At 47.7% G+C, this 261,170-nt stretch overlaps 4 protein-coding genes and 1 long non-coding RNA gene across 21 annotated transcripts; 3 read left to right on the plus strand and 2 right to left on the minus strand.

Annotated features, from left to right (window-relative positions):
• The first annotated feature begins 20,224 nt into the window (after positions 1-20,224).
• TCOF1 (treacle ribosome biogenesis factor 1) lies at positions 20,225-59,345 on the plus strand. Of its 13 annotated transcripts, none has more exons than XM_065918903.1 (27): positions 20,225-20,377; positions 22,748-22,803; positions 25,612-25,757; positions 28,434-28,507; positions 29,319-29,505; positions 30,119-30,192; positions 31,889-32,119; positions 32,940-33,149; positions 33,350-33,586; positions 33,737-33,940; positions 34,037-34,219; positions 34,391-34,645; positions 34,734-34,928; positions 39,727-39,864; positions 40,058-40,243; positions 40,373-40,579; positions 43,466-43,576; positions 47,764-47,947; positions 49,185-49,321; positions 51,016-51,120; positions 51,563-51,800; positions 52,286-52,368; positions 52,894-53,074; positions 55,104-55,643; positions 56,266-56,363; positions 57,069-57,112; positions 57,923-59,345. In XM_065918903.1, the coding sequence occupies exons 1-26, from the start codon at positions 20,270-20,272 to the stop codon at positions 57,093-57,095; spliced, it is 4,395 nt and encodes a 1,464-aa protein (XP_065774975.1). In that variant the 5' UTR covers positions 20,225-20,269; the 3' UTR covers positions 57,096-57,112; positions 57,923-59,345. The 13 variants fall into 13 exon arrangements, 11 of the variants coding, with proteins under 11 accessions (XP_065774975.1, XP_065774976.1, XP_065774977.1 ...); XM_065918904.1 differs by having other exon boundaries at positions 57,926-59,345; XM_065918905.1 differs by having other exon boundaries at positions 43,470-43,576; positions 47,805-47,947.
• Positions 59,346-59,482: 137 nt separating this feature from the next.
• Positions 59,483-67,287, minus strand: CD74 (CD74 molecule). Of its 2 annotated transcripts, XM_065918914.1 has the most exons (9): positions 67,043-67,287; positions 64,198-64,370; positions 63,943-64,016; positions 63,346-63,408; positions 62,503-62,598; positions 62,123-62,210; positions 60,924-61,115; positions 60,372-60,431; positions 59,483-60,100 (listed from the first exon to the last, which is right to left on the minus strand). In XM_065918914.1, exons 1-8 carry the CDS (start codon positions 67,117-67,119, stop codon positions 60,388-60,390), a joined length of 807 nt encoding a protein of 268 aa, XP_065774986.1. In that variant the 5' UTR covers positions 67,120-67,287; the 3' UTR covers positions 59,483-60,100; positions 60,372-60,387. The 2 variants fall into 2 exon arrangements, with proteins under 2 accessions (XP_065774986.1, XP_065774987.1); XM_065918915.1 differs by lacking the exon at positions 60,924-61,115 and having other exon boundaries at positions 67,043-67,276.
• Positions 67,288-85,492: 18,205 nt separating this feature from the next.
• On the minus strand, positions 85,493-89,509 carry RPS14 (ribosomal protein S14). Of its 2 annotated transcripts, none has more exons than XM_065935999.1 (5): positions 89,388-89,509; positions 88,423-88,573; positions 87,771-87,932; positions 86,531-86,607; positions 85,493-85,616 (listed from the first exon to the last, which is right to left on the minus strand). In XM_065935999.1, exons 2-5 carry the CDS (start codon positions 88,569-88,571, stop codon positions 85,549-85,551), a joined length of 456 nt encoding a protein of 151 aa, XP_065792071.1. In that variant the 5' UTR covers positions 88,572-88,573; positions 89,388-89,509; the 3' UTR covers positions 85,493-85,548. The 2 variants fall into 2 exon arrangements, with proteins under 2 accessions (XP_065792071.1, XP_065792060.1); XM_065935988.1 differs by lacking the exon at positions 89,388-89,509 and adding an exon at positions 89,185-89,355.
• Positions 89,473-116,509, plus strand: LOC136156280 (uncharacterized). Its single transcript, XR_010660923.1, has 3 exons — positions 89,473-89,584; positions 89,830-89,916; positions 116,399-116,509. It is a non-coding gene; the product is annotated as an uncharacterized lncRNA (long non-coding RNA).
• Positions 116,510-123,228: 6,719 nt separating this feature from the next.
• NDST1 (N-deacetylase and N-sulfotransferase 1) lies at positions 123,229-211,980 on the plus strand. Of its 3 annotated transcripts, XM_065918918.1 has the most exons (17): positions 123,229-123,424; positions 124,296-124,354; positions 147,271-147,498; positions 153,614-154,510; positions 162,186-162,680; positions 165,521-165,608; positions 186,528-186,682; positions 187,342-187,527; positions 189,298-189,426; positions 190,257-190,439; positions 194,259-194,355; positions 195,539-195,662; positions 197,606-197,780; positions 200,014-200,184; positions 200,821-200,930; positions 202,280-202,382; positions 207,308-211,980. In XM_065918918.1, the coding sequence occupies exons 4-17, from the start codon at positions 153,998-154,000 to the stop codon at positions 207,425-207,427; spliced, it is 2,649 nt and encodes an 882-aa protein (XP_065774990.1). In that variant the 5' UTR covers positions 123,229-123,424; positions 124,296-124,354; positions 147,271-147,498; positions 153,614-153,997; the 3' UTR covers positions 207,428-211,980. The 3 variants fall into 3 exon arrangements, with proteins under 3 accessions (XP_065774990.1, XP_065774988.1, XP_065774989.1); XM_065918916.1 differs by lacking the exon at positions 147,271-147,498; XM_065918917.1 differs by lacking the exons at positions 123,229-123,424; positions 147,271-147,498 and adding an exon at positions 123,708-123,861.
• The last annotated feature ends 49,190 nt before the right edge of the window (positions 211,981-261,170 follow it).

The raw sequence follows: 261,170 nt of genomic DNA on the forward strand, positions 1-261,170 counted from the left end.
GTCCTGGAGACCCCATACGGAGCATGGTTGAGTCCATGCCTTTATGGAGCTTACAATCTAGGGAAGAAAGCCACCCAGATGACCGGGCATTTCAGTAACAGGCAACGGGCCCCATCACTGGGGACACACAGAATTGGTGAGTGACCAAAACAGACCTCTAGTGGGGACTTCAAGGAGCAGAAAGGTGAAGCAGGGAAAGATGAAGGCAAAGAAGCTTTCACGGTGGGAAACAGCACATGTGAGGGCTGGCCCATGCGGCTCCCGTGAGGAGAGTGAGGAAGGGGTGTGCTAAGGAATGGGGCCACGCACGGGCCATGAAGGTTTGACCACTCTAAGGAGCCTGTCACTCTCCTGGGACAACAGGGAGTCAGCAGATGGTTCTGCAGCATGATCCAGTAGTACAGCTACCAGCCCCATTTACAAAAGGGGAAACCGAGCCCCTGAAGGTTGGTAGGTCACTGGCCTGAGGTCACACTACCAGAAAGTGAGGGGCCAGCGTGCAACCCCACAAGTCCAAGGCCAGAGCCTGCGTTTTCAAGCTCGTTGCTAAGTATGTCCACAGATAGAAATGCACATATGTTAAAATTAACTAAAAAAAAAAAAGTTTTTAAAACAACTGCACCCAGAGCGCAGGGCTCAGCCAGAGGCCGTACAGGCAAACCCTATTTAAACCCATTTAACAAGGAGCCTCTTAATGATCTCATTAGCCCAGACAAGACCCTCAGGAAACTTGAGGGGAGGCCCTGCTTTAAATGGGGCTTCTTTGAAGTGGCCACCACCTGAAGCAGCCACCTGAGAGAGCGGGAACAAAGCCAGCCTGTGAGGCCTGCCCCCGCTCGGGCCGGTGCCACGGGGCTGCTCGCACGGCAGGGCTTGGCCTCGGTGTGGCCCAGGGTGCCCTTCGGGTTTCCATTAGCTCGCTCCCAGCCACCCTCTCCATAGGCTCATTTGGAGGGGCGACTTGGCTGGCTGCACATGAGGTCATGTGTTAGGATGGTGACAGCCAGAAGGAACCTGTGGCCTTCTCTGGGACTTACCCTCTGAGTTCCGGACTTCCAGACTCCTCTGAACCCTGACCTAGATCATGACAAGAGATGCCCTAAGCGTGGGCTCACTCTGACCCCTGGCTCAACCTCCACCTCCTGTATCCTCCAGTTCCTTTCATCGGTTCTCTCTTTCTCTCTTTTAATTCTTTTTCTTAAATTTTTTAAAAAATGTATTTATTTGGCTGCACCGGTCTTAGCTGCAGCAGGCCAGATCTTCGATCTTTGTTGTGGCCTGAGGAATCTTAGTTGTGGCATGTGAATTTGTACTTTTGGCATGTGGGATCTAGTTCCCTGACCAGGAATCAAATCTGGGCCCCCTACATTGGGAGCATGGAGTCTTAGCCACTGGACCACCAGGGAAATCCCCTCATCAGTTCTCTTGTTTCTAGGCTGACACCACCCTTCCCTTCCAGCTGCCCCCACTCTGATTTCTCCATGAACCCCTCCAGGCTAGGTGCCTGATCTGCTACAAGAGCATCTGTGGAGAACCCAACCAGAAATTCCCCCTTCCACATGGCTGTCTGTTTGTTTCTCAGGCCAGATCCAGGTTCTTGGGGCTCCCTCTCTCTCTGGCTGTGTCCAACATGAAGCGGAGGGAGGGTCAGCATCCCAGCAGGGCCTGGCCACACGTGTTGGAGCTGCCCCAGCCAAATCTTAGGGTGACTGACCTTCCGAGAAACGAGCACCCAGCCTATTGTTCCACCACGGGGTGCAAAATCCAGACAGGCAGAAGGAAAAGATTCACCTTTCCAGAACTGCATGCCGAGGCCCTCCCAGCAGGCTGTGGCTGAGGCCCCTGCCTATTAATAGTCAAGCAGCTGTTTGCCTCCCTGAATGAGACTCTTTATTGCAAGCTGCATTGACAAAACAGATCCCGCTCCTTCCTGCCCAGAATATTTAGGGGTGGAGGGGCCGCAGGGAGATGTTCCTTCCTTCCAGGGAAGTTGAGAAGGTCAGCAGTGGAAAAGACCTTAACGGTGACCCCCCTCTCAGCACTCGGGAGGCCAAAACCAAGCTCATTACTACCACTTCCTTTGCCCTCACCTCACTCCTCCTCCCACGTTCCCAGCTCCAGCCAACAGACCACTGTTCCCCCAGTATTTCCTCAAATTCTCTCCCCTCCCTTGTCGCAGTCCCAATCTAGAAGCCTCAGAGTCAAGGCCTCGAGTGACTGCCCTCCGCTGACATCCAGGCTCTCCTCTCCCAGGCCCATGTCCCTTTAGTCCACTGTGTCTGGGAATCTCCAGGCTCTACCTCAGCTCCTGGCCTTTGCACATGCCGTTTCTCCTGCCCTCTTCCCATGTTTAATGGTCCCTTAAGTCTTGGCTTAAAAAGAGACCACCTCTGGAAGACTTGTTTCCCCTACCCAACTCAGCATGCTTCATGCTCTGCTAAATCTTCCTCCTTGTCTGAAGTTCTAAGGGGTAGAGTAGGATGGTTTGTTGTTGGTTTCTTTTGTTTCATTGTATTTCTCCACCACCCACCAGGACACTATATGACACTGAGCTGAATTAAAAAAAGGCGGGGGGGGGCATGTGAATTCTTCCTTCCCCTTTCTCATGCCCCGACAATGTCACCCATCACCACACCCTGTTAATTCAACTTGATTGAGAACAAGAGATCTGGACATGGGCCGCCTGGATTTGAATCATGACTCTGCCGCTTACCAGTTGAAAGACCATGGGTAAGTCTAACCTTGGCAAGCCTTCGTTTCCTCATCTGTAAAATGCAGCCAGCCATAAGGCCCCAGAGTAATTGTAAGAGGTCAATGAGAAAACGCTTGTAAAGTGCTGAACCCAGTGCCTGGTATGTTCAGTAAATGTTGTTAGCTGCAAAAATAATTGAACTCAATGTTCCATTCACCGCAGAATCTTTCCTCCCCTCCTTAACCACTGTCCATGACGGCGGGCTACAGCCCATGGGGTTGCAAAGAGTCAAACGTGACTGAACGAGTAATTGCATATGATGGCTGATGTTCCGTAGCATGCACTTTGAGACATGCCTGCCTAGGCTGACTGTCCTGCTATTGAACAGGTGAGGGACGTGAGGCCAGAAGGAACAGAAGAAAGAGCCATGAACCTCAGAGTTAGACCCAGGGCTGTGTCTGCATCTCTATGACTCTGCCTGGGCAGCTAAGTCTGTGGCCACCTGATAGCTCAGCAGCCGGTTCAGCAATCCTCCCGGGACAGCACCGGGCCGCAGAGGCCCGCTGTCTTCAAATTAGAGCAGCCTGAGCGTAAGCGTGGGTTCCCAAAGCCCCGTGGGGTACCTAAGGCATGTTTGTGCCAGGAGGTGAAGGGATTTGTTTCTTCTCTGCCTGATGGGGGTAGAGAGGTGCCTGGGGTGAGGTGGAGGCAAGAAGAAGGAGGGAGGCATTCGTTCAAGCCTTGGGGCTGGTGCTCTCTGCTTCCAGGAGGCTGGCTGGTTGCTCCTGCTCTGCTGGGCTTCACAGCCTTCTTAAACCATCTTCAAAGAGCGAATGCATATGTATCCCTGCCTGGTGCAGGATTTTTCAGTCCCCAAAGCACATTTACTTCGATGATCTCACTTGATCTCTTAGTTGCCCAAACTGTGAGCAGAATAAAGTCTCCCCAACATGGCTGTGGAGAAGGCAATGGCACCCCACTCCAGTACTCTTGCCTGAAAAATCCCATGGATGGAGGAGCCTGGTAGGCTGAAGTCCATGGGGTCGCTAAGAGTCGGACATGACTGAGCGACTTCATTTTCACTTTTCACTTTCATGCATTGGAGGAGGAAATGGCAACCCCTCCAGTGTTCTTTCCTGGAGAATCCCAGGGATGGGGGAGCCTGGTGGGCTGCCATCTTTAGGGTCGCACAGAGTCGGACACGACTGAAGCAACTTAGCAGCAGCAGCAGCAACATGGCTGATGGTAAAATTGAGGCTCGGAAAAGGCAAACTTCTTTGCCTAAGGTCACAGGGAGGGTGTGTGACCATACTGAGGCTGGAACCCAGGTCTCCTGGCTTGCCACCCAGTACTTTTACTACTCCACCTGGCTGTTGATCAAGGCAGGTAGCAGAATGTTCTCTGTGGTGTCAGAGACCCAGGTCTTTTAAGCAAATAACTCTAGGCCCGTAAACATATGAAAAGATATTTATCCTTATTAGGATTCAGAAAAATACCAATTAAGACCTTTATGAGATATAATTTTACATCCACTAGATTGGCAAAAAAAAAAAAAAAGGAACCCAACAATGCCAAATGTTGGCAAGGATGGTGATCAACCTGATGCTTTCTGCTAGAGGAAATGTCTGTGGGGATAAGTGATTTGGAAAATGAGCTGTTATTATATTTTATAAAGTTGAACATTCACTTTCTCTACAACCTAGCAATTCCACTCTTAGAAATATATACTCACAGGCATTTATTCACCAATGCTTACCATTCTGACCCCATTGATTATTAAAATTTGGAAATAATTCCATGTTGTTATTAGTAACCAACTAATACTGATTGATAAATAGCTACTACTCTGAGTCTCTCCCCAATCCCTTGACCATGTGATGCCCTGTGCATTGACTGCCCCAGCTCCTACACTGGGGACCCAACCCCCCAACCTCTCCAGGATCCAACAAGTATCAGGTTAACACCTGGCCTCTCAGAACACATTCAGGACCAGATTCCAGCTCCATAGCATTCATCCTGATTACTCAATGCCCTTATTTTTCCAGTTGTTTATTATTATTATTATGTACACCCTAGAGAAACTCTCTTCCACATTCATCAAGAGAAATGCAGTTTATTCATAGCTCAATGTTCTTAGTAGAAATAACAACCACAACAACCACAATAACAAATCAACTATAAATAACTTGATATGCATGGACAGGAGATGCCCATCAGAGCTTCTTCCTCCAGCTGGGTCAGAGAAGCTGCTGGGGGCTCAGGCAGAGGGAGGAGCTGGACCCACACTTAGCGGGGTCCAGGCCCCATCAGGTGGCCATGCTGGATAGCAGGTAGGAAGCAATCTCTCTGGTCCAGGTGCTCTGTGCCTTTGGATTGTATCTTATTTACCAGCGGAGGAGGCAGTTACTAGTCCTCATCCCATTTTACAAGGAGGGAAACCAACATGTAGAGAAGAGGTAAAGGGGCTTGTCCAAGGTCACACGTTGTGGAGCTGTGGTTTGTGCTCTTGTCTGTTTGACTCCAAAGCCCAAACTCTTCTTAAAAAAAACAAACCTTTTGTTTATATTGGAGTATAGCCAATTACAATGTTTTGATAGGGACTCAAAGGAGCTCAGTCATACATATACATGTATCCATTCTCCCCCAGACTCCCCTCCTATCCAGGCTGCCATGAAACATTGAGCAGAGTTCCCTGTGCTGGACAGTAGGAGCTTGAGCCCAAACTCTTCTTAACTACTGTGTGCTCATCATTGCAAGCTGGAGGTTCCTAGGATGTAAGATATTCTCCACTTGGGATCCCCAGCATCCAGTCCAGAGCCTTACGTATGGAATATACTCAGCACAGAGATTTGATACAATCAATCAATCAATCATCCTGTTGTGTTTGACCTCAGCCTCTGGACTGGGCCTCACTCTCTGCTTACCACTTGCCTGGTCCCTGAAATTCAAGCCACAGGCCATTTCTGCCCTGACTCTTTTGCTTCCTGACCTCCTGGTTTTGAACAGGGATTTTTGAGACAGGTCTTCATTGAGAGGCCCCTCTGAATCTTTTTTCTTTTTTTTAAATAGTTTTATTTATTTGGCTGTGTTGAGTTTTAGTTGGGATGCGAGGGCTTAGTTGCTCCACAGCATGTGGGATCTTAGTTCCCTGTGAAGGAAAAAGTGAAAGTGTTAGTTGCTCAGTTGTGTCTGACTCTTTTCAACCCACAGGCTCTTTTCGACCCATCAGGCTCCTCTGTCCATGGAATTCTCAAGGCAAGAAGACTGACTGGAGTGGGTAGCCATTCCCTTCTCCAGGGAATCTTCCTGATCCAGAGATCGAACCTAGGTCTTCTGCATTGCAGACAGATTCTTCACCATCTGAGCCACCAGGAAAGCCCCTCAAACAGGTGTCCCCTGCATTGGAAGGTGAATTCTTAACCACTGGACCACCAGGGAAGTCCCACACTTCCGAATCTTTAAAAACAAAGAGCGTGATGCTGGCCACACGTGCCTTCCTTCTCAAAACATTGAGCGCCTACTGTGTGCAAAGCCCTGAGCTGAGCTTGGAGGAAACACCATTGACCAGACATGGTTCCTGATGTCTGAAGCTCAGAGCCTGCCCTGGGTGACCCTGACCCTGAAACCACATCTCCCAGAGTAGCAGGTGTGGGAAATGAAACACACATACCCAGCTCAGCGGCCCTTCACCACAGCCAACTGGTAAATCAAAGTGTCAGGCCCTACAGGGCTTGTTTGGGTGTTCTGTCTCCTGTCTGACCTTTTGCCTGAGGAAGAATTTGGTTTTGCTCCACGAAGAGAGGTGTGGTTGTGGGGAGTTCAGTGTGCTCATTTATTTGTTTTGGTTTCCTTAATTCAATCTCTTTAACAAATAAAAATAAAGATAGTGTGTTTGCCCAAACAGTGTCAGGCCCCCTCTGAGATGTTATTATTACACTTTCCAGAATTAGAATCACACTATCACTGCTAATGGGCCTAGGTGCCCGGGGCTGTGGAGGAGCACCAGGTGAGGTTAGGAGCCTGGGTTCCCAGCCTAACTCTGCCAATAATTGATGTTGAAGAAGTTGTTTCACCTCCTCCTGCCTCATCTCCCTCCTTCATGAAATGAGAGGACTGAACATGTTTATAAAGACTGAACTTTCAGATTTACTCTCTCATTTTGCCTTCGTAATATCCTGTAAGGAAGGCATTTTGATCCCTGTTTTATTGATGGAGAAATTAAAACAGAAGAGACAGGAGAGTCCAGGTGATGCAGCCAATCAGAGGCAGAGACAGGACTCACATCCAGACTCCCAACCCTCGCCTGGCGTCCTCTTGTCTTCACCGAGTTTCTGGTACTAGAGTAATGTTCAGATGCCTTTAAGGATCCAAAGAATATGTCAAGGGATCTTGACTGCGGGGCTCTGTACACACAAAATATAAGAACCTGCTCAGTTTGATCTACATGAAATTCTTGGTTTATTCAGGGGGCTGTGGAATCCTTGATTCTCTCAGCGCCCATATGATCATAAACACAAACACCAACACGGGAATAGTCATGTGGCCATGCAGCATTACTGGACAATCAGATGGTCCAAAAATATCATTTTTAATTGTTTTAGATTATCACTGGAATGAACATTTAAAGAGTCATACAGAACTGGTGGAATGACCCACCCCAATTCTGAGATTTTGTCAGGCTGCCTCTGAAAAACCCCTCCCAGTTCTAACATTCTTTGAGTCTCCCTGGTAACCATCTGCTGGTGGAAATGACAATTAAGCTGCTCAGCAGCCTTGTTCACTTGGTTCCCCTATTATGGCTCTGTGCCAGGGTCAAGAAGGCCTGAATTTATCCACCTGCAGCAACATGGCAAGGAAAGAGGAAATGTCCCAAGGTTAGGGATATGTCTCAAAATACCGAGTACAAGAGGCCTAAACCTGGATGGATATCATTCACTCATCCACCACCCCCCATTCACTAATCCATCATTCTTAGAACATTCACTCCAGCCTGTTATACTCCAGGCCCTGAATTTTGGAGAGACAAGATAAGGTAGGAAAACAAATAGAAGGTTTACCACTGTGTGTATAATGCGCCATGATCAATGTCATGTAAATCCACATATGTATATACTCAGCAGTAATGTTACTTCCTCCTAGGAATCTAAGGGAGGGTGGGAAGCTGGGAGACTTACTTTTCTCTGCATCGTTTTTGTACTTTTACAATTTTGCATCATGAGTATGTACCACCTGCTCCAGAAATCAGTTTCAATGTAAAAAGTGTTCCCGACTGCCATCCCAGTGCTATGGTCACCTGAGCAGGCTGAAACCTCCGTCCGTGGTGGTAATGGTGTCAGTGGTAGTGCTTCGGGGTCAGTAAGTAGGATGAATAAATAGGCATCTTCTGGCCTTGTTGACTACAGCTGTGTGGCCTCATCCAAGAGGCTGCTGACCTGAGAGGGCTCTGCCCACCCACTCCCAGCTTGATCCACCCCCACAGAGTACTGTACCCAGGATGGAGGGAACAGGGGTAACCCACCTGCTGTGGCCTCAAGAGACCCGTTTATGTGGGCGTCATGTGGTCACATATGAGTGCAAGTCACACAGCCCGTGTGCCCCTTTCTTTCCCTGACAAATATTTCCCTTGGAGGCATTAGATGCTCTCCCAAGTCTGCTGTCACGCTGAATGGGCTGCTTTCGGCCACTGTGGTGTGCGTCCTCCCTCCTCTCCTGCCAGAACAAGGAATGCCACTCACTCACGTCCCTGCCTCCAGAGCTGCTGAGCTGCTGAGCAGGACCCAGGGGTGGTAGATCTGATTTTCCCATGTTCCAGTTCCTCCAAAGGTGCAGCCCCACTCTGAGATGTACCAGTACTTAGACTGGAGGAGACTCTGGTGATCCCTTTGGGCCAGAAAGGCAGGGGAAGACACACTGGATGGGTCTTAGGGGTTAACTTCTCCAGAGACTTTTCTCAGTGAGTCCTCCCTGGGGGCCTCAGTACTTCGTGCCACTGCCCTCCTCCTCACCACCTCCCAGAGAACTGGAGACTATCCTCATCCCTAGTTTATTATTTATTTTTTTATTTTTATTTTTGGCTGCACTGTGAGTCTTGCAGGATCTTAGTTCCCCAACCAGGGATTGAACCCTGCCCACGGCAGTGAAAGCACTGAGTCCTAACCACTACTTGTTATTCAGTGGCTAAATTATGCAACTCTTTGCAAGCCCGTGGACTGCAGCACACCAGTCTTCCCTGTCCTTCGCTATCCCCCAGAGTTTGCTCAAACTCATGCCCATTGAGTCGGCGATGCCACCCAACCATCTCATCTTCTGTCACTCCCTTCTCCTCTTGCCTTCAATCTTTCCCAGCATCAGCATCTTTTCTAATGAGTAGGCTCTTCACTTCAGGTGGCCAGAGTATTGGTGCTTCAGCTTCAGCATCAGTCCTATGAATATTTAGGATTGATTTTCTTTAGGAATGAATTCCCCTTCATCCCAATTTTAAAAGTGAGGAAGCTGGAACCCAGAGGTAAAATAACTTCCTCCCAAGTTCACCTAGTCCATGAACCTCTCAGACTGAATTCAGCCCAGGTCGGCCCAGCTAGAAAAGTCACCCACCTCTCACTCCACCACAAAGCCTCCCAAGGGGCGATACACTGGAGAAACAGGCTCAGCTTCTACAGCTGACAGAAGCCCAGATCACAGAGGAAGAGATTGGTGCTGCTGGTTATATTAAAATGTAAAACCCTCGTGCATCAGGACTCCATAAATAAAGCGAAAAGACAAGTCACTGACTGGCATAAGATAGTAACAGCAGACCCAGGATTAGAGCTGTCACAGATCAGTAAGAACGACACAAACAACCCAAGGAAACACAGCCTGGGATACAAAGGCAATTCACAGGAGAGGAAATCCAGAAGACCCATAAAACGATGAAAACCTTTCAGCTCCAATGATCAGAGACACACAAATTAAAAAATATGAAGGGGAGGCATTTGGCCCCTCTCAGACTGACATAAATTCCAAAGTCTGACGATTGCAGCTTAAGTCTAGATGGGGCACGGCAGAAACTAGCCAGACTTTCAGATTCTAGGATGTCCACAGCCGTGTGGTTTGTATGGTACAGAACTGGAAACAAATGCCCATCAACCAAAGAAAAGATTAATAAATTGTGGTACCTAGAGTAAAAAGGATTAGAACAGTGATAATGTACTCTGCAGAGCTCTGCACATTAACATGGATAAATTTCAAACAAAATGTTGAACGAAAACACGTTGCAGAAGGCAACGTACAATATTATATCATTTACGAAAACTTGAAAAATCTGCAAAGCAAAACTTTATGTGTTTTATGAATACATACATACATAGCATAAATATGAAAACGTGTACAGGAATGATTCACAGCAACCTCAGGGAATTCAGTGGTGACCCTCCGGGCTGGGCTGGGGGGGTGGGCGGGGTTGGGAAAATAGGCTGGGAAGCCCCGGTTTATTTGTGATGTCATGCTTCACAATCTAGGTCCCTGGGAACATGGAAGTCGTATATATTTGGCCCTGTATTCTTCATGTTAAATGTTTTATAATAAAGAAAAGCAGGGAGCTGGACAGTTGCTCCAGGGTCAACTGCTTCCTGGGTCACTAATTACTGTTAGAAAATTCCATCTGAAATGTATCCTAGTCACTGCTCCTAATTCTGCTCCTTCGGGATCCCATGTGGAAACCCAACTATTGATGGTGTCATCCGAATTGGCTCCTGCCCTCAGCAGGCTAATTGTGCAGGCTGGCAACTGCAGAGAGAAACCCGCATCTCCCAGCCACCCCTTCCACTGTCACCCTCCTCCACCCCTCACCAACCCTTCCGGCCCTCTTAGCAGATGGCTGCTCACACAGCATGTTCTTTTCTGTGGAAAATCCTTAAGAAGCCCAGAGGCAAAGGAGGCTCAAAAAAATTATGTTTGCCAGTGGCGTTCTCTTTGCAGACTGTGGACCAGGCTCATCAAGGGATACTTAGTGGGAGAAATGAGCTGGGGGTCTTTGGGACATCTGTTGTTGAGTTGCTATGTGACTCTGGGTAAGTGACACAACTTCTCTGAGCCTTGGTGTCTCCCCAGGTACACTGAGGGAGAAGCAAACCTAGAAGCTTCAGCAGGGACTGGGGAGCTTTGTAAAACACAGACGCTGGGGCCCCAGAATCAGAATTGCCTACGGTGGGGCCCTAGAATCGTCTTTCTGATGAATAGCCCGGTGATGCCGATGCCTGGGCAAGTCTGGGAATCATTAGATGGTCATTCCAGGTTGGACATCCACGTCTGTGAGCAAACGCTAAACACACCACCTTGCTTTCTCTCCCCATCCCCAGTGCCTTCCCGCATCCTTGTTAATCATCACCCTGAATAGTTTATGCCAAACAGGGTGCTGGGTGAGAATGAGGGAGCAGATGAGCTCTCAGAACACAGCCCCTCGCAGCCTCCCACTCCTTAGTAACTGCAGGGAAGCTGAGAAAGAAGACGGGGAGGAGGGCAAGAACCCTACCCTCCACGGGGAAAGGAAGGGCTGGTGGTGGGGACACGGCCCATCTGCCGAATTTCTGCCCCTCCACTCCAAGACCCAGCACCCCAGCTCCTAGAGCAGTTCCTTCCTTCCTTCCCTGCCTCCACCCCCAGCGAGGACAGGAGTCACTGCAAATCACAGAATTCTAGAACATCAGAGGCAGACCAGTGTTTTCCCAATTGTAGCCATTCACCATCATCTTACTACCTGTACTATTATTTAATTGATACTTACTTTTACATTGACTCACTGTTTTTTGTTTTTTTTTTACTTGAATGCCTACTTTAGCCCCACTCTAAGCAATAATATCTGTGAAATAACAGGTTTGATGTGCTAGTTATTTTTTTGGTCTAATACACTTTAAAATAAATACATAGTGATTTCCATTTTTAAATGTCCATTTATTTCTCTCCACTTTTCAGAAACATCAAACCGGTCCATCCCTGCTGCTTTACAGAGATGCAAACTGAGACGCAGAGAGAGGTGGCACTTGCCACTGTTCACACCACTGGGTGGAACCTCATATTCCTACAGGCATACACACTGGAGAGATGAAGGGGCACACACCGCAGCGGGAGGGTGGGGGCTTCCGGGCACCCTGGTGACCTTGACCTTTAGAGAGATCTTCCTTTGGTTGTGCACTGCCCCCTCCTGGCCGGTCCTTCTGTAATGTGGCTCCACCTGGAGAGAGCCACCTGGAGAGTGCTGCATTTAATGATGCAGCAGCTAGGCCCACCTGGGCCTAGCTGCATTTAATGATGCTGAGATAAGATAAGAAGCTGGGATAGTCAGGGAAGGCATCACTGAGGAGGTGGCATCTGCCTTTGGTTTTGAAGGATGAATGGACTGGGATGAGCTTGAATGTCTACTAAGAAAGTGTGATAGGATCCCATGGTTCATCTGGGGGAGGTTTGGTAAGCAGAGGAGTAGCGTCATGCCAAATGTGGTGTGAAGAACAGACAAGGGACAAGGGACTTCCCTGGTGGTCCAGTGGCTAAGATTCTGTGCTCCCAGGGCAAGGGGCCTGGGTTCAATCCCAAGTCAGGGAGCTAGGTCCCCCATGCCGCACCTAAAATCCCTGGTGCAGGGGAGGAGCCAAGATGGTGGAGGAATAGGACGGGGAGACCACTTTCTCTCCTACAAATTCATCAAAAGAATAACTGAATGCAGAGCAAACTTCACAAAACAACTTCTGATCGCTGGCTGAGGTCATCAGGCGCCCAGAAAAGCAACCCATTGTCTTCGAAAGGAGGTAGGACAAAATATAAAAGATCCCTGGTGCAGCCAAATAAATAAATATTGTTTTAAAAGATAAATAAAAGGACAGGCAAGAAGAGAGCGACAGGGGAGAAGAGCATGAGGGCAGAGACTGCCTGGAGGGAAGGACAGTGTAGCAGCGGTCCAAGCCAAGAGGGATGGGGCCTACCTCTGCCCCTAGCCCACTGGGGACCCCTCCAAGTCAGTCCCTACCACTGGGCTTGTACCTTTATGGGCAAGAAGAGACAACTGGGTTCCTTGCTGTCCAAGGACACTTTCAGCTCTGAGAAAGAAAATCACATAAAGAAGAAATTATGCCGATGAGACTGTGGTTTGTTACAAGTCTTTGGGCAATTAATCTGGCTTTAGCTATTAAAATAAACCCATGCATCGCCTCCGGCCCACTTTTGATTCCATCCTACAAAAATGAAGCTCCAGTCTGTACAAATGTATTTACTAGACTGTTTTGAGTGGCACTGGTGTCTTAGCCAAACAACTGGAAGGCACTGAACTGTATCATGCTGTCTCCTGCCTCTGTCAATTGCCCCACCAGGGGCTGGTTAGGGCACTCTGGCAGCCAGCGCCTGTCCAAGTCGTGCCACTCCCTGGCTGTGTGGCTGAGTCCTTGACCTCACTGAACCTCAGTTTTCTTACCTGAGGGCTGTTAGGGACTTCATTGGTGGTCTAGTGGTTAGGACTCCACACTTCCACTGCAGGGGGTATGGGTTCGTTCCTTGGTCAGGGAACTAAGATCCTTCATGCTGTGCAGTGAACAAAACAACATCAGAAACAGAGCTGATAACTAGCTCTATGCTTCCTATGGTGCATCCCAGAGTCTTGTGGTACCCACTCTACAAATGGGTGCTGCTCCTACTACTCAAAAGCCCGTGGCAGAGCCAAACATCTGGAGAAACAGCTCTGATATGTTACTAACTGAAAAAGTCAGTTGTGGACTTTTGTGTTTAGCATGACCCCCCTGTGTAAAACAAAAAAGAGAGTGTGGACTAGGAGACTGAAATCTTGCCAAGGATGCCTGTGTCTGTCTGCAAGGAAGAACATGAGGCCAGGCCCCTGAGCTGGTTGAAGGGGTCTGAGTATAGGGAATGTTACTGAAAGCTCAGCCTCTCTGTGCGCTGGTGCCGAATCAAATCTGAGAGACAGTTTTTGGGTGAAGCAGAAAAGGACAGCTTTATTGCTTTGCCAAGCTAAAGGAGACACACGGGTTTCTGCCTTGAAAGACTATGTGTCCCAACCCAAGAGGATTTTTTTTTTTTTTTTTTTGGGCCGTGCAATCCAGCCTGTGTAGTTCCCAGACCAGGGATCAAATTCACACCCCTTGCATTTGAAGCACAGAGTTTTAACCACTGGATGGCCAGGGAAGTCCCCAACCAACCTGGGGGCATGTGATGAAGGTGTTATAACAATGGTTCAAAGGTGACGTCTCTGATATGTGACCAGGGCTTAATTTGATCTCAGGTGGCCTCCAATCTTGATGAGATTCTCTGGTCCCTTTAACCGTGCTGCTCCTCTCTTAATTGGCAGCCATTCAAATCTGCCCTTCGGAACTCAGGGAAAGTCATGGAAGCTGGAGTCTTGTCTATAAGAAACAGGAGACAAAAAGGAATTTGTACCTGGGAGCCCTGCAGGGCCTCACTTGGGTGTCAGGAAGTGGGATGGGTCTATGGCCATACCACCCAAAAAGTGCCTGATCGTGTCTGATCTCAGAAGTTAAGCAGGGTCAGGCCTGGTTAGTACTTAGATGGGAGGAAGTGGGCTGGGAATGAATGAAAGAGAGAAGATTAACTCAGTATTTATGTATCTATAAACTGTTTGACTTGTTACTTCAGTAATAACTTTTCAATCTTTTATAACCTTTTAAAACTCCAATGAGATTGAAGGAAAAAAGAAACAGAGAAACTGTCATCCTAGAAGAGAGAAGAAAGCTGCGGGAAACCAGCTGGCCCAAGTGACTTGGCCCAGGGAGAACCCATGGTCACAGTGGATCAGGGGGCCAACTTTGGGTGCTGGGGACAAAGGGAGCCTCTCTTGAGAGTGTTTGTGTTGGTATCAGTCCAGTTTCTCCAAAGAAGAAAAGCAAATTTGAAGATCAGAGAGGGCAAGAGACTAGCCCAAGGTCACACAGCAGTGCTAGGTCAAAAAAAAGCAGTCTCCTGACTCCTGGCCCAGGATCCTCTTCCTTATGTTGAGCTACCTCCAACCTCTGTTCAGGAGCCACTTTTGCTGGGAAAATAAGGGAGTAGAGTCCTACATGCTTAGCTTCCTTCCCTTCTATTAACACTCTTTCCTTCACTTATTTCCTGAGTGCCCTGCTCAAGAAGTCGAGATAACCAAGGCATACTGCTTTCCCTACCCAAGAGTTGCTCACAGTTGAGTGGCCTGGAAGCTTCTGGCTTCTAACACTAAGAAAGACATCTTTTTCTAAGTGGTAGAAAAATGCTCTGAGGCCAGTTTTGCATGTGCTTTATCTTGTTCTTTTTTTTTTTTTTTTAATGCACTGTTTTGTTTGTTGCTGCCTTAACTGTTGCCATGTTATATTTTATCAGTTTAATGTTTTGATTTTATGCTTGGGCCCCCAAGGCAATTCAGTGAAGGGTATGATTTGGAAAATCAAGGAAATAAAGAAATTGTCCACAGAAGAGGCAGCCTCCCAGGAGCCAAGGACAAAGCATAAGTGCCTAAAATGAATTTTATTAGGAACAAAACAAAAACAAACAACCTGTTGCCAGACAAAAGGTATTAGACTGTCTTGGTTTGGTTTTCGTTTAATTTAATACTGATTCTCCATTTCTTCCAAGGTCATCCAAGGACAGACAACTCACTTTGTTCTCCACTGACTTCGAGAAGCCTCCCACATTTCCGCTTCTAGGTCTGTACTCACGTGTGCCCCGTCTGCTCTGCCCTCCTCTCTTCCTCAGGAGGCAGGCTCTAACCACCCTTGCATTGGCCAGTATTTATGGATTAGGGTTGGGAATAATGCAGCCAACAAGAGAACCATCAGTCTGCCTTCAAGGAGTTTACATTCTACTAAGGCAGGCATTCTTAACTGGGGCCATAACACCCCAAGGGGCTGAAACTGGTTCTTGGAAGGGTTAAAAAAAAACCTTGATCTTCCTAATGATTTACATGTTTATCACCCTGTTTGCCATCTCAGTGAGAAGCCCCACCAGCCACCCAGTCAGTGGCCAGGGCATAGTCATCAATTTGAGTTGCCAATCCCCTCTGAGCTCAGGCTCCTGGCAATTGACCTTGTGGCTGCCCAGTCCATGAAGGCTTCCACTCTCTCCCTGAAAATGGACTGCATCTGTCTTTACTTTCCACATTGCCCCGCCTAGATGCCAGGGCCCAAAGGTTAGGCATCTCTTTTGCCAACATTTTAGACCCCTATGCCCTTTTTCCACCCATCTGGCACAGCCCTGGGCCTGGATAAACCTTACCCAGGACTTTCCCCTGCTTGCACGTGGGTAGGTGAGCTGCAGTGGGGAAATCCCCCAGCCAACAGGATAGGACACACTGGGGTTGTCAACACTGTCAGGCATTTGAAATTTTGTGGGTAAGTTTGCTCCTCTGAATGCACACTCTCCTCCTTCCTTCAAACGCCTCACCACCTCTCCCTCGCTCTCAGCAGACCTTGCCTCCCACTTTGCAGAAAAAATAGAAGCTGAAGATGAAATCTCCCTTAACATCCCACTACAAACCTACATCTACATCTGCACCCATCCTCTCTTTGTTCCCTCTTTTGGTTCTAGAGAAGTCATCCCTCCTTCTTTCCAAGACCAGCCCTTCCACCCACGCGCCTGATCCCATCCCCTCGCACACGCTCGTGAACATCGCTCACTGGTTGCCTCCCCTCTTTCCCACACCCTTAATTAATCTCTCCCCTTGATCTGCCATCAGCCTGAAAACAAACTCAGGTCTCTTCTACCTTCTAACACACCTCCCCTCCCCCAACACACACACACACACACACACACACACACACACACACACACACACACAAACACACAGCCTGTCACAACATCTCTCTCTTCCCCTTCACACAAATACTTCTCAAAAGACCCACTGCCTCCCTCACCCTTTCTTCACTCATTAGACCGCTGCCATCCGACCCTCTCCATCACTTTGTACAAAGAGTATTCCCTAAAACCACCAACAGTCCCACGTCTGTCAATAACTGAAGCTGCTGGTCCCATCCTTATCCTTCTGACCTCTCAGAGTATTGCCCCTTGACTCTTCCCACTTGCCCGAAACTCTCAGCTTTCTTCCCTTGGCTTCCTTCCCTATGCCCACTCTCCTGGATTTTCTCCCACCTCTTGGGCCCTCCTTCGCAGCCTCTGCAGGTACACCCTCATTTTCACGGCTGCAACCTGTGGGTGTGCCTCACAGCTCCATCCTGGGGCACCTTCTCTTCTCTCTGACCAATCTGGGCCTTATCCACAGCCACGTGATCATCTATCTCCTGACAACTTCCCATCCTCGTGTGCTTCTAAACCCAGGCCTATTCAACATCCACCTCCAGGGTCCCAAAGGTCTTTCAAGCTCAACACGTCTAAGGTGGAACTTGCATTTTTCATGACCCCCTCTGCAGCCTCCCATCCTCACTCATCCAGCAACCCCTCCCAGTTCACCTTCAGTTTTCCCCATCTCAGTGAAAAACCACTGCCTGTTTTCATGGAAACCTCAGAGGTCATCCTGACACTCTCCATCCCCTCCATTCCCACACATCTCTATGGTGATTTTGCTTCCTGATACCTGGAACCTTCCACAGCCCTCCACCTGTGCTCCCACCAGCACCATCCCTGTAATATTCTCCCTGGATGCCTGCCTGCCCTCCTAACCCTAACCTGTCATCTTGCAGCTATTCACACACACACCATTCCACTCTCTACCTACAGGGGTCACATTAAAATGCAAATGTCATCCTATCCTTCTTGGACCTACACTGTCAGTGGCTTCCTAAATCTCTGAGGATGAAGAGAAAGATCCTCAAAACAGAATCTGCTTCTGCCATCCTTCCAAACTCCCCAATCTCCCTGCTCTCCCTCTGGGCCCTGTCATGAAGGTGTTTTCCTACCTCTTCTCTCAGTGGTACCTTCTGCCTCAGGCCCTTTGCACAGGTCCTTTCTTCTGCCTAGGATTCTTGCCCCTACCCTACTCTCCCCTGCACATAGTTCAGAAGTCCTCACAAAGATCACTTCCTCAGGGAATCCTTCCCTGACCCCCAAGCAGAGATAGATCCTCTCAGATGATTTCATGGTAATGGCTAACGGACACACAAGCGCAGTACTATTCTTGGAACTTTTCTGTGCATTTCTGCTTAGAACTCATTTACTCTTCATGGCAACCCTATCAGGTAGAAATTATAATTACCTCTATCTTATGAGTGAAGAAACTGAGGCACCAAGAAGTTATGTAACTTAGCAAAGGTCACCTAGTTAATAAGAGACAAAGCAGGAGTTTAAACCTGGGCAGACTGACTCCAGCATAGCTTTTAAAGACCCCTCTTCCATAAAAAAAAAAAAAAAAAAAAAACTCTATCCTTTTCTTTTCTACACTTACTCACCACTTGTAACAATGTATTTGTATATGTTTGTTTTTGTTAAAAAAAATATAAATAACAAAATACATGTAACAAATTATATGTATTTGTTTAGCTTATGTCTCCCTATTAGACTATAAGCTCTATTGGGGTAGAGCTTATTTATTTCCAACAGTTTTATTTCCAACAGTAGTTGTTCAATAAATATTTGCTAAATAGCTGAATGTAGATTAGTCTCCTCGCTCTTCCTCACTTACCATATTCCATCTGTTACCTGGTCCTGTCCCTATTTCTTGCTGGAGCAATCGTTCCTAAGCCTAGGATGGTCAGGTATGTGCTTACCCCGTATCCTAAAATTGGTCGGAAAACGTTATGTGTCTGTATACCTTCAGAATTTTCTACAGGAAATGTTAGGGTGCTTCTTGCTCTCTTCACTTTCTTGATGGACACATGAAGTTAAGAACAGCTGATTCAGGACTTCCATGTTGGTCCAGTGGTTAAGAATATGCCTGCCAATGCAGGAGACGTGAATTCAATCCCTGTTTTGGGAAGATCCCACATGCCATGGAGCAACTAAGCCCGTGTGCCAAGAGATACTGAGCCCATGCTCTAGATCCTACATACCGCAACTACTGAAGTCCTAGAGTGCCCTAGAGCCCATGATCTGCAAGAAGAGAAGCCATCGCCACAATGAGAAGCTCAAGCACTACAACTGAAGAAAGGCTGTGAGGAGCAATGATGACCTAGCGCAGAAGACCAAATAAATAAGGAGACCCAAATAAATAAATAAGTAAATGAAAATCCAAATAAATAAATTAAAATTTTAAATATATGTTAAAAGAAAAAAAAAAGAAAAAGAATAGTTGATTCAAATATTCCCCAGCCTAACTCACCCTCTCCCTGCCAATCTCCTCTCCACAACTACAGCACCCTCACATCCAATTTTGTTTTCCGCAAATCCATCCTCTATGCATTGGTCATAGCAATCTTTTGGTCATAGCAATCTTTTTTTTTTTTTTTTTTTTTGGCTGTGCTGGGTCTTAGTTGTAGCATAAAGGATCATCAATCTTCGTTGAGGCATGTGGACTACTTAGTTATAGCATGAGAAGTGTTAGTTGTGGCATGTGGGTTCTAGTTCTCTGACCAGGAATCAAACCCAGGTCCCCTGCATTGGGAGTGCAGAATCTTAGCCACTGGACCACCAGGGAAGTCCCCATTGCAATCTTTAAAAAACACAAACCCAAGTTACCCTCCTGCATAGAATCAGACAGAGACTGGCTATTGCCCTTGGAGCAAAGTGCAAACTCTGGCCAGGGGGAGGGGGTGTTGTAGGCCCTGTTAACTTGTCCATCCTTCTGTGTCCTCACTGGTTCCCTCAACCCTCCAACTCAACAGTCCAGCAGCACTGACCGTGTTTTATGTTTGGTTCCTGGCCTGTACTGGAATGGTTTCTCCTGTCTATATTCATGCAGTGCCCTCTGCCTGGGATGCCAGCCCTCTTCTCTGCACCTAGAAACTCTTAGTCTGTCTTTAAGCCTCAGTTTAGATACCCCCTTCGGGTTAGGGGCTCCTCCTTTCTCCCATAAGCTGTGCCTGCCCCAGACAATGCGCAGAAGACATTGAACCATAGTTGCTTGATTACCTGCCTCTCTCTTCCCTGTGAGCTTTGAGGGCAGCTGCCACATCTTATATATCCCGCAGTCCTAGCCTAAGCGCTTGCCAAAGCTATGGCGCTCAATAACTATTCAATGAATGAATGAACGATGACAAATGATGACCGGTTCATGTGTTCTAAAACGATTTGTGAAATGATTAAATGAGTGGGTAAGTGGAAGTTCGAGTCTAGAGAGAGCTGGAGAATAGGATGTTCAGAGATGAGTAAAACCCGATTGCAGCTGTCACACAGCTAAGAGGAAGACAAATGCCTTCAAGGAGCGAGTCTGAAGGATTTAAGGGGGAGGTATTCTAATCTTAGGCGGCCCAGGGGGCGTGTCCGGATCCGACTCCCGCCCTCCCCGCCAATAGGCGGTCTCATTGCTACCCATGCCTCCTCCCCTTTCATCCGCCGAGGCGGGGCCGGCCACCTTTGGAGATAAGACTACGCTTCCCGGCGTGCCGCGCGGCGGGCGGAGGAGGAGCCGGAAGTGGGGGGCGCGAGGTCTAAGGGCACAAGGGAAGTGGCGGGCGGGGACTGAGGGGGGCGTGCAGGTGAACGGACAGGCCGGGGGTCGCGGGCATGGCTGAGGCCAGGAAGCGGCGGGAGCTGCTTCCCCTGATCTACCAGCATCTGCTTCAGGCGGGCTATGTGCGCGCGGCGCGGGAAGTGAAGGAGCAGAGCGGCCAGGTAAGCGTGCGCGGGCCGTGTCCGAGGGCCGCGTGCAAGATCTACTGAGAGGCTGCCCGCCCCTCTTCCTCTGGCGGCCTGCGGGCCCCCAGATCTCGGATCCCGCTGTGCTCTGGGACGCGGCCCAGGGTGCCGAAGGGGCCGCAACCTATGCCCCGCAACTCTGTGGCTCCCAGTTCTTCTGGGCCTCAGTTTCCTTATCTGTGGAGTGGGCGGGCCGGGACGTGAGATCGGACGCTCTGGGCTTTATAATTCCCGCGCCCCTTACCTCCACCCCCTTCCGGGAGCGACAGTTTAAAGTTTCGAAGTCTCGGGCCACGTGGCTCGGCGCGGCCCCCTAGGGCTAAAAGGTTGCTGTGAGTCTGAGGAGTGGATCGCTACCAGTCCTGGAAGGGGCGAAAGAGCGCCCCGAGAAGGGGCCTGAAGCTACTTAATTGAGCTGGAGCTCAAACCCTTAGCAGCTCTTCTGTACTGATGGGGAGTTGAACTCGCGCTGTAGTCGTTCTTACTTCATCCATTCCTCGAGCAGCTGTTAATCTGGCAGTGAGGGTGCTGGTGATGGAATATAGAATAGTGAGGAGGGTCCCTTGGCTCACTAATTAGAGTTTACAGGCTAAATCTGTTAGGGGAGATTGACATAAATCAAAGGACCAGAAAGTAACCGTGCACTCAACACTGCATTAAGTGCCAAGAATGGGAAGCATAGGGTGCTAAGACAGGAATGGCAGATTGCCTTAGTCAGGGATATCCAGAACTGCTTTCCTGAGGAAGTGAATGCTGCTTTGAGATCTGAGAAAAGGAAGTGGATGTTCCAAGTAGAGATGCAAAGTGTTGCTTATGTACTGGCCGCCAGAAAGTTTTTTATGACTGAAGTATGGGGTACAAGGGTGACAGATCTCTGGGGAGACGGAGGCAGGGGGCGGGCTTTCTTTGGTTTTGGTAAAGTAGTGGTGAGCCACTGGAGGGTGTTAAGTTGGTGTGGTGGCTATTGATTTGATTAGTCAGTGCCCCTGTGGCTATGGTGTAGGCTCTGGTCATGATACTTGCTCTCAGGACCTCTGGGAGAGACTAAAGGATTACAAATAAGACATCATCTGTGCTTTTCCCAATCTTTGGACCTCAGTAGCTTTTCTTACTTCACTTATATCACTTAACAGCTACAGGGAACGAAAGGGAGTACCTGTCTTCTTTGGGGCATTTGCCTGGATGAAAGAATCCTGCCCTTATGAAGCATACATTCCATCAAGAACAGACAAATGACTGAATTTTTATTTTTTTAAGTTAATGATACAATGTGTAGGGTGATGGTAGGTGCTAGTTGTAAAAATAAGGCAGGTAGAAGGGATAAGGAATGTCAGAGTTATATTATCTATAGGGTGGTCGTGAAACCCGAATGAGAAGGTGACTTTGGACAAGGACCTGAAGAAAGTGAGGGAGTGAGCCATGCAGTTGGCAGGAGAGAGCATTCGAGACAGAAAGACCAGCCAGCCCCGATGGGGGCGGAGTCCCCTGACAGATTTGAGGGACTGTGAGGAAGCCAGTGTGCCTGGGGCCAAGGAGAGTGAAACTTAGACTTTCACTCACTGTCAGTTACAGTCTGAATGTTACTGGCCGCTGTGCTGTACAGTTACTGTTGTAGGTTGTCTCCTTCAGGCCTGAGAGCAACATCTTAGATGGGTACTGCTGTTATCCCCATATAAAGAAAGAACCTGCAAGCTTAAAGAGCTGAAGACAGTAGACTATCCAGTTAACAAATTCTCTTTACCTGACCCCAGATGCACCCTCCTGGCCACTCTGCCTAAATCCCTGGCACTTCACTCACTCAGCCTCCTTGGGGCACTTGACACCCCAGGTTCTTGACATTTGCAGAGAGAGATCAGTTCTTCTGATCTTGGCTCCAAAGAGCTTTGCTTCTACCAAAGGTTTGGCACCATTTGGTTCCAGTGTCTGCCCAGTGGGTGAGCAGACAGCGTGGGTGTCTAGTCTGTGGTTCGTACTGCCTGGGGAGATTGACCAGCCTGACTTTTGAAAGGTCAGAGGTGGAAAAAGTCCTGTCTTGTGGCACCTAAGCCTGGAGAGTACCAGGGAGGCTGGATAAATGCTAGCCTGGAATATTCCCACTCTACTCTGTCAAAGGTACTTCTCACCAGAATATTGTCTTAAAAGGTTTTAGTTGAAAGTACTTGCCCTGCGTGTCTCTGAAAGATTCGGGTGGTCCTGGCAGAGCCGAGCAGACAGATTGCCCAGAGCAGAAAGAGCCCCTTCTCAACCATCTCTCTGCAGATCATGATGTCATGAGAGTGGGGCCCAACGAGGAACCTCGCTGTGCTCGGGAGGGTTAATTGCTGCTTTCTCTTTGCTTCTCTGCAGAAATGTTTCCTGAGGCAGTCTGTAACCCTTCTGGACATCTATACACACTGGCAACAGTAAGTCTAACGGGGCTGAGGGGGTGCAGGAGGGACACCCCAAGCTCTCAGCATGAAATCAGCTAGGATACTAATCTGGTCTAAGATCTGTCCCCATAACCCACTGTAGATACTGTTATCACCTCTAGGAAGCTACACCACAGATACGGGTGTCTGTCTGATAGTAGAGAGGACTCTGAGAGCTGTGCTCAGTGCCTCTTAAGGACAAGAGCTTCTCAGCAGCTTGTTATTCATTCAGTCAATGAGCATTTATTGAGTGACTACTGAATGCCGGGCTCTCAGTACAGAGATAATGTCATGAGTGAGACATGCATGGTGGCTCCTTTCCTGGAGCGGGCATTGGAGTCAGGGAGGTAAGCACGCCACAGAGAATGAGACAAGTGAGTGTAAAACTACGGTGGTGGTGAGGATTATGAAAAAGAGGTGCCTGGCGCCAAAACTGCCTGAATAGGTTAGCCTCACCTCATTTAGGTGTTTAGGGGATGGCTTCCTTGAGGTGACCTTTGAGTTGAGAACTGCAGGGATCGGGGAAGTGAACTTGGCAATAGGTGTGGAAAGGCTGATGGAGTGTACCTGGCAGAGGGAGCTGCTGATTTAAGGCCTGTAACTGCAGTGCGGTGCAGACGAGACTGGATGGTCGTCAGGGACCACCCCGTGACAGGCCTGATCATCCATGAGGAGAAGTTGTGTCTTTGCCCCAAGAGCTGTGGCAGCCATGGAAGGGTGAAGTGGAGAGCAGTGAGAACACTGGCTTGACTGGGCAGGCTGTGGATGTCAGCTTCCAGACAAGAGCTGATGGGCTTGAGGCAGGAATAGCGTAGGAGGGAGACAGTTTGCAAGAACACTGGAGGATGAGATGAGGGTCTGCAGATGATTTGGAGAAGAAGTGTAGTCAGCTCCCAGGTGTCTGACTTGTACGCTTGAATGGAAGGAACCCAACATGGAGCGAAAGATTTCAAAGACATGTTTAATGTGAAATGCCTGTGAAACAGGCAAAACAAGGAGGGCGGATAATCCAAGGACATGTCAACAGAGGAATGGTTTGAAAATGAAGGAGGGGATAATCGTTCCTTCAATGAACTGGCCTGACCACAGCCAACTATGGGAGTGAAGGACCTGCAGTTGTGACCCATGAGGAATGATAGTGAATACGCAACTGTCTGGGTGGAAAAGAGTTGGCAGAGGGGCAGTGGAGGGACCACTATCTGCACATGTTTGGAGACAAAGGGAGTGGGGTGTTCCCTGGGGCCTGAGAGACTGAAGTGGGACCCATGTGAACCTGCTTTAGGAAGACAAGTGTCAGCTTCTGAATAAAAGCAGTTGGTCATCAAAGCTGTCCAAAACTGATGTGGGCTACAGTAGAGTGGTGAGATTCCTGTCATCAGAGGTGTGTAAGCAAAGGCAGGCATGGTAGAGAAGGGATCCCAGCTTCCAGTAGAGAGCTGAGGTCTTTGCAAGCTCTGTCAGCCCTCAGTTCTTGGCTCTTCTCTGCTGCTGAGGTGAGCACAGGGCATGCCCCCCACTTCCTCTTCCACGTGCCCAGGTGTCTGGCTATTTGTGCAGCACTTCCTTCCCCAGAGAACTGCTTCAATGAGCTGCGCCACACGCCCTCCCCTGCCACCAGCCCCTTCTCTGGATGAGGGGTACTGACTTGGATGAGGACCTCACGCCCATCAGAGCCAGCCTCACCTGGTGGTTCAAACCCAGCTGTATGACCTTGGACAAACTTGACCTCCCCAAGTCTGTCTCCTTCAGTATAACGAAGATAATAATAGTAAATGAAGTGCTAAACCTGGCCAGTGGGGGCATTACCCCTCTACTCGCCTCTGTTTAGTGAGCCCCTACTCTGGGACAGAGCTGTTCTCGATGTAGTTGGAAACAAACTGGAAGAAAAAAATCTCTGCACCTGTGAAAGTTACATTCCACGGGGAGAAGAGAGGCAGAGTGAACCTATATGTGTGATAAATGAAACATGTTTTTGCAGAAGATTTCCCAACAAATGGCCTTCCTGGGAACAAGGGAGCCAGGCAGCACATCCCAAACCATGGCAGAATGACACATCTGTCCCACGTGGAGAGTGTGGCACGCAGACAGTGACCCCCTCGGCCAGGAGGCTGGGCTCAAAGGATGTGATGCTTGAAAATTCTGGCAACTCAGCAATCAAAGTGCTTATCCTCCCCAGAGCCTCAGATTGACTTTGGACAGGTCACTTAGCCGTGAAACTTAGGCTAGGTACTGTAGTGAGCTGGAAAAAGTTCTGCCAGCCCTCCCCTCCCAGGGCATGCAGTGGGGGCATCAAGTAGAAGTAAGTAAAATAACAGGAGAGAGAAAAGTGCTTTGAAGAAAATGAAACGGGGCAGAGAATATCTTAGAGGACGGTGGTGACCAGGGAGGGCCTCTCTGAGAAGGCTGTACTGGAGTTGAGGCCTGAGGGACACCAGGGACCTGGGCAGTCTTCCAAGAAGAGGTTAATGTGGGTGCCACAAGTCCTGAAGGAAGGAGGAGCCTGGATGGTTCTGTGAAGTGTATTTAGTGCCGGCACTTAGAGTTCTGTGACTCTTAGTTGCTGTTAGAAAATACTGTCCACCCTTCCTGAGTGTTTGGAGATGAATATACTCTAAAAATACAATGAAATGAGTGAAGATGCACAACACAAAATTGTTTCTGCACTCTGTTTCATCACTGTTTAAAGTCTCTTTATACACTTTCCCTTTGGGGACAGGGAGGATGTGGGAGGTCTTCCTTTCCAACTCTCCTAGGGTTGTCCTTGCCCCCTGGTCGAGCTTGCCAGTCACCCTTGTCCTGCAGAACTTCGGAGATTGGCCGGAAACGGAAGGCAGAGGAAGATGCGGCCTTGCAGGCCAAGAGGACCCGCGTATCAGATCCCATCAGCAGCTCAGAGAGCTCGGAAGAGGAGGAGGAGGAGGAGGCAGAAGCCCAAACCGCCAAACCCAGTAAGAGCCTTGGGTGCTGAGAAGGCCCCTGTCTCTGAGCTGGGGGCTCAGTGCAGTACCCTGCTCCTCTTGGGGACAGGCTATTGTATATTGGATTGTTCCAAGGGAGAGTACACCTCCAGCTGCACCTTCCGTGAGCCCTCAGAGGACCAGCTCCTTTTAAAGGGAAGGTTGTAACAGCCCCACATACCTATTTCAGTCTTGATTTGAGCCCTTCCTCTAGGCCAGACATTGTGTCCCAGGCGCTAGGGTAGGAATCCAGTGGTGAACAAAAACATGGATGGGCTCTTTTAGTCTAGAGGATTGTAGAGTCAGTCTCTCCAGTCCAGGAACTGCATTTTTTAAGCCTTCCAGATAATTCTGATAAAAACAGAAAAGCAGCCCACATTTTCAGAAGAACTGCTAGAGAGATTTCAGAGATGACAGCTGGCGGGCGCCTCTTCTGTGTGCTCAGGGGCTATTTCAGCAGCTGCCTATCTGAAGTGAGCAGGTTTAGCACCTGCACGCTGTCCCAGGCCCTCTGGTTCCAGTGCATCGGCAGGGGCCACCCTGTGAGGCCTTCACAACCCCTCCTCCCCCCATTCTCCAGGTAGTTTGTGCTTTAACCAACAGTGGTCACAGCTCCACAGAAGAATTACCATTCTTCTTTGAATTATTGATTTTTACTTACATAGAAGGTAACTTCTTAATTTTTAAATATATTTTCTGATTATAAAAGAAACACAGACTTCATTATATTCATTATAGAATATGTGAAAATGACTTTTTAGAGAGGTAGGGGAAAATTACCCATATTCTTGGCCATGTATAATTTGGCAAATTATTCTTCCATTTATTTTTCCTTAGCATGTTTTTTCAAATATTGGCAATCATACTGAATATATATTTTATACTTTGCTTAATCTTTGAAAATTATAATGCAAAACAAGTTCACTGTGAATGCTACAGAAACACAGAAGAGAAGTGGGAGGTTTCCTGTTCCCCTTGCCTGCTCCCTTTTCTCTCCCTAAACTTATCTCCTGGAGGGTAGCCTGACGTTGCTGACGACGCTCCCCTTTGTATCTGCACTTATACAGATAGACATCCGTACAGGCCTACTTCCATGCTTACAAGCTATTTGAAACAACAGCTGTAAAACTGCCTACTGATTGGTTACTCAATATTAATGAATTTTTAAAACTCTAATAATGGAATTATAATTGTACTTTTTAAGAGTCCTCATTGAGAGAAACTTGCTAAAATATTGTTGGGCAACATGATATGATGTCTGGTGTATTCTTCAGAATAACACTCACTGGGGATGGATGAATGAGGGGCACAGTTGAAATAAGATTGGCCACAAGTTGATAATGGTTGGGGCTGGGTGGCTTAATCCTCTTCCTCAGTACTTGTGAATGGGCCTAAAATGTTCCATAATTAAAAATCAAGACAGGGCTTCCCTGGTGGCTCAGTGGTAGAGACTGCCTGCCAGTGCAAAAAACATGGGTTCAGTCCCTGGTCCGGGAAGAGCCCACATGCCACGGAGCAACTAAGGTCATGCACCACAACTATTGAACCTGCGCTCTAGAGCATGTGCTTTGCAACGAGAGAGGCCACCACAGTGAGAAACCCACGCACCACAACTGGAGAGTAGCCCTGTTCTCTGCAACTAGAGAAAAGCAACAAAGACCCAGCTCAGCCAATAAATTAAAAAAAAAAAAAAAATGAGAGATGGAACTAAATGTCAGGAAAAGATCATGTCATTCTTCTCAACAGCATCATATTTTTTAACCTAATCAACACTTGTTTTCTCTTGGCTTTGTTTATTCATTTATTTTTGGCTGTGGTGGGCCTTCCTTGCTGTGTTCAAGGTTTTCTCTGGTTGCAGTGAGGGGGTGGCTACTCTTGTTTGATTGTACAGGTTTCTCCTTGCAGTGGTTTCTTATTGCAGAGCACAGGCTATAGATCACTGGCTTCATAGTTGTGATGCATAAGCCTAGGTGTTCTGTGGCAGGTGGGATCTTCTCAGACCAGGGACTGAACCTGTGTCCCCAGCATTGGCAAGCAAATTCTTAATCACCAGACCACCAGGGAAGCCCCCAACAGCATCTTCTTTATTTTACAGCATACATTAGAAATCTTTCCCTAACCTGAGCTCAAAGGAGACAGTATCCTGGTATCAAGGCAACAAGGATCTAGAAACCAACATTTAACAAGATTCCAGTCTTGTAGTTTAGCTCCCCACCCACTGGGAAATGGTTTAAATTCGAGCAGCTTTCTCTGTGGACCTGGGGCTGCGTGACCTGCCCCTGTCTTGCTAAGTGGCGTTCGGGGCTGCAGTGTGGCAGGTAGCCTGTGGGAATGACATCCCTGGAGTTGTTTGGGCCTTCAGGGTAGTGTGCAGTAGGTCTGGGAGCCAATCCCTTTTCCTCTGGGGCCTTCGGTATCTCGAGCCTCCAGGGAGCTGGGACCCCACTGGGGATGCAGTCAGTCAACTTTCATGTTGCCACTCTCCCCTCTTGCTCCTGAGGGATGTGGTTGAGCACTACCGAGCCCTTCCTCAGTCCAGGCTCAGCCTCAAATCTCATGCCAACACCAGGCAGCCATACAAATTGAATTGTTAGGTGAGCTGAAACCTTTCTTCTTCCCTGCGAAAAGGCTGGTCTGGCTCACCCAAAGGGTATTTGTGTCTTGCAGCCCCGAGACTAGCAGCTACCAACTCCTCAGTCACAGGGACAGTTTCGTCTTCAAGTGTGAAAGAAAAAGCCAAGGTGAGTGGGACCATCTTCCAGACTGTCACCCATGGGCGGTGAAGTGCCCTGTAGGATACATTCCCTGGCATCAGAGAAGGATTGGGTTGTGGGTAATTGCCCAACTTGGATTCAGATCTCAATCACCAGCTGTGTGATCATGGTGTGTCCCATTCACCTCTTCGGGCCTCAGGTTTTTGTAAGATGGCGATGATGCCTACTGCTGTGAGCCATTGGGCACCTTACATACCTGGGGTAGACGGCTCCTTTCCTCCTCTGGCCCTGCTTTCAGCTCTTCACTCAGAGAGTCATTCCCAATACAGTTACGTTCCAGGTACCACGTGAGGCAGTGGAGACACCATAGCAAACAAGACACTTGTGGCTTTGAAAGCTCGAGAAACATTTTCTAGACTGGAAACTACTTGGAAGGCAGAATATCATTTTCTGGTCATTCACAAAGCAGTGTCTCAGACATGTTAAGGACTGTGTCCCTGATACTGACTGGAGCATTAGCAAAAAATATGTAGAAATAATCACGAGGCCATGATAACATCTACAATAAATTGCTACTTACTGCTTAGCAAAACTGCTGTGTCCTAAGAACTGTAATTCAGTTCACACCTCTGCGAGGGGAAGTACCGTTTTCAGCGCCCTCCTTGACTGGCCACAGGTTGGTGATGAATCCATAACTTCGAAGATGAAGAAACAGAGGCTTATGGAGGTCATGCGCCCAAGCTCACGGGTCTGAGAAGTGGCGGAGGTGGGAGCCGAAGTGGTCTGTGCTCTTATCCACCTGACCGTACCCAGTGTCTGTCACTCCTGTTCTCTGTAGGCAAAGACCACGAAAGCCAGCAAGACGGTGAACTCCACGACACACTCTGCCCCTGGAAAGGCAGTGGCCCATCTCCTCACTGGGAAGTCACCCCAGAAGACGACAGCGCCCTTGGCAAATGCTGTCTTGGTGTCAGAAACCGAGGAGGAGGGCAGCGTGTCAGCCCTCAGAATCGCCACCGCGCCTGGTGAGGAGCCCCAACCTCTAGGGCCAGGCCCCGAGGGCAGGCTGGGGAGGCAGACCTGGGCACTGCTTTGGCAGGCCCCCGAGACATTCTGGAATTCAGGCGGTTGTCTCCATGATGGCGAGGACCCCCACCTCAGGCCACTTTCCCCTCCCCTGGGTGAGAGAGAATCTGCTGCAGGGACACCTCAGGCTTTGCTGAGGGAGTGTGAGCAGCCGGCGTGGGGTTGGAGCATTTTCTGGTTTATTGCTCTTAGGTGGGTACCAGTGCCCTCCACAGAGGCTTAGAGGCCAAGCCGAGAGGCCTGGGTTTGCCTCTATATCGTATGTAAAATAGGCATTTGCCCTGCCTGCTGCCCTGTGATGGGGGAAGGAGGTTTTCCAAGCCCCCAGGTGCTGGCGCTTGTGTGTTTGGACCTATTGTTACACCTCTTACCAGGCCCTCAGCTGTGCAGGGGCAGGGGGGAGTATAGGATGCACCTCAGCTGTTCGTCTTCCACGCGGGGAGGAGGCAGTACTCATACCTGGCCCTGAGTAATTGGCGTGGAGTGTGCCAACAAGAGGCAGGTGGGTCTATAAAGGGTTGACCTTCAGTCCCCTCCTTGTTTATCCCTCAGGAATAGCATCCGCTGACCAGGCTGACAGCTCCAGTGAGGATACCACCAGCTCGAGCGATGAGACAGACTTGGAGGTAATTGCCCCCGACCCTCGGAGCGGCCCTCTGCAAACCTCTAACCCTCCCGGGGCCTGGCCAGGGGCCTCACCTCCCAGTGGTACCTCTCCCCATTCAGTGGGTGTTTTGGGGTGACCAGGAGCTGGAAGGCTGAGCCCTAGGCAGGTTAGGAGCCAGAGTTTCACTGTGCTCTGGGCAGGAAGAGGGCCTGGAGTTGGTGGGGGGAGACACCATCCTACCTGTGGGCGGGGGCAGACTTTCTGGGAGAGGCGGCAGGGGACCAGGGCCTGACGCACAGGGGGCTCCCCCGCGCAGGCCTGTCAGGGCGTGAGTGTTCGAGCAGGAAAAGCTGCACAAGCGAAAGCCACAGGTCAGGCGCGTGGCCATCTGGGGTCAGGCTACTGAGGGGGTTCTGGGTCTGCTAGTGAGTGCTGGGTCTCAGCACCGGCCTGAGGAAGTCCGTGGCCTTGTCTCTTCTGTGAAGCGTGACCTGGAGTCCCTGCAGGTTATTCCTTAGTGTGCACCTTCCAAGTTGGTAGGCAGGGTTCCTGCTGCCATGGGGGAGTAAAAGGGACCCTCAGAAATTTAGCTACAGTGGTGATGGTTAGTATGAATGGAAAATGTAGAAAGCCATGAGGAGCAGTAACAGGAATGTGATGCGGGCAGAGGGACAGCATGGGCAAGGATGGACACACAGCAGATTTGGTGCTTTTCAGGAACAGTGAGTCACAATTTCATGAATGAAGGGGAAAGTGATGTAAGATGAAGTCTGAGGTAGACAGGGGCCAGATCCGTGCCTGACCATGAGGACCACTGAGAGAAGTTTGGGTTTAGTCCTGGGGGCTGTGGGAAACCATTGCAGGGTTGCAGGCACACAGGTGAGATGGCCTGATTTATGGTTCCAAAACATCACCGGTTGTGGCCTGGGTTGGAGGACGGTGCTTCATAATTGCAGTGAGATGGTTGAGGGGACTATTGGAGTAATACTGGCAGGAGATGCTGAAGGCTGGCACCAGGGCAGCCAGCAGAGAGATGGGGAGAGAGAACAATAGGATTCTGGGATCAAATTGACCTGGCACCCACGGTGCTTCCTACCTTACCTTCCCACCTCAACCAGTAACCCCTGAAGATGCAGGCCTAACTGCAGGCTGCCTCTCATATTCCATCCCACCTTTGGGCCCTAGTTACAGCCAGCTATAAAGGCACCCTGAGCTTCCATCTCCAGGCTCTGTCAAGGGAAGGGGCACACACCTGGCCCTGGAAGCCAGCAGCCAAACATATAGCTTCAGTGGGCCAGAGCCCAGAGAGGGAGGGAGTGTGCCCCAGGAATCCTGGCAGGCTGGTGCCAAGACTAGAGTTCAGGTCCTGGCCTCTTGGCCCTTGTAGCCACCATGATCAGATCCTGTGTTAGTACTTGGAGGGGTAGACAAGTATGAGCTGTCCTGCTTGAGAGAGGCTGCCCCTCCACTGAGCCCTGTGTGCCAGGTGGTATAGAGGAGGCTGGTGGTTGAGAGCTCTGCCCCTTACTATCAGCGTTAGTGGTTTAACCTCTCTGAGCCTCTTGTCTTTTTCTGGAAAATGGGTGTAAAGATGGTGTCTTAGGGAGTTGTTTGAGAACCAGATGGTATTAAGAGAGAGCTTTACAGACAATGAAGCATCTTACACTCATCAATGGTAGACAGGGTGATTCTCTGATCCCATGCTCTTGTTCCAGGTGAAAGCCGCAGTAAAACCACTGCAGGTCAGATCCTCAGCCGCTGCAGTCAAGGAGTCTCCGAGAAAAAGTGCAGCCCCAACCCCAGGGAAGGCAGGGGTTGTAACACCCCAAGTCAAAGGTAGTGCTGTGACCCCAGCCAGCAGGGCCAAGAAGCCAGAAGAGGTCTCGGAGAGCAGCGAGGAGTCCAATGAGAGTGAGGAGGAGGCCCCTGCGGGGACACCCAGTCAGGTGAGGCCCAAGGGAGGTCTGCTCCTCCGGTGCCGGGGCAGCTGTGTAAAGAGCACCTCCCCTGCCAGAGGACACTGGCCCTGGAGTTTGGGGACAGGGAGGCAGGGCTCTGGGAGTTGAAGGGCAAGGGCACCTGATTTTGCTTCAGCTGCTTCTGGAAATTGCCCTTCCTGCCCAAAGGGAAGAACCCCGCCCAGTACCCCCTTCACCTCTGCTCCCCTGTCTAGTAAACAGGCTGCTGTCTTTGTCCTGGCTGGTCCTGCTGTGAAGGGACTTGAGAAGTTTTAGTTACCTGGCCCTCTGGCTTCTCAGGCCAAATCATGGCTTGTTAGCAAATAGGAGTCCAGCTCTATTCCATCTGCTAGAATCCCCTTCTTGCGTGAGTGGCCACAGCTGCAGCTGGGCATGTCCTGAGGGAAAACCAGAGGCACTGGGAAACTGTTGGAGTCAGAGAGCAGCAAGGATGAGGGGTCAGACTGGTGGTAAAAGGCCCTTAGAGCCCTGAGCCTGCCCAGGTGAGGAGCCTATCCACCCTGGCCATCCTGGAAAACTAGTATAAGGAACTGGTATCTTATCTGGTACCCAGGGGTTGAGGCATTGGTGGTGAGGTGAGAAGGACGGGGGTGTGAGGGCCCCAGGAATGAGGAGATATGGCCATCTGGCTGGTCAGTCATACTGGCTGGAGTGTCAGTCAAAGCGGGGAGTAGGAAGAGAAGCAAGGGGTCTCTTGAGCCTCACTAAGGGCTCAGGCTTTATTCTTAACACATCGCAAGAGAGTTTTCAGAAAGAAATGAACAAACCATGCTTTCTCTTTTACCAGGTGAAGGCCTTGGAGAAAACCGTCCCAATCAAAGTTGCTCCTAGTCCTGCCAAGGGGACCCCTGGGAAAGGGGCCACCCCAGCACCCCCTGGGAAGGCAGGGCCCACAGCCACCCAGGCCATGACGGGGAAGCCAGAGGAGGACTCGGAGAGCAGCAGCCAGGAGTCAGACAGCGAGGAGGAGACACAAGCTGTTAAGAGCCCAGTGCAGGTGGGACCTGGAGAGAGGATCCCGGAGCTGGCACCCCACCCCAGGAGGCCTTCTGAGGGCCTATTCTCCCGCTCCACATGCCCCGGTCATGCACAGGGCCATGTGGTGTCTGGTGTCTTCGGCCCCATCTGCTCTCCTGTGTTTCCTTGAGTCCACTGTCTGGGCTCTCTCCCCAATTCTGTTTCTCTCTCTCTCTCCAGGCAAAGCCCTCTGGGAAGATCCCCCAGGTTAAAGCCACCTCCTCAGCACCCACCCAGGTGCTTTCCCCTAAGAAAGGGGCCCCTCCAGCAGCCCCTGGCAAGGCAGGGCCTGCAGCCACCCAGCCCAGGAAGCAGAAGGAGGAGAGCAGCAGCAGCAGCAGCAGCAGTAGCAGCGAGGGCTCGGACAGCGAGGGCGAGGCGCCCGCGGCCGCGCGGCAGGCTACAAGCCTGGCTCAGGTGAGGCTGGAGGATGCCCAGCCCTGGGAGTCGCCTGCAGAGACCCTGTGGGCCTCTCGTCCTCTGTACCAGAACCTCCGTTCGCCCTCCTCACCTCCTGTCTTACCTCACACGGTCCCCACTAAGCCTCCTGTCCTCTGTCACTCCCAGACAAAGCCCTTGGAGAAAAACTCTCAGGTCAGAGCTGCCTCAGCTGCGGGTGCAGGACCCTCGGCGAAGGGCGCGGTCCCAGCGCTCCCTCAGAAGGCAAGGTCTGTGGCCACCCAGGACGGGAAGCAGGAGGACTCAGAGAGCAGCAGTGAGGAGGAATCGGACAGCGAGGAGGAGGTGCAGAGGGCAGGGACCTCAGCCCAGGTGAGTCCTCTGCCTGCGAGGTTCATCTCTCCTGCTCAGTGCCGGAAGCCCCCTCCCTGGACCGGGTGAGCCTCTCATCTCTGTGTCTCGCTGTAGGCACAGTCCTCTGGGAAAGCCCTCCAGGTCAGACCTGCCTCAGGTCCCGCCAAGGGGCCCCCTCAGAAGGCCGGGCCTGCAACCACTCAGGTCAAGGTCGAAAAGGCTGAGGAAGACTCTGAGAGCAGTGAGGAGGAGTCAGACAGTGAGGATGAAGCTCCTGTAGCCAAGACTCCAGCCCAGGTAGGGTCTTGGGAGGGGCGGCTACACGGCCTGCCTCTGAACTGCCCCCTGCCAACCAGTCAGCTCCACGGGGGGCTGTGGGGAGGGATGGCAGTGAGCTCCAGCCCTGGGCACGTGGGGGCTCTGAGTCCACGATCCTTCTCAAGCTTCTGAATTGTGTGTCCCCCTCAGGCAAAATCAGCAGTGAAAACTTCTCAGATCAAGACCTCCCCAAAGAAGGGTACCCCCATTACACCTGCATCTGCCAGGGTCCCCCCAGTGCAAGTCGGCACCCCAGCCCCCCGGACAGCAACAACAGTGAGTACACCCACCTGCGCATCATCCCCAGCCGTAGTCAGGCGCACCCAGAAGCCGGGGGAGGACTCTTCAAGCAGCGAGGAGTCCGAGAGCGAGGAGGAGACAGCTCCTGCTGCCGCAGGGGGACAGGTGAGGCCAAGTTCATTTGGCTGGATCGGGGCCAGCCCCCATGGGTCCTTTGGCCCCTATGATAGGCCTCTCTTCTGTGTTATTCCAGATGAAGTCTGTAGGGAAGAGCCTCCCAGTGAAAGCTGCCTCAGCACCCACCAAGGGGCCCTCAGGGAAAGGGGCCACCCCGGGGCCCCCTGGGAAGGCAGGACCCGCAGTGGCACAGGTCAAGACTGAGGTGCAGGAAGACTCAGAGAGCAGTGAGGAGTCGGACAATGAGGAAGCAGCCGCAACTCCCGCACAGGTGAGGCCTGGGGCGGGGCTGAGGATGGGCTAACCTGGGCTGCCTTTGCCCCGCCTGGGTATGCAGAAGCCTGAGCGGCACCCTCAGCTCAGCCTCATTCTGCACTTTCAACTCATCTCCTCTGCCCCTAAGAGCTGCAGGGTCAAGCTCCAGGGTCTCTTCATCGCCTTTTGAGCTCCCACTGAGGTTTCTTTTTACACCAGCTCTGTTGAGTACTCCATCCACCAGGTTCATCTAGTCTGGGGCTCCTTTGGCCCTGGCTCTCGTGGTTCCCAGCCTAGATGGGGGACAGATATGTCCACAGATGGTATCAGCATGTATAACAGGGTTGAGATGGAGGGTGTGTGCCTAGGCCAGCAGATCATGGCAGACGATGGTATCTAGGGCTTTTGCAGGAGAGCAGATCTCTTGGATGAAGTAGCACCTGAACTGTGGGCTGAAAGAGTTGGCCAGGTGATGTGAAGTTTTCCAGGCAGAGAAACTAGCTTGTATGAGAGCCAGGAGAGTGCCTGGCTTTTTGAGTTCCCCAAGCAGAGCGTTCTGGTGGGCTCACTAGGGGAGACCATGTCAATGGCAAGTGGTGGGAATTTTGGAGCTGGACTACCTGGGTTCAAGTCCCAGCTCCATGTCCTAGCAAGTGCTACAATTCATCAGGGCCTCTGTTTATTCTTCTGTACGTTGGAAATTGACCTGCACAGAGTTGAATTTGATGAGCTCTCACCTGCCACATCGAACCAAGGGGCTTGCACACAACAAGTTCTCATCCATCTCTCTGAGGGAGCAGACTCAAGAGTTGTCTTCCAGACCGGCAAAGCAGGGAGAAGTGAAGATAGCTCACTCACCCACCCACCGTTTATTATTTTTAATTGTCGCTCTTTTTTTCACTAACCACTCATATTAGTCATTTCTTGTTTCCCTGTACCAGAGTACGCATTTCTGTGAATTTTTTTTGTCTTGTTCTCACTGTTATCTTGTGGGACCCAAGGTCCTGTAATTCCTTTACTGAAATTTTAAGCTATTCTTGGCCTTCCCAGAGTCTCAGCTCAATAGGCTCCTATCCTGTTTTTCCATGCTATAGAGACATTCCAGACCAGTGCCTTAAAAGTTTCAGTGTGCTGATCACTTAAGTACTAGTCTTCGCATTTGAGCCTTCCACGTGTCCCATGAGACAGTGTTCATTTGCTTTGGTTTCTGGACAAAGAAATTGGAGCATAGAGGAGTTGTTTGGTGATTTGATCCAGCGCCACCAGCCCCTGACTCCAAAGCCTTTCCCACTTCCTTCTACTAAGGTTTTGTTTGTTTTGTTTTTTTGGCCACGATGCATTGCAGGGTTTTGGTTCCCCAACCAGGGATCAGACTCATGCCATTGGAATAGAAGTTCAGTGTCTTAACCAGTGGATCGCTAGGGAAGTCCCTTTCTGTTACATCTTTACCACAACTTTTCCAGCCACAGAAATAGTCATATTTTGGGGCATTATGTTCTCTTGGGTTGAAAAAGAGCAGCCAATCCCTCTGCAGGGGCCTAGCCTTATAACCTGTTGCTCTGTCAGACGAAAGTGCCTTTCCTAGCGTCAAGAGGTCAGACAAGCCTCTGCTAAAACAAGCAGGACTAATAAGAGGAGTCTAACTGGCCAGCTTCTTTTCCTTACCTTCATCCAAGGATGCAGATAATAACTGCCTCTGTTGTGAGGTTATTATGAGGATTAAATGAGACTATACTTGTATGGCCTCACCCTCAGTGCTATACATATTAACTGGTTTCTAATCAGCATTTCTAATCATTGTTCTCAGCATTGCTGAGGTCAGAAATTGATCTGCTCAGAGATACCCACCCAGCCAGCTGGAAGTAAACCGTCCACTGAGGAAACTGAAGTTCAAAACAAACAAATCAACAAGTCAGGATGGGTTCTGGAAAACCAAATATGCCAAAGACTCAGAAAGGAGATAATTCATGACTTAAATGCCATGAAAAGAAAGATGGCCCTAGTGTGAGAAAGGCAGGGGAGAGATGTTCAGTTAGTGTTTGATGAATGGCCGAGTAAGTGGTGTGGTGCCTTGTGGGCCTGAATTTGTGATGTATATGGTCTTATGTCCTATGACATTGTTAAACTTGCTTATCGGTTCTAGTGACTTTCGTAGATTCCTTAGGATTTTCTATATACAGATCATGCCTTCAAATTAAGGACAGTTTTACTTTTTCCTTTCTACTCTAGGTAACTTTTATTTCTTTTTCTTGCCTTATTGGACTGGCTAGAACCTCCAGTAAAATGTTGAATAGTAGTGGTGAGAGCAGACATCCTTGTCTTATTTTTAATCTTAAAAATAAAGCATTCAGTTGTGTGATGTTAGCTCTAAGTTTTTCATAGGTACTTCTGATCAGATTGAGGAAGTTTCCTTCTATTTCTAATTTGTTGAGAGTTCTTATCATGAATTGGAGTTAAATTTTTGTCAAGTGCTTCTTCTTTATGAAAGTGATTTTTTTTTTCTATTGTTAATATGTATGACATTAGTTGTTTTGGGGGTATTAAATCAATCTTTCATTCTTGGAATAAGTCCATCTTGGTCTGAGTGCATTCTCCTTTTTATTTGTTGCTGAGTTTGGTTTGCGAATCATTTGTGAGGATTTTTGTGTCTTGTGTTCACAAAGAATGTTGGTCTGTAGTTTCCTTGTGATATCTTTGCCTGGCTTTGGTATTGTATGATCCTGCCTCATAAAACCTCTTTTCTCAGAGTTTGTGTTGCACTGGTATTATTTCTTTTCTTCACGCAATTCAAATTCATAAGTAAAGCCATCTGGACCTGGCCTTTTTGTGTATGTGGGTGAAGATTTTTAATGACTCAGTCAGTTTCTCTAATTGATGTTGGTGTATTCAGATTTTTTTCCTCTTGAATTAAGTTTATATTTTGTACCTTTTAATACTTCTGTGCAGTTAATTATTTGTGCCATTCTAGAAACTCGTCCATTTTCATCTCAGTTGTATAGTTAATTAGCTTAAATTTGTTCATAACATTCCTCTGTATCCTTTTACTATCCATAGGATCTATAGTGATGTCCTGCTTTCTTTCATAATTTTTGGTAATTGTGTCTTCTGTCCTATTACTTGGTTACTTTACCTAAAGAATTACAAATTTCATTCTTTTCAAAGGAATAACTTTTGGCTTCATTGATTTTTTTTCTCTTATTTTCCTGTTTTCTTTTTCATTAATTTCCAATGATCTTTATTATTTCTTCCCTTACTTTGAGTTTGATTTGCTCTTCATTTTCTAGCCTTTTAAGATGGAAACTTAGATTTTTTCTTTAATTTTAGATTTTTCTTTCTAATTTAAACATTTAACACAATAAATTTCCCTCTGAGGACTGTATTAGCTTTGTCCCATGAATTTTAAAGTACTGTATTTTTAATTTTATTCTTTGAGCCATGGATTATTAAGTGTGTTGGGACTTCCCTGGTGATCCAATGGCTGAGACTGTACACTCCCAATGCAGGGGGCTTGGGTTCAGTCCCTGGTCAAAGAACTAGATCCTCCATGCTGCAGCTGAGATGCAGTGCAGCCAAGTAAATATCTTTAAAAAACAGTGGGTTGAGGGACTTCCCTGGCAGTCCAGTGGTTAAAACTGTGTGCTTCCACTGCAGGGAGGCTGGTTCAATCCCAGGTTAAGAAACTAAGATCTCACATGTTATGCAACGTGGCCACACACCAGGAAAAAAAAAAGGGTGGGCTAATTTCTAAATGTATGGAATTAATACAGGTTTGTTTTTGTTGATGATTTTTAATTTAATTCTGTTGTGGCTATAGAATATATTTTGTGTGATTTCAATCCTTTTAAACTTACAGGCTTTTTAGGGCAACTTAGACATGGTGTCTTTTGTTTTTGTAAGTCTATGTCAAAGACGTTACTCCCCTCTGATAATTTGAGTTCTGTGCTGATTAGCCCCTTTTCTTCATCACACATAGGCTATGCTTTAGGCTGTTTTCTTTATTCAATTCATGAATGTTAATTTCACTCAGTCTTACATAAATGAGGGAAGCTAAATTATGGGGCATACCTCTGCTCGGATGACATCTCTGAATGAGATGGGCCTTGAAATGCTGCCAAATCCCTCATCCTATTTCACGTTAGCAAGGTTTCCTTTCACACTCTTATTAAGGATTTTGCTCTTTGTTGCTCTTGTGTTTCTAGGTCTGTATTTGCTGGAGACACTGATAAACTTTTAGGGGATTCCTTGAATATCAGTTAAGGTTAGGTTAAGCTGAAGAAAACCTCAGACAACAGTGGTTTTCCTTTTTGTTCTGCCATCCTGAGTACCTGGCTTCTACCTGATAGACTAAGATGGCTGCTTGAGCTCCAGCTATTGCCTCAGTATTCCAGGCAGCAGGAAGGAAGAAGACAAATCTCCTACATGAGTAAGAAAGTCAAATGTATGCTTGACTTACATTTGTTAGCTAATCACATGGCCACCTAGCTGAAAGGGAGCCTGGAAGACCTTTGTTCAGGGTAGTCTTGTGCTTAGCTAACTCGAAGAAAAAGTGCTCACAACAGTAATGAGTTTGAGTGCTTATTGTGTGCCAGCACTGTGTTAAACACTGTGATATCTCACGTTTTGTCCACACCCTTCCTCATTCCCATTTTACAGAGGAAGAAAGTGAGGCCCAGTGACATCAAATGATTTGCCCAGGTTCATACAGGTGTTATTGGAGGAGTCAGAATCCAGATTCCGGCATCTGACTCCAGAATTGTCATTCTTGGCTCACTGCTTACATCCTTTACATAATTAATTCCCTTTTCTCCTTTCAGGTGAAGACTTCAGTGAAAACCCCTCAGACCAAAGCCAACCCTTCTGCCACCAGAGTGGCTTCAGCCAAAGCGGCAGCACCAGCTCCTGGAAAGGAGACCCTTGCTGTTGCTCAAGCCAAAGTGGGGTCCCCAGCCAAGGCAAGTAGGACCAGAGCCGAAAGAGGTGCCGGGGTGGATTGGAAGGGAGGACCACGCAATGGTCCTAGCCTGGACAAGGGTCCTGCACAGGTGGGAGTGACCCCCCCAGAGCTGTGCCCTGGGTGGGGTTTCACCTAAAGGGAACTGTGCTTTCCTCTTCCTTCCTCAATACCATTCCCGCCTCCCGATTCAGGTAAAACCACCAGCGAGAGCCCCCCAGAGCAGCGCCGTCTCTGGGAGGGGCCGGGCGTCTGTGCCGGCTGTGGGGAAGGCAGCAGCTGCAACAGCCCAGGCCCAGCCGGGGCCTGTCAGGGGCTCACAGGAGGACTCAGAGAGCAGTGAGGAGGAGTCGGACAGTGAGGGAGAGGCATCTGCTCAGGTGAGGCCCCGGGGGGCGGAGAGCAGCCCTGTGCTTGTCCTCTGGACCAAGAGCCGCCCACAGCACAGCTGCACATGCCCCAGCTGTCTCCCGTCCCCCCCTTTCCTGATCCTGTTTCTCTCACTCCAGGCGAAGCCCTCAGGAAAGACCCCCCAGGTCAGAACTGCCTCAGCCCCCACCAAGGCATCCCCTAAGAAAGGGGCTACCCCGGTACCCCCTGGGAAGGCAGGACCCCCAGCCGCCCAGGCCAGGAGGCAGGAGGAGGACTCGGAGAGCAGCAGCGAGGAGGAGTCGGACAGTGATGGGGACGCGCCAGCAGCTGCACCTTCAGCCCAGGTGAGGCCTCATGAAGAAGCAGCTGTGGTGCCAGGCCTCCAAGCTACCGCCACCTACTCCCATGTCAAAACTTGGGTTCAGGGCCAAGTGAGGAAGCAAGACCAGATTTAGGCTCTGACTCCAGGGACCTTTCCCCCTGCTGCTGTCTCCCATATTTCCTTAGGTAAAACCTCCTGTAAACAAACCCCCCCCCAGCCCTCAGCGAAACCAGGGCCTTCCCAATAAAAGGTGGCTTTGGTACTCCCATATCTACCAAGACCTCCACGATGCTAATGGGCCCAACCAGCCCCATGGGAGGCCAAGCCAGGCCCTCAAGGATGTCCCAGTCAGAGAACCAGGAGGGGGCTTCGATGTGGTGTAGGTACCATGAGGCCCTGGGGAGTAGGAGGAAGCCACATCCCTCACCCCGTTGTCCTGTAGGTAACGGGGCCTGGGGCCTCCTGTTGGTATGTGTGTCTCTCAGAGAGAGTTCTTCTAGCTCAGTGTGAAGCCTGGGGAATGGGGAGAAAGAAGGAATGAGGACCCGACTTTTATCTTGATGATTCTTCCTCTGTCTGCTTGCAGGAGTGGCTACAATGTGTAGTTCAGGGTGACAGACTCCAGGACTCACAGGGCTCAGACATGTGAAGGAAATGACCTGAGTGTTACAGGCCTAGTGGAGGTGATAGATGGCAGCTGACATGAAGCCTTGGTGTCAAGAGAGACCAAGGGAGTGGTGGCAACAAGGGCAAACTAGAACGATGGTCCCTCTCGGCTCCAGCCAGTTGTGACCTGATGGACATGTGTGGCCAGATCTTCCATTCCTTAAAGGAAACTGGCAATCCCTGCTCCAGGCTGAGCTCTAATCCCTTCTAGATTTGTGTTTTCTTCACAAGTAAACAAGCACCAAGAGGTGTAAGTGCTCATAGCACTAACCTCTCTGCCTTCGGTGTAGCAGATCAACTACTGAGCGTGCTGTCTTGTTGATAGAGATGAAGGCATGAAAGACGTTGGCCGTGCCCTCAAGGAAATTGTAGTCTGTAGGGTAAGACAAGGTGACAGGGTTACCCGAGCATGTTCTGGTAGTGCTTCTTCTAATGGAGCTGGGAAAATAAGTGTCTGAGAGGCTGGATGAGATGATTGAGCTGAGCTTGGAGGAAGACCTGGGGTTCTCTAGACACTGAAGTGGAGACAGGCTCCCCAGGGAGGAGACGGGAAAGTGTGGAAAGGAGGGGTTGTGAAGTCAGATGGGCTCAGCAAAGGCCAGCTGTCCTGCAGGCAGCAGTCACTTCTAGTTGCTTGTTACCAATAATATCTATGGGAGCCTAAATGCCAGACTGAGACACAAGGGTCCTAGCTGTGTTTTGGACCATGATACTTTTTGTAAAGTTTTAATCAGGTTATTGTATCAGTCAGGACATCTTAATCTGCAAGAGAAAACAAGAGCTACTTCATAAGCGCTCAGATGGATCTTAGGGGGGGTTGATTATCTCAGGGCATGAAGTCTCATGGTAGGGCTTCTGTGAAGGTGGTCCCTTCAGCCTAGCATCATTGGTGACTCAGATTTCTTCTGTCTCCATGTTTTATCTGCCTCATTGTCACAGCAGGGCTGCAGCATCTCCTAAAGAGAAAAATCCCCCAGTTGACTTCCCCTCCACTTAGCTCCTTGACCAGATCTAAGGCATGTGGTCTACCTGTCCTCTGCCATCCCCACCCAAAAAAAAAATGCCACTCATTGATGAGGGGCCTGCAGTTCCTGCGATTCCCTGGGAGAAAGGGCCACCCTCTCCAAAGCCTGTGGTGGGGCTCACCAGGACAGAGTCAGGGTTCTGTTAGCAAGGAAGACACGGGGACTTGGCTGTTGCAGTGTGCACTGTAGTCGACCCAGTAAAAAATTGGGAAGTGCACGCCCAAATCAGGATCTTCTAGCTTTTCTTAAGAAATTGGAGGCTCCAGGGACTTCCCCAGTGGTCCAGTGGCTAAGACTCTGCGCTCCCAGTGCTGGGGCCCGGGTTCAACCTGTGGTCAGGGAACTAGATCCCACATGCAGCAACTAAGACCCAGTATAGCCAAATAAATAATTAATTCTGTGCATGCTAAGTCGCTCAGTCATGTCCGACTCTTTGCAACTCCATGGACTGTAGCCCGCCAGGCTCCTCTGTCCATGGGATTCTCCAGGCAAGGATACCAGAGTAGGTTCCATGCCCTCCTCCAAGGGATCTTCCCGACCCAAGGATCAAACCCATGTCTCAAGTCTCCTGCATTGGCAGGTGCGTTCAAGAAACTGGAGGCCCTAGCAGTTTGGTACTGCTTTTCTGAGTAGTAAAAATTGGACCTTCACACCAACAGGGAGGCACAGAGCTGCCCTCTGCCCGGGCCTGGGCTCCCCTCTGCCACCAGCACCTTTCAGTTTAGTCCCTGCTTTAGGTCCTCCTCTGGCTCTTGACTGCCATCGCCAGCCAGCCCCCTCGTTTATTCCTGGGCTGGCAGGAGAGGATAACAGCTGGTTGAACTGCTCTCGACCGGCTCCTGCTTTTAGCTGGGGGTGTGACAGCCAGATGTGAGCTGTGCTGGGGCCTCTGGCTCACCCTTGCCACCTGTCCCGGGCTGCTGTCACCTCTCATTCAGATGCCTGGCCAGCTGTCCGCCAGCCCTTGGGTTTTAGTGGTACCTGACTCACACACCCCTTTCATGGTTGGAGTCAGCTCTGGGGGGAGGATGGGCAGCATGGAGGCCTGTGTTCCCGGTGTCTGTTGGGCATGCTGGCCACCCCGTCACACACGCTGTGGGTAAAGGGCGTCATGCTATCTTCCCGGGAGAGTGAGGATTGTTGCTTGCTGGCCTCTCAGCTGTGCTTCCTCTCAGCTAACAAATGCCCCTGTGCCCACCATGTTCTTGTCCCCTCAGAAAGAGGGTAGCTCCAAAACTGCCACAAGCAAGACCCTGGCCTCCGCATCCCTGGAGAAGAAAGCAGAGGAGTCCTCAACCAGCAGTGACGAGGACCTACCGTCGAGCCAGGTAGGCCGGAGCTGTCCCTGAGGCCGCTTAGGCTAAGAACTGGGCAGATGGGCCTGGGAGACGGCGGGGCAGGGGCGGGGGACACGGGGAGGGCGTCTGTCCCACTTACAGCACTTCCCCGTTTCCCGAGCCCTTTCTTTTTTTAACACTTTCATCTCCACAATAACCCTGGGAGGCAGGAAGCAGAGCCTGCCAAAGAAGGGTCAGAGTTGGCTCCCACTTCCGAGGCGCGTGTACACAGCATGCCGCCTGACAGGGAGGGCCTGTTACTGCGGGAGGCACGTGGTGTGCCAGGAATCGAGGCCCAACAAGCTGGAGTGATCTCCCCAAACTCTTATGACCCATAAGAAGCCCAGGAAGAGGCTGGCACTGGGCCCTGGTTCCATGTATACCCCACTTCCTGTTGGGACCCAGGAGCCTTCTCTGCAGGGTCTGTCAAAGCCCCGCGGGCCTGGTCCCAGACCTCACTCAGAAAGCTGCTGCCCATCTCCACACGCTGCCAGCCATCCTCCCCTGGCTCTACCCCTGAGGGTGGAACCAAGCCCCCCTGTCTCCCCAGCTCCAGAGGCTTGCTGGCATTCACCTGGCAGGTGTCTGAGTTTCTGTGTGAACCCCAGGCCTTTCCCACAGCTGGCACTGCCCTTTGTCCTCCCCTAGCCCCAAGGTACTAGAAGCCAGGCCCCTCAGAGATGCCAGTCCCGAACCGTCAGATGAGTGGGGTCTCCCTATCCAGCTCCCCTTAAATATCATATCATACACTGATTAGTCCATCAGTAGGGTCAGGTGTCATGCACACCCATGGTGTTGGGGTGCTCACTGTCTTTCTCTCAGTAGCCTAGGTTAGAAAAGTAACTGTGAACAACTCCGTCTACCATTGGCCACTTCCTGAGTGCCAAGGACTATGCTAGTCCCCATTTTCATTTTTCTGTTTAATCCCCAGACCAGCCTTATGAGGAAAGGTGTTTCCTTTTATTACCATTTTGAGGAGGAAGGAATGAATAAGTCCAAAGAAGTTGGATAAGCTGCCCTGGTGTCACATGGTTGTCATCAGGGGACAGACCTGGCGTCAGAACCCAGGCTGCCCATACTCTGCTCGCTCCCTGGCCCTGCCCTGACACGCCCCTCCCTGTGGCAGGAAGACAGCGGGGCTCGGGCCCTGCCCTCGAGCTCTCCAAGGAGCCTTTTGGAGCCTGCCTCCTTCTGTGTGCAGGATCTAAACAGCTGGGAGGGAGGGGGCCGCCTTGCCCTTCTCTGCGGGGGCGAACTAACACAATTAAAATGAACATCATGCTTAAACTGAACCATTTAATTGGTACGTTAGTCCTCAAGGTTTTGGAGTCCCTGTTAGAAAAGAAAAAGGAAAAAAAGTCAGCACTTTGTGCATCCCCGGAAGGGAAGACGGCATAGCCCGGGGGAGCTGCAGCCTCCTCCCAACTTTGGGGTTTTTTAGCTCCTTAATCCCCAGCTCTCTAATTATGATTATTATCGTTATTATGCATTTATCAAGCACTTCTCTACTGATGAGTTTCACTGTTTTTATTATTGGCCCATCACTGAGAGTAAGGGATTGATATCAGGGTGGTGGGCAGAGCCCCAGGCTGGGAGGCAGAGAGGGGCTGTGGGTCCATTCCCAGGTCCCCTCACTGTGCCTCAGTCTCCCCCGCTGCAGGGGCTGGGCTTACCCCTTTGCTCTCAAAGACAGATCAGGGGATGGTCCCTGCATGGCTCAGCCTTGTGCAGGCATTAATCCCAGGCCAGAGTCTGTGCCAGGGCCTAGGGTAGGTACCAAATTTAACAGGCAAGACCCTGCCTTTAGAGTTCCAGGTTGAGTTGGAGAGAAATAAGAGACCTCTAAGAAGCTGAAATTAAGGTGTTAAATCAGAGATCTAAGGTCTAGCATGGTTGATCCTAGGAGTTCCTGTCTGGTGCCTGGAGAACCAGCTTCCAGCCCTGGCTCTGACACCAGTTTGCTGGTTACCGTTTGCGAGGCCACTGGCCCTCTCAACCCCTGGGGTGAGACTCCCTGAGGGCTGGTGAACCATGGAGGCTCTGGGCCACATGCCCAGGAGTGGGATTTTTCAGCTCCCTCAGGTGTAGGCCTAGGATGTGCGACCACTCCAGACAGTCCTGGGCGAGGCCTCAGAAGTGCTGCCTCCCATGGCTTGGGTCCCCCGTGTTTGTGTGCCTTGTCCCCGGGGTCAGCAGGCTAGGCCAGTCTGCCCCCCCACCCCCGCCATGGCCTGAACGAGGGCACTCTTGTGGTGCACTCAGCTGTGACTTCTAGAAGGCCACTGGGCTTGGTCCTACAGGCACTGACCCCTGCAGTAGAAAGGGACCCTGTGTGTTTCCTCTGCACCCTCACTACCCAGCACCTACAGGGGGCAGAGTGGGGGTCCAGCCAGGTGTTCAGGCTGCTTCCACTTCCAGTGAGTCTTTCCTGACCCACCCCAGAAAGAAGGTCCTTGTCACCCCATGTGTATCGTGCTTTTGTGGTTTGCGAAGCAGACCAGAAGCTCTTTGGTGAGAGAGCCCAGACTGAGTTACTAAGAGCCCTTCCAGCAGGTGGGAGAATGAGGCTCACGAATCTCAGGTCTTGGCAGAGATGGGGTCAGAAGTGTGTCCCACATACCCCACCTTTGAACCCTCTCTCCCATCCAGGGCTCTGTGGGCCCCCCACCCCCACCCCCAGCTCAGAGGCAGGGCGGGCAGCGTGGGCAGGTAGAGCAGGGCGGAGGCTTCTGCCGAGGAGCTGCTTTTAATATCCCAGACGCTATTGTTTGCCTCAGTGGGTTCTCTGCCTCTCTTCGTCCCCGACAATCTGTTCCTCTGTCTTCTCACATATATATAGATCCCCCCTCCCTCAACTGAAAGCCTTCTCCCACTTCCATCCTTCTCTCTTTCATCACGTGGGAAGGAAGTCTCTGGAAGTGGCAGATCAGAGCGGCTGTGGGGGAGGCTGTTTGGCAGGGGTAGGCAGGGCCCGGGCCCGCCAGAGCTTCCCCCTCAGGCGGGCCCCTTTCTGCTTTCCATTTCGTGTTGCCTTTCCCGCGGCAACCTGGAGGATGCGGAGTCAGGCCCAGTGGGGTGGGCAGAGACCTGGGTTCCAGACCATGGCCATGGGCAGCTCCCTCCTGCTCCCCTGCTGCCCTCTGTCTCCCTGTGGGGTCGGGGTGGGGACAGAACTCAGACCAGACCTGACCTCTGGGGAGTGGAACGTAGGCTCCCCAGGTGTCCTATGCGGTGGGCACGTTCACTGGCGCTGCGGTTCCCAGACGTCCGCCAAGAGTCCACAGGGAGTGTTACTTTTTTCTCTTTTTTTCCAGTGTCTTACTGGAAAATGCAGAGCATGCCCCAAGCTAGAACAGTGTAGAGTCGCCAGTCACCATCCCAGCTTTGGTAGTTCTGGACTTGTGACCAGTCTTGGTTCATCCACATCTTCACTCTCTTCCCCAACACCACTAGATTCCTCCTTTTTTTTTTTTTTTAAAGCACAATCACTAAAAAGTTGGCCCACCTAGTCAGCGTCCCCATTTCCCCGGTTGCCTAATGACGTTTTCTGTATCTGGTCAAATAGGAATCTAGATAAGAGCCACCTGCTACATTGGGTCCCTTTGGTCTTAGTTGGTTTTCCCTGAGCAGTTTACCTGTTGAAGATCCTGGGCCTGTATAGTTTGGGTTGCTGCATATCCTGGCCACATTCCTGCATCCTGGCAGGAGTCAGCATCAGAGTCTTGGGCATGGGGGCAACTAGACTGTGAACAGACCCCTGGGCGAACCGTCAGGCAGCTGACGGGGCATTGCTCAGAGCGCCCCGCGCAGCAGGTGTGTGTCTCTGAAGTTAGCGAGAGGAGGGAGGCTGACCTCCACATTGTGGGCCTGACTCGGCTTTAGTTAGGCAGTGTGACCTTGGGCAACTCTCCCCCCACTCTCAGGACTTGTGGTTTTCCCATCTGTATGATGGAGCTGATACTGCTGATCTCAGGGGTTCCTCTGAGGGTCGGGTGGGCTCCTGTGAGCTCTGAGGTGCTGTGCAGGGTCTTGGCGGGTGCCTGGGCTGGGAGTGAGTTGGCAGAGCCTGGGAGCTCTCTGAAACCCTTGCCTTGTAACACACTCCTCTACCTACCTTCCCTTTCCCCTGGCCAAGCTGTTAATCACTGGGGGGGTGTGTTTTGTTTTTGTTTTTCAAGGTGATTAAAACCCCTCTGATTTTTGTCGACCCTAACCGTAGTCCAGCTGGCCCAGCTGCTACCCCCGCCCAAGCACAGGCTACAGGCACCCCGAGGAAGGCTCAGGCCTCGGAGAGCACAGCCAGGAGCTCCTCTGAGAGCGAGGATGAGGATGTGATCCCCGCTACACAGTGCCTGACTCCTGGTGAGCACGGGCCACCCTGCAGGGCTGACTCCCTGGCTGCAGCTGCCAGGCGTGTGCACACATCCATTGAGGTGCCAAAGGGAGAAGACACTGGCTGAGTGTCAGCAAGTAGTTGGTCTGGAGGGGCTTAGGGCAAGGTTTCGACCCTATGTTGGCTCATCCCCATGAGGATCTGTCTTGAGCAATAACTGTGCGAGGGCTTCTCTGTGCGGGCTCCAAAAGGTAGAACCCAGACTAGAGACTGGAAGCTGCATTGACCAGGTTTGTAGTTCAGAAGGAGCCTTGTAACAGCTGGCTGATTGAACTTGGAGAGAGCTGCAGGGCAGTGAGCCTCCCATTCCTGGTGGCATATAAAGGAGATCAAGTAATCCCTAAACAGAGAGGTGTAGGGAGGAATTCCTGGAGACAGGACCAGATCTGGGCTTTCTTTGACTTTTGACAATCTGTGATTCTGACAGTGATAGCAAGAAAATGGGTAATCATTATTGTTGTTGTAACCAGAACACTTTTTGATGAGGATATTAATACCTTATCTTGTCGGGTTTCTTTTGTGCAGATTAGCACAAAAGAAAAAGCATCACTTGTAATCCCACTGTCCAAAATAATCACTGTTAACATTTTACAGCTATTAACTTTACAAAAACCAAAGGTTCACTGTGTATTTTTTAGTGAGACCATACTGTACATATGCTCAGTAATCTTGACATGTTGTGATGTTCCGTAGTTACAGCGTGATCCCCACGGGCTACCGAGTGGTCACCTGGGAATCCCGCAGTTTTTTTCAGTCAGTGTCGAGTTGGAGGAAGCTAAGGGTTTTATTTGGGGTGTTGGGCTGTTACAAACAGTGCTGCAGTGAACACATGTGACTGAGCCTCTGCACATGACCAAGGCTTTTCTAAGAGAGAGGGTTTTAAATGCGCAGAGTCGTGTTTGGCTCCAGTGCTCTGCCTGTCATTCAGGAGGAGCGGCTTAGCCAGTGAGGGGGACTGCAGGTGGGGAGGAGCTAAGGAAGAGGCCTGGGGTGTTGCCCACAGCTGCTGTCTCATCTCCTTATAAAACATGGAGACAGTGGCCGCTCCTGCCTGGAAGGCTTGGGAGGGGGCTTAAGGGGCTTCTACCACATGGGCCCTGGGCACCACACGAGTTTCCCAGGATGGGCTGATAGAACGGGTTTTGCTACTTGGTGGAGGCCACAGGGCTTCTCTGCCCTGACATACCCCTTCCCCCTCCATCTCAGCCACTAGGACCAGCGTGGTGACTGTGCCCACGGCCCCCCCAAAGGCGGCCCTCAGAGCCAGTGTGGTGGGGGCCCCCAGCAGTGAGGACACAAGTCGGGGGTCTGAAGGCAAGAAACAGGAGGCTTCAGCCACTCAGGTACCTGGTGGGCAAGAGGGTGCTGACGGGCCAGTGGGCTGAGAGGTCCCCTCCTCAGCACCATTTCCCCTCAGGGTTGCTGGGTGGTGGCACTGTAGTTGCTCTCACCCACCCCATGGAAGCCAGGGCCTTTCCTGGCCTGGCCATAGCCCTGATCCGTGTCCCTGAAGGTCAGGAAGCACCCTCTGGCACGTGGCTCCCCAGTCAGAACCAGCACGACTCTAGCAGCTTCTCCAACAATATCAGGCTTTAGGTTTGGTTTTTCTCTCACGGTTTGCTGTGAACAAAAGTTTCCCTTCGTTAATGTTCATCATAGTGACCTGTAGTGTTCTTCTGAGCCTTCACTATTTTCAGTGCATTTTTATTTCTCTGGTCCTTGCTGGAACCTAAAAACCAAGCAAGGGAGAGTTAATGGCTCGTTGTTCAAATGATGGAACTGAGCACCACGCTCTCAGCAAGAGGGTTGAGACGTGTCCAGGATCAGGCAGGGTCGGAACCCAGGGCTCCTGGATCCTCGTTCATTGTTTTTGGGGCCCATTACTTGTGGGGCCATAGCCGTTTGCTTTCCCAAGCCCTTGCACCCGCCCCTGTTTTTCCTGAGATGGCAGGAGCGAGAGCTGGAGAGGCTGAAGCAGGACTTGGGCACCTCCACTCATTGCGGCTCATCACAACCTCCGACCCAAAAGAGCTTCCTGGGAGCATGGTTGCTGAGTGGATGGCTGGGTTGTGGTCACTGCACCCACCAACCTGCATCCATTTGGCCTTTCAGCCAGCAGATGGTGCTGAGCATCTGTCCATGCTGGGAACTGGGGGTACGGCAGGAAGAAGACAGGGAGGGGCCCTGCCCTCAATGGAATTCCCAAGGCGGGGGACAGCCATTAAGCAAGGAGACCAAGAGTTAAAGTACTCACCAACTGGTGGGTGCTTTGAAGGGAGTAGTATTGATGTAAGCAAGGAACAGTGGGATGACTTGCCTTAGAAAGGATAGGCCGGGGTGGCCTCCCAGAGGAGGCAACGCTGGGGCCAGAGAAGCAGCCAGGTCTGGGCAAGCTGGGGAGCCCTCCAGGCAGGGAGACCCAGGCGCAGAAGCCTCTAGGGAAGTGCTTGGGGGTGTGAGAACTGGGAGAAGGTGGGGTAATAGGGGCAGAGGGGCCAGGCCTCACGGCCCATGGTGAGGGCTGAAGGGGGCCTGAGGTTTTAGCGAGGGATCACACCCAATTCTCGTTCTGTTCTCTCCTTGGCTGCTGGCAGGCGTGGGAAACAGGAGCGGCACCAGGGAGCCTGTTGAGTCTGTTGCAGCCGCTAGTCTAGAGGCTCAGACTCAGTGGTGGGGCCTCCAGGGGGGCCTGAGCTCCTTCCCTCCCCTGGGCTGGGAGCTGTCTGTGGATCCTCTGAGAATGATACAATTAGCTTATTTTCTGCCCAGTCAGTGGCAGTACCCCTTCTACCGCCCCTCAGCCCTCCACTCCACCTCCAGGTCCCTCCCACCCCAGCCAGGCAGGATGTGACCAGGGTGTGGCCTAGATGGCATGCCAAGAACCTAGGAGCCCAGGCCAGGCTCTCACATACCCATGCAGTATTAGGCTGATGCCAGCTCCTGGTTCATGTGTCTGGGCCCATCCTCTTTCTGGGGGCCCTGGGCAGGGTCCTGTCTGCATGGAGCCAGGCTAGCTCCTCACCTTTGCCTTTCACAGGTGACCAAGAGGAACCTCCCGCTAACGCAGGCTGCCCTGAAGGTTCTTGCCCAGAAAGCCAGTGAGGCCCAGCCTCCTGCTGCCAAGACCCCGTCTTCAAGTGGGGTGAGCTGGGGAGCTGGGGGCCAGGCCTCACCCCGGAGGGGATAGTGTTCAGAGACACAGGAAGTAGTAGAAGGCAGGGTGCAGGCAAGGACCCAAGTCCCAGCGCCAGCATTTAACTACCCTATGACCTCAGCATACGCATTTACCTTCCTAGCTTCTACTGTGCAAAAAGAAGCTTCTACTTCTACCAAAACTTTTTTTTTGAGGGATTTTAGTTCCCCAACCAGGGATTGAACCCAGGCCCTTGGCAGTGAAATCCTGGAGTCCTAATCACTGCCAGGGAGTCCCCCACTGCCCATCCTAGAGAGTGGTGGGAGAATTAAATGGGGCCTGTGTGCAGAGCCTCTGGTGGCACCTGGCCCTTCACTGAGATTTTCAGTAAGCACCAGATCTTATTTCCTCTAATTTTCCCTTTCCACTCTCTCTCCTGTGCCCGAATCAGACTGACAGTGCTGTGGGAACACTCTCCACGGCGAGTCCCCAGAGCACCCCTACCCAGGCCAGAATGGTCAACAAGCTCAGAAAGCCTGAGGTTCCCGCCTCGCAGCGGGCCCCAGCCACTCCCTCGGGGCACCCCACAGCCAAGACCCCCGCGCCCTCGGATGACAGCAACAGCAGCTCTTCAGGGAGCGAGGACGATGCCGAGGGGTCCCAGGCGGCCCCGTCAGCCCACAGGCCAGGTGAGGCTCCTGGGAGGGGAATGCTGGCGGGCCTGGTGGAGCTCTGGGCTCAGGTCTCTGCTCTGCATCTGCCCATGTTCTATGACTTTGACCTAGGCATCTCACGCAAGACCTCAGTTTACCCAGCTGCACAACCCCGTGACCAAATTGGTCCACACAACATGAAAAACCTTTTTACTTGACTGTTTGGCCACGCCCAACCTTTTGGGATCAGGCTTCCCTAACTGATCCCCAGAGTCCCAGGACCATACCTCTCTTGGGGATTAGAAGGTTTGGGCATGCAGGTGTCTCACTGGAAATGCTGTGTATAGCAACAGACCATGGAAGGGAGCAATGAGGGGCAGATGATGCCTTAGATCAGAGGGTGAGGCGCGTCAACAGGGACCAGGCCACCTTGGGGCCCTCCCGTTCCCAGAGCGCTCTGGCCTGTCCAGCGGGCAGAGGGAACCTGGGGTTTCCAACAGTTACCTGTGCTTCTCCTATAGGCCCAGCCCCCTCCAGGAAGGAGACCTTGGTGGAAGAAACCACAGCAGAGTCCAGTGACGACGAGGTGGTGGCACCTTCCCAGGTAACTGCAAGGGGAGGGGCTGGCAGTCTCGGGAGCCTTGAGGTGGGAGTCCCAGGCCAGGCTCTCACCCACCATGCGGTTGTAGGCTGAGGCCATGCCCTGGGTCATGGGTCTGGGACCAGGCCCGTCCTCTTTCCAGGGGCCCTGGGCAGGGTCCTGTCTGCATGGCTCCTCTCCTGAGGTCCCACTTCAGCATAAAACTGTGAGAAGCAGACTCTTGGAGTCTATAGAAAGGCTTTACCTTGATTTTAGGTGTTTTCCAGATAAAAACATTCTCTAACAGATAACAGATGGGATTTCTTTTAAGGTTATCACTGTATGTGGCAAGTGCTAGTGCTTTTCCGTTTGCATTAGCAATAAGTTTCCTTTTTAAATGCGCCCGTTTAAAATATGTGTTAATATAGTAGTGCCGGAGGTACGCACACAGGGCTGATGTGCCCGCCGCCTAGCTAGCCTGAGGGTCCCGGGGCTGGTCTCCTCTGTGGGCCGTGCACTGCTGGGCTTCTTCACGCTGGGCTTCTTCAGTCTCTCCTCTCAGGTTTTGTGACTCCTGGGCTGACTCCAGCCGGTTCCAAGACTTCAAAGGCCACTCCCAAACCAGATGCCAGCCCCTCTGTTTCCTCTGCTCCGGCCACCAGAGATGCCTCAGAGGGCAAGCAGGAAGTGGAGCCCCAGCAAGCAGCAGGCACCATGTCCCCTAAAACAGGTGAGTCGAGGGCCACAGGAAGGACACAGCAGGATGTAGAAGAACAAGGCAAGGAGCCCCTTTGCTTCCCTCAGGAGCAGTCCCACCAACATGGTCCTGTCTGCCAGCAGGGCCTCCCCAAGTGAGGTCTAGTACTGCTACATCAGGCCTGGAGGTGCTCGTCAAAAGTGCAGGGGCCTGTACCCTAGAGTCTGGCTCCTGTAGTCTAGGGCTGACCGGAGGTGGGGTTATCCAGCCCTTTGGGATGCTGGTACACCTTGTAGGCTGATCCCTACCTTAGAGGAAGTGCACCTGACTTACAGGCTAGGCCTTGGCGCTCTCTAGCTGTTCCTGTTGACTTTTCTTCCTAATAAGTGGGCTCCTGGTACAGGGTGTAGGTACTTGGGATAGCTCAGACAGAAGATGGGATCACGTTTGAAGAAGTCTCCTGCACATGGTGAAGACCCCAGGCAAAGGACTGACGTGCTTTGAAGCCTCAGAGAAGCCCATGGCGACTCTGGACCTCGTACCTTAACCATATAGGGCAGGGGTTGATGGATCCACTGGTGTCACATACAGAAAATGGCACATGTGGAGAAAGTCACATGGTATTTGGAGGGCAGACTCGAGTGCTCAGGTCACCTGGCCTAGGGTATCAGCCACTGCTGACTGTGCCAGCACTCTGGGACAGGTGTCTCAGAGGGTCTGCCTGGGATAGCTCTCTGGCCTTGGCATTCTAGGGTGTGTGGTAGACAGGAGACAGAGAAGTGGGTTGCTGAGGCACCCTTTGTTCTTCTTGGCTCCCTTCTCTAACTGACTCCTGTTCTTGCCACGAAGCACCAGAGGACTAAAGTGGGCCTCCCTCTGCCCTGGGACCCCCTCTGCCCACCTCCCCGGCCCCCCAGGGCTCTGGACCCAGAGCTGCTGCAGGTCCCACTGCACCCTGCAGGGAAAAGCTTTATCCTCCCCACATGGAGCAGGGCCAAGCTACCAGCACCTCCCAGAGCCCAGGGCGTCGCCACTCTTATGCTGTGAGACCCCAAAGGGACCTGTGAAGTTGGGGCAGTGCCGGGACATATGCTCAGCTCCCAGTCCTAGGGCCTCTAGCTGCGGCTTGCCCAGCGCTGGGTCAGCAAGAGGAGTCATTGCTCATTTTCTTCCCCAGTGTTCTTCTCTTTGTGAGAGGCGGGTGTGACAAGGAGACATTTTAGAGGGGGCTGTGGAAGGTTTTTTTCACACGTGTAGTCAGCACACAATTATCAGAGGAGAGCAGAGGCGTGGAAAATTCTAAACAAAGGCTGCAGCAGAAGTCGCTCTGGCAGGCAGTAAACCTGCTTAGTCAGCCACCATGTGCATATTCTCTGCAACCCCCACCTCCAGGCCAAGCCACCTGGACCCCTGACCGCGGAGGGCTGCAGGCCCACAGGGTACAAGTGGGCATAAGTTGGATGGCTACATGACCTTGGCTTTTTTTATGCATCTGTGGTTTAGAACAGTGAAGGGGATTCAGTGTTCATCCAATGCCTCATTTTATAAACAGAGAACTGAGTTTGGTTTTCAGACCCAGGGCCTAGGCATCCTGTCTCCCTGCCCTGGTCTCCTGACTGGAAGGTACCATCTATCCTGTCCCATAGATTCTTTGATTTGTTGGCAGATTACAGGCCCTTTTGGAGAAGGAAATGGCAACCCACGCCAGTATTCTTGCCTGGAGAACTCCTCCGACAGAGGAGCCTGGTGGGCTACAGTCCGTGGGGTCTCAAAGAGTTGGACACAACTGAGCAACTAATACTACAAGCCCTTCAGTTAACATTCTGGAGTTAATTTCCATCCCCAACCTGAACTTGAGTTTTCAGTGTGAGGAGACATGAAAAGAGCTATAAGTTAGAAGCAGGCAGAGAGGTGTGAGCAGGAGATCCGGCGGGTTCCCATGGTCCCATCTGTACTACATCAGAGAAGGTCAGGTCTGTGCTGAACCCCCTTGGCTTTCATGGCACCAGAGGTCTAGTCCCCAATTCTATCAGGTCCATGACCCCGGGTCCTCTCTCCATAGGCAAAAAAGAGGCTGGTGCCACACCTCAGAAGCCCGGGAAGGGGCCTGGGAGTCCCCCGGCCTCCATGCTGGCGCTGCAGAACAACATCACCCGGCGCCTCCTGAGCGAGCCCTGGCCCCTGAACGAGGCGCAGGTGCAGGCCTCAGTGGCGAAGGTGCTGACGGAGCTGCTGGAGCAGGAGAGGAAGAAGGCCGTGGACACCGCCAAGGAAGGCAGCCAGAAGGGCCGCCTGGGCCATAAGCGGAAGCTGTCCGAAGACCAGACAACCCCCAAGGCCCCCAAGAGCAAGAAAAAGAAGCAGCTGGCAGCCACAGATGGCGGGGAGCATGTGGTCTCCTCAGAAAAGGCCCCCAGGACTGTCAAGGGGAAATCCAAGAAGGACAGAGCAGGTGGTGACGTCAAGGAGAAGAAGGAGAAGGAGTCTCCCGGCTCTCAAGGGGCCAAGGAGAAGCCGGTAGGGGAGCTGGGGACCCCGAAGGGTGATGGGGGAGACCACGGCAACCTCAAGATCAAGAAAGAGAAGAAGAAATCCGACAAGAGTAAGTGCCCGCTGCAGCCCAGAGCGCACTTCCCCAGTCCTGCTGAGGGCTGTCAGTCCCCACGCGTGCGAGCGGCCCTCAGCCAGCACGGAGAGAGCTGAGAATGTCTTGTCCATCCTGGGAGCAGGATGGGCAAAGCCAGAACCAGGTGCTGGAGCAGCGGGGCCACCACCAGGATGGCGCTCACAGCTCCAGGGCGTGTTCTGCTCGCAGAGCCCTGCACTCCCTCACGGCGGCCACAGCCACGCGCACTGGCAGCCCAGGCTCCTGGGGTCCAGGCTCCTGGATAGCAGCCGCCCCTTGCTGCATTTTGTGCTGGAGTCCTCGTGCAGCCAGGCCACGTTTAACCCCCACCCCAGCCCTGTCTGATGGGTGATCACTCATTCCCATTTTACAGGTTGAAAGTGTCTTTTTAAAATCAGTGTGTAGAAATTTTACAAAATAAGTTAAAATGGTAACAGTCCAGGGCTTCCATGACTTGTGCTTCGATGGCCCTTCAGGGTGTGGGGCATGGTGAGGAGAGAGCTCTAGGGCCCCTAGAGACATGCTCTGTGTCTGCCCACTTTGACCCAACCCTTAAGATTAACATCTGTTGTTTAGCAATTTTACTTTCTTCCGTTAGAAAAAAAAGACAAGGAGAAAAAGGAAAAGAAGAAGAAAGCAAAAAAGGCCTCAACCAAAGATCCTGGCTCACCATCACAGAAGAAAAAGAAGAGAAAGGTAGAGTGAGTCCCAAGGTGTCTTGAGCTGGAAAAGGGGACCCAGACCCAGTCCCCGGATGAACTTGAGCCAGACCCAGTCCCTGTGCCCCTACCATTCTCAGAGTCCCGAACAGGGGCTTGTGTATTGTGAGACAGGAGAGAAGAGCTCGGAGGTGGCGGCCACCCTGAGAGGCCCAAGGTCTGTACATGTGGGGGCCATGGAGCAGCCCTGTCTTGCCTGTGAGGTAGGAGGCTATTATGACGAGTGAAGAAAAGAGAAGCCCCCTGGGGCCAGGAGACCAGCTAGGCTGTTGCAGGTTTCTGGGTGAGAGAAAAGGTTCCCTTGGGTGTGTGTGCCCCAGCTAGTGGGGTATCCCCACGGCAGAAACACTAACGGTCTGCGTCATCCATGTTAAGGGCTGATCGCCTGACCAGGGACCCTCAGCGCCTCATACGCTGATGCGGTTCTCACCATGGCCAGCAGGGCCACAGCCGTGGTCAGAAAATCAGAGCGTCTGCTGCTGCAAAGTCCTGGGCTCCATCCTCCAGGGCGCAGGGGGCACCCTCTGCACCCGCAGGATCTCTGTTCTGGGGTTCCCCCAGTATCTGTTCTGGGGGAGCCATGAAGCCTCGGGAAGGAACTGTCATAGCCCCTCCTGGTGAGGGTGGCGTGGGTGGAGAGACACTTCAGGTACAAGAGCCTCTCCTGCTTCTCTCTTCACAGAAGAAGATGGCAGAGCAGACTGTCTGAGGGACACCAGGCGGCAGGTACACTCCTGACCTGGGAACCCCTGCTGACCATCTGCTCGCTGGGGAGGGCGGGAGGTCAGCTCCAGCATCTGCCATGGTCCTCAGGAGCGAAACTGGGCCTCGTGGGTAGGCCTGAGGGGAAGGGGTTTTGGAGAAAGAAGGTTTAATTCCCCAAGGGCAGTGGGTGATGCCGGGAACCAGAGCTGCAGAGTCAGAACGATCCAGGAGAGTCTGGACAGTGACCACCACTGAGTTGCTCGGAGCAGTGCTGGGATGTGGGGGGGGAGGGGCACACTGGCATGCTTCCTCCTTGTGCGTGAGGATAAGGCGTGAGGTCGGGGACAGCTCAGTCTCCTTCGCCACTGTCACTCCTTTTCTTTCTAATTTTGTAATTCAAGGGCCTTTCCTCATGGGAAGGAACATGTTTTGCTCAAAGCAAGCCATTCTGATGACTGTGCTTCCCAGGTGGTGGTGAAGGGGTGGAGTGCTCCACCCAGCTGAGTAAGACCCAGTCTGCTTTAAACAGGGGTGATACAGGCCTGGGCAGGTGGTGAGGCTTCAATGAAGCTAAGCTCTGAAGCCCTCGTCCCAGTTCCTGGGACACAGTCAGCACCACCAGGTATCCACCAGGGTTAGTTAATGCTCCTCTCCTGCATGGGGAGAACTTTTGATTTGATTTTGTTCTCCTTGGTGGAGAAAAAGTTGGGGAAGTCTTATTATATCTCCTTCTCCCAGGGATTTCTTAGCCAAGTGGTGGCCAGCCCCATGCCCCTTACCTCTGCCCACCGAGGGTGGGAATTGAATTTTTAACTTCCCCTCCCTCCCCAGAAGATGATGGCCATCTGCGGTGTCCATGCTGGCCAAACCAGCAAGCCCTGCAGGGAGGCTGGTCCAAGGAAGAAGAAGCCTGCCTGGCCCCATGACCTCTGCTCACTGAATTCTCTCCAACGCAGGATGCCTTGGATGGATGGACGTGTACAGTATATATATATTTTTTTAAGTGACCTGCCCCTCCCTTCTCAGCCCCAACATGCCCCAAGGCCTCAGGACTTTCTGCCTCTGCTATATAGATCCAGTGAGGCCCAGTCTGAGGCTCCTTCATGCCCCGGTCTCTGGCTGATGCTGAGGCTTTGTCCTCCTTTTGTCAGTTTTTTCCTGTTTTGTTTGTATGTTTTTTTTGGTAAGAACTCAGAAAATAAAAGACTTGAAGGAAAGGTGCAAGTTCCCAGTGCCTCTGGGCAAATGCTCTGCAATGGATTGTTTCTTGGAAGGGAGAGTCTGACTGACACTGGGAGATGAACAGACCTCATATGCTCAAGATTTATTCTTGATGGTGTATCAAGACTCTGGGGTACTGTGGTGAGTGACACCCTGTTTGCCAAAGGTGGAGACTCAGTGAAGGGCCCTGATGGGGTGGGGAAGGCTTCCTGGAGGAGGTGGCATCTAAGCTAAGGGGGAGCTTGGGCATGATCAGGCTAAGCTACAAATGTTCTGCTGTGATGAAGGCAAGAAGTGGAGGCATGCAAAAGATGTGTCAGGGTGACATCCACAGGAGTTTGTGATGGCGGTGATGGGGGTGGCCCACTTCCCTGGGCCCAGAGCAGTGTGAAGCACCTCTGGTCATGGCGGTCCAAGAAGGCTAGAAGGTCCAGAAGGCTAAAAGCCTTCTGCTGGAGACAGCGAGAGTCCATGCAGAAACAGCACTGAGCTTGGGCGTCTGGGAGAGTCAGGGTGACAGTCAACTGTACCCTTAACTGGGGGCCCCTGGGCAGGGACCCCCTCCCAGGTCACCTCTCTTCCCCTAAGTGTGTTGGCTAGAACAGAGGCTGCAGAGCATTGTCCTGTTGGGTTCCTTTTGACCCCTAGCAAGTCTTCAGACCTAGAAATGGGGAGATTTCAATAATTTTTTCATTTAGGGCTCCTCTTGGAAAGTCCAGAAATGTGACCACAGGGGCCTGTGTTCCTCCAGCAACAAGCGGCTGGGGCCACACAACGGCCACCCCTTAAGTAGGACATTGGCCCCCAGTTCCACAGCACCCACTCCGTGGTGGTCCCGACACAAGGGCCTGCGTTGTTGCCATCTGTCATTACACTTGTACTGTTCTTAGTATAGACATGAAAACGGGGACAGGAGAAGCTGGGCCCAGAAGAGCTGGTGCTTAAAGAATTATGGGCAAGAGCCTGTTTCTTCTTCTTGCAAGTAAAGTATTCCTTTGTATGAAACATGGAGAACTGGTCTGTGTCCAAACATTGCAGCACCCCAGCCCGGCATCTGTGTGTGGGCTCCCCAGGCTGTGACCTGCCTCGTCGACCACAGGATTCAACGTCTTCAGTTCACCCCCCTGGGGCAGACAGACCATGCCCAACAGAACAGCTGAGAGCCAGGAGTGTTCTACTCACTACCTTTTATTCTCACAGGAGCCATGGCCGGAGGGCTGATGACAAGCTTGGCTGTGCAGAGGGAACTGGGGGATGGCAGAAAGTGAGGGGAGGGGCTGCAGTTTGGGGAGGTTGGTTCTTCTTGGGTGTATGATGCTGGGGAGAGGGAAGGGGTGGCTCATGCCCCCAGTTAAAGGGCTGGAAAGCCGAGGCCTGGAGGGGAGGGGACAGCAGAGGTGTCCATCCTGGGACTTGGGACAGTGCCGTCCCTTCTCCCTGCACCTGCCAACCACTTCCGTGGGCCTCGATCTTGGAGTTCCGTGTCAGCCTGCTATGGTGTCAGCAATGGGGGTCACCCTCACTCATGGTCCATGTCCCTGGGCCGTGTGTATCTGCTAGTGGATGGGAGTTTGGGCAGCAAGTGTACCGCTGATCTATGCCGTTCTGATATGGTTGTTGTGTCCAAGATGATGGAGAGGCAGAGTCTCATAGAATGAGGTGCAGGGTGGGAAACGGCAAGGGGAAGGGTATGTAAGGGAAGGAGAGGGGCTGGGGCAGGGAGGGAAGCTGTGGTCTTGCAGGGCTGTCTGGGTGCTGGCATCTGCATCTGCTGAGCTCATGGGGCAACTGCAAGGAGGGAAGCAGCAGGTTAGTGCTGGAGTCACTTGTCCCTGCCCCCTCCCAGCATCCTGTGGCCTCAGAGCAGTCAAGGGCCCTTCACCCTCCACTGCCTCCTGCTTGGATATAAGAATTGACCGCCATGGCCCTGGAAATCCCCAGCCCTGGTCCTCATCTGTGAGAAGGAAACTGGAGAATGGCCTGGGGTCATCATCCACGAGCGAGTTGACCCCTCTGCGGATAAGCTGCTGGAGACCAGATGCCCTGCAAGCGTGCTTACCTGACTGAAATCCTGCTTATAGCCCCAGCCCGGATGACGGATACTCCATCTCCATTGGGTCTGCAAAGGAGCAGAGAGCCCACTTGTTAGTTGCAATCCAGCCTACTGCACCCACTGGCAAGGAGCCTGGGTGGGCTAGCTCTGCCCAACTTTGCCACAAGCCTGGTGCTTGGTAGAACAGATGTGAATGAAAGGACACTTGTTGGATGGCTGCAAGCGGCAATGAGATGTGACTGGGACACTGAATGAGCGAGGCCAAGGAGAGGGTGATGAAATCAGATGGGTGGATCTGGAGGACCCTGGATGCATGCGTGGATGGGTAGAGTGGAAGGGTTGGAGGACAAACGAATTAACTAGATGAGTGTAGACATAAGGAGAGAAATAATAGTACACAAATAAATAAGGAATGCACAGGTGGGTGGATGCATGGCTGAGTGGCTGCTCCCCGGAGTTGGCACCTTGCATATCCTAGCCCATGGTGTGCCAGTAGGGACGTCCTGCCCCTCAGGCTTTCTGATCCTTCCTGCTCCTGGCATAGTGGCCACTGCTTACCACTGCAGTTATGGCGCCCGCGGCTCCTGGTGTGGGGGACCTCGGTGCCGTTGGGGAAGACGCACCAGCAGTAGCCGATGCTCCCATAGCACTGGAGCGGCATATAGTTGCCGTTCTCGTCGCAGTTGGGCTTGAACACGCCCGGGTGGATGGCAGGGATGCGGCTGACCTCTTCCTGGCACTGGGTCAGTACTGAAGCGACAGGCATGGTGAACACGGTGAGTGAGCGAGCTCTGGGCTGGGGTCTCAGCAGAACCAGAGGTCCACGTACCACTGTTGTGTGCCTAATGCCTTCTGTCCAAGTGGCTGCACTTGCTCTACCCATTGCACAGATGGAAAAACTGAGGCCTGGACCAACAAGGTCCAGGATCAGAGAGGAAGTGAATGGCTGTGATGCTAATTCATCCCAGAACATGATGATTTCTTCTGACACTCAGTGCCTATTAGAGTTTAGAGTTGCACCAATGATTCTGATTTCTAGAGAAAAGCAGTAGATGCCTTGCTAAGTCTGAGCTCACATTACTGGGGGTATCCAAGTAGAAATGGGGGTTACCAGGTGATGAGGCTGTTATAGAGGGGATTTGAACATTAGGTGGGAGTTGATCAAGATAACATGCAAGGTGCCCTCTATGAATCCATTATGGAGAATCCTGGGGTTTAGGAAGGGTAGGCCCTTGATCTTCCACTTCTGAAACTGAAGCCCAGAGGGAAGAGACTTGCCCAAAGTCACATAGCCAATTAGCTCCAGGATGAGAACAGAGCACCCATAAAGGCTTTCGGGCTGAAAACCCTGGTACACATTGCCTATGAGATGGAAGAACCCCAAGGCCCTCTTATCTAGCAGCCATGGCTGTGTGACCTGGGAGAGGTCCCTTGGAAGGGTGGGAATCATGAGCCCAACCCTATCATGGGAGCCTGCAGGATGCAGCGCTGAGTGGGGAAGGTCATTGCTATGACTCCTGAGATGTTCTGGGTGGTTTTTGCTCATCCTTGTGCAGTTCCATCCTCCACAAGGGAGGTCACCTCCTGAAGGGACAGGATGGGGGCTGGGGGCAGCCAAGCCCAGAACAGACAGGAGAAACAGGAGTGAGAGCTGAGAGGCTGGGAGAGCCCTGTGCTTGGATCAGGGAGCACTCAAGGCCCTATCCCTGAGGGAGCTCCCAGAAGCCCCGCCTCCCCAAGATTCACATTCCCTTTACCTTTTGGTGGAACCTCAAAGGGCTTCTCCTCCAGCGGGTTCTTGCTCATTTCAAACAAGAGCCACTGATGCAGCCAGCTCTCAAAGAGCTAATGGGGATAAAGGCAGAGGGTCAGGCTTAGTAGCCCACTCCCACCCTACTGACTGTGCCCCTCGGGACAGAGACATGAAGAGCCAGTGGGGACCTGGTTCCCCCTTAGACACCCCACAGGGTTTGGTCAAGGTGGTTCCTCAAGTCCAAGCATTCGCCCATGGTGGGAGCTTCCTAAGTGCTGGGAAGCCGCCTCTAGCTTCCTAAGAACGGCTTCCTTGCTCCCGCCCCTCGTCCCAGGGCTGTTATAGACAGGGAGGCAGGGTACCAGTGCAGGGGAAGCTGCTGACCTTCCAGTCCAAGCCGTCCATGGTGTCTTTAAGGTGTTTCAGGTTTTCTGGCAGGCTCCCCTTCAGCTGCGGGTACACCTTCAGGGGGTCCGCCTTCTGCAGGGTAGAAAGGCAGGAAGGAAGGTTAAAAAGCTTCCAGGCAGGCAAGGTTTAATGTACAGCTCATGTTGCCCTGATCTTTGGCTCTGAGGTATGGAGTCCAGACCTCAGCACACTGGAGCTAATGGGGAAGAGGACGTGTTACAGCAATCCAGGGGACCAGCTACAACACCCCGGGGCTGGGAGTTGGGAGACCCAGGCCCAGTTCTACCAACGGCCCTCAGTCTTCTGATCCTTGCAGACTCTTACTCATCTTCCAGGTCTCACCTCCTTCAGAGGGAATCCTTGACTTCATCCCAACCCTCCCGCCCCAGCTAGGTCAGATCTTCGGCCTCTTTTTCTCTCAAAGCCCCATGCGCATCCCTCATCACCTGGTCACTTGTCTGTCTCCCATGCTAGCCTGCAATCTTCATGGACTAGGAACTGATCTGATTGCTCCCCACTGTGGCTCCAGAGCTTTGCATAGTGCCTGGTGCTAAGTAGACATGCAGTAAAAATTTGGAAAGGAATAAAACAGGCATCTTCAGCAAGTCACTTCCAGACTCTGGGCCTTAGTTTCTCTATCTCAAACCAAAAAAGTGGGGAGCAGTGGGGCCGAACTTCATAGAACGTCAAGGGCCACATTTGTGTTCCTTCACTAATCTGCTGTGAGCCAGGCCTGGTGCAGGTCTTGGAGCACAGCCCCAGCCAGGGGCCTGTGGGGATGGGGTGGGAGGTGAGGGCTGCCTGGCTGGGCTCCCTCACCAGGAGCAGGCGCATCACGTGGTCCTGGGTCATGTTGCCGTACTTGGTGGCGTTCTTCATGGGCTGTGGAAGGAAGGAAGGAAGGAGGAGTTCCCAGCACTGGCCCCTGGGGGTGGGGCCCAGAGCAGAGCCAGCAGCTGGAGTCTGGGTGAGAGTCTGGATTCCCAGATGTTCAACAAGTCCACCTCTACCACCTCCCACTGTGAGAGCTTGAGCAGGTTGTCTTCCTGCCTCAATATCCTGTTCTTCTACTCTGCATAAACTTTTCTGCCCAAGGCTTTGTGGACAGGAGATAGTTTTGTGAACAGAAACATCATCTATATATCAAGGGCTCTAAAAATAGGAGGGACTGTGAGACGCTCTGGGAAATGAGAAGCACTTTATAATTTGTGGAGGGCTGGGCCTTCCTCCCAGAGAGGGCCCCAAGAGGCTCTTTCCTCCTTCACCCCTGGAATTCCTGTTCCTCCCCCAAACAGCCAGGACCCCCTCTCCAGCTGCACTTTTCCTGGGCCAGCTGTCCTCCCCTGTCCCTTGGCACTTGCCCTCCATCCAAGCAGGGTAAGCTTCCCTCTCCTACTGCCCTGGGGTTGGCCTTACCTCCGGGCCTGCCATGGGCAGCGCCCGCATCAGCATGGGAGTGGCCATCCGCATCTGGCTCAAAGGCTTGGCAGCTGTGGGGGTAGAAGGTACAGCATGAGTGTGGCCCCAGGGAAGAGGGTACTCAGACCCGGGGACCGGGAGCGCAGACCCAGATGAGGGGCTGGGATTCCAGACCAGAGGGCAAGGCCAGGGGGCCCAGCTGGGGCAGGAATGAGGGTTCTCTGAGGTGAGGGGCAGAGGCGGGGCACGCACGCTTGGGAAGCTTCATGCGCAGGCTCTCCAGCTGCAGGTTCTGCGAGGTGACCGTCAGCCTGTCCAGCCGGCCCTGCTGCTGGTACAGGAAGTAGGCAGTGGTGGCCTGGCCAGCCAGGAGCAGAGCCACCAGGACGGAAAAGCCTGTGTACAGGGCTCCACGACTGCACTTGCTGTGGGGGAGAGGAGGGGGACATAGGTCAGAGGAGAGTCCACAGAGGTGGCTGCCCCGGGGACTGGCTGGGAATGGGGGAACGTGCCCCCCCCCAGTTCCAGCCCTTGCCCTCAGCGTCCCCTAACAAACACACGCTTTAAACACAAATAAGTGCCTATGAACTTACAGCTTGACGATATTCTCCCGACCCCCTACCTCCAGCCACTGCTGCCCCTAGAGCCCTCCCAGGTAGAAATCCTGGAGCTGCCCCTGTGTGGGGAAGAGCCAAGAGCAAGGGCCTTGTCTTCTCGAGGGAACCAGCAAGGACAGCTGAGGAAACCCCAGGAAGACCCTGCTGCCTAGTAATTCATGACATCACAAACATGGCTCATTCTCATTGCCTCTCTGCTCGCCAATCCTCTGTGATTTCTGGACCAAGGCCCAGTCCAGGGGATTATTACTCTGAAAACAGAATGTGAAAACCCTGTGTGGAGAAAAGGAGAAAACCAGACAGGAGAGGAAAACAAATCCTACTTTTTGGCCTTCCCAAGGAAGAGGGGCAGCCTGGCCTCTGAAGTGGTGAAAAGTCCACCCAAGCTTGGGTCTTCCTGAATTCAAGCTCTATAGCCTCGCCTCTTCAGCAACCCCACACCCAAGTTGAGTCCCAGCTGTGCCTCCCACCATCTATTCCCTGAACTCAGCTTCTCATAAGGTCTAAGAATCTAGAGAGTTGTAATAAAGATGAGACCCTGTAACCTGGATTGTAATCCTGGTTCTGTCATTCCCTTAGCTCAGGGAACCGGGGCAAGTCACTCAACCTCTCTTAGTAACTTGAGGTAAGAATATCTACTCAAAGGATTGTTATATAAAATGAGATCAGGATAAAGCTCTTGACTCCTGTACCTGGCGCCTAGTTAGCAGTCTGTAACACTGAGCATAATCTCAAGGGAGTTAATAATTAACTTTAGCATCTGGTTTCCTTCCTCTTTATGCATCTTGATGGCCTGTCTCCTGGTTCTGGATGAGTGCCAACTCTTGTCACTTCCTCCTTTCTAATGCCTCTTTCTTGAATAAACAATTGGCCAAAGTCAGGAGCCAACCAGAACTAGGAGGAATCATGGTACAAGTGTTGCCAGGCAGAAGTGTTCACAAAAGGGTCCAAAACAGGCCAGGACAGTTTTTAGAAGCAGTGATTGAACTGCGGGAAAACCAGACAAGGATTTGACAAGGGGGTACCCTTTCTGCTCACTGAGCCCACGCTGGCTCTGCAACTCACTGGGTGACCTGTGCTCAGAGGGGACCCATTTCCCCTCCATGCAAATTGTGCCTCTAGAAGGGGGTCAGATGGTAGACAAACTCAAATTTTAATATCAGACTAGTCCTGGGTTCAAATTCTGGTTCCAGTGTTCACTAGCTGCAATAACTTTGGTGACTCACTTGTTAATACGAGGCTCAATTTTCTCTTAAGTAAAAATGGGAATAATAAAAGTACCCAACTTAAAGAGTTAGTAAAAGAATTATGATTGAGTTTATCATCTAGTTATATGCCCACCACAAAACTTATCATACTAATATCTAACAGGGACTGAGGATTGGTAACAAATATACAGTGAATAGGAACTATTATCATAACCACTGTCATTATTATTGCTGCTGCTACTACTGAGACCCAGAGAGAAACTGTGATTTATACAAGTCATACACGACAGTTGCAGAACCTCGACCAGAATCCAGCCCTCACAAGAGCTGGCCCTCCTAGCCATGGGATTTCCCAGGGTTTTCACAGACCAGGCACTAATGGTCTATCTCGAGTTACATGTCCCACAGTATGCAGTTCCTCCTGACATCTCTGAGAGTCTCTCCCAAACCCCTTTCTGCCTGGCAACTGCTGACATCACAACAAGTCCCTGTAATATGCAAATTATCTGGGGGGGGGGGGCAGGGACATTGGAGTAGCTGTATTCTAACCATTCCCCATTTTTTTTTCAGGGAAACAGATGGATAAGGATCTGGGAAAGGGTCCTCTGGATGGCTGTGTTGGCCCCTTGCTGCAAGGGAGAGGGGTATGGGCAGGGCACCACACACAAACAACCCACAGCCCCTTCTAGAAATTTAGCCAGAGCCCCCACCTCACCCTTTTTTGACCCTCCTCTAATATCTTTCATTCCCTCCTGTGATAGCAAACATCTTCATCTACTCTACAGACACCTGCAACTATAATTCCCTTGATATAAACACATATACCAACTTAGGACAACTAGGAGGAAACTCGTCTATAATGAGCTGCTTCTGCCATTCTCTTTTAGAAAATCTGCTTCTCCATCTAGGATCCATAATATTTTCAAAATTTCTAATCTAGGACTCATGGCCCAGCTTCAACGGACTCTGGGAAGCTCCTGATACTGTGGGAAACTATAGGAAAAGAGTACAGAGCTCTCTGATTTTCAGAAGAGAAGTATGGGATGCAAAGAAAGTTAAACCCCTGCCCTAGAGGAACTCCCTCATTTTACAAGAGGGAGAACTGAAGCCAGACGGCCAGAGACTTGCCCCAGATCACCCAGTTAGTGTTGGAGTCAGAGCCTAAGTTCATGCCTCATCTGACTCCTGGTCTAGTGCTCCTTCTGTAGCGCCTGTGCACGTACGTCTGTGCAGTCCAAGATTTGCCTGCTCTCTCCTACTGCTCACACATACCTCTCCTGGGCTCCGGGGCGCTGGCTCAGCATGGGCAGCTGCTCATGATTGGAGATGAGGTCACGCTGGTCTTCCATGCTTCTGACCTCTGGTCTTCCTCACTCCTGCTGCTGCTGCTGCTGCCTGCGTATCTGGGATGCTGAGTCCCCTGCTCACCTCTTGAAGTTGGGGCTGAGGAGGAATCTGATTCGTCCACAGGAGACCACTCCGCCCACCTGGTAGAAGTGGAAGTGAAAGCCACAAAGCTGGAAATACCCCCACTTCAGCAAGTTGCCTTTAACGGGACAGGATGAGTAGGGGGAGCCCCCCCTGAGGCAGGTGAAAAGGCCAGCATGTTTTCATTGGCTGCCCAGGGCCCTCATCACTTGTTTCTGGGCAGACCTGTGGATTCATAAGGCTCTTTGGAGGTTTCAAGAAACAGGCAAATGTTCACTCCCTAGACAGGAAATCACTTTGAAGTAAAAAAAAAGACGAAAATTCTTTTTGTCTCCCCTTTCACCTGTAGATGAGTCGGTACATAAAGGGGCTGCCCCCCTTTTGTGAACTTAGACAAATTCCTTTCCTTCTCTCAGGGCCTCAGTTATGTCATCTCAGAGCCAGGAGAGGAAAGTTGGATTCAGTATTCTCTCTGCTCTCTGCTAATGAAAGCATTTTATGAACCTGAGTCCCTGGTTCTAAGGCTCTGGTACTATTTGCCAGCACTTACCCAGCCTTCCTTTGAGCTGGCACTGTGCTAATAATTTTGGATGCTTTGTTTCATTTAATCTTTACAGTGACCTTTTGAGGGCTGTTTTATTTTATTATCTCCATTTACAGATAGAGACACTGAGGTTTTGAGAGGCTACATGTTTGCCCAGAATCATGCATCCATCTCTTGATTTTAAACATTCCACGCTTCTGCTTCCTAATGCTCAGATTATGTCATTCAAATTCATGACAGTAGAGGCCTCTACAGGGAGGGAAGGTCTGGGAGGGTCTGGGAAAGGGTACCCAGGGGAGGTTTAACTGTTGGCATGGTTTTATTTCTCACTATCTGTGGCTTGTAAACCATATTTGTTTTATAAATCTTTATGTCTTTTGTGTGTATGTTTAAATTTTCAGCAAATTTAAGGTCAATAAGCATATGAAAAGATGCTCCACATCATTAGTCATTAGGGAAATGCAGATTGAGGCCACAGTGAGGTACCACTTCACATCCACTACAATGACTGTAATCAAAAAGACAAATAATTACAAGTGTTGACAAGGATGTGAAGGAATTGGAACTCAGATATTGCTGGCAGGAATGTACTATGGTGCAGCTACTTTGGAAAACAATTTGGCAATTTCTTAAGAAGTTAAATACGGAGTTACATATGATCCAGTAATTCCACTCCTGGATATCTACACAAGAGAGATTAAAGCATGTATTCACAGAAAAACTTATACACAAATGGTCAGAGCACCATTATTCATAATAGCCCCAAAGTAAAAACAACCCAAATATTCATCAACTGATGAGTAAACAAAATGTGGTATATCCATACAATGGAACATTATTTAGCCATAAAGAAGAATTAATGTCTCAATACAAGTCTTATTTTTTTTTAAAAAGGAATGAAGTACTGATTCATGCCACAAAATTAATTTTGAAAGCATCATGCTAAGTGAATTTGACCAAACGTCTGAAGAGACAGTTTGACAAAATTTATTTTAGAAAATTCTGTTCTAAATCATCAAAGAGAAGTATTGATATGTAAATAAAATTTGCTTATCTATTTCAAGTGAAACTGAGATTAGACGCTAAGTGTTTAAATTTGGATTGTATACACTTTAATAATGCCATTAAATTATCATGATATATATTTTAAAAAATCATGATAAATGAAATAAGCCAGACACAAAAGGCCACATATTGTACTATTCCATTTATATGAAGTGTCTAGACTAGGCAAGCCACAGAAACAGAAGGTAGATCAACAGTTGCCAAGGGTAAGGGGATGGGGAATGATTGCTGATGGGTATGGGATATCCTTTCAGGGTGATGAAAATATCCTGGAATTAGACAGTGGTGATGGTTGCACAACTGTGGATATATAGGAAAACCACTTATCTGTACCATTTTAAAAGCCTGCATATTATGGCATGTGAAATTGATAGTTCAATTTAAAAAAAGATTTCTTGGTAATGATGGCTAGAACACATATTTGCTTCCTCTTTCACTTGGTTTCTGTCACTAAAATGACAAAAAGTTTCTTTCTTTTTTTTTCTTTTTCTTTTTTTTTTTAGTGTAGATCTGTAAGGACAGAGAAAAAAGGAGAAAGAGGCAGAATTTTAGAAGCTGGAAAGCAAACGGATTAGGAGTAGTCATTAACAGACCCAGGAAAGCTTAATTCTAAACCTGCAGCTAGAAAAGCTGAGAAGCCGCCAGTTTCTGTGGTAGAACAGGCTCAAGAATCGAGTACTAGACACACTGGGTAGAACAGTTGGATACCCATGTCCTGTCCCTCCCCAACTGCTCCTCCCTCCTAAAAGAGGGCTGGAAGCTCATCCCAGGCACAGTGCAGGGCCCAGCTCTGAAGATGAGTTCCAGCCTTCTCCCCGCCCCAGTTTCCAGAATGCCAGAAGCCAGACCTTCTTTCTCTGGGCAATAAATGAGAGAATCCTTCTCTGGAGAGCATGACCATCCCACAAGGAATGACCTAAAGATTCTGATACTGGGGTTCAATGATGAAACAACCCAGCCAAATAACCCTACAGCAAAGACCTCAGCCAATAAGCCATTCACATCGGTCACAGCTTCCACTTGATTTTTTAGACAATCAAGGCTCTTGGGACATCTGAAGAAAACCTCTAACACAAAAGAGAGTGAACAAAACAAATAACCAAATCTCAAGAAGGAACCATGGAGGAAACAAATATTAACAGTTTTAGAGAGATAAAAGAGATACTGCACCCATCAAACAAGAATAGGATGCTATAAAGATAAACATACTGTTACAGCAATGATGACAACAACAAAAATACCTTAAAGATTAAAAGTACAAGGGTAGATGTTAAACAATCAGTAGGTAAAAGATAGTTTTTTAATCTCCCAGAAAGTAGACCACTAAGATAAAAAGAAATTGAGAGGAAAAGTAAGAGAATTAAAGACCAATCCAGGATGCCCAATAGCCAAATATCAGTGTTTCAGAAATAGGGAACAGAGAAAACAAAGGTGAAAAAAAAAATCAGTGAAAAAATTCAGTACAATGTCCAGAACTCAAAGACATAAATTCCCAAATTGAAAGGACCTAGTGAATACCAACAGAGAAGGCAATGGCACCCCACTCCAGTACTCTTGCCTGAAAAATCCCATGGACGGAGGAGCCTGGTAGGCTGCATGCAGTCCATGGGGTCGCTAGGAGTCAGACACGACTGAGCGACTTCATTTTCACTTTTCACTTTCATGCATTGGAGAAGGAAATGGCAACCCACTCCAGTGTTCTTGCCTGGAGAATCCCAGGGACGGGGGAGCCTGGTGAGCTGCCGTCTATGGGATCACACAGGGTCAGACACGACTGAAGTGACTTAGCAGCAGCAGTGAATACCAAAATATGAAGATAATTTCACACCAAGGTACATCAAGTGAAGTTATAGAAAAATAAAGACAAAGAGAATATTTCATAGAAAGAAACAAGACAGATACAAAGGACCAGGAATCAGAATGACTTTGGACTTCTTAAGAGCAACCCTGGAAACCAGAAGATAATGGAGCAATGCCTTCAAAATTCTATGAGAAAATTATTTCCATCCTAGAATATTTACTGAGCCAAATTATTAAGTAGGTATGAAGATATCATAAAAATATTTTCAGACATTCATTATCTCAAAAATTTTTCTTCCTCAGAAAGCTTCATGAACGTATGCTCTACCAAAATGAAGGTCTTCACTAAAAATAAAGGAAGACTTGGACTATAGGAAGCTGAAATTCAACTCACGAAAGGGAATGGGCATCCCCAGAACGATGGCACAGAGAAATCCCAAGAGAAAAGCAATAGATTCATATTGGATGAGGTCCACAGACTCTAAAAGACATTTCTTCAATAAGATAAAATTGATAGACAGCTGATCTGAATATACTGAGAGGTGATTTAGATCATTTTTTGGAGAGTATGAGGTTGAATTATGATAAATTTCACAGAAAATTAAGCAAATGAAAAAAAAAAAAAAACCAAGACAACTACTTGTTGTTGTTGTTTAGTTGCTAAGTTGTATCAAGACAATTATTAATTTTGGGGAAAACAAAAGTCATATAGGAAATGAAGAGTCATCACACCATACTACACAGCACAGCTATAAATGGCATTTACTGTCATATATGGCAAACTTTGAATACAGATCTAACTAAATATACAGTAGAGGCATTTGGGGAGGATGAGAGGATAGGAAAAGTGACTTAGAAGAGAAGAAAAGAGGACTAAATCTTGGTTTTGTGTCCACAATGAAAAGCCAACCAAATCATGTTTAAAACTGAAACAATCTGGAAGTAATAGTACCAGAAGTTATTGAGAGACATAGAGGTTAATACCAAAAAAACCAGCTAAAAACATTTTAAAGTGGTGGGAAAAGGAAGGTAAGGAACTTCTGTTTTTCTCAGCCAGCCTTTTAGAAGGATTTGATTATTTAAATATGTGAATTTATAACTTTGATACGAAGTAAAACTCCATTTAACATCAAAGTCAGCTGATTCTGAGCTGACTGTGATAACAAAATGGCAGTCTAAAAGAAAGCCTTTTCCTTGTGAAGCAGCTTTCGGTCAGAGTTTAGGATGACCCCAAAGGTCATCCTGTCCTTGCCCACAAGGGACTGGAGATGATTCCAGCTAGAAGAGTGGACAGGATGATGGTTCTCTTCTTTTCTTCTAGTAGGGTAAGAGGTCTCAGGTGTCATTCAGGCCCCACTGATCCTCTTGATGGAGATGGAGACAGAATGACAGGAAGCAGGAAGGCTTGGTGTCTGCCACACCCTGAGAGGGGCCCAGGGTTAAGGCAGGATTCAGCTCCCCCACTGTTCATATGAGGAAAGTCTGATTCAGAAAGGGTAAAGGAACAGGCCCAAGGTCACACAGAGCTGGATCTGGCCTAAACAAAACAGCTCTGAGGCCAGCTTCTTGGAATAACATCCCAGTGCCAAAATGGTGGATCCCAGGGCTGAGGAAGGGAAGCACAGGTGAGTTGGCGACATCTTTTTTTTTCCCCAGAAAGCAAAGAAGTGCTCAAGCACCACTGGTGTTTGTCAGAAGGACCCTGGAGCCAACTTGAAGGAGCACTTGCCAGCCAAATATGAGACAATTCCAGCATCAGTAAGAATAATTTACCCTGCTTCTTCAAAAGGAACCATATAGTTCAATCCCAGTTGATAAGGAGTTTATCTTTCTTTTCTTTCTTTCTTTTTTCTCTTTACAGAAGAACACAAGCTAACTAATGTAAAGGAGAAGACAGAATTAGAAAGTCACCTGTTTGTAATCCCCAGTGTAATAGTTAACTCAACCACCAATGGATGCCAAAATCATGAGACAAAGGGTTGGGGGACACAGGATATCCACCTGCCATGGTATCTCTCCAGAGTCCTTGCTGGTTGTTTATAAGAAAAGCCGCCCTACAGTGGTGCAGTCCTGCGGTTGCCACCACATGATCAGACTTTTAGCATCACCGATCGCAAAGCAGTGTGACATTTTGTGTTTCCTAAAGAGTAAGATACTCTGCATCAGCTGGGAAGTATCTTGGCTAAAAAAAAATCATCAAACTGAATCTGCCATTAGACCTAAATTCTAATTTACCAGACACAGAAGAACAAATGAAATAAAACTATGAGGAAACAAATTCAGAGACAGTCTCCAAAGGATAATGGTGTCCAGGGAAGATTCAATGTCATGAAAAAAGATGCGTGTTGTGAGTGTGGAGAGGATTCTGTATTTTAAAAGATTAAAAATACATAATAACCAAATGCAATTTGTACATTCTGTCAAGATTTTGGTTGAGAAAAAAAGCTGTAAGAGATATTTTTGTGAAGTTGGGGAAATTTGAATATAGACTGAATTTTAGCTGATACTTGGGGATTATTATTGCTTTTCTTAGGTGCAATAATGGAATTTTAGTCTGCTAGAAAAATATATTTTTAGAGGCTGAAGGCTGAATGAAGTACTTGGAGGTGACATGAAATGCGGTTTACAAGTTATTTTCAAAATAGCTCAGGAAAAAAGATAATAGATAAAATTAACAATAGGTGAATCTAAGTGCAATGTATAAACATCTCTGTATGTTTGAAATTTTGAATAATAAATGGTTGGGAAAAAATTAAAGGCAATTTTGTACAAATTCAATCTCCTCCTATATAAAAACTGTGCTAGCTGCTCAGAAGACACTATATTTCCACCACTGTTCCCTTGACACATTATTACACTGACAGTGGGCTCTTCCACAGCATAAGTAAAAAATGTATGTTGTAGTCCTCCTTGAAATTTCTCAGAAATTATCAAAAGTTTTGTATTGATAAGAAAAAAATTCCAAGGATTTCCTTGGTGGTTCAGTGGTTGGGACTCTGCTTCCAGTGCAGGGGGCCCCAATTCGATCCCTGTCAGGAAATTAAATCCCATATGCCACAGCTAAAGATCCCTCAGGTTGCAAGTAAGACTAGTCTCAGTCAAATAAATATTTTTATAAAAAATTCCAGGTCCACTACTACAGGATGTATGATTTTGAGCAAATGGCTTAACTCCTCTGTGCCTCAGTTTCCTTATCTGTAAAATGGGCATACTTACAGAACTTAAATCGTTGGCTTGTTGGGATAATTGAATGAATTAATATACATATGCCTGATGTGGAGATTAAGTGTGCAATAAGCATTAGGTAGTTCAGTGATAAATTTTTTTCTGCAAACTTTTAAAAAATAATTTTATTTATTTTTGGTTGCAGTAGGTCTTCATTGCTGTGTGGACTTTTCTCTAATTGCAGTGAGTGGGAGTAACGTGGTACATTGTGGTAACTTCTCTTGTTGCAGAGTGCTGGCATTAGGGCTTCGGCAGTTGCAGCACATGGGCTCACAGCTGTAGTTCCCGGGCTCTTGAGCACAAAATCAGTAGTTGTGGTACATGAGCTTAGCTGCTTCACAGCATGTGGGATAACCCCATGTCTCCTGCATTGGCAGGTGGATTATTTACCCCTGAACCATCAGAGAAGCCCCTCTGCAAACTTGGCTGAATCTGAATCTGGGACTGTGCCCAGAGATCTGGAGCTGTACAAGAGAGCCAGAGGGGCCCTTATCCCCACCACTGGATCATCCTGGGAGTCTCCTCCTATGGTGTCCCTGTTGAGCTGGTCTAGGTTGAGATGCCTGTTCTCCCTCGGTCTGGGCACTCCAGGCCCCAGAGGTGTGAGTTCCTGCCAGTTCACTTGGGTGAGCCAGGAGGTAGAATCCCCCTGACCTCTAACCATCTTGTGTTCCTTCTTGGTCCCCAAGTCCTGGGAGAGGAAAGAGCCACCCCAGGTGGTAGGCACTGTATGCCCAGCCCCATCCACCACCCCACATGGCCTGGTCATCCTTTCTGTGTGGGGGCCCCTTGGATCCTAGCACATCTTGGCCATGAACAAGAGGCCGGAAAAGGTCCTCTCTATGGGGAAGGAGCAGGCCCATGCTACAGCCCTGAACCTGTCACGCCTGGCCTGGGCAAGCCCCTTACTTCACTCCTCTTACTTGCTCATTTACACATTCAACAATTATTTATTGCCCACCTACTCCGAGCCAAGCCCTTGGGCTATGTCAATGAATGAAGCAGACAGTATCTATGCCCTTACGGAGTTTGCATTCTAGTTGGAAACAAACGAGTAAACTTGTTTGTTAAAGAGTGGTGGCAGAGATGGGGAAACAAAAGGTAGTATTACTACACTGCAGGATGGGGGCAAGTGGTGGTACTTTATAGGGTGTTGTGCTGGGCCTCACTGACAGGGAGAGGTTTGGGCACAGGCTTGAAGATGAGGTGGTTAACCTAGGTCATGTCTGAGGGCAGGATTCCCTGGACAGAAGGAAGGGCCAGAACGAAGATCCCAGCGTGGGGATGCACCTGGCTGAGGAACAGCAAGGAGGCCAGAGTGGTTGGAGGGGAGCCACTGAGGCGGGGCGTGACAGGACAGGAAGTAAGCAAGGTCTTGGGCCAGATCTTGTGGCTATGGTCACACCTTGGCTTTTACTCTGAGTAAAATCAAGAGCTATGGGAAGGCTTTGGGACTTACCTGGTGGTCTGGTGGTTAAGACTATGCTTCCACTGAAGGGAGCGTGGGTTTGATCCCTGGCTGAGGAACTAAGATCCTGCCTGACAAACAAAAAGCACCATGGGAAGGCTTTGAGCAAAAAGTGTCATTATCTAAATTGCGGTTTAAAAGGGCGGTTCAGGCTGTGTTGAAAGTTAGTACAACAGGGGTAGATGATCCCCACTACCTCATGGGACTGCTGTGAAGATCCAAGGAGAAGGAGAGTGAGGAAACATTTTGTAACAAACAGCCTTGAATCCACCTGCAATGTCAGAGGGTTTGATCCCTGGGTTGGGAAGATTCCCTGAGGAAGGGAATGGCTAGCCACTCCAGTATTCTGGCCTGGAGAATTCCATGGACTGTATAGTCCATGGGGTCGCAAAGAGTCAGACACGATTGAGCCACTTTAACTTCAGTTCACTTCACAGTGTTTCTGGGAGAAAGAGACTAGTTGCTCTGCTCCTTCCAATCGTATTGAAGGGACAATTGGGTGAGTAGAGGATTTGATTTGCCCTAGGTCAGATGTCCTACAACCAATTTAGGATCTGGGACTCCCCATCTCTTTCCCCAGCTGCTGTCTGGCAGGTAGGTTAATAGTATGGCCCTTGGACATGTGATCTCAGGTAGTACAGCTGAGTAAGACTGATCAAGCCCTCTCCTAGCATTCATTCATCCAGCAAACATGTATCAAGCACGACTTCTGCGCCAGTCACCAGGACACAGGGGCATATGGAGACGCCTGAGTCTCAGTCAGAGACCGGGCTACAGTGGCCGAGGCTGGGATTAGGGGTCAGGTCACAGCTAAGACTGGAGGCAGGGAGATCAGTCAGGAGGCTGCGGTGAAAAGTCAAGCTGGAGAGGCAGGCCTGTTGGGGGCCATGGCTGGGAGCATTGCAGGAAAGGTGACAAAGAATAAAAATGTCAGGAGGAAAATCCACAGGACTCAGACCAAACTGAATATGGATAGAGGGGTGAGACCAAGATGTTGCTGAGCTTTTTGGCTTGGGTGACGGAGATGATGTCTTTTCCAGAAACAAGAAGTCCTTGGCACATTTGAGGAACAGAAAGAAGTGCAGTGCGTCTGAGCCTAGTGAGTGAGGGGGAGGGTGGTTTCGGATGCTGTTGAAGGGACAGGCTGGGCTGCAGCTTAGGTATTATTCCAAGAAAATGGGAAGCTGGTGGGGAGTGTCAAGCAGGGATGGGCTGGGGCTGGTTTATGTTTTTTAATGATGTGTGGCATACAGATTTCCCAGGGGCAGGAGTGGGAGTCTGGAGATCAGTTAGGGGTAAAATCGTTTAAGTGAGAGATGATGTGGAGACAAGGAGAAGCAGATGGGTTCGATAGCTGTTTTGAAAAGTAGAAATGTCAGGACTTGCTGTGGGAGTGAAGTCAAAGATGGTGTCCGGGTTTAGAGCTATACAATGGATGGTGGCATTGCCTGGGATGGAGGAGATGGGAGAACACATTCTGGGATAGGAAGACCCTAGATTTTTGCTGTGGCTATAGTCTGTTTGACACCCATGTGGAGACATCATCGATGATTGACGGTACCAGACTGAAACTTGAAGAGTGAGTACACATGTTTGTAAATGATCAGCTTGCAAACAGTTTTATACCAGGGGATGGGGGTTGAGCTCTGGAGACCCTTGTTGTGTGGAGATCGGATGAGGAGCAGCTCTGAGCAGTGCAGAGGAGTGGTCAGGGAGCAGAAGGAAAATAGAGAGAGGGTGTGATCACAGATCCCAACAGAGGAGTGAAGGAGTGTCAGCTGTGTCCAACACCGCTGAGGGAAAGGCCCACTGGACGGGGCCACACGGAAGTCATGGGAGATCTTGACAAAAGCAGGTCTGAGAATTGGGTTGGGAGGTGACTGGGAGTGAAGAAGTGAAACCAGCACGGGAGGTGGAGCAGAGAGGAGAGGGTAGCCTCTGGAAGAGGACGCAGGGCATGGTGTCTGAACCTGCTGTCCAGAAGGGAACGCCTCAGGAGGGCGGGGGGAGGGACTGATGCTGCTGCAGGGCCGGGGTTCTGCTGGGCTCCCGCACTGCGAGGCCCTGGTGCTTCCAGAGGGCCACCCCGCACAGCAGGGTCACTCGGCTGACCAGCCTCCTCCCCAGGCAGGAGTGGTCCTGGAGTGTTTCTCCTCCTAGGCACCAACTCCCTGCTGCCTCTCTTTTCCTGCTCTCCTCTCAGACCTGTCTCCTCAGCCTGGCAGCTCATTTTGCCAATGCTGCCACCATCAGTCCAGTCCGCTTGGTTTGAGGGGAAAGTGAAGCTTTCTGAATTACAGCAAGGCCTTGGCTCCTTACTTTCCTGCCTTGGCTGAGCTCGTCTCATCTCTGAGTATAAACTATTCTGTGTGTTTCCTCATTTTATTGTCACAATAGCCCTGTGAGTCTCAGGAAGATTAGATGAGATGTACAAATACTATCTAAGCGACAGCAAGTGGGAAACCCAAGATCTGAACCCAGGTTTAAGCGGTCCACAGAGCCCATTCTCTTAGCTACTCTGCCATGCTGCTTCCCACAGACCCCTTACTCGCTGTGACCAATCTTAGTGAAGGTCGTATCTCCTATATCCCCTGTTCCCAAGGCGATGGATTAGAAAGACAGGATTCCTTCCCAATCTTTGTGGGTAATTGTACAACCTCCGTTACTCTCCAGACAAGCTTCACTATCAGTTCAGTAGTTCTGTCCTACTCAGGAGTGATCCTTGTCTTGAGCATTTCCTCACATCTCTGGTGGTCTGCTGAAATGCCTCCAGAGACAGTGAGCTCAGTACCTCCATGAGCAGCCCATTCTAGGCAGTAGGATAGTGTGGCAATGCAGAGTGTCAACACTAGTTGACTGAATCTCAACTGTGCTTCTTACAAGCATCCTGTGCCTCAGTTTCTTCACGTGTAAAATGGTAAAACAGTAGTACCTACCTCCTAGTATGATAATGAGGGTTAAATAAGATGCTACATTTAAGCTTCTTAGTGAGTGCTTAATAAATTTAGCTACTGACATTGTACTTATTGTTATTTTTCCTGAGGCAGAGTTACAACTGGCTCCCTATAACTTCCACACTTTGGGCCTAGCCCTGTCCCTTGAAAGTCTACCCTCTCCCACGCTCCCTGCAGGTCATTCCTATGGTCCTGCATTTCTCAGTTTTCACTTGCTCCTGACACCAGATTTCTTTTTTTTGGCAAGCTCAGTTATTCATTACACTGACATGATCTTCCTAAGATCATGATTTCCTCTTGACAGAGTCACTGGCTGTTAGCTGGGCAAGCTCAACGTTGCCAAACACATAACTCAGGGTGGGAGAAGGGTAGCTTCAAGGCCTCTCATCTATTGCCCTCACAGGCCTTGTTGGCTCCCGGGCTTTTACATTCCCTGGATTTGGTATCCCAGTCAGTGGGTCCCATTGACTGCATGTCCTAAACATCTCCTACCAGGACAGGATTATGTCAAGATGAAGAGCCACACTCTGGCACCAGACAGCCAAGTTTAAATCCAGACTCTTCTGCTTACCTACTCTGTGATCTTGGCCAAAAAGCCTCCCTGAACCTCAGTTTCATTATCTACAAAATTAGACTGATAATAATCTTACCTATTTCATAGGGTGTTATGAGGACTGAGCAATGTATATAAGACAGTATAGTGTATACCTCAATAAATATTTGTCATTAATATCCTAGGACTATGCTGTCTACCAGGGCAGCCACTAGCCACATGTGGCAGGTGAAGCCTTGAAACGTGGCTAGTCTGAATTGAGACGTGTGCTATTAAGTATAAAATACACACTGGATTTCAAGGTATAGTTCAGGAAGAAAACATAAACTATCTTGGTAATAACTTTCCATACTGATTATACATTGAAATGATATAATCACTGGATATATTGGGTTAAGTAAAATATATTATAATTAATGTCGCTTTTTATATTTATTAACATAGCTACTAGGAAATTTGAACTTATGTGGCTCAGTTTTGTGGCTTGCATATTTCTTCTGGACAGTGATAGTATAGTGGGGGTTTGCAGCGGTGGAGGGGGTTTGTTGGTGATGGAATTCTGGTTTGGGGGTATTTCTCAGTGTGGGAGAAGAGGAACAGTATATTTGGTTTGGGGGCATTTGACTTCCAGTGGCTGCACCTGTCTCTTATAGGTGGTATTTGAGCTGCAAGGGTTCTTTGGATATTATAGAGATCTAATCTTCTATCTGTGAAGATGGGGAAACTGAAGACCATGAGAAATGGGATACATCCAGGGCCACAGAAGTTACTCGTGGCAGAACCAGACCTCCCCATCCTGTCTGTATGATGCTGCCACCTGGGGGCCACCAGCACACGATGGCTGTGAACCCTTCAGGACCAGCCCTCTGCTGCCTTCTACTTCCAATCTTACGCAAGGACAGGGAGGGTCCTCCTCCTCCTGCTCCTCAACCAGACTGTACTGATTGGGGCCTACCAAGGGTGTGATGGCACAGTGACTGAGGAGGGCACACTCTGGTTTCAGACAAGCATAGGTTTGAATCTCTGCTCTGACCCTTTCCAGCTATGTGCCCCTGGACAACTCAATTTCTCTGACACTCAGGTTCTCTGTAGGTAAAATGTGGATAACGGTACTTGCCTTAAATCTGTTTGAACGCGATATCTGCAAAATGAGTCAACAAACACATAGAAAACACCACAACTTAACGCACTACTCCTGGTGCTGGGATACAGCAGTGACCTAAACAGACAAGTCCAGTGGTTCTCCAGGTGTGGTCTCCAGACAACAGCACTGCTTGGGAACTTGTTAGAGACACACGTCCTCAGGCCTCCAGCCCAGATCTACTGAATGTGATGCACACTTGAGGTTAAGAACCATGTGACTCAAGAGGCACAGACTCCACACTAGGGGTAATGCTATGAATGTGGCAGGTAAACAGCTTGAGAATGAGGCTAGAGGTGGGGGGGCGGGGAGAAACATTAACTGATCTGTGATGATCAAGGAAGGACTGTTTGATAAGGTGACAAGATCCGGCAAAGATCTAGACATTATTTAAGACATTTTCTTATAAGTCCTGGGGCTGTAACATACAGCCTGGTGACTATAGTTAGGAAAAGTAATCTCTATTCTGATCAACCATGCATCCAGCTAAACACCGAGGCTGCTATTATTCATAACAGAAGATGAAGGAGCACTAGGAAACAACTGTCTCTGCCACACTGATTCTGATTAGCTAGCCTTTGGGGACCTGGCTTATGCTTGTATGACTCCAATGATTAGGAAGCAGTTTTATTTCTTCTTAGCGGCTCTCTTTTAGTAAACGCTCCTTTATCTGATGCTTAAATCTCTCTACAACTCCTACCCACCCACTGGCCAAGTTCTACCACCTTAGGACTACATGCAACAAGACAGAACTTACCTTATTTGAAGTCCCTTATACATCTTCTCTTTGGACCACTTAAGGTCAGCAGTGCTCCCCCTGAGGCCATGTTTTGTGAAAGGCTTCCCAGATCTTACATTAAGAGACTGGAATTGCCTTGATAGTAATCTCCTGGGCAAAAGGGAGCCATGAACCATCACCCAAGTCAATGGAGTTAACTGGAAGAAAAAACAACTGTCAAGACTTCAATTTAAGTGGCTTCCCTGGTGGCTCAGACAGCAGAGAATATGCCTGCCATGTGGGAGACCTGGGTTCAATCCCTGGGTCGGGAAGCTGCCCTGGAGAAGGGAATGGCAACCCACTCCAGTATCTTGCCTGGAGAATCCCAATGACAGAGGAGACTGGCGGGTGGCGCCACAAGAGTCGGACACGACAGTGACTAACACTTTCACTTTCTCCAAAGAGACTTGCCCTTCTACAAAGAGCCCAGAGACACTCCCACCTGTGACCACATTAGCTCTGAAGTCTGAGGGTTTCTGGGTTGATATGAAAGTCAAGTTCAGTTCCCTCACCTCCAGGCTGTGGTTGGGACTGAGAGCAGAGCCCTTAGGGGATTAAGCTTACTTAACCTCCTGGCACTAACTCCAGTATTTGCCCTCAGGGTTACTCCGGCTTTCTTTCCTATAGCTCTCAGCTCCCTAAAGCATTTTATCTTGATGTCATTTTCTTTCCCATTTCATCAATGCTCCTGGGAATTTCCTTCACTTTCTTAGAACCCAAGAAAGCATGTTTGTTTCAATGTATCTAGAATCTATTAGAAAAAGTCCTTCAACTGACTAAACTACAGAAGGTGAAGGCAATTCTTTCAATGATTCATCAAACAAGTCTTTAAAGAGATGCTACTTTTGCAGACTGGGAGCTGGGCTGGCAGACACTGTACAAGACACTCTCTGCCCTCTCAGAGCTAGCAGATTAGCAGGGAAAGATGTTATTAGGATAGAGGGAGACTAGTGGTACCACGAGGGGAGTGATGGGGGAACTGAGTGGAGAAGCACCTTGAGGGACATCCCAGAAGATAACTTTGAGAGAGTGATGAAAAACTGATTCCAACAGGTGAGTGGTAGGTAGTGAGGTCAAGGTGGGGAAAGGAGATACTGAAGGAGTCAGACTGAAGGCATGGAGAATTGGCAAAGTGAAAGGAACTAGGTTTGCTTTGGGCAGAGAGGGTGAAGGATATGGCAGAGTTAGACAAAATACTGGAGATTCATGGAGACTGGATTCTAGACTGAAGGTAAGAGTGAGGCATGGATAAAATAGCAGGGATATGTGTGACAGGATCCAATTAATTTTAGATCACACAGCTGTAGTGTGGCCTAGGTATAAGCATGGGCCAGAGGGAAGATAGGGCTTCCCTGGTGGCTCAGTGGTAAGGAATCCGTCTGCCAATGCAGGAGATGCAGGTTTGATCCCTGGGTTGAGAAGAGCCCCTGGAGAAAGAAATGGCAGCCCACTCCAGTATTCCTGCCTAGGAAATCCCATGGACAGAGGAGCCTGGCAGGCCCTGGTCTATGGAGTTCCAAAGAGTTGGTCATAACTTCACTTCAGCTCAGTTGCTCAGTCATGTCCAACTCTTTGCAACCCCATGAACCGCAGCACGCCAGGCCTCCCTGTCCATCACCAACTCCCAGAGTTTACCCAAACTCATGTCCATTGAGTCGGTGATGCCATCCAACCATCTCATACTCTGTCATCCCCTTCTCCTCCTGTCCTCAATCTTGCCCAGCATCAGAGTCTTTTCAAATGAGTCAGTTCTTTGCATCAGGTGGCCAAAGTATTGGAGTTTCAACCTCAATATCAGTCCTTCCAATGAACACCCAGGACTGATCTCCTTTAGGATGGACTGGTTGGATCTCCTTGCAGTTCAAGGGACTCTCAAGAGTCTTCTCCAACACCACAGTTCAAAAGCATCAATTCTTCGCTGCTCAGCGTTCTTTATAGTCCAACTCTCACATCCATACATGACTACTGGAAAAACCATAGCCTTGACTAGACGGACCTTTGTTGACAAAGTAATGTCTCTGCTTGACTTATGACTAAGCAAAGAACAGAGGGAAGACAGGAAGACCTGTTAGAAGATTGTTGTATGAGCTCAGGTAAGAGAAAGGAATGAGAAGTAGGGACCATCTCTATGGCCCTAAGGCTGCACTTACAGCCAGTGGCTGGGCTTCCATGGTCTGCACTCTCAGGTGGGCAACAGGCCAAGTCCCACCCTGCCCACCTCAGTGGCCAATAGGCCACTTACATTCCAACCTGGACTGCACCAACTAGCTCTTTGAAACTTGCAGACAAAACCTAGAAATGAACTGCTTTCAAAAATCCCTGGTTACCAGGAAACAGCAGGACAATCTGCAAAGTCCCATCACAGGAAATAAAAAGAACACTTCAGTGAGCGCCAGCATCTTCCCACCAGGATTCCAGCCAGCTGTCATTCATGATGCTTGGCAGAACTGAACAGGCATTAAGAATAGGAGCAGTTTCTTCAGTGCCAGATTAAACGCTTTAATCTTTCTTGTGATGCACTATGAGGCTGCCATTATCACAGGAATTTTCACTAAATGGCTGAGAGGTTAAGTAATTTGCCCAAGTGAAGTCGCTCAGTCGTGTCCGACTCTTTGTGACCCCATGGACTGTAGCCTACCAGGCTTCTCCGTCCATGGGATTTTCCAGGCAAGAATACTGAAGTGGGTTGCCATTTCCTTCTCCAGATCTTCCTGACCCATGGATTGAACCCAGGTCTCCCACATTGTAGGCAGACGCTTTACCATCTGAGCCACCAGGGAAGTCCCCCAAGGTTGAGTCCAAATCTGGGGAACTGGGATTTCCACCCTGGAATACCTGCCTCTTGAAGGTCTGTGTACCATGTCCTGCCTTCGAAACCAGAATGGCAGTAGAAAAACACCCTCATTTCCCCCACCCCTGCAATGTTTATTTGGGAATGCTTTTAGATTTACCAAAAAGTTGCAAGATATGACATTTCTGTATATCGTTCATTTGGTTTCCTCGAATGTTAGTATCTTACATTTTTAACAATTCATTTGTCAAAACTAGGGAGCACAGGTACATTACTACTAATTGGACTTCAGATTCAGATTTTTTTTTTTTTTGTCTGCATTGGCCTTCACTGTGGTGTGCAGGCTCTTCATTGCAAGGTGTTTGGCCTTCCTGTTGCAGAGCATGGGCTCTAGAGCACATGGGGTTTGTTGCTCTGCAGCATGCAGGATCTTAGTTCTCTGAACCAGGATCAAACCTGCCTCCCCTGCATCAGAAGGCTGATTCTTAACTACTGGACCACAAGGGAATTCCCCAGGTTAATATTGTATTAGTTTTTACACTAATGCCCTTTCAGGTTCAGGATCCAATGCCTTGTTATTCCATCTCCTTCAGCTCCTCTGGTCTTGAGCCCTTGTTTAACTTTTGAATTTAAATGTTGACACATTGTAGAATGCCCTCTAACTAGATTATGGGTTTTCAGAAATTGAAAATTCAGTTGAAGTATTCATCATCTTGTCAAGTCTGAGTACTAGAAACATGATTTATCCAAGTGTTTAGCAATCAGCCAGTTCAACCTTATTAATTCATCTCTCCAAAGTTAACATCTTCCATGTTCTATTCTTTGGAAAGTGAGTCACTAAGTCTAGCCCACAGGTAAGTTCACTTACTGGAAGGGGGAGCAACTATATTTAGTTTTTGTAAGATTTATGCCTTCATCTTAAAATCATCTGTTATCAGCATGGACTCATTTTATGCTTTGTGTTATAATTACTCATTTTAAAGATGATGAAACAGACTAATTTATGGCTAATCCATCACACACAGTAAGTTGGTAGGAGCCATGGCAAGACTCCTCTCTCCAGGGCTCCTCCAGGTGGGATGGGAGTTGTGAATAGATGTATAGCTGGGAAATGGATGCTAAACAGCAATAAAAAGGAATGAAGTACTGAAACACGTCTGCTGGGATGAACCCTGAAAGCATTATGTCATTGTCTTCCCTTGGAGAAGTCAGCATCACAGGGCCCTGGGCTAATCCTCTGCAGAACACTCAGTACCATCTGGTGCCACTGGGTCCTTGGAGTTGGATGCAGGCTTCCGGAAAGCAGAAACTTTTTTATCACTGATGAAAATAGGGCTTGATGTGTATTTGTGGGTGACAGAATCTTTATGTACTTTATGTACTGATGTGGAACAACCTCCTAGATCTGCCAAGTGAGAAAAAGTAAGATACAAGACAGTGCACTCCCTTTCTTGCACAGAAGGTGTGGGGGGTGAGTACCCACCCACACGTGTTTATATATGGCTGTCTGGAAGGCTCTTCTGCTCAGGCTACACTGGGCTCAACAGTTTCCACTCCACTCCCGCTCTTTAAGAATTGGTCCACTGTGGAAATCAACATCTCCACTTTCAAAACAAGGTCTCCAAGACCTTGGTCTCTTTAGATGACTGGGACAACTAATGCCACAACCAGCAGTGTCGAGAAGACCCAACCATAGCACCAGAATCTCACCTCTCCTTCGGCTCCTCCTCTCAGGAAACCAGTTCACAGAACACAGGCTCACCCTGTCCCAGGGCAGGGACTGGATCAACACCTCGAGTTCCTCTTTGACAGGTTATAGACATTCTCTGAAGCAATATATCTATTAAATGGCTGCTGGCTTATCAATGCACCCGTGACCTCAAGACAGCCCCATACCCTGGTTAAATACAGACAGAAGGAATCAAGTACCCCTGAGCAGTGGCCCCTACATAAAGGAGAGACGACTGGAGTCAAAAACAGCTTACATCAAAGCAATTTATTAACAGAAAGCAATGATTTGAGGAGTCTTGTTCACAGACGGCGACCACGGCGACCCCCCTTCCTGCGGGTGCTGTCGGAGGGAATGGGGGTGACATCCTCTGTGGGGAGGAAGAGAAAACATCACTGTCTGGAGCTGGATGGGAAGGGGCGCAGGCCGCCCAGTGGTCAAACAGGTCAGCAGTGGATCCTATTGCTTCACAAGTCAGTCCTCAGTATGTAGCTGATGGGTGTGGAGCTGCCCCACGAGCTGCCTCCTCAAAACTTCTCATGTAGTTTGAATTCAATATCCGTGAAGGGGAAACTGAGGCTCAGAGTAGGCAACTTGAATAGGATGTCAGAGGCAGGTGACAAGTCCAGGTTTCTGATACCTAGCCCACTGACTCTAGTGGAAAAATCCTCTCAAACTGAAGAATAGCTCTTTTTTAATAGGTAAATGACGAATGCAAATGTTTTGGAAAAAATCTCGAGAGAGAGATGGACCATCAGGTCAAGGGATCAGTGCACGCTGCCACAGAAGCAGCAGGGGAGGGCTAACATCTCCTTCCCAAGAGCTATAAATGGTCAGATCACAGACATGAGGGTGTAAACGCTCTGAGAGTATAGAGAACTGCTGTAACTCTTAGCCATGGGAGCCACCGCCCCCTCCATATATTTTTGTCACAATGACTGGCCCGCTCTACTAATATGCAGTAGTCAGCCCTCCAAAATATCGAATACAAGTCTCTTGAAAACACCAGAAAGGACAATTCATCTCCCATTAGTTCCACCAGCCACCGTCAGGCACAGAAATTCAGCAACGAGATGGTGCTGTTCCAGCGCAGGACATTCATGTCAAGGTGACATGAGTGTTCAGGTGGAGAGTTTATGTCACTCAGTACCTCTTGCACAACCCATTAACAAGTCTAACTGCCAAACGTTAGCAGACCAGGGCCTGTATCCACTATACAGACCGCATGTTTTCTGGGGTCACACTTGAAAGAAAACCAAGCATCAGCCAAAGAGGGGTACTCACCAATCCGCCCAATCTTCATCCCTGAGCGGGCAAGGGCTCTGAGTGCTGACTGGGCCCCTGGTCCAGGAGTCTTGGTCCTAAAAAACAAATATGGAAATTAAGAAAAGCCTTTGGCCAAGTCATTGTCTGTTGCATACCCCCCCCCCCCCCCCCCACCGCACCATGGGCCATAGTTTGTATTCTGCTCTGCCTGCAGCCTGTTTAAGGAAGTGCCCTCTTTTAAACATCAACATGAAGTACCCCCTTTCATCACATGCTGTGATTCTAAGTCTTTTTGGTGATCTGCCCTTTCCCACCCTCCCAAGAACAATGGATCACTTAACAACTTCCTATCTGGTCTCTGCCCAACACAGCAGCCATCTTTAACAAACCAACCAACCTCAACCTCAAATCATTACTATTAAAAAGTTTTCATGCCCAGAGATGTGCCAAGCTCACTTCTACTCCAAGGCCTTTTCCTTCCAGTTGTCCTTGGCTGTAAAACTCTCCTCTGTCCTTCCTTCACTGGACCAATTCCTAACATCACAACATTAGGTCTTCATTTAAACTTTATTATCAGCCCAACCCTGACATATTTCTGCTTCCCAATATTTGCTGCAAAAACGAACCATACGCTCCCCTGCTCTAAATTGTTTAAAGCCTGACCCTGCCAGCCTAAGATCCACAGAGGATGGAGATAATACCTGCTTTCCCCCATCACTCTCTTCTAGTACTTAGAATATAGCACTTCACATGCTGTGTACAGCCTAAGATCCACAGAGGATGGAGACAATACCTGCTTTCCCCCATCACTCTCTTCTAGTACTTAGAATATAGCACTTCACATGCTGTGTATACTCAATTAACACAGTAAGTTGGGGCAGGGGTGCATGCAGAAACCAATTACAGGCACACCTCATTTAACTGTGCTTCACAAATCATGCTTTTTTAAAAAAGCCCCTTCACTGTCAGATGGTTACATTTTTTTTAAAAAGCAATGAAGTATTTTTAAGTTAAGGTATGTTGCATTTTTTTAAAAAGACAGGATGCTACTGCACACACAATAGGCTACAGTATAATGTAAAGGTAACTTTTATACACACTGAGAAAACACTGTTGCTCATTTTTACTGAGACACTGTTTTTATTGCAGTGGTCTGGAACCAAACCCACAGCATCTCTGAGGTATGCCCACACTAATTACATAGGTACCTATGATGCCTTGCCCAAGCTCAGTGACCTCACTATCCTCCCAGCCTTACCTATTTCCTCCTGTGGCCCGGAGTTTGATGTGGAGGGCAGTGATGCCCAGCTCCTTGCATCTCTGGGCTACATCCTGGGCAGCCAACATGGCAGCATATGGAGAGGACTCATCTCGGTCAGCCTTCACCTTCATCCCACCAGTTACACGGCAGATGGTTTCCCTGGGAACAAAAGCACAGGATCCTTTCTTTCTTACCCATCAAGGATTCAGAGTGCATATCACATCCTAAAGATAAAGAGCATTTCTGCCCAGGAAGGGCAGAGGATGAAGGTCAATCTGAACAAGCATCCTGATCCCACAAGACTTCCCTAGGCTCTGCAGTGATGGTGTTCACAGATCCCAGATTAACAATGCATCAACACTTTACTCTTACCTTTAATTTTATTAATCCAGTAGTAGGAGTAATTCCTCCTCATTTTACATAAGAGGCCCCAGGCTGTAAAGGCAAAAAATGTACCTCCTTCTCTTGGAACTCCAGCACCTAGATTACAGTATCTGTGCACTAAGCAACCAAGCACATATCCTTATCTGAACATCTTTAATAAAAATTATTTCCAGAGATCCCCTTAAAGTGCTACTCAGCTCCCCGGTCATTTCTAACCCCAGCCCTTGCTAACTGGGTCCCGTGCCTCTCCACGGGGGTAACTCACTTGCCAGAAAGATCGGTGACGTGCACAAAAGTGTCGTTGAAGGATGCAAAGATGTGGCACACACCAAATACATTTTCTCCTTCAGCCACCTGAGGGCCGAGGCTGATGACCTGTTCTTCCTTCTTTTCCTTCCCCTTGCGAGGTGCCATTTCTTAACGAGAAGAAAAAAATTCCAACGTTAACGACAAAAACCCCAAATGTTTACAACTCTGGGAATACTTCCTCCCTTAGAAAGGTGAGCAGGACACTGAAGAGCTCCGGCTCTCCCGCTCCGGGCGGCCAGGAGCAGAAATCAGGGTTCCCAGGTGACTCCCAACCCACCCTGGCAAGACTTGAGTGCTCCTCATCTCTGGCTTCAGGGTAAACAGGCACGTGACAGGTGTTCAGCAAACACCGATGTGCAATCCCTACCCTCAATTTCTGGCTCTGAGAATCCTGCACAGAAACTGCAATGTGCCCGACTTAGCAGTCACTCGGATTTTGGAAGCACCTAAGGAAAGGCCGTTTCTTCTGCATTCCCTTCTTGAATCCTCACTACATCCCCAAGGGATTCATGAGACGATTATTCCTACTTTCCAGATTCGAAAACTTAAAGAGATCAGAGGCCCGGCCTGAGACTGCCCAGGAAAAAAACCGGTTAAAGTGGGAGCTCACATCAGACCAACTTACTACCCGATCCTTCCCAACGACGGTGTGTTGCTGGTTAAGGTAGTTGTGGTCGTGGCGCCGGGCCTACGCCTTCGAGACTAGGTCCGAACTCACCCACACTTAACAGGCTTTTTCCTAAACCAAGACCGCCGCCTCCCGAGACAGGGCGCGAAACAGAGTGTGGGTCAGCCCGCCGTGCTCCTCGCGCCCGGCACTAGGTTTGTCTTCCGCAGAAAGACCTCAGCTCCAAGCCCCCGGCCCCGATGAGCTCCCGGGCCGCAGGATGCCAGCCGATTTTCCTTGCCCAGGGATCCTACCTGCGCGGCTTCTCCAGACTCCGCCACCGGAAAGAGAGGGTGGAAGAGGGCGGGGCGACGGGTCACGCTCTTGTCCCGGAAGTGCACGTCTGAGGTCACGGAGCGAGGACAGCTCCCGGAAGACGCCGATTTTAGCGTTTCCCAGGAGATTAAAACGCCCTCGAGAACACAGCTTACTGAAGGGAATGCCTAAGGAGGTAAGGGCCTGGGTATCTTGACGAGCGGTCTGCTTCTAAGACTACAGGAAGCAGCCACAGCCGGTGGGTGTGGAAGGCCTGTGTTCTAAGATGGCGGTGACCGCGGCTAGACGAACTTCCACCACCCTGACCCCGGAGCCTGCTTAGCCTGAGGGGGGTAGCTCCCCTGGTGGTGCGGAGGCAAATGACAACAACAGTTGTCTGTCGTCACTGATTCTGCAATCCCTTCGACTGTACCCCTCCAGGTTTCTCTGTCCGTGGAATCCTCCAGGCAGGAATGCTGGAGTTGGGTTGCCTGACGTTTCCTTCTCCAGGGGATCTTCCTGATCCAGGTATCGATCCCCTGTCTCCTGCATTGCAGGCAGATTCTTTACCATTTGAGCCACCAGGGAAGCTCTTCCAACTACTGAGTACTTGGCAAAATAAGAATAAATTTTTCAATATTTGTCATTGTATACCAGCGTATATTCATATGCCTTGCTTCATTTAATCCTCACCGCATTAACAGATAGATGCTATTAAATAGATACTGTTTGACTTCTCTTTTAAAGAAAGATTTTTAAGAAACATTTTACTGGAGTATAGATTTTTGGCTTTTAGGGGATATAGTTTACTTACAGTGTTGTGTTAGTTCCAGGTGTCCAGCAAAGGCATTCAATTATATGTATATTCATTCTTTTCCAGTCTTTTCCTCACATAGGTTATCAGAATACTTAGTAGAGTTCCCTTTGCTATTCAGTAGGTCCTTGTTGTTTGTTTTTTATTTATCTTATGTATAGTAGTACCTTCGTGCTCTGTCAGTTCAGTCATGTCCAACTCTTTTGCAACCCCACTATCCGAAGCTCACCAGGCTTCTCCGTCCATGGGATTTTCCCCTCAAGAATGCTTGAATGGGTTGCCATGCCCTTCTCTATATACAGTGTGTGTACCTTCATCCACTGCCTCCCCCCACCCCACCCCCCCATCACAACATTTTCCCTTTGGTAACCATAAGTTTGTTTTTCTTTTCTTTTTTTTTTTTAAGTTTGTTTTTCTAAAAAATAATTTTATTTATTTATTACTTAATTTTTGGCTGCACTGGGTCTTTGTTGTTTTGTGAGGGCTTTCTCTAGTTTCCGAAAGTGGGGGCCACAGTTCCTTGCAGAGTGTGGGCTTCTCACTGCAGTGACTGCTCTTCTTGAGGAGCACAGGGCTCCGGAGTTGTGGTGCCCTGGCTTTGTGGCCCCAAGGAATGTGGAGTCTTCCTGGATCAGGGATAGAACCCCCATCCCCTGCTTTGGCAGGTGGACTCCTATCCACTGCACCACCAGGAAGTCCCTATAAGTTTGTTTTTGATATCAGTAAGTCTGTTTCTGTTTTGTAAATAAGTTCATTTGTATCATTTTTTTTTTTTAAATTAGGGACTTCCCCCGGTGGTTCAGTGGTTAAGAATCTGCCTTTCAATGCGGGGGATTCAAGTTCCATCCCTTGTGCGGGAACTGAGATCCCACATGTGGCCCGTGACCCAGTAAAGAGCCCGCATGCTGCTACTAAGGCCTGACACAGCCAAATAAATAAATGTTTTTAAATAAAAGGAGTCATAGCACCTTAAAAAATTAGATTCCACATATGAATAATATCATGTGATATTTGTCTTTGATTTACTTCAGTTCGGTCACTCAGTCATGTCCGATTCTTTGCGACCCCGTAAACCACAGCACGCCAGGCCTCCCTGTCCATCACCAACTCCCAGAGTCCACCCAAACCCATGTCCATCGAGTCGGTGATGCCATCCAACCTTCTCATCCTCTGTCATCCCCTTCTCCTCCTGCTCTCAATCTTGCCTAGCATCAGAGTCTTTTCAAATGAGTCAGCTCTTTGCATCAGGTGGCCAAAGTATTGGAGTTTCAGCTTCAACATCAGTCCTTCCAATCAACACTCAGGACTGATCTCCTTTAGGATGGACTGGTTGAATCTCCTTGCAGTTCAAGGGACTCTCAAGAGTCTTCTCCAACACCACAGTTCAAAAGCATCAATTCTTCGCTGCTCAGCGTTCTTTATAGTCCAACTCTCACATCCATACATGACTACTGAAAAAACCATAGCCTTGACTAGACAGACCTTTGTTGACAAACTAACGTCTCTGCTTTTTAATATGCTGTCTAGGTTGGTCATGACTTTCCTTCCAAGTAGTAAGCATCTTTTAATTTCATGGCTGCAGTCATCATCTGCAGTGATTTTGGAGGCCAGAAAAATAAAGTCAGCCATTGTTTCCACTGTTTCCCCATCTATTTGCCATGAAGTGATAGGACTGGTTGCCATGATCTTAGTTTTCTGAATGTTGAGCTTTAAGCCAACTTTTTCACTCTCCTCTTTCACTTTCATCAAGAGGCCCTTTAGTTCTTCTTCACTTTCTGCCATAAGATGTTGTCATTTGCGTATCTGAGGTTATTGATATTTCTCCCCGCAATCTTGATTCCAGCTTGTGCTTCCTCCAGCCCAGCATTTGATGTACTCTGCATATAAGTTAAATAAACAGGGTGACAATATACAGCCTTGACGTACTCCTTTTCCTATTTGGAAGCAGTCTGTTGTTCCATGTCCATTTCTAACTGTTGCTTCCTGACCTGAATACAGGTTTCTCAAGAGGCAGGTCAGGTGGTCTAGTATTCGCATCTCTTGAAGAATTTTCCACAGTTTGTTTTGACCCACACAGTCAAAGGCTTTGGCATAGTCAGTAAAGCAGAAATAGATGTTTTTCTGGAACTCTCTTGCTTTTTCAGTGATCCAGCAGATGTTGGCAATTTGACCTCTGGTTCCTCTGCCTTTTCTAAAACCTGCTTGAACATCTGAAAGTTCACAGTTCAGTTAGTATGATGATTTTCAGGTCACCCACGCAATCCATGCAGATGGCATTATTTCAGTCTTTTTCATGGTTGAGTAATACTCCACTGTATGTATTTACCACTTTTTTTAAGATTACCATTTTAAAATAATTTTTATTTATGTATTTTTGGCTGTGCTGGGTCTTTGTGGCTGTGCAGGCTTTTCTCTGGTTGTGTTGAGCCGGGGCTGCTCTCTACCTTCCGTGCTCGGGTTTCTCCTTGTGGTGGCTTCTCTTGCTGTGGAGCATAGGCTCTAGGGCGCATGAGCTTCAGTAGATGCGGCTCCTGGGCTCTGGAGCACAGGTGAAATAGCTGTGGCACGTGGGCTCTTCCCGAATCAGGGATCGAACCAGTGTCTCATGCATTGGCAGGCAGATTCTTTACCACTGAGCCACGAGGGAAGCCCTACCATTTCTTTATTCATTCCCCTGTCAATGGATATTTAAGAGGCTTCCATGTCTTGGCTATTGTAAATAGTGCTGCAGTCAACATTGAGCTGCGTGCATCCTTTTGAATTCTAGCTGTCTCCAGATATATGCACAGGAGTGGAACTGCTGGGTCATATGATAGCTCTGGTTTTAGTGTTTTAAGGAACCTCCATACTGTTCTCCATAGTGGCTATACCAATTTACATTATCACCAGCAGTGTAGGACGGTTCCCTTTTCTCCACACCCTCTCCAGTATTTATTGTTTGTAGACTTATTGATGATGGCCATTCTGACCAGTGTGAAGTGATACATCATTATAATTTTGATTTGCATTTCTCTGGTAATTAGCGATGTTGAACATCTTTTTATGTGCTTTTTGGCCATCTATACATCTTCTTTGGGGAAGTGTCAGTTTAGAGCTTCTGCCTGTTTTTTGATTGGGTTATGTGTTTTTTGTCATGGTTCCTTGTTGGTTACTTCATTTGCAAGTGTTTTCTCCCATTGTGTCAGCTGTCTTTTCCTTTTGTGAATGGTTTCCTTTGCTGTGCAGAAGACTTTGAATTTAAGGAGGTGCCATTTTAAAATTTTTGTTTTATTTTCATTATTATAGGAGACAGATCCAAAAAGTATTGCTGTGACTTATGCCAGTGTTCTGCCTCTATTTTCCTCTAAGAGCTTATAGTGTCCTGCCTTAAATTTAAAGAAAGCGATTTTAACTGAAATTACACATCTGTGGGCAATTTGGAATTCTGACTTCAAAGTCTGTGTTTAATAACTACTTCCATATATCCCTCTAATAACAACATTGAAGGACCTTGAAGGATTGGAATGTATAGAGGGAGATGTGAAGAAGGGACAGAAAGTAGGCCATGTGTTGTGCTCTGTGTGTGTGTATGCGGAGGTGTGTGTATATTAATGTATCAATACATACATATACATATAGAACCTACACAGTGAGAGATATATATACAAGTTTGTAACAAAATGAGCGATTATGTAACAGCGTGTAGCTCTTTGTGTACTGTAATTGATGCCATTGCACAACTTGGGCTTGATTTTAAAACTTATTTGCTTGTTTTTGACTGTGCTGGGTTTTCGTTGCAGCACCCGGGCTCTCTCTAGTTGCGGTGAGCGGGGGCTACTCTGCGGTTTGGCGTGCGGGCTTCTCGTCGCGGTGGCTTCTCTTCCCGAGGAGCCGGGCTCTCGGGTGCCCGGCCTGCAGTGGTTGCGGGGTGCCCGCTGAGGGGCTCTGCTGCGCGGGGAATCTTCCTGCACCAGGGGTCAAACCCGCATCCCCTGTACTGGCAGCTGTACTCTCAGCCACTGGAGGAAAGCCCAGGGAAGAACTTCTTTTTAAAAATCTAATGCCCTCTTTCCCCTTTATGACAAGTAAGTAGTTAAAAAAAACCCATAGAATAGAAATATGCAGAGTGGAGAACAAAAAGAAAAAAGGAACAGCAGTCTAACCCGCCCCTGTTAACAACTTGGTGTGTGTTCTTTCCAAACACTATCTCCGTACGCGGGTTGGCCAAAACTTTAGTTTGGGTTTTCTTGTAAGATGTTGTGGAAAAACCTGAACAAATTTTTTTGCCAATCCAAAGCGCACAGAAGAGGCACATTTTTTTGATTGGGGTATAATTGGTTTACAGTACTGTGTTAGTTTCAGGCGTACAGCAGACTGAATCTGTTACACAAATACATGTATCCACTCTTTTTTAGATCCTTTTCCCATATAGGTCATTGCAGAGTATTGAGTAGACTCCGCTGTGCCAGACAGTAGGTCCTTATTAGTTATCTATTTTATATATAGTCGTGTGTATGGACAGAGAAGGCAATGGCACCCCACTCCAGTACTCTTGCCTGGAAAATCCCATGGACTGAACAACCTGGTAGGCTGCAGTCCATGGGGTCGCCAAGAGTCGGACCACGACTGAGCGACTTCACTTTCACTTTTCATTTCATGCATTGGAGAAGGAAATGGCAACCCGCTCCAGTGTTCTTGCCTAGAGAATCCCTGGGACGGGGAGCCTGGTGGGCTGCCGTCTGTGGGGTCGCACGGAGTCCGACACGACTGATGCGACTTAGCAGCAGCAGTGTGTATGGAGGCACTTCTTTTTTAAAAGAAAATAACTTTACAACATTTTCCCCTGATGGTATTAAAAAAGCATGCTCATTATAAACAATCCTGACACTACAGAAAAGTATATAGCAAAAAGTAAAAATCATCTCTAAATTCTTTCTTCTCGAGATACCACTATTATCAAATTGGAGCATCATTCCAGAAATAATTTTGTTTACTTGTATCTGTACCTATAATATACAGTCTTATGTAAATGAAATTGTGTTCTGTATGCCATGTGGTGACTTTTTTTTCTCACTCAACATTGTGGACATTCTCCCATAACAACTAATAGAGATCTACAACATTTTTTCACAAATATTTAATATTTCATTTATTATTTTGAATATTAAGTGCATTCACACAAATTAAAAAATTAAACATACCAGCACTCTTCCCCTGGCACCGCCCTCTCCACCCTGTCCTAGGGCCCCGGGGCCTAACCTGTCCTGAAAACCTCAGACTATGTCCCTGCCCTCTGGTTCTGCTTAGAATTCAGAAGAGACTGGAAGGGAGACGCAGAGGGCAGACTTATTTCCCTGGTCTCTGTTTGCACGCTGGCTGAGTCTCATGAGTTGGGCTTCTGTGGGATGCTCCTTCTCTGTCTTCAGGTCTAGAAATACTCCCTCCATTCTAGGGAGGTGACATTACCCGCTGTTAACATCCCAGGGGCCTGTGGTTTCCCTGCATTCACGCTGCTACAGCTTTATACCTAATCTGAATATTAAACTCTTCTCCCTTTGCTTAAAACAAAACAAAACAAAACCCTACTCCTCTCACTGCTGTCCTCAGAAACCCAATCCTCTTCTTTGCAAGCAACCAGGAATCCCTGTAGAGGTTCCCTGAAACTCGGTTGGTAAAGAATCCACCTGCAATGAGGGAGACCTAGGTTCGATCCCTGGGTTTGGAAGATCCCCTGGAGAAGGGAAAGGCTACCCACTCCAGTATTCTGGCCTGGAGAATTCCATGGACCATATAGTCAATGGGGTCACAAAGAGTCAGATACAACTGAGTGACTTTCCCTTTCAGGAATCCCTGTATTGTATTATTATTATTTTTTTTTTTACTACTATATGATGTTCCTCTCTATAGCTTTCCCACTGTTTATCTAACCAGTTCTATATTGGAGGACATTTATTTCCAGAATTTTGAAATATAAACAGAAGTGTCACAAACACACTTGTGATACTCTTTCTTCGGGGTAAATGCCAGCAAGTTTTGATATTTGTAGCTAAACTGCCCTCCAGAAAGTTGATATCAATTTTCACTTCTGTTAAACTGAGAATGTAAATCTACTTCCTTACTGTATTGTATTTCTTCTGTAATTAATAAGGTCAGACACGTCTTTATGGATTGTTTTGCACATTTGTATCTCTTTTGTGAATTGTCTGTTTATATCTTTCGAAAGAAAGAACTTTTTTGTTTTGTAGTATTGAGTTCCCCAGTGGAGGAGGTATGTTAGTAGAGACGAGCATTATGGAGTAATTTTCTGCTTTGGATAAGAGTTGTATTAAGGATATCCCTGGTGCTCCAGTGGCTAAGAATTTGCCTCACAATGCAGGGGACATGGATTTGATCACTGGTCAGGCAACTAAGATCCCATATGCCTGGGATCAACTAAACTCGTGCAACACGACTACTGAGCTTTTGTGCCACAACTAGAAAGTTCATGTCCTGCAACGAAAGATCCCGCATGCTGCAACTAAGACACGAGGCAGCCAAATAAATAAATAAGAGTTGTACTGAACAAACAGATCTCTAAACCTCAGTGAGGGAAGGCGTGGTGAAAGGAGCATGGCTTGATCTTGTGCCTGGAGGCAGCCCACAGTCACCTCAGGACAAATTTTTCCATAGGAGAGTGCCAGAAGCCTTCAAAGTCACTGTTTTCAGATTCCACTGTCATTTTCTAATCAATATGTTTATTACTTCAACAAAGAGTTATTGGTTGTGGGTCCTTGGGCAAAAACTGTAACCTCTCTGGGCTTCAGCTTTCTCATCTGTGGAGTGGGATAACAACAGTATTCTTTTAAAAAAGAAATGTATACTGAGACTTGTATTTTTATAGGGGACTGAGTACCAAGCTCTGAGACACAGTAATAATGGCTGTAAGGTAAGACTTGAGAACAGTGTAGGAATTACCTAAACGAAGTCGGGAAGAATGGCCTGAGCGTGGACCACAGTATACGAAAAGGTCCTGGGGTGGGAAGGCATTTGGAGAGTTGAAGGCATTAAAAACAGCTGGGCTGTTGTGTGTGAGGGTGGAGGGATGGGAGGTCAAGGCTGGAGGAATGGCCGGAGTCACTGTCTGCGGGCTCTTACCTCCCTTCTGCCTTGTCTGTTTTCCCCATCCCACCCCACCCCACGTGCTGTCAATGCTGCGAGCACAGGGAATATGTCTGCCCGCACCTCCCATAGGTGATTCATGCATTCAGTAAATACTTACTGATCACCTAGTATGTATCTGGTCCTGTTCTAGATACTTGGGATGCATCAGTATCTATAGATAAGGATCCATACCATCCTGGAGTTCACCTTCTGGCAGGAAAGGTGGGTGCAGTATCTCAGTTAATTTTCTGTTATGTTAGAAGATAACCAGTACCATGAGAAGAGAAGTCCAGCAAGGTAAAGCGTGTCGAGGTGTCTGAGGAAAGGGGGTGGGGCAGGTGCAGAATTAAATAGCGAGGCACTGACTTCCCAGGTGGCCTAGTGGCTAAGTACTCCATGCTCCCAACGCAGGGGGCCTGGGTTCAACCCCTGGTCAGGGAACTAGATCCCACATGCTGTGACTAAGACCTGGCACAGCCGAATAAGTAAATTAATTTAAAAAATATTAAAAAAAAAAGTAAGAGAGAGAGAGGGCAGAGTAGCCTCTTTGAGAGATTTGAGCAGAGGCATGAAGGAGGACGGGGGCAAGCCTTCCCTTTCCCATCAGTAAACTAAGGGAAGATCGTTACTGGCAGAGGGAAACAGCGTGTACAAAGGCCCAGAGCTGGAAGCGCCACTGACATATTCAAGGAGGAGCAAGGAGGCCAGTGTGGCGGGATTTAGAGTGAGTGAGTGGATGTGGAGATGTAACAATGTAAAGATGAGCCACAAAGGTGGCGGGGCATCCCAGGTGGTCCGGTGGGTAAGAATCGCCTGCCGATGCGGGGGACATGGGTCCCCTGGTCCGGGAAGATTTCACACGCCACGGGGTGACAAAGCCCTTGCGCCACAACCGCTACGTCCGCACGCTGCTACTGAGGCCCTCACGCCTAGAACCCGTGCTTTTGCAACAAGAGAAGTCACTGAAATGAGAAGCCCCAACACCTCAACGAAGAGTAACCCCCCACTCACCACAACTAGAGAAAGCCCTTGCACAGCTACGAAGACCCAGCACAGCCAAAAAAAAAAAAATTTAGAAAAAGAAAAGAGAATGTGTGGCAGGGGCAGATTATATAGGCCTTTAGGTCATCGTAAGGATTTTGGCTTTTGCTCTGAGTAAAAGCTTTGGAGGGTTTTGGGCAGAGAAGTGATGGAATGTGACTCATGTTTTAATAGGATAGCACAGATGCTCTGTGGAGGCTAGTTTCTTAGTGGGGGTGGCGTGAGGGACTACGGTGGAAGCAGGGGGTCACGGTTAAGAGGTGAAAGATGACTGGTTGGTGAGACCAAGGTGGCATTAGTTAAGGTAGAAGGAAGTGCTCAAAATTTGGTTATATTTTGGAAGGAGATCCAACAGGATTCCCTGGTAGATGAAACCCGGGCCGTGAGAGAAAGGGCTGGCAGAGCTGCCTCCAGCATTTAAGGCTGGAGGAGCTGGAAGGACAGAGTCACCATCAGCTGGGGTAGGGAGGCTGCATGCACACATGCTCTGTGGCTTAGTTGTGTCCAACTCTTTGCGACCCCGTAGAGTGTAGCCCACCAGACTCCTCCGTCCATGGGGTTTTTAGGCAAGAATACCGGGGCAGGTTGCTATTTCCTTCTCCAGCGGATCTTCCTGACCCAGGGATCAAATCCACATCTCTTGCATCTCCTGCGTTGACAAGGTGGATTCTTTACCACTGTGCCACCTGGGAAGTCCTGGGGAGGCTTAGGGTGGAGTAAATTTTGGGAGGAAGATTAGGTGTTAAGTCTTAGGCCTGAGTTTGAAATGTTTGTTATATATCTTAAGTGGAGATGTCAAGAAAGTTTTGGGGGTAGATGAGTCTGGAATTGGGGCAAGACTTTCAGCTGGAGGTGTACATTTGGGAGTCTTATGCATCTTGATGATATTTTAAATTATGAGACCATTTTTGACCACTCAGGAGCTGAGTGTAGATAGAGAAGAGATCCAGGGACTGAGCTTCAAAGCATGGGGCTGAGGGAAAGAGATACCCAAGGAAAAAAGCTGCAGAAAGCAGTGAGAAGGGAGGAAAACCAAGCCAGGGGATGCCCAGGAAGCCGGGAGAGGAAAGGGAGGCCAGGAGGAGGGGGCAGGTGGCTGTGTCCCTGTGAAGAGAGGTCGAGGGAGACGTGGAGCAAGAATGACCACTGATGCAGCAGCTCGGAGGCCACTGGGGACCTTGGCAAGAGGTCAGGGTGTATGTGGCAGGGGCAGGGGAGGGGAGTGCAAAAGCTTGAATGGAGTCAGTTGAAGAAAGAAAGAGATGGAGGTACAGACGGTGCTTAAGTTTTACTGCGAAGGTGTGCTGAAGGGCAGAATGAACAAGCAGGATCAAGAGGTTCTTTTTCTTCTTCCTACTTTAATAAAACAGAAAAATATCAGTAACAGATATTTGTGTGCCAGTGGGAATGGTCTAGTAGAGAGTGGAAGGAGCTGATGGAGCTGTGTCCTTGAGTAGGAAGAGGTGACCGACTCTCGTGTACAGATGGAGGTAGCAGCTTTAGAGAGGAGCGTGGATAGCAGATCTGTGCAAATGGGGAGAGGGGAGGGGCTGGAGGGTGAGCACGTGGGAGTGGAGCCTGAGAACCTTCTAGTCAGGGAAGTGGGGCGAGAACAGCTGTGAGGCTGGGGGTGGGTGAATATTGAAGTTCGGAGGTGAGAGAAGGTTTGAAACTTCACCAAGAGCTAAGGGGAAGAGAGGGTGATTCCCGGCAGTGCTAAGGGTCTGCTCGACGTTTTCTCAGCCATGTTCAGCTGCATGAATGTAGGCATAGGGTCAGCAGAGGGTTGGATTTAACTGGGGTTGCAGTTTTGCCAAGAGAAGACAACTTGAGAGAGGAACAGGGGATTAGAAGGTGAATGTATAAGAACCGTGATTGCCACTGAGCAGGTGCTAAAGATGGGGTAACTGGGGTAGAGAGAGCATCAGGGGTGAGGGACAGCAGAAAGACGGTGGGAACGATGGATTCGAGAGCCCACTGGGGCAAGGGAGGGCTGAAGTCCAGGTACCAGCTGATACTTTGAGATGGAGGTCAAGGATGGGGCTGTGGGGGGCTTGAGATTGAGATAATGGTTTGGGGCAGAGTTTCATACCTTGGCGGTGAGTGGTTGACATTGGGGTGGGGGGACAAATCCTTAGGGACAGGTCAAGGGACCAGAGGCCAGGGTGACGACAGCAGTGTCCCTGTGAATATTGGAATAACCAGAAGCTACAACAGGAACATACTGGTTGAGAGTGATACCGCAGCTCTCAGGGATGGGAGGCTGTTGTCCAGAGGCTGGGTGCTGCAATGCGAGACAGGATTCAAACGAGACAGGCATCCTTTAGGGAGGAGCGACAGAGAACAGCCTGAAGAGCAGGGAGAACAGCCTGTGGTTTCTCCCTCCCCTCTTCCCTTTTCTCTCCTGTCCCCAGGCTGTGGAAGAGAAAGCCACTCGGAGGCCTGCAGGGGAACACGGCGTCCTCAGAGGAGACCAGGCATCCTGGGGCAAGACGAGAGCTTTCAGAGAAAGGACCAGATAGAGGAGGTTCCGCTGCAGGTGTTCTGTCGACGAGGGCTGGGCAGGGGCTTCCTAGGGCCCATGGGGACCAGAGTGCTGGGGCCGAGGGAGGCCCTGGGTGCCGGGGGGAGGAGAGAGGTCGTGTGAGATCAGCGACCCAGCGCTGCAGTTGTTCCATGAATAACGGTAGCACCAAGCCCTTCCATCAAACACATACTACAGTCAGACCCCATGCTCAGTGACTTGCATGTATATTCTCATCGAATCCTCTCAACTCTATGAAGTAGAAATTTTTATCCCCTCATTTTACAGCTAAGAAAATGAGTTAGCAGCCAACAGCCATCAACAGTAATGCTGGGATTGGAGCCCAGACAGTCTGACTCCAGAGCCCCAATACTTTTAATCTTGGATCCAGGCTTTTTATTTTTTTAAAGGTATTTGTTGAGTGGATGTAGGAAGAACAGGGAGTTGACCTTGAGAAATCCAAACCCATTCCTGCACCCTGAAGCACAACCTGGAAGTCCCCCATGCTTCCCTTTCTGAGCAATAGAGCATATTTTAATTTGCCCATGGGCTTCATTCTTTACAGGGAAGTTCTGCAGGAGGGAGCAAGGGGGAGAGTGGAGAGAGGAAGCTATGGCCCAGAGAGGGAGAGTTAGCTCACCAGAGAAACATCGCCAGACGTCAGAGAGTAACTGCAGCTCAGTGGGAACTGGGGCTCGAAGATGGGGCCCAGCCTGAATCCTTCCTGGAAACCCTCAGTTTCCATCATCCATCGGTTGTGACCCACCTGCTTTGGATTTTTACAGTACTCACCGGCAGTCTGAACTCTCTCAATACTTACCAAACAGAGGGGAGAGTTACAGGGTCTGCTGTCATTGTCTTTGTCTAGGACTTCCCAGGTGGTCCATTGGTTAGGACTCTGTGATTCCACTGCAGGGGGCACGGGTTTGATCCCTAGTCAGAGAATTAAGATTACCGCAGAGCAGAAAAAAAACTGTACAAAACAAAAAGCTAAAAAAAAGCCTTTGTCTAAGGAGGAATATGGATGTGAGAGTTGGACCATAAAGAAGGCTGAGCACTGAAGGACTGATGCTTTTGAGCTATCGTGTTGGCAAAGACTCTTGAGAGTCCTTTGGACAGCAAGGAGATCAAACCAGTCAGTCCTAAAGGAAATCAATCCTGAATATTCATTGGAAGGACTGATGCTGAAGCTGAAGCTCCGATACTTTGACCACCTGATGCAAAGAACTGACTCATTTGAAAAGACCATGATGCTGGGAAAGATTGAAGGCAGGAAGAGAAGGGGATGATAGAGGACAAGATGGTTGGATGGCATCACTAACTCAGTGGACATAAGTTTGAGTAAGCTCCAGGAGTTGGTGATGGACAGGGAAGCCTGGCGTGCTGCAGTCCATGGGGTCACAAAGAGTCGGACATGACTGAGCCACTGAACAGTAACAACAAAGGATGAATACGGGCCAGAAACAACAGTGTGTGGATCAGGTTTAGCAACAGGCGGTGAGGGGGCCTATGGGTCCCCAGAGGGCAGCTCTGGCTTGGTCAGGGGCCTCTAGGCAGGTGCCTAGAGTGGGGGTGCAGAGTAGGAGCAAGGGTCAGCCAAGACAGAGAAGAGGGTGGGGAGAGCTCCAGGCTGTGGGAAGCTTGAAGTCTGGAGATGTGGGCCCTCAGGGGTTCAGCGTTAGGCCTCTGTGCTGTTGGGGAGAGGCTGAGGGCCTTGATGGGCGATGAGCAGCTCCTCCTCCGCTGCTGCTGCTGCTAAGTCTCTTCAGTCGTGTCTGACTCTGTGCGACCCTATGAGCAGCAGCTCACCAGGCTCCTCTGTCCACAGGATTCTCTAGGCAAGAATACTGTAGTGGGTTGCTATTTCCTTCTCCACCTCCACTTCTAGAAAAATGAAAGTGAAAGTGAAGTCACTTGGTGTCCGACTCTTTGTGACCCTGTGGGCTGTAGCCCACCAGGCTTCTCCGTCCATGAGATTCTCCAGGCAAGAATACTGGAGTGGGTTCTTTCTCCAGGGGATCTTCCTGACCCAGGGATCGAACCCAGGTCTCCCACATTGCGGGCAGAGGCTTTAACCTCTGAGCCGCCTTCACTCCTAGACCTAGCTATTTCTGCTGGGTGAGGATGGTTAGGGTGGGGTCCCAGGGAGCTGCCCCACCCACCCTGAGGACGGCAGAGGGCTGGAATGCTGTTTCTCCCCTGGGTGTCCACTAGATGGCGCCTGATCACCAGGCCTCTGGGGGACAGACAGGCTTTGGCTGGGGCTGGTACACTGGCGTGAGCACGGGCACAACGGTAAACTTTGTAATTTCCAAGCCCCGAGGTTGGTTGAGTGTAAATGTAAGTCAGCGTGTGTGTAAATCTTCACTTTTGTCAGGACATCTACTTGGGACATGGCTGTGATTCGGCTTTGGTGTACATTCTCCCTTAGGGCCTCGTCACACCCCAGGAGCTCAGACTATTAGTTTTCCAAAGTGGGACGCTGAGACAGCAGAAGGTTGGGGCTGTGCCCAAGGTCACTCAGCTGGTTCAAAGTGGAGTAAATAGAGATTGCCACCAGGCGCTCTAGAACAGATCCGGGTCACATGGCAGGACCCACTCGTGAAGGACTTGCTCTGTGTCACTGTGAATGAAACAGAGCCCAATGGGTTGGTGGTACCAGGATATGGATCCTGGGCATTTACCCATTTAGCATATTTGTTGAGCACCTACTGCTATGTTCCAGGCATCGTGCTAGGCATTGGTGAGCGATAAAGCCACTGGTAACAGACATGAAGGCTGTCAGGGAGACAGCCAGACATCATCCAAGTTAGCCAGCTGACAAGCAGACCCAAGAAGGTTGGTGGGGGGGGTGGTAAGGGGGCTCAGTCTTAGAAAGGCAGCGACAGGACTCAGGGTGAGAAGTGCAGCCGGGAGGTGGGCAGGATACACAGTGTTCAGGCAGAGGCAACGGCTCCTGCAAAAGCTGCCAAGGCAGGCAAGTGCTGAGGGACTGCACGGAGATGGGGGGCTGGCGGGGAGAGGGGAGGGAGGCGAGGTCATCCCTGGGGCGGAGCTGGAGGGTGGGGGTAGAGGGTGTCTGACGGACCCTGGTGAGGGGTGTGTATTATCATCTACATACCCTAAGAAGGAGAGGAGCTTTAAGCAGGGCTTGACCCTTGTGATTTGCGTTTCAAAGTCCACTCTGGTTTTGTTTAGGGATTCAGGTGAAGATGACCACACAGGTGAGAGACGATGGTGGCTCGGAGCACGCTGGCAGCTGCGAAGGTGGGGGACAGTGCCTAGGTTTCAGAGGTAGTTTGGAAGTAGAATCAGCAGGGTTTTCAGATGGATTGCATGCAGGGGTGAGGGTGATTCCAGGTTCCAAGCATGAGCAACAGGTGGACATTGGGGCCATTTCCCAAGGGGGGAAAGCCTGCGGACGGCGTGAGCTGGGTGGAGGATGGGAAACAAGGTCAGGCTCTGTTGTTTTTGAAGCCACCCATGTCAAATCCTGGTAGAAAGAAGGGGTAGGCAGCTGGGGCTTGTTGGAAAGGTCGAGGCCACTGAAATAATTTCCCGAGCCTCTGTTGTTCATTGTTCAGTTGCTAAATAGCGTCCGACTCTTTGTGATCCCATGGACTGCAGAACGCCAGGCTTCCCTGTCCTTTACTATCTCCAGGAGTTTGCACAAAGTCATGTCCCTTGAGTCAGTGATGCCATCCAACCATCTCATCCTGTCACCCCCTTCTCCTCCCTCCTGCCTTCAGTCTTTCCCAGCATCAGGGTCTGACTCAGTGAATCAGTCAGGAGTCTGTAGGTTGTACTAACTACTTATTATTTTTTAAATATTTATTTATTTATTTGGCTGCACCAAGTCTTAGTTGCGGTGCTTGGGATATCTATCTTTGTTGCAGGGTACAAACTCTTAGTTGCAGCGTGTGGGAATCTAGTTCCCTGACCAGGAATTGAACCTGGGTGGCAATGGCACCCCACTCCAGTACTCTTGCCTGGAAAATCCCATGGATGGAGGCGCATGGTAGGCTGCAGTCCATGGGGTCACTAAGAGTCGGACATGACTGAGCGACTTCGTTTTCACTTTTCACTTTCATGCACTGGAGAAGGAAATGGCAACCCGCTCCAGTGTTCTTGCCTGGAGAATCCCAGGAATGGCGGAGCCTGGTGGGCTGCTGTCTATGGGGTCTCGCAGAGTCAGACACGACTGAAACGACTTAGCAGCAGCAGCCCCTGCTTTGGGAGCATGGAATCTTAAACACTGGGAAGTCCCTAGATTGAACTTAATGTCAAGGGACTGGATGAGCTCACTCAGCCCAAAGTCCAGGCAGCTCAATAATGGGAGACTGTGAGGAGAGCCCCATGGCTGCAGGTGTGACGGGGAGCCTGCTGGATGTGTTGATGACTGGTGGAGAGGGGTGGCCTCTCTGAGGGCCGTGCAACGAAATGGCCCCTGAGGATGTGAAAGACCAGGACTCAGGTGGCCCTGGGGCAGCGTGGAGGAGCCGGACTTGCTGACTCTGCCTCTTTGTCTGGTGAGACCTTCCTTCTCAGTAGCGCTTCCCCCACCACCATCTGGCAGATGGCCCCGGGGACACAGACCCTGGTCCGGGCTCGGGGGAGGGTGGTCTCTGGGATGGGGCTGTAATTTCAGCTGGGGGCCGGGCTCCTGGGTTTCAGTGCCACCTGGTGTGAGGTTCCTCTTTCTGGCACCTCCCCCACGACTGTCTCTGCTGACCGCCCCACCCCCTGCTGCAGTTAGTGAGCCTCCAGCGCGGAGGAAGGGAGGTGGGCCAGGCCCAGGGAGTGCTCCCACCTGGAAGGGGCTGCCAAGTCTAATTAGTGCTTGTGCAGCCCTGGGACCTGCCTCTGAGAGCACCATCCCCCTTTCCCCGGACTTCCATCTTTGAAATTTCCCCACCAGCCTGGATGAAAGGGCCAGGGAGGGGCCAGGTATTAATAGTAATTATTAGTTTCGCAAATAAAGAGGAGAAACGGGATTATCAGCAAGCCCAACCAACTCGTTCTCCCCTCTTTGTGTGCCTCCTCTCTCCTTCCTCTGGCTCCAATTCCTTTCTCTTTCCACTTTTCCTCCTCTTCCCTCTCCTCCCTCTCTCCGGGCCTTGCCTCTTCTGTCTGTTTCCATCTCAAGGCCTCAGGATCCGCCTGCCCCTCTCTGTCTCTCCGCTCTCTGTGTTGGAATATCCGGAGCACCAGGGCATTCAGGGAGCACCCCTGTGCTTCTCTGGGGTGCAGAGGCAGAGTGAGAGGCAATGTAGCGGGGAGATGGGGTGGAAGGGTGTCTGTGTCCATTCACTTATTCACTCACGGTTTTCCAAATAGTTGTTGAATGTCTGCTATGGCCCAAGCACTGGACTGGGCCCTTAAAACTCCATGCTGGACAGGACAACACGGCGCTGCCCTGGGGATCTCCCGGGCGGGCTGGGTAGTAAACAGTAAGCTGACAAATTACACTTGAGGGCGCAGATGGATGCCTGCTAGGAAGGGATAAATAGCAGCTATGATGGAGAGCTAAGCGTGGGGGGCCCTGTGAGGCTGGGGTATGAGGGAGGCATCCCCCCTGAGGAGGTGGCATTCCAGCTGAAAGTTGAACAATGAGAAGGACCTCACGAGAGAATCATTGAGATAAGTGTTCAGGGCAGGGAGAACAGCCTTCGCAAAAGCCTGAGGTGAAGATCGTGGACCTTGCGAGAATGTGAAAGGAGGATGAGGATGAGGTGAGGCGGGTTCCAGAGAGCGAGGCCGAGGTGCGCTGGAGCGGGTGGGCCCACGGGTGGACCCCTGTGCACTCCTGTGGGCCCTGAGCCTCACTGAATGTCCTGCTGTCCCTGTGTTGGAATTCTTAATTTTATTTACTTATTTGGCTTCATCGGGTCTTAACTGCGGCAGGTGGAGTCTTTCACTGTGGCTCACAGGCCCCAGAGTTCTCAGAGTCTCAGTAGTTGTGACATGGGGACTTAATTGCCCTGCAGCGTGTGGGACCTTAGGTCCCTGATAAGGGACCAAGCCTGTGTCCTTTGCATTGGAAGGCAGATTCCTAACCACTGGACCACCAGGGAAGTCCCACTGGGACTCTTCATTTTTAAGCAAGGGGTTCTTCTGCATTTGCATTTTGTCCTGGGCCTCATCAGTTATGTAGCTGTCCCTGCTTGGGGAGGTCAGCAAAAGAAGTGGCTAAAAAAAAAAAAGTAAATGTGTATAGAAATATGAAGGCTGGTGGGCTGATGTTTGGTGAATGAATGAATGAATGGAGGAATTTGGGTGCACACCTGTGTGAGCTTACCTGTGAGGCTGTCACCAGGCCACATAGGCCTGGCCAGGAACACTGCTCACACACAGACATGGCCCTGATGTACCCCCGAATCCTGCAACGCGTACTACATTTCTCAGGGCCGTTGCCAGAGAGGCTCCAGGGGCTATGTGCACCAAGCCCAAAGCAGCACTGTAAACAGGGTTGGTGTGGCCAGGCTTCTTCCAGGCCCCGTTTTGGGAAATAAGGTGACTCCTCTACCCCAGCTGGAGGCAGCCCTGTCTTCCCTGTGAGACCTGAGACTTTGGAGCCAGAAAGATTTGAGTTCAAACCACCTTCACATCTTCACAAGTGGATGCGTGGATGCAGATAACTAGATTTCGGCAGGTGATTTGCTTCTCCAGTCCTCAGTTTCCTCTTCTGTAAAGTGGGGATCACCACTTAAAATTTCTGAGACGATTCAATGCGGTAATGAAAGGGAAGCTTTTGGCAGAGTCAGAGCTTGGTAAATATTTGTAATAATAATAATAGTTTTTATACCCATACAGTCTCCGGAGACTTGAGTAAAGATTTGCTTCTGCCCCCAAATGTCTGCATAATCATGAACAAGTCTCTGAATCCTCCTGGTCCTCAGCCTCCTCTTGTGTTAAAATTGGGGTGATAACAAGCTAACTCGTCTCTCAGCACGGTGGTCAGGACGATCCCACACATTCACTGAGGAGCTTGTTTGAGAACTGATGTGCCCTTGTGACTTGTTGGCACATTCCCGACCCCCACCTCCCCCATCTCGGGGCAGATTTTCTCCAAATACACCCCCTCCTCGGAGAGAAAAGTGTCCCCCGCCCCACACGTCACCCAGTTCTTGGCAGTGCATGGAACCCAGTCCCTGGATTCCCGGCCCCGAGGGTGGTTGTCCTCACGCTGGAAAGTCTGCCCGGGAGTGACCCTCAAGGTCAGGGCCTGAAGTTGGGCAGGGAGGAGGAAGGTCCGCAGCTGGGGCAGTGTTGGCGTGGGGGGGCGGGGGGGGGGCGGGGGGTGAACTAAAGACAAACACAGGAGCTGGAGCCCCGGTCCCCGCGGTCTGGCTTCCTGCCTCCCTCTGGGCAGGAAGCAGCCAGAAAGCTGTGAGAGTCAGTCTCTGACTAAGGGCCCAGGCGACAGTCTTGGAGTGGGTAGAGCCCCGAGTTCATCTCCCACGCTCATCACCAAAGGCTGGTTTTGGGGAGCCTCCAAAACCCATGGGAAGCCCCGAGCAGCACCCAACACCAGCCCGGGAAGGGGAGCCTCTCCTGATAGGAGTCCTGGCCAGAGCAGACAGGAAGGGAGGGCTACAGGGTCCTTGGCCGCCCGCGGTGAAGACCCCGTGGGCGTGAACCAGCAGTGTGACCACAGGGTCGCTGGGCCTCTCTGTGCCTCAGGTTCCTCGTTGGGAACATGGGGATAATGGTCACGCCTTCTCGGAGTGTTACTGGGAGAACTAAGTGCCCTGAGGTTCTTAACAAAGCCTGACACATAGTGAGTGCTTTGGAAAGGCTAGTTATTATTATGGGCTTTAAAAAAACGAGGCCATGCCGGGAGCCACGACAGAATTTATCAGATCTCTGGATGGACTAGTTTGGCGCCTTCCCCATTTTGTTTTTTGGTTTTTTTTTTTTTTTTTGGATGTGCTAGGTCTTCTTGTTGTGCACGGGCTTTCTCTAGTTCTCTAGTTGTGAGTGGGGGCTACTCTTTGTTGCAGTGGCTTCTCTTGGAGCACGGGCTGTAGGTGCTCAGACTCTAGAGCGCGTGGCCTTCACAGCCACTAGAGTTGTGACACACGGACTTCGTTTCCTCGAGGCATGTGGAATCTCCCCTGACCAGGGATCAAACCTGTGTCCCCTGCATTGAAAGGTGGATTCTTAACCACTGAACCAACAGGGAAGTCCAGCCTTCCCCTATATTTTGCTCTATTCTTGGCTGGCAACAGTCATTCATTCGTTTATTCAAGAAGCATTTATGGAGCGTTTTTGTGGCAGCAAAGTGATGGGGGACCCCAAAACATATCAGTTCTTGGACGGGGCATTTGAGCGAGAACTAACTGTGGGCTTAGTTTATGTATGCTCAGACGCCCACTGCCCTGGAGCTGGGTGTCAGCCAGTTCACAGAGCAGGGAGCCCAGGGGAAGTCACGGACACAAGACCACACAGCTACTGACTAACTAGCAGTAATGGAACCCAACCCTGGCCCACCTCAGTCCAAAGCCAATGCCTTTCCAAATCAAGGTTCCAGGGCTGCCTCCCTGCAGCACCCTTTAACTGCTGCATCTGCACCCCCACTTTGGCAGAGCCAGAGGCCACCCCCATTCCCTGGAGGCCAAAGGTTGGGCTGTTTTCTGCAACCCTCTTCAGCCGGATTTTTGTCATTTCCTCCCTGGTTCTCCTGACCATGCAGAACAACCTTGGGGCTTTCCCCAGAGGGGAAACCCAGCCTGGAAGCAGCCCAGCCTGGAAAATGTGGCTGTGGGTAACTCCTGATCTCCTTAGTTGCAGAGCATCTGAGTGCCTGGAGTGGAGCAGGACCAGGGGCCAGGTCATGGTGGGGGGTGCTCCCTGAATGGATGCTGAGCCAGTGACTCCCCTCTGGCTCTGTGGCCTGAAACAGGTCCCAGTCCCTCTCTGGGCCTCAGTTTCCCCACCTGTGAAAAGTGAAACAGTAACAAAGCTGCCGCACCAGGCCCTCTGCATGGCCTTTGTGCTAGGAGTTGACAGGCTGATGGCCAGTTCTCCCACCCACCTTTCCTCTTGGGCTTTTGTGAGGATAAAGGAGACTGTGGCTACAAAAGGACTTTGAAACAGAGGACAGAACTGGATACTAGCTGATGCAGAAGCTGATGGCTGTTGACAGAGACCCTCCCCCGCCAGGTCCAGCTTCTGTCTCACCCAGACTCTGCCTGTGCCCAAGCCCCCATTCCCCAGATCCCCTGTAGAACCTGGGGCAGGAGGAGCCTGGGAAGAGCCTGGCTGGAACCAGGAAAGCCTGGGCCTGGCACAAGCATCCCCAAGCCAAGGGGTCACCCACTTTCCTGCAACCCCCCCGTGGACCTTCCAGCAGCCTCACTGACACCCTGCCATGCTGGGTTTACACCTTGACTTTCCCACGGGCAGAGGTGGGGCAGGGAGGGCAGGAAGAGGAGGCCTGTGGCTAAGCAGGAGGCCACCTTCTGGCAGATCACCACACTTACCTTATGCCTGGTGGGCCTCAGTTTCCCCATCTGCATGGTTCAAGCATACATCACAGGACCTCACAGAGCCTTCTGAGGTGCAGTGGGTGGGTCTCCGACTTCTGCCATCCTCAGACCTCCAGGCCCTAGCCTCGAACAGATGGAGACCAGTTCCACCCTCAGGGCCTTCCATCTGGGATCTGAACCGCAATCCCCAACCCCATCTGCTTGCAGCAGCCTCCCAAATGCTCTCCAGAGTGGATGGAAACCAAGGGTGGGGAGGCAGGGGCATGCCCCCTCCCCAGGAGGACTCAGAGGCAGGAGTCTCACTGCCAGGCTTGTGCACGCGGATGGAGAGGTGACGAGCCGGAGGGATGGTGGGAGAGGCAGCGCCATGTGGAGAGGCCAGCAGCCCCGGGCACACAGGCCCGCCCACCCCTGCTTCCTCCGGCTGGGCCAGATGGTGGGGGTGGCCGAGGAGAGGGATCCTCGCTTCTCTCTTCCTCCACCCAGGGGCTCTGCAGGGGCCTGGAGTTCTTCCACACAGAAGACATGTGGGGAGAAGCCTTACCCACATGCAGACTTGGGGCAACACGCTAATCTGGTGGAATCACAGTTGAAGCATTACAGAACCTGAATATGCTGGAGAATTCTAGAATCTCAGAGGCACAGCATCTTAGAATTTTAGAAAAGTGAGTCATAGATTGTAGGTTTCTAAACTGTGCTGTCCCAACACTGTAGCCACTGGCCACGTGTGGTTATTGAGTCCTTGAAATGTAACTAGTCTGAATTGAGATGAGCTGTACATTTAAAATACATAGCAGATTTTGAAGGCTTGGTAACAAAAGAAAGACTTTTAAACATCTCATTAATAACATTAATTACATGTCAAAATGATAATATTTTGGATATATTGGTATATTGGGTAAAATACAATGTATTACTAAGATGAATCTTTTTTTTTTTTTTTGCTTTTAAAACATGACTGCTAGAACATTTTAAATTTCATGTGTTTCATTTCAGAATTTTAAAGAGATGGAATTTCAGAACCAGGTTTGCAGATCTTTACATCACTAGCTGACTTTGAGCCTTAGATATGTATTAACTCCCAGAGTCTGGGAGAATCTGAGAAGAATCCTGGTCCTTCTCCCAGCGCAGGGATCCTCTAGCCCACCCTGACCAGCACTGACCAGCCTTTGCCTACCCATTCCCTCCTCCAGTGGAGAACTCAACTGCCGCCATGGCTGCTGGGCTTTTAGAATGGCTCGAGTTTCCGGGTGTTGGGTGGGATCTACTTCCCACAGCTTCTTCCACCCTCATGGTTGGTTTCCAGAGCCTCTTCCAGGGCCTCCCAGAACAGGCCTGCATCCTTCTTCCCCATGAGAGGTGTAGAATTTGAGTTCTGACCACCCCCTCAGGCTGCTGTCCTGCACGCTGCAGGGTCTGCCTTGACCCCTGTTCCCTTACAGGTGAGTTTCAGGGACTCTCAGCTCTTGATGCCCCTATCTCTTAGCAGAACCTGGGACCCCAGTGACTGGGTGAGGGTCTTCCCGCCTCTCCAAGCCTATAGACTGTCCTATCCGTCTGTCTGGGAACTGCCTGCCCTGCGCAGTCTAAGGCCCTGCCCTGTTCCCAGCTCCAGAAGCTGTATGATGGGTGACAGCGGGTGCTGGGATGTGGGGGTGACACAGGAATCGGGGAGTTGATTCAGGGTGCCTCAATCTGCCTGGAAAATGCTTTTTCCGATTTTAAGAGATGGTGGGGAGGAAGAAGGAAGAGGCTTTCTTACTAACAGACTCAGGAATTCCAAGGCGGTACTAACAGGTGACTCACTCAGCACCTGAGTAGTTCCGAGAAGGAAGATCAGAGGTCAGTCAGGGAGGGCGTCCTGGAGGAAGTGGGATTGGAGTTAGGACTTAAAGGAAAGGAGGGGGTGTGAGAGTTGCGAAGAGGTGGAGATGAGGGCATTCTCCTTGGCAGGAAAAGTGCTGGGCACACATGGCTGGGACCCAGGCCTTGAGGGTCCCAGGTTGCCTGGAGTAGAAGGGTCTGAGCATGGGTCAGCCGGCTGAGGGCCTCTGGGGAGGTGTGTGTGTGCAATAGAGAAAAGGGGAGTGCCAGTTAGCTGTAGGAGTATGTTGGTAAAATAACAGTAGCAGCTATAGCAGCTATGCCAGGCATGGGCTAAGTGGTTTCCTAATATTTCATTTATTCTTATCAATAACCCTATGACATAAGTACTGTTATTCCCATTCTACAAATAGACAATTGAAGCCACATTAGGTGACAGTAAGTGATGACTGACCTTGGATTTCCACACAGGATAGTCTGGCTTCAAAGCTCTTAAGCATTGGACGGAGGGGAGGTTGTGGGGAATGCAGATTGGTGGGGTGAGTGGTGTGTGCAGCTGATAAGTGAATGAGTGTGACCCTGTTGTGCGTAAATAAGGTGGGGGATAATCCCCGTCACTTCCCCCCTGCTTTCCTCACCCAGCCCCAGCTCTGTCTCAGGATAGACTCAGTCCAGACAGGTCTGTGTGAAGATGGGGCCTTGGAATGATAAGAATTCCCATGCCTGTTGGAACAGATAGCCCCAGACAAGAGTCTGGTCACCATGGCAGTTTTAGAGCCAACTTCCCACTGGGGTCAACACTGCCCTTCCCTCCCTTCCTTATATGCTGGCACAAGTCCAGGACCCAGGAACAGTGTCTAGACTTGACCCTGGGTGCCACCTCCTGCTCAGCTTCTGATGCACACACAGCCGGGCAAGTGGAAGAGTTACAGGCAGGCGCCTCCTCTGGGTGTCCTGGCTTGGCTGCATCGCTGGTGATGGAGGCAGGCCCCAGTTCCTCTCTGGGCCTCAGTTTCTCCTTTTCTGTAAGCAGGCAGATTGCATTAGTTCAGGAATCATAAACTAAGGCGACAAGATGGCCCAGGAGGAGATGCAAACAAATGGGGGTTGGGGGGTGGGTAGGGGTGTGTGTGCATGTGGTGGGGGTTGAGGACCCAGGAGAACTGGAGGCAACCTCCCAACCAGGTGACTTGGCCTGTCCTCCCTGCTTCATTTGGTGGAGCCCCCAGGACCCTGAGACACAGTTTCTTTAACTGGGAGTTGTGGTGCCCACCCCATGGGAGTGGTGAGAATGAACTGATAAGAATAATTGGTTGGAATCTTGAGGAGAAATGCCCCCTCCCCTTTGATGAATGTAATATTTTTATTGAGTCATATTAAGAGTATTTATGTTTAAGCTCATATAGCTCAATATCAAAAAACAAACAATCCAATTAAAAGATGGACAAAAGACCTAAATAGACATTTCTTTCTCCAAAGATGATATACACATGACTAATAGGCACATGAAAAGATGCTCAGTGTCACTAATTTTTAGAGAAATGGAAATCAAAACCACAATGAGGTATCACCTCACACTGGTCAGAATGGCCGTCATCAAAAAGTCTATGAATAATAAATTCTGGAGAGGGTGTGGAGAAAAGGGAACCTTCCTACACTGTTGTTGGGAATGTAAGTTGGTGAAACCACTATGGAAAACTTCTCAGGTGGCTCAGATGGTAAAGAATCTTCTCTCAGTAAGGGAGATCCTGTTTGATCCCTGGGTCAGGAAGATCTCCTGGAGAAGGAAATGGCTACCCACTCCAGTATTCTTGTGTGGAGAGCTCCATGGACAGAGGAGCCTGGTGGGCTACAGCCCATAGAGTCAAAAACAATCAGATACGACAGAGCAACTAATACACACACAACATGGAAAACAGTATAGATGTTCCTTAAAAAACTAAAAATAAAGTTGCCATATGATCCAGTGATCTCACTCCTAGGTGTACATCCAGAAAAAAATGAAAACTGTAAACTAAAAAAGATACATGCATACCAGTGTTCATAGCAGCACTATTTACAATAGCCAAGATATGAAAGCAGCATGCGTCCATCAGCAGATGTCTGGATAAAGAAAATGTGGTATATGTGAACTGTTGACTATTACTCAGCCATAAAAAAAGAATGAAATAATGCTATTTGCAGCAACATGGATGGACCTAAAGATTGTCCTACGAAGTGAAGTCAGAAAGAGAAAGACAAATGCCACATGTTGTCATTTATATGTGAAATCTAAAAAAAATAATACAAATAAATCTAAATAAAAAAAAACAGAAACAGACTCACAGATATAGAAAACAAATTTATGGTTACCAAAAAGTAAGGTGGGGGAGGAATGAATTAGGAGTATAGGATTAACAGATATACACTACTATACATAAAATACATGTTGTTGTTCAGTTGCTCAGTGGTGTCCGACTCTTTGCGACTCCATGAACTGCAGCATGCCAGGCTTCCCTGTCCTTCACCATCTCCTGGAGCTTGCTCAAACTCATGTCCATTGAGTCAGTGATGCCATCCAGTCATCTCATCCTCTTATCATCCCCTTCTCCTGCCTTCAGTCTTTCCCAACATCCTGGTCTTTTCAAAGGAGTCAGCTCTTCTCATCAGGTGGCCAAAGTATTTAAGCTTCAGCTTCAGCATCTGTCCTTCCAGTGAATATTCAGGACTGATTTCCTTTAGGGTTGACTGATTTGATCTCCTTGCTATCCAAGGGACTCTCAAGAGTCTTCTCCAACACCACAGTTCAAAAGCATCAATTCTTTGGTGCTCAGCCTTCTTTATGGTACAACTCTCACATCCATACATGACTACTGGAAAAACCACAGCTTTGACTAGACAGACCTTTGTTGGCAAAGTTATGTCTCTGCTTTTTAATATGCTGTCTAGGTTTGGCATAACTTTTCTTCCAAGGAGCAAATGTCTTTTAATTTTGTGGCTGCAGTCACTATCTGCAGTGATTTTAGAGCCCCAAAATATAAAATCTATCACCGTTTCCATTCTTTCCCCATCTGTTGGCCATGAAGTAACGGGACCGGATGCCATTATCTTCGTTTTTTGAATGTTGAGTTTTAAGCCAGCTTTTTCACGTTCCTCTTTTACTTTCATCAAGAGATTCTTTAGTTCTTCCTCTCTTTCTGCCATAAGGGTGGTGTCATCTACATATCTGAGGTTATTGATATTTCTCCCGACAATCTTGATTCCAGCTCATGCTTCATCCAGCCCGGCATTTCGCATGATGTGCTCTGCATATAAGTTAAATAAACAGGGTGACAATATATAGCCTTGACGTACTCCTTTCCCACTTTGGAACCAGTCTGTTGTTCCATGTCCATTTCTAACTGTTGCTTCTTGACCTGTATACAGGTTTCTCAGGAGGCAGGTAAGGTGGTCTGGTATTCCCATCTCTTGAAGAATTTTCCACAGTTTGTTGTGATCCACATAGTCAAAGGCTTTGGCATAGTCAATGAAGCAGAAGTAGAAGTTTTCCTGGAACTCTCTTGCTTCTTCTATGATCCAACAGATGTTGACAATTTGATCTCTGGTTCCTCTGCCTTTTCTAAATCCAGTTTGAACATCTGGAAGTTCTCAGTTCACGTATTGTTGAAGTCTGACTTGGAGAATTTTGAAAAAAATTGAAAAATATATGTAGCAATAACAGTTTACAGCTCAGGGAATCATATTCAATAACCTACAATGGAATATAATCTGAGGAAATATATATAACAATTACTTTCTGTACATCTGAAACTAACACAATATTGTAAATCAACTTTACTTCAATTAAAAAAATGTATTTAGCACCTGGGTATCAAATGAAGAGAACTGAAGAATGTGGAAGCCAGATAGTGGAGGAGTGGATGGGAAGTGGCCTGGGGGTGAAGGCAAGACCAGTGCAGAGCCCCTCTGGAGAGGTTGGCAAAAGAACAGATTGCTTGTGATCCTTGGCTTCTGCCCCCAGATTGGCAGGCTGGAACTGGGCCCTGCCTCACCGTCAGAGGACTTTGAGCCTATTGCAGTTACCAATTTATTTACCAATTTATTGCAGTTTAGAGACCACAAGTGCTTGTGAGTGTTTTTCTTTTGCCAGGTTGTAATTGGTGCATCACAATGAACACAGTAAAAAAGGGAAATTAACCGATTTACATTTGTTTGCAGAAGCCATTATCTTCTCTGTGTGAAGATTCTGAAGATCTTTCACCCTCCATCCCTGTTCTCTTGGTCAAGTTGAACCCTCTAAGGACTTGGAAGGCCGGTGGCCTGAAATCCCGTTCAGCTGCAGCTCAGCTCTTTGAACAGCCCAGGGGATCTCCCACAGGTTGGCCAAACCTCCATTTTCTCATCTTTAAAATAGGGTGAAAAGTCCTCCACTGTGAAAAACTCTCAAGACTACTGTGGAGTCACCAGAAACTGGTTTACAGAATGGGCAAAGGCTTTAGAAAACACAGGGAAAGTGCTGCACCTGCAAAAGATTGTGCTAGCCGCCGACCCCTTGGCCCAGGCAGCTCCTGGGAGTGAAGGATGGGCTGAGGAAGGCGGAACACACATCCTTGGGCGGGCTCTGCCTGAAACAGGAAGCCTGGTCCCAGGGTCAGGACTGCTTTGGAAACCAGCTACAGGTGCTCTTCAGCAGCATAGATGAAAGTGGGGGTGCAACAGGGAAGGGTTGGGAGAACCCCGTGGAAGTGAGGAAGTAGGCCACGGAACCCAGGTGGACCTGCAGCTTGGGGACTCATTGCCCCTGGGCACTGAGGGGTGGGGTAAATGGTAAGAATGTAGCCTTTGGGTTGGGTGGACCTGGATTTGAAAACTCCTCTGCTACTCCTGTCTGGGAGACCATGGGGCAGTTGTTTGACCTCTTTGAGCTACAGCTTTCTGGGCTGCTCAATAACAAATGAAAAGCAGGTAGCATGCACCAGAGTAAATGATTAAGTGCTGTTAATTGCTCCCGTCTCCCACCTCTGACCATCTTTTGTTGCATTCCAGGACAGTTTATATCCATTTCCCATCTCATAACCCGCCCATTTCACAGATTTTTTCCTTCATTTGTTTAACAGAAAGCAAATAGTCCCTGTACTTGAAGAAGTATGTGTCTGTGTAGGAGAGAGAGAGAGAGAAAGACAGGAAACTCTTACAGCATGTGGTCAATGCTGTAATTACGGTGACCATGTTCTCCAAACCACAAATCAGGTCACATGGTCAGACAGAGGCTATTTTCTGCCTCCACTGAAGTCCAACATGAAATCACACGTAGTTACACATTCATTGAATTACCTTTTACTTTTTTAGAGAAGCAAATGACATGAAATTTGGATTCTCCGTGACAAATCGCATCATCGTCCCAGAAAATCACTAGAGCTGTGACTAATACAGAGAGCCCTGGCAGGACCAGGAAGACTTCCTGTAGGAGGTGCTGCTTAAATGGGGTCTTGATGTCTGAATAGGAGGTCTCCAGGCAAAGAAAGATGGGGTGACCTTAGTGCCCTTGGGACAGGACCTACCCTTCCTGTTCTACAGAAAACCTTGTTAGAAACTGAGGGTGGAGGTAAAGTAGGCAACAGTGTCTATTTTTAGTTACTTTTTGCTTTCATGTTTCAAAGATCTCCTGGGAAATAGAATTGTTACAGGCCACTACAGCACAGTTACAATGCGTCTGTATCTTGTGATGCATTTACATGTTTGTCTCTGCAGTGGACTGTACATTCCTTGAGGACACGGGCCACATCTGTCTTGTTCATCTCTGTGTCCCTCTACTTCCCCTCCCCAACCAGGATGATGTGAGGAAAACTCTAGGAGAGGTACTAATCAATGTCAAATGAAAAAATGTGCAAAATGCTGTGAATGGGCATTGTGCAGGCAGACATTGTTCTTGTTTTGTAATGACTCTGTTGACTTTTATTTTGCTTAGTTAGCAAATATGTGCTGGTTGCCGGCCGGCACTGTGCCTAGCACTGTGTGGGGGTCCAGGGCTCAGCTGGCTCTGAGACCAACGTGGCCCTATGCCCGCACAGCTTGCACTCTAGAGAGAGCCAGCCCACAAGTAACAACAAGGGTGGTGGGGAGGGACTGTGACACGCAGACCTGGAAGTGGTCTCAGTTAGGGGCACAGGGGGAGCCTCAGAAGGAAGTGAGATTTAACCTGATGCCCCCCAAACTAAAACTAACCATTTAGCTAACATTTTCAGTTCCGTTCAGTTCAGTAGCTCAGTCGTGTCCAACTCTTTGCGACCCCATGAATCGCAGCACACCAGGCCTCCCTGTCCATTACCAACCCCTAGAATTTACCCAAACCCATGTCCATTGAGTCGGTGATGCCATCCAACCATCATCCTCTGTCGTCCCCTTCTCCTCCTGCCCTCAATCTTTCCCAGCATCAGGATCTTGTCAAATGAGTCAGTTCTTCGCATCAGATGGCCAAAATATTGGAGTTTCAGCTTCAACATCAGTCCTTCCAATGAACACCCAGGACTGATTTCCTTTAGGATGGACTAGTTTAATAGAACTTATTATGTGACAGGGGCTTCCCTGGTGCTTCAGTAATAAAGAATCCACCTGCCAATGCAGGAGACATAGGTTCGATCCCTGGGTCGGGAAGACCCCCTGGAGAAAGGAATGGCAACCCACTCCAGTATTCTTGCCTGAGAAATCCCCTGGACAGAGGATCCTGGCGGGTTACAGTCCATGGGGTTGCAAAAGAAGTCGGACACGACTTAGGGATTAAACAACAACTTCATGTGACAGGCACCATTCTTAGGGCTTCTTTACATGTTTAACTCATTTAATGCTCACAATGGCCCTATGAAGTGCAGACTACCATTATCTCATTTTAGAGATGAACACAGAAAGTTTGAAAAACTGGCCCACAGTCACACAGCTTGTAGAGCCAGAATTCATACCCAGTTAGTCTACACACTTAACAAGGAATTAGGTAAAGGGGATGGCCAGGCATATCATCTAGGACAAGAGATAAGGCTAGACAACAAGTTGCGGAATTTACTGTGAGAGCAATGGGAAGCCATTGATGGCTTTAAGTAAAATGAACATGGTGAGGTTACATTAGAGGAGGCAGAGTGGGGACGGGGGAGCTGTTGACATGGGCCAAGGCAGACAAGATGGCGACTTGGATGAGTGGTAGTGATGAAGAGGATGGGATGGGATTGGGTTAGAGAAAAACAACTGGAGGCAGATGCGGGGAGAAGGGGCTTGTGTCAGATTTCTGGAGTGGACATGTCCATGGAGGAGGGGGAGAAGCAGGTTTGAGCAGATGCAGGTTTGGAAGTTCAGCCTTTGGTTTATGGCGTTGGATAAAGGGGACCTTGGGACAACCGAGGAGCATGTCGAGTGGTCTGTGAGGGGACGGTTGGACTGAGGAGAGGGTGTGGGCAGTGGCGGTTATCAGAACAAAGAAGGTCCCCAAAGCTCCAGGAGATGTGGGTGGGTCCTGAAGGGATGGAGGAGCAGGGCATCTCGACAGTCCTCCTCAGAAGCCCCCAGGGCACGGTCAGAAATGGGAGTCCTCAGCTCCACCTAGACCCTAGGCCCAGGGAGGCCAGTTCCCTGGGTGGGGTCTGGGCGTGGACTTTTTGCAGGCTTTCTGGGTAACACTAAGCAGGAGGGCCTTGGGCCCGACTTGGTGAACAGTAACTCTGAGGACTTGAGAAGAGTTGGAAGAACTGTCAGGGATGGGGAGTTACCCTGGCTCACAGCCTCCCTGCCCCCAGCCCCCTGGCTCCATTGATGAGATGTGGCCCTTGCTTAGCTCGGGCAGGAGGATAGCTGGGTGACCTGACTGGCCTCCCGTAGCATGTCTCTTATCACCTCCGTCACCTGCTTACAGCCTTCTCACTCCAGCTGGCCCTCAGGATAACATCCCTTCTATTGAACCCCTCATAGCATGTCACCCATAAACCGCTCCCAATCCACCTCTCCAGCTTTCTTGCTCATTCCTTCCTTCCTGTTTCCTCCCCCTTCCCCCTACCCCTGTCCATGCAACACTCAGTTTTTCCTGAATGCTTTCCATGTGGCCTGTAACAGGTTGTTCCTTATGCTGGGAATATCTGTCTTCTAAAACTGATTCCTTCCGGTTTCTCTGGATCCTGCTCAGAGGCTGCTTCCCCCTCAGAGTCCCTTGTTCTGCTCCCCTCTTACTGTGGGCCACAGTACTTGCCCTAGGTCTGAGGGGATGGAGGAGTAGGGCATCTTGACAATGTCCCTCAGAACCTTCCAGGGTATGGGTTAGAAATGCGAGTTCTCAGTTCCACCCAGACCCTAGACCCAGGGAGGCTGATTCCCTGGGTAGGGCCTTTTTGCAGGCTTTCTGGGTGACAGTGAGCTGGAGGGCCTCGGGCCCTCAACTCAGTAAGCCTCTGGACACAGAGAGAGAAATGCAGATCATCTCCAAACACACCTGGACACTTCTTGAGAGTGCAGATCTGTGTCCTTTCAACCCTGTATGTTACCAAGAACACAGGGCCTGACACAGGGAAGACGCCTGCAGGACCTCATGTGGTTGAAAATGGTCTTCTAAAGCAGATTTGAGCATAAGATTCTGGAGCTTGTTTACCTGCCCAAGACCCAGACAGTATTCAGGGACTTTGACTGCAGGAACATGGATTATAAAAGAGAATTCGCTGGTGGATGCTGATTTCCCTGGCTAAACTGATGGCATGACTGGAGTATGCCCTAGGAAGTCACAAGCCTGTCTTTGAATAAGGCCTGCAGTTTGGGCCTGTGGTCACCAACCCTAGGCTAAGTCCTACTGACTGTGCTCCATCTAAAGATGTCACATGGACATGACTGGTCTTGAGCCTGGTCCCATCCCCTAGCAGCATACCTTGCTCAGGCCTTTGAGTCTTTCCCTCTCTGAGACATGAGTGGGCTGGCTGAAATCCCTCCTCTCTCTCAACCCGCACCCCGCCCCCCACCAGCACAGGGAGGTTACTCTTTAGGGAAATTGGGGTGAGTCTGTCTTACTCTTAAGTGTCCGGCTTGACTTTTTTACTTCTCCTGGCTTTGCTTTGGTTGCTCTTTTTTTTCACTTATATTTTTTGTTTTATTGCAAGATATTCACTTTATAGTTTTATGCTGGTTTCTGCCACACATCAACATGAATCAGTCACAGTTATACATTTGCCCCCTCCCTCCTGAACCTCCTTCCCATCTTCTACCCCATCCCACCTCTCTAGGTTGTCACAGAGCACTGGGTTGAGCTCCTTGTGCCACAGAGCAAATTCTTACTGTCTAGCTGTTTTACATATGGTAATGTATATGTTTCCATGCTTCTCTCTCAGTTCTTCCCACCCTGTCCCTCCCACACCATGTCCACAAGTCTCTTCTCTATGTTTGAGTTTCCATTGCTGCCCTGCAAATAGGTTCATCAGTACCGTCTTTCTAGATTTCATACACATGTGTTAATATACAGTATTTGTTTTTCTCTTTCTGACTTACTTCACTCTGTAAAATAGACTCTAGGTTCATCTACCTCATTAGTACTGACTCAAATGCATTCTTTTTTAAAGCTGAGTAACATTTCATTGGGTGTATGTACCACAGTTTCTGTATCCATTCATCTGTCAGTGGACATCTAGGCTGCTTCCATGTCCTCAGTTCAGTTCAGTTCAGTTGCTCAGTCGTGTCCGATTCTTTGTGATCCCATGAATTGCAGCATGCCAGGCCTCCCTGTCCATCACCAACTCCCAGAGTTTACTCAAACTCATGTCCATCCAGTCAGTGATGCCATCCAGCCATCTCATCCTCTGTCATCCCCTTCTCCTCCTGCCCCCAATCCCTCCCAGCATCAGGGTCTTTTCCAATGTCCTAGCTACTGTAAAAAGTATTGCAACGAATAATGGGGTGCATGTGTCTTTTTCAGGTATGGTTTTCTCAGGGTATATGCCCAGTAGTGGAATGGCTGGATCATGTGATAGTTCCATATTTTTTTTTCTTAAGCTTTGCTCCTACAGTGAGGTAATCTTGAGCCTCTGAAGGCCCTTAGGAAACCATCGATCTATGCTTTCCAAATCTGCTCTAGTCTCACTCCAGGCCCATGAGTCAGACCTGTAGGGTAGGGTAGGGGCCTGGTGATCTTCATCATTAAACAAGCCCCTTATGGCTCTTAATCAACCAATCAACTAATGACCCAGCCCTGCATCTTACAGACAGGCTCATGGATGGCAAGAAGCCCCACCTGGAACAAACACATCTGTGTGCAGGCTCCGGCTCTCAGCCACTTAAGAGACTCCCAGAAATCATTTTGTCTTTCTGGGCCTCATGGTTCTCATCTGTTTAATGAGGATGACCACTGTAATCCTGCCTAATTTGCAGGGTCCTTGAGATCCTTGAAATAACACTGGAGGTGGGAAACTGAGGCTCAGTGGGAGAAGAGATTTGCACAATGTCATCCATCTCTTCATCTGACTTTTATGTGTCACGCTCTGGGAATTCAGCTGGGAACAACTTGTTGGGGGAAGATGCCATTCTAGTAAACAATGAAACCAGTAAATGAACAAGATAATCACGATAAAGGGAATAAAGGGGTTTTCGAGAGAAGGGCAAAAGGGTAGAGGGTGCAGGGAAGAACTGCGCAGGCAGGAGGGGTCACTCCAGCAGAGACCTGGTTGTTGCGGAGCCATCAGAGGAGGCCCTGGAGGGCTGTCACAAGCCCAGTGGCGGCAGAGCCACGAGGCGCCCTCGGCCCGGGCCGCTCCCAGGGCCCTTGGAAGCACGGCGGGCGCGGGTCTTTGTCTCCCTCGCTTTCTGCAGCCTCTCCGACCCCCCAGTGCTGTTCCCTCCTTGACCCCGAATAACTTGTTGGCTTCACTCGGGCTTTATTTCGTCGAGGTCACCGCCTCCGGGACTCCCGGCAGCCGCCTCAGGCCCTCGTGGGTCCCGCATCAGACACCCCCTCCCGCCCCCGCCCCCTACCCGCTCCGAGACTGGGGTCAAAGGCAGCCCGCGTCACGTGGTCGCCGAGCAGCACCGAATCGGCCGGGAGAGCCGAGGGAGAATCCGGGTGGAAGCCGAGAAATCCAGCCCTGATAGCAGCGCCCGGTCCCGCCCCGGCCCCCGCCCCGGGGTGCTCGCCGCACGCCCGCCGGCCGCTCGGGCCTCCGGCGCCGATCTCTGGCCGGCACCCACGCTCCATCACGGGATCGAAACCCGCCTCCACCGCCGAGATTCGGGGAGGTAGGCGCCGGGGCCAGAGGGTGTAAAGGAAGGCAGGCGGGGCGGGGGGGGTCCCTTGGCGCGCGGGTTCACCTCTTGGTGCTCCGCGGGCCCGCGCGGGGGCGAGGCGGCGCGCCCCAACTTCCAGTCTCCAGGGAGATCCCCCCACCTCCCACCGCGGGATGAGGGGGGAGGCTGAGCGGTGCTCCAGCGCAGTGCCGGGGGCCGGGACTGGGGGCTGGGCACCGCGGGAGGGCCTGGGGGTGGAGAGCCTGCGGAAGGCGGGGCGGCGGCGGCGGCGGCGTGGAGCGGGGGTGGGAGCGGCGGGAGGCGGCCGCGAAGGGGTTAACCCCGGCCCGGGCCAGTGCCCCGCGGCGCGCGCTCGGCCCGGGGGACCCAGGCGTCCGGCGGCTCGCCGGGAGCGCCCCCTCCCCCGGGTGGCGCCCTAGCTGAGGCAGGTAAGAGGCTGGGAGGGCCGGAGCCGGCCAGTCCCCTGTCGCCGAGCCGGCGGGGCCCGAGTCGAGCCGGGCGTGCAGGCCGCGCGGGGCCCGAGTGGCTGCCGGCTCAAGTTTGGTGCGGGCGGGCGCCGGCCGGGCTCGCAGCGTCCGCGGGGCCCCGCGCGCGGGGGTGGGAGGACAAAGGGGTGGGGGACCGCGCGGGGGCCGGGGGCAGGCCGGGGTGCGGGCGAGGGCAGCGCGGCAGCTGTAGGTCACGGATAATGTCACTCACGAGGAATGCCCCCTCCCCCTCCCCACTCCCGAACAGGGGAAACTTTTGTCTGGCGAGGGAGGGGGTTAGAGGCCGGGTCCCCGCTTCGGGAAGGGTAAGGCAGCCGGACCGGTTTTCCCTGGGTTGTGATCCGCCTGGTCTCTTAACTCCCCTCCTCCCTCAGGTTCTCGGGAGCAAGGACACCCCCGCTTTGAACGCTGCCCTTTAACAACCTGGGACGAGGTAAGAAGGGGGCGTACGTGGACGCGAGGGCTTTGGGACAAACTGGGAAATTGGGAACTGGCCTCCTGGCTCTTTCCCAGACTCAGGCCCCGGTGGGTCAGCGAGGAGCCATGCCAAGCCCAGGGGATACAGAGCCCCACCATCACACCCTGGTGCTGTACCCACCCGCCCAGAGCATTTGGAATGGCCTGGGCATTATATTCCATGGTTTGAGGTTCAGATTGACCTGGGGGCCTGTCACTTCCCAGCTCTGTAACCTTGGGCTGGTTCCTTACCTTCCCCTAGCCTCAATTTTCTTACCTGTAAAATGGGCAAAGTGTAAGAATGGGCTAAAATAAGAATAAAATGAGAACCTGTGGTACCTTAGTAAACAGGAGCATGCTTATATTCAACAAGTATTTGTCCTATGTGTACTGTACGCCAGGGCCTGGGCTAATTGCCTTATGTACTTCATCTCATTTAATTCTACCATGTGACTATCAGCAACATTTTTTTTTTTTTTTTTTTAATATTATTTTATTAGTTGGAGGCCAATCACTTTACAACATTTCAGTGGGTTTTGTCATACATTGACATGAATCAGCCATATAGTTACACGTATTCCCCATCCCGATCCCCCCTCCCACCTCCCTCCCCACCCGACTCCTCAGGGTCCTCCCAGTGCACCAGGCAAGAGCACCTGATTCATGCATCCCACCTGGGCTGGTGGTCCGTTTCACCATAGATAGTATACATGCTGTTCTTTCAAAACATCCCACCCTCACGTTCTCCCCCAGAGTTCAAAAGTCTGTTCTGTACTTCTGTGTCTCTTTTTCTGTTTTGCATATAGGGTTATCGCCACCATCTATCTAAATTCCGTATATATGTGTTAGTATACTGTAATGTTCTTTATCTTTCTGGCTTACTTCACTCTGTATAATGGGCTCCAGTTTCATCCATCTCATTAGAACTGATTCAAATGAATTCTTTTTAACGGCTGAGTAATATTCCATGGTGTATATGTACCACAGCTTCCTTATCCATTCATCTGTTGATGGGCATCTGGGTTGCTTCCATGTCCTGGCTATTATAAACAGTGCTGCGATGAACATTGGGGTGCATGTGTCTCTTTCAGATCTGGATTCCTCAGTGTGTATGCCTAGAAGTGGTATTGCTGGGTCATATGGCAGTTCTATTTCCAGTTTTTTAAGAAATCTCCACACTGTTTTCCATAGTGGCTGTACTAGTTTGCATTCCCACCAACAGTGTAAGAGGGTTCCCTTTTCTCCACACCCTCTCCAGCATTTATTGCTTGTAGACTTTTGGATAGCAGCCATCCTGACTGGCGTGTAATGGTACCTCATTGTGGTTTTGATTTGCATTTCTCTGATGATGAGTGATGTTGAGCATCTTTTCATGTGTTTGTTAGCCATCTGTATGTCTTCTTTGGAGAAATGTCTGTTTAGTTCTTTGGCCCATTATCAGCAACATTTTACAGAGGTGCAAACTGAGGCACAGAAATCGGGAAGGTTACACAGGTGAGAAGCGGTGGAGCTTGGATTTGACTCCCCTCCCCCAGCCTGAGTCTCAACTACAGGGCTCTATAAGATCCTACTGTGACCCATCTCATTTTCCTTTGAAATTATCAGGACATCCTTGGCCTTTCCCTTACCCCCAGGTGTTGCTCCTTCTGCCCAGTCTTGTGTGGGTTGAGATATTGTGCCTTGGTTCTTATTATTATGGGCAGCTGGAGCCTGGGCCTGGCGCTGGATAATGGTCCAAGTTCTGCTGCTGGCTGGGACCATGGCAGCAACTCACTCGTGGAGCGGGTGGTGCAGGGAGGTGCTCTGCCTGGCTCTGGCTGGGGACAGCTGGCGGCTGTCTCTTCCCAGTACCCAGGGAACTGAAGAACTTTCCAACTCCATTCAGACCAGGTCACTTTCACATCAGCAGGGTGCAGAGATAGGGCCAGGAGCGGAGCCCTTGGGATGATGAGAGATCTATGGCCAAGGGACTCATTGGCAGGGTCCTCATTGAAAAAGTAATGGGCTGCTTTGGTGCCCCGACCCCAAGCGTCCTTGAGGATAGTCATGAAGGGTGGACTTTGAGCCTATGTCTCAATTGCAGAATCCTCATGGAAAATGCATGGGTTTCTGAGCCTAGGGGACACTGTAGGCCCTCAGTAAATAGCCCAGAAATGAATGTGGGGTGACCTAGACGTCCACTCACATAAGTGCTCTGTGCTAGCCCAGTCTTCTGGTGGCGGTACCAGTCCATGACTATGGATCAGGCTCTCAGTAGGGACCTTGAGTAATTTATTTAAAAAGAGAAAACAAATTGCTGGTTAGTAAATGACATATTAAAACAATAGAGTGGGCGTAGATAATAAAGTTTTGGGGAGAGGAAAGTTTGTGTGTGACTGTTCAAACTGCTCCAAGGGCTGTTTCAGCACTGAGTCTGGGATTTGCAGTGTCCATGGGCTTTTCCTGGACCCTGAGGGTAGGGGGTCCTCTTGGACTGACAGTTCATTGCCAGTTTGTAGAAACAAGAGGGGAAATTCGACTACTTAGCTAGACTTTAAGGGCACTCAGAAATGTGGGGGATTGAAAAGAGTCCTAAGGGATGGTATTGACCCTTGGCATGTGGTCAGACTCTCCTTGTCCTCATGATCAGAGCAAGAATCAACAGGTGAAGGGAAGAGAAGCAGCAAGAATGAAAAGATGGATAGTGAATCTCCGGTCACAGGGGTATGCAAAGACAGTTTTACAATCACAAATTGAGGATGTGGTTAAAGATATGAAATCATAAGCTGGGGGTTGACCTAGGGGCCAGCTGAGAAACCCTGCATGTGAGACACTTAGGAATGGACTCTGGTTTTCACAGCTTAGAGCTTTCTCTGCCCTGGGCTTTGGACCTGCGTGACCCGTCTTCCAAACTCTGAGGTCAAAAACAGGCCTGTAAGTCCCTGGAGACTGGGCAGACTTCTGCTTGTTTGGAATTTGGTTTAGGATATAGCTTGAAATATCTGGACTGTTTGGAGAACTTGGACATTCTTTATTTGAAATGGAACGTTCGGGTAATTTGTTAAATATGTATGGAAAATGTCTGTGGACGGGGGTGACTGGGAAGTGAAATGGGGTGAGGTGCTGCTGCTTTCTGACTGGAGAGTCTGCTAATCTGATGGGGGAGGGAAGGCAAGGATCAAGTGATGGCAAAGAGGCAGGATGTGATCAGTGATAGATGGGCTTTGGAAGGTCAGTGGAGGGGAAAAGCTCTTCTGGTTATTAATGTCGACAGGGCTTCCTGGGGGAGGAAGTGCTTGTGAGGGTGCAGGCAGTGGGAAGGGGGGCAGTGGGAGGCAAGATCAGGTCATGGGGAGCTTGCAGTATCCTGCTCAGGAGTTTGGATTTTATTCTGTGGCTGGTGGAGAGGACAGAGGTTTGTAAGCAGCTCATTGAGTTGGTGCCTGTTACTGTGTCTTGTGCCAGGCTCCTTACAGACGCTCCATTGAAATCTCACAATACCCCTGCAAAGTAGCTGCTTGCTGCTCACCCCCAACCCCACCCCATCTTCAGTTGAGGAAATGAAGGCTCAGAGGGGTTGAGTCACTTACAGACCTGTGTTTGAGCCCAGGCATGAACTGTTTCTGCCCTCTTGTGCTGCTTCTCTTGGGGGTCATTTGGCTGGAGATGGTGGCAAGACTGGCAGGGTTGAGACCAGCTCAGAGATGATACTAATTGTGGTCCAGCAGAAAGTTGACCGAAGTCTGACTCAGGCCACAGGACGGACTGAGAGGGAAGGAGGGGGAGGCTACAGGACTTTGTAGGTGCCTTGAGGATGGGGTCATCACAGGTGGCCTCAGGTTTGGGGAAGGACCCATAAGTGGCCGTGTCACTGCTTTCGGTTCCCTACAGGGCTGTCTCTGGGCAGAGGGCATAATCTTGTCCTGTGTGGCTCTCGAGGGCAGACAGCCCCAAGGGTGACAGTGAAGCTAACGGGCATAAACTGCCTGGGGAGGCAGCAAGGTCCCATTGCTGACAGCACACAGAGGACCTGGAGAGGGTGCAGAAAGCATGTGCCAGCACGGTCAGGCCTGGGTGACTTCTCTCAGTTCCCTTTTCACCCGAGAATCTCAGCGTTTCGGGTGTGCTTGACCCATTTCCACTTCATTTTTCTCATAGCTTTTCAGAACTGCTCTTTCCTGTGCGTTTCCAGAAGTTCCTCTGCGGTGCTCTGCCTGGGAGAGCCCGTGCCCCACGGAAACCCTCAGCCCAGCTGCCCTTTCAGAGACCCCTCAGGATTTCTAGATCAGCCACCAAAGCCTGAATTGCTAGGGCCTGTGGTTTCACATAGGCCTGGAACCTTCTGCCTTCCTTTCTCAGCCTGTGAAATGGGTTCAGTCTGTCTTTCCTCAAATATGAGGAAATAAGGCTGAATCATGAATCAGGCTGACTCAGTCAGAGGTTGGTTTGAAAGTGAGGAGTGGATGGGGTGGGATGTGTGTGTGTGGAGGGGGGGCGGCCAGGGGTATCTGCCTCCTTCCCCTCATTAGAGGTTAGAGTCTCCCAGTCTCAGGGCTCACCAGTCAAGGTACTTTCTTCTGCCTGTGGGGCTGTCACAAAGCTCTGTCAGCTTCAGCTTGGAGGTTGAGAGCTTGGAAGAAGGGGTGGATGGGGGTGTCTTGGACTGTGTGCTGTTGGGGCTAAAGCCAGTCTGTCACCAAAGGAATTAGAGAGGTCCTCAATGGCTCAGTGGTAAAGAATCTGCTTGCAATTCAGGAGATGCAGAGATTTGGGTTTGGTCCCTGGGTCGGGAAGATCCCCTGGAGGAGGGCATGGCAATTCACTCCAGTTTTCTTGCCTGGAGAATCCCACGGACAGAGGAACCTGGTGGGCTGCAGTCCATGGGGTCACAAAAGAGTCTGACATGACTGAGCGTACACACACACACAGCCTAACGCCCTTATCTCGATGAAGAAAAGTTTGTGTCCAGTTGCCTCCTGGACCTTTTTATTCCTGCTTGTTTTATTTGTTGATACAGATTGGATTAGTCTAATTTTAAATGTGCACTGCAAATGAGCACTTATTTGAGGGCCAGGCATGGAGGTGGGTGGCTTGCTATGTGACCACATTGCCCTGTCTTCCAGTCCCCCTTGACCCTCACAAAGAAACTGTCCCCTTTGCCTCCCTGTGTGTGCCCAGTTCCTTCCTCTCTCCACATCTCTGCTCACAGAGAGGACGCTGCACCCCAGTCACTTCCGCCCACCCACCCCAGAGTCCCTCCGCAGCCAGTACCCAGCTCCAGCATGACCTCTTTCTAAATCCACAGAGCTAGTACTGCCTGCTCCCTGCTTTCCATGCATGGTCTGTTATCTGGGCCTCTACAGGGACCTTCATACACCTGGTTTTGAATGCTGGCTCCTTAAGGACATGTCTCATCTCCTCCAGGCTCCATGCTCTGGAGGCAGTGGCTGCAGGCAGCCTGTTTCTGCCCCACTGGACTTGGGCAGCTTTGCACAGTGGAGTCAGAAGTCCCAGGTTCACGTCCCAGCTCTGTCTTCGTTAGCTGTGGGATCTAGATCACATTACCTGAATCTCTCTGGGCATTGTTTTCCTCAACTGCAGAATGCGGATAGTAGTAGTCCTGTTTTGCAGGGAGATGGAGCAGCTCTGTGCCTGACCCAGTGTCAGAGCCCAGTAAGTGGGAGCTGTTCAGAGATAGCAATGGTTATCATAATTGTTTAGGAGGCGATCTCTGTCTCTCAAGATGAAGGGAAGACTCTGGGATTTCTAAGCTTTCTGTCTAATGACCTGAGGCTCGTGTGGTTGAGGAAACTGTGACTGGAGAGAGAGCCATGGCAGCTGCCCGTCTCATCCTGGAAGCCTGGCAGGGTCTCACTCTCTTGCTTACACCTGATTTTCCTTTTTTAAACTAATTTTATTTATTTATTTTTGACTGTCCTGGGTCTTCAGTGCCGCACAGGTTTTTCTCCAGTTACGGAGAGTGGGGGCTACTCTCTGGCTGTGGTGTGTGGGCTTCTCATTGCGATGGCTTCTCTCGTCGTGGCGCACAGGCATGAGGGCCTCCGTGGTTGCATCTCGGGAACTCCGTGATGGCAGTTCCCGGGCTCAGTAGTTGTGGAGCATGGGCTTTAGTTTTTCTGTGACATTTAGGATCTTCTCAGGGGATCGAACCTGTGTCTCCTGCATTGGCACATGGATTCTTTATCACTGAGCCACCAGGGAAACCCGTTCTTCTCTTCTTCCATGGTTAAGATGCTCACGTTCTGTAGTCCCAGCTCCTCCTTGGTGGCCCTGTTGAGTGGTATCTAAAACTTGTGCCAGATAGATTGGCCTAGCTGGCAGGCCTCGTGACTGCCCTCAAGACCAGGGGCCCATACCCTAGACTGTGGGCAACTGTGGAGGCTGCAGCCTCTGTAGCCCTCCTGCCCAGCCTCCCTGTGCCCCAGGCATGGGGAGAGGATGGTGGCAGAGAGAGTTGACCTGGGCTGGATCTCAGGGTGGGCTGACGGGGACACTCACTGAGACGAGGCTGGGAACCAGGCTCTGGAGCAGGATAAGCTGGGTTCACGTCTCTGCTGGGTCATTTCCTGCTTGGTGGGACCCTGGGCGAGCTCTTGTAGGTTCTCATCTGTACAAAGGGGATAACTGTCCTCATCTCACGGCATTTAGAAAGAAAACACAAGGAAGATGCTTAACTGCAAGCCCAGTCCATGACAGTTATGGTTATTGTTGTAGCTGATGATGTAGTTAATGACTAAGGACCCCATTTTCATTCTCCCAACAACAGAAGGCGGTGGGCACTGTTATCACCCTCCTTTAGCAGATTTGGCGACTAAGGCCCAGCGAGGTGGATGGCTTGGCCTGGAGAGGTTCAGACTTGGCAGGTCTGTCATTGGTGTCTGGTGGTTTCTGAGGGAACTGCTCCGGTCAGACGAAGCTGACTTGTATGAAGTGCTGGAAATACGGAAGCAGTCTGAGCTGGCCAAGATGGAAGGGGATGTGTCTGGATGGGTGTCTGGAGGTATGAAGCAGAATCCTGCTGCTCCTCGCTGAGAAGTGGTGGAGACCTGAGAGGTCTGGTTCCGTGAGGCGTAGCATGGATTCTCCTCACCTGCGCGCCGGCCAAGGATGGGCCTGTCAGGGCAGGTCTAGGGTGGCGGTCGGTGGAGATTTGCTGTGGTTATTACACAGCCACCTCTGGTTTATGCTGCCTGCCCAGGCAGAGGCCAGGTGAGGAGAAATTAAAGTCGTCCTCACAGGGCCTTCTCTCTGGTTGCACCGTCTGCCCAGGTCCCCTTCCTCCTGCCCTTACGCGGGGCAGCTCCTGCATGTGTATTTATAGGACTGTTAGCATCACCTGTTCACAGCTCTCCCTTATTCACCCGCATGTTAAGTCAGTGGTTCTCAAAGTTGGTGTCTGGACCACTGGCATCAGCATTACCCGGGAACTTATTAGAAATGCAAATTATCCAGCCCCACCCCAGACTTACAGAATCTGAAACTGATGAGTTAGAGAGGGTGGGAAATCCAACAATGTAAGTTTCTCAGGTGATTCCGATGCATGCTCAACTTCCCAAAGTACTTGGTTGGGTAATAAAAAAAAAAAATCGATGCTTCTCTGGGCTCTGAACATATTCAGACACCAGCAAATGTGGGGGACCCAGAGGAAAGCCCAATTTCTCTCTAACCTGACTTCAGAGAGTCTCCATCTTGTAACAGCTTCCTTTGCCTGGAAACAGTCTTGTGCCACAGTGATGGGATTCAAGAGGACCCCAACGTGCTTACAGGAGACAGTGCTGGGGCCACTTGGGCGGTTGGGGGACTTGCAGGTGGCAGACTCTGTGGGTGGCAAGGATGGGTGCCAGGAACAAGCTGGCTGTATTCCAGCACTGGTGGCAGAGAGAGGTTCCTGCTGCAGAGAAGGGTGTGTGCTGGGGTCGGGGGCACATGCGTGCATGTGTGGTCACAGTGAGCAGATGTCCAAGAGGGCCACGGGGCCTTAGCTGATACCAGTCCAATGGTTTTAAAGCATCTCCGTCATTTTAATGATGGTGATCGTATAATTGCCACTCACATTTGTGGAGAGCTTGTCAATGCTTGCTAGGCACATCCATGTAACCTTCTCTGGAGTAATCCCCAGAGTAATCTTATAAGGTTGGCATCATTATTGCCCCATTTTACAAATGAAGATACTGAGGGCACACAGCCTTAGGTGGTAGAAATCTAGGAATTTTACTGTGGGGGCCTTAGAAGCATGATCTCCTTGGAAGAGAGGCTATGGAGGATTGTTTTGGTGTGTTTGTGCAGCAGGTTTTATCGAACTGCATTCTATCAAATGAGTAAGTCAGGCTTTACTGAGGGGGGGTGGTGATGGGATTGTGTGGAGGTGGTTAGGGCTTAAGCCTCCAAATCATAGCCTCCACTATAGACACTGTCATTCTCCCTCTGTCATGGATGGGCCATTTGAGGCTCAAAGAGGCGCTGAGCTGAGTTCCAGGTCCCACAGCTAGAGCAAGAAATAAAATCAGAGAGAAAAACCCGGGTCTCCTCTGGTTCTAGCAGGGGGGTTTGGGGAGTCGTGATCAGAGAGCCCCGCGTGCACCCTGCTGTTGTCATCTGCCTCCGTGTCTTTGGGTGCAGTGCAGGAGCATCCCTGACACAGTGGAGGAAGCCCTTCATCTCTCAGAGGGAAGCAGAGACCCACACAGGGCCACCCACCATGTCACGTTGGGACCAGACCTGCAGCACTCTGTTCTGACCAGGGGAGGCTTTGTTTCCCGAAAACCGTCCCTGCCACCCACCCCTGCTTTGGCAGGCTGTGTAGCCAGAGCCCAGACCAGTGCTGGGGGTAGAGAAGGGTGTGTCCGGAGGAGAAAGCTGCCAAGAAGGGTGGGGCGGCATCCAAGGGGAAGAACACCAAGAAGCCCAGACCCCAGACGGAAACCAAATGTATTTTCTAGGTCCTGAGAGGATATCTGAAACAATGGAAGTAGAATGGGGGAAGTCAGACTATAAAAAGGGCTTCTTGATATCCTTACAGGAAAAAAAAAAAAAAAGTCTTTAGGTTTGACTTTTGTTTCTCCGAAGGATGTTTATGTAACTTCCTGAAAGCAGGATCCCAAGGCTCTGTGAAGTTTGTCAGGTGCTGCTGTTTATAGACTTGGGGCTGTGGCGCTGGGTAGGACTCGATACGGTCATCTTCCCACTTTATAGTTGGTGAAACTGAGGCTCTGACAGGTGGGGGTGCTGCCTGAGGTTGCACGGTGAGGCAGCAGGAGACTTGGGATGGGACCCTGGGTCTTGCGGTACCTTGTTAAGGGGCAGTTGTCACCACCTCGTGCTCCCATGGTGCCAGCTGGCCTGGAGTGCAGTGGAGACTGGAGGGTCCCCTCTTGGAAACAGAGCTGCTAGAGTCTGGGCAAGGCCAGGTCTAACCTGTAGACAGGTGACCCATTGAATGGTGACTCGCAGGGTGGGGAAGCATGGTGGTAAGCTTGGCGATGCCACCCCCGTCCAGATGCTGGGGCCCAGCTGTGCACCGTCTGCCTAGCAGCTGGGAGCTGTGAGTCACTCCCAGTGGGTGCAGAGGCGGGGGCTATTGTATATCGTGATTCATTCTGTTCTCCCAGCCCTGAAGGGATGACTAGGCTCTGGGCCGTGATGCGTGCCCACGCTTGTGGACTAACGTGGCTGTCCATATGGACTCCAAGTTCAGAGATGAGGGGGCCAGAGAGCCTCGGGGAATCCCCTTCCTCCACTTCCCCCCAACTTTGGAGTATTCCATGGATCCGCTTGCTCCCCAGCGCAGGGCTGTGTGAGCCCCTCAAATCTCCTGCAATGTTTTGTAGGCATTTCTGTGGATTCTTTTTCTGCAGAGAGAATCTGTAGGTTTCATCAGGTTGTCAGAGGACTCGGTGGCCCCCAAAGTGCTGACAGGAGGGCAGGGGGCTGCATGCGTGCCCAGCGTGCTTGAGAGAAGGAAGGTGAAAGGCAGTGTGGTTCTAGCAGAAAGTAGCTTGATGGCAGTGTAGTTTCGTGGTTCATTGTGTGGTCTTGGAGGCCACTGTTGGGTTCTGAAAACTGGCTCCTCCTCTGAGCCAGCTCCGGCATCACCTTGGGTAAGTTAGTATGTCTGTGCTTCAATTCCCCCATCTGTGAAGTGGGAAAAATGAGAGTAGTTATCTACAGGTGTTGTAGACTTTTTAAATAAGATAAAGATAATGTGTGTAAAGGACTTGCACTCTGCCTGGCACAAAGTAACCACTTGGTTAAATATTGCTGTTATTATCAGTTTCAGCTTTGCTGCTAATTTGCTGTGTGATCCTGTTAAGTGCCTTATCTTGGGGTCTTAGTCTCCACCCAGAGCTCTGTTGGGCTTTTCAGGAGCTGCAGGGCAGGGTTGAAAAGCAGCAGTGGGCAGGGGAAGGCGGGGAACCTTCTACATCCTGGGTCTCCCCAGCCCAGGCCCTCACTGGTGCCTTGAGGCAGGATTATGTAACCAGTGGGGCCTGGCCAGGCAGGACGGGATTCTCAACCTCATTTTATCCTCCATTGTCTCTTCCTCTCCCTTCCCCCTGTGGGGCTGTTGCATTAGCTGATCTGTTCCTCAAGCTTCAGGGATGAAATCGAACCCGTGCTATTCTGGTTTAGTTAGGAGGTTTCCTGGGCAAGTGGCCCCTCCCCTGGCCACCGGGGGACAGACAGAGCTGACGTCTCTGTGCCTGCTTTGGGGATGGAGACCAGGATTCCTTTTTAGGGGGATGGGCAGGTTATAGGCTGCGGGCTGGTGCCCTTGACCCATGGTCCTTATGGCTTGAGTTGGTACGCCACCTCCCCCCCACCCTGCCATGACTCCCTCTCCAGGAGTGACTTACTCGTCCCTGCAGCCCAGCGCCAGGCCTCCTCTCCCAGGAAGCCTTCCCTGGTATCTCGGCTACAGGGAGCCTCCTCTTCTGAGCTTTGCGTTCTGTTCTCTTTAAGAAAACAAAGGCCACAGACTGGCAGGCCACATCCACCCCAGGGGCAGATTTTACTTGGCCCACACCAAATATTGAGCTAGTTGCCAACAGGAGATTTTACGTAAGATCTCAACTTCTGGCTTTACTTCAAAAATGAGAAGATTGTAAAACTTTGAGCCTAGTTCTCCAGTGGCCACTACTGGAGATGAAGCACGTAAGCTTCACTTTGCCCCAGCCCTCCCGAGCCACTTGGCACGCTTGCACAGTCTCTCTAGCCTCCTAGGCATCTGAGTTTTCGACCCTGTCCTGTAGGCACGGCTGGCTGTCTCTCCTGTGCTGTGGTATGGTGCCATGTCTGTCAACTTTGTGGGCTCTTTGAGGGTGGTGGGGGGTGCTCAAGCTCAGGACTGCATACACAGCAGGAGCATAATAAGTGTTTCCTTTATGAACGAAGGCGGGGCATTGCTGCGCCTCACCAGCTGTGAAGATTCCATTTAATGGAAGCCTCTGGATCAGTCTGCCCCGTGGCCTGAGAATCCTCCTCCCAGATAAGCTGTGACTGCTTAGCCACTGACCCCGGCAGCTTCTTAAGCTGGGGATAAACAGTCACTCAGAGTCGTCCCCACGCTGCAGTAGAACCAAGGAGAGAAACATTTCCCCTGCAGCTGTCTCCACCTTCCACTCTCCTCGGGGGCCTGGAGGAGCTTCGGGGCGGAGGGAGGCTGGGATTAGCAGCCTTTGGATGGCATCAAGTGCAAACCTCTGCATCCTGGGGGAGATGGGAGATGGTGGGGGAGAATCAGTTCAAGTGTTTGCTGGGCTGGGTTTCCCCTCCTTCAGGCCTTTATCTGCTTTATTCTTCTCCTAGAGAATGTGCTTTAACCCCCAGCTTCTTTGATCAGCTATCTATCTGTGAAAAGCTTATTTTACTCTTTTAATGGAAACCCTAACCTTCCCTGGAGACCAGTAAGATGTCCCCTCTTGGAAGAGGTCTTAGCTGAGAGGTCACAATTGTTCTGGGTACGAGAAAACTGGGAAGCTTTTTTTTTAAAGTAAAAAAGCATGCAGGTTTCTGGCCCTCATCTTTGATTCCTTCAGTCCAGAGTATAGTGTCCCCCTCCTAGAGGATTTAGATGCGAGGGTCTATAGACACGCCTTGAAGACCCTGTCTTAGCGCAGGGAGCCCAGGGCTGGAAGGCTGGACCTCCGGGTATGCTTGTGCTGTGTGACATCGTGTGCCTCTTTCCCTCTCTGGGCATCTTTTTCACCTTCTGTGCACTAACACGCTGGGCTCCTCTGGTGGTTGTGACTCAGAGTGTCTGGAGCACCATCCTGGGAGAGGCTGGCGGGGGGATCTGGGCAGGTGCCAGAGTCTGGGCCAGGCCCACACTGCTCAGGTGACAGACAGCTCAGGAGAGGAGGGCCCTGGTGGCAGGGGAGGAGGCAGGCTGGAAGCCCGGGTCGCAGTGAGCAGGGCCTGTGCCCAGGAAGGTTGGAGGACTGTCCTGGGCTGCCAGTGACCTGGCCACAGGCTCAGAGGCACCTTGCTGGGTGGTCTGGCGGCAGACAGGCCGAGGCTTCAAGCACAGGCCGGCACAAGTCACTTATAGATGGGTATGTCGAGGTATGTGGAGGGAGGGATGCCTCCCGTGTCTCACGTGATTATGTGGAAAGCCAGGCTTGGACCCAGGTCTTCTGACTCTCAAGTGAGAATCCACTCCTCCATCCTCGTCTCCCTCCTCAGGGTCAGTGCCAGGCCCCCCAGCTGGGACAGTCGTCTGGTTGTCTGACAACCTCGAGGCTTGACCTGGAAAAGTGAAGCCACCATCGTCATAGCCACCCTGGAGGCATGAAACTGGTTGGGTGTGCAAATTATCCCTCAAACATCCTCCGTCCCATTTTTTTTTTTTTTTCATTTTTCCTTAAACTGTCTCCAATGGGCCAGCTGCCTCTGTGCCCGTTTCCGCCTGGCACTGGGCTTCTTGCTCTTTATTCTGAGAACAAAGCTTCCTTCTGACGGTCCTCCTGCTGACAACAGGAAAAGGGCAGGCGTGGCACTCGGCCTCCCTCCTCCGCCTCCCCTCGCTGAGGGCATGGGGCAGCCTTTGTCAGATGCCAGACCCCGGCAGCACTGGCGGGCTGGTGGGGGGAGCCCAGCTGCAGCCCAGTCCGTGTTCCTGCTGGGATGGGAGCTGCCCCGTGGGCCCAGCTATCAGGCCCAGAAGTAGCCAAAAGAGTGGGCACAGGCATCAGATAGGGATCAGTGTAAGTCCTGCTCAGGTCCAAGCAGTTACTTGTACCAGGGCTGTTCATGTGACAACTGTCAAGAAGACTCCAGCTGGTATAGGTAGAGTCTCACTTCAGCCTCCAGGCTATCCTGGTCTCCTGGGGGCTGAAGAAACCAACAGATGCTCAGATGAGGGCAGCCATAGTCCTTCTGCCAGCACATTTTTATTGAGCATCTACTTTGTTCTGGGCACTTTTCTGGGCACTGGGACTCAGCAGTGAACAAAACAGACCGGGTCCCTATTTTGGACTGGGGGGTGACATTCTAGTGGTGAGAGAGAGTCAACAAACTGATGAACAGTGGCTATTTGTCAGGTGGCCAGAGTGCCTGCCGCAAAAATAAAGCTGTGTTGAGTGAGTGGCTCTGCTGTGTTAGGGGTGGGGGGTCATGGAAAATCCCTGGTGAGGGGATGAGAGAGATTCCAGGAGGGAGCTAGGGAGCCACAGGGTGTGTGGGGAAGAGCATTCTAGGCGGAGGGCACGGTAGCACAAGGCTTCGCGGCAAGAGGGTTTGGGATGTGCTTGAGGAGCAGAAGATTGGTGTGGGAAGAGATAGAATAAGAGCGATCCTAGGAGGAGAGGCAGCCAGAGCAGGGGCGGGGAGGACTGCTTAGGGCCTCTTGGGCCGTCTAGAGGACTTTGCTGTTTAGTCTGAGTTAAGGGGGAGCTGCTGAGGGGCTGAGGCTGAGGGCGGACTCACGTTAGCTGGCGGGGAGAAGTCAGGAGGGTGCAAGCAGGACACGGCAGGGCCGGGAGGGAGGGAGGGAGGGAGGTGTGGTGGTCACGCAGGTGGCAGTACAGCTCGGCGTGGCAAGGGGTCGGACTCCAAATGGGTTTCTCAGGACGATGTGCTGATGGATCAGATGTGGGATGTGGGAGGAAGAAAGTGTCAGCAGCAAGGTTTCTGGTCTCAGGGACTGGAAGGACATTTATGGAGACAGGGAAGGCTGCAGGATGGCAGGTTTAGGGAGAGAAATGGAGATTTCAGATCAGATGTCCTAGTTAGGGGCGTATCTAGGCGAGGGGAGATACATGGGTAGAGGTTGGTCCTGGGCGTTCCTGTTGTTGGAGGGGTGTGGGGGTGCCCTGGAGGACCTCCCAGACTCTTGAGAACCTGTCTGTAAGAACAGCATTTCCTGGGCCTCTCATGTTCTTTTTCTTTCTTTGTAAACCTGCTCCTTTCTCCCCCTTCCTTCTGGACAGAGGAAACGGGCAGATTCTGAGGACTCATTTTCTTGGCGGTGGTCCTGGCCTTTCTGCCTGGTGTGCTTCCTTGGGTGGGGGTTCTTCCTGGGGTGGATGGTGTGGGGGCAGGCCTCAGGCCTTTGCCTGGCTCGGTTACCAACAGAAGTTTCTCTCTGTGCCTTGGTTCCCCCTCCGGCATATGAAAGTGTTAAGCTGGGCCCAGGGCTCTGAGGGTGGCAGGGGGCCCTTGAAGGGGCCGAATGCACAGAGGGTAAGAACCTGGCCTAGAGTCCAGTGTGGATGCGAGTCTTTGTTCTGCCACCTGGCTGTGAGACTCTGGGCCACTGGCGTAGCCTCTCTGAGCCTCCGTTTTCTCATCTGTGAAAATGGGCTAACTATGGTACCTGCGTCCTGCATCAGAGTTTCTGTGAGGGTTAAACGAGAAAATGCACATAGCCAAGGCTTTGGCACACACCACACCCAGTGAACAGAGGTTGTTAGTAGCAGTAACTGTTCAGTGGGTCAGGTTAAGGGGTTTTGCCCTGTAGGTGGTGGGAGTCATGGCAGGCTATAGAGTAGGAGACTGGTACACATGAGGAGGCAGCTGTGAGTTTGGCTGAACCCCGTCCACCTGCAGGAGTGAGAACTGAGGGCCGCCCCGGTGGACTTTCCCGCCCTTCCTTTAACTGGTGGTCTTCACTTGACTTGTCCTGAGTAGCTTCTGCCTTACACACGTCCCGTGGGAATGGAGATGGTCATTTTCCCTAAGATCTCCTACAGAACCCCTTGTCTCTACATCCCAATGGCTGACCTTAGGGAATGTGAGTGTGGGGCTTTGAGGGGTGGGTGACGTTGAGTGTCCTCGGGTTGTCTGGACAGGAACAGGGCAGGGCAAGCCTGGAGTGACATTCCACTGGGCACTTGGGTGTGACCTTGGTTCCTGGTCCGGGTCCAGCCTGGGTGCTTGCTCCATTGGAGCCATGGGGGGGTTGACAATGGGCGGAATGTGTCCCCCTTAGGACCCACACTTCAGTGGTGCCCAGGCATGCTGACCAAGCCCTGTGCTTTTGCAAGCCTGCTACCCAGCAGTTGAATCGTGCCAGGACAGTCAAGGACATTTCAGATTCCCCCGTGGCTGGCAGCCAGGCTGTCACCAGGCATTGCTTGTTTTCCCAGGGTCCAAGAGTTTTTCGAGGTGGAGAGGGCTCTGGAGATATTCCAGGGACTTTTCTTAACAGCTGGGTAAATTGAGATCCAGAGAAAGCAAGGCACTTGACCAAGGTCTCACAAGGCCGCTTCCCTCCCATCTGTCACCTCCCTCTGTTCCCATGTCCCTTGCTCAGACTCCTGGCCTCCTGCCTGGACGTTTGTAACAGCCTGCATCTTCTGGGCTCTCCGAGAGCTTTGTCTGTCTTCCTGTTATCCTAATCTCACCATAACCTGCGGGCACACATGCTGTTTGAGTGTGTCTGCTCTCCTTTCCCCTCTGGTCCCAGAGTGAGCACAGAGATTCCAAGTGCAGGCCTCAGAACTGGACTGACCTCCGGTTTAATCTCCTCTCTGCCCCTTTCTAAAACGGTGAACTGGGGAAGATACTCCATGTTTCTGAACCGCAGTGTCTCTGTCTGTGAAATGAAAACAGTGGCAGTACTTAGTTTGTGAAGCTGTCTTGATGGTTAAATGAGATAATAACATGAAGTGAGGGTGTAACACCAACTCAATGGACATGAGTTTGAGTAAACTTCAGGAATTGGTGATGGACAGGGAGGCCTGGTGTGCTGCAGTCCATGGGGTCACATAGTCGGACACGACTGAGTGACTGAACTGAACTGAATACCTGCACAGCTCTCAGAAACAGTTGTTAGTGGGAGCTCCTTGGTCTAGTGGTTAGGAGTTAGTGCTTTCACTGCCGTGGCCCAGGTTCAGTCCCTCATCAGGAAACTGAGATCTCAGAAGCCATGCAGCATGGTCAAAAAAAAAAAAAGGTCTTTGTTACATAGGCCCATCAGTGCTGGTTGAACTGAAAAGTCAAGGGCATGGAGGAGTAGACAGAGCTCCAGACCTGAGGCAGAGGGTGTGGGCTCCAAGTTCACTACCAGACGTTGCCTCACTGTGTACTTCTTGGGAAGTCACTCTTCCTCCAGGAACCCCACTTTCCTCATAGCAGAAAGAGGGAAGAAATCCCTGCTATGATCTTAGAAGCTTGTCATGTGATGCCAAAGCAGCATCTGTGAAAAAGCTTTGCATCTGTGTGATGGTTTAAAAATGGCACAGTGGTGGCGGTGGTGTGCTGGTGGTGGCGAGGACTTTGTGGCCACAGCAGTGGACAGCTAGCTGGGCCGGAGGCTGGTCAGTCTGCAGATGCTCCGCACCCACACAGGCTTCCCATGCCTGCCTCTGCTCCTGCCGCCTCTGGCAGCCCGCCTTTTGCATTAGCCTCAGCATTGCACCCTCAAAGACGTGGGAGGTGCAAAGACCCGGTGGCATCTTCTGAGCCGTAGTGAGTTCTGGGTTATCTGTGGCGAATCCCGTGGAATGTCGGATTACAGCCAGGCCCTGGTTCGAATCTCAGCTCAGCACTTCCCAACTGGAAGCTTGAGCCAGTTGCTTTACTCCCATGAGCCTCATTTTCCACATTTGTGAAATGAGGGCTTGATGAAGCAGAGGCCAAGCATTTAGGAAAGGGCAGAGCACACGGTTACATAGAGGCGTTATACCATGTTTTCTGCCCGGAGCATGGTGCCTAAAGGGCTTCTGGATGGCGGGAATACCACTGTGCCCATTTCTGGGGCTGAGCGTGGAAGTCGGTTACAGTCCCTGCAGAATTGCCCAGCTTGGAGTTAGGTTGGCCCTTGGAGTCATCTGGCGCCGTTCCATTTTACTGGTGAACACAGCAAGGAGGGAGCGCTTGGCTGGGCTCACTGGCAGGTTAGTGGGAGGCTGGGAGGCACGTAGAGACAGACTGAGAGGAGCACTCAGGTGCCGCAGTGAGACTCCTGGTGCCGGGCAGGTGCCCGCCAGCCCCCAAGAGCGGGCGTCTGCTTCGTGTTTGTGCCTGCTGCCTGGATGCCTCATCCTGGCTCAGTGGAGGATTAGAAGAACACCAGTCTCCCAACCCCAGGAGTCGGTCCCCGAGCCGTAGGGGTGTGCGGACACTTGCAGACTGCCTTGTAGAGCCTCACCCAGGCCCCCTGGCCTCTTTAAAAGGGGCCTTGGATAAGTAGTCACCTGCCCGGTGCTGTTTACTCTGTCTCTGCTCTCTAGCTGGCTGTGATCCGGAGAGAGCAAGGCCCCCTCCCCCCACCTGCTGCCCCTTCCCCTTCCAGCTGCGCCTCCGTGTGAGCACCCGAGCCCTCACCCTGGAGGGGAGGCATGTTGGCAGCAGGCTTCTGTCATGGTGACAAGCCCCAGTGAGTCTGGAGGGACGAGGGCGCTTTCATGCAGGCCCTGATGAAGCCTCCCTGGTATCAGCAGGCTGGCTGGTACCCACCAGGCCTCCAGGAGATTAGGGGGCTTCTGGGGCTCCAAGTGCCTCAGGCTTTCCTTTCCTCCTTGTTGACCCCAGAGCTCCTGGCTTCCCTCCACTCTGGCCACGGGGCCTGGAGCTTTCTCAGCATCCCCCAGACTTTCGTGCCTCCAGACCAGTCTCCCGATCACCACCGCTGGACCACTGGTGACTTGTCACGAGGTGGCCAAGGCTGCTAATCCCTGCAGGAGTTCCTGGGATCACTGCGTGCTGGCAGGAGCCTGGGCCACCCTCGTGGTGTGATCTTAGTGTCCATCCCCTGACCCTGTACATTCAAACATGCCATCAATGCCTCCCTGCCCAACTGCTACTCTTGGGGCCTGAAATTCTGCTACTGAGCAGGTTGTCTTGTTCTCTCCTTGGCATCCTCTAAAAAAGGCAGATAGGTTTGCAGGTGGACACTCTTAAATCTTTGCTACTGAAGAGCAAACCCAGGCTAGCCTGGCCCTTGTCCAGCTGCCTATGTGACCATGGCCCAATTGCCTCTCCTCTCTGGGCTTTGTTAAGCCCCTTTTCTGCTCTAGAATCTCCGTGCTCTGGCAGTTACCCTTCTTTCTCCTCTTTTGGAGTTGGTGGGGGAAGTGACAAGGGCCTGGCAGCTGGGGTGGGGGCCAAAACGAGGCAGTTTGACCACCTGCTGGCCCTGTAGGGGCTATCAGTCCTGCTTCCTCTTCGTCTCAGGACAAGTGGGGAGACTGAGATATGGTTTGGGGGACGGGCCCTGCTTTGATCGCACGGGAAGTCAAGCAGAGCTGCAGTCAGAGCCCAGTTATGCTTGCTGACAGCAAAGGCTCATCCTCTCCGGGCTGCCACCCTTGAGAGGAACACAAGAGCCATCGGCATAGGGTCAGGGACGTGCTTTCTCCTCTTCCGTGGAAGCTGCCTCTCTCAGGGCGGGGGTGAGGGCGCGGGGTCCCTGCCTGCTGTGGGGTCCCCAGGCGTGGGACAGAGTCGGAGGAGACATCCTCTTCCTGAGGTTCAGGTGGGTGGGGATTGGTGGCCTCTGGCAAGGGACGCAGTATGGGGGAGGCCTGGAGGCTTCCGGGAATGTGGTTGGTGGCGCGGGGTGCCCCCAGGCCACTCCCTCCCAGGGAGGGGACTGGGCTGACAGTAATGCCATTTGTCCTGGCTCTGGGATTAGGCACGGCTGTGTTAAGTGAGGAGCAGGGAGCCATTACGAGGACACGGCGACATGGAGCAGAGCGGAGCTGAGCGGCTACTGCCTGGAGCTCTGGTGGGTCCTGTCATTTTTCTCCCCGGCCTCCCTGCCCCATCTGACCATGGCCCCGTGTTCCCTCCCCCCTATCCAGTCCTTCCAGGTCTGTCTGACGAGTGTGTGCCCACAGTGTTTTCTTGTTCATACTCACGCAGGATGGGGCCAGGGGTGCAGGAGTGGCCCCCAAGCCTGGCCCTGGGGGTCCTGTCTGCATGCAGGACCAGAAGCGGGTACCTCAAGGATCTCCACCACCAGGACTGCCCCAGGGAGATAGCAGGGCCTACCTGGCAGACTCCTGACTGAGGAGAAGGAGACTGTGGCTGAGGGGTGGAAAGGAAGGGCTCAGCTTCTCTCTGAGCTTCTCCTGACAGCTCAGCAAGTCCACAAATCCACCTGAGGCCAGCAGGTCTGGGAGTTAAAGATTTACCATAGGCCACAGGGGAGCTGGGCTGGTGAGGTCTCAGGGTGCTCCAATGTTATACCTTCGTGGCGTCAGTCCTGTCTAGATGGTGAGGATATGGCTCGTCAAAGTCAAAAAGGCTGCTGCAGACTTTCTATGTTCATTCTTTGTTTTGGCTCTGCCAGATCTTAGTTGGGGCATGTGGGATCTAGTTCCCTGACCAGGGTTCGAACCCGGGCCCCCAGCATTGGGAGCATGGAGTCTTAGCCACTGGACCACCAGGGAAGTCCCTCCATGTTCTTAACTTGATTTTGGGGGAGGGGGTCATTCACAGTCTCCGTGAGTTTGTATGGAATGTGGCATCCGTCTAGGGAGAGTCTGCTGACAGCCTTCATGAGATTCTCAAAGGGTGCTGTAATACCCAGAGGTCACAAACTTCTGATCTAATCCATACCCCTTGTTGTCCAGTTGAGGAACAGGCTCAGAGAAGGGAAGGTATTGCCCAGAGGGAGCCGGTGGACACACTGGGATGCTGATGGTACTCCAGGCCCATGTGGAGTTTGCTTTCGCCTCCAGGAGTTGGAGGCCCCTACCCCATCCCGAGTACACGTTTCTCAGGATCTGTCCAGTGGTCATATGGCAACCTGGGATGGGTAAGGGGCGGGGCAGGGGCTGGGGTTGGCCAGTGTTTCCCAGCTCCCGTGCAGGGCTGGTAGATAGGAATGAATAATGGTAAACTTGTGTGTACTTCCTTGAAAGAAAATGACGAATAACTGAGATCACGGTTGGGCAGTGCTTGCCGTAGTCTCTGGTGTGTAGCAGACCTGTGAGGCATGCTGGTCCCCATGGTCCTTTGAGTTGGCCTTGTTAACTCAGATCTCCTGCTTCTGACCCTCACCACCCAGCTCTCCCCTTCCTCAACATGAGGCCTTTGCCTGGGTCATGGAGGCAGCCTCCCTGTCTCATATTGCGGGGTCTCTGCCTGTCTGGGATGGGGCAGGGGATGGTTAGGACCCTCAGGCTGAGGTCCTGCCTCTCTGGGGGCCTGTGGTGCCTCATCCGTCCATGAAGGAAGGCTTTCCTCTTGCTAGGGATGCCGATCAGCCTGCATTGAGGCAGCTGGGGACGGTCACCTGCAGGGAGCCTGTTCCTGGGTAGGTTCTGGGCTGCAGACCTAGTTTAGGAATGGTGTAAAGTGCTGGGCAGCTGCACAGAGCCTGGGGCTCCAAGTGGGCTGGCTTGGGGTAGTCCTAGCTCTGCCCTTGCCCAGCTGTGTGACCTTGAGTCAGTTGCTTCATTTCTCTGAGCATAGATTTCCCCTCTGTGAAGTGCACATATCAGTGACACCACTTCTCAGGGTGTGAGGATTGGGTGTGATGAATCAGGGGAAGCCAGCGTCTGGCTGGCAAGGTACCAGGAGTTCAGTCAGTGCTGGCTGCCATCATCGAGGGAGGTTAGGATATTTGCAAAGAAATATCTTACTGCCCCCCCCCCCCCCCCCCCCCCACCAAGTGCCAGTGATCCAAGCCTAAGAGAAATAGCTGGGAATGGATTTGACTGCATAGATGGATTTGGGCGTTGGGTGGAGAGAGCCCTATTTTGAGGAGCTCTGTGGACCAATGAAGAGCTTGCTCTATGAGGGTCCTGCCCACCTTGGTTTGCCTGAGAGCTTCAGTGGGGCCAAAGGGTATCCGGTCCTGACCCCTCCCATTCCCCACTTTTCTACCCCCACTGTCTTGTTTGTTTGCTCAGTAAACCCTTTTTTCAGAGCTGGTGCAAAGGTACACTCTCAACTCAGGCCTTGCTAGAAAAAAGACAAATTCTTAACAAGTAGGGGGTCTCGGTTCTTGAGATTTTTGCTGGGCATTCCCCTCCGGGGAACCCAGAACAGATCCCAGGTTGGGAGCTGGGGAGTGAGCCAGTGCTTTATGGTTTGTTTGCTTGTTGATTGATGGCGTGATTTGTGGGTCTGCTTGCAGGCAGGATTGTGAGAGGCTGCTTTTGATGTTAAAACACACGTAAGATGCTTGAAAACAAAAACAGAAAGCGCAGCATTTGAAGGGAACAGAGGATGGGGTGTGCAGGGGGCTGGCCTGTGTCAGCTGTCCTCGGACTTGGAGGGCATGTGCTGCTGAAGGATGGGTGGGCTGGGGAGAGTCCCAGTTACCACTTGTTAGCAAGCCCCAGACCCGCTCTGGGCCTCGGTTTCCTCATCTGTTAAATGAAGGGAATGTTGTTCATGGTGGTGTGGTTAAGGGTAAATAATAGCATGTAGTACAGGCATATCATGTCTGATATATGGGAGTTCATGCTTTAATACGTTTAGCTTGGCAATTCCTTGTAGCAGATTGAAAAAGGGGAAGGTCATTGGCAGGGGCACTTCACTCTTAAGTACCTACCATGGGTGGATGATCACTTCTGCCTTGGAAAGCTGTTGGTGAAGTTGGGGCCCAGTGTGCTAGTCTCGATTGCAGCTGACATCTCTGGCACATCAATCTGGCCCTGCGTGGTGGGGTACAGGGCAGGAGAGCTCATCCAGGACTTCTGAAATTCAGAGCTGGCGGAGTCAACTCAGCTGAGGCTGGCCTTGGAGGAGGATGTGTAGGCTTTTTTTGTGGATAAGAAAATGAGCCAAGGCAGATGGGGGTGGGGCAGACCTGGTAGTGCAACCCGAGATGGTCCTTTCATCTCTCTGGGCCTCGGTGTCCCTGTGTGCTCACCGCAGGGTGGCCCATACACTCTGCAATCCTGAGACCCTTCAGCCAGACTACCGACTGTTCCTTGGTGGCAGCCGTGGACTCCAGGGTGACTGATAGGCAGCCCTTTGGCCCCCAGCCAGGCCGTGCTGTGGGGCTGTGGGGGCTGGGGCGTGCGGCAGATTCCTGCAGAGGAAAGGGATTTGCTTCTGGTCTCGGCCTCCCAAGGGTGTGATTGTGCCAGAGAAACTCCCGCACAGCTGGGAAGCAAATGTGAAGGATTTTCTTTGCTGTATGTGTGGTGGGTGGGGCAGGCTGGGGCTGGGTAGCTGGTGGAGCAGGGTGGCTGTGGGGTGTGGCTGGGTAGTGGGTGTGGTGTGACTGTGCTGGGGGTGTGACAGGCTGGAAGGGGCCGAGTCAGCTGTGGAGAGCGGCCCTGGGATTGCATGTAGGGCTCCCAGTGCCCAGCCGGCCACTGCTCCTCCTCCCTGAGGCTGAGTGCCCATCCACATACTTCTGAGCCTGTTTGTGGGGCTCTCCCCGCACTTCTTCTCAACTCCCCACCCCCTCCTTGTGCTTGTGGCCCGGAGGCCTATGTTGACCCATTTGAACATCTCAGCACCATGTAAGTTTGCTTGTCCATTCAGGTGCCTGTGAGTGTGAAGAAAGTAGGGGGCATAGCCAGGAGTGACCCAGGCAGGAAGTAAAGTCTGGGCTGGGCGAGCTTGCGGGACTCTGGGTACCGGCCTCCATTCAGCCCACAGCAGCAGCACGCCAGAGACCTAGGACCTTGGAGCCTGAAGGCCTGCACCTTCCGTGCCCAGTGCCCTGCCTGGTACCTGGCAGGGCTCGGTAGGAACAGAATGAGGAAACAGGTAATGAATCATCTGCTTGTTCCCGACTTCCAATGTGCGCTCAAACCTGACCTCTCTTCCTGTTTCTGGATCCACTATCAATTTGATACGTGGTCTTTGGCCAGCTCCTTCTTGAGTCTCAGTTTCCAAATCCATTAAGTGAATAATCATCTTGTTAGCCTGTATCACCCTGTGCCAGGCACTGAACAGTTTTACAGAGATCATCTCTCTTAGTCTTGGCAATAGCCCTGCAGGATAGATGAGTAGTATAAACCCTATTTTACGCTGGGGAAACTGAGACTCAGAGAGGTGGAGAGATTTGCACAAAGACCTTTAACAAGGATGCTAGCAGCTACTGCATCACTGCCCCTCAGATGTTTGGGATGACACAGCATGATGCATACAGCTCTTCACGGGAGGCCTGTTGCATATGGTAGGCAGCAAGTGCATGGGAGCTGGGTGCGCTTGGTCTCACCCCAGAGCCCACCTGTCCATCCAGGGCAGAGCTTGACCTCCTCCCCATTCCTCCTCTCTAGACAGCATGGTTTCTGCGAAGTTCCTTATAGCCGCTGCCTCTTTTTCTCTTTGGGTCCTAGAGAGGATTCTGGGGGCACCTGAGCATTTTGGAGTGGGGGTTGGGGTCACGAGTGACTTTCAACAGAGCAGTGGCCACAGTTACCGTGGTATTTCCCGAAAGTGCAGCGTTTCCATGGCATCTCCATGACAACCAGAGCATCTCATTCATTATCCCCAGCACCTTGGCAGGGAAAACTGGGCCTAGGGCTGAAAGAGCACAGTGGAGGCTTGGTTGAGAGCTTGGTAGTTGAGGCCCCCTCATGCTCTCCCCAATCCCTGCCAAGATTCTCCTGTAGGCTCTGGAGCCAATACCATTTCATGGGATTTGGGTTCAGATTTCATCTCTGCCACTGACTAGCTGTGTGGTTTAAGTGATTTAGCATCTCTGAGCCTTATTTTCTGCAGCTGTAAATGGTGAATGACAGTATTAGTTGTAAGGATTAACTGAGATAAAGTATGTAAAAGTGCTTAGCACAGTGCCAGGCACAGGTCATAAGTTCTGGTCCTGCCCCCATCTGCAGGCTCCAGGGTACAGAGCCATGTGTAGAAACACTCCCAAGTCTGCTCCGCCTGGACTCCACACTCGGGTGTGCCCAGGGGTTGGTGTGTGTGTGTGTGCGCGCGCACTTAAGTGCTTAATTGCTCAGTTGTGTCCCACTCTTTGCAACCCTTTGTTGCTTTTTCTTTTTATTTATTATTTTATTTTTGACTGTGCTGGATCTTCGTTGCTGTGTGTATTTTTCTCTGGTTGTGGTTATGAGGGGCTACTCTTTAGTTGTGGTATGGGGGCTTCTCATTGTAGTGGCTTATCTTGCTGTGGAGTGTGGGCTTCAGGGCTTGCAGGCTTCAGTAACTGAGGCCTGTCGGCTCAATTGCTGCAGCTCCCTGGCTCTAGAGCACAGGTTCAGCAGTTGTGGCACACAGGCTTAGTTGCCCTGACTGTGGGATATTCCCGGATCAGGGATCGAACCTGTGTCTCCTCCACTGGCAGGTGGATTCTTCACCACTGAGCCACCAGAGGAGCTCTCTTTGTGACCCAATGGGCTGTGGCCCACCAGGCTTCTCTGTCCATGGAATTTTCAGGCAAGAATACTAGAGTGGATTACCATTTGCTTCTCTAGGGGATCTTCCTGACCCAGGGATTGAGCTTGCATCTCCTGTGACTCCTGCATTGTAGGTAGATTCTTTACCTGTTGAGCCATCAGAGAGCTAAATGAGGGAGGGAGGTCAGCTATGGGACTGTGTTCACCCACCTGAGGCCGGAGCTTGAAGTATAAGCTACAAAGGTGGCCATTGGGTGTGCATGCCCCGTGCTGTATTCAGCCATTCAGTCGTGTCCAACTCTTTGCGACCCCATGGACTGTAGCCCGTCAGGCTCCTCTGTCTATGGGATTTCCCAGGCAAGAGTACTGGAGTGGGTTGCCATTTCCACAGGCCTAGTGTCACTAAAACGTGTTGTTTATTTTTAATGGACTTTTTTTTTTTTTTTTTGCCGAACCACACTGCATCAACCAGGGATTAAAACTGTGCAGAGTCTTATTAATCACTGAACTGCCAGGAAGTCCCTCAGATGTGCTCTTTTTCAAGAAGTTGGAAGTTCTTTTTTTTTTTTTTTTGTTAGTAAACAACTTAGTCTTCTATTTGCCTAAGACCAGCTGTTGCAGGCACTGAGGCCCCAAGACTTCCAGAAGGGATGGTGGGGGGGGGGGGGGTGGCGAGTCATCCTGCCTCCCAGCTGCTGCCTGCCCCATCCTGTTTCCTGCAGGAAATAGGAGAGTAGATGAAGTGTACCCTCTCGCCATCAAGTATCTCCTCAATTGTGTGTGTGTGTCAATAGCTCAGTCGTGTCCGACTCTGCGACCCCATGGACTGTAGCCCATCAGGTTCCTCTGTCCAAGGGATTCTCCAGGCAAGAGTAGTGGAGTGGGTTGCTATTTCCTTCTCCAAGAAGTTGGAAGTTCTGACTTTTATATGAAATCTCCTGATTTTAAGATGCTGATAGCTAGTCTCAAAGAAAAATGCTGTCAAAGAATTTTGCATCCTGTTTTGCCTGGAGGGTCCTGGTTCTCAGCTTATATGCTATAGAGTAGGGATGGGGCGGGAGCCCGAGGAGGAATGGGACGTGGGGGCAGGAAAGGGGTTGGTGGGTGGAGATGACTTCAGAGACATGATGCTATTGGAACTGGGGTCTTGAAGGATGAGTAAGTGTCCCAAGGGGTAGGGGAAGACATTCCAAGCAATGGGAACTTCATTAACAAAGGCTTAGATGCATGACCAAGACTGGTGACTGGTTGGGCGAGGCTGGAGTTTAGGAAAATGGCTGGTGATGTCGGCAAGGCCCAGGCAGGCCCAGGGCGGGAGGGAAGTGTTGAGGCTTCAGCCCCTAGGTGTCCTTGAGGCCTGGGTGGCTCCACGGAGGTTTGAAACGTTTGTTTGGCATCCCTTGAGCCACAGGGGTGCGGGAATTCAGGCAGGAATTCAAGGCACCAGCCTTGAATGGCTGGTGCCAGGCCCTTGAGGGGTTACGGTGAGGGCTGCACTGGAGGGCCCTGTGGCCAGCTCGATGGTGGTCAGCGATTTGTCGGGATATGCAGCCTTCTCTGGAGCCGGGGGCTAGTTGGTCACTCTCTTTCTTCCTTTACCCTCTCTTGGGCTTGAGCTTTGCATGGCCTTCTCTCTAGCCTTCTGGCTTCTACATGGCCTCTGCTCATCCATCCAGTTCCCCAGCAAGGCACGGCTTCTGAAAGTGGGGATTTGGGATTCCAAGGGCTGTTAGAGACTTAGAGAGTGCCCGGAGCTTGACAGTGCTTTGTGGGCTCAGGTGTTACCCACGTTATGAGTACGTTAAATAGGAATGCATGAAAACAGCAGCTGGCCCTTCCTCAGGGTTGTGTGCCAGGCATGACACTTCTTGTGTATCCACTCACTTAATTTTCACAACTTTGGGAAGTATGTCAAGTTTTCTGGTTTTACAGATTAGGAAACTGGGGGCACTTGAAGAACTTGCCCAAGAGTATGCAATTACTGGGTGGTAGGGCTTGGGTTTGAACGAAGCTGCCTAGCTTTAGTCTGCCCATGTAACCCTTAGGCTCTATTGACCTAGGGCTTTAGGGAGTTGGAGGCATTGGATTTGGACTCTGAAATTGTTACAACATTTCACAGTGTACGTGCATTTTTTTTTAATGGGAAAATGTCTGATTCCCACAAGGGTTGGTGACCCCAAGACGCCTGAGACTGCTGGTGAGTCATTAGCACACATGTTGAAAGGCTGTTAATGCAACAGGCTGAAGGCCAGTGACCAGAGCACCCAGGCCAGCAGGGGAGGTGGGGTTAGATGGCCTGAGTAGGCAGGTGCCTCCCCACCCACTGTGCTCCTGTCCTGGCCCTGGGCCAAGGGGTGGGGCTCGCTGTAGGGCAGAGGGCTGCCCTTATCGAAGGGGAACGGGACATGGGTGCACCCTGGGAATAAGCTGGACCAGTCACCCCAGCTCTTTTGGCCCCACCCAGGAAGCCAGTCCTGTCTTGCCCTGCTCTCAGCTGGAACTGCAGGGACTCCCTGGAAAGCTCTGCCTGCTCCCTTATCTTTAGAGGGATAGCTGTGCTGTGTGTCCCTCCGTCTTCCTACCCCGGGTCAACCCTTGCTTGGCTTTCCGGCCAGTTCAGGTACCACTTCCTTCAGGAAGCCTTCCTTGATCTTACCCCTTCCTACTCCAGGGGGATTAAGTGCCCCTCAGTTCTCTCAGATACCCTCCCTCCTCCCACTGTCACTCTCCCTGCATCGTAGGTGCCTGTTTTCTTGGCTGCCTTGGGTTCCCTGTGGTGCTAGTACATCGTGTAAGAGACTGAACTGTAGAACATCAGAGGTGGAAAAGTCCCCAGACATCATCTGGCCCAGGTCCCTTGCTGACCGACAAGAAGCCCAGAACGGGGCAGAGCATGCCTGAGGCCACGCAGCACTGAGCCAGGACTGAGAGCGGACCCAGTGTCCAAGACATGCCCTCATTTCATACCCGTGCCTCTTTGCTTCTGAGCACATCCTTTAAAATATTTGCTTTCATATATTCACAAAGTAACAAATGATTATTATAGGAAATCTAGGAAACAAAGGAAAAGAAAAGTCAGAGATAATTGTTACTGTTTTTTGTTTTGATTTTTGGATTTAGTACCAGTTTCTGGGTTATGCATAAAATTTTTCACAAAAATAAGACCGTATGGTCTTATAAAAATGTTTTCTACTTTAATAATATATATGGTAATTATATTTTTGTGTCAGTAAATGTCCTCCTTCAACATATTGTAAATGGCTGCCTGGGATTCCATCACATGCTTGCATTATAATTGCTAAAGACAGTCCCCTGTTGTTGGGCATTTGCTATTATAAACAACACTCTATGCTATTATACAGCACGGGGATTCGTTTTCTTGTGGGAGATCTTTGCACACTTCTGCAATTACTACCTCTAGGATGAGTTCCTAGAAGTACAGCTGTAGGGTCTCTGGTAGACTGTACCCACGCTGAGCAGACCATATAGTCTGGGGGCTGGGAGCGATTTTGAGGATCTTCATCCTCGCCTCTGGGTCTGAGACTCACATTCCCCTCCTGGCTGCGCCAGCCCAGTCCCTCACACCTCCTGTCCTTGTCCCCAGTTCCCATCCTGCAGGGGAGCTCTCCTGCCAGCTTTCAGCAGCTGCCTCCACTCATGTTTAAGGGAAACCACGTAGAGGGCCGTGGTCAGGGTGCTGTTTGGGTGAGGATGTTGGGCGAGCTTGGGATCCTCAAGGCAGGAGGGTTTGGTCGCCTGCTGTGCTGCTGTGGGCTTATGCCCTGAGGATGGGAGATGCCTGTTGTGTTTGGGGCAGATAGCGACAGCTGCCATTTCTTACATGTGGCTTACACCATGCTCCTCCAATGGGTTTCATCAGTTATCCCTCAGCCCCAACCCGATGCAGTAGGCCTGGTGATTTCACACGTGAGATGGCTAATGCTGGAGAGGGCCTTCTAGCACAGCCAAGCCACTGATGCCTCACAGCCTAGGTCTGAATCCTAGTCTGAGCCTTAGGCTTTAATCTGTCAGATGGCGCTGCTGAGCACATTCTGAGAGAGAAATGGGTGGGAAGCACATGGGTAAGGGAGTGGGGGAACGCGGTGTTGGGTCGTGATTTAGAATTCCACCTCTAGCTGCCAGGCCTTGTGAATGTTTATTGTCCCACTTTGCTTCTGGAGTCTTCTTAGTCTTACCAGAGCAGTCTTGGACTCTGGTAATCATGATAAACAGTATCTATCACGTAGACACCACACGCAGGTAACTGCTCAGCATGAAGTATACATTATGAAACCTGGGATGAAACCTCCCAGCCTCCAGTGAGGCAGGTACTGTTGTTAACACGTGGAGAGAGTGAGGCTCAGATGAAGAAGCTTGCCCCAAAGCATGCACCCAGGACGAGCGGCAGTAGTTGAACTCGGGCCGGCCTAGATCAGGTCCTGTGGGTCCACAGTCGGTAGAGCCCCAGAGCCCACACTCTGGCTTTCCACCTTCTGACTCTCCTTCTCTCTCCACAGCCTTGGCCCCGGGGGCCCCACTGAGCGAGCGGCATGCGGCCCCCCCAGGCCTGCCCAGCATCTTTCTGCCCGCTGCCCAGCCCCCCCAGAAGGCCCTGACGCCCTGGGGCACTTCCGCTGTGCACAGGACCACGTGGGGATTTGCCATGGTGACATAACGGGGTGCGGAGGAAGGAAGGAGCGCAACCAGCCGTGGACTGCGCCCCTGGCTGGGAGGAAGGGCCAGGGCCCGGATCCTCCTCTCCCCTGCCCACTGTGGGCCGCACTCGCTGAGTCTCTGTGACTCTCTCGGCCGGTGGACAACTCGGGTATCTCCTCCTGCGTGGGGCCTTGGGGCGGCCCGGGCAGGCCAGGGCCCTGCTGGCCACGGTCTCGGGGGCCAGGATGCCCGCCCTGGCGCGCCTCCGTAGGTTGTGTCGGCACGTGTCCCCGCAGGCCGTCCTCTTCCTGCTGTTCGCCTTCTGCCTGTTCAGCGTTTTTGTCTCGGCCTACTACCTTTATGGCTGGAAGCGGGGCCTGGAGCCCTCGGCGGATGCCCCCGAGCCTGACTGTGGGGACCCTCCTCCCGTGGCCCCCAGCCGCCTGCTGCCGCTCAAGCCCATCCAAGCGGCCACCCCTTCCCGCACGGACCCGCTGGTGCTGGTGTTCGTGGAGAGCCTCTACTCGCAGCTGGGCCAGGAGGTGGTGGCCATCCTGGAGTCCAGCCGCTTCAAGTACCGCACGGAGATTGCACCGGGCAAGGGCGACATGCCGACACTCACCGACAAGGGCCGTGGCCGCTTCGCCCTCATCATCTATGAGAACATTCTCAAGTACGTCAACCTGGATGCCTGGAACCGGGAGCTGCTGGACAAGTACTGTGTGGCCTACGGCGTGGGCATCATCGGCTTCTTTAAGGTATGCGGGGAGCAGGTCTGAGCAGTGAGGAGCTCCAGCCGAGCTCGATTCTCACCCCACACTCGTGACTGAGTTCCTGACTTTCCCACCTGTACAATGGGTGTAATGACACACCTCCTCCCAGCTTGTTGGTTGTGAAGGGTGAGCGGGTGAGTGTAAGGCGCTTGGGGCACATGGTGCCTTATGCCTGGTAGGTGCCTTTTAAGTATTAGCTTTATTAGAAGCACACAACAGGGGCATTGCCTGCTGTGCACAGGCCTTGCACACTGCAGGCCCGTTCTCAAAGGCGGCCCTAGGGATGGGCACAAGGGAGGAGAGCATGTGTTCTGCTGGGTCATTCAGAACCTGTCACAGCAGTTCTCACAAGGGTGGGGTATGTCCCTATTTTGTAGATGGGCAAACCAAGGCTCAGGAAGGTCAAGTTAGGTTACAGGAGGCTGTGCAGCCTGTAAGTGGGAGAGCCAGGCTCTGAGCCCAGACTTAGATGGTTGGGGCTCTGAGTCCTGCACCCTTTCCTCTTGGCTGTGGAGGGGTAGATGGAGTTCATGCACCCCTGAACCAGAGCCACTTAGCGTTGGAAGAAGGAGGGGAAAGAAATTCCAGAGGACAGGTGAGCTGCTCTGGGCTTGGTGGGGCACCCGGAGCGACCACTGGGACCACGGTCCTTGCTGAAATTGTCATGGAGAAGCTGTCCTTGGGGAGGAGGTTGGGGACAGCTGGATAGGGGACCCAGAGGCTCTGGCCAGAGAACTCTGACCTGCACGGTGGGTGACTGGAACTGTAGCTGGGTGCTCAGGGGTATTTGTTCCTGCATTCAGCAAATATTTACAGAGTGCCTGCCATGTTTATGTCCCTTGGTGGGCACTGAGGACACAGTGGTGACGAAGTGTGCAAAGTCCCTGTGGTTGTGCTGCTGACATTTCCGGGCAGTGGGTGGGGTGGGTGACTAGACAGTGAGCAAATAAACATACCATGTGGCAGGTGGTGATAAGTACAAAAAAAAGGAAGCAGGAAAGGGCATGTGGATGATGGGTATGGGCAGTGGTGCTGGTTTCGATAGAATGGCCAGAGACATTGTCTTTGATTAACTGACTGGCAGGGCGTGAGAGGAGCCCATGGCTCTGTGCAAAGGTCCCAAGGTCAGCCCTTGTGTGGCGTGAGTGGAGAGAGGAGCAGGAGATGGGTCAGAAGTAGCCCGTGTGCACCGATGGCTACTTGTTCGTCCCCAGGCGTTGGTGGCCCAGCCACGCCCTGGCCCTGTGCTCCGTACTCGGGGGACTGTGGTCTAGATGAGGGTGTCTCACAGCGTGTTCTTTCATGCACTAATGGAGCAGGATGCTCTGCCACTAGAAAAGGTTTTGTGGACCAAGAAATTGAAGGCCCTTAGAAGTCCTGCAGTGGAGCAACCTGGTAATCTTTGTTCCCCAGCTGGCTTGATAACAAAACCCTTTATTTCACATCTCAGCATCTGGGAAATGCTGGCCTGGTTTCTGGCTGGGCAGTGGCATCGCGTCAGACGGCTTCATTTTCTGCTTTCCCTTTGCTCCTGGACTCTGTTCCCTTTCCTGCCATGGACTTCATTATGCTTGATTCGGAGCCCCAGGCCTGAGAAATGTCCCAGTGGCTGACAGTTATTGAGTGCTCATGCACAGCCACACACATCCTATGCGCTTTATGTGAACTAACACATTTGACACTCATAAACCATCCTCCAAACCAGGTGGGGGTCATCTTGATTTGAGAGAGAAGGAAACTGAGGCAAGGAGGAGCAAAGCAATGTGCCCACACTCACACCTCTAATGAGCATAGGTGTAGGATTTGAACCTAGGTGGTCTGGTTCCAGAGACTTTTATTCCCAACACTGGGATGAGTCCAGGAGCATTAAAAACCATGTATTTAGTAGGATTTGCACCAGAGGCCACACCTAGTACACAGAGTTCCCCTGGTTTCTGGGGACCAGTCGGTGGACTCTGGTCATCGGGTGCAGTGGGTACAACAGATGCCCTCAGGCCCTGGTTCCTTGCTCTACAGGAGGTGAACACTGGCCCAGGGAGGGGCAGGGGTGTGCTGCGTCTCCTGTGGGTCCTCCTTGGTGGTCATGCCCGGTCTCCGTGCTCTTCCCACCCTGCTGTGTAAGACGAGACCCCTCCTTGGTTTTCATCAGGGGCCGGTGACTTTCCATTCTAACGGGAGCCATCTGGTGGTCAGGCTGCATGTTTCTGCTCTTCTGCGAGAAACACGTGCTGCAGATCGGGGGTTGGGACTCCAGGAGGAGCACGTGGCAACCCACTCTAGTATTCTTACCTGGAGAATCCCCATGGACAGAGGAGCCTGGCGGGCTATAGTCCATGGGGTCGCAAAGAGTCAGACACAATTGAGGTAACTTAACACACACACAAGTGTACACAGAAAGCATTAGTGGCCCTTGTCAGGCCTCTGCCAGGATGTGCTCAACCCGGACCTTCCAGACCCAGGGACCAAACCCCCGTCTCTTTTGTCTCCTGCATTGGCAACTGGAGTCTTTACCACTAGTGCCACCTGGGAAGCCCTGTTTGCACACTTACTCTGTGCCACACCCTCAGCTCATTGCCTTGCAGGCCTTGTTGTTCAGTTGCTCAGTCATGTTCTACTCTTTGTGACCCTATGGACTGTAGCACGCAGCATGCCAGGCTCCCCTGTCATTCACCATCTCCCAGAGATTGCTCAAACTCCTATCCATTGAATCGGTGACGCCATTCAATCATCTCATCCTCTGTCACCCCCTTCTCCTCCTGCCCTCAATCTTTCCCAGCATCAGAGTCTTTTTCAAAGAGTCAGCTCTTCCCATCAGGTGGCCAAAGTGTTGGAGCTTCAGCCTAAGCGCCAGTCCTTCCAGTGAATATTCAGGGTTGATTACCTTTAACATTGACTGGTTTGATTTTCTTGCTGTCCAAGGGACTCTCAAGAGTCTTCTCCAGCACCACAGTTTAGAAGCATGAATTCTTCGATGCTCAGCTTTCTTTATGATCCAACACTCACATCCATACATGACTACTGGAAAAACCATAGATTTGACTAGAAGGACCTTTGTTGGCAGAATAATGTCTGTGCGTTTGAATACCATGTCTGGGTTTATCATAGCCTTATAACAAGGAGCAAGCATCTTTTAATTTTGTGGCTGCTGTCCCCATCCCCAGTGATTTTGGAGCCCAAGAAAATAAAGTCTGTCACTGTTTCCACTTTTTCCCTATCTATTTACCATGAAGTGATGGGATGGATGCCATGATCTTTGTTTTTTGAATGTTGAGTTTTAAGCTAGTTGTTTAACCTTCCTCGTTCACCTTCATCAAGAGGCTTTTTACTTCCTCTTCGCTTTCTGCCGTTAAACTGGTATCATCTGCATATCTGAGGTTGTTGATATTTCTCCTGGCAATCTTGATTCCAGCTTTTGAGTCATCTAGGCTGGCTTTTCACAGGATGTACTCTGCATACAAGTGAAATAAGCAGGGTGACAGTATACAACCTTGACGTACTCCTTTCCCAGTTTTGAGCCAGTCCATTGTTCCATGTTCGTTTCTGTTGATTCTTGTCCTGCCTACAGGTTTCTCAGGAGGCAGGAAAGGTGGTTTGGTATTCCCAGCTTTTTAAGAATTTTCCACAGTTTGTTGTGATCCACACAGTCAAAGGCTTTAGCATAGTCAATAAAACAGAAGTAGATTTTTTTCTTTTATTCCCTTGCTTTTTCTAAGATACAGCGGATGTTGGCAATTTGATCTCTGGTTCCTCTGTCTTTTTTGGATCCAGCTTGAACACCTGAAAATTCTTGGTTCACATACTGCTGAAGTCTAGCTTGAAGAATTTTGAGCATAACCTTGCTAGCATGTGAAATGTGCAGTTGTGTGGTAATTTGAACATTCTTTGGCATTGCCCTTCTTTGGGATTGGAATGAAAACTGACCTTTTCCAGTCCTGCGGCCACTGTTGAGTTTTCCAAATTTACTGGCATATTGAGTGCAGCACTTTAACAGTATCATCTTTTAGGATTTGAGATAGCTCAGCTGGAATGCCGTCACCTCCACTAGCTTTGTTCATAGTGAGATTTCCTAAGACCCACCTGACTTCACAGTCCAGGATATCTGGCTCTAGGTAAGTGATCATACTATCATGGATATTTGGGTCATTAAGACCCTTTTTGTACAGTTCCTCTGTGTATTCTTGCCACCTCTTCTTAATCTCTTCTGCTTCTGTTAGGTCCTTGCAGTTTTTGTCATTTATTGTGCCCATCTTTGCATGAAATGTTCCCTTGGTATCTCCAATTTTCTTGAGCTTTCTAGTCTGTTGTTTTCCTCTATTTCTTTGCATTGTTCACTTACGAAGGCTTTCTTGTCTCTCTTTGCTATTCTCTGGAACTTTGCATGCAGTTGAGTATATCTTTCCCTTTCTTCTTTGCCTTTCTCTTCTCTTCTTTTCTCAGCTATTTGCAAGGCCTCCTCAGACAACCACTTTGCCTTCTTGCATTTCTTTTTCTTAGGAATGGTTTTGGTCACCACCTCCTGTACAACGTTGCAAACCTCTGTCCATAGTTCTTCAGGCATTCTGTCTACCAGATCTAATCCCTTGAATCTATTCATCAGCTCCACTGAATAATCAGAAGGGCTTTGATTTAGGTCATACCTGAACGCTCTAGTGCCTTATCATATATAATTCTCATAGGTCCTATGAAGTGAGTACTTTGTTTTCAGGTGAGGAATTGAGGCCGCAAAAGCAACATGGTTGACACAGCTTGTAAGTCTGAGCCAAGATTCAGCCACCCTGCTCAGCTCTTCTAACCCACTTGTAGGAGTAAACTAACCAATGGCTGTAAGACCTGAGGCCCTGGGAAGTAGCACCTTGGGAAGTAGCACCCTAAGGTTCCCAAGGTCATGCAACCAGTTACTCTCAGTCTGTACTAGGCCTCCCCACTCCCTGGTCAGGGCTCTTCCTTCCACTGCCTGATGACCCCACTGGAAGATGTGGTGTCTCCTGTGTGGGTCCCCAGTGCTGAAGAGCAGGAGGGATTCCCCTCCCTGGGGAGAGGCCCACAGTGAGGGGTCAGTTTCTGCCATGCTTATGCTTACTTTCCATTCCCTTCCCAGACAGTTGCTTTCACTGCGGGCTGGGGTGGACAGTCAGTGACTTGGCTTTCTCCCTTCCTCGCCGTGTCCCAGCTGGCCAGCTGCCTGAGCTGCCAGCTCCTGGCAGTCAGTCCAGGATCGGGGCTTTGAAATGGGATCCCCCAGTGCCTATGGTCCACTGTGGCCTCCCCAGCCACAGCAGGTGATGGACAGGGCCTGAGATGTCGCTGGCCCCCACTGCCTTTGTCCCCGGTGCTGGCTTAATAGTCCTGGGGACCCTGAGGCTGGGGGAGGGGCCTCTCAATTTGGGACTCTCAACACAAGGGTGGGGAGTTGGCAGGTATTCCTGGTGTGTGGAGAGTGGAACACAGGCCCCTTACCTCAGTTTGTGAGGCCAGGGCCCTCCGGAGCCTTCACGGGAATTACAGAAAAGCACTTTGCGTGGAGGTTATTACTAAAAGGTGCCCTGGGCACAAGGCTCAGCCCTCAGCAAGTGTCCTTGCACAGCGCTCAAATGGCCCGCTCTCCAGGGCAGCCCAGTGCGCCACCCTGCCTCCCTCTCCAGCCTCATTTGGCGCCCTTTGTCCACTCTTGCTTTGTCCCACCCCAGTCATTCTTCACACAGTGGCCAGATGGACCTTTTTAAAATGCAAATTGGAACCTGTCATCCCTCTGTTCAGATCCCTTTGATGGAGTCTCTGTTGGCTTCCCAGTGCCACTTCCAGCCTCCAGGGTCCTGCAGGTCTGGCCCCAGCTGACCTTTCTGCCTCTTCTCCCTCTTGATCACTCTGCTGGCCTTTCCATGTTCCTTGACTGTGCCGTACTCTCTCCAATCTCAGGACCTTTGCACTTGCTGTTCTTTGAACTTAGCTCCCACCTCTGCCCTAGTTGACACTTACTCATTCTTTAAATCTTAGTTCAGAAGTCCGTTTCCTAGAGAAGCCTCTCTCGAGCTAGCTGACTATGCTCAGTTACCTGCTCTTCCAGAGTTCTGAACCTCTTCTGTGTAGTTGTGCCACATTGACGTTTTATGTACATTTCTACTATTTTGATATCTCTCTTCTCTGCTTGTCTTTAAAGTTCATAAGGGCAGGAGCAGTGTCTGTTTTTCTCACCACATGCCTGTTACTTAACACAGTGCCTGGAATAGTGAATAATTGTGGGATAAACAAATGAAACATGTAATGAACAGCTGTCATGTGCCAGGTATTTGGGATCTGTCCCTTCTTTTTAAAAATTCGCTTACTCATCAAGTATGCCTTTTCTTCCACTGGGTGTCAAGCCTGTGCTGGCACCAGGGATCCAAGGTGGAAATGACATCGTCCCTGCCCTTGAGAGGGACTAGCAGGGAGACTCTGAACAGATAGTGCTGCAGCTGAGGTGAGAAGTGCTGCTGCCAAGGCTATAATGTGGTCCCAGGGGCAGAAGAGGGCAGATGTGTTGGGTTTTGAAGGATGAGCAGGAGTTTGTCAGGCCAAGAAGATTCAAAGGAGCTGGCACAGGGACAAAGAAAGATTATACTACAACCAGAGGAAGGTGACTGGGAGGGTGAAGGACAAGGGTCAGGGGCTCTGAGTCTAGGGAAGAGGAAGAGGGGTGCTGTGGGTACTGTCTGAAGGTCCCCAGGGAGCTGGCAGTGGCGGACCCTGGGAGGGGAGAGAGGCAAGGGAGCTGGACTCCTGTGGGCGTGGCCTTGGCAGTGCTGGGGGTGTCTAGGGCTTGGGAGCACTCTGGGGCGGAGTGTCTGCTCCTGCGCCTGCAGCAGTCTCCTGCTCTCTGATCTCTTCTCCATGGACATTCGCCCAGGCTTTCTCCTGAAGAAGAGATGGTGTGGCAAAAGCCAGCTTGGAAAGCTCAGGCAGGGAGTCTGGTGGTCAGGCAGGTGGACTCTGGGGTCAGCCATCTGGCTGTGCGGTGTGGCTCGTCCTGACCACTGTGTGACCCAGGATGACACCACACTCAGAGCCTCGGTGTCCTTGCCCGTGAAGTGGGGTGACAGAGGCTGATGTGAGGACTGAAGGAGCGATGGTAATGCTGCCGGCCCTGTTCTGATCACTTTGCCAGGCTTAGTGCTCACCCTCCACCGTCAGCCGTGAGGGACTTGCTGCCATTCTTGGCCATGTTTTATAGCAGAGGAAACTGAGTCGTGGGGAGGTTACATAACTTGCTCAAGGTCAGGCGGACTGGTGGCAGAATCCATGCGCTCCACTGCTGGCTTTCCTGTGTGTGATTTTGGACAGGTTACCTAGCCTTTCCGGGCCTGGTCTCCTTGTCTGTATAACGGAGATGCCTCCATCATGGGGCTGCTGGGAGGGTTACAGGGCCCCTTCACATTAAAGTACACGAGCCCGGTTTCTGGCTTTGGGAAGCCATCCTGTGTGTTAGCTGGTGTAGTACTGAGATGGGCAGGGTGGGGCGTGCTACGTTCACACAGGCTCAGAAGTGTGATGAGGCCTCCAGGAATGAGAGTGGGCACTGCTGACATTACTGTTCTCTGCCCATCTCAGTATTACACCTGAGATTCCATGGTCCTGGGGGGCTCTGGATCTGATGGCTGTCTTCCCCCTCCCCTCCCTGCTGCAGGCCAATGAGAACAGCCTGCTGAGCGCGCAGCTCAAAGGTTTCCCCCTGTTCCTGCACTCGAACCTGGGCCTGAAGGACTGCAGCATCAACCCCAAGTCCCCGCTGCTCTACGTGACCCGGCCCAGCGAGGTGGAGAAGGGCGTGCTGCCTGGCGAGGACTGGACCGTGTTCCAGTCGAACCACTCCACTTACGAGCCAGTGCTGCTGGCCAAGACACGCTCGTCTGAGTCGATCCCACACCTGGGTGCGGATGCCGGGCTGCACGCCGCGCTGCACGCCACGGTGGTCCAGGACCTGGGCCTCCACGACGGCATCCAGCGTGTCCTCTTTGGCAACAACCTCAACTTCTGGCTGCACAAACTCGTCTTCGTTGATGCTGTGGCCTTCCTCACGGGCAAGCGCCTCTCATTGCCTCTGGACCGCTACATCCTGGTGGACATTGACGATATCTTCGTGGGCAAGGAGGGCACACGCATGAAGGTGGAGGATGTGAAGGTATGGCTGGGGGTGCCAGGGGGGGCAGGGGAGGCCTCACCACCGTCAAACTCTGCTATCCCCACTGTGACTTTGCTCTCTGTACCTTCCTTATGCTGTCCGTGCCCCTCCCTTGGCCACTTGGTTCTATTTTCTTCACAGCAGGTTGCCATTTAAAATTATTTGAAGTATTGAATATAGAGGAATTTTACATTGGGATATGTGGGGCTCAGGGACATTACTGAGAGATGGGAGCTGTGCAGAGTTGTTTACCTACCTCTTAATCCAGACATGATTTTTAAAAAAACATGTATGTCAGTATCAAAGCTCCTCTAAAACTCATAAAACAAGAATTAGAGCTTAAATCATAGACAAGGCATACTTTAACTGAGCTCTGTATAGATGGTGGAAGGTGTGTGTTTAATTAAAAAAATGATTACCTGACTTAACTAACTATATGTAAAAGTATTTTGCAAGCCATGAAATTTTACACGTTTCACTGTTAAAGAGATACCTACAAATTAAGACCATTAAGCATTCTCTAAAAGACAGTTTCCGTCTACTCACTATTTTACTCAGGGTTATATGCAAAGGGAACATCACTTGTGTAAATGGGGAATCAGTATCACATGCCATAAATAGAGGGCAACCATAACAATAGATCCAGTGAAAACAAAACAGGGGATTAAATTCTAGTGAAGTACTGCTGCCTACTGACCGCCTGTCCTCTCTTATGTGAGATTAGTGAGAGTTAGAAATGTATTAGCACCAAACCAAGACTTTTTTTTTTTTTTTTTTTTATGTTAGGAGGAGGAGTGAAAGAGACTTTACAGGAATGCTTTCCTCCCATGGGTGCTGTGTTGGGATTGGCTGTAGGTCCTGAAAGGGCCATAGGGGGGATGGGGTCCCCTGGGTGAGGGGCAGGGGAATGTGTTGACCTTTCCTTGGTCCGGAGTGAACTCTCTGCTCCTCCTCACACCTCCAGAGGAGAAGAGCAGAGCAGAGGCTGTTGGGGAGCAGGCAGTGTCTGGGGAGTCAAGACCTGGGTTTAAGTCCCAATCTGCCCCTAAGTGGGTGACCTGAGCATACCCCTTCCCACGTCTGAGCCTCAGCAGTGAAATGACAAGATGGGGTGGGTGGGAGGGGCCTGGGAGGCTGGAGCGGGGGTGGGGGGCGTGTGCAGATGCCAGGCTCTGAGCCCTCTGCCCCACTTTTAGGACAGGGCAGTGTTGCTTTTTTACGTGTTTGCTTCCGAGATTTCACCTCCTCAAGGGCTCCTCTGTTGGAAAAAAGTTTTGCGACAACTCCTCTTGAGCCTTCCAGCTGAGGCTTCATGTGATGCCACGACCCACCTCCAGCAAAGTAGAAAACTGTTTTCTACCTAGGTCTTTCTTCTGGCGGCCAGCCTTGCTCTCTCCTCTGTAACTTAGGTCTTTGCTGCCTGTCCAGGATGAGTCCTTGAGAGGTTCAGGGTTGGCCCCAGGAGGCAATCAGGCTGCCAGGCTCACTGTGTCTGCCGTGAACCCCAGACTTGACCTCTTGGTTCTTATTTTCCCCATTTTTAGAGTGAGAGAAATGCTAGCAGCTTGGAGGTTTCTGTAGAAGAATACCAGCAGAGATGCCCTCTTCCCATGCACGCAGCTCAGCGCAGACTGCCGAGCCCTCCAGCAGCCGGGTCCTATGTGCCTTAGGCATCCTTTTTTGAGTCAGAATGGACAGAGTTTTTAAAAATTTTTTTCTTCAATCCCAAGCACTGGTGACAACTGAGCTTTTCTTTCAGAAACATGAATGTTGGCTTATTAACTTGTACAGTACGGGCTGTCCAGTGCAATGTAAGTAATACCAACCGCAGCTTTTCTTCAAGGCTTGGCAAGCGCCAGGCTCTGTGCTCAACCCGTTCTGTGTGTGGCCTCACCGATCCTCACAGCAGCTTTGTGAGATGGGTATTGTTTTAAATCTCATTTTACAGAGGCAGACACTAAGATTCAGAGAGGTGAAATGACTGGCCCAAGGCAACACAGCTAGGGCATGGATTTCCATGAGGTGGTGCATGGCCCCAGGAGGGCCAGGACTTTCTGTTTGCAAAGTGTTCTGATAGCAGGCTCTTCTTGCAGGTTTCCTAGCAGCCTTTCACATCATGCCTGGTAGGGACTTTTTGAGTCCCCACTCCGGAGGACAACTGTATGTTTGTTTCACAAGAGTCAGCATCCCTTCACTGACATGCAAAGCACTGGGTGTGCCGTGCATGGAACCACTGCATTGCTGGACACACAGTACATCTTTGGAAAAGTTGTGATCCTTTGATACCAGCCTTGTAGTCACCAGTGAGGTGAAATCCCCCTCATTTGACAGATGAAGACGTGAGGCTCACAGTGGCAGTGTCTGCAGACATGACAATGCCACCATTTTCCATCATTTACCAAAATGCCAGGCTCTTTTACATGTAGTATCTCATTTAGAGTCCCATGAGAGAGCTGTTGTTATCCCCATTTCACACCTAGGGAAACAGGCCTGGAGGAGTTGCTGAACTTTCTCAAGGACACAGTAGTACTAGGGCCTAGGCCTTGTCTTACTGGAGGCCTGGTGGAGGTGGCGGCCCAGGCTGGCTTCATGGGTATGGGGCCTGCACAGTCACACAGGGCCCCATGCTTCAAAGACGCCCGCACAAGGTGGTCCTTTGCTGTTGCCTTCCTGGCATTTTTAACAATTTTTGTGCAAGCATCCCCATTCTTATTTCTCCCTGGGCCCTGCAGCCTTTGTAGCATGTCCGTAGGAGCTGGACCCTTGTTGTGGGCCCTCATGGGAGGAGCAGGGAGCTCCTGGCTTCCTTTCACCCACTGTCCCCACTCTGCCTATCCTAGGCCCTGTTTGATACACAGAACGAACTTCGGACACACATCCCAAACTTCACTTTCAACCTGGGCTACTCAGGGAAATTCTTCCACACAGGTAAGTGGGCCTGGCTCTGCCCCTATTCACAACTTCCACGGGCCTCAGCATCCAGACCCTCGGAGAGCAATGCCTCCTGTTGGAGGGTGGATGGGCCCACTTAGGGTCACATTTGACCTGACTCCTGTGGCCTCTCCCAGAACCAGACAGCCCGCAGGGCAGTCACAGCCCCAGGCAGAGAACATCTGGGGGCAGCAGTGACGCGACGATATCCGCCGGTTCGTCTCCGGCTCTGCTGTCCTGGGGTGGGCATCTTCTCCCTCTTGTCTGTCTCACCCCACCTTTAATATTCTTTTACTACTTCTACTTCTGCCTTACAAAGGAATTGGTTGAATTTTAAGAACATTACAGAAATATATAGCAGAGAAAGTGAAAAGGCACTATAATTGTACCCACTGCAGAGATGAGCACTGTGATAAGTTTATTTTCTTTCTTTCTTTTTAAAATTTTATTGGTGTATAGTTGATTTACAATGCTGTGTTAGTCAGGTGTACAGAAAAGTGATTCAGTTACACATATACACGTATTCATTCTTCTTTAGGTCCTTTCCTCATATAGGTTATCCCAGAATATTGAGTAGAGTTCCCTGTGCTATGCAGCAGGTCCTTGTTGGTTATCTATCTTATTTACGGTCATTGTGTATATGTTAACCCATCCTGCTGATTATCCCTCCCCTTCCATGCTTCCCCTTTGGTAACCATAAGTTTGCTTTCCACATCTGTAACTCTGTTTCTGTTTTGTGACTAAGTTCATTTGTATCATTTTTTAGAAATCAGATTCCGCTTATGAGTGATGTGGTATTTACTTTGGCTTATTCAGTATGATAATCTGTAGTATCCATGCGGCTGCAAATGGCATCATTTCGTTCTCTTTAATGGGTGAGTGGTAGGTACTGTCAGTTGCTCAGTCGTATCCGACTCTTTGCAGTCCCACGGACTGTGCCCGCCAGGCTCCTCTGTCCATGGGATTCTCCAGATAAGAATACTGGAATGAATTGCCATTCCCTTCTCCAGAGGATCTTCCTGACCCAGGAATTGAACTTGGATTTCCTGCATTGCAGGCAGATTCTTTACCATTTGAGCTTCTATATGTACCTCTTCTTTATCCATGCCTCTGTTGATGGACATTTAAGTGGTTCCCTTGTCTTGGTTGTTGTAAATAATGCTGCAGTGAACATTATGGTGCACATATCTTTTCAAATTATGGTTTTCTCTATATATATGCCCAGAACTGGGATTGCTGGATCATATGGTAGCTCTATTTTAGTTTTTTAGGAAACCTCCATAACATTCTCCATAGTGGCTATACCAGTTTACATTCCTACCAACAGTGTAGGCGGATTCCCTTTTCTCCACACCCTCTTCGGCATTTATTGTTTGCATATTTTTTCAATTTTTTAAATTGGAGGATAATTGCTTTACAGTGTTGTGGGGATCTCTGCCTTACATCAACACAAATCAGTCATAATTATATATATATATATATATTTATCTTCCCTCCCTCTTAAGCCTCCCCCACCCCCTGACCTGTTCTACTCCTCTAAATCATCACAGAGCGCCATGCAGAACTCCCCGTGTATTGTTTGCATATTTTCTGATGATGGCCGTTCTGACTGGTTTGAAGTGATACATCACTGTAATTTGCTTTGCATTTCTCTGATATTTAGTGATGTTGAGTATCTTTTCATGTGCTTTTTGGCCATCTGTATGTCTTTCTTTTGCAGAAATGTCTGATCTTCTGCCTATTTTTTTATTGGGTTTTTTGTTTTTTTCAACCTAGAGCTTCATGAACAGTTCTGCTGTATATATTGGAGGTTAATCCCTTGTCAGTCACTTTGTTTGCAAATATTTTCTCCAATTCTGTGGATTGTCTTTCTGTTTATGGTTTCCTTTACTGGGCAGAAACTTTGGAGTTTGAGTCCCATTTGTTTGTTTTTATTTTCATTACTCTGGGAGGTTAATTCAAAAAGATCTTTCTGTGATTTATGTCAGAGTGTTCTGCGTATGTTTTCCTCCAAGAGTTTTATAATGTCCAGCTTTATATTTAGTTTTTGATCCACTTTAGTTTATTTTTGTGTCTGGTGCTAGAGAATAATTTCATTCTTTTGCCTCTGGCTGTCCATTTTCCCCAGCACCATTTATTGAAGAGACTGTGTTTTCTCCAATGTGTAGTTTTGCCTCCTTTGTCATAAGTTAATTGAGCTTAGGTGCATGGCTCTATTTCTGGGCTTTCTGTCCTGTTCTATTGATCTATATTTCTGTTTTTGCACCAGTAGCATACTGTCTTGATGACTGTGGCTTTGTAGTGTAGTCTGAAGTCAGGGAGCCTGATCCCTCCACCTGCATTTTCCTTTCTTAGGATTGCTTTGACTATTCAGTCTTTTGTGACTCCGTACAAATTTAAAATTTTGGTTCTAATCCCATGAAAAATACCATTGGTAATTTGATAGGGATTGCATTGAATCTGTAGATTGTCTTGGGTAGTATAGTTATTTTGACAGTATTGATTCTTCAAATCCAAAAACATGGTGTATCCCTCCATTTGTGTCATCTTCTATTTCTTTTCATCATCTTCTTATAGTTTTCATAGTACAGATCTTTTGTCTCCTTATGTAGGTTTATTCCTAGGTATTTTATTCTTTTTGATGGGATGATAAATAGGATTATTTTCTTAATTTCTCTTTCTGACCTTTATTGTTCATGTGTAGGAAAGCAAGTGATTTCTTTGTATTAACTTTGTACCCTGCAACTTTACCAAATTCATCGATGAGCTCTAGTAGTTTACTAGTACCATCTTTAGGATTTTCTGTGTATAGTATCATGTCATCTGCAGACAGTGGCCGTTTTACTTCTTATTTTCCAATTTAGATTCCTTTCATTTCTTTTTCTTCTCTGCCGTGGCTAGGACTTCCAAAACTATGTTGAATAAAACTGGTGGCAGAGGACATCCTTGCCTTGTTCCTAACTTGTAGGGAATGGTTTCAGCTTCTCATGATTGAGAATGATGTTAGCTGTGAGTTTGTCATATATAGCCATTATTACGTTGAGGTAAGTTCCCTTTATGCCCACTTCCTGGGGTGGTTTTTTTTTTTTTTAATCATAAATGGGTGTTGCATTTTGTCAGAAGCTTTTTCTGCATCTATTGAGATGATCATATGGTTTTTGTTCTTCAGTTTGTTAATGTGGTGTGTCACATTGATTTGTGGATATTGAAGAATCCTTGCATCCTTGAGATAAATCCCACTTGATCGTGGTTGTGTGGTCCTTTTAATGTATTGTTGGATTCAGTTTGCTGGTATTTTGTTGAGTGTTTTGTGTCTGTGTTCATCAGTGATATTAGCATGTAATTTTTTTTGTGTGTGTGGTATCTTTGCTTTTTGTGTCAGGGTGATGATGGCCTCATAGAATGAGCTTGGGAGTATTTCTTCCTCTGCAATTTTTGGGAAGAGTTCCAGAAGGATTGGCATTAACTCTTCTCTAAATGTTTGATAGAATTTGCCTATGTAGCCCCCTGGTCACGGACGTTTGTTTTTGGGAGTTTAAAATAACTGGTTCAATTTCAGCACTTGTGATTGGTCTGTTCATATTTTCTGTTTCTTCCTGGTTCAGTCTTGGAAGGTTGTGTCTTTCTAAGAATTTGTCCATTTCTTCTAGGTTGTCCATTTTTTTGGCATACAGTTTGTGTGTGTGTGTGTGTGTGTGGTCATCTTATGATTCTTTGCGTTTCTCTGATGTTCATTGTAACTTCTTCGTATCTAATTTTATTGATTTGTACCCTTTGCCACTTTTTCCTGATAAGTTTGGCTAGAGGTTTATCGATTTTGTTTATCTTTTCAAAGAACTAGGTTTTCGGTTCATTGATCTTTTCTATTGTTTTCTTTGTCTATTTCACTGATTTCTGCCATGATCTTTATGATTTCTTTTCTTCTAACTTTGGGTTTTGTTAGTTCTTCTTTCACTAGTTGCTTTAGATGTAAAGTTAGATTGTTTGTTTGAGATTTTTATTGTTTCATGAGGTGAGATTGTATTTGCTGAGTCCCATAGGTTTGCTATTTTTTTATTTGTCACTTGTCTCTAGTTATTTTTTGATTACCTCTTTGATTCTTTCATTGATCTATTGGTTGTTTAGTAAAGTATAGTCTTCACATATTTATGTGTTTTACATTTTTTCCCCAGTAATTGATTTCTAATGTCATAGTTTTGTGGTCAGAAAAGATGCTTAAAAAAAAAAAAGCTTAATGTGATTTCAGTTTTCTTAAATTTACCAGAGCTTGATTTTGGCCTATGGTGTGATCTGTCCTGGAGAATATTCCATGTGTACTATAGAAGAAAGTGTTTTCTATTTTCTATAAGTATCAACTAAGTCTATTTGGTCTAATGTTTCTTTTTAGGGCCCATGTTTCCTTGTTGATTTTTTTTTTGTCTGGATGATTAGTCCATTGATGAAAGTGGGGTTTAAAGTCCCCCACTATCGTGTGTCACTGTTTCTGCTTTTATGACTACTAGCATTTACCTTATATATTAGGGAGCTCCTATTTTGAGTGCTTATATATTTACAACTTTTAAAAAAGCCTTATAAGAAACAAGGACACGATGTAATGATCAAGGGATTAATCCAAAAACAATATATAACAATTGTTATGTACACATACCCATTATCCTCTAAACTCTTTCCCATCCAGGCTGCCATCTAGCATTGAGCACAGTTCCATATGCTATACAGTAGGACTTGCTGCTTATCCATTTTAAATATAGCAGTATGTTCACATGTATCCCAGACTCCCTACAAACCCTTCTCTCTGCCCTTCACCCCTGGCAACCATAAGTCATTCTTAAGTCTGTGAGTCTGTTTTGTTTTATAGATAAGTTAGCTTGTATCCTTTCTTTTTAAATTCCCCATACAGGGGATATCATGTGATATTTCTTCCATCTCTGTCTGATTTTCTTTACTCAATATGAAAATCTCTATGTCCATTGATGAGGCTGCAAATTGCATTATTTCATTCTTTTTAATGGCTAAGTATTATTCCCTGAATAGGTGTTACACTTTTTCTTTCTCCATTTCTCTATTGATGGACGTTTAGGTCCTGGGTATTGTAAACAGTGGTGCAGTGGACCCTGAGGTGCAGGTATCCTTTGGAATGCTAGTTTCTTCTAGATGTATGCCTTGGAGTAGGATTGCTTGATCATAGGATAGTTCTATATATAGTTTTATCAGGAACCTCAGTAGTGTTCTCTGTAATGGGTATACCTATTTACACTCTGTCCAGCAGTGTAGGGGGCTCCGTTTTCTCCACACCCTCTCTAGCATTTATTGTTTGTAGAGTTTTTGATAATGGCCATTCTCACCCTTGTGCAGTGGCATCTCATTGTAGTTTTAATTTCCATTTGTTTAATAATTAGTGATGTTGAACATCTTCTCATGTTCTGTTGGCCATTTGTATGTCTTCATTGAGACATGTCTGTTTAGGTTTTGGGTCCAATTTTGCATTCTGTTGCTGGCATCTTTTTATGTATTCTAAACATTAAGCCCATCAGCCTACGGTGTTTTCCCCCGCTCTAGGTTGTCTTTTCACTCTTGTGAGAGTGTCCTGTGATGCGTGGAAGTTTCTCATGTTTTGTTTTTTTTGAAGGCCAATGTCTGATTTTCATTGTTTTCTGTGCCTTAGGTGTCAGATTGAAGGTTCTGACACCAAATCAAAGGTCAGGGTGCAGGTGCAGCCTTTTTTTCTTCTACAATTCTGTAGCTTAGTTCCAAAATTTTAGGCCTTGATTCATTGTGCATTAAATTTTGTGTATGCTCATTATTAGAGAAATGCAAATCAAAACCACAATGAGGTACCATTACACGCTAGTCAGGATGGCTGCTATCCAAAAGTCTACAAGCAATAAATGCTGGAGAGGGTGTGGAGAAAAGGGAACCCTCTTACACTGTTGGTGGGAATGCAAACTAGTTCAGCCACTATAGAAAACAGTGTGGAGATTTCTTAAAAAACTGGAAATAGAGCTGCCATATGACCCAGCAATACCACTACTGGGCATACACACTGAGGAAACCAGATCTGAAAGAGACACGTGCACTCCAATGTTCATCGCAGCACTGTTTATAATAGCCAGGACATGGAAGCAACCTAGATGCCCATCAGCAGATGAATGGATAAGGAAGCTGTGGTACATATACACCATGGAATATTACTCAGCTGTTAAAAAGAATTCATTTGAATCAGTTCTAATGAGATGGATGAAACTGGAGCCCATTATACAGAGTGAAGTAAGCCAGAAAGATAAAGAACATTACGGCATACTAACACATATATATGGAATTTAGAAAGATGGTAACGATAGCCCTATATGCAAAACAGAAAAAGAGACACAGAAGTACAGAACAGACTTTTGAACTCTGTGGGAGAAGGTGAGGGTGGGATGTTCCGAAAGAACAGCATGTATATTATCTATGGTGAAACAGATCACCAGCCCAGGTGAGATGCATGAGACAAGTGCTCGGGCCTGGTGCACTGGGAGGACCCAGAGGAATCGGGTGGAGAGGGAGGTGGGAGGGGGGATCGGGATGGGGAACACGTGTAACTCTATGGCTGATTCATATCAGTGTATGACAAAACCCACTGAAATGTTGTGAAGTAATTAGCCTCCAACTAATAAAAAAAATTAAAAAAAAAAGGGTTCACCTGAACTGGTACTTTAAAAAAAAAAAAAATTTGTGTATGGTATGATGGAATATCCACTGTAAAGGTTTTGCACATGAGGTCTTAGTTTTCCAGTGCCATTTGTTGGATCTGTTCTTGGCCCAGTGACCAGTCTTAGCACTTCTATCAGAAATCAAGTGAAATTAGAAGTGAGGGTTTGTTTCTTGGTTCTCAAGTCTATTCCATGGTCTGTATGTCTATGCTACTGCAATAATACACATCTGGAATACTATTTGGCTCTTCGCTGTCCCTTGGAATTCCATGTGAATATTATGATGTTTTTCCCAATTGAGGAAAAAAAAATCAGATTGAATAGGAATGAAATGAATCTTTATTTTTACTGAATAGTATTATTATTTGAATATTACTAGGCATTCTAATCGGAGAAGGCAATGGCACCGCACTCTAGTACTCTTGCCTGGAAAATCCCATAGACAGAGGAGCCTGGTAGGCTGCAGTCCATGGGGTTGCTAAGAGTCGGACATGACTGAGCGACTTCACTTTCACTTTTCACTTTCATTCTTTGGAGAAGGAAGTGGCAACCCACTCCAGTATTCTTGCCTGGAGAATCCTAGGGAAGGGGGAGCCTGGTGGGCTGCCGTCTGTGGGGTCGCACAGAGTCGGACATGACTGAAGCGACTTAGCAGCAGCAGCAGGCATTCTAATATTGTTCCCTGGTGGCTCAGACAGTAAAGTGTCTGCCTACAATGGGGGAGACCTGGGTTTGATCCCTGGGCTGGGAAGATCCCCTGGAGAAGGAAATGGCAACCCACTTCAGTACTTCCGCCTAGAAAATCCCATGGACAGCGAAGCCTGGTAGGCTACAGTCCATGGGGTCACAGAGTCGGACACAACTAAGTGACTTCACTTTCACTCTCAGACATTCTAATATATTTAAACATGGGTTGTTCTCCAATTATTTGGGTCTTCTTTAAGCAGTGTTTCAGAGTTTTCAGGGTAGAAGCGTTTCACCTCCTTGACTGAATTCTGAAATATTTTATATTATGTTTAAATTTTGGGGGGAGTATAGTTGGTATTCAATGTTGTGTTAGCTTTAGGCATACAGCAAATTGAATCAGTTAAATTATTCGTATATCCACTGTCTTTTAGATTCTTTTCACATAGGGGTTAATGCAGGGTACTGAAAAGAGTTCCTTGTGCTGTATAGTAGGTCATTACTAGTTACCTATTTTATATAGAGTAATGTGTGTATGTTGATCCCAGTTTCCTAATTTATCACTCCTGACTACCCCTCATTTTTCCCTTCTGGTAACCATAAGTTTGTTTTCTGTATCTGTGTTATTGATAATTGCATTTGTGGCAACATTTTAGATTTTGGATCTAAGTGATAGCATATGCTATTCGTCCTTTTCTATCTGACTTACATCACTGGCTGTGAGACTCTCTATGTCCATCCATGTTTCTGCAAATAACATTATTTTGTTCATTTTTATGGCTAGTAATACTCCATTGTACCACTTTTTCTTTACCCATTTGTCTGCCGATAGGTATCTATGTGGCCTTCATGTCTTTGCTATTGTAAACAGTGCTGCCATGAACCCTGGGGTGCATGTATCTTTTTGAATAATAGTTTTCTCTGGGTATATTCCCTGGAACGGGATTGCTGGATCTTATGGTATTAATAGTTCTGTATATTGTTTTTTAAGGAACCTGTATTTTCTTCATCATGTGGTTATACCCACCTGCATTCCCACCATTAGTGTAGGAGAGTTCTTTTTTTCATTACCCTCTCCAACACTTATTCATAGATTTTTTTTTTAACTTTTGTATGCATTTATTTTTTGCTGTATTTATTCCTGGACCATCAATTTTTATTTCTTCATTTTCTTCTGGGATATCTTTTTTCTTCTGCACAACCTCCTCGTCTGGTTTAGGAACAGTGTTTTTCTGCAGTTAGCATCATCTCACATGTGGGTTGATCTGACCATGAGTCTGTAAGTCCTGTGCTGCCTCCTGGGGGCTTTGTTCACCTGAATGTGCTCAATGACCAGAGAACCTGCATCTCAGCCCTTAAGTTCAGCACGGTCTGCATTTCTGAGCATGTGCAGTAAGATTCAGCACTCTTTTCGGACCACTGACCCTGCGTCCAGCCCCACTGTTTGGCCTGTGCACACCTGCCAACCCCACGTGGGAGTGATGGAATAGCACACATTGCTTCTTCACGGTGACATCCTTCAGCTACTTGGTGGCTTTTCAGATGTGCATACACTTAATGACCTGGGCGGTTTCTCGAGTGTTCTTAAAGTGAACACGAAGATTTGAACCTCTTGATCTGCATGATTTGTGAGGTTTTCTGGGTCAAGTGTCTTGTGCTCCATTTTTAGAGATCACCTCAGACGCTGTTGACTTTATGATGATGGTCATTCTGACCTGTGTGACAAGATATCTCATTGTAGTTCTAATTTACATTTCCCTAACAATTGGTGGTGGTGAGCATCTTTTCATTTGCCGTTGGTCATTTGTATGTCTTTTTAAGAGAAATGTTTGTTCAGGTTTTTGGACCACTTTTAAATTGCATTGTTGGCATCTAAACCCGTAGCAGGTCTCTGGTTTGTAAATATTTCTGCCAATCTCTGGTTGTCCTTTCACTCTCATGAGAAAATCCTGTGGCACATGGAAGTTTTCAACTTTTTTGAGGACCAGTGTATCGTTTTTGTTTTTTTTTTTTAGGACCAGTGTATCTAATTTTCATTGTTTTCTACACCTTTGGTGTCACGTTTTAGGACCCATAACCCAGGCCATTGTCATGGAGATGTGTGTCTGTTTTCCTCTGTAGTTCTTAGCTTAGGCTGAGGGTTTCTTTCTGTGTTCCAAGTCTACGCTGTGGTTTGTATGTCCATTCAGATGCAGGAACACACTTTTGCAAGGTAAATTTGGCTCTTGAGCATCCCTTGGAATTCCATATAAATATTAGGAATTTTCCCCCCAATTCAGGGGGAAAAAAAAAATCTGATTAGGAATGAAATGAATCTGTATATTGGGCTGACTAGTATTGTTATTTGAGCAAGAGTAAGCATTCTAATATTGAAACATGGGTTGGTCTCCAGTTATTTAGGTCCTCCTCAAGCAATGTTTTAGAGCTGTCAAGGTAGAAGCTTTTCACTTCCTTGATTGAATTCTGAAATATGTTGTATTATGTTTAAATTTTTATTGGAGTTTAGTTGGTGTACAATGTATCAGTTTCTGGCATTCAGCAAAGTGGATAAGTTAGATCTATACCTGTATGCACTCTGTTTTAGATTCTTTTCACATAGGGGCTAATGCAAAATACTGAATAGAGTTCCCTGTGCTATATAGTAGGGCCTTATTGTTTATCTGTTATATAGATATAATATAGATATATAGATAAAGTAGTGTGTATATGTTGATCCCAGTCTCCTAACTTATGCGTTCTGGGCACCCCTCACTTTCCCCTCTGGGAACTATAGGTTTATTTTCTGTATCTGTGACTCTATCTATTTTGTAAAGTTCATTTATACCAACTTTTTAGATTTTGCAAATAAGTGATGATATATGATATTTATCATTTTTTGTCTGACTTATATCACTGAGTATGAGAATCTCCTCGTCCATCCATGTTGCTGTGAATGGTAGTATTTCGTTCATTTTTATAACTAATACTCCATTGTATATATGTACCGCTTCTTCTTTACCCCTTTGTCAGTTATACTTAAGTTGCTTCCTGTCTTGGCTATTGTAAACAATGTTGCAGTGAACCTTGGTGTCCATGTATCTTTTTGAATAATGGTTTTCTCTGGGTATATGCCTTGGAGTGGGATTTCTGGCTCATATGGTAGTTCTGTGTACAGATTTTTAAGGAACCTGAATATTTTTCTCCATCGTGGTTATACCCACTTACCTTCCCACCAGTAGTGTCGGAGAGTTCCCTTTTCTCCTCACGCTCTCCAGCATTTATTGTTTGTAGATTTTTTGATGATGGTGGTTCTTTTTTTTTTTTTTTTTTTTAACCTTTCCATTTTGTATTGGAGTATAGCTGAATAGCGATGTGATAGTTTCAGGTGGCTAGCAAAGGGACTCAGCCACACATATAAATGTATGCATTCTCCCCAAACTCGCCTCCCATCCAGGCTTCCATTTAACTTTGGGCAGAGTTCCATGTGCTACATTGTAGGTCCTTGTTGGTTATCCGTTTAAATTATAGCAGTGTGCACTTGTCTATCCCAAACTAACTATACCCTCCATCCTTCCCCCCAGGAGTTACAAGTTCATTCTCAAGTCTGTGATTCTGTTTCTGTCTTGTAAACAAGTTCATTCATATAATTTCTTTTTAGATTCCACATACAACAGATGATATGTGATATTTCTCCTTCAGTGTGTTACTTACTGTATGACGGCCTCTATTTCCATCTATGTTGCTGCAAATGGCATTATTTCATTCTTTTTAATGGCTGAGTAATATTTAATTGTACATGTACCACATCTTCTTTATCATTCCTCTGTCAGTGAACATATAGGTGACTTCCATGTTTAGGCTATTGTAAACAGTGCTACAGTGAACCCTGCAGTGCATCTGTCTTTTAGAATATTTTTTTTTTTTCCAGATATATGCCCTGGAGTGGGATCGCGGGGTCATATCATATGTAGTTCTATACGTAGTTTTTTTTTTTTTTTATACGTAGTTTTTTAAGGAACCTCTGTATTCTTCTTCATCATGGTTGTACCCATTTACATTCACACCTGTAGTGTAGGAAAGTTCTCTTTTCTCTGCATTCTCTCCAGCATTTATTGTTTATAGATTTTTTTGATGATGGCCATTCTGATCCATGTGAGGTTGTATCTCATTATAGTTTTGATTTCCATCAGTCTGCATCTTTTATGTGCTCTGGGCCATTTGTATGTCTTTTCTAGATAGATGTTTTTTTAGGTTTCTGCTCAGTTTTAAATTGTGAAACCACCACAATATTGTAAAGTAATTAGCCTCCAACTAATAAAAATAAATGGGAAAAAAATTAAAAAGATAAATAGTGTTGTCAACATCTTTCACATATTCTGGATATTAATCCCATAATCAGTCTATGGGTTTGCAAACATTTTCTGCCATTCTTTTGGTTGTCTTTTCACTCTTTTAAGAATGTCCTGTGATGCATGAAGGTTTATTTTTTTGAAAGCCACTGTATCTATTTTTCACTGTTTTCTGTGCTTTTGGTATCATATTTAATGAACTCTGAACAAAGCCAAGGTCATGGAGATGTTCGCATATGTTTTTTCTACAACAACTGTAGGTTAGCTCCAAAATTTAGGCTGTGATTCATCTTGCATTACCTTCTGTGTATGGTATGAGATCAGGTCCACCCTCGAGGTTATGCACATGAGGTTGGGGTTTTGCAGTGCCATTTGTTGGATCTGTTTTTTGCCCAGTGACCAGATTTAGCACTTCTGTCAGAAATCAAGTGAAAACAGAAGTGAGGGTTTGTTTGTGGGTTCTCATGTCTGTCGCATGGTCTGTAAGTCTATGTGTTACCACTGTTTTGCAAGATTATTTTGGCTCTTCAGCATTCCTTGGAATTAGGATTCTTTCCCCATTTCTAAAATAAAAATATAAAGTAATTCTGAACTTTGGAGAACAATATGGATGTTCCTTGAAAAACTAAAAATATAACTATCATATGACTCTTCAATCCCACTCCTAGGCATATGTCTGGAGAAGAATATGATCTGAAAGGTTACATTCACCCCAATATTCACTGCAGCACTGTTTCCAATAGTTAAGGCTTGGGGGTCACCTAAGTGTCCTTTGACAGAGGAATGGATAAAGAATATGTGTTGCATTATACAATGGAATGTTAGCCACTAAAAAATGGAATAATGCCATTTGCAGCAATATCGATGGACCTGGAGATGTCATACTGAGTCAGGTAAGTCAGAGAAGGAGAAATGTCGTATGACATACTGCATATGTGGAATCTAAAGGAAATGATACAAATGAACTTACAAAACAGAAACAGACTCACTAATTTAGTGAAGGTATTATCTTTGCCAGGGGGACAGGTAGGGGGAAGGGATAGTTAAGGAGTTTGGGATGGACATGTACACATAGCTATAATGAAAATGGATAACCAACAAGGACCTACTGTATAGCACATGGAACTTTGCTCAGTGTTATGTGGCAGCCTGGATAGGAGAGTTTAGGGGAGAATGGATATGTATATGTCTGGCTGAGTCCCTTTGCTATCCACCTGAAATTATCACAATATTGTTAATAAGGTATACTCCACAAAATAAAAAAATTTTAATGATTTAAGTTATATAAAAACTAGAAAATAAATTGAGATTTAATAGGGATTGACTTTAATCTATATGTTGTTCTGGACAATATTATTTGAACACTATTAAGTGTACTAATCTTTAAACTCTGGTTGTTTTCTATTTACATTTTATTTACAAGATAATTAGAATTGCAAGCCATAATGGGAACATGATTAACTTAACAATATAAAAAATTGTATAGAATTTGGGGGGCAGGGGTCAAGCAGAGTGATGTGGTAAGTGGAAAGGCATATGTGCTCACGTTTTCATTCACCCAGCCAGTATGTCTTTTGGTTGGTGCATTTAATCCATTTACATTTAAGGTAATTATCAATATGTATGATTCTATTACCCTTTTCATAATTGTTTTGGCTTTACTTTCTCTAAGCCTTTTTCTTCTCTTAGGTTTCCTCCCTGGAGAAGTTCTTTTAGCATTTGTTGTAAAACTGATTTGGTGGTGCTGAATTCTTTTAACTTTTGCTTGTCTGGAAAGCTTTGATTTCTCCATCGTGTCTGAAGGAGAGTCTTGCTGGGTAGAGTATTTTTCATTATAGGTTCTTCCCTTTCGTCACTTTAAATATATCATCTCATTCCCTTCTGGCTTGTAGGTTTCTGTTGAGAAATCAGCTGATAGTGTGATGGAGTTCCCTTATGTGTTATTTGTCATTTTCCCTTATTGCTTTTAATATTGTATCTTTGTCTTTAATTTTTTCAGTTTGTTTACTGTGTGTCTCAGTGTGTTCCTCCTTGGGTTTATCCTTCCTGGGATTCTCTGTGCTATCTGGACTTTATTGAATATTTCATTTCCCACGTCCAGGAAGTTTTCAGTTATTATCTCTACAAATATTTCCTCAGGTCCTCTCTCTCGTCTCCTTCTGGGACCCCTATAATGCAAATGTTGGTGCATTTAATGTTGTCCCAGAGGTCTCTTAGGTTCTCTTCATTTCTTTTCATTCCTTTTTTTCTATAATCTGTTCTATGGTAGTGATTTCCACCATTCTGTCCTTCAGGTCATTTATCTGTTCTTCTGCCTCAGTTATTCTGCTGTTGATTCCTTCCAGTGTATCATTCATCTCTGTTTGTTCTTTAGTTCTTCTAGGTCTTTGGTAAACATTTCTTGCATCGTCTCAATCTTTGCCTCCATTCTTTTCCTGAGATCCTGGATCATCTTCACTATCATTTTTCTGAATTCTTTTTCTGGAAGGTTGCCTCTCTCCACTTCATTTAGTTTTTTTTCTTGGGTATTTTCTTGTCCCTTCATCTGAGACATAACTTGCTGCTTTTTCATTGTGATTAACTTTCTGTAGTTTGGTTTTTATTTTAGCTGCTATGAGACTGTGCTTCTTCTTGCTTCTTCTGTCTGCTCTCTGATAACTGAGGCTAAAAGTAAGCTTGTGTAAGCTTGTTGAAATGTCAGTAACCTCAGATATGCAGATGACACCACCCTTATGGCAGAAAGCAAAGAACTAAAGAGCCTCTTGATGAAAGTGAAAGAGGAGAGTGGAAAAGCTGGCTTAAAACTCAACATTCAGAAAACTAAGATCATGTCATCTGGTGCCATCACTTCTTAGCAAATAGATGGGAAAACAATGAAAACAGTGAGAGACTTTATTTTTGGGGGCTGCAGATGGTGACTTCAGCCGTGAAATTAAAAGACACTTGCTCCTTTGAAGAAAAGCTATGACCAACCTAGATAGCATGTTCAAAAGCAGAGACATTACTTTGCCAGCAGAGGTTCGTCTGTTCAAAGCTATGATTTTTCCAGTAGTCATGAATGGATGTGAGTTGGACCATAAAGCTGAGAGCCAAAGAATTAATGGCTTTGTACTGTGGTGTTGGAGAAAACTCTTGAGAGTCCCTTGGACAGCAAGGAGATCATCAAACCAGTCAATCCTAAAGGAAATCAGTCCTGAATATTCACTGGAAGGACTGATGCTGAAGCTGAAACTCCAATACTTTGGCCACCTGATGCAAAGAACTGACTCATTAGAAATGACCCTGATGCTGGGAAAGATTGAAGGTAGGAGAAGGGGATGACAGAGGATGAGATGGTTGGATGGCATCACCGACTCGATGGACATGAGTTTGAGCAAGCTCTGGGAGCTGGTGATGGACAGGGAGGCCTGGCGTGCTGCAGTCCATGGTGTCACGAAGAGTCGGACACAACTGAGCAACTGAACTGAATTGAAGCTTCTTGATGGGTGGGACTGGGGATGGGAAAACCTGGGTCTTGCTCTGTGGGTAGGGCCTTGCTCGGTAAAACTTTAATCTAATTATCTGCTGATGGGTGGGCTTGCACTCCCTCCTAGATAATTGTTTGGCTGAGGCGATGGGCCCTGGGGTCTGTGGACTCTCTGGTAGGGTTAATGGTGAACTCCAGGAGGGTTTACACCAAGGGGGGTCTTCCAGTGCCCCTGTCCCTGTGATGAGCCTCTGCTGACCTGTGCCACCAGAGGAGGCCCTCCAACACTAGCAGGTAGTTTTGCTTCAGTCTCCCGTAGGGTCACTGCTCCTCTCCCCTGGATCTTGGTGTATGGAGAATTTTGTTTGTGCCCTCCAAGACTGGAGTTTCTGTTTCCCTCAGTCCTCTGGAATTCCAATAATCAAGTCCTGCTGGCCCGCAAGGCCAAATTCCCTGGGGATTCCCAGTCCCTTAGACAGATCCCCAGGCTGGGAAGCCCGACCTGAGGTTCAGAACCTTCACAATAGTGTGAGAATTTCTTTGCTGTTATTGTCCTCCAGTCTGTGGGTCACCCACCCAGCGGGTATAGGATTTGACTTTGTTGTGATTGTGCGACTGCTCCTGTCTCCTTGCAGCTTCTTCTTTGTCTCTGGACATTGGTTTGTTTTTTTTTTTTTGATGGGTTCCAGCATCCTCCTGTCGATGGTTGTTGAACAGCTAGTTGTAATTTTGGTGCTGTCCCAGGAGGATGTGAGCGCATGTCCTTCTATTCTGCCATCTTGAACCAGAAGCTGAGTGTGGAGTTTTGTTTTTTTGAGTGTTGAGTTTTAAGCCAGCTTTTTCATCCTCCACTTTCACCTTCATCAAGAGGTTCTTTAGTTCCTCTTCGCTTCCTGCCATTAGGGTCATGTCATCTATGTATTTGAGGTTATTGGTATAGCTCCTGGTAATCTTGATTGTAGCTTGTGCTTCATCCAGCCTGCATTTCACATGGTGTACTGTGCATATAAGTTAAATAACCAGAGAGATGATATTCAGCCTTGTTTTACTCCTTTGTCAATTTTGAACCAGTCTGTTGTTCCATGTTCAGTTCTCACTGTTGCCTCTTCACCTGCATACAGGGTTCTCAGGAGGCAGGTAAGTTGGTCTGGTATTCCCATTTCTCTAAGTGTTTTCCACGATAGGTTTGTTTTCTATATCTGTGACTCTAATTCTGTTTGTAAATAAGTTCATTTGTACCAAATTCTTAGATTTTGCCTTTAAGCGATATCATATGGTACTTGTCATTTCTGTTTGACTTATATCACTGACTATAAGAATCTCTGAGTTTATTCATGTTGCTGCAAATGATATTATTTCACTCATTTTTACTGCTGGGTAATACTCCATTGTATATATGTACCACTTCTTCTTTACCCATTGGTCTGTTGATAGATAAGTTGCTTCCATGTCTTGGCTATTGTAAACAGTACTTCTGTGAACCCTGGGGTGCATATATCTTTTTGAATAATGGTTTTCTCTGGATATATGCCCTGGAACGTTATTGCTGGGTCATGTTGCTTTAATAATTCTGTATATAGTTTTTTAAGGAACCTCTGTATTCTTCTTCGTCATGGTTGTAACCATTTATATTCCCACCAATAGTGTAGGAGCATTCCCTTTTCTCTGCACCCTTTCTAGTCTTTATTTTTTGTAGATGTTTTGATGATGGCCATTCTGACCTTGCTGTTGTTCAGTCATGTCCAACTCTTTGTGACCCATTGGACTGCAGCATACCAGGCTTCCCTGTACTTCACTGTCTCCTGGAGAGAGAGAGAGATTGCTCAAACTCATGTCCATTGAGTCAGTATGCCATCCAACCATCTCATCTTGTGTTGCCCCCTTCTCTTCCTGCCCTCAGTCTTTCCCAGCATCAGGGTATTTTCCAGTGAGTCGGCTGTTCACATCAGGTGGCCAAAGTACTCGAGCATCCGCATCAGTCCTTCCAGGGAATAATGAAGGTTGATTTCCTTTAGGGTTGACTCGTTTGATCTCCTTGCTGTCCAAGGGACTTTGAAGAGTGTTCTCCAGTACCATAGTTTGAAAGCATCAATTCTTTGGCCCTCAGCCTTCTTTATGGTCTAAATCTCACATCTGTACATGACTGCTGGAAAAACCATAGCTTTGACCAGATGTACCTTTGTCGGCAAAGTGACATCTGTGCTTTTTAATACAGTGTCTAGGTATCATAGCTTTTTTTCCAAGGAGCAGGCATCTTTTAATTCATGACTGCAGTCAACATCCACAATGATTTTGGAGCCCACGAAAATAAAATCTGCCATTGTTTCAGTTTTTTCTCCTATCTGTTTGCCATGAAGTGATGGGACTGGATGCCATGTTCTTCATTTCTTTTGGTGTTGAGTTTTAAGCCAGTTTTTCACATTCCTCTTTCACCTTCATCAAGAGGCTCTTTATTTCATTCCTCCTTGCTTTCTACCATTAGGGTGGTGTCATCTGCATATCTGAGGTTATTGATATCTCTCCCGGCAGTGTTGATTCCAACTTGTGCTTCATCCAGCCCGGCATTTCACATGACGTACTCCGCATATAAGTTAAATAAAGAGGGTGACAATATGTAGCCTTGATGTACTCCTTTCTCAATTTTAAACTAGTCTGTTGTTCCATGTCCAGTTCTCACTGTTGCTTCATGACCTACATATAGGTTTCTCAGGAGGCAGGTAAGGTGGTCTGGCATTTCTGTCTCTTTTAGAATTTTCCACTATTTGTTGTGATCCACACAAAGGGTTTACTATAGTCAGTGAAGCAGAAGTAGATGTTTTTCTGGAATTCCCTTTCTTTTTCTTTAATGGATATTGGAAATGTGGTCTCTGGTTTTTCTGCCTTTTCTAAATCCAGCTTGTACATCTGCAATTTCTTGGTTCACATTACTGTTGAAGCCTAGCTTGAAGGATTTTGAGCATTACCTTTTAGCATGTGAAATGAGTATAATTGTGTGGTAGTTTGAACATACTTTGGCATTGCCCTTCTTTGAGATTGGAATGAAAACTGACCTTTTCCAGTCCTGGGACCTCTGCTGAATTTCCCAAATTTGTTGGTATATTGAATGCAGCACTTTAACAGCATCATCTTTTAGGATTTTAAATAGTTCGTCTGGAATTCGATCATCTCCACTAGCTTTGTTTGTAGTAATGCTTCCTGAGACCCTTCCTAAAAGAGTGTTGTAAATAGCATATGTATATATGGGTCTTATTTTTTTATCCATCCAGCCAATTTATGTCTTTTGGTTTGAGCATTTAATCCTTTTACATTTAAGGTAATTATCAATATGTATGCTGTTAATGCCATTTTGTTAGTTGTTAGCTGGATGTATTCCTAAAGTTTTTTTTTCCCTTTCCTCTTTTGTTCTTTTCTCTTGTGATTTGATGTCTATCTTTACTGTTGTATTTGGATTACTTTTCCTTTTTTGTGTCTGTATCATTTGTAGATTTTGTGTGTATGTGTGTGGTTCCCCTGAGGTTTTGATATAGTAGTCTACATATGCACAAGATTGTTTTAAGTTACTGGTCTCTTAATTTCCAATATTCTTCATTTGTACTCTCCTCTTTTCTCGATTGCTGGTTTGATATTAGATTTGTGTATGAATAATTTCCTACTTTTACTTTGTTTGCGTAATAGTGAGCTTTCTCATTTTGTAATTTTCCTGATTCTTGTTGTGGCCCTTTATCTTCTGCCTAAAGAAGTTCCTTTAAGATTTGTTGTAAGGCTGGTTTGGTGGTACTGAATTCTCTTAGCTTATGCTTGTCTGTAAAACTTTTGATTTCTCCATTGAATTTGAATGAAAGCCTTGCTGGATAGAGTGTTCTTGGCTGCAGGTGTCTCCCTTTTATCACTTTAAGTATATTGTGCCATCCCTTCTGGCCTCCAGAGTTTCTGCTGAAAAATCAGCTGATAACTCTGTGGGAGTTTCCTTTTATGTTATTTGTTGCTTTTTGTTTTTAATATTTTTTTGTTTGCTTTTAATTTTTGTCTGTTTTATTAATATGTGTTGAACGGGTTTATGGTTCTCCTTGGGTTTATGTCGTATGGGATTCTAATGTGCTTTCTGAACTTGGTTTATTATTTTCTCATGTTAGGAGACTTCTCAGCTGTAGTCTGTTCATATATTCTCAGTCCCTTTCTCTCTCTCCTCCTTCGGGACCCTAAAAAGGGAATGTTGGTATATTTAATATTATCCCAGAAGTTTCTGAGACTGTCCTCATTTCTTTTAGTTTTTTCTTTATTCTGTTCCATGGCTGTGATTTCTATCATTCTGTCTTTCCACTCACTTCTTCTGACTCAGTTATTCTGCTATTGATTTTTTCTAGTGTATTTTTCATTCCAGTTATTGTATTGTTTTCATCTCTGTTTGTTCTTTAAATCTTCTAGCTCTTTGTTAAACATCTTTTGTATTTTAATGATCTATGCCTCCATTCTTTTTCTGAGATTTTGAATCATGCTTTCTATCGTTACTCTAAATTCTTATTCCCTGGTGGCTCAGACAGTAAAGTATCTGCCTACAATGAGAGAGACTTGGGTTTGATCCCTGGGTTGGAAAGATCCCCTGGAGAAGGAAATGACAACCCACTCCAGTATTCTTGCCTGGAGAATTCCATGGACAGAGGAGCCTGACAGGCTACACTCTGTGGTGTTGCAAAGAGTCAGACAAGGTTGAGCAACTCACACTTTAACATCTTTAAATTCTTCTACAGGTTGGTTGCCTATCTCCACTTCATTTAGTTGCTCTTGTTGGTTTTTATCCTGTTCTCTGCCTGGAATGAGTTTATTTTCATGTCTTAAGGGTTGAGGTTGAAGGCTGAGGGCTGTCTGGTTCATACTTGCCCTCCTCTTGGTGACTTTCCCTTGTTCCTCACATGCTACCCTTCAGACTGGGCAGGAGGGAACAGCTCCTGAGTGGTCATCTGTAGTGAGTATTCACTTGAGCTGCCTTCTGCTTTGTCCACAGTGAGGACAGCCTCTCTTAAATTCTAGGCAAACCCTGCTAGTCTGCAGCTCTGGGAGGAAAGTCTGTGACTTAGCTCCAAAGCCAAATAAGAGCAACACTGGGTTGTTTGTCGGTATTTTTATATTCTTAACCCTTAACAGGACTTCCCAGCTGGCACTAATGGTACAGAATCTGCCTGCCGATGCAGGAGACACAAGAGATGCAGGTTCCATATCCTGGAGTAGGAAATGGCAACCTGCTGTATAGTATTCTTGCCTGGAAAATTCCATGGAGAGAGGAGCCTGGCAGGCTGCAGTCCATTGGGTTGCAAAGAGTCAGACATGATTGAGCACACGCACAAGACCCTTAGCATCTCAGAGGTAGTTGTGGTGATGTACATAAGACAGCTTAAACATCCTGTATATATACGGAGAACATCTATAATATGTAAAAGACAAGTAACCCAATAGAAAAACAGGAATAAAATCACAGCAAGCAAGTCAGAGCTAGAGGAAACCCTTGAGATCATTGTATCTGAACTGCATATTGCACAGATAGGCCTGGAGGGCCCAAATACGGGGAGAACTTGGTCGGAGTCATCCACTGAGTCAAGGCCGCATGGTCCCAGGGCCTGGACTGGGGCTCTGTCCCTGCTGCCCTGTAGCTCACAGAATTGCTCTGAGCGACTTTGGGTGGGCCTTCCGCGCCCATCCCTGGGCCTCGAGGCAGTTGGGCTGGGCTGAGCTGCCTGTGCTCGGGCTGTAGGTACCGATGCTGAGGACGCGGGGGACGACCTGCTGCTGTCATACGTGAAGGAGTTCTGGTGGTTCCCCCACATGTGGAGCCACATGCAGCCCCACCTTTTCCACAACCAGTCCGTGCTGGCTGAGCAGATGGCCCTGAACAAGAAGTTCGCTGTCGTGAGTAAGATTCCCTGCAGGGCAGAGTCGGGTGGGCTCGGGGCTGGACTGGGGGTCAGAACTGCTGGCCTCCCGCTGCTTTTGCAGTTCCATGTGACAGCTTTTTATTAACATCTTTATTGCCACTGTCTCATTGAAGCCTCACTGATACCCAAGAACCCGGTATCTCAATAGCGTCATTTCAGACAAGAAACGGAAGCTCAGGGAAGCCACCCCAGCTTATAAGAGGTCTAACCAGGACTTAAACCCAGGACTGTTGGCTTCCGGAGCCCAAGCTCTTGTCTTGAGGCTAGACTAGGAGCCCTGGACAGCTGGAAGAGGTGCCCAGCAAGGAAAGAATGAGGCCTGGTGCCGATGCCTCCTGAGCCACCAGCCAGTCATAGAGACCACGAAGGCAGAGTGGTGCCCATCCTTGCTCCTCACTCCTGGTGCAGAAGGAAGTGAACGCTGGGCTGAGAGTGGGAGTCCCAGCTCGGCCGGTGCTTTCCTCCAAGAGTCTGGGCCCCGAGCCTCAGCTTCTCCATCTGCACCTGGAGGTCTTGGACCTGTTGCCCTGCCGTCCTAGTCTCTGATTTCTCTCCCCTGCCCTACAAAGGGGAAGTAAGGCCCAGAGGAGCAGGAGCCCTGAGCTCACCCTGCCCTGGCCCTCCTCTCCCCAGGAGCACGGCATTCCCACAGACATGGGATACGCGGTGGCACCCCACCACTCGGGCGTGTATCCCGTGCATGTGCAGCTCTACGAGGCTTGGAAGCAGGTGTGGAACATCCGCGTGACCAGCACGGAGGAGTACCCCCACCTGAAGCCAGCCCGCTACCGTCGCGGTTTCATCCACAACGGCATCATGGTGAGTGCGGCCTGGAGCCTGAGAGGCAGGACTCTGAGGACCTGGTTAGGGGTTTCTGCTGTCCCCTCTGTCACCTGAGGCTCCCTATCACAGGGAGGGAGGATGCCTGTCTGCCTCTTTAGTGAGCGACTCTTATGCTTTTGTGACAGGATCAGGTGGATGAACATTTTTTTAAGAGGCCTCTAGTGAGGCCCTGGGACAGGCCTCTGTCTCATCCATTTGTTGGCTTACGTAAAATGTGTCTGTCCCTTTTTTATACACTGGGAATACTGAAATGCACAAAGTCAACAGAAGTCCCCACCTTTGTAGACCTGACATTCTAGTGACAGGAGACAGTGCATTCATAACTGTGTAAAGTACATAATGGTCAGATGGTATAAGTGCTGTGGAGAAAAATCAAAGAGGGGAAGGAGATAGGGTGTGCTCAGAAGAGGAGAGGGCTTCCCAGGTGGCGCTCGGGGTAAAGAACCTACCTGCCAGTGCAGGGAGACGTAAGAGGCACAGCTTTGATCCCTGGGTCAGAAAGATCCCTGGAAGAGGGCCTGGCAAGCCAGTCCAGTATTCTTGTCTGGATAATCCCATGGACAGAGGAGCCTGGCGGGCTATGGTCCATAAGAATTGCCAAGTTGGACATGACTGAAGCGACTTAGCATGCATGCAGGAAGAGAAGAAGCTTAAACAAGATGGTTAGGGAGAGCCTTTCTGGGGATGGAGCCATGCTGCTACACGAGGCAGAGCATGCATGGCAGGGAAAGCAAGTGCAAAGGCCCTGAGGCAGGCTTGTGCCAGGTGGCTTTGGGGACCAACTAACAGGCGACTATGGCTCGAAGGGACAAGTTGGGACGTGGCAGGAGATGAAGTCAGAAGGGTGATTGGTGGACCAGGTCATGTAGGGCAACATAACACCCCTGGTTGGACTTTAGCTTTTAGTCCGTGTTGGGAGGGTTTTGAATGGAGTGCTCTGGTGACCTGACTCCTATATTAAAAGGATTTCCATCATTCTGGCTGCTAGAGGATAAAGTGGGGAGCCGGTGGAGGCTGCTCCAGTCTTCCGGTTGAGGTACAGTGGCTTGGCCCAGGGTGCGGTGCTAGAATGTGATTACATTCTGGGCTCATTTAGTAGTTAGAGCATACAGAAACTGCTGATGAGTTGGATATAGCATGTGAAAGAGAAGAAGATTACTCTGTTTTTGACCTCAGCCACTGGAGTGGTTGGACAGTTCTCATCAGTCCAGATGGGCAGCTGTGGGAAGGCCAGAGTCACACCTCCATCCATCTGTCCACTGACCTCCTTTTAGGCATTCCTACTGACTCTGGGGATGAGGTGGTGACAGAGAGGGTGAGTTCTCTACTCTCGTGGATCACATAAGAAACAGCTGAACCAGTGCACAGCCGAGAATGCCATGAGGCAAGTGCTAAAGCCAGGAGAGGAGTCACAGAGCGTGCCTGGGGGCGCTGCTCTAGAGAGGGACGGGCCCTTGCGGGCACACAGGCCGGGCTGCCGGAAAGATTCCCCCTTGCCAGTCCCTAATACCTGGGAGTCTGCTCATTTTTACAGAGAAGCATGAAAAGAGTTTACATACGTAAACTGGCAAGGCCGGGTGGGCTCACTTGGAGGACTGTCACAGGCTGCAGACCTTCTTTGGTGGGGAAGACCCCCAAGGGTGGGGGCTGTGTGGTCACACAGAAGGCTGCCTCTCTGAGGAGACACCCGGCCTGCCACCATCCGCACCTGGAGGAGCCATAACCCCTCTCCCGCCCCATCCCCAGGTCCTCCCGCGGCAGACCTGTGGCCTCTTCACACACACCATCTTCTACAACGAGTACCCGGGTGGCTCCAGTGAGCTGGACAAGATCATCAATGGGGGCGAGCTCTTCCTCACCGTGCTCCTGAACCCTGTGAGTGCTCCACAGCCCGTGGCTGGCGGTGAGGAGGGGCTGCTGGACCGCCATCCCTGGGGGAGGGTAGGAGCAGGTGTGCAGCTGGGAGTTAGAAAACCCTCATTCCAGCTCTGGCCCTGTCCCCACTTGCTGTGTGACCTTGGTAGAGAATCTGAGAAGTCTTTGTTTCCTTTTATCATCTTGCACTTCTGTACAATAGAGTTGGCATTTTTGTCCATGTTATTATTTCCAATCCTTGTGTGTGTATAAATATATGAATATTGCATATTAACATACATAATAAACTGAATATGTTAAATGATATATCATTATATATTTTTATACATTTATATATATGTACTAATATATATAATTTAAAAGGCACTTGCTATAGATGTAGAGTGCATTTTAAACTTTTCATCTCTTTTCCTGGGCCTCTCTTTCTTTATCTGTAAAATGGAAATAATCATCTGTGCTTTGATAATATTAGATAGATATCAAGTGGTGGTGTTATCAGCTTTGGGGGGTAACTGTGTATTCCTTACATTTCATGTACCCCCTCACCTTCCTGCCAAGAGTACAAAAGAGCACCCACGTGTCTGCACAGGAGGTCAGCTTCCCTTTCGGGGCTGCTGTGTTTGTTTGGTGTCAGTCAGACTGGATTCACCGGGTGCACCTAGTCCACGGTCACGTGGCGAGTTTACCAATAGCCCTGGTGAACCGTGGACTGGTCATCGAGCGGCACTATAAGCTTAAGCAAGGCCAGCGGGTCAGAAGTGGGGGTGAAGGTAGTGGAGGAGCCTCCGAGGCTGACAGCCCCTGCCTCCCATCTTCCCTCCCTGGAGCAGATCAGCATCTTCATGACACACCTGTCCAACTACGGGAATGATCGCCTGGGCCTGTATACCTTCAAGCACCTGGCGCGCTTCCTGCACTCTTGGACCAACCTCCGGCTGCAGACACTGCCCCCGGTGCAGCTGGCCCAGAAGTACTTCCAGATCTTCTCCGAGGAGAAGGACCCGCTCTGGCAGGTGAGTGGGGCGGGTGGCCTGGGTACCTCATTGCGGGGAGGGAAGGCCCACCACCTACAAGTCTGCATTGCAGGCACAGGCTCAGGGACTCGGTCCTCAAGCCCTCATACTCTCTCAAGTGTAAACTCAGGTGTACACTTGCTCACCAGTGTGGGCGCTGTCACTTGTTCTTGTGCACATGAAACCTCCCATGCAGAACCTATGTGAATGCACACTCACACACAGCCTGTGAAAAACAGCAACATAGAACTGTAGGTGAACATGGTGTGAGTGTGGAAAGCAGCTGCTGGCCTGCCTGGACTGTCTGTTACATCCCTTCTCACTCCAGCAGGCTCTGAGCCTGGGAAAGGGGACCAGTCAGAGAGCTTAAGGGACAGTTCTTCAGGAAGTCTGCTTTTTCAGTTCAGTTCAGTTGCTCAGTCATGTCCCACTCTTTGCAACCTCATGGACTGTGGCACGCCAGGCTTCCCTGTCCTTTGCTGTCTCCTGGAGTTTGCTCAAACTCATGTCCATTGAGTCAATGGATGATGCCTTCCAATCATCTCATCCTCTGTCACCCCCTTCTCCTCCTGCCCTCAATCTTTCCCAGCATCAGGGTCTTTTCCAATGAATCTGCTCTTTGCATCAGGTGGCCAAAGTATTTGAACTTCAGCATCAGTCTTTCCAATGAATATTCAGGGTGATTTCCTTTAGGATTGACTGGTTTGATCTTCTTGCAGTCCAAAGGACTCTCAAGAGTCTTTTCCAGCACCACAGTTCGAAAGCATCAATTCTTGAGTCCTCAGCCTTCTTTATGATCCAGCTGTCACATTCATTCATGACTAGTGGATAAACCTTAGCTTTGACTGTATGGACCTTTGTTGGCAAAGTGATGTCTCTGTCATTTAATACACTGTTAGGTTTGTCATGACTTTCTCCCAAGGAGCAAGTGTCTTTCAATTTCATGGCTGCAGTCACCATCCACAGTGATTTTAGAGCTCAAGAAAATAAAGTCTGTTACTATTTCCATTTTTTCCCTATCTATTTGCCATGAAGTGATGGGACTGGATGCCTTGATCATAATTCTTTGAATGTTGAGTTTTAAGTCAGCTTTTTCACTCTTCTCTTTTGCCTTCATCAAGAGGCTTTTTCGTGCCTCTTTGCTTTCTGCCATTAAGGTGGTGTCATCTGCATATCCCAGCAATCTTGATTCCAGCTTGTACTTCATCCAGCCCAGCATTTTGCGTGATATACTCTGCGTGTAAGTTAAATAAGCAGGGTGACAAAATACAGCCTTGACGTACTTCTTTCCCAATTTTGAACCAGTCCATTGTTTCATGTCCAGTTCTAACTGTTGCTTCTTGACCTGCATACAGGTTTCTCAGGAGGCAGGTTAGGTGGTCTGATATTTCCACAGTTTGTTGTGATCCACACAGTCAAAGGCTTTAGTGTAGTCAATAAAGCAGTAGTAGATGTTTTTCTGGTTTTTCCTTTTCTTTTTCTATGATCAACAAATGTTGGTAATATGATGTCTTGGTTCCTCTCCTTTTTCTAAATCCAGCTTGTACTTCTGGAAGTTCTCGATTCATGTACTGTTGAAGCCTAGCTTGAAGGAATTTGAGCATTGCATTGCTAGCATGTGCAATGAATGCAATTGTGCGGGAGTTAGAACATTCTTTGGCATTGCGCTTCTTTGAGATTGGAATGGAAACCAACCTTTTCCAGTCCTGTGGCCCCTGCTGAGTTTTCTAAATTTGCTGGCATTTTGAGTGCAGGATTTTAACAGCATCATCTTTTAGGATTTGAAATAGCTCAGCTGGAATTCCATGACCTCTACTAGCTTTGTTCATAGTAATGCTTCCTGAGGCCCACTTGACTTCACACTCCAGGATGTCTGACTCTACATGAGTGATCACACCATTGTGGTTATTGGGTCATTAAGACCTTATTTGTACAGTTCTGTGTATTCTTGCCACCTCTCCTTAATCTCTTCTGCTTCTGTTAGATCCATACCATTTCTGTCTTTTATTGTGACCATCTTTGCATTAAATGGTTCCCTTAGTATCTCTGATTTTCTTGAAGAGATCTCTAGTCTTTCCCATTCTGTTGCTTTCCTCTATTCCTTTGCATTGTTCACTTAAGGCTTTCTTATCTCTCCTTGCTATTCTTTGAAACTCTGCATTCAGGTGGGTGTATCTTTCCTTTTCTCCTTTCCCTTCTCTTCTTTTCTCAGCTATTTATAAGTCATTCTCAGACAACCATTTTGCCTTTTTGCATTTCTTTTTCTTGGGGATGGTTTTGATCAGTGTCTCCTGTGCAGTGTTATGAACCTCTGTCCATAGTTTGTCAGGCACTCTGTCAGATCTAATCATTTGAATCTATTTGTCATTTCCACTGTATAATCATAAGGGATTTGATCTAGGTTGTATCTGAATGGCCTAGTGCTTTTCCCTACCTCTTCAACTTAAATCTGAATTTGGCAATAAGGAGTTCATGATCTGAGCCACAGTCAGCTCCTGGTCTTGTTTTTGCTGCCTGTATAGAGCATCTCCATTTTTGGCTGCAAAGAAGATAATCAATCTGATTTTGATATTGCCTTTCTGGTGATGTCCATGTGTAGAGTTGTCTCTTGTGTTGTTGGAAGAGAGTGTTGGCTATGACCAGTGTGTTGTCTTGGCAAAACTGTTAGCCTTTGCCCTGCTTCATTTTGTACTCCAAGGCCAAACTTGCCTGTTACTTAAGGTGTCTCTTGACTTCCTACTTTTGCATTCCACTTCCCAGTGATGAAAAGGACATCTCTTTTTGGTGTTCTAAAAGATCTTATAGGTCTTCATAGAACTGTTCAAGTTGATCTTCTTCAGCATTAGTGGTTGGGGCATAGACTTGGATTGCTGTGATTCTGAATGGTTTGCCTTGGAAACGAACCAAGACCTTTCTGTTGTTTTTGAGATTGCACCCAAGTACTGCATTTTGGGCTCTTTCTTTGGCTATGAGGCTACTCCATTTCTTCTAAGAGATTCTTGCCCACAGTAGTAGATGTAATAGTCATCTGAATTAAATTCACCCATTCCTATCATTTCAGTTCACTGACTAAGATGTTGATGTTCACTCTTGCCGTCTCCTACTTGACCATGTGCAGTTTACCTTGATGCATGTACCTAATGTTCCAGGTTCCTGTGCAGTATTGTTCTTTACTGCATCATTCTTTAATTTTACCACCAGACACTTCCGCAACTGAGCATCATTTCCACACTGGCTGTTTGCACCAGTGGGGACTGTCAAAAACTAGGAGCAGAAGCTTGAATTGATGGTCTCACAGTTCAGACCAGGAGTCCACAACCTAGCTTTTAAGTCAGTATGGCCTGTGGTCTATTTTTGTAAATTTTTATTGGCACATGGCCATACTTACTCTTGTACATGCTGTCTGTGACTACTTTCAAGCTCCAGTAGCAGAGTTGAGTGGTTGTGACAGACCGGATAGTACCCAAGCCTAAAATATGTAATAAACATTTCAAAAGACTTACTATACTTCATAAAGTTTTCTGACCTCTTGCTGAACTTTTAAAGTCAACAATAGGAGCCTGTGAGCTCCTGTTATGCGCCAAGTGCTGGGGTGAGCATTTTTTAAGGCTTTGCCTGGGAGCAGGAGACTGACCAGAAATGGATGCTGCCTCCCAGTAGCTCAGTGTCCTGAGGTGGGCATGTGACAAGGACACGTGTAGTTACACTTGTCACTCAGGGCTGTCAGAGCCACACATCCATGTGCAGTGGGAGTCTGGAATCCGTTCACTGAGGCCATTCTTCTGCCCCGCCCTGATATCTCTTCCACTGTCATTTTAGGATCCTTGCGAAGACAAACGCCATAAGGACATCTGGTCCAAGGAGAAGACGTGTGACCGCTTCCCAAAGCTCCTCATCGTTGGCCCCCAGAAAACAGGCAGGTCTCTCCACTCTTGACCGGCTTCCCTTACTGTCTTGACAGCTTCCCCTGCTGTCCCAGCCACAGAATTCTGGAGACCGTCGTGCCCTGGTTCCACTCCCCAGTAATCTACACCCTCTTTCCCAGGACGTGGGACTGAAGCTGGGGTGACCATGAGTTGCCCATCAGTGTGGAGGTGGGAAGGGTAGAGGTTGGGCATTGAATTCTCCTATTGTGAACCACAGCCTCAGGGAGCTCTCTTGGTGTCCTCCTGGGGGCTTCTGAGTCCAAGCAGAGAGCCTAGATCAGATGCTGTGCAAGACTGAGCCAGTGCCTGGCAGAACTGGATCAGGGCAAAGAGGACTGACAAGTCAGTCATGTCTGCAGTGGTGACACGCACACTGTATGGTATGGATGGCTATTCCCATGTTACAGACAAATTGCTCAAAGCTCGCAGAACTTGTCACTTTCTTTAACACATTAGTTAGGAGATGGCATATCCAGGTCTGGGACTCTGGTCTCTGTGCCCCCGAAATATATACTCTGAACCACCGAACCCTGTAGTCTCTTCTCTTCTGAAAGCTCTCATTAGAGCATGTTAACTGTAGATCCGTGTAGGAAAGGAATGGACCCTCTGAAGGGAGGGGGTCAGCCCTGTACTGTCGAATGGGGAGGGAGTATCAGTGAAGGAAGGGCACTCGAACAGGAGGCATCTGGGCCAGATGTCTTAGCCCTTCAGGAATTTCACACCAGCAGACTGGCGAGTCTGGAACTCCCTTGTCCTTGAGTTCCTCCCAAGTGCCAGCGAGGACCCGAGGCCCAGGCCCTGAAGGGGCCAGCAGAAACCATCTTCTTCGGGTTTTTGAGGGGACAGTAATCAAGTGGATGTGAATGCCAGGGTACAGTGCTGAGAAGGATTCTGAGGTCAAGTCTTTGTGATGAAGAATGTTGTGATAGGCTAGTGATGTCTGCAGTGGATTCAAGAGTTGGGGTGCCCATCTGCAAACTCTCTATTTGCCTGTCCTGAGTTTCGTATATTTCCCTCATGGTAGAGATGAAGAAACTAAACCCAGAGAAGAGAAGGGACTTTTCCAGTGTCTCCCAGTGAGTAACGGAGATCCAGGACCAGAACTCAGGATTTCAGACTCTGTCTTTTCGCTGGGGCCTGGGCCCAGGTCTCACCTGCCTTCCTTCCCTGCAGGCACCACGGCCCTCTATCTGTTCCTGGGCATGCACCCCGACCTCAGCAGCAACTACCCCAGCTCCGAAACCTTTGAGGAGATCCAGTTTTTTAACGGCCACAACTATCACAAAGGCATTGACTGGTGAGTGGGTCTTTCTGTCAGCAGTGGGACAGGACGGCCACCATGGAGGCTGCCAAGGAGGAGGTCTGCTGAGGCCACAGCAGGAAGCAGCTGGCGCTTGCTCACACGCAGCCAGTTCCTGTAAACAGGGACAAAGTGCAGTGACCGTTGAGTCATGATGTTGGAGCCTGCACACAGATGGGACACTGATGAGGAAGCCCTTTGCCCCTTTATGTTATTGCCTGGACTCAGGGAATACCAGAAGTCAGAGTCCGCCCCCTTCCTTGCCTTCATGAGTCCAAGAAGAGAAGAGGGACATGCCTGAGGCCCTGAGAGCTGAGGACAGAGCAGAGGTTAAAATCCAGGTGTTCGGACCAGAAAGCTGGCCCTTTCCACTGTGTGTGGCTGACCGTGTAGCAGGAGGCGATCTTGTGAGCGCTTCAGAGGTGGATCTTTAAGTCTTCAGGGAATCTCCTGGGAACGTGGCTGGAATTGCAGATTCCTACCAGTAGCTGTCACCGGAGGCTCCCTCAGGGTGTGGGTGCTAGTGGGGATGGTTTCACACCATGTTTCTTGTTTGCCTCTCTCTCGTCTTTTCTAACCTTATACATGCGTTGCTCTTTTTTATTATTTTTATGTCTGTGGTTTACCTGAGTAGAGACCTCATGGGTGTTATTCTGTTTGTTTTTTGGTATTTCTCTGTGTATTTCCATCAGCCTCTTTCTGTTTCTTTCTTTCCATCATCTGTCAGGCAATCTAGCTGTCATTTTCTCTCTTCGATACTGCCACAATCTCTTATCTAAAATCCATTGTAACCAGATACATGATTGGAAGTCACCTCTTTATGGATTTAGAGAGACATAATATATTTAACAGCACCTTCACCAAGGTCTGGGGCAGCACCCATTAGCAAGTTTATTAATATATCTGTAGCAAAGTATGTGAACATTTATGCCAAGTAAGATTCTTAAGTCAGGGTTAGCTGCCAGATGGCTTTGCTACAAACTTAGCAAAAAAAGCTTCTTTCTCAGAGCTTTCTCCATTTAGGTATAACAAACAATGAATTGTGAACATAAAGGTGCTATTTTGTAAAGAATTTTTGGAAATGTGAGAGAACTAGCAATTTCTCAGCTCCATTCCAAATATCTTGTTTGTAGGGGTACAGAAATCCCCCAGGCCCCCAGGTAACTGAATTCTGATAAATGGGTCCCTGGAACCACCCAGGAGAAACCTCGCCTCACAGGATAGAGTAGGGCTCCTATGCCCTTAACTATATGATGGGCTCTGTGGGCTTAGGTTCCCAGAAACTTCCGAAGCTGTAGCTCCGTCTTGCATGAGTAGGTGCCCCTGGGAGGGTCTGGAGTGTTTATTTGGTTTTCTGAGGAGCCCTCAACCTAGAGGAGATCTCAGAGGACTGGTGTGGACAGTCACTCTGAGCGGGATGTGGGAGGTTCATCTGGGAAGCTGTCAGGTTCACCCATATGAGGCGGGCGGAGTGTGGGGGACAGATGGTAGGCAGTCAGTCGCCTCCCCTCCTTGTCTGCTGGTCTACAGTAACAGCTTAGAAAGTACCATCAGGTCAGGAAGGAAATCCTGCAGCCTGGAGGCAGCAGAGGGCGTCCTTCCCCGCAGTGCTGGGTTTCCCGCTCAGAAGCGTCCCCGCTCGCCCCCTAGTGGGGCAGTAAGGGTTAGGGCCCTGTCGGTTTCACTCTGGGAGCATCCCATTTAAGAGGAAAAGATCCTCCTGATCCCAGGGTCTCCCCAAAAAAGGAACAAATCCATTAGAGGGAGCCTGCCAAGTGGCCACTCAGTCTCGGACCCCGGCAGAAGTAAGTGCTTGGTAGACTGAGGGCAGTGTGCCTGCTTGCGCTCTCGCGTCCCGCCCCTGGTGAGCCGGCCCTCCCGACGGCGCTCCCCAGGCCCGGCTCCTGAGCCTTGCCTGTGCGTGTGTGGGCTTCCTGCAGGTACATGGAGTTCTTCCCTGTCCCCTCCAACACCACCTCCGACTTCTACTTTGAGAAGAGCGCCAACTACTTTGATTCGGAAGTGGCTCCCCGGCGGGCAGCTGCCCTGTTACCCAAGGCCAAGGTCCTGACCATCCTCATCAACCCAGCGGACCGAGCCTACTCTTGGTACCAGGTGAGCTGGGGTGGGGCCCTGGGTAGTGGCACAGGCTGTGTCTACCACTCAGCCATTAATAAATATCAGCAAACATTTATCCTGCGTCGTCTTTGTGCTTTCCCTCCGCTGGGCTCCTGCAGTGCACTGGTGGGTAAGAACAGGGCTCCTTCCACTGTGCTTCCAGCCCAGAGGAGGAGCCAGGCAGAAATTCATGCTGAGTCCCAGCCAGGTTACCTGCTTGCCCTCCCAGCTCTATCTGGGGACCTGCCTCTGACTCTGATTTTCCAAGTAGAGGTAGAGGCTGGTTTTACTTGCTGAAGTCAGGATTTGGTGAATAGTGATCTGTGCTCATGCTAACTGTGGCCTCCTGACTGGGCTCGGAGTGGGGGTGGGAATTCAGAAAAGGACAGAACGCAGGACCTGCCCTTCCTAGTGGCAGATGCAAATGCCTGATCAGGTAAGGAAGTTACCTAGACTGTGATTCGTGCAGGAGATCGCAGCTTCTAGTTGCTCCTTGACTGTGTAAGAACTAGAATTTTCTTTAATCTCAGTGACCTGACTGAATTTTTTTCTGAGCACCTTTCCACTGGGCTCATAGGAAAGCTTAGGCTCAGGTCTTTTGGGGGGTTTCCTTTCCTACCTGCCAGTCTTGCTGGAATTATGCTTATGCCAGGGTGGGAGGCTTCCTGCTCTAGAGCTGGTCCTGCTGCAGGCCTGGCCTCCTCTCTGGGGCCTCATTGTGGCCATGGGCTGGTAGGAGGCCAGGTGCAGATCCCCCCCACAGACCTCTCCGCCTCCTCTCCCTCCAAGCCTGGTTACCCTCCCCATCTGGAGTGCAGGGCTACTCTTCTCACGACTTTCTGTCTAGACCCCGACATTCTCCTTTTCTCTGGAAGAATGGAAGCCACTTCTCTTCGTGCCCTGCTGCCCCCCATGCTGTGCCCCGGCAGTGAGCAGAGACTGACCATCTGTATTCATGGGGGGCGGAAAGAGGAAGGAGAGGGAGGCAGAGGGAAAGCAGCCCTGGGTGGAGGCGCCCGGGTTCTGTCCTGATGCACCTTCTCCTCTAGAGGGCAGAGATCTTTGTGTCTCCGCTCACAGACAAGAAGACCAAGGTTCATCAGGCCCGGTGACGAGCTCAAGTTCATGTGCTGGCGTTTTGAACCCAGCTCCTTCAGGTCTAAGCCCCTGTTCTTTCTTCTGTCTGTGGCTGAGGCGGGATAAGAAGAAGGGGGGCTGATTCCTTCCAGGAGGGTCCAGGGAGGTTCTGGAAGGAGGGGAAGGATGGTGGCCTGCTTCAGAGGGGAGATCAGGAGGATGGGGGCTGTTCCCCACCCCTGACCCAGGCTGTGTGTGATGCTCAGTGAGGGTGTGGGGGTTCGTGAGGGTCACCCCTGGTGAACAGGCTCGCGATCTCTGGACTTGGCACTCTGCAGATGCCGACTGCCCGGGGCATTATTTCAGGTGCTTCAAACCTGGCGTTTCCCCTTTCCAGTTCTTTCCCAGTCCTTCTGTCTTAGTCTGCTTGGGCTGCCACAGCAAGTATTATAGATTGGGTGGCTTAAACAATAGCATGTTTTTTCTCACAGTCTTGAAGCCTAGAAATATAAGTCCAAGATTGAGGTACCAGTCGATCTGGTTCCTGGTGAGAGCTCCCTTCCTGGCTTTTAGACAGCCACCGTCTCGCTGTGTCTTCTTGGCAAACAACCTCTGTGGTGTCTCTCCTTACAAGGACGCCAATCCTATCACAGGGGCTCCGCCCGCCTGACTGCATCAAGGCTTAGAGCAGACATTTGTATCTGCCTGGCGTATGAACACATAGCTTTATTTTATTGTATTTATGAGTGATTATCCTTATTACCTTTATATATGACAACTGATTCTAGTTTTCTATCTGTGAAGGCAGTATTGAGTTTTATTTTGCAATACATTTATGTGAATAAGGAGTCCACATAAAGAAAATTCTGTTGATTTGGCATGTATAGCTGGACATGGCAGAGACCACAGAGATGGTGTGAAGGGACCAGCATTTGGAAGCTCTGACTTAGTCTGATTCCCGTCTTGCAAAGATGGGGAAACTAGGGCTCCAGAGAGGTCAAAGGGTAATGACAGGTACAGCCAGATCTTGAGCCCAGGGCTCCTGGTTCCAGCTTGGCGTCTTCTGGCCACCTCCTAGTTACTGTCCCACAAAAGCCTTTCCCTTTGGTGCCTCCACGTGGCACGCTGACCCTCTCTCCCTGCCCGTCTGCAGCACCAGCGAGCCCACGATGACCCGGTAGCCCTGAAGTACACTTTCCACGAGGTGATCACGGCTGGGCCCGACGCATCCTTGAAACTGCGCACCCTCCAGAACCGCTGCCTGGTCCCCGGCTGGTACGCCACCCACATCGAGCGCTGGCTCAGCGCCTTTCACACTAACCAGGTAGGCCTGTCCCTGACCCTCGGAAGGGCAGCCATAGCACTGACTTGGGGCAGTTAACCGAGGGCCTCAAGATCTTTTACCAGTGACAGGGCCAGAAAGCGGTCGTTGGACACTTAGGTCTTTGGGATCTTCAAAGGTTTCAGTCTTGCTTATCCCAAGCCCTTGTCCCATCACAGCAGGCTCTGTAACCCTAAGGGGACCCAGAAAGCCCTGGAATAGGCCCTGGGAGGGAGGGAGAGCCCAGTTGGAGAGGTGAACAGGGCCAGGTTGCTGAGGCATTTTAAGGAAACCCTTGGTGGGTTTAGGCAGGAGAGTGACATGTAGTCCAGAAACGTGGAGAGAGGCAGAGAGGGAGGTGTCATAGGGGCAGGAGGGAAAGGCAGGGTCTTGGTGATGGATTAAATGCTGGGAGAGGACGGCATCAGTCGAAAGAAGCTGGGAGAAGGCAGGGAGCAAGACTGCCCAGGGCTAAGCCACAGGGACGCCTCCTGTCCAAGGAGGAGGAGGAAGCACTCTATAGGGCGTAGGGTCCCCAACCCATAACCGTGGCTGCCGACCCAGAAGACCGGGGGCCTGTTGGCCACTGGAGTGAAAGCAGGTTCAGATCACATTCTCCTCTTTCTTTTTTTTTCCCAGATTCTGGTCTTGGATGGCAAACTGCTGCGAACAGAACCTGCCAAAGTGATGGAGACAGTGCAAAAGTTCCTTGGGGTGACAAACACCATTGACTACCACAAAACGTTGGCGTGAGTGTTATCTTGGCCTTTCAGCAGGGGGATGTCCTAAACAGGCACATGGGCCCAAAAGCCAGAGGCTGGAATGACTAGGAGAGAGACACAGATTAGAGTCAGCAAGTATGAGAAAGTATGTGTGGCCCTGATGGCAGTTGAGCAGAAAAGTTAATATGACTTGAGTCATATAAACAAAGGTATTGACTCAAGAAAAAGGGAGGTGATGACTCTGTTCTCTTCTGGTAGTCCTTCCCCTAGGGTGTTCTTTTCAATCTGGACTGAGCATTTTCAGAGTGTTTAAGTTAGACCAGTAATGAGCAACTCTAATACCCACAAGGGTTTCTTAGCATTAGTTTATGATCTAAGTATAATTTAAGGAAAAAGATACTATAAATATTGTCAACAGTTAATTCTCATCACTTAAAACCCAATGCAAGGATACTGAGAAGGCCCTCCCAAGATGAATAAGTGCCAGCCTGTGTTGAGGGACTCAGGGCTGAGGAGAGGCTGTCTTCGAGGGTGAATCACAGACAGGAGTCTCAGGAGGAGAAAGAAAGTCTCCTTCCCCAGCTACCTTCTTCGGAAAGCCCTGCAGCAAGAATATCCCCATCTCCCTACTTTGGAGGATGAAGGTAAAGAAGGGAAGTCAGTCCTTTGCACTGAGGGTAGAGAGGAGCAGCAGCGAAGGGCATAGCTGTGGCAGCAGAGATGCCTGGGTGAGGATTCCAGACCCATTACTTCTTTAACTTTGGGACCTTGAACTTGGTCTTAGTTCCTTCAAGCCTCACTTTTGTCCTCTGTAGGTTGGGGGTACAGGTAATAATAATTCCCACCTCCCGAGGGTCACTATCTTGTAGAGCTCTTGGCTCAGTGCGCCCAGCATGTACTAATCTCAGTAAATGACAGCTGCCCTCAGCATCACCATGCCTACCCTGTGACCCATTCAGAAACCCCCATCTCGCTCTACTGCCAGAAGGAAGCTCTGTTCTCCTGCTGTCCTTATGCCCAAGAATCTCCAGATAGTTGCAGATCTGGGACTGAATTCTGACGTCATTATGCCTCCCCTCCCAGTAACAGCACCTTCTCTCCCCAAAATACCCTGGAAGGCCCAGCGTGTCTTCAGATTCTGAAAGCAGTCTTGCTTTGTCAGTTCTGGAGTTTACTAAACAACAGCAACTTTCCAGTGATACACATGCTTAAACACAATTGTAGATAGAGCATTTCTTGATAAAGATTGAATTTATTAAAAAGCAAAAGAACCCCCACTAAACGTTCTTCTCCTACTGGGTTCTCACCCCTGAGTTGGAGAGTTTCAGGAGGATTTCCAGGCTAAGGAAGGATGAAGGCTTTCCCCACCTCCACAGGTTTGATCCAAAGAAAGGATTCTGGTGCCAGCTGCTCGAAGGAGGAAAAACCAAGTGTCTAGGCAAAAGCAAGGGCCGGAAGTACCCGGAGATGGACTTGGATGTAAGTAGCAGACATGCTGCCTGTGGCAGGGGAATACATGATGGGGGTTCCGTACTGAAGAGAAGCTTCTCTTTATCTGACGCCCAGCGCTCAATGCATTGCCTTGACATTTCTTGGATAGTGTTCTTAGGAGGAAACGTGGGCTAGGATTTAGCGACTCAGAGTTGATTAGTCAAAGAGTATTTCCTTTCGCAAGGGCTGAATGCTATGGGGCTTTGAGAATGAATCAGACATGTTCTTTGCCTTCAGGGAGCTCCTAGTCTAGGAGGGAAATGAGTCACACATGCCAGTAAGTAGAATACAAGGCAAGAAGTGCTTTGTGTAGTTAGGTTTGCACATGTGTGATGGGACTTCAGAACAAGGACGTGCCGTGTGAAGCTGACGGGTAAAGGCTTCTCAGACGAGGTGGGGGCTGACTCTGGGGTTGGGCCTGGAAGGATGGGGTAGCATTTGGACCTATGGCATGGAAGGATGAGGCATTCTTGTAGAGAGGACATCCTTTGTAGGATAAATGGGAAAGGGCACACATTGTGACTGTGGTTTATGTTTCCCAGTGTTTTCATTACCCCTTGATCATTTTTTAAAAATCCAAGTATAGTTGATTTACAATATTGTATTAGTTTCAGGTACATAGCAAAGTGATTCAGTGTTTATATATATGTATAAGTTTTTCAGATTGTCTTCCTTTATAGGTTATTACAAGATATTGAATATTGTTCCCTATGTTATGCAGTAAATCCTTGTTACTTATCTATTTTATATATAGCATTGTGTATCTGTTAACCCATACTCCTAATTTGTCCCTCCCCACTCCCTTTCCTTTTGGTAACAAGTAAGTTTGTTTTTTGAGTCTGTTTGTTTTGTAAATAGATTTACTTTTTAGATACCACATATAAAGTGATATCATACAGTATTTGTCTTTTTCTGTCTGACTTCACTTAGTATGATATTCTGTAGGTCCATCCACATTGCTGCAAATGGCAATAGTTCATTCTTTTTAATTTTCTAGTGTATGTGTATATATATATATATATATGTACCACATCTTCTTTATCCATTCATCTGTTGATAGTCACACAGGTTGCTTCCACATCTTGGCTATTGTAAACAGTACTGCTATGAACATTGGGGTGCACATATCTTTCCAATGCATGTGTGTGAAAAGATGCATGCGCCCCAATGAGTTTTTTCTGGATGTCTGCCTAGTAGTTGGATTGCTGGATCATATTGTAGATCTGGTTTTGTTTTTAATTGGAGGAAAATCGCTTTATAGAATCGTGTTGGTGTCTGCCATATACCAACACGAATCAGTCATAGGTATACATATGTCCCCTCCGTCTTGAACCTCCCTCCCACTCCTCACAACATCCCATCCCTCTCGGTTGTCACAGAGCACCACGTTGGGGTCCTGTGTTATTCAGCAGCTTCCCACTAGCTATCTGTTTTACATGTGGTAATATATATGTTTTAATGCTACTCTATTTGTCCCACCCTCTTCTTCCCCAGCTGTGACAAGTTTGACCTCTATGACTGTGTCTCTATTCCTACCCTGCAAATAGGTTAATCAGTACCATCCTTCTGGATTCCACATATATGTGTTTGTTCTTCTCTGACTGCACTCTATATAACAGACTCTAGGTTCATCCACCTTACTAGAACTGACTCAGATGCTATTCCTTTTTATGGCTAATATTCCATTATATATATGTACCACAACTTCTTTACCCATTCAACTGTCAATGGACATCTAGGTTGCTTCCATATCCTGGCTATTATAAATAATGCTGCAATGACTAGTTTTTAAAAAGGAACCTCTCTTTTGTTCTCCATAGTGGTTGTGCCAATTTTTACATCGCCACCAACAGTATAGGAGGAACCCCTTTTCTCCACATTCTCTCCAGCATTTATTTTTTGTAGGTCTTTGACGTTAGCCGTTCTCATCCTTGTGAAGTGATCTCATTGTAGTTTTGATTTCCATTTCTCTAATACTTAGCCATGTTGAATGTTTCTTCATGTGCCTATTGATCATCTGTATGTTCTCTTCAGAGAACTGTTTAGGTGTGCTCTTTCAATTGAGTTGTTTTTTTTTTATACTGAGTTGCATGAACTGTTTGTATATTTTGGAAATTAACACCTTGGTTGCGTTGTTTGCACATATTTTCTCTCTTCCTTTTGTCAGTGGTTTCCTTTGCTGTGCGGAAGCTTTTAAGTTTAGTTAGGTTCCATTTCTTCATTTTTACTTTTATTTCTTTTCCTTGGGAGACTGACCTAAGAAAACATTGTTATCATTTATGCCAGAATGTTTTGCCTATGTTATTCTTCTTGGGGTTTTGTGGTATCATGTCTTACGTTTTGTGGTATCATGTCTTACGTTTAGGTCTTTATATCATTTTGAGTTTATTTTCATATATGGTATTAAGGAGTGTTCTGTTTCCTTTTTTTCTAAATTTTTATTTTATATCGGAGTATAGTTGATAAACAGTGCTGTGTTAGTTTTAGGTATATAGTAAAGTGACTCATTTATACATATGCATATACCTATTCTTTTTCAAATTCTTTTTCCATATAGGTTATTAAAAAATATTAAGCATAATTCCCTGTGCTATACAGTAGGTCTTGTTGGTTATCTATTTTAAATACAGCAGTGTGTATGTATCAATCCCAAACTCCCAGTTTATTCTCCTCCCCCTTTGGTAACCATAAGCTTGTTTTCAAAGCCTCTGAGTCTGTTTCTGTTTTGTAAATAAGTTCAGAAGTGCTGCAATGAACCCTGGGGTGCAATTTTTTTTTTCATCTCATTATGGTTTTCTCCAGTATATGCCTAGGACTGGGATTCCTGGATCACATGGTAGGTCTATTTTTAGTTTTCTAAGGCACTTCCATACTGTTTTCCACAGTGGTTGCACCAATTTACCTTCCCATCTACAGTGTAGGAGGGTTTCCTTTTCTCCACATCTGCTCCAGTATTAATTGTAGATTTTTTGATGATGACCATTCTGACTGGTATGAGGTGACACCCCACTGTAGTTTTGATTTGCTTTTCTCTAATAATTAGTAATATGGAGTATCTTTTAATGTGCTCTTTAAGTGGTCTTTGCTTATGTCTTCCTCCCATGTTTTGATTGGATTGTTTGCTTTTTGATATTGAGCTACATGAGCTGTCTGTATATTTTGGAGGTTAATCCCTTGTTGATTGCTTCATTTGCAAAGATTTTCTCCCATTCTGAGGGTTGTCTTTTCGTTTTGCTTATGGTCCCATTTATATATTTTTGTTTTCGTTTTCTTTACTCTAGGAGGTAGATCAAAGAAGATCTTGCTGTGATTTATGTCAAAGAATGTTCTGCCCATGTTTTCCTCTTAAGAGTTTTATAGTATCTGGCCTTACATCTAGGTATTTTATTCTTTTCAGTGCGTTGTTAAATAGGATTGTTTATTTCTGATATTTTGTTGTTAGTGTATGGAAATGCAGTAGATGTCTGTGTACTAATTTTGTGTCCTGCAGCTTTACTAAATTCATTGATGAGCTCTAGTAGTTTTCTGGTAACATCTTTAGGATTTTCTTTGTATAGTGTGTCATCTGCAAACAGTGATGGTTTTACTTCTTTTCCAATGTGGATTCCCTTTATTTCTTTTTTTTTTTTCTCTGATTGCCATGGCTAGGACTCCCAAAGAGAGTGGACATCCTTGTCTTGTTCCTGATTTTAGAGGAAATGCTTTCAGCTTTTCACCATTGAGAATGATGTTAGCTGTAGGTTTGTCATATATGGCCTTTGTTATGTTGAGGTAGGTTTTCTCTGTGCCCACTTTCTGGACAGTTTTTTGTTTTTTTTTTTTTTTTTTAATTTTATTTTATTAGTTGGAGGCCAATTACTTCACAATGGACAGTTTTTAATTATAAATTGGTGTTGAGTTTTGTCAAGAGTTTTCTCTGCATCAATTGAGATGATCATATGGTTTTTATTCTTCAATTTTTTGATGGGGTGTATCACACTAATTGACTTGAAGATACTGAAAAATCCTTGTATCCCTGAAATAAATCCCACTTGATCATGGTGTATGATCCTTTTACTGTATTGTTGGATTAGGATTGCTAGTATTTTGTTGAGGATAAAGATCAGAGCAGCAATAAACACAATAGTGATGAAGAAAACAGAAAAGATCAATGAAACTAAAAGCTGGGTCTTTGAAAAGATAAACAAAGTTGATAAACCATTAGCCAGACTCATCAAGATAAAAAGGGGAAAGGGTATAAATCAATAAAATTAGAAAGGAAAAAGAAAAAGCTACAACTGACACCACAGGAATGCAAAATGGACAACCTAGACGAAATGGTAGCAACCTGCCAGGTACAGCCTGCCAAGATGCAACCAGGAAGAAATAGAAAGTATGAACACACCAATCACAAGTACTTAGATTGACATTGAAAATGTGATTAAAATACTCCCAACAAACCAAAGTCCAGGGCCAGAGGGCTTTACAGATAAATTCTATCAAACATTTAGAGACGAGTTAACACTTAACCTTCTTAAACTCTTCCAAAAAATTGCATAGGAAGGAACACTCCCAAACGCATTCTGTGAGGCCACCGTCACCCACCCTGATACCAAAACCAGATGAGGATACCACCACAGAAAAAAGAAAATTATCAGCCAGTATCACTGATGAACATGGATGCAAAAATCCTCAACAAAATATTCTTGATTAATTCTCTCTCTTTTCTCCCAATCATGAGTTTTCACCTTGTATACTATAGTTTGGTGCTTCTCCTATATGTTTTCTTTTGAAGGTTACCATTTTGAAGAAAATTGTGAATAAATAATGGGAGTGGCAGAAGATGGCAGCGGGGTGCTGGTTTTCTAGAGGAGGGGGCAGGGGTCACTCAAACCAGCACATGACTGACGTCTGAGCTTCCCTTCCCATTACAGTCCCGCGCCTTCCTGAAGGACTATTACCGGGACCACAACGTTGAGCTTTCCAAGCTGCTGTACAAGATGGGCCAGACACTGCCGACCTGGCTCCGGGAGGAGCTGCAGAACACCAGGTAGCCGCGGCCCCCACCGCCGGACTGAATGTGACGGCAGGGACATCCCGCCACACGCTGAGCCAGACTGACCTGCAGAGTGGGGAGCGGGGCCCGGCTGGCCAAGCACTCACAAGCAATACTCCGCCGAGGCCCGGGCCAGCCAGGAGGAGAGCCCAGGCAGGTGCCCACGTGCCTCAGAGCATCCAGCACGCGGTCGGTGGCCTCTCGGACCTCCCTTGCCACCTGAGGTCCGTTCCGCTCAGTCTTCATGGGGAGGCCACTTCCTGTTGGTGGAGGACCACATGTTGGTAGGAGGGAGTCCGAAAGACTCTGTTCTCTGTCCCTCACTGTGTTCTACCCACCGCGCGCTCCATCCTTCACTCCTGCCCCATAGGGTGTCCACTCAGTGTTAGCTGCCACGTCGTCTCTGTCCTCCTGACAACAAGGACAAGGGTCCAGCTGGGACCTTTGGCGAACCAGAGAGAGAAATTGGACGTTTCACTGATGTTTCAAGCCAGGCTCTTCAGAGGGGTCAGCTGGAAACCCAGAGGCAGCCACAGGCGGGGTGTGAGGGTGGCCACCTTGAGAGAGAATGCTGGACCTCCACACCCACTGCGGCTCATTACCTTTGCATCTCACCTTCCCGCTTTGGGGAAAGAACCGCTGGTTCATACAGTACCCACCCGGTTCTCAAGGCCACCTTCAGGGCCCTGGGGGCACTGCCATGCCATTTGGACCCAGAGACCCAGTCCTCAGCCCTGCCCCCTCTCTGCCCCTGGGATATGACATGCGTGGTGTTTCCTGTGGTAAGAGCCTGAGGCGGTCGTGGGGCTGGCCGTATACGTGCTCCCGTGTACATCTGTTGTCCCCAGGCCCCTGCCTTGGCCCCAGGCAGATGCTGGACAGAGTTGGTGAGACTGCCAGCTCCCTGGGGCCGAGGGTACCTAGAGCCCCCCCTTAACCTCCCAAGTACTAAGAAGCTAAAGTATTTTAATATTTTTTTTTTCTTGGTGCCAGAGTTTATACCCTGGGTGCTGGGGTTGCACTGTGTTACATATATATATATAACTGTGTATATATATATATATATATATATATTATATTTTTTTGGTTGGGTTTGTTTTTAATTCAGTCGTACAGAATGGTGGCAAGCCCCAGTCCCAAAGGGTGTCCTATCTCAGTGCTAGAGCATGGGATGGAGGGGGCGGTATGTATCTTCATGTGTGGGGGCCTCAAGGACACAGAATGAATGTGCCCTTGGAGAGGTCAAGTGCCATGGCTGCCCTGCAGCTACTCCAGGAGAACAGAGGTGGTGAGATACAGAGGGAAGACCTACTGTCTCCAGGAAGTCTGGCTTCATGAAGTGCAGTGATCCCAGGGGACTTCTGATCAAAGGAAACAGCCAGGCTGAGGTAGGAGACCCCGGGGCTAAATGCTGGCCTGTCCCCTTCCCCTCACATGGTGCTAGGTTGGGAGCTGCCCTGGGAGCTTGGGGGCCCCCAGGACCCCCCCGAGCTGTCTCCAGGCCCCTCTGCAGACAAGGGGATCTCTGGACTAGTTTCTGGTGGGGGCCTGCTCCTACCCCCCCTCTTAACAATGTGAAGTGACTAAGGCTGGGGTGCCTCTTCCCCAGTCCCTCCCACTGCCAGTTCGGCTTTGAACTGACACCTCGGAAATCCTTTCTAGAGAGCCTGGTCTTGTTCAGAAGACTTTAGGATGTTGGGGCTGTGGGGTCCTTCAACGGGTGTGGACACAGCTCCAGAAAGGGGAGGTGGCCTCCTGGGCTGACGTCACAGAATTGACTGGGAGCAGGGCCAAGAAGCGAACTTGAGGCTCCCGCTTCCACGCCCAGAGCTCTTCTTCCAGTGCCACACTGCCTCTGAGCCCGTCCTTGGGACCCTACTCTGCCAGGTTGCTGTCCCTCCCTCGGTCACGCCCTTGGTCATTCCAGGATACGGGGACTAACCACTCCTTCCCAGCCAGGTGCCTTCTCAGTCCCAGATCTGCATCCCTGTCATGCTCGCCTCACCTCAGAAGGCCCTTCCCCAGCCTGGGAACCTGGGTCTTGGTCCCCAGGTTTTCCGTGGAATGGAAAGTGGAGTTTTCTGTGGGGCCGGCTGCATGTGGTTCTACCATCCCCCAAGAGAGGTGTTCCCATTATGCTTTTCATGGGGCCTTAGGAGCGGAATGTCTGAGGACTGGGCGGCATGCCTGAGTGCGTGCTCGTGAGGACTTACTGGCACCAGGAACCAGACTCCCAGAGCTGGCAGCGGCTTCCGCAGTGCAGAGCCCAGCCTTCCTTCCCGCCCTTCATTGTGGGGCTCATGTTCTGTGATGAGGACCTCACAGCTCCCACCGTCTGAGGTCTGTCCTCAAGGGGCAGGTGGGTCCACTCCCCTTGTCCTCCGGCTTGAGGAAGAAACAGGCAGACTTGAGACCCTGGGGGAGCAGAGGAAATCCTGGGGACTTGACCTGTCACTTGTTGTAAGTCTGTCTTGTCACTGCTACTTTTTCCCTTCCCACTGAAGGAATCTGTCTCGAGGACCCCCTGCCAGGACCTGGAGGTACTGGGGAGGGGAGAGAAGTCCCCTAGGGACTCTTTGGCTACTGAGTACACAGATCCCCCTGAGGGGGGAGAAAACCAGAGGTCAGTGGTGCGGCGTCCTCTGGCCTGAAAACAAGAGCAGAAACTCTGCCCCTCTTCTGCCGTCTCCTGCACACACCTGTGCCCCAGGCTGGGAGCAGGTGCGCTGTGTCACCCGGGGTTCTAGAGCCGCCCGCAGCAGGAGTCTTGCTCTTGGAGAAAGAGTCTGAGGTGTAAGGATGTGTCTCTTCTGCACCTCTCAGTAGGAGCAGCCAGTGCCTCTGGGGCCCAGCGAGGGAGCAGTGGTCTGTTCCCAGCAGGAGGAAACTGCTGGGCTGACCTGCAGAGACCAGTTGGTCCCAGCATGGAGCTGTCCCCACAGGTATGTTAGAAAGAGCAAGTAAATGTTGTACCAGATATTTTATACCAACTCCTCCTACCCACTGTTCAGCCTTACAGTGAACATTTTGCCACATTGTTTTTATCTTTTTCTCTGTACATTTTTTCTGAACTAGTTTTATCATTAAGACTCCACCCCATATACTTGAGCCTGCATTTCCTAAGAGGTAGGTCATTTTCCTTCAGTTGGCCTGCCATCACACCCAAGACAACAGTCATTTCCCAGCAACATCAGTCCCTATTTAAACTTCCCCCGAATAATTTATGCCTGGTTTTAGAATCAGGGCCTAGTTAAGGTACACAGGTTGCATCTTGGAAGTGTGTTTTCTAAAGTCTCTTTCAAGCCAGTGAAGTTTTCGTTCTGCTCACTTTGGTTTTTTAAATGACGTTACTTCTGAGGCTCGACGTCCCACAAGCTGATCTGTTTCTCCACGGTGTCTAGTTCCTCTAACCCCTGTATCGGCAAGGGCGATTTAGGCTATGGGGAGTGTTACCTCTTGTTGCTGACTTAAAAACTTCAGTCCCTCCGCTGTCACCTGCACCCAGTGCCAAATCAACAGAGGGGCGGGCCAGAGCTCCTGGAGAGGGCGGGGGAGGCAGCTTCACAACTGGGCTGGGGGAGTCTAGAAGGAAGAGGCCGCACGCGTGGAGACTGGGTCTGTTGGAAATGAGGCATCTTGGACTCAGAAGGTCCTGTACTCTCCTGATCCTGGGACTGAACCACAGGGCACCAAATAGTATCTCTTTCTGTTTTGCATCTCTGGGTTTTCACTTCCTGGTGGCCCATGGTCTGTGTGCACGGGGGCAGAGCCACAAAGACGCACCAAAGAAGGGTGTGAGGGCAGCTTGCCCAGGCCAGTGTTGAGGAGAAAGCACTGGGCTGGAGGCAGGAGATGTGAAGTTTTGTCCAAGCTGTGTGCACTAAGGATCTAGGTAACAGTTTTCCTCCCAGGACTTAACTTCCTATCTAGAATAAACAGATGGGGCTACAGCGTGGGTTTTCAGACATCGAAGGAAGGAAGGAGGTCCGCTCTCCTTGAGGTGGGGATGGAGGTCCCCCTGCCCTTGAGGCAGTGCTGGGCTTCCGGCTTGCTTACCTGGCTGAGGCTGCCTGTCCCCACGGCTTCCCTTCGCCAGCTCAGACCGCCAGAGGCTTTTCCAGCTCCCACCAGGGAGAGCCGTGGGCCTCGTGTGCAGTCAATGTCGAGGGCCCGGGGAAGACTCTGGCTGCGTTTTATCCTAATAAGTTCATCCCTCCCTGCCTCTCTGTGGCCCTTGAGCAGAATGAGGGCGTTGAGGGTTTTCTATGACTGTGCTAGCTTTTATTATCAGCAAGAGGGCTCCTTTTGTAATTTGTGCATGAAATTCATGTCATTTCCTGGGGAGAGAGGAGCGGACTGACAGAGGGTGGGGGGCCGGTTAGGGGAACAGTCAGAGGTTTCCTTCCTTTGTGGGTGGGGAGGAGGGTGCTTCCCCACTCAGCTGATCAGGGCTCTCAAACCAGCCGTTTTGGGTTGTGTTGAACGTGGGAACCTTCCTCCATTAATGTACAATCTTGAACTAACTGCTAATAAAGTGGGGTTCTGTTTGTACACCTTGGTCACATCTGTCTGTCTGATGTGCCTTTTTTCAAGGCCCACAGGAGTGGTGGAGAGAGGGGTGTTCACACGATGGCCAGTGTGGCCTCCCCTGTACACACAGTGACTTTGTCAAATCAAAGACCGATCCCACAGACAATAAACCACAGCCTTTCTAGACAGTAGGGGCCTGTCCCAGGACAGCCAGGTGGGGTTTGTCAGATGACAGAGAGCTTACAGGCACGCTGAACAGTTGAGAAGTGCTGGAGTTCTGTATCTCGAGGAGCCTCTGTCTAGAGAGAGTTCTGCCATCAGCGTGTGATGTGATTGAAGACAAGTCACTCTCACACTTGGATTCTCAAGTTTCTCTCCTCTCTTAGAGGCATGGAAGGTGTTGAACTCAGTGGCCACTCTGGAGAGCTTGATTCAAATGCAGATTCCCTGGCTGGGCCCCCAAGGATTTCTCTGTGGCAGATGCGTGTGTGGCCCGAGCATCTGCATTTTAACAGCCTCTCCAGCACACTGAGATGCCCCACTCAAGGAACCCTGGTTTAGATAGGTGGCTCCTGTGGGTTCTAAGTAATGAATTCTAATTGATTCCTCCTACTGCCCAAGTAGTGAGAACTTTGGGTGAAATGAATGACTTCCTAGTCCTCCCTGCTTGGTTGAGCTCGAGTTTGCTGGGGCGGGGCAGAGGTGGGGAGCAGAGAGGCAGAAGCTGCTCCCTCAGGCCCCTGGGGAACTTTACAAAATGCACATTTCCAGCCTCCCCCAGAATCTCTGGGGGAGAGAGCCCGAAATGTGGATGTCTGTCTGCACAGTCCCTGCCTCACAGGAAGGTGTGGGAACACTGAGTCAGTCAGGCCCCCAAGGGTCATCCAGAGAAGCTCCACAGAATTGCAGACGGCTGCCTTGGGGTGTGGTGGGACACAGCTGCGAACGTAAGTGCTGCCTCGGTGTGGACACTGCCTGTAACGGCAACTCGGCACTGAATATTCACAAGGCCTGCAGCCCCAGCTCTCAAGAAATATCCTGGGGGAGGTAATCAAAAAAGAATTCAAATCAGGACGACTCTCTGGAGGCCAATTTCAAGAGGTAAATATTAGTTTCACTATTATTTAAAAGAGAAAAAGCACAGGAAAAGATGGTTAACATGGCTAATGATTAGAGACAAGGGACTCAAAATTGCAACAAGGTATCACCTCCCACCAGTCACAGCAATTATCTTTAAACCATCTACTAAGGATACATGCTGAACAGGATGTGGGGAAAAGGGACACCTACAGTGTCTTTGAATGCAAAGAGCCACATGGAGAACAGTACCGCGATTCCTCAGGAAACTGAAAATAGAGCTACCAGTTGGTCAGGCATTCCCACACCTGGGATGTATCCGAAGACAAGACACAGGCACCCCAGCGTTCACCACAGCACTGTTTACAGTAACCAAGACACCAGAGTGGCCAGAATGTCCATGGACCGATGAATGGATAAGGAAGGAGAGAGACAGTGGAATTCTTAGCCATAAAGAAGAACAAAATAAGACCCTTCTCAGCAATGTGGATGGACCCAGAGATGATCATACTAAATAATAGCTAACCATCATGTGATATCACTTAAAGGTGGAATCAAAAACTCATTCCATATGAACTAACTTGCAAAAAAATAGATTCTGAGACTTGGACAAGAAACATGCTTACCAAAGGGGAAAGGTGAGTGGAAAGGATAGATTAGGTGAAAGAAACCTACACCCATTTATATATATATATATTTTATAATAATCATCAACAAAGACCTACTCTGTATCACAGGAAATTCTACTCAACAGGTTTTAATAACTTGTATGGGAACAGAGGCTGAAACAATGGCCATGTGTAGATATATAACTGAAGCCCTTTGCTGCACTCCTGTAACAAAACATTGTAAATCAGCCATACTCCTAGAAAAACTGAAAATAAGAAACACCAACTCCATGAGAATTCCATGGTGGTACAGTGTGTTTAGGACTCCATATATCAATACTGAAGGCCCAGGTTAGATTCCTGGTTGGGGAACTAAGATCCCACAAGCTGCATGATGTGCCCAAAAATCCCCCTCAAAGAACAGCAAAAACAACCTTGATGACACAAGGGTGGCACTTTCAGACACCTTTTGGGGTTTGTCGGCTGGGAGCTTGGTAAAAGTCATGGGGCAACAATGAGAACATGGGTGGGAGGTTCCCTGGTGGTCTAGTAGATAGGACTCTGCGCTCCCAATGCAGGGGGCCGGGGTTCAATCACTGGTCAGGGAATTAGATCCCACATGCTGCAATAACGATCAAAGATCTTGTGAGTCCCAGCTAAGACCCAGTGCAGCTAGCAAATTATGTATGTAAAGAACATGGGTATAGCATGCATTAGCAGGAGCAGTGGGTATGCATGATACAGATGGGATTCCTGGGCCAGGTAATCAGTCAAGTTGTATCAGAGAATTTTGAATTTAAATTTTTTTAAAGAAACGTAAACCAGGTTTTGAAAACCAGGTAGAGGCAGAGACTTCTCACTGGATTTGGGGTGAGTATCTGGACTCACCAGCTCACCTCCTCCATGTCCCTTCACTATTTTGGAACCCAGAGAATCCTTGAAACACCCCGGGGAAGCCCAGCCCAGGTGTTCTCAGAGGTCCCAAAATTCCTGCAGTTCTAACAGACTGAACAAACACATCAAACCCTCCTCATCTCCCACGTGAGGAGTCCTGGCTCAGGGAGCATCATGCCCAAGGGACAGTGTCATATCCTGAAAGTGGGTGCTTCCCTCAGAGAAGCCCTAGATCTGGTGCACAGGGCAGTGTGTTTCATCATAGCAAAGCCCTGGAAACAGCCTAGATGTCCGTACAGAGGGCATCAGCTAAATAGCCACTGCTCTGGCCACCTGCTGGAACATGGTGATGCAGGAGAGAATGAATAGCTCAGGCCTCAGGTCCCCAGCCAGGGAAATGAAGAATGACTGTGGAATCTGTGGAAAGAGGATGCCATCCAGCTAAGTACACATGCGTACTCTGCTGACTTACACTACTTACGCCATTCTGCACTATCTTTCCTGGCAATATAGCTAGCTCTCTCTCACACCACACTGGTAACTGGCTACTTCTGGAAGAGGGAGAAGGGGATGGGGAGGGGGAAGATTTCAAAAGGGACTTTAGCTTTGTCCCAAATATTCTACTAAAAACAAAAGAAATCTATGTATCATTTGTGGAATGAAAAAGTCATAAAGGTAACTTTAAGAAACAGAAATGGGCAAAGCAGAAAATGAAGTCCAGAGAGCAGGACTGTTGTAGGATGCTCACCGTGAAAACAGCCCGGCTGCTCTCCCAGCCCACAGGCACCCAACATGCAGGGCCGGAGGAGGCCCTAGCTGGGAGGGGGGGTGGGGATTCTTGCCTTGCTGCAGGAATCCTGAGCACCTGTCAAGCTCCTGGCCTGGGGATCCTGACTCGCTATGTGACTGTCGGTGACTTGGCTCCACATGCTCACACGGGGGGAGTTAGAGTGAACATCAGTGTTGGGACAAACCCAGCCTAGCACCTGTGAAATTCATAACATGAATCTACCCGAAAAGAAACAGCTGCACATCCATGTTGAGGGACATTTTTGCAAAATAACTGGCCTGAACTCTTAAAATGGTCGAGGTCATGGAAGATCAAGAAAGGCTGAGAAATGGTTCAGGGAATTAAAGGATACTATACTAAAGAGCCCTGGCAAATCATTTATAATCCAGGAGAGCTCCTAGACTAGGAAAGAGTTACTTGTAAAGAAAACCATACTAACAGCTGGCAAAATGTGAATATTTTCTGTGTGGATTGGATAATATTTACTGTATTATACTGTTATATAAGAGTATATCATTGCTCTTAAATAGTACATGCTGAAATATTGGTGGGTAAAAGGGAAGAAATAAAGCTGAATTTTGACCCATGCACTTTCTCTAATGGGTCAAACTTATTTGGTGCACTTCAGAACATGTCCACCAGGGGACACTGTCACCCCACCCTCTGACAAACTCGAGTTGGCTTGACCCTCCTCTGGGAAGACTGGGCTGGTGATCAATGGTGGTGAGGTAATGAGACTATAAATAATTCAATGACAGGGATAATTAAAAACTTTCTCACTCTGTCAGGAAGGCCTTCTGCTCGTCAAGTGCTATCTCTTTGAATCCTTGCCACAACCCTCTGAGGTAGGTATTATCCTTACTCCCACTATGTAAATGAGGAGTCTGAGATTCGGAGAGGTTGAACAATTCTGCCAGGATCACAGAGCTGGGAGTCCTTAGTCTTTGAGATTCCACTGCCTTGAGTCCCCCGGGCGGTCCTGCCTCCTGTCATGAGTCAGAGTGGGGAGAACTCACTGAGCCTGCCCCTGCCCGTCTGTAGGCTGAGCACACAGAAGTGTGTGTGTGTGTGTGTCCCCACCCATGAGTGTAAAGCAAACACAACTCTGCCTACAGTGAGCTCTAAGTCCAGCTCTAGACAGCAACCCCCCTCCCCCGACCTCTAACCCACCCCAACCCCCACCTCTCCAAGGGAAACGACTACCGCCAGTTTCTCTGGATCTTTCCAGAGATTACTTTTCAAACATGACAGCCCAGTACACACACATCCTCTGCTGGCTTGCCCTGCTCATGCATGTTCTGCACTGAGCTTCTTGCCTGGCACCGGGCACCGGGTGGCAGGTATTTGCTGCTTTCTGCAGCAGTGGATGGAGATTCTGTGGTGGAGGCACTGAGGAGGCTCCACTCTATCAGACCTTTGGAGAAGGAAGGCGGGAGGGAGAAGCTGGAGCTCAAGTTCTCTAGGAGCTGTTCCCCATTCTAAGGAGCTGCCCCTGGGGAAGGGGAGAGGCTGTGTAGCATAGTTGCTGAAATATGCACAGATAGCAGACCTGATTTCAAATAGGTCCACATTGGTTATGTGACCTTGGGCAAGCACCTTATGTCTCTGAGGCTGTCTTCTCATTGGTAAAATGGGAATAGTGATGGGTGGCAGGTGCCAGGGCTGTCGTGAGGAGTAAGGCCTGCTTCATACTGAGTGCTCAGTAAAGCCTGATCCAGTTCTAGGCATCCAACTTTGGCAGCTCCCATGCCTTGACCTGGGACTGGCACTGCCACCTTTGTCCTGAGGCTGAGGAGGGTGGGGCTGAAGAGCCAAGAGGAACACCCAATGTGGAAACTCATCACATGTGACTGTTCTCTCTGGGACACAAGATCAAATCAGTTAGGTGATCTAGGACACTGAGAATGACCCCTCAAAATATATACATCCCCTCAACTACCAACTTCACAGAAATGCAAAGGATCATGAAAGAATACTGTGAACTGCATGTCAACAAATAGGATAGATAAATGAGCAAATTCCTAGGAATACCCAAGCTACCAAAACTGACTCAAGCAGAAAGAGAAAATCTGAATAGAACTGCAGGTCTAGAGGTTGGACTTCTTTGGAGGTCCGGTGGTTAAGAATCCGCCTGCCAACGCAGGGGACACGGGTTCAATCCCTGGTCCAGGAAGATTCCACATGCCGCAGGACAACTAAGCTCGTGTGCCACAACAAATAAGGCCCTGTGCCCCGGAGCCCATGCTCTGCAGCCAGAGAAGCCTGCAATGAGAAGCCTGCAATGAGCTTTTGAAAAACTGCAACATCCACTTATGATAAAAATTCTCCAGAAAGTGGGCATTAGGGAAACTACCTAAACACGATAAAGGACATCTACAAAAAATGCACAGCTAACATCATTCTCAATGGTGATGTTGAGCATTTCCTCTAAGATCAGGAACAAGACAAGGATGTCTTGCCACTCATACAACATAGTTTTGGAAGTCCTAGCCACAGCAGTCAGAGAAGAAAATAAAAGGAATTCAAACTGTAAAGAATAAAACTCTCACTGTTTGCAGATGACATGATACTATATGTAGAAAATCCTAAAGATACTACCAGAAAACTGAGTATCAATAAAGTCAGTAAAGGTGCGGGATACAAAATTAATAACAGAAATCTCTTACATTCCTATACACTAATGGTGAAGGAACAGAGGGAGTCATTAAGGAAACAATTTCATGAACCATCACATCAAAAAGAATAAAATAATGCCATTTGCAGGAGCATAAAAGGACTGAGAGATTCTCATACTAAGTGATGCAAGTCAGAGGAAGATAAATACCATATGGTGTCACTTATATGCGGAATCTAAAAAGATGGTACAAATGGACTTATTTACAAAACAAAAATAGTCACAGATGTAGAAAACGAACCTATGGTTACCAAAGTATGAAGGTGGTTGGCAGAGAGTGATAAATTAGGAGACGTGTAGGGGAAATCAACAAATAACAATACAACATATACAAAACATAACTAACAAGGACCTACTGTATAGCACAGGGAACTCGACTCAATATTCTGTCAACCTATATAAGAAAAGAATCTAAAACAGAGTGGATATACATATGCATGTGAATAATTCACTTTGCTGTATGCCAGAACTTAACAAGATACTGTTTATCAACTAACTCCAATAAAAATTTAAAAATATAAAATATTTCAGAATTTAAAAAGTGAATGGACTGTACCCTGAACCCTCTAAAAACATTGCTTAAATTAAAAGGGCCTAAATAAATAGAAAACAACCCATGTTTAAAGATTAGTATGCTTAATATTGGGCTTCCCTGGTAGCTCAGTTGGTAAAGATTCCGCCTGCAATGCAGGAGACCCCAGTTCAATTCCTGGATTAGGAGATCCACTGGAGAAAGGATAAGCTACCCACTCCAATATTCTTGGGCTTCCCTTGTGGCTCAGCTGATAAAGAATCCGCCTGCCATGTGGGAGACCTGGGTTTGATCCCTGTGTTGGGAAGATCTCCTGGAGAAGGGGAAGACTACCCACTCCAGCATTCTGGCCTGGAGAATTCCATAGACTGTATAGTCCATGGGGTCACAAAGAGTCGTACACAACTGAGAGACTTTCACTCACTCACTCATGCTTAATATTGTTGAAATAATAGTATTTCCCAGAATAACATATAGATTAAATTCAATCCCTGTTAAATCTTAGAGTTTCTTTATGTTCCAGTTTGTATTTAATTTTTTAAAAACTCTTTATTTTGTGTTGGAGTGTACCTTATTAACAATGTTGCCAAGATTGAGGTGGACAGCAAAGGTGCTCAGCCATACATCCCATGGATCCGTTCTCCCCCAAGCTCCCCTCCCAGCCGGCTGCCACACAGCGTGGAGCAGAGTTCCATGTGCTATACTGTAGGCCCTTATTGGTTATCCATTTTAATTATAGCAGTGTGTACATGTACGTCCCAAACTCCATAACTATCCCTTCCCCCCATCCTTGCCCGCCTCCCCAGCAAAAATAAGTGCCTTCACTAAGTCTGTGAGTCTGTTTCTGTTTTGTAAGTTCATTTGTATCATTTCCTTTTAGATCCCATATATATGGGATGTCATATAACCTTTCTCCTTCTCTGCCTGACTTCACTCAGTCTGACATCTCTAGGTCCATCCATGTTGCTGCAAATGGCATTATTCCATTTTTTAAAAAAGACTTTAAGTAGTATTCCATTGTATAATATACCACATCTTCTTTATCCATTCCTCTGTCGATGGACACTTACATGACCTCCGTGTCTTAGCTATTGGAAACAGTGCTGCAGTGAATATTGGAGTGAATAGATCCTTTTGGATCATGTTTTTCTCTGGATATATGCTTAGGAGTGAGACTGCTGGATCGCATGGCAGCTCTATTTTTAGTTTTTCAAAGAACCTCCATACTATTCTCCATAGTTCAGAGTTACTTTATTTTTTTATTTTAAAAATTGGGGAAAATCCTAATATTCTTTGGAATTCCAAGGGACACCAAAGAGCCAAAATAATCTCGCAAAACAGTGGTAGCACATTATTAGAATAGACTTACAGACCAAGGGACCGATATGAGAATCCACAAACAAATACTCACTTCCACTTTCGCTTGATTTCTGATAGAAGTGCTAAGACTGGTCACTAGGCCAAGGACGTTTCCAACAAATGACATTGCAAAACCTGGACCTCACGTGCAAAACCTTGAGGGTGGACCTGACCTCATACCATACACAGAAGTTAATACAGGATGAATCACAGCCTAAAATTTTGGAGCTAACCTATAGATATGTAGAAAAACATCTGTGAACATCTCCATGACCTGGGCTTGTTCATAGTTCATTAAATATGATACCAAAGGCACAAGAAACAATGAAAAATAGATACACTGGCTTTCCAAAAAAATGCAAAACTTCCATGTGTCACAGGACATTCTCAAAAGAGTGAAAAGACAACCAAGAGAATAGCAGAAAATGTTTGCAACGCAGAGGTTGCCTATGGGATTAATATCCGGAATATATAAAGGATGTCGACAACACAATTTAAAAATGAGAGACAGCAAAAGAAACACAGAGATAAAGAACAGGTTTTTGGACTCTGTGGGAGAAGGTGAAGGTGGGATGATTTGAGAGAATAGCACTGAAACATGTATATTAACATATGTGAACTAGATCGCCAGTCCAGGTTTGATGCATGAGACAGGGCGCTCATGGCTGGTGCACTGGAACAACCCTGAGGGATGGGATGGGGAGGGAGGTGGGAGGGGGTTCAGGATGAGGGACATGTGTACACTCGTGGCTGATTCGTGTCAATGTATGGTGAAAGCCACTACAATATTGTAAAGTAATTAGCCTCCAATTAAAATAAATAAATAAAATTTTTTTTAAAAGAACATAAAAAAATGAGTCAAAACCTAAACATTTCATAAAAGATGTACAAATGGCCAAGAGCACATAAAAGATGCAGGATATAACTGATTATTAAAGAAATGGAAATCAAAACTATAATGAGATACAACCTCACACAGGTCAGAATGGCCATCATCAAAAAATCTACAAACAATAAATGCTGGAGAGGATGTGGAGAAAAGAGAACTCTCCTACACTATTGGTCAGAATGTAAAATGGGTACAACCGTCATGAAGAAGAATATACAGATTTCTTTAAAAAACATATATAGAACTACGATATGAGCCATCAGTCCCACTCCAGAGCATATATGCAGAGAAAACCATTATTTGAAAATATATGTGCATCCCAGGGTTCACTGCAGCACTGTTTACAATAGCCAAGACATGGAAGCAATCTAAGTATCTATAGAAAGACAAATGGGTAAAGACGAAGGGGTACATATATACAATGGAGTGTTACTCAGCCATGAAAATGAGTGAAACACTACCATTTGCAGCAACATGGATGGACCAGGAGATTCTCATAGTCTCTGATGTAAGTCAGACAAAAAATGATATCATATGATATCACTCATAAGCAAAATCTAAAAAGTTGATATAAATGAACTTATTTGCAAAGTAGAAATAGAGTCACAGATATGGAAAATAAACCTACAGTTACCAGAGGGGAAAGGGAGGGTGGCCAGGAAGGATAAATTAAGAGACTGGGATCAACATACACACACACAGGGAACTCTGTTTAGTATTCTGCATTAATTCGTAGGTGAAAAGAATCTAAAAGAGTGGCTATAGGTATATGTCGAAGTGATGCACTTTTCTGTATGCCTGAAACTGATAAACATTGTACACCAACTATGATAAAAATTTATAAATAACATAACATTTCAGAATTCAATCAAAGAAGTGAGAGGCTTCTATCCTGAAAACTCTAAAACATTGCTTACGGAGGACCTAAATAATTGGAATACAGTCCATGTTTAAATATTAGAATGCTTCAAGTAACAGTACTAGTCAGCCCAATATTCAGATTCATTTCACTCCTATTCAATCTGAGAGGTTCCCCCCACCAAATTAGGGGGGGAAATCCTAATATTCATATGGGATTCCAAAGGACGCTGAAGAGCCAAATTTATCTTGCAAAAGTGTGTTACTGCACTCAAATAGACATACAGACCATGGAATAGACTTGGAACACAGAAACAAACCTTCAGCGTAAGCTAAGAACTACAGACAAAAACACTGACACATCTTCATGATCTTGGCTTGGGTTTTGGGTCCTAAAATATGACACCAAAGGCATAGAAAACAATGAAAATTAGATTCACTGGTCCTCAGAAAAATGAAAAACTTCTGTTAGTCATGCAACATTATCATGAGAGTGAAAGGACAACTAGAAAATGGTAGAAAATGTTTGCAAACCATAGGCCTGTTAGGGGTTTAAGATCCAGAATATATAGAGGATGCCAACAACACAATCAACAGTGGTCCAAAAACCTGAATAAACATTACTCCTAACAAGACATACAAATGGCCGACAGCACTTGAAAAGATTCTCAACACCACCAATTATTAGAGAAATGAAAATTAGAACTACAATGAGATAGCTCATCATATAGGTCAGAATGGCCATCATCATAAAATTTACAGGGTCTGAAGTGACCTCTAAAAATGGAGCACAAGACACTTGACCCAGAAAACCTCACAAATCATGCAGATCAAGAGGTTCAGATCTTCGTGTTCACTTTAAGAACACTCGAGAAACCGCCCAGGTCATTAAGTGTATGCACATCTGAAAAGCCACCAAGTAGCTGAAGGATGTCACCGTGAAGAAGCAATGTGTGCTATTCCATCACTCCCACGTGGGGTTGGCAGGTGTGCACAGGCCAAACAGTGGGGCTGGACGCAGGGTCAGTGGTCCGAAAAGAGTGCTGAATCTTACTGCACATGCTCAGAAATGCAGACAGTGCTGAACTTAAGGGCTGAGATGCAGGTTCTCTGGTCATTGAGCACATTCAGGTGAACAAAGCCCCCAGGAGGCAGCACAGGACTTACAGACTCATGGTCAGATCGACCCACATGTGAGATGATGCTAACTGCAGAAAAACACTGTTCCTAAACCAGACGAGGAGGTTGTGCAGAGGAAAAAGATATCCCAGAAGAAATTGAAGAAATAAAAATTGATGGCCCAGGAATAAACGCAGCAAAAAAATAAATGCATATAAAAGTAAAAAAAAAAATCTATGAATAAATGTTGGAGAAGGTAATGAGGAAAGGAAACTCTTCTACACTAATGCTGGGAATGTAGGTAGGCACAACCATGATGGAGAAGAAAATACAGTTTCCTTAAAAAACAATATACAGAACTATTAATACCATAAGATCCAGCAATCCCACACCAGGGTGTATATACAGAGAAAATGGTTATTCAAAAAGAAAGATGCGCCTCAGGGTTCACTGCAGCACTGTTTACAATAGCCAAGACATGGAACCACTCTAACTGTCCATCAGCAGACAAATGAGTGTAGAAGAAGTGGTACATATATATAATGGAGTATTACTCAGTCATAAGAATGAACAAAATACTGTTATTTGCAGAAACAAGGATGGACATAGAGATTCTCACAGCCAATGATGTAAGTCAGACAGAAAATGACAAATATCATATGATATCACTTATATGCAAAATCTAAAATGTTGCCATAAATGCAGAAATAGAAACACAGATACAGAAAACAAACCTGTGGTTACCAGAGGGGAAAGTGAGGGGTGGCCAGAGGGATGAATTAGGAGACTGGGATCAACATACACACACTCCTCTATATAAAATAGATAACTAATAATGACGTACTCTACAGCACAGGGAACTCTATTCAGTATTCTGCATTAACCCCTATGTGGAAAGAATCTAAAAGACAGTGGATATACAAATATATTTGACTTACTTTGCTGTATGCCTAAAGCTGATACAACACTGAACACCAACTATACTCCAATAAAAATTTAAGCATAATATAAAATATTTCAGAATTCAATCCAGGAGGTGAAATGGTTCTACCCTGAAAACTCTAAAACACTGCTTAAAGAAAACCTAAATAATTGGAAAATAACCCATGTTTAAATATTAGAATACTCAGTAATGTTCAGATAACAATACTATTCAGCAAAAATAGATACTCATTTCATTCCTATTCAATCTGAGAGCTTATTTTTTTCTGAATTGGGAAAAATACTCTAATATTCATATGGAATTTCAAGGTCACCGAAGAGCCAAAATAGTCTTCCAGATGTGTGTTACTGCATTGGGAGAGACATAGAGACCATGTCATAGACTTGAGAACCAAGAAACAAACCCTCTCTTCAATTTTTACTTGCTTTCTGATAGAAGTGCTAAGACTGGTCACTGGGCAAAGAACAGATTCAAAAAATGGCACTGCAAAACCCTGACCTCACATGCAGAATCTTGAGGGTGGACCTGACCTCATACCATACACAGAAGGTAATGCAAGATGAATCAAGGGCTAAATTTTGGAGCTGAACTATAGAACAGGGCAGGGCAAAGGAGTAGGTAAAGGCTAATAGAGTTTTGCCAAGAGAATGCTGTGGTCATAGCTAATACCGTCTTCTAACAACACAAGAGATGACTTTACACGTGGACATCACCAGATGGTCAATACCAAAAATCAGATTGATTTTATTCTTTGCAGCCTAAGATGGAGAAGCTCTATACAATTAGCAGAAACAAGACTGGAAGCTGACTATGGCTCAGATCATGAACTCCTTATTGCAAAATTCAGACTTAAAGAAAGTAGGGAAAACCACTAGACCATTCAGGTATGACCTAAATCAAATCCCTTATGATTATCTAGTAGAAGTGACAAATAGATTCAAGGGATTAGATCTGATAGAGTGCTTGAAGAACAAGCTGTAGAAAATTCTTAAAGAGATGGGAATACCAGACTACCTTACCTGCCTCCTGAGAAATCTGTATGCACGTCAAGAAGCAACAGTTAGAACTGTTGCTGGAACAGACTCGTTCCAAATTGGGAATGGAGTATGTCAAGGCTGTATATTGTCACCTTGCTTATTTAACTTATATTCAGAGTACATCATGCAAAATGCTGGACTGCATGAAGCACGAACTGGGATCAAAATTGCAGGGAGAAGTATCAATAACCTCAGATATGTAGATGACAACACCATTTTGGCAGAAAGCAAAGAGGAACTAAAGAGCCTCTTGATGAAAGTAAAAGAGAGTGAAAAAGCTGGCTTAAAACCCAAAATTCAAAAAACTAAGATCATGACATCCAGTCCCATCACTTCATGGCAAATGGGAAAACAATGGAAACAGCCACAGACTTTTTTTCCTTGGGTTCCAAAATCACTGCAGATGGTGACTGAAATTACCATCATGGTGCCATGAAATTAAAAGACACTTGCTCCTTGAAGAAAAGCTATGACCAACATAGACAGCATATTAAAAAAGAGACATTACTTTGTCCACAAAGGTCCATTTAGTCAAAGCTATAGGTTTTCCAGTAGTCATGTATGGATGTGAGAGGTAGACCATAAAGAAAGCTGAGCACTGAAGAATTGATGCTTTTGAACTGTGGTGTTAGAGAAGACTCTTGAGAGTCCCTCGAACTGCAAGGAGATCAAACCAGTCAATTCTAAAGGAAGTCAGTCCTGAATATATATTGGAAGGACTGATGCTGAAGCTCCAATACTTTGACCACCTGATGCGAAGAAGTGACTCATTGGAAAAGACGCTGATGCTGTGGAAGATTGAAGGCGGGAGGAAAAGGGATGACAGAGGATGTGATGGTTGGGTGGCATCATCGACTCAACGGACATGAGTTTGAGTAAACTCTGGGAGTTGGTGATGGACAGGGAAGCCTGGCGCGCTGCAGTCCATGGCATTGCAGAGTTGGACATGACTGAGCAACTGAACTGAATTGAACTGGTTTGGTGGTGCTGAATTCTCTTAACTTTTGCTTGGGTTGTGGGTCCAAAAGTATGACACCAAAGACATAGAAAACAATGAAAATTAGACACACTGCTGCTCAAAAAATTAAAAACTTCATGTGTCAAAGGATGTTCACCCAAGAGTGAGAGGACAACTGAGAGAATGGCAGAAATGTTTACAAACCATAGGTCTGCTATTGGTTTAAGATTCAGAATACATAAAGGATCCCAACAACACAATTCAAAAGGTGGTCCAAAAACCTGAACAGACGTTTCTCCTAAGAAGACATACAAATGGCCAACAGCGCATGAAAAGATGGTCAGCACCACTAATTGTCAGAGAACTAGAACTTAGAACTTCAATGAGATATCACATCACAAGTCAGAATGATCATCAAAAAATCTACAATCAATAAATGCAGGATAGTGTGCGGAGAAAAGGGAATTCACTACTGGTGGGGATGTAAATGGGTACAACTGTGATAGCGAAGAACATTGAGGTTCCTTAAAAACTGTATACAGAACTACCGTGTGATCCAGTAATCCCACTCAAGCGCGGATATTCAGAGAAAACCATTATTTGAGAAGATCCGTGCGCCCCACGGTTCCTTGCAACGCTGTTCACAATAGCCAAACACGGAAGCCACCTAAGTATCGACAGACAAGTAGGGAAGAAGCGCTACTCAACAGAAAAACTTGAAATCACTTTTAAATCAAGACACAGAACAGAATTCTCTTGGAATATTTTTGAAAAATACAAACTATTTTCTCCAAGGCTTCAGATGTGTTTGTAATGGCAGCCAAGTTGAAAAACAACTGGACTATATGCTGACCGTTTACCTTTATCTAGTTTGTTTCACCTTTTCTATTTCATATTCAGTGCTCCCATTTCATTTACTTTATGTTTCCCAATTTCTCTCTTTTTGTGTTGTAGCTCTTTCTCAAGCATTTATCAAGTGTAGTAGCAAAGTGTTTGTATACAAACATATATACAGTATATATAATAAAGTGGATATATACTTTTAAAAATTCATGAATTTTTGCCTAGCTAAAAAAATTTGACATTTTGATTATATTTGCTTGACTCAGCATGACTAGATTTTAATTTATATTCACTCAGAACTTTTATATAATTCCATGTATTTTGGCATCTAGTATTAGTGCTAAAAATTTATTAGTGATTTAAAAAAATTTGAATGAGACCTGAAACTTCTAATCCAATTCTTAGACTATAGAGATATAGGATGTTAAAAAAATAGGAAATAAGTGATACCATATTATTAACTAAAGTACAGATTTTGTTCAAATATTACAAAGTTTTATGCCAGTGTCCATTATATGTTTTAATCCTTGTCAAGATTCCACATTGTATTTAGCTGCACCTTCAGCTGAATGCAACAAATTCTGATAAATTCTCTTTTCATTTTAATTCTATTACAAATATTTTCTAATTTTCCTTGTTATGGCTTCTTAGATACAGCCATTATTCAAGAGTGGACATTTAATTTCTAAATACATGGGGTTTTCTTTAAAGTATCTTTAATATTTATTCTCATTTTGATACTAATTTCTCATTTTAATGATTTCTTCTCTGTCATCACCCTCTGTTTTTCTCAGTGTAGCTTTACTGAGGCTTTGGATGGCTAAGTCAAAGATCTCTCTTGATAAATGTTATGTTTTGTATGAAAATGTGTGGGTTACTTTCAAATATCTTTTGATATTCATTTCCAACATAATTCTACAGTGATAAGAAAACATACTCCCTCTGATTTCAATACCTTTAAGACCATGACATTTTTGCACCTTGTGCTATGTCCCTGGATATGATCCAGTGTCTTGTAGTTTACAGTCTATGGGAACTTAAGTAGAATTTTTATTATACTGTTTGAAAATTGTATAAATCTTAGTTATGTTGAATTGGTGTATAGCATTTTTCAGGTCTATTCTATCCTACTTCTCTGTATATTCATTGTATTAATTTTGGGGAGATTGACTTGAGACTCCAAATAAAAATATTAATTTACTTAAAAGATAATTATCAGAGAAGGCAATGGCAACCCACTCCAGTACTCTTGCCTGGAAAATCCCATGGACGGAAGAGCCTAGTAGGCTGCAGTCCATGGGGGTCGCAAAGAGTTGGACACAACTGAGCGACTTCACTTTCACTTTTTACTTTCATGCATTGGAGAAGGAAATGGCAACCCACTCCAGTGTTCTTGCCTGGAGAATCCCAGGGACGGGGGAGCCTGGTGGGCTGCTATCTATGGGGTCACACAGAGTCAGACACGGCTGAAGCGGCTTAGCAGCAGCAGCAAAAGATAATTGCAATAAACAATTGAACTGTATATAAACTTGTTCTGCATTTTCCAGGTTTTTTGTAAACGTGTTATCATACTTTCACAATTTAAAAATAAAAACTTTAAAAAAAAAGAAAACAGTGGTACATACCTACAATGGGGTAATACTCAGCCAGAAAAATGAGTGGAAAAACTACCATTTAAAAAAAAAAAAAGAAAGAAAAACTACCATTTGCAACTACGTGGATGGCTCTAGAGATTCTCATAGCCAGTGATCTAAGTCAGACAAAAAATGACAGATATCATATGATATTGCTTATATGCAAAATCTAAAAAGTTGGTACAGATGAACTTATTTACAAAAAGAATTAGAGTCAGAGATATAGAAAACAAATGTATAGTTCCCAGAGTGGAAAGTGTGTGGTACTGGGAAGGATAAATTAGGAGATGGGGGAACATATACACACTACTCTGTATGTAATAGATAACTAACAAGGACCTATTATATAGCACAGGGAACTCTTTTCAGTATTCTGCTTTGACCCCTTTGTGAAAAGAATCTAAAACAGGGTAGATACAGATGTATGTCTAATTGATTCACCTAGCTATGTGTCTGAAGCTGATACAACATTGAACAACACTATACTCCAATAAAAATTTAAACAAGCATGAAATATTTCAGAGTTCATCAAGGAGGTGAAAGTCTTCTACCCTGAAAACTCTAAAACATTGCCATGAACTTGGATTTGGTGATGGTGCCTTAAATGTCAGACCAGAGGCACAGAATACAACAACAGCAAATAGATACAGTGGCCTTCAAGGAAAAGACGAAAAATTTCCATGCATCACAGGACATTCTCACGAGGGTGAAAAGACAACCTAGAGAAGGACCAAAAATGTCTGCAAACCATAAACCTGCTATGGATTTACTCTGCAGAATATGTAAAAGACACTAACAACAATATAATTCAAAAATGGACCAAAAACCCAAACAGACATTTCTCAAAGGAGACATACAAATGGTCAAATGAACATGGAAAAATGCTGACCACCACTAATTATTAGAGAAATGGAAATTAAAACTACAGTGAGATACTACCACACAAGGGTCAGAATGGCCATCATCAAAAAATGTGCAAACAATAACTGCTAGAAAGGATGCAGAGACAGTGGAGCCCCCTACACTGCTGGAGGGAGTGTAAATGGGTATGCCATTTATGGAGAACACTATGCAGGTTCCTTAAAAAGCTCTATATAGAATTACCGTATAATTCAGCAATCCTTCTACTAAGCATACATCTGGGGGGGAAAGTCAGTATTTGAAAAAATATACTTTCATTGAAGGGTTCACTGCAGCATTGTTTACAATAGCCAACATTAGAGCCATCTAAATGTCCATTGACAGAGGAATGGATAAAGAAAAAGTGGTACATCTATGCAATGGAGTATTACTCAACCATTAAATAGAATGTAATAATGCCATTTGCAGCAACATGAATGGACCTAGAGATTTTCATACTGAATGATGGAAGTCCCACTGAGAAGGAGAAATATTGTGTGACATTCCTGGTATGCATAATCTAAAAAGAAAGGATACAAGCGAATTTAGTTACAGCACAGAAGCAGACTCACAAACTTATGGAACGAACTTATGGCTGCTTAGGGGAGAAGGACAGGGAAAAGGGATAATTGGGGAGTTTGGGATCGACATGTACACACTGCTATATTTAAAATGGATAACCAGCAAAATCCTATTGTATAGTACAGGGAATTCTGCTCAATGTTATGTGGCAGGCTGGAAAGGAAGGGAGTTTGGGAGAAGATGGAAACACGTATATTATGTATGGCTGAGTCCCTTTGCTGTCCACCTGAAATTATCACATTGTTAATTGGCTATACTCCAGTATAATATAAAAAGTTTAAAACTAAAAACAAAAAATTAAGTAAATTAGATACTACCATTTGCAGTAACATGGATGGACCTAGAATTTCTTATACAAAGGAACATTAAGTCAGATAGAAAAGAAAACTATCATTTGATATCTCTTACATGCAGAATCTAAAAAGATGATACAAATGAACTTATTTGCAAAAGAGATAGAGAGGCATTTATATAAAAAACAAAGCTATGGCTATAAAGGGGAAAGTGAGAGGGTGGCAAGGAGGAATAAATTAGGAGATTGGAATCAACGTATATGGACTACTGTATATATATTAATAAGGTCCTACCATATAGCACAGGGAACTCTACTCAATTTTCTGTATTAGCCTACATGAGAAAAGAATTTAAACAAAGTGGATATATGTATAACTGGATTATTTATCAATGCTTATTCACGTATTCACTTCAGGTGCTGTACACCTCAAACTGATACAACATTGTTAATCAACTATACTCCCATAAAAGTTTAAAAATAATAAAAAGTATTTCAGATTCCAAACAAGGAGGCAAAAGACTTCTACCCTGAAAACTTTAAAGCATTGCTTAAACTAAAGAGGACCTAAATAAACGGAATACAGTCCATGTCTGAAGATTAAAACACTTAACAGTGTCCAAAATAGCAATACTCTCCGGAACAAATACAGATTTAATTTGATCCCTGTTTAGCTCAGAGTTTCTTTTTTTTTCTGTTGTTTCTCAAATTGGGAATAAATTCTAATATTCATGTGAAATTCCAAGGGACACTGAAGAGCCAAAATTATCTTCCAAAAGTGTGTTACTGCATTCCCATACTAACCATGGAATAGACTTGGAGCCCAGAAACAAACCCTAAAATTAAGCTGAAAATCACAGATGAAAACATAGACACACATCTCCATGACATTGGCTTGGGTTATGGGTCCTAAGACATGACTCCAAAGGCATAGAAAATTAGATACACTGGTCCTCAAAAGAATTAAAAACTTCCGTGCATCACAGGACATGATCAGGAGAGTGAAAGGACAACCTAGAGAAAGGCAGAAACTGTTTGCAAACCATAGGCCTGCTACGGGTTTAAAATCCAGAATATGTAAAGGATGCCAACAAAGCTATTCAAATATGGTCCAAAAATCTGAACAGACATTTCTCCTAAAAAGACATAAAAGTGGCCAAAGGCACAATGAAAGATGCTCAGCTTCACTAATTATTAGAGAAATGTAAACTAGAACAATAATGAGATACCATGTCACACAGGTAAGAATGGTCATCATCTAAAAATCTCAAGACAGTAAATGCTGGAGAGGGTGCGGAGAAAAGGGAACTCTCCTACACTATTGGTGGGAATGTAAATATGTACAACCGTGATAGAGAAGAATATGAAGATTCCTCAAAAAAAAAAAAAAAAAAAACTACCATATGGTACAGCAATCCCATTCCAGGGCATGTATCCAGAGAAAATCGTTATTTGAAAAGACACATGCATCCCAGGGTTCACTACTTCACTCTTTACAGTAGCCAAGACATTGAAGCAACCTAATTATCTTTTGACAGACAAATGGGTAAAGAAGAAGCTGTACTCAGTTATAGAAAAACTTGTAATCACTTCTTAAAATTCAGATGCATTACAGAATTATCTTGGAATATTCTGGAAAATACAAATGCCCAGGTAATACTATTTTTTCCCAAAGCTTCAGATGTGTTTCTAATGAGCAGCCATGTTTAAAACCAACTGGACTATATGATGATCTTTGAACTAGTTCATTTCACTTTTTCTATTTCATATTCAGGACTCCCATTTCATTTAGTTTGTTTTCCAATTTGTCTATTTTTGTTGTTGTTCTTTCTTGAGCCTTTATTAAGTGTAGTAGAAAAGCATTTGTATACATATATATAGAATGTATAGTGTTTATATTTAGAAAATTATTGAATTTTTGCCTAATTATAAAAATTTATGACATTTTGATTCTACTTGTTTGATGTAGTGTGACTAGAACGTTTCATTTCTAATTTATATGCACTCAAAACTTTGATATAGTTCCATGCATTTTGGCATCTAGTATTACTGCTAAAAGTCTAGAAAATTTATTATCTTAGTAACACAAATAAATTTGAATGAGGGTTGAAAATTCTAATCCAATTTGAGAATATACAGAAGTATTATGTTGTAAAAAAAAAAAAAACACCAGGAAATTAACAAGTGATACAGAATGATTAATTAAAAAGTACCATTTTTTTTTTCAAATTTCACAAAATTTTATGCCAGTGTCCATTATTTGTCTTCATACCTCACTGAAGACTCCACATTGAATTTAACTGCACTGAGCGGCTTCAGTTGCATGCAACAAACTGACAAATTCTCTTTTCATTTTTACTCTATTACAAATATTTTCTAATTTTCCTTGTTATGACCTCTTAGATATACCCATCACTTAAAAACGGACATTTAATTTCTAAATACATGGGAGTTTGTTTAAAGTATCTTCATACTAATTTCTCATTTTGATATTAATTTCTCACTTAAATGCTTTCTTCCCTGCAATCACCCTCTGTGTATTTTTCAGTCTAACTTTATTGAGGCTTTCAATGGCTAAGTCAAAGATCTTTCTTGGTAAATATCACGTTTTGCACTTGAAAATATGTGTGGGTTATTTTCAAATATCTTTTGATACTGACTTCTAATGTAATTCTACAGTGATAAGACAATAGACTCTGTATGATTTCAGTACTTTTAGACCAAGTAATTTTCGCACCTTGTTTTATGTCCCTGGATATGTTCCAGTGTCTCCTAGTTTACAGTTGATGGGAACTTGAATAGAATTTGTCTCCTACTGTTGTGTGAGAATTGTATAAATCTTAATTATGTTGAAATGGTTCATAATTGCTCCCAGGTCCACTCTTATCTTTCAACTCCTCTGTATATACATTCTATTACTTATGGAGAGTATGATATTGAAACTCTAACTAAAAAACTTATCTAAGTAAAAAAGTTATAATATATAGTGGAACTATATAACTTTGTTGTGAATTTTCTAAGTCTTTTGTAAATGTGTTATCATACTTTCATAATTTAAACAATAAATTACTCAGCCATAAAAATGAGTGAAATGCTACCATTGCAACATGGTTGGACCTAGAGATTCTCATAGCCAGTGATGTAAGTCAGACAAAAAATGACAAGTATCATATGATATCGCTATGGGCAAAATCTAAGAAGGTTATACGAATGAACTTATTTACAAAGAGAATTAGATTCACAGATATAAAAACAAGCCTACAGTTGCCAGATTGCAAAGTGAGGAGCGGCTGGGAGGGGTAATTTAGGAGACGGGAATCAACATGTAAACAAGGCTCTATACACAATAGATGACTGGTAAGGACCTACTCTATAGTACAGGAAGCTCTGTTCAGTATTCTGCATTAACCCCTATGTGATGAGAATCTGAAACAGAGTGGGTATCGGTATATGTCCAACCGATTGCTTTTGCTGTATGCCTGAAACTAATACAACATTGAACACCAACTACACTCCTATAAGAATGTAAAAATAATATAAAATACTTCAGAATTCAATCAAGGAGGTGAAGGGCTTCTATGCTGAAAACTTTAAAACATTGCTTAAAGAGGACCTAAATAATTAGAAAACAACCCATGTATAAATACTAGAATGCTGAATAATGTCCAAATAACAATACTATTCAGATGAATATGGAGCTTCATTTCATTCCTATTCGGTCTCGGAGTTTCTTCTTTTCAGAATTGGAAAAAACATCCTAATATTCGTATGGAAATTCAAGGGGTGACAAATAGCCAAAGCTGTCTTGCAAAATGTGTGTTACTGCATTAGTGTAGACATACAGACCATGGAATGAGAACTGGGAATGAGAACCCAAAAATAAACTCTCTCTTCTATTTTCACTTGATTTCTGATAGAAGTACTAAGCCTAGGCACTGGGCAAAGAACAGATCCAACAAATCGCACTGCAAAACCTGGACCTCATATGCTGAACCTTGAGGGTGGACTTGACCTCATACAATAAACAGAAGATAATGCAGGATGAATCAAGGCCTAGATTTTGGAACTAAGCTATAAAACTGCAGAAGAAAAAACAGCTGCACATCTCCATGACCTTTGATTCAGAGATGGTGCCTTAAATATCAGACCTGAGACACAGAAAACAATGAAAAATAGACATACTGACCTTCAAAAAAAAAAAAAAGAAAAGAAAAACTTCCATGCCTCACTACAACAGAATCTTAGCCACTAAAAAGAATGAAATAATGCAGTTTGCAGCAACACAGATGGACCTAGAGATTTTCATATCAAGTGAAGGAAGTCAAACAGAGAGGGAGAAATATTGTATGGCATCCTCTGGATACAGAATCTAAAATGAAACGATATGAGAGTATGACATTGAAACTCCAACTAAAAATCTTAATTTATCTAGGTAAAAAAATTATACTATATGGTGGCTTTATATAGAACTTTGTTCTGTATTTTTTAAGTCTCTTGTGAATGTATTATCATACTTTCATAATTTAAACAATAAAAAATAAAAAAATAAGAAAAAGTGGTACATACATACAATGGAGTATTACTCAGCCATAAGAATGAGTGAAATATTACCATTGCAACAACCTGATTGGACCTAGAGATTCTCATAGTCAGTGATGTAAGTCAGACAAAAAAAATGACAAATATCATATGATAATGTTTAGAGGCAAAATCTAAAAAGTTGGTACAAATGAACTTATTTACAAAAAGAATTAGAGTCATAGATATACAAACAAACCTATAGATACCAGAGTAGAAAGTGAGGGGAGGCTGGTGGCATAAACTGGGAGACAGGAATCTACATATACCGACTACTCTGTATATAATAGATAATTATTAAGAACCAACTGGATAGCATAGGGAACTTCATTCAGTACTCTGCATTAACTCCCATGTGAAAAGATTCTAAAACAGAGTAAATACATGTATATGTCTAACTGATTCACTTTGTTGCCTGAAAATGATACAACAGTGAACACCAACTATACTCTAAAAAAAATTAAGAATAATATAAAATATTTCAAAATTCAGTTAAGGAGGTGAAAGGTTTCTACCCTTAAAACTCCAAAACATTGCTTAAAGAAGACCTAAGTGAATGCTTAGCATTGTTCAGATAGCAAAAATATTCAGACCAATACAGAGATTCATCATTCCTGTTAAATCTCAAAGTTTCTTTTTTTTCTGAATTGGGAAAAACATCCTATATTTATATGGAATTCAAGGGACACTGAAGAGACAAAATTATCTTGCAAGTGTGTGTTCCTGCAGTAGCAGAGACATACAGACCATGGAATAGACTTGAGAACCCAGCAACAAATCCTCACTTCTGTTTTCACTTGATTGCTGATAGAAGTGCCAAGACTGGTCACTGGGCCAAGAACAGACCCAACAAATGGCACTGCAAAACCCAGACCTCACTGCAAAACCTTGAGGGTGGCCTGACTTCATACATACGTGGAAGTTAACACAAGATGAATCAAGGCTGAAATTTTGGAGCTAAGCTATAGAACTGTAGAAGGAAAAACAGCTGCACATCTTCATGACCTTAGATTTGATGATGGTGCCTTAAATATCAGACCAGAAGCACAGAAAATAATGAAAAATAGAGACATTGGCCTTCAAAAACATAGTGTAAAAATTTCCATGCATAACTGAATCTTCTCATGGGATTGAAGATACAACCTAGAGAAGGGCAGAAGATGTTTCCAAACATTAGGCCTGCTATGGTTTTAATATGCAGAATATGTAAAAGCCTCCAGCAATACAACTCAAAAATGGACCAGAAACCCAAACAGAAGTTTCTCAAAGGAAACATACGAATATCCAGCAGCTCATGAAAAGATGTTCAACATCATTAATTATTAGAAAAGTGGAAATTAAAACTACAATGATATACCACCTTACATGGGTCAGAATGGCCACCATCAAAAAATCTACAAGCAATAACTGCTGGAGAGGATGCAGAGAAAAGGCAACCCTCCTATACTGCTGGAGGGAATGTAAAATGGGTATACCATATACTGAGAACAGTATGAAGATTCCTTTAAAAACTATATATAGAATGGCCATATAATTCAGCAGTTCCACAGGAAGGCACACATCTGGAAATAAAAAATAGTATTTAAAAAGATACATGCACCCCAGGGTTCACTGCTGAAGAGTTTACAATAGCCGAGATATGGAAGCTACCTAAAAGCCCATCAACAGAGGAATGGATAAAGAAAAAGTGGTACATCTATACAATGGATTACTCAGTCATTAGAAAGAATGAAATAATGCCATTTGTAGCAACACTGATGGACCTAGAAATTTCCATACTGAGTGAAAAAGTCAGATAGAGAAGAAGAAATATCGAATGACCTCCCCTGTATGAGTAATGAAAAAAGAAAGGATACAAGTCAACTTATTTACAAAACAGAAACAGATGCACAGATGTAGAGAATGAACCTATGGTTGCCAGGGGTGAAGTATGGGGAGAACAGATAGTTAGGGAGTTTAGAATTGATGTGTAGATATTGCTGTGTTTAAAATGGATAACCAGCAAGGTATAGCATAGGGAACTCTGCTCAATGTTTTGTGGCAGTCCGGATGGGAAGGGGAGTTTGAGGGAGAACAGATACATGTATATGTACGGCTGAGTCCCTTTGCCGACCACTTGAAAACTATCACAACATTGTTAATTAGCTATACTCCAATAAGCAGCTTTAAAAAAATAAATAAATGAAATAGTGCCATGTGCAGCAACATGGATGGGCCTAGAGATTCTCATACAGAGGAACATTAGTCAGATAAAAAAGAGAAGTGTCATTTGATATCTCACACACAGCTTCTTTTTTTCTTTTTTTAAATATTATTTTATTAGTTGGAGGCCAATCACTTTACAACATTTCAGTGGGTTTTGTCATACATTGACATGAATCAGCCATAGAGTTACACGTATTCCCCATCCCGATCCCCCCTCCCACCTCCCTCCCCACCCGACTACTCAGGGTCCTCCCAGTGCACCAGGCCCGAGCACCTGACTCATGCATCCCACCTGGGCTGGTGGTCCGTTTCACCATAGATAGTATACATGCTGTTCTTTCAAAACATCCCACCCTCACGTTCTCCCCCCGAGTTCAAAAGTCTGTTCTGTACTTCTGTGTCTCTTTTTCTGTTTTGCATATAGGGTTATCGCCACCATCTATCTAAATTCCGTATATATGTGTTAGTATACTGTAATGTTCTTTATCTTTCTGGCTTACTTCACTCTGTATAATGGGCTCCAGTTTCATCCATCTCATTAGAACTGATTCAAATGAATTCTTTTTAACGGCTGAGTAATATTCCATGGTGTATATGTACCACAGCTTCCTTATCCATTCATCTGCTGATGGGCATCTGGGTTGCTTCCATGTCCTGGCTATTATAAACAGTGCTGCGATGAACATTGGGGTGCACGTCACACACAGCTTCTAAGAAGATGATACAAATGAACTTATTTACAAAAGAAAAATCAAGGCACAGATATAGAAAACATACCTATGGCCACTAATGGGACAATTGAGAGGGTGGAGAGAAGGAATAAACTAGGAAATTGGGATCAACATATATACACTATTATATATAATAGATAACTAACAAATACCTACCATAAAGCACAGGGAACTCTACCTCAATATTCTGTGTTAACTTATATAGGAAAAGAATCTAAAACAGAGTGAATATATGTACAACTGATTCATTTATCAGTGTTTATTTATTGACTTCAGGTGCTGTACACCTAAAATTTACAACATATAGTCAGCTATATGCTATTAAAAATGAAAAAATAATATAAACTATTTCAGAATTCAAACAAGGAGGTGAAAGACTTCTACCCTGAAAACTCTAAAGTATTGCTTAAGTGAAGGAAGACCTAAATAAATGAAATACAGCCCATGTTTGAAGATTAGAACACTTAATATTGTTCAAATAACAATACTATACCAAACAATATACACACTCAATTCCCATTCAAGCTCAGAGTTTGCTTTTTTCTGCTATTTTTTGAATTGGGAAAAAAAATCCTATTATTTATATGAAAATATGAAATTCCAACAGATCCTAAATGGCCAAGATAATCTTACAAAAACATTACTGCATTCTCATAGGCATACATACCATGGAATTGACTTGGAACCCAGAAACAAATCCTCAGGCTAAGCTAAGAACTAGAGATGAAAACATAGACACGGATCTCCATGACCTTGGCTTCGGTCATGGGTCCTAAAATATGACACAAAAGGCATAGAAAACAATGAAAATTAGATACACTGGTCCTCAAAAAAAAAATTAAAAACTTTCCTGTGTCACAGGATATTCTCAGGAGAGTGAAATGACAACCTAGATATTGGCAGAAAATGCTTGCAAACCATAGACCTGCTTCGGGTTTAATATCCAGAATAGGTAAAGGAAGCCAACAACACAATTCAACAGTGGTTCAAAAATCTGAACAGACATTTCTCCTAAGACATACAAATGACCAACAGCACTTGAAAAGATGCTCACCACCACTAATTATCAGAGAAATGGAAATTAGAATTACAATGAGATATCACGTCACACAGGTCAGAATGGCCATCGTCAAAAAATCTACAAACAATAAATGCTGAAGAGAGTCTGGAGAAAAGGGAACTGTCCTACAATATTGGTGGGAATGTAAATGGGTACAACCATGATAGAGAAGAACATAGAGGTTCTTTTAAAAATGTATACAGAACGATCATATGAGCCAGCAATCCTACTCCAGGGCATATATCTGGAGAAAACCATTATTCAAAAAGATACTGCACACCATGGTTCACTGCAGAATTGTTAACAACATCCCAGACATGGAGGCCACCTAAGTATCTATCGACAGACAAATGGGTAAAGAAGAAGTGGTACATATATACAAAGGAGTATTACTCAGCCGTAAAAAAGAACAAAATAATGTTAATTGTAGCAACATGGTTGGACAGAGATTCTTATACCCAATGATGTAAGTCAGGCAGAAAATGACAAATATCATATCCAGGAGGGATAAATTAGGAGACTGGGATCAACATATACACAGTCCTCTATATAAAATAGATAACTAATAAGGACCTACTATATAGCACAGGGAACTTTATTCAGTATTCTGCATTAATCTTTACGTTAAAAGAATCTAAAACAGAGAGGATATACAAATATATTTAACTGACTCACTTTGCTATATGTCTGAAACTGATACAACAATGTATACCAACTATACTCCAAAAACTATACTATTCAGACTAACACAGAGATTTATTTCATTCCTCTTCAACCTCAGAGTTTCTTTCTTTTCTCTGAATTGGGAACACATCCTAATATTCCTATGGAATTTCAAGGGACCCTGATGCTCAGAAAGATTGAAGGCAGGAGGAGAAGAGGACAAAAAAGGATGAGATGGTTGGATGGCATCATGGATTCAATGAACATGAGTCTGAGCAAAGTTTAGGAGATGGTGAAGGACAGGAAAGCCTGGCATGCTGCAGTCCACGGGGTCGCAAAGTGTCAGACACGATTGAGCAACTGAACAACAACAGACCATGGAATAGACTTGAGAACTCAGAAACAAACCCTCACTTCTAATTTCACTTGATTTCTGAGAGAAGTGCTAAGACTGGTCACTGGGCAAAGAACAGATCCATCAAATGGCACTGCAAAACTCGGACCTCACATGCAAAAACCTTGAGGGTGGACCTGACCTCATACCATACACAGAAGTTAACACTAGATGAATCAAGGCCTAAATTTTGGAGCTAAGCTATAGAACTGTACAAGAAAAAACAACTACACATCTTCATGACCTTGGATTTGGTGATGGTGCCTTAAATATCATACCAGAGGCACAGAAAACAATGAAAAACGTCCATGCATCATCTGACATTCTCATGAGAGGGAAAAAACCTGGAGAAGGGCAAGAATGTTTTCACACTGTAAGCCTGCTATGGGTTTACTATGTAGAACACATAAAAGACACCAACAATATAATTCAAAAATGGATCAAAGACCCAAGTAGGCATGTCTCATGGAGAATATACAAATGGCCAAAGGAACATGAAAAGATGCTGAACATCACTAATTATTAGAGAAATGAAAATGGAAATTACAATGAGATAACACCACACATGAATTAGAATGGTCATCATCAAAAAATCTACAAACAATAAATGCTGGAGAGGGTGCGGAGAAAAGGGAGCCCTCCTACACTGTTGGAGTGAGCGTAAATAGGTATACCATTTATGGAGAACAGTATAGAGGTTCCTTAAAAAACTATAAATAGAACCACTCACTGTATGACCCAGCAACACCACCCCAAGGCATACATCTGGAAGGAAAACCTGTATTCGAAAAGATGCAAGCACTCCCAGTTTCATTTACAATAACCCAGACATAGAAGCCTCCTAAATGTCCATCAACAGAGGAATGAATGAAGAAAATGGGGTACCTCTATACAATGGAATATTGCTTGGCCATTAAAAAAGAATGCAATACTGCCATTTGCATTGACATGGATGGCCCTAGAGATTCTCATACAAAGGAACATTAAGTCAGATAGAAAAGAGAAATATCATTTGATATCTCTTATATGCAGAATCTAAAAAGGTGATATGAATTAACCTATTTACAAAAGAGAACTAGAGGCACAGGTATATGAAAGAAACCTAAGGTTACTAAAGGGGAAAGTGAGAGGGTGGAGGGTTGGAATAAATTAGGAGACTGGGACAACATATATACATTAAAACACATAATAGATACCTAAAAAGGACCTACCATACAGCACAGGAATCTCTACTCAGTTTTCTGTATTAACCCATACGGGAAAAGAATCTAAAACAGAGTGGAAATAAGTATGTGCTTAACTGATTCATTTATCAGTGCTTATTCACTTATTTACTTCAGGTGCTGTACACTGAAGCTGATACAACACTGTTAATCAACTGCAATCTCTTACAAATTTTAAAAAATGTAAAACATTTAAGAACTCAATCAAGAATATGAAAAGGCTTCTACCCTGAAAACTCTAAAACATTGCAAATGAAAGATAACCTGAACAAATAGAAGACAACCCAGGTATGGAAATGAGAACACTTAATATTATTTAAATAGCAACACCATACAGAACAATATACAGATTCAATTCAATCCATATTCAGTCTCAGAGGTTTCTTTTTTTTTCTGTTTTTTGAAATGGGAAAAAATTCTAATATTTTATGAAATCCCAAGAGACACTGAATGGCTGAAATAATCTTGCAAAAGTGTGTTACTGCATTAGCATAGACACACAGACTATGGAACAGACCTGGAACCCAGAAATAAACCCTTGAGGCAAGCTGAGAGCTACAGATGAAACATAGACACATATTTCCATGATCTTGGTTTTGGTTCCTAAAAATGACACTAAAGACATAAGATACAATGACATTTAGATACACTAGTCCTCAAAGAAATTAAAAACTTCCATGCATCACAGGACATTCTCATGACAGTAAAAAGACAACTCGGAGAACAGCAGAAAATGTTTGTAGACCATAGTCTGGCTACAAGTTTAATAATCTGAATATGTAAAGGATGCTACTATCTGGGTGTCACTATCTGGTGTCACTATATGGAAGATAGTAAAGGACAGGGAAACCTGTGCGCTGCAGTCTGTGGGGGTCACAGAGTCAGACACGACTTAGTGAGTAAACAGCAATATCAACACACAAAGGATGCCAACAACACAATTCAAAAGTGGTCCAAAAATCTGAACAGACATTTCTCCTAAGAAGACATACAAATGGCCAACACTCCATGAAAATATGCTCAAAATCACTAATGATTAGAGCAATGGAAATTAGAACTACAATGAGATATCACATCACACAGCTCAGAATGGCCATTGTCAAAAAATTTACAAACCACAAATGCTGAAAAGGGTGTGGAGAAATGGGAACTCTCCTATACTATTGGTGGGAATGTAAACGGGTACAACCATGATGGAGAAGATATGGAGGTTCCTCAAGAAAAGCTATATACAGAACTACCATATGAGTCAGCAATCCCATTCCAGGGCATATATTCAGAGAAAACCATTATTCAGAAAGATATTTGCACTCCAGGGTTCACTGAAACACTGTTTACAATAGCCAAGACAGGGAAGCCGCCTAAGAATCTACAGATGGTTAGAGAGGAAGCGGTACACATACCAATGGAATATTACTCAGCCACAGAAACGAACATAATCTTGCCATTTGCAGCAATATGGATGGACCTAGAGATTCTCATAGCTAGTGATATAAGTCAGACAGAAAATGACAAATATCACATATGCAAAATGCAAAACATTGGTACAAATGAACTTATTCACAAACAAGAAACAGAACCACAGATATAGAAAACAAACCTATAATCACCAGAGGGGAAAGTAAGAGGTGTCCGGGGCAGATAAATTAGGAGACTGGAATCAACATACACACACTACTCTATGTATAATAGATAACTAATAAGGCCTTACTATACAGCACAGGGTGGAGAAGGCAAAGGCACCCCACTCCAGTACTCTTGCCTGGAAAATCCCATGGACGGAGGAGCTGGTAGGCTGTATGCAGTCCATGGGGTCGCTACGAGTGGGACACGACTGAGCGACTTCACTTTCACTGTCACACATTGGAGAAGGAAATGGCAACCCACTCTAGTGTTCTTGCCTTGAGAATCCCAAGGACAGGGGAGCCCGGTGGGCTGCAGTCTACGGGGTCGCACAGGGTTGGACACGACTGAAGTGACTTAGCAGCTTAGCAGCATACAGCGCAGGGGAACTCCTATTCAATATTCTACTTTAACCCCATGTGAAAAAGATCTTAAACAGAGTGGATATAAGTATAACAGATTCACTTTAATGAATGCCTGAAAGTGACAACATTGAACAACAGCTATACTCTAGCAAAAATTAGGAAATAATGTGAAATATTTCAGATTTAATGAAGGAGGTGAAACAAGTACTTCTACCCTGAAAACTCTAAAAATTGCTTAAAGAGGACCTAAATACATGGAAAACAATCCATGTTTGAAGATTAAAACACTTAACATTGTTCAAATAACAGTATTATGTAGAACAATATACAGATTCAAGTCAATCTCTATTCAATCTCAGAATCTCCTTTTTTCTTGATGTTTTTCAAATTGGGAAAAATTCTAATATTCAAATGAATTTCTAAGAGATGCTGAATGGTGGAAATAATCTTACAAAAGTGTATTACTGCATTAGCATAGACATACAGACCATGGGACAGACTTGGAACCTAGAAACAAACCTTCAAGCTCAGCAAAGAATTACAGACAGAAATACAGATGCACATTTCCATGACCTTGATTTTAGTTATGGTTCCTAAAATATGATGCCAAAGGCATAGAAAACAATGAAAGTTAGAGGCACTGGACCTCAAAAAAATGAAAAACTTTCATGCATCACAGGATATGCTCACAGAAGTGAAAAGACAAGTTAGAGAATGGCAGAAAACATTTGCAAACCACAGGCCTGCTTTGGGTTTAAAATCCAGAATATGTAAAGGATGCCAATGAAACAATTCAAAAATGGTCTAAGGGGCTTCTCAAGTGGTACCAGTGGTAAAGAACCCGCTAGCCAATGCAAAACTGGTCCAAGGCTTCCCAGTGGTAAAGAATTTGCTTGCTGGTGCAAAAGACACAGGTTCAATTCCTGATCTAGGAAGATCCCACATGCTGCAGGTCAACCAAGCCTGAGGGCCACAACTGATGAGCCTGTGCTCTCAAGTCGGGGAACTGCAACTACTTGGACCCAGATGTCACAACTACTGAAGCCCACTTGCCCTAGAGCCTGTGCTCAGCAACAAGAGAAGCCACTGCAATGAGATCACATATCACAACTAGAGAGTAGCCCCTGATGGTCACAATAAGAGAAAAGCCGGCGTGTCAACAAAGACCTAGCACAGTGAAAATTAAATTAATTAAAAAAAATTTTTTTAATGGTGCACGAACCCAAGCAGACCTTTCTCCTAAGAAGACATACACATGGCCAACAGCACATGCAACGATGTTCAACATCATTAATCATCAGAAAAATGGAAATCAGAACTACAATGAGATGTCAAGTTACATAGGTCAGAATGGGCTTCATCAAAAAAACTACAAAGAATCAGCGCTGAAGAGGATGTGGAGAAAAGGGAACTCTCCTATACTATTTGTGGGAATATAAATGGGTACAACCATGGTGGAGAAGCATATGGAGGTTCCTTAAAAAACTGTATGTAGAACTACCAATACAGGAATAGACTTGAGAACCCAGAAATAAATAAACCCTTACTTCTATTTTCACTTGATTTCTGATAGAAGTGCTAAGACTGGTCACTGGGCCAAGAACAGACCCAACAAAAGGCACTGCAGAACCTGGACCTCACGTGCAAAAACTTGAGGGTGGACCTGACCTCATACCAGGCACAGAAGGTAATGCGAGATGAATCAAGGCCTAAATTTTGGATCTAAGCTGTAGAACCGTAGAAAAAAAAAACAGTTGCACATCTCCATGACCTGAATTTGGTTTTATTTCCTTAAATATGAGACAAGAGGCACAAAAACAATGAAAAATAGATACAGTAGCCTTCAGAAAAAAAGAAAAATTTCCAGTCATCACAGAACATTCTTAAGAGAGTGAAAAAACAAACTAGAGAAGGGCAGAAAATGTTTGCATACCGTAGGCCTGCTGTGGGTTTAATATGCAGAATATGTAAAAGATACCAACAACAGAATTCAAAAATGGACCAAAAACCTAAACAGGTGGCCAATGGCACATAAAGAGATGCTCAATATCACTCATTATTAGAGAAATGGAAATTAGAACTATAATGAGGTATCACATCATATAGGTCAGAACGACCATCATAAAAAATCTACAAACTATAAATCCTGGAAAGGGTATGGAGAAGAGGGAACTCTCCTACACTATTATTGGGAATATAAATGTGTACAACCATGATGAAGAAGAATATGGAGATTCCTTTAAAAACTGTATACAGAACTACCATACGATCCCACACACAAATCCACTCCAAGGCATACATCTGTAAAAACCAGTATTCAAAAAGATACATTCACCCCAGGGTTCACTGCTGAAGAGTTTACCATAGCCAAGGTAGGGAAGCCACCTAAATGTCCAACAGAGGACTGGATAAAGAAAATCTGGTGTAGCTATACAATCGAATACTGCTTGGCCATTGAAAAGAATGAAATAATGCAACCTGCAGCAAAATGGATGAACCTAGAGATTTGCATACCTAAAGATTTGAGTGAAGGAAGTCAGAGAAGGAGAAATCTCATATGACATCCCCTGTATGTGCGATCTAAAAAGAAAGGATTCAAGTGAACTTATTAACAACACAGAAAACAGAGAATGAACTTATGGTTGCCAGGGGCAAAGGCCAGGGAGAAGAGATAGTCAGGAGGTTGGGATCAACATGTACACACTACTATATTTAAAATGGATAACTATCAAGGTCCTACTGTATAGCACAGGGAACTCTGCTCAATGTTATGTGGCAGCCTGGATGGGAGGGGAGTTGGGAGAGATGGATACATATATATGTATGAGTTCCTTTGTTGTCCACCTGAAACTATGACAACATTGTTAATCAACTATACTCCAATATAAAATAAAAAGTTTAAAAGTAAATACAAATTAATAAATCACTGAAATGCTGCTATTTGCCATAAAATGGATGGACTAGAGATTCTCATACAAAGGAATGTTAAGTCAGATAAAAAGAGAATCATATGATATCTCTTATGTGAAGAATCTAAAAAGATGATTCAAATGAACTTCTTGAGAAAATATAGTTACTAAAGGGGAAAATGAGAGCGTGGCGGAGAGGAATAAATTAGGAAGTTGGGATCAACATACATATATACTACTACACATATAATAGATAACTAATAAGGACTTACCTTACAGCACAGAGAACTCTACCCAATATTCTGTATTAACCTATATGGGAAAAGAATCTAAAACAGAGTAGATCTATGTATACATATAACTCAGTGGGTGAAGAATCTGCCTGCAATGCAGAAGACTCAAGAGACACATGTTCCATCCCTGGATCAGGAAGATCCCCTGGAGAAGGGCATGGCAACCCACTCCAGTATTCTTGCCTGGAGAATCCCATGGACAGAGGAGCCTGGTGGGCTATAGTCCATAGGGCTGCAAAGAGTCAGACAAGATTGAAGTGACTAAACACGTAACTGATTCACTTATCAATGCTTATTCACTGATTCTCTTCAGGTGCTGTATACCAACCAATACAACATTGTTAATCAACTATTCTCCAGAAAAATTAAAAAATAATACAAGGGCACTTCTCTGGTGGTGCAGTGGGTAAGAATCTGCCTGCCAATGCAGGGGACACGGGTTAGATCCCTGGTCGAGGAAGATTCCACAGGAGCAATTAATGGAGCAGTTAATCCCGTGCTGCACAATTGCTGAGCCCGTGTACAACTGCTGGAGCCCCTGAGCCTAGAACCTGTGCTCCTCAGCAAGAGAAGCTCCTCAAAGAGGAGCCTGCTCACCACAGTGAAGGGTAGCCCCCCTTGCTGCAACAAGAGGAAACCTGCCCAGAAACAAAGACCTAGTGCAACCATAAATAAATGGTTTACAAATAATGTACAGCATTTCAGAATTCAGTCAAGGAGGAGAAAGGCTTCTACCCTGAAAACTCTAAAACATTGCTTAAAGAGGACCTAAATAAATGGAAAACAGTTCATATTTGAAGATTAGGACACTAAACAGTGTTCAAATAACCTTCTATCAAGGAAAATACAGATTCAATTCAGTCCCAGAGTTTCCTATTTTGTTGTTCTTTTTTGAATTGGGGAAAAAATCTAATACTCACATGAAATCCCAAGAGATGCTGAAATAATCTTATAAAAGTGTGCTACTGCATTCACATAAACCGTGGAACAGACTTGGAATCCAGAAACAAACCCTCTGGCTAAGCTTAGAACTATAAACAATAACATAGACACACATCTCCATGCTCTTGGCTTTGCTAATGGTTCCTTAACTATGACACCAAAGGCATTGAAAACAATGAAAATTAGATACACTGGTCCTCAGAAAAATGAAAAACTTCCGTGGGTCACAGGACATTCTCTCAAGAGAGAAAAGACAACCTAGAGAATGGCAGAAAATGTTTGCAAACCATAGGCCTGCTGTGGTTTAAGATCTGGAATATGTAAAGGCTGCCAACAGTACCATTCAAAAGTAGTCCAAAATCTGAACAGACATTTCTCCTAAGAAGACATACAAATGGCCAATGGCACATGACAACATGCTCAACATTATTCAGCATTAAAAGTGAAGTGTTAGCCCCTTAGTCATGTCCAAATCTTTGCAATCACAAGGACTGTAGCCCACCAGGCTCCTCTGCGCATGGAATTCTACAGCAAGAATACTGGAATGGGTTGCATTCCTTTCTCCAGGGGATCTTCATGACCCAGGGATCAAACCCAGGAGTCCCACATTGCAGGCAGATTCTTTACTGTCTGAGCCACCTGGGAAGACCTGATGGGTACAAGCGTGATGGAGGAAATATGGAGGCTCTTTAAAAAACTATATATAGAAATGCCATATGAGCTAGTAATCCCACTCCAAATCATACATCTGGAAAAAACCATTATTCCGAAAGATACATGCACACCAGGTTCCACTGTAGCATTGTTTATAATAGCCAAAACAGGGAAGCCACCTAAGTGTCTATCGATAGACAAATGGGTAAAGAAGAAGTGGTACATATATACAATGGAATGTTTTCCAGCCATAAAAATGAACAAAAGACTGCCATTTGCAGCAACATGCAGATTCTCATAGCAAGTGATGTAAGTCAGACAGAAAATGACAAATATCCTATGATATCGCTTATATGCAAAATCTAAAAAGTTGGTACAAATGAACTTATTTACAAAACTGAAATACAGTCAGAGATATAGAAAACAAACCTATAGGTACCAGGGAGGAGAGTAAGGGGTGGCTGGGAGGGATAAATTAGGAGACTGGAATCAACATATACACAGTATATATATAATAGATTAACTAGTAAGGACCTACTATATAGCACAAGCAACCCTATTAAGTATTATGCATTAACCCCTACATGAAAAAAATCTAAAGCAGAGTGGTTATATATATATATATAACTAATTTAATGGTTCATGACCATCACAAGGGCAGATGTTTCCCTTTAATAACCTAGCAGTTGGAGTCACACTGGCCTGAAGATTAGAAGAATCACTAGCTGGGGCAGGGGCGGGGTGCGGGGGGAACAAGAGCAGGAGAACAGCCCTCTGGAGTGGTTTGACTATACACTCCACTCCTCTTTACCATGCACGACCCTTACCATATTAGTCTGCCCCTCTTGCACTCTGCTGCTGAGATCAGGTATGTAGAGGGGCACTGCAACCAAACAACACAAATGTAGTGCAGGCGATCGCAGATAGAGTGTCTAGAGTTCAAGAGGTGGGCAAACTTTGGAGCCAGGCAGTGTTTCTTGGAATCTGAGGCCAACAATGGCATCTCACTGCAGACCCAACAGTGAAACTCATTTCACAGTGAGGCCTCCATTGTCCCCCAGGCCCCAAACAGATCCCCCCACCCCCACTTTGGGGTATGGACTATAACCAACAAGCAGGACCAATGGGGCCTTCCTGGGACAGAGATTCCTCCAAGTCCACTTCCTATCTCTTTGTAGAAAAACGTGAGCCTCCAAGGCCTTTCCTGTGTTCCAAAGAGTAAATTTAAACCAAGAAGACACAGAAACCAAAACAGTCAAGCAAGACAAAACAATAATTCAACCATTAAACAAAATCAAGGACCTTTAGCTCATCCTCAAGGGTTGTAGATAATATTCTGAACCAAATCCTTTGAGCTGTTGGCAGATATTGAAATGGACGAAATGTAAGATGTTTAAGAGGCAGAATACAGGGAAGGTCATGACCATTAACCAAAATACAAGCAGTAAGAGTGTTCTGAGATAATAGCACCCTTGCCTGAGGTTTTGTCCTGGTCCGCGGTACCACACCCTCTGTCCACTCAGTCCCCGCAGCCAGTGCTCAGTACTGGAGAGGCAGTACAATAACAGACCATGGGTTAATATAATATAATGTGAAAGCGTTAGTCGCTCAGTCATGTCCAACTCTTTGGGACCCCATGGACTGTAGCCCATCAGGCTCCTCTGAACACAGAATTCTCCAGGCAAGAATACTGGAGTGAGTAGCCCTTCCCTTCTCCAGGGGATCTACTCGACCGAGGGATCGAACCCAGATCTCCTGCATTGCAGGCAGATTCTTTACCATTTGAGCCACGAGGGAAGCCTAAAATATAATTTAATATAATATAAAGAAAGCTGAGTGCTGAAGAACTGATGCTTTTAGACTGTGGTGTTGGAGAAGACTGTTGAGAGTCCCTTGGATTGCAAGGAGATCAAACTATCCCATCCTAAAGGAAATTGGTCCTGAATATTCATTGGAAGGACTGATGCTGAAGCTGAAAATCCATTATTTGGGCCATCTGATGTGAAGAACTGACTCATTAGAAAAGACCCTGATGCCGGGAAAGGTTGAAGGCAGAAGGAGAAGGGGACAACAGAGGATGAGATGGTTGGATGGCATCACTGACTTGATGGACCTGAGTTTGAGTAAGCTCTGGGAGTTGCTGAAGGACAGGGAAGCCTGGTGTGCTGCAGCCCATGGGGTCACAAAGAGTGGAACACAACTGAGTGACTGAACTGAACTGACTGAATATAATATAATAAATATAGTATAATGTTTTTCTCCAGTGGCGGGCCCAGATTAATTACTTTAGTAGTCTTAGGTGGGGCCAGTTAGAGGACAGGAGAAATCTGTAAGTCCCTTTCTAATCCTATTCCCCATGAGGTAGCAAACTCAAACCACCAGTAACCTGCAAGTTCCAAGGCCATTTTACAGTGTGTTCGCTTGGGGAAGTGATAGTGTCCTGACGAATAGTTGGCAGTGATCCTCTGGTGGTCAAGAGTTGAACTTGGATTGTGTTGACTAGTTGCTGCTTGGTAACATGGCAGAAGCACTGGGATGTGTCCACGAGTTGAGAAAGCAAGTCTCCTGTCTCTGTAGTTGTTTAAGTCGATTCAGAGCCTAGCAGCAGTGAAACTGCCATTTGTATCAGCCCATTCTTAAACTTCATGGCCGGTAAAATGGGTTCCTTGGTCACTATCGATTTCCATGGAGGGCCTTATGTCATGCACAGCTGTTCTAGATCCTGAATAGTGGCCTTTTCCCATTACTCAACTTTTGTAGCACTGTTGATCATACGTGGCTACTGTTCATCACACTATATCATTGCTCTGCTCCTTTCCTTAGCTGGAACCAAAAGACCGAGAGGACTCATATCATTTTGCCACTGCCACCAACTGCATCCAAATCCTTCCAGGTACCCAATACACAAGCCTGTCCCTGAGTTAATATTCCTAAGACTGATGTCTGTAACTCTTTAGTAGTGTCAGGGGTATGCTTGTCTTTTCTGACCAGTTAACATTCAAGTATTTGATAGATAATCCAGGTCCTTACATTTTGTCTGTACCCACTAGCTGTCCTCATGCAGTCAGATGAGCCATGAGCTGCTACTTTTAAACTGAAAAGGCTCTGAGGTTAACAGGAAAGCATCAATTTAATGGAAGAGAAAGACATTTTTCGTGGTAGTCAGCTGCACAGGGCTCCATTCAAGTGGCAGTCACCCTTACTCCCAACAATTTTCCATTCCCTGTCCTTATTTCCTGACATCTCAGTGCTCCCAGGAGTTTCTTGGACTGGCTCGTCAATTGTTGGGCTGCACCCCAACAAGTGTTGTAGTTGCCCAGACTCAAGACTAAAGAAAGGGTCTGGAAGTAGCGACAGAGACATCAATGGTTTATTGGACAGGGGATTTAACACGTCCGAAACAAATGGGTCTGGAGCGACACCCTCACTGTGAGTGGCAGCCAGCAGGCAGGACATGGCAAGTAACCTGAGCTACTATGAGGAAATGGAGGCCACTGTTTATAGAGCGAATTGACATCAGGTTGGTTCCTCATTTACCATGGAAACCAGGAGCTGGGGCACCTCAGGTTCATGACCATCACAAGGGCAGATGTTTCTCTTTAATAACCGAGCAGTTGGAGACACTCTAGTCTGAGGATTAAAACAGTCACTAGCTGGAGCAGGGGGACAGCACACCCACGTGAATAGGGGTAGGAGATGCAGGACTGGTGGAGCAGGGGATGTACAATGGCAGGAGAACAGCCATCTCGAGTGGCCTGACCATACAAGCAGACACGCAAAAGGCCAATGTGATTCCTCCAAACATCTAGCATGGGAAAATTCACAGAGAAAGTAAACTATAGGTTATCAGAGGTTGAGAGAAGAGGGAATGGGGAGTTTAATGGTCCAGGGTTCCTGCTTGGGGTGACAGAAAATATTAGAAATAAAGAGATGTTTGCACAACACTGGGAAGGTAATTAATACTTAAAAGTGGTTAGAATGGGTACTTCCCAGGGGGTCCAGTGGTTAGGACTTCATGCTTCCACTGCAGGGGGCATGGGTTCCATCCCTGGTCAGGGAACTAAAATCCCATGTGGCGTGGCAAAAAAAAAAAAAAAGTGGTTAAAATTGCAAATTTTATGCTATATATTTTTTAGCACAATTAAAATACATACATGGCATTAAAGGGAACTCTAAAAAATTGAGATAAAATTTACACTCCATAAAATAATGCTTTAAAGTGTACAACCAGTGGGTTTTATATACTAAATTGGTGTATTTGCAGTCATCACCACTCTCTAATTCTAGAATATTTAATCACCTCAAAAAGAAAAAAAAAAGGTTCATATCCATTAGCAGCTGTTCCTCATTCTTCCTTCTTCCCAGTCTCTGGCAAACACTCAATTACTTTGTTTCTATGGGTCACTTATTCTGAAGATTTCACATAAACAGAATCCTACAATATATGGCCTTGTGTGTCTGGTTTCTTTCACTAAAACATAATGTTTTCAAAGTTCATCCACGTTGAAGCATGAATCAGTACTTCAAACTGTTTTCCACAGTGACCAAACCAGTTTGCATTCCTGCCAGCAATGTACAAGGGTTCCAGGTTTTCCACATCCTTGCCAAAACTTATTATTTTCCATTTTAAAAAATTATATCTATCCGAGTGGGTGCAAAGTGGCTTTTGATTTGCATTTCTCTGATAATTAATGATCTTGAGCATCATTTCATGTGTTTGTTGGCCATTTGCATGTCTTTGGGGAAATGTCTATTCAAGACCTTTTGCCCATTTAAAAAATTAAAAAAAATTTTTTTATTTATCTTCATATTTGGCTGTGCTGGGTCTTCATTGCTGCTTGAGGCTTTTCCTGGTTGTGGTGAGCAGGGCCCACTCTCTAGTTGCAGTGCTCAGGTTTCACACTGTGGTGACCTCTCTTGTGGAGCGCGCGCTCTGGGGCACATGGGCTTCACTAGTTGCAGCACAGTCTCAGGACTTGCAGGTTCCAGGCTCCAGGGCTCAGGCTCAATGACGGTGGGGCACACAGCACGTGGACTCTTCCGGACCAGGCATCGAACCTTTGTCTTCTGCGTTGGCAGGTGGATTTTTAACCACTTGACCACCAGGGAAGTCCTGTTCATGTTTGAGTTGTCCTTTTTTTTTCTTGAGTTGTAAGGGTTCTTGATACATTCTGGATAGCTGGTCCCTTCTCAGATAGGTCATTTAGGTCTTTGATCCATTTTGAGTTGATTTTTGTGTATTGTGTGGAGCTGGGGTCCAACTTCATTCCTTTGCATGAGGACAGCCAGGTGCAGAGGAGGATTAAGACTCATGAGTGTCAATCCACCCCACATTCTATCCACAGACACTGAGAACTCTGGGCCAGAGGTTCTCAAACACCCACCCACGCCAGTCACAGACACTTCTGGCCTCAGAATCAATTGGGCAACTTCCAAAATTCAAATATTCAAATGCTCCAAATTCTGATCCAGGAACTCTAGGAAAGGCCCAAGAATCTGTGTTTTACCAGGTTCCCCAGGGGTTCTGTTGTGCATCCAGGTCTGGGAGCTTCTGGGGTTGGCAAGTCTTGATCACTTTAATCCAGTGTGCTTTCTTTCTGCCCTCTGCTGTACCAGCCTGTGTGTTTCTAGGGTGGCGTATGGACATGGGTCACCTGGAACAGGGACCCCAAACAGGACCCCAAAAGACCCACAAAATCCCCTTTCTTTTAAGTTTCTTTTTCTCATTTCTTCCCTCCTTTCCTCTGCCTGCCATATTTATAGCCCTTAAATCTCTCTTCTTATAGAAAGTCTTCCTGGCTAGCCTCTACATCTCTTTGATAACAGATACCCATACTCATTTTGAAATTATAGAATCAGAATTTCTATAAGTTATGAAGAGTATGATACAGGACTTCCCCAGTGGTACAGTGGGTAAGAATCTGTCTGCCAATGCAGGGGACAAGGGTTCGATCCCTGTTTCTGAAAGATCCCTCATGCCGTGGAGCAGCCAAGCCTGTGCCCCACAACTACTGAGCCCACACTCTAGAGCTCATGTGCTGCAACTATTGAAGCCCTAGAGCCTGTGCTCTGCAACAAGAGAAGCTTCTGCAATGAAAAGCCCGCACACTTCAATGAAGAGCAGCCACCACTCCTCACAACTTGAGAAAGCCTGTGCGCAGCAATGAAGACCCAGTGCAGCCAAAAAAAATAAAATTTTTTAAAAACCACTTTTATAAAAAAGTGTATGATACTATAATTTATAATGTATGGGTTACATTAGAGGTAATAGTGTTATAGCATATGTTTATATTATACATATTTTTTTAATCATATTACAGACCTTTAATTGCAGGCGTTTAGTCCCAGTGCATAGATATATGAATTAAGCATGATGTGGTAGAGCTGAGAAGGCCCATCTAGTCTCTTAGTTCCTCTCTTCCCCATTTTACAGAAGGGGAAATTGAGGCCAAGGGGCATAGATAATAGGGCTCAAATGACTTTGAGGACCCTTGGCCCCCACACCCCTTGCTCACTTGGCTGTAAGCTCACCCAGGACTCACCCACCCAGTTCTCTAATTGCCCAGCTCATAGCACCCTGTGGTCTAAGGAGGGGAGGCTGAGGCCAGTCCTCAATGGTCTGCCCAGCCCCCATCCAGCTTCCAGCCATTACATGGGGGCCAGGGCCATCTACACAGCTGGAGTCAGTTATCCAGATGTTTATGGGTCTTTGCCTCTGGTGTTTATAGTTCCGCCTTTGGGTCTGCTTTGCATCCCACTCTAATTAGAACAATACCCCAGAAGGCGGTGTGAGGGGCGAACCACTGGATGGGGAGCTGGACCTGTGCCCTGGCTTCTGCCTCGCATCCATTTAACAAGGTCTTTGGGCCTCTTTCAAGGACGCAGGAGGGACAGCAAGATGGCGCCAATTAAAAGTGGATGAGAAAACAAGCACACAGGAGGAGAAAGGAGAGGCAAGAAAAAGGCTAAAAGTGCAGGCTACCATGACTCAGGCACTTCACACAGGCAAAGCCTTGGGCCAAATCTTTCCTTTTGAGAAAATATGTTTTTTAATCACAGAAGTTATAGATGTCCATTGTGGAAAACTGAGAACATATAGACAAACCAGAAGAAAACAAAACTGTCTATACCTATGACTCTGAAATAGTCGTTGTTAATATTTTAGGACTTTTCCTCTCTGTCTGATGTATGAATTCGTTTTGTAGAAATGAGAATATACCAACATTCTATTTTGCTTTTCAATCATAATAAGTTGTCAACATCTTTTTGTTGTTGTTTAGTCTCTCAGTTGTGTCCAACTGTTTGCTACCCCATGGACTGTAGCCTGCCAGGCTTCTCTGTCTATGGGATTTCCCAGACAAGAATACTGGAGTGGGTTGCCATTCTCTTCTCCAGGGGATCTTCCCAGACTCAGGGATTGAACCCATGTCTCCTACATTGACAGGCAGATTCTTTACCACTGAGCCATCAGGCAAACCTCATCAACATCTTTACATGTTATTAAATATTTTCCTCCTATTAGCATATCAAATTGTCTCATTTCCATTTTCATCAAGATACAAGATTGTTGGCGAAAGAATTGCAGTCATCAGTGAAGTGCACAAAATCTAAAGCATAAGAGTCTCTCCTTTCTGGGTCCCTGGGCTAACACTTCTAACTCTTTGCTGGGCTTCTGTCACAAGCTCCCCTGTGCACATTATAGAGCTGCGTTATAGTTTATTTAAATGATCCCCTTGCGTTGAACACTGAGGTTAGGTACCCGGCTTTGGCTTGAAGCCCATGGGCAGCTAGCGTGGTCAGGGAATCTTCCTGGTACCAAAAGCAGATGAGTTTCTCTCAGAAAATCCCATCAGTGTATCATAATGAATAATGTCCCCCACACCATGCTGGCAGGAACCACAGGAACGAGTTCCACTGCTCTGTTTCCTTGGGAATTCATGTTTGCTTTTATTTTTCAAATTAATGCAAGTAATACACATTCAATTGCAGGAAAAAATGTAAATACAAACACGCAAACCTAAGAAAATGGAAATGACTCATAATGCACTTTGTTATCTCTAATCATAAAAGCTAATGTTTATTGGATGCTTGCTCTGTGCTAGTCACACTGTGCTAAGTGCCTGCACATGTCATAGAGGCAGTGCCGTTCATCTTACAGAGGATACAGCCTGGCTTTGAGGGTTGGTGCCTTGTCCATCATCTCCTGGCTACAGGGTGGCAGTGTCTGCCTTTGGACCAGGCCTTGTAGCTTCCGAATCTACACTCTTACACTATACCTCCTGCTTCCTCTACATGTCTGCCTGAAGGTTTTCTTCTGCTTTCTTTTTCTGATCATTTCCTATATCATTAAATATTCTTATAATTCAGCTTTGTGAATGTCCCACACTTTACCTGTTGAATGTGTTAAATCTTTAGTATCGTAAACAAAGCCACTTGAGCATTTTTGCAGCTTAACCCTTGAGCACATCTGCAGTAATGACCACGGAGCTGTTTTTTCCAACTGCCCTTGCTGACCCAATCACACCAATGGGCGTGGGGATCAGGGTGAGGGGGGACACCAGTGAGGTGTGAACACCAGCTGTTGGCCCCATCAGCTCACCTGGAGGGAGACATTCTACTCTACGGAACAGACAAAAGGGACGGCTCATTTTAAAACTGTCCTCCAGAAGTGGGTTCTCAGCAGAGCGCGGAGAACCACTTAAAGGCTAAGAGCTAGAGATGACACCCCTGTAGTCACATCAATATAGCCCCCTCGATTTCCCAGATGGTTGAGTCAGAAGAGGAACAGAGAAAACTGATCTAAGGGAGGGGGTGGGCATCTTCAACAGAGGGGAAAGAAAGCTCTCACTTTTCTGGGGAGACTGCTTTGGAGTTTGCAGCCCAGCCCATAGAACAACTCACAAAGCCCTGGGGCTCTGCTCCCAACCCTCTGGAAAGTGGAAAAGGTGTGTCCCAGAGCCCAGTGGGGCAGCTGGGGCATCTGGTCTACCTGGGTGCTTGGCTGAGTCTTGAAGGACTGGTCAACCCAGGTGGAAAAGAAGAGGTTCCAGGCAGGTGAAAACAGGAACCAAGACTGGAGGAGAGGGACAGAGGGCCAAGGGCTGCCGAGGAGCTGAATGTCTTAGTCTGGAGAGTGGGAATTGGGGGCAGGGGTGAGGGAGGAGGGGTGATGAAGCTGGAGACTTTTGCCAGGTAGGTCCTTGGGGCTCCATCCAAGGTACAAGAAGTCTACACTTTATCCCGATGGTGGCAGGACTGCCACCCTGGTTTGGTACAAAGATACAATGTTTGTGCCTCCCCCGGATACTTCCCCCTCTCCTCAGTTGTCAAACGCCCAGGAGCTGCTCCACTGTGCCAGGTGCTGGGAGAGGGGTGTGGAGGAGCACATGGGTCCTGGAGCCTCTAGACAGGGCCAGGGACCCTCAGGGAAGGCGCTCTCAGCTCCCTGGGCAGGTGACCCCATGCCGGCCACCCTGTTGCAGGTGGAATTGCTGCATGAGCCTGGTCCCTGAAGCCTCACGTCCAGCTTTGCCTCTCCCAGCTGTGTGGCTGCAGCCTGGTTGTTTACCCTTTCTGAATGAGTTTTGCTGCGTGTAAAATGGAAACATTAATAGAAGAAGGAGGAGAATCAAGTAAGATGCTGCATGTAATGCACAGAGTGCAGCACCCAGAAAGTGCTCAACATGTGTTAGTCGCTCAGTCGTGTCCAACTCTTTGCAACCCCAGGCTCCACTGTCCATGGGATTCTCCAGGCAAGAATACTAGAGTGGGTTGCCATTTCCTTCTCCAGGGGATCTTCCCAACCCAGGGATCGAACCCAGGTCTCCTGCATTGCAGGCAGATTCTTCACCATCTGAGCCACCAAAGAAGCCCTGCGTTCTTTATTCCCATCCTGTCTGCCGTAGAGGAGGGAGGCCGGCCAGCCCCTGCTTGTCTGCCTCCTTCATGAAGCTGAGGTCTGCTTCTCTCGTTTGCTTGGTGAGGCCTTTTCAAGTGTGAGGGGAGTGAATGGAGCCATAGACGTGGCTGTAGCCCTCCCCCGCTCACAAAGAAAGTCATGATAGAGACCAGTCCCCTTGCTCCAAGCTGGGGTCCTCTCCCTTCCCCATTGAGTATGTGAGCCCCCTGGTCCCCTGACAGGCTGGACTCTAGGAGCAGAGTGCACACCCTGTTCCAGGCCCTTTCTCCATGCTAAGCTCCATCTCACTGAAACTCCACAGCCCTGGGAAGGGACTCTGTTACTCCCCTCTACACGGAGGGCGGCGCCCGGCCCAGAGAGCTTCTGTGCATTGCTCAGACTGAGCCTGTGGGTGGCAGGGCCAGGACGCCTCCCTTCCCTGTCTGACCACAGGTCCTGGCTCTCAACAGTGGTGCAGCCTGTCCCCCCAGCCCAGCCCGCACCGAGGGCCCTCACACTCCTCCCTCCCCGAGGCGGCCCACCTGGCCCGGCCTGAGCGGAGGTGAGCCCTGCCGGGCTCTCACAAGGCGCCATTCATCCAGGCAGGCTGCTGATGGAAACCATGTGTGGCGCGGCCGGCCAAGGTGGCGGCAGCTCCGGAAGCCGGGCCTGGCCGGGGGCCTGGGGGCCCTGGGAGGGTTGGGGGAGGCGGTCCAGCTGACCCACAGGCCTGTCGGGCTGGGGGGAGCTCCAGGGCAGGACTGACCTCCCCCTCCTAGGCACACACTGGGGATGTGGGGGGCAGAGAGGCCCCCTCCAGGTGCGGATGGGGAGCACCTTGGGGCCCTTGCAAGGCTGTCCTCGGCAGGGTTCTGTTACTGAGGATGGTGTGCTCATGTGTGGCTGTGTGTGTGCTGACACCCAAGGAGGGCGCCCTGAGCCCTCGGGCTCCTGAGCACGTCAGGGTTTCCATAAAGCACATTGGTGCAGTGGTGAAGACCATGGGCTCTGAAAGCTCACAGGCCTGGGTCTGAATTCCATGTCTGCTGCTTCTTGGCTGTGTGACCGGAGACAAGCTGCCCAGCCTCTCTGAGCTCTGCTCCTCATTCGCCAAAGGAGGCCTGGGGCCTGGTCAGAGGGCCGAGCAAAGACACGCTGGGTGGGGGTGGTGTGGGGCTGGGGTTGGTTCTGGGCCCTAGTCCCAGCCCCAGGGCCCCTGAAATCATTTTAGCCCTGACTCCTGACCTGAGCTGTCTGGGAACTGGGAGGGTGCTCACTGTGGGTGTCTGGGTCTCTTCTGAGGCCCAAGGTGCCAGATAGTGAGGGTGAGTGTGGAGCATTGGATCGCCAGCCGATGTGAGGTGCGGCTGAACTGTCCACCCCCTCCTGGGCCAAGAACAGAGCGGGGCATTGTTCACAGGGCCTCCTCCTTGGCACTGAGGCCCCCACAGGAAGGGGTGGGAGGGCCAGGCCACGGCCAGCACTGACCGCAGGCTTGGCTGAGCCGGGACCCTTCAGGGCCTTGGTGTCCCAGAAGGCACCCTGGTTTCGCAAGGAATGCACATTCTATGGGCAACTCAGGCCTTGTCCCGCCTGAGGCGGCGGGAGATGGACACTTTGAGGGCACTTGGTCCTGGCCGAGTGACTCTTGTGGGTACCCCAAGGATTAGACTTGGCCTGGAATACAGCACCCAGAGATAGGGGTCCCCAGACTCCACCCTCTCTTCCAAGGCCAGGCCCTCCAAGGACAAACCTGGAAGAGCCCCGTCTCCCCCGACACAAGGCAACGCTGAGGCCAGGGGCGAGGGGTGCCCATATCATACGGCGCTCAGGGGTGGACGCCCAGCATTTTCCTTTGGGGTGGGGGCTGCGGTGAGGGGGAGTGAGCAGATGGCTGCTGTGAGGAGGGGGACCTGAGCTGATATGGAACAGCCCTCCACTTCCCAGCTGAGAGCCTGGCGCAGCCACGTACCCTCCCCTCCTTAAAGCTCCAGTTGCTTCTATAGCAGAGAACAGGATCCACCACACAGGGTTGTATGAGTGCTTTTCTGATGCAGAACCTGAGAGTGGCGGGATCATGTGCTGGAATGAGCCTGGGTTCAAGCTCCCAGCTCCTCCCTCTCAGCTGTGTGAGCTTGGGCAAGTCATTTTCTTCTAGAATAAAAGAGTTTGAAAAATCTTCCAGACGGGTTTGTTAGAGAAGCAAACCAGCTGACTTGGACTTGGCATTACATCTGGCCCTGATGGTCAGCTTTATGTGTCAACTAGGCTGGCTGCAGTCCCCCATTTATTCAGTCAAACACTAATCTAGGTGTTTCTGGAAGGGTATCTTGTAAATGTGATTAAAGTACATAATCAGTTGAGTTTAAGTAAGGGAGATCAGGGGGCTTCCCAGGTGGCACTAGTGGTAAAGAACCTACCTGACAATTCAGGAGACATAAGAGACACGGGTTTGATCCCTGGGTTGGGAAGATCTCCTGGAGGAAGGAATGGCAACCCACTTCAGTATTCTTGCTTGGAGAATGCATGGATAGAGGAGCTTGGTGGGTTACAGTCCATAGGGTTGCAAAGAGTCACACTGAAGCAATTTAGCATGCACACAAGACAGATTATCTTAGATAATCTGGGTGGTCCTGATTGAAACAGTTGGAAAGCCTTAGTAGCTGAGCTACTTGGAGAAGATATTCTACTTGTGCCTGAGAGTTCTAGCTTGCCCTTCCTGACAGACAGCCTGTATTACAGAGGGTTCTCCAGAGAAACAGAGCCAGTAGAATGTATACATACGTATACACACAAGTAGTGTTGGTAAACTCAGGAGAGGTGATGGTACAGTTCCAGCTTGAGTCTAAAAGCCTGAGAACCAGGAGACCCAATGTTTCAGTTTGAGCCCAAAGGCAGGAAAAAGTTAACATCTTAGTTCAAAGACTGTCAGGCAGAAAGAATTCTCCTTTACTCACTAGAGCATCAGCCTTTTTATTCAGACCATCAACTGATTAGATGAAGCCCACCCACATTAGGGAGAGCAGTCTGCTTTACTTTGTCTACTGATAAAAAAATATCAATTTCATCCAAAATCATCCTCTGAGAAATGCGCAGAATAATGTTTGACAAAATATCTAGGCATCAGATCAAGTTGACATGAAATTAACCATCACCTATGGATTTCATACTTGCCTAGCCAGCTCCTACAGTTGTGTAAGCCAGTTCTTTGCAGTAAATCTCTTAATATGTCCCACCTACTGGTTCTATTTCTCTGGTTGAACCCTGACTCTTGCAAATAGTAAATTAAAATAAGAATAGTAGTCATCATCATCATCATCTTTGAGAATTCCCTAGCCATAGGTTTTCATATTGTAGGCTCTTGGCAAATGTCATGAAGCCCTGTCTTAAAGGGAGCACAAGTCATGTCAGTTTCTCTCGTGACTCGAAAGGAGCCCAAGAAGCAAGGACAAGTCCCTTCCCAAGCCCCCAGCAATGAGCAGCTTCACAGCCCCATACCATAACCAGGCTGGCATCTATGGGTGCCAAGGCCACACACATAGCTCCACCAGGATCTCTACTAAACACTTCACTTATTAACTAATTTAATCCTCATAACAGCCCTGTGAAGCAGTCACTGTAATTCTCGCCATTTTACAGAAGGAAAAACTAAGTCACAGGGAAGCTCATGGTGTACACAAGATC

The sequence above is a fragment of the Muntiacus reevesi genome, chromosome 1, assembly GCF_963930625.1.
Source record: "Muntiacus reevesi chromosome 1, mMunRee1.1, whole genome shotgun sequence".
Lineage (NCBI taxonomy): Eukaryota > Metazoa > Chordata > Mammalia > Artiodactyla > Cervidae > Muntiacus > Muntiacus reevesi.

Bases quoted from the DNA above. Each gene is read 5' to 3' on its own strand.
- NDST1 (XM_065918918.1), top strand. From the start codon at position 153,998: ATGCCCGCCCTGGCGCGCCTCCGTAGGTTGTGTCGGCACGTGTCCCCG. The intron at 186,683-187,341 runs GTGAGTAAGATT...TCCTCTCCCCAG, and splicing joins TGAACAAGAAGTTCGCTGTC to GAGCACGGCATTCCCACAGA. The intron at 202,383-207,307 runs GTAAGTAGCAGA...TTCCCATTACAG, and splicing joins ACCCGGAGATGGACTTGGAT to TCCCGCGCCTTCCTGAAGGA.
- RPS14 (XM_065935999.1), bottom strand. From the start codon at position 88,571: ATGGCACCTCGCAAGGGGAAGGAAAAGAAGGAAGAACAGGTCATCAGC. The intron at 86,608-87,770 runs GTAAGGCTGGGA...TTTGTTTTTTAG, and splicing joins CGGGCCACAGGAGGAAATAG to GACCAAGACTCCTGGACCAG. The intron at 85,617-86,530 runs GTGAGTACCCCT...TCCTCCCCACAG, and splicing joins GATGAAGATTGGGCGGATTG to AGGATGTCACCCCCATTCCC.
- TCOF1 (XM_065918903.1), top strand. From the start codon at position 20,270: ATGGCTGAGGCCAGGAAGCGGCGGGAGCTGCTTCCCCTGATCTACCAG. The intron at 43,577-47,763 runs GTAGGCCGGAGC...TTGTTTTTCAAG, and splicing joins AGGACCTACCGTCGAGCCAG to GTGATTAAAACCCCTCTGAT. The intron at 53,075-55,103 runs GTGAGTCGAGGG...CTCTCTCCATAG, and splicing joins CACCATGTCCCCTAAAACAG to GCAAAAAAGAGGCTGGTGCC.
- CD74 (XM_065918914.1), bottom strand. From the start codon at position 67,119: ATGGAAGACCAGCGTGACCTCATCTCCAATCATGAGCAGCTGCCCATG. The intron at 64,371-67,042 runs GTATGTGTGAGC...TCTCCCCCACAG, and splicing joins CGCCCCGGAGCCCAGGAGAG to CAAGTGCAGTCGTGGAGCCC. The intron at 60,432-60,923 runs GTAAGCAGTGGC...GCTCCTTTGCAG, and splicing joins CGGGCGCCATAACTGCAGTG to ACCCAATGGAGATGGAGTAT.